The sequence below is a fragment of the Ciconia boyciana genome, chromosome 16, assembly GCF_034638445.1.
Source record: "Ciconia boyciana chromosome 16, ASM3463844v1, whole genome shotgun sequence".
Taxonomy (NCBI): Eukaryota; Metazoa; Chordata; class Aves; order Ciconiiformes; family Ciconiidae; genus Ciconia; species Ciconia boyciana.
The window spans coordinates 5065029-5351474 of record NC_132949.1 but is presented as its reverse complement, the minus strand read 5'-3'; the positions used below and the strand labels follow the sequence as shown (position 1 = coordinate 5351474).

Here is a 286446-nt window from a genome sequence, read left to right as displayed (position 1 = left end):
TCATTGTAATCAGTAAGACATATGTACATACACGCTTTCTCAACTAATAACGCCCTGTTACTAATAAATTTACAAGAATAGTTTGGGTTAAAAAAATCAAGTTTCCCCATCCGCAAGGCCCGTGATTTTTTTTTAAATAAATAACCAAATTTTGTCAGCTGGTAGAGCAAAAATAAACTAGTAGTTTTCACTGTTGTTTCTGGTCAGGTTCACTTTCTGGTCCTCCTGCCCTAGTGTTGAAATGTTTGGCTTGTAGTGGAAGTGTTTCAAGCCAAACAAATAAAATATCTTTCTGATGAATGTTTCTATGCAAATCTTTTTAATATTGGATTTTGTAATATGTTTTTAAAGCAAAATTGAATTATGGCTCTTTTAAATTGAAATCAATTCATAACACAGCCAAGTTTTGTTTGCTGATCTTTGTAGTGGCATCATAAGACCTCACAGAGACCACTGTGGCAAAGAAATAAGAAGGGAAAGGTTGAAAGTTTGCTTTTAGTTACTCTTCAGTTTCTTCTTTTGCAATTTTAGCATCTTAAAGTGTAATATTAGAAACTTAAATTCATTTCTGCCTCCGCCATAGACTGTGTAACCTCGGTTGTGTCCTTTAACCTATGTGCTGCAGTTCCTTATGAGGAGTACAGGACTTTGTCTTTGTCAGTGTAGTTAGTCTTTATCCAGAATAATTTATCCTCTCACACCATGTGTTTATTCAAAATCTAGTAAAGTTAAGGCCTGGTGTTCAAGGGCAGTTCCTTGATGGTATTGGATTTAGTGTCCAAGCCATTATTTTTGCCAGGGCAGAACAGTATCTTACATAGCATTCTCAAATGCTTTGTACTTCTGTTTATCAGGAAAAGCATGTGACTTTTAACGAAAGTTGTGGTGTTGTAGGCTAATTTGAAAGTGCTAAGAGTAACACAGTTGATAAAAGGGTAAAAAAAGTAGACAGGAGTAAGTTGTCCAAATATTTGTAATAAGCTCATTCAAAATTAGTCCAGATAGGTGAAGAAAAAGAACCAACCAGGAAAACGTTGTTACACATACCATTAAAGTGTTGTGTCCTCACACACGTACTTAACTGAAAAAATATATTTGATTCATTTTATCCTTTTCAAAATACCACCACAAAGATAAATTCTTGAGATTGCATGAGTGCATGATGGAGTCATCACAAAAATAACCACAGCTAGAAATTAGAGCAGTAGTGTTTGTATAAATACTGGACAAGTTTTTCCTCTTCCATAGTTTTAATAGAGAAATAATCTTAATTTAGTAACGTCAACAGCTGCTAAAAAAATTCCTAGCAGTTCACCTTACTTGGGTTGTGTTATATAAATGTAATCTGCACCATGTTGGCTGGATCTTGGATCCATTAAAAAGGAGATATTCCAGCTCGGAGATTTGCCAGGAATCTTCATTGAAAGTTGAAATAAATATAATGATGTCATCATATAATATAACATCATAGCTTTCAAGGTAAGCCAAACCAAAGGTATGTTGGCAGGGGAATGCTGCCACCTGGTAGATCCATGCTAGGAATAGATACGATACTCTCATCCAGCGGGGAGGAGAATAGCCACACTCTTCCCGGAGTGCCCACAAGGATCCTGCAGTCTTTCGGTGCGTGCAAGTCCTCTGGGAGCCTTACTACACGCGAGAGCTGCAGAATCCATGTCAATGCTCTCTTTTAAGAGAGCAGCTACAGCAAATTTGAAGAGACCCTTTCATTCCCTCTTCCTTGCTTCCAGACCAAGCAAGAAGCTCCAATGGTTAAAAGGAAGGGAATGAATACATTCACTTGAAACAACTGTTGGAATGGTTCAGAGGGGAACAGAAATACTCGGCAATCAACATTAAAGACTCTAAATCCTTAGAGGTGTTATTGCAGGATCAGCAGCTTACAGCCCTCTTTCGTGAAGGCTGGGTACCAGTGTATTACTGTTAAGTCTCCTGCAGCTAGTTCTCTGTGAGGAAAAGCAGCTGCTCTGTGTGATGTGCTTTCTGAAGAGCCTGAGAGAAAAGATACTGGAAGAGAAATCTGCATGGGTATAACGTCACAGTGAGTTACTTTTCTCTGCTGAACTGGAGGACAGGAGCTGCAGAGATGGCACAATTTAGCCTCTAATTCTTCAGGTGGAGAGTTTAGATGGAAACCAGCTGAGAACAGATGCTCTGGGGGCTCACTGGTTGTACCTTCTGCTCTCTCCAGGGCTGTATTTATGCTGCCATTAAGCATGGTTCTGAGCCAACACTCAAGACCAGGCCCACCTGTGTGTGCACTTAGGCCCAGTCAGCCTGTAGATACCCTGGAAAGCTTAGCAGCCGTCCCTGTGAGGGCCTCGGGCAGTGTGTGGGTGCTCCTATGCGAGAGCTACCACAAAGCTAAAGGCAGCAGTACTGACTGAAGGCATGCAGATCTTAGCCCTGACTAGGCTGGAGCCTACTCTTCACCTGAGACAGACATTCCCCAGGACTCAAGTCTCTCCCTTAGAGAATCCAAGAGTACTAGCTGCATCAGATAATCATAACAGAGTTTGAAAATAGGTTTCACACTCCCTCCTCGTTTTTTTTTTTTTTCCCCCTCGTGAGAGGGGGAGTGGCAAGACTCCCATCACAAAGAACGTTACTCAGAACCAGAACAGATCTTAAGGCACAACACTAAAAACCTGTATGCAATGGAGAAGGACTGGGTGGCTCGGGGGATTGGTAATGGTATAAAGAGCTTTTCACCGCTAGGCTTCTGGCTTCAATCCAGAGGTAGTAACTGAAAGCCACAGTCATCTGATGCCTGCATAGTGGGCTGTGTAGAATGAGTTGTTGGTCTCTGCATAGATCCTACCAAGCAGGATCCAGATCACAAAGCCACCACCAGAACTGACATGCTTGCAAGGATTCTCAACCCAAAGAGCAAAATGAAACAGGAATGAGGACGTTTGATCTGTGTTTGTGATTTAGTAGCAATAGGGGTATATGTTTGTTGGAGGTTTTGTTTGTTTTGCGGGGGAGGGGTTAATATAGGAGAATATAACCAGTATAGTCCCTTGTATAGATACAACACTAATAGTATTTTCCTTCTGGCATAGTAATGTCTTTACATTTGACCTACACCTGGCAACTTATTACCTGGCTTGGGTGCAAAACCATGGTCCAGAGGAAGATGCAGCAAATGCAAGGGCCATACTCTGCTGTATCCATCAGAAGTGCCTGCTGCACTGTGTGGTGCAGTGCAAATTACTTTACAATAAATGCATCTTATGCCTGCCAGCACAAATACATGCTGCTCAGTGGGTTGGTCTGTTTTAGTTAGGGCAGTGCAACTTTCCAGGGCTCAGGTTAAAGGTTACCCTTTCACAGGACCCCAGTCATGCAGCTCTGAACACGCATGTCTCTGAACAAAGGATGGAACAGGCTGTGATTCAGAATATGCTTGCCAAGCTGCTGTGTTGTACCTGTGCAATAAAAAAATCCAGCACCTTTTCTCAGCAATAAATAAGTTGATTTTAACTTCAAATATTAGGAAAAAGAAGTACATAAAACCAATACATATTTATATAAGGGCCAGTGTAAACATTACTCCTCTGTTTCAAAATGAACCTTCTGGTATTCCAAGCACTTCATAATATTGTCTGTGAGTGAAAATGGACAGCAAATCATTTTCATTCACTCCCCCTCCTAGTTTGCTTTGCACATTTAGAGATACTGCTTATCTAGTCAGTTTTATTTTGCCCTTTGCATAGATTTGTTCCTCCAAGGGCACTCTATTTCTTTCATACAGCAACAGAATACTGAAAAATATTGCATAAATGTTATTGTAAACATGCATAAATTAGTAGAGGGACTTTATAGCCCAGTGAGACAAGCTGAAATACTATCTTTTAAAATTGAATGGACTTCCAAGTTCATCATGTCCTTTTGGAATAAGTGGATAAAATCTTGTTTTGTAGGTAATACTGGCACAATAAATGAAGTCATTGACTTGAACCTTGAAGGTCTTGTAAATAAGCCTCACTGTCTTAGTTATAATGAAGCCCTAAATTAAGTCTCAGTGCTACATTAGAAATCGTTCTCGTGGCCTTAGAAACACTTAGGTATCTCTCCTCTCTCTCGTTGTATCTGCTTGTAGGCTATTGGCTTCAGAAGGATCTGAAGAGTTCCTTTTCACAAAGTAGTTTGCGGGATCCGGATCTTATGTTGTGTATATGCACAGTGGAGTATTCTAGTTACCTGGAAAGTCTAATAAAGTTCACTAAGAACTACATGAAGAAGGCATTAATGCTGGACCACCAGGTCAGGGATAGTTATGTTGTACTTAAGCTGTCTTCAAAAGTGCAGAGCACTCTGGTCTGAGCCAACAAAATCTGAAGCACATACTCAACCTAGGCTTCATGAGCACCTCCACAGAAGGACTGCTCACGAGATTAAAGTAAAACGTGTACCTAAGTTCTCCCTTGGATCAGGCCAAAATGCTCAGCACCCTGTATCAGAGTCCCGAGGGAACCGAGAGCAGCTTGGGTGTTCAGGGGAGGGCTGTTTTACCTAACCAGGAACAGCTGAGTGTTGTGGTTTGTATAAACTGTTTGCCATGTATGTGTGGCATGTGGCAGTAAATGAAACACTTACTTTAAAACTTATTGAAGTTCTTTCAGCAAAAAAATTAATGTGGGGTTGGCTTTTATGCGTTGTTTCAAATGAAGCAGAGATTTATACACCTTATTATCCTAATTTTTTTCCAGACACTGCCCTGAATATCTCTCATATCTTATGGGAAATTAAATATCAGAGTTTTTAAAGAGATCATTTTTAATTTCCCATCTATGGTATGAACAAAAAAAATGAGTAGGTCTAATGAAGTGGCATGTAGTCAAATGTTCAGACTGTAATCATCCACAAAATATTTAAAGCAATCTGAATGAAACTTTTCAGACCGCCAGACTAGGTTCCTCTTACTCCTAAGCTTCTGAGAGATGCCAACAGGCTTTAAGGTTAACATTTGCAGACCTGGGTGCCTAAGATTAGGCATTTTGTTCAACAATTGGAAACCTGTTGGGGAAAAAAACCATGGTTTTGAGTTTTGGATGCAGAAATTCACAGCTCTCAGTAGGAGACAATGATAATACGCCACACAGTGAAAAGCAGCCAATGTAGCCTTACCGCTTAAGTTTGTATCTGATACTGTGAACTTTATAATTGGTTATAGTAAGATTTTTTTTTCCCCCTAAAAAAGGGAGCTAATAGATGCACATTAAAAAACGGTGGGATTTAGGTACATAACTTTCCTAGGAGCTGCAGAAAATCCCATTTCCAAATCTGCTCACTCTGAAGTAATGAGAAAAAGAAGAGGACTTACAGTTTCTCACAGGCAAGAGAAATCCTAAAGCAAAATAATTAGATCCTAAGCCATATCTTCTGCCAGGGTGGATTTGTAGGGAAAAAGGGAGGATGGGGGAGGTAGAGCTAAGACAGCGTTACCGCCTCTTCACTTTTTTCCCTCCTCCTGCCTCCCACCAGCGTGGTTGATGCTGTCACATGCTGAAGTAGTGGTTGAGTCCCCTCCCTCCTTCATTTCAGCTCTCCATCAGCCCCTGCAGAGGTAGTGGATAAACATATTGACTTCAATACAGTTATTTATGCCAATCGAAGATCTTAATCTGCTTATTAAATAAATGAAGTCTTTTCAGAAGTCTCTTTTTCTGTTTCTTGTTGCCTAAAATCTTTCTGCCTTTGGCACAGTAATTAGCTGTCACTGAAGTTTCTCTTTGTCTGTTAGCATATTTTCCCTGAAGGTGGTCATAATATTGTGATTAAAATATTTTTTGACCAAATAGTAGATGTTTTATGAAATTGCACGTTTTCTTTTGCAAGTTTAGCTTTGTGGAATTTCTTTAGCTTTCTATAAAAACAAAGCAAACATGAGCTTTTTTATCACCCCTTTTTTCTTCTGTAAAATAAATGGATTCTAAAGCTATACTGCCCACTCTTAAGGAGCTCATGAGAAACTTCCAGTATAGCCTTTGCAATTTTGCTAGAGTTAAGATGAAAGTCTGCAATTAAAAGGACTCCTTTGGTCACTTCATAGTGTAAAGTAGCAGTAGTGCTGAGGGGCAGAGCATAAAATTTATGACACTATTAGGTAGAATATCTGGTATAATAATCCCTGTCAGTATCTTGCAGGATCTGTAGTGTCTGTGCAGAGACAGCTACCACTTGACCTGAAGAAAGCTATTAGGTGGCAGCAGTAGGAGGCTTCTGTTTTCTGTGCAGACTTACCATCAGAAATAATACAATATATGTATTTTACAAGTGTGCTAGATACCTTCTTATGTTCGAGTTTGGGACAGCTACTACTGCAACCTCTAGTGACCTGCTGTGCTGCTCACTGGAAACAATAATTTGAACACTGAGGGGAAATTGCAATATTTATAATATATTAAGCCATGGAACATGTGAAACCTGGTTTCCTGTGGATTTATGTCTTGAAAGTGAATTTCTGGAGCTCATTTGCCAAATGTGTCGGGAGCCAAACCTGGACAGCACTAACCTGACCCTCCCATTTCTGGGGAGCGTTGTCTTGCCTGTGCACTGCAAGCCAGGTGACATCAACTTTGAATAAGCCGAGCGGCACTCTGAGGGACATGACCTGAATCCTGGTCTGTCCGTCTGTCCCACTGGGCGAGGCCTTGTGTTGGTTCCTTGATTTTTAATAACAGCTGAGCTTATGCTTCAGCTTACCTTAGTAGTGGGAGCTACTAGGTCTCTCTTCCCAACATAGCTTTTGGGTTTTGTTATTGTCAGGAATTTAATGTTCGTAAATGAGCATATAGACACATAAGCACAGTCCAATAAACCTAATTTCCTTTGAAAACAAAAGATTTTTAAAAAATTGCTGTGGCACTGAAAAATAGATCTGAATCCCCTTAATCCATAAATAGTTCTACTGCACGTATTAAATAGCCCTATTGCAAATCATCCCCAAATCTTCTCCTCCCTCAGATGCTCTTGAGCACCATTTCTGCTGTGGCACTTGCAATGTGTGAGTCAAATATGTTATTTATTTCACAGGATTTTGCTGCCTTCTAGCCTTACTGAGCAATTCTGTAGTTTATTCTGTAACCTTTGTCCCTCTTCTTAGTATTTTGGATCCATTTCATTGTACTGCAAATGAAACTAGATTGACGGTCCCTTTGAGAAAATATCCCTGTTTCTATATTTCTGCTGTAAATTGCTCAGAATAGTTTAGGTTCTGTTAACAGTAAATGCTCCTGGCCCTACTTGTGCGAATTGTCTTACTGAGGTCAATAGATTTATCTCCTTGTACAACTGAGAAAAATATTTTAGCAGTTTTTCTGGGGCAAAAATTGTGACTCAGTGGCAGTGTAACATTTTACAGATTCATATCAGCTGAAAAATGTGGCCACTTTCCAGCTTTGAAAACATTATACAATTTTTTTAAAATAAAATATTTTGTTCTGATATTTTCAGAGTAATACCTATTGATTTTTGAATTTAATTTGTTTTCATTTTGAAAGTTCTCATTCAGTTATGTTACAAAAATCCATTCCTTTTTAACCTATGTAAGCCAAAATCCCATCTCAATCAGAATTAAACTCTTTAAGATGGAACAGAACATTTTGTGTGATTCTGAGCCAGTATTTCTTACTTTTCAGCTCACCAAAAATTTTGAAAATGTGTTGGGTTTTTTTGTGAACTCCAAGCATATATTTAAATTATTCACCAGAGCTGCAAGGAATGGAAAAATTAGATTGTCTCACAGCTCAAATCAGATGCCAGATCCATAGCTGCAGTAAATCAGCATAGCTTTGCTGGTGTCAGGCGAGCTATTCAGTTTTATGCAAGCAAGGAATCCAGCTCCATTTAAGTATTTGGTTCAGTGGGACTGTGTAGGTGGCCTCTTCAGGTGAATATGGCTTGTAGCTGAGATCCTTGAGAAGAAGGACTTGTAAGACAAAAGTATTATCTGACTTATTGGTAGCATTAACATGTGATGCCTGTGTTTTCAGTACTAAGTATTAGCATAAATCCTCTGTGCATGGCCATGTATTACATGAATTTACTTCTGTACTCCTTCACTAGGAATATTAGAAGTTGCATGACTTCCAAGTCTTTCTATGTGCTGTTGATTAGCATTCCACCAGGATCACTAACCTATTAGAGTGTCTGTCACTATTGGTGGAAAAGAGTCTTTTATTTCCTTCTCAAATGATTTTGCTTTTCTTCAATGGTGTCCATAGCAACACATACTGGTAGTGATGAGTCCCTGATTCTGTTGCAGGCTTTCCACAGCAGTGTCTTGCCAGTAACAACAGTTGACCCGACATTGTAAGGCTGCTCAGAGGCACGTAGCCACGCTGGTTCTCCTGATGAATGGGAGGTATCTTTCCTTACGTGGCAGGTCAGTTCTGGTAAATGACATGGCTGATTTCTAATCAGACTAGCATCTTCTGTTATTCTGAACACAATTATGGGAATCTAACTTTGGAAGGTCTTTTGAATGAAAGTTATTTTCTGAATGTGTATGTGCATACATGTGTTCCTGTTAATGTGTGTAACTGTTTCTAAGGATATGAGTTTGCCGCTCTAGGCTGAAAGTTAGCTCTAATAGCAAACAGTCTGTGGAAGGGATTGTCCAGAATGTCACCAGGGGACAAGGAAAGCCATTTGTCCCTTAATCTTCTCAATTTTCCTTCCCTGTTTCTAACCTTTTTGTCTAGGTAAAAGATATTTCAAGGAAATGAGTAATCTGCAATACGGACTATCTGTGCTGCAGACTTCAAATTAGAACCAACAATCTAACATCAAACTCAAATAAGAATGACTTCATTACCTAGACTGAAGCTGGCAAGGAAGACAAAATGCTCTGCTGTGTGGTCTCCTGTGCCTTAACCTAATATTCAGAACTAATAGGAACAAGTCTTGGACTTAGTAAGAGTTGGCTTTATATCACAATGTGCATATAGCAGGGACCAGATCCAGTAACCTTTCTTCATGCAAGTAATTCTTGCTCACATATGTAATCAATGGGATGATTTGCTTAGGTAAAGATTCTCTGCATGTGTAAAAGTGGAAAGGATCTGGACAAAATTCTGCAGTTTTTCTTTCTCTGACTCATACTTGTCTCTGGATTTGCTTTGTGTATGTATTGGCACTGTGGTTGCCTCCAAGCCCCAAGTACGTATCTGCAGTTCTTTATGTTATATTTTTAATGCCAAATAGACATCCTGAGTTTCTCATGCACCCATCGAAGGATCTGCATTTTGGAAGCAAGAAGTCTTGACCAAATGCCCATTGGATTAAATGAAAATGATTTGTGCTGACTGCAATGCCCCTGCCATCTTCATTTGTACCAGTAGCGTGTCATTCCTGGTTTTCAATATAATTTCTTCCAGGGACAGCTTCCCCCGATGTCTTGGTGTAAGGGTCCCATCTGAGCTGGGGCCAAGCACAATGAATGTAATGTTAACAGATGGACATGACTGCAGTCAATAGACCATGCTTAAGTGTGAGTGTTGAGAGCAGAACTCACAGGTGGGAACGGCCAAATGTCTGTCTGTACTGTGGTTAGGGGGACATACCATTGCTAATTCTGCTGTGGGACGACTTAACTGAAAAAAGAAATTCTTCCTTCACCACATAAGGAGAGGTTTTGGCCTGTTGGAATTGCCTGGGTGGTGCAAAGGAAGGTGGGGTGTAGAGAGACATTCTAATTAAGTCTCTATCCCCTTTTGTTCATATCTTTTTAGGAAAGCCCCCATGGAATAGACCAAAATAAGCTCCTACCCCTAGCTGAATAGGTTGTCAGGGTGCAGAACTATATTCTGCAGACTTATGCATGTGTAAGGGGTGTGTAACATTTTTGTCTGAATGGAGCCCTATGTTCTCATAATTTATAGTAAGTAATCTTATTTGCAAAGCATGCCCTTACAGTTTTAAAAAACAAGTTAATTGACTTGCATAAAAATCAAACATGTCAAAGTTTTCCATCTCAACACAAACACCACATTGAGCAGCGCATTGCTACAATAGCCATGATGCAGTCTGGGCTACCTATTGAGATATTTCATAAACCAAAATGGAATCTTAAAAAGTTTGTCAGTTTTGCATACCTCTGAGTTGCTGAATTTAGGAGTCCATTACTCGACTAATTATACAATGTTTTATTTTTTTCCTTGTGTAAATAAACAAACTTGTGTCTGAATTTTGGCAAGGGGCACTAGAAGCCAATTAGAAGGTGTTCCCAATGTATTACAGTATTACAAACAAGATGCCTTTTCTTAGAAAGGCGAACACACCGTGTTTCTTTTAATGAGTGTGAAAATATACCAGTTGCTTAATCACTAGCAACTTATAGTTATAAGCATAAGTGAGTCCTTTCTCAGGAATGAAAAACATAGCTTAGTTTCTTTACTAACAGATGACATTTTAATTTAAAGCTCCAGTTTTTGTCTGGAAGGGCTAAAACATCTGAATTATTTGAGAGAGAAATAAGATGCAGAGGGGAAGTATGAGAGAGCAGGCGGGATCTTCTTATCTGAGTAGACTTCACCCCCTGCTCGTTTGAGTGGTGAGGATAGTGTGTCTCCCTTGGTTTGTGTCTGCAATGCCATCTAAGATGTTGTGTCATTTCTAGTACAGTTCATTCACTCAGTCTTGCCACACTTTAGCATTAAACTGGATCCAAAACTAAAGCACTGTTAAGTCGCAGATGTACAGTTACTTAAGGGTAGATTATGCTTTCTGCATGTTGTAGGTATGGGTTGGAGCACAACAGCATCCCTGGAAGAGCAAGCCCCAGGAAGCATGGTGACTCAGCTGTAGTTTCTTCCCATGATCCTCTTCTCGGTGAAAAATGGGGATGCAGCGTTAAACTACTTTGAAAGGGTAAAGCTTCCTCCTATGCAGTCTAGACAAATCACAATATGCAGGCTCGTTGTGAAGCAATAAAAATATTAAGCTGGATAAGAGACTGGATAGAACAAATAGCTCCATATAGAGATCCTTTATCTTTGTTTTTCTTTAAATGTTTGTCTAGAAACATAAAGATCGCTTGATTTATGACTTGTTCAGCAAGCTCCAAATCAGATGGTGTTGCATTCAGAGCAGTGAATCTGTCAGCCTGGTATTACTCCACTGCAGCCAGTGGAGTGGTGCAAATTCCACACAACGACACATCCCTAGCTGCTAGTCACTGGGATTATGGCAGGAGTATGTTACTTGTCAGCAGATAGAAGTGTGGAAGAATCTAGCCCATCGTGATTTTTAATCCTTCTCATAAAAATAAAATAAGCCTTGGGAAAGCTCTCCAATGTTATTTAAAAATAGAATAAGGAGTATTAGTGGTTTTATATGGATTACATAAATTGCTAGTTTATTAGAAAAAGGGATAATTCTAAAAAGAGAGAATTTCCCTCGAAGGGAATGTTTAACTTCTTTGGGTTACTTTATGGATATTTTATTTTACATTTAAAAATAATTAAATCTTTTAAAGGAGAAATTTTCATTTTTTGTAAAATAATGCTCTTCCTGCTCCAGAGCTACACAGCCACTTGTGAGCCAGCCTCCATGCTACTCAGCACTAAGGCATGTGCTTGTGAAGCCATGGCTCAGTAAGTTAATGTGCGGAGCTTTGGTCATAGTCTGTGCATGTACTCTTAATTCAAGGCAAAGGTAATGTTGACTAACTTGAAAACTGAACACAGGAGATTTAATCCAAAGCCAGCTATACTGCTCAGCTTTAGTTATGTCAGGTACACAAGTTAGATTCCTAAGTTCAGTGTCCCTAGTTCCAGTGGAGCGTTCGGAGAAGCAGAGCACAGTTAACAGCCTATTTACCGCCTAACTTATTTACTCTAAATCATGGTCAAAATTTTCACACAGGCTTCATAATAACATAGCAAAAGCAATTCAAGAGTCCATGAAAGTTAAATGAGTGCAGATTGCCCATGTAAACACACAGCCCAACCCTTCTGAGATGCAGGGAGTAAGGGCCAGCGATCCTGCCTGGAGCAGACTCTCCGTCTGGACATGTGTTGCTCTGTCCCTTTGGAGAGGAGGTGGTGGGAAGGTGCTGAAGATGAGAAAGCCATGGCTGGTGAACCCCTTGTGTCCTAGGCAGTTTAGTGCAGATGTAGATCAAAAGCAATTTCTGCTCCCTGCTCAGTATGAGGAGGGGACTGGGAAGGGGCTGTAACCAGCGCTGAGTCTATGTGAGTGCCTCCCAGAGCTAGTCCTAGAGTGGTACTCCTGGGACACAGCCCCTTGCTTCCTCACCACCACCCACAGTTTTGATGAAGAAGAGGAAGAAAACATAGAAAATTGCCCTTTTTGCTGTGATTTTTAATGGAAAGTTGGTCTTGTCAAAAAAATTGTTTTTTTTTCTTTTAGTAATGCATCTGAAAATTCAGGTTCAGATTCTGAAAATATTGTGAGGCTCTAATTGGGTGGCAAACTCTCTGTTAAAACCAGGAAAAAAATCAGGTTTGCTTGTAAAAATTCTTTGGTTTTCAGTACCGAAAAGCGGAGGGAAAGAACTTTGTTCAAAACTAAAACATTTCAGCTTTCTGTCGCTGAAAACCAAAAAGTTGTCATTGAATTTTTTGTGGTGAAAGTAATAGTTTCTAATCTAGTCCTGAGATTTTCCAGGACATTTAGGGAATAGTAGGCTGTGCTCTGGATGGGGACACTGGAGGCCAGAGCTCAGTTGTCAGCTTTGTCAGAGGTTTTTGACAAGCTACATAATCTAATTGGGTATGTCTACATGCCCTGATAGAGGTGGCTCAGGGCTCTGCTGGAGCCAGTTCTGTCTGGTTTGGTAGAAAATAAAAGCCAGTTAATGAAGTGGCGGTTTAATGCCACTTCAAGCAAGCTCAGCTCCCTGTCAGTGCTGTCCCCTCCTTTGAGAAACCCTGCCACCTGCCTGTGTTCAGCTCAGCGCGGCATTTCTCCTCCTTTCCTCAATCCCTTCCCTTTCCCCTTCCCATTCACACCTGAGGCCCCATATCTGCTGTTACCCCCACGTTCCCAAGGCTGATGGTGGGTGGTCAGGCAGCACACCCCTGCCAAGGCTGCCCTGGACCAGGCTTGCCCTCGGTGCAGGAGGCTTGCCTTCAAGGGCAGCCTCCAGATGGCTGAAGCCTGTCCTCTCGATCATGCAAGACCCCGGGTGTCCAAAATGCCTGGTGGATTATAATGCTTCAAGAAGGCATGGTTGCACTAGTTGCCCACAGATGGTCTCCAGGCTGTCTACAAGGTAGCCATGTGGTCAGAAGACAGCCAGATCCTGAGAGACACTCTCACAGTCACATATCGACTGCTTTTCTGTCTCAGTTTTTCTTCTGTAAAATGGGAATAAAGTCCTTGACCTGTTTTCTCTCTTTAGTTTGTTAGGGCGCTCTGACGGGGTCTCTGTCTATATATGCTGCCTTGGCAAATTAGGTCCCTTTTGTAGCTGCAGAGACATGGCTGTTAAAGGTTCCCTGGTACTACTACTAAGGAAAGAATATACATATGACTAAATACTCCCTTTTGTTCAGATTTTTATAAGCATTTTGCTTTACTGAGAAAGATCCTCAACTGTTGTAAATTTGGCAGGCATCCACCAAAGTGAGAGCAGCTCTACCAACTTAAACCAACTGAGGAGCTTGCCCCCAAAGTATGCTTGAAAAAAAAAGTAAGCTTGGTGTAGGAATCCTTTTGTTAATAAAATTAGCATATTTTGTGTTTACAGCATTTTTAAAAGTTCTGTTAAAAATAAATTCCTGAAGTCCTGGATAAATAAATAGTTGTACAGAAGAGTCCTCTGTAGCCACGAAGTTGCCAAAAATTATCAGTAATCCTCAGTCAGATGGAATGTACAGTTGGCAACGGGATGGCAGGAAAAAGTCCTCACCAGTTCTGCCTCGTATTCCCATACAATGAGAGATGCCAAGTTTTTCCATTAGTGTCTCTGATGCAGTTGAAGATGGGAGTGTTTGTCATTAAGGAGACCTTGTTTTAGTTAAATAACCAGTGAAGGGCTTAGTTCAGTTGCATGTTTTTCCATCACTAGACATTGATTTCACACGAGCTGCTTTATTTTGTTAATGAAATTTGACCCTCGTTTCTTCTCCCTCTGCATTTAACTCAATTTAGGTCAAAACATAGAATATGCAAATGAAGAACCACAAGTCCAGCCCACTAGTGATGTGGTTTTAAAGTCCTGAATAAAAATAAGAATTATTTACAGACTAGTCTGGGGCAATATGTGCCTTGAAAACTGACATCCAGGATCCTGGCAGCTGATGTATTTATTTATTTAGACTTTGACACTGCTAGGATTTATAATTTGGGGGGGGTTGGTTTTTTTGGAAAGTGACTAGTGGTTTTAAGGGCCTTTATTCTGAGTGACGAAATTCAGACAAATGAAACTGGCATGTGCTCCCTGCTGTCTGAAACACTGCTTTATTTAAGCCCTATGTAGTAAAGCTTCTAGCTCCTGAGGAACCCCCAATCACTTGTCAATTCTGTGTATCTTGGCCCCTGGGCACAGTGCATGTAAGTGGATAATGGGCCAAGAGCTGTTTTTATTTAAAACTGTGGAATTCCCACTTGGTTCAACAGGAATTACACCTGTTCGACCAAGGGCAAACTTTGGCCCAGGAATTGAAATCTAAAGATACTGCTGCATCAGAGCACAGTCACACCATGCAACCACAGCCTCACCACACAGTTTTGTTTCAGAAGTATTACGCCTACACCAGGCACACCATGAAGATGAAATAACAAAGCAGTAAGAAAATGGGAATCTGCTCAATCTGAGGTTCTCTAGTCTGTTTGACTGGATCCAGCTCTAATAAATATACCTACTAAATGTTCCACCGTTAGATTTATGTGATTGCATTGTTTTATGCCAACAGAAAAGTTGTAAACACTGCCGCTTAGAAAAAACATCTGCTGAAAAGTTTAGTAGCTTAATTGCAAACTTCAAGTGTATAGAAATGTTTAATAGTCAGAAAAGTAGAGCTGTAGTTATAGGAGTGACTGTGTCTCTGTAACACTTGCATCTTTTCAATTAGCCCTGAAGGTAGACGTCTGAGAACAGAAAAATGAAGAGAGACTGAAAAGATTTGCCATCATTGCCACAATTAAGCTCCATTCATACTCAATTTTTCAGTATTTTCCTGACCATCAAAACATAAAGGCAAAGTCTGAACTATTTAAGGACTAATACAGCTGCAGATTAAATTAATATCTGCATTATAGCAGCTACTTACTGTGACTGTCAAAAGTTAGTTTTACCCCAGAGAGAAGGTACAAAGAAAACAATAGAGGGTCTTCTGTGTGAAACCTTGAAATCAGATACTAACAGTCACGCAGAGTTGTGCAGATGTAATACAATCTAACCTTTTCATGTTTAGACTAAAGCATTTTCATTTAACATTATACTTAACGGAACAGCTTTAAACCAGCCACAAAGAAGTGACCTGGCATGTTTTGACTATAATAAGCATTGATTCCATGCCTATAAATTTTATAGTTGAATCAATTATATTCATTCTTTATAGGATTAAAGAAAATGTTCCATTTCAAATGGAATTTTTATTCTCATGACAGAGAGGAATTGAAGGGGAAAAAAAGAAAAATGAGTGAGCAATGCTAGAATTATTAAGAAAATGCCTAGAGTATTTTCTCCTAGAATAAAAGCTGTCTAGATAGAATATCTCAGCCTGAGGAAAGATTCACAAACACTGAAAATATTTCTTATTTCCCATGAAGTGAGAAAAGGACCAGCTGTGGTCTTTCACTTTCCAGAACAGTTAGGAGACCCCACTCAGATCTCCCTGCAGATGGGCCTATGCCACCAGACTCAGCACTGAACAGGAAGGCACACGTTTTTCTGTCAGAACTAGTAGACTGGGCTTTGGAGAGAGCTCAGTTAAATTTTCATCTTTGCCACGAGCTTCCTTGGGCAACTCACCTTTCGTCTGACAGTATGAAATGTTCAGGCCTGGTACTGTGTTTTTATAGAGTGCCCGGTCAAATGGGACTTTCAGTCTTTGGTGGGACTGCTTGTACACAAATCCTAATTATCTCTAACTGATACAACTAAATTATGTCTATGAAATGCAGTGTTCTCAATGCTTTTTGCACGTTGAGTGATAGAGTTGCAAAATTGAGTAGTAGGGAAATGATACAGCTCCGATAAATCTTTAGTTTTGTGGTTTCTGTACTTGGCCACTGAAGTTGTATGGGGGTTTTGAAGTACTTTTCAAATTACTTATCATGCTACCATTATAAAGCAGACATATGTCTAGATGTTTGCAGAGAATTCACTAAGATACCAAAGGCTGTTGTTAGTCAGAGTTCATCTGTCACAAAGCAAGGAACAGAAGCCAGAATAGAAGCTCTTCCCATTGAGCCATATCTCATTCCGGTGTGAAAACATCCACTTCGCTATGCTGAAGTGAGATTATGAAGTAGCTTGTGACAAATATCAACAACACAAACCAGAACTCTTCACAGTCTCCAAAACTCAGACGAACTTGTGTACTACAGTAGTCTTTATTTACAAGCGCTCTGGGTAAGGTGCCAGCCCAGAAGTGCTAAAGATTACATCATATGTAAGGATTGAAATCATACCCTTGGTTTGTTCAAGAGCAACTAGACACAATTTATATCCTAAAGTTTGGGTTATATGTTACAATACCTGTTCCTATGTATCCACACGAAATTTTGCTTCAAGTCAGTAAAATGTAATGTGTGACCCAAACAAAACCAGCGCAGCAAGCAATAAATCTTCAGCCACTGGCAGTAAAATACTGGTATGGGCGCACACCTCTGAAAACTCTACCGAGAGCTTAGAAACCCTTGGCTATTGCCTGTAGGATACAGTGTGGTGTGCTAACAAACGTTTTCACAGTGAAAATAATCTTGAGCAACGAAGTGTGCACTCACACCCTAGTGACAGAGCAACGTCTACCAGCGTGGAGGTGGGAACCATCGTCGTTCCTTCTGCCATTAGCACCACGCAGGGAAGTACATGCCCGTGATTGCACACACATCTCTGCAGTTGGACAGTCCCTGTTTTCAGATCCTGTACTGCTAAGCAGTACCAGTTCAGAGGACAGCAAAACATCCTTGTCCAGACCAGCTCACCCCACCCTGCGAGGGATCCTCTAAATCAATGAAAGATCATCCAAGGAGAAGAAAAAAAAGAGCTGTTGGCTGCTCCTTTGCAGTTCCTGAAGGCCAAGGCCTGGGGCAAATGTAATCATTTTGAGTAATGGAGTGCTGTAGCTGATCAAGGTGAACTAATTTATGATGCCTGATTTTGTAGTTCTAGATTAATTTTACTTTTTTCCCCCTCCCAGTTACTCTAAGTACCTGACAAAACAGTGCCCAAGCAAATTTCCATAAAATGAGGAGTGTGTGAGCAGCTTCTCTTGAAGGATACACCAGAAGTTTTACATGAGAAATGGTAAAACATCCTTGAAGCTTCTACAAGCTGCTGCTAATGACTTTTCAGTTATTTGGACTGTGTTTTAAAGTAGATGAGATTTCAAAAACTCTTCTGGCCTAAAAATCTGTGAAAAAAGACTGATCTCTCTTTGCTTCCTTTCTTGGAAACAGTAAAGTGCAGACAGTAGTGTAAGCATTGTCAAAATACCAGATATCAGGAGAGCTGGGAATCCATGAGGAGCTGGGAATGCTGATTTCTTTACAGTCATTATGTGTATGTCTTTATGTCCGGTATCTGTGTGAGCATGGATATCCAGTTCAAAAAAACACATATGCATGTATTAAAATCCCATTTAGTCAGTGAAATTTTGTAAATGCATAACCTTTAAGACCTGTTAATGCAGCAAGCATATATTTAAAGATGCCCTTCAAAGATTTCTTGAACTCAGGCTGTAAACTGTGGTAAGGTAGTTCTGACCAGGCGAGGATGGATTCTTTTTGTAAGGAGTTTTATTTCACCCACAAATAGCATGCCCTGGTTTGCCATCATTAATAGCCTAATATGGTGAGTGATAATGTAACATTTCCCTGATTGTTTTGGTTTTTATTTTTAGAATAGTAGCATTTATATAACAGTCTTGGTAGAGATTTAGGGTACAAAAAACCCCTAACTGAGGCTACAGCTATTAACCTCATGTGTTGTGTTTATAAAAAGCCACTTTAATACGGCGCTGTATAAAGTATGTATAAAAAGAAAAATCCATTACAACCAAGGGGATTTTCAATGAAGTATTAGCCTGGTAAGAGGGTTAACAAGGTTGGTGCTTTTTTTCCTTTCCTTTCTTTTTTTTTAAATTAAGGCACAACTTAGTATAAGCAGTTAATGTGCAGTTTTGGTTCCACAGATTAAATTGTGCAGGCAAAAGTACTGCAGGGTTTTTGTAAAGACATATATTCAGTTCATTGATACATATAAATAAGATTATACCCTTTCCCCTGTATTTGCATTAGCCAAGACAAGTATTAGACATCATAATACAGAATGGTTATTCAGAGTTCACTAATTATGGCTTCGTATCTTTAGATGAGATTATAATATGGCCAGCTCTGGATCCTGGTACAGCCTGACTGAGTTATGCTGTGACACTTGGAGGCAGCAGAAAAATAGCCTGGAAAAAAAGTTCACAAAATATTTCCATATCAAGTTGGTAAGAGTGTGTGTGTGCAGGGCAGGAGACAAAATGGATCTTAACCTCCTGGTTATAAACGGTTGCTCCAGAGCTGGGATTTCTGATGCTGTCAGCTGGCGTTGCAGGTGCTGAAGGTAAATAATAGCAGACTGCCTTAAACCTTCAAGTGAGGAATCAAGGGTGGCTGCCTCCCAAACACTCCCACACTTCTCCAATAATAGTGGAGTTTGCCCCTGCTGGAATGGTTTCAAGGACTGTGCCAAAGATTTCCGATTCAACTGAAGATGTGGCCATGCAGTTGTTATATTGGCTCTGGACTTCAGTAGACCCTTCCCTGTTCTGTGCTGGCCAGGGTGGCCTTCAGATGTTTGGGCAGACAAAGCTCTGTGAAAAAGAGAATGCAGGCAGGGTGAATTTTTATTTTGTATGTGACTTTTATGGGGATGATATATACATATCATCCGCTTTTCTTAAGAACCTGTTGAGTCTCTGCTGCTCTTCCCCTCTTGGGCCCTTTACAGTTTTTGAACACAGTTGCATCTCTGGTTTGCTGGGTGGCAAAGGGAGCAGGACATTGCAATGGAGGTGGCTGAGTTTTCCTTCCATTCCCTATTGAGCTACAGCCTAGCATGCTTAACATCTTGTGTAAATCACAAATAACATCACAGAATTCAGTGTGACTGCAATAAGATACAGAAGAAGAGAATCAGGCACTATGTACTCCCTGCTGTAAACTGCTCTATAGTATTGCTCTGAGCTGTTGCTACTAACCATGCTTCACCCCAGAGCTGGCTGCATTTCAGTGATGAATGAAGCCACCCTGTGTCCAGCATGTCTGTTTTGTTTTAATTCTGCAGAGCTCTTTGGAATCTTCTAGGATGAAAGGCGCTATATAAGTGTGAGACTGTTGTTTTTATTTGGATTTGGAAATAGCCTTTCTGAAAATAGTAACTAGTAGATTAAATGCCAGACCAGGATGAGGCAATACTGCTTTGTACACAGAGAGGATTATTAGAAATATTTCTTTAGAATGATACCCAGAATGTGAATTACTCAACTTGCCAGGTTACTTATGAAACAGAAAAAGTTACGGAAGCGCTTATGTAACATTGTTTTTCCAGAAAAATAGGTGGTGATTTTTCTCAGCAGTTCCATCTGCTAAATGGACTAGCATCTTGCAAAACCCCCTCACTGCTTTTCCTCCCAGAACTTCTGTAAACGGACACATACAAAAGCATATCCATGCATAACAAAGAGCAGTCTCAGATGTTTTAAGTAGGCAATCGGATACAAGAACAAGCTTGGACTATTTGATGGGTGAGAAAGGTCAGTTTGTTTTTAACTTCTCTGCATATAAATCATCTATGAAAAAGTTTATTTTGCAAACGTCTTGAGCAGTACAAATAAGCAATACAAACTTCAGTGATTTTTTGCGGGGGGGGGGGGGGGAGGGCAAGTGGGCCAAAAAGGTCTCTTGACTACATTCATGGCTTCATCCTTGTTACACCAGAGCTCCGTTACACCACCCTGACAGCAAGCCCAAACTAGCCCCTTTCTGCACAGCAGTGATGTGAAGAGGTTCGGTGTCAATGCAGAGTGACTCTTGCAATGTTCACCTCTCCTGGATATAGCAGTATTTATAGATTAGCAACTGCTCCCTCTGCTTTTGGAAAGACTGGCTGGAATGCTTAATATTTAGGGCTGAATTCTTCTAGAAATGTAATTATTTAACACAGAAGGAAAAAGGATAGTCACCTCAGAATATTTGCTTCTAGGCAAATATGTGGGAGGTCTCTAGCGATACAACGTTATGTTGTGCCTACTATTTAGTCAGCCTAATAGCATGTTCAATTTTGGGTACTGAGCTGACAGAGATCTCTTTCAGAGGGTGTATAATTTACCCCTTCAAAACAATGCTTCTTGATGCTTATTTTTTATAGTATTTTAAAACTTACTACAGAACAACAACAACAAAGAAACCCTCCTCCTTGGCTCCCCAGTAAAGCTCCGAGTGGGTGTTTATGTCACTCCTTTAATGGGCATTTGTATTTTATGCCTTATTTTAAAAATGCATTTACAGATTTCTTTCTAATTAAATTTTATGGGTGAATTTACTGCTCATGAAAGTCAGTGATTAATAATGCTGGCTCGAGTCAGATGTAGTGGGATAGGCATTATGCAAACTTCCCTGCATGGCTCTGCCAGGGCATCTCAGTCTTGACCTGTTTTACCCTGGAGAGCAGGCTGGCCAGTCGTGTTGATAGTCATGGCACATGGTGTGACTTTTTCATCACGTGCCACCAAGCAAGCCGCCAAGGAAGAATTTTCCTCTGGAGTGTCAGTGGCTGGCATGGTTCTGTTATTCCTGCTGCTGACATACAGGGTGCCGTACTGGCACTGGTAACAACAGGAGAACCTGACTGGGAGCTTTGCACTTGGCTCCCATGAAAACAAAGAGTAGCCTAACCTTCCTGTCACTTGGAGAGGGTCTGAAACTTCAGTACCTGAATAATTTCAAGGATGTAAATAATCTTATGGCCTTTAAGAGGAGAGTCATAGTCTTAAAGTCAAGCATGTGCTGAAGTCATTTGTTGCCTGTGAAAGTCAAAAACCAGCAGAGGCAGTAAGACAGGGGAGGTAAGCATGCTAAAGACTTGAAGTCAAGTCATTAGAAACTAGAAATCAGTATATCACTGATCTATCTATATTAAAGCATACCTTAGAAATGCAATTAATACCTAAGATTCCCTTGTTAGTCTTAGTCCTTACCTGCTACTCCTTGAGAATCCCAAATTTTTCATGTGTTCGGAACAACTCATGGCAAATACTAGGCTGTTTATGACAATGTGACCTGAAGCAATTATAGGAATAGCTCCATTTCCAAAAGCTTGTAATGCCCAGTGTATTTCCCAGTGACTCCTTCCCAGTCCTGAAATACATCTCGACTTTCATGGCTGTAATACATCTCGACTTTCATGGCTGTAATAGAATTCTGAGTCGATACTGTGGCATCTTCAGAAATCTCGCCGATACCAAAAACATGAAGTTATATCAGCTCTGAAAGGTACAGATCTGAGCTTTACTCAGTATGATTTTTGAAACCATAATCTTGAGTATCATTTGTTCTTTGACATTCTCTCTCTCACAAAATCCCCATCTCTTTTATTCGTCTGGAAAGGAATCTTACCTTTGCGATGACTGTCACAATAGAGCATTTCTAGAAAGCAGAATTCCCTGTGACAGCTGTTCCAGTCTTTCTCTTCCTATTTTTAGGCAGTGGACACATCCCTCAGCTGGTACAATCTCAAGTAGCACTATTACTTAAATTTTCAGTAGCCAGAGTTTAGCCCCAACCCTTTAAACATTTGTTTCAAATACACTTTTAATTGTGACAGTCTTTAGCATATTTCATTTATATGCCTGTTACATTTTTGTAAAACAGGCCCTTTCTTTACCACATACTTTCTATTAGCAGTGTTGCCAGCCTTCTTAATACTTAGTGTTTATACATAAAGGCTTGACTTTGGGGTTTGCATGAAGATGTTAGAATAGTAATTTTCAGTGCTTATATTTAAAAATATATCTCTCACTACTGTGGTTATAAAGTTTGGACACGTTTCTTAGGACAAAAAGGCAGAGGTCAATAAATATTTACAAACTGTTGTAAGAGTTTATTTTTTTCTAAAAAGACATTATAATTCTGAGTCTGCTACATCATTTCTTCAAACACTTCGTAATGGTGTAATAGATATAAATTACCATCAGAAGACAAAAAGGGCTCTGGACAGAATGAAATGATGCTACAGTTATATGAAGAGAAATTAACTGCAGGATATAAATAATGCCTGTGCTGCTTGACCAGAATTAGCCAAGCCTCACACAACTCATCTGATAATGCTATTTGTTGTTTTATTTTTTCTCCCAGAGAGAGTTCTGGTAGTCCAGAAAAGTCTAATGAAAAGTCTGATGAGAGTCAATGGAGATTTAAAGTAATGCTGGTTAATATTGTAGGGTTAGACCAAGAAAGGATGGTTGCTGAGACATTTTTAGAAAACAGAAGTTGATCCAATAACCTTGGTATAATTGATAGGTGTTCCCGAGACATCAGAATCGATGCTGGTACAGCAGTAGGTTCCACATGGAATAGGCTCCTTCAGGGTCATAGTCTATAATAGGATTTGAAGTGTGGACTACACTTGCACTCTTAAAACTGTGTTGGGGTACTCAATAGAGATTCTTGTAATGCAAGACTTCATATGGACCAATGGTACTCTCTGGGATGTACTTACTGCATTATTTTCAGCACAGATTTTAGGCCACTTCATAGGGAAGTGGCTATTTACATGTGGAAAATGCAGCAATGTCTTCCTAACCACAAACAGGATTTCCAGTGAATAGTTGATGTTAGGCAAAGTAAGCGTCTACAGTAAATAGCAATGTGGTTACTGTAAGTGCATATTTTATAAATATATATATTGCACCCACATTTTCTTTCCCCTTTTAAACATTTAGCCTTAAAATCCCAGGTTACTAGACAGGATCTTTATTTCTATGGCCTTATATAAATGACTTTCATATACTCCTTGGAATAGGTCTATCTCACAACAATTACACTATAATCCACTTTATTACACATTGTCTTTAATTTATTCATACCATGTTCTGAAAGACAGTCATTACGGAAATTGCTTATGAAGAATGTTCCACTAGGCAAATGAAATGCAGGTTGAATATCTTAAGGAAAACTCTGATTAAGTAAAAAAACTGACGATCATGTAATAGGTTTTGTTTCCAGGTGAAAATTATGCTGTCTGCACTGAATTGCTAGGGGTTTTTACAATCACTCATTGCAGAACTCCATAAAGAACCTTCCATCACTTCTCCTCCTAGCTTTCACTGGTGTAAACCCAATCTAAAACCTGGTAAAAGAAGAATCTTCATGAAAGAATTTAACATTTGCTCCTTGGGAAAGTGTAAAGAGTGACCATCAGATAGGACTTTGCGCAGAGAAAATATTTACCTGCAATAGCATTGAAGTCTCAGTAACTGTGAAGAGCATTCTCCAATGAATAGTCAATGTTTGGCTTAAACTCAAGTGGCCCAACAGCTAATTCAAGTTGGCAGGTTTTGTTGACCCGCAGACCTAATTATTTACAGTCTCCAGGTATTGTGACCTTTAAGGAGCACATTTCAGATTGAAGTAAATGGTTCTATGCCAATTTACACCAGCTGTGGAACCAGTCCTTAGCTTTACTCCCTGTTCTTAAACATTCTGAGTCAAACCAAAGTACAAGGATCCATGGAATTTAAGTAATTTCTGGATGTCCTTCTGGATCTATATCCAAGATAGCTTGGCCCCTTTCCTTCCCTAGCCTTCCCTTCCACCATTATGAGCTTCAGAAGATGTCTTCAAAATAATAGTTTATGCCTTCAGAAAAGCAGTCATTGCTGTTTCAGTAATTCCTATCTACATAAAACATTGTTTGTTGAGACCTAGTCCTCTGCTGGTTAATACTGGTGAAAATCAGGAGGAATGTCACTCACCTGGCTACAAAAAATTGAGAATCTTTGCTAAAGACCTCACCTAAGGAAGGAAGGAGGAGAGAGTAAGGAATATAGCAGCACAGAGCAAGTAAACTACAAAGCCAGAAACAGCACTTATGTTTCCAAACATTCTCTTAGTACCCTGTCCACTGGACTACACAGGTGTAATTAGGAGGCTGAATTAAGCTGTAAACTAAATCCATGGGAACTCAGCATAGAAGAGCTAGCCAGAATATCAGGAACAAAACTTTGTTGTTGGAATTTGAAGGGCTCTTTTGCCAAGTTCACAGAGCCCTTCTGGAGTCCTTTGCTTGTAGAGCACTTAACTGTGAAGCTGGCTCCAACCTCTAGATACTAACAGACATTTCATTTTTATCCCTTGAGCAATAGTACACCTACAGTGAAAAACTCTGGAGGAATGTATGGATATTAGTGCAAAGAACTGCAGCTGTCCAACACATATCAACTGGAAGTATTAGAGAGTACTGCATTGGTGAACTTGTTGCAGAAAGTCATCAAATTCTGGTCATGAGAATTTGATCCATTTTCTTACAAGTAATCACTATAGGGCAGATGAGAGCATTACAAATCTACTTATTTGAAAAATGGAACCAAATTTCTAGAGTCCCACTCTTAATTTTGGCCATGTATTGCTATGATGATAGGGATATCTAGATACACCTAAGGACGTCAGTTTGAACTGTGCAGTTTTAGCCCGTAGGAAAGGGCACACCACAGAGTGATCTACAGTCAGTGGAAAGATTTCAGGGGTTCCTGACTCAGTGTGTGACATGGGTGCTTTGAAAAAGCAATGACTAGCACTAACTGCAACTGTTGTATTATTTTTCCATAGAAAAATACCAGTTATCAAAAGAGATTTTGAATTTTAATTCAACATTCTGGTATTTAGGAAGGAATTTTGGATCAAAATCAGAGAAGGACAAAGAGTGAAAGAAACTGTTCCTTCCACTGATTTCAAAATAGTCAGTAAGGTGGGAGCTGGGACAGTTACTTGGAACGTGAGATAACTGGCTTCTAATCCCTCCGATTCAGAGATTTAAAGCTTATCCAGCAGCTTTACACTAATTGTTACTCTGGAATTGTTAGCTTTTTGTTTTCTTCTCTGATTTTTGCTAATGAAAATTCAGAGGGACTTATTTTTGTTCTGCAAGAAATGCTTAAGAGTAGGTGCTAATATTTAACAATTCCTACAAAATACAGTTCTTATTTTCTAGCCTGGATTTCTCTCTGAAGGTCTCCACATAGCTGTCAAGAATAGTTGTGCACTCTTCCATCCCACTTTCAGCCTTGAGTACACATAGGGCCAGGGAACCCAAATTGTATGCACTGAGATTTCTTAGCAAACACAAAAGTAACTTAGTTACACTATACAGGAAAGACTAGAAAATATTAAAACATTCTTGTTATTTCAAAGTTACATTTTTATCTGTTGGCTTTAAACTTACAACCATGTGTATGAGGAACTGGGTGTGCCAATCCCATTAACAATAATGGGAGCAGAGGGCTTAATTCTCCCCATACTATGCTGAAAATGTGCCCCCTTAAGAATACTGTGTGTGTAATTGATTTGGGCTATTTGTTTGAACTTGCCAAATGGATTTCTTGAATATTTGTAGCTAGTTTTGAAAGCACTCCCATCCTCAACCAGACACACACGTTATTAAAGGATTTGATTTGACATTTAACAATTTTGTATATTAATATTCCCCTCTTTTTCCTAAATCGACATAATCCTCCTAAATCCTAGCATCAACAGTCATTACACCAAAAGAACAAGATGTTGCTGGTGTCGCTGTGTTCCAGTATTGAATTTTGTATGAGCTTGGCTGATTTGGACAGATTTATATTCTGCTATTTCCTGAACTGTGAGCAGGACCTTGCAGGTTCAGCTCTTTGAAAACATTCACATAAACAATCTCACTTCATTACTTTGAAGGAAATAGATTCAGTGGCATCTGCTAGAGTGGTGATATTCTGTGACACAGAAAGATAGCTTTTCGCTCTCAATCCTGGCTAAATAAGACTCAATCCTGGGTACCAAGAGACTGGTACACGATGGAGATCTGATCTCAGATACAGTAAGGATTCATGTCATTTTGAGCTACACTGGATTTCATCTGTTTCAGGTGAGAATGACAGCAAGAAGCTTAGTTTCAATTGATGTAATGATTGATAGTTCTTCCCATAGCCAATGTGAGTTGCAAACCACAGAGTTCAATGTTTTTTCCCCAGCTTTTCCTAGGACTTTTTTTATCATAGGTCTTAATTCTATCTCGCAATGCTAAAGTGCTTTTCATGTCATCTCATTCTATGATCACAAGCCATAAACTATGTTTTGCCGTCCTGCCTAAGTCCGAGTATTGCATCACTCAACAGATAATTCCATTGGAATGAATTGGGCTACTCATAATTTACCCTATAGCTTCAGATCTGGGTGCGATGGAGTGAACAGGGTTCACTCATCAAGTGACTTCCTTATTCCAGTAGGTAAAGTCAAGAATGAATGTTGGCTCTAATTTTAGAATTACTAGCCAAAACAGCAAGGTCAGCATAGCAGGAAGATGTTGTAATTTGCTGCTGGTGTAAACCAGCAGTAAGTTTCTACCCCAAAGGACCAAGAGGAAGTAATGAAAGAATAGTGACTCAGAGGTGTGTCTCTGAGTCACGAATGCCCTGGGGATTATCTTCAAGACAGTGCAATTAACACTCAACCCCTTGTTCGAGGCTGTGCCTAAAGGTACAATATACCCTTACATGATGAAGACTGATCTACCCATTCCAAGTCATAATTGCTGTTGTATGGAGTAAAGTGAATGCTAATCCCGAAGTCCGACTGTTGAATATAGTAGTACAACTTAGCCTTTAGCAGAGGAATTTTTTGAGACATAAGAACACCTGAAACTTTCTGTGGAAGATACTTGATTCTTTCTTTCTTTGGTTTTTTTTTTAAGCTCTTGTCAGACATACTTCAAACCCAGGTTGAGGAGCTCGGAATAAGTTAATTTAGGTACTGCTGAGTGTTACTTATAGCAGAATCCCCCAAGGAGTGAATGAAGAACTATGTTTAGCACCATCCATTTATCTGAAGTGTTTCTTTCCAGTGCATCTAGCCTTATGTTGACATTGTAGTGTTTTCCAGGCCTGACTGTACCTCTCCAGGCTGTATCTATGACAAATGGGGAAGAACAGCTGACGTTGTAGAGAGAGGCCTGTCTTTGCATTCCCTCCCTTGGTTGTACTGCTCCTAACCAAATACGCCGCACTGAGCACCTTGGGGAGCTGTTTCTGACCCCTTTTGCCTTTAGGTGTTAGTTCAGACTTGAGACATCTGGGACCTTCTAAAGCTTGCTCATCATATAAACCAGCAGTAGCTACCAGCATGCATATACCTCTTCTTTTTTTTTAAATACGCCATACTACTCCTCACATTTCTGTTATGATTCATGGAAAGACCTTGGGTCTATGATTCACGTATTTTAAAAATCACCAGTGTTATGACCTTTATTTCCTAATGCTCTGACAGAAGTTGTGGTCTCGGTTGTGTTTTGTAGTTTCCTCCTATTTAAAATGTCTTTAGAGAAGTTGTGGTTGAGGTTGTTATGTAAAAAAGGACTCTCACAGTTAAGATGACTAAGAGTGTAGCTTATTTACTGGACTCAGCAGGAGTGAGAAGGGCTGCATTAGCAGCCCAGGCGTTAGTTTTTCTAAGACTTCTTAGGACAAGCAATCCAAATCTCAGTAGCATTCCTTAACCTTTTCTGCTTCCAAAGCAAATGAAGTATCAGAGATAAATGGGATGAGAGCTTAAAGTCTTCTCTAACAGATCAGGAACATGTTGTAATTTTAACAAAAGATATATTCTTTTTTAGTCAAAATACTGTGTTCTTGCTGTTAGTGCTGGGAACTAGCTGTTAGTGTTGGAGCCTCGCGGATCCCTAAAAGAATGAAAGTGGCAATCTGGCCATTAAATATTACCTCTCTGGTAACATGGCTGCCTTGCCCATGGTGTGGGGGGTGACGTGGTGCAGCTGGCCATGCTGCATCCTTCTCCACCTTCATGGCACAGTTACCTAATCCATTTTCTGCCGTCAGCAGCTACAGCTCATCATGAAAGTTACATTAGCAACTTCAGGAGTAAGCCAGATAATGGCTCTAGCGTTGTTCTTCTGTAGGTCCCTGCACCTACTTTTATCAGCTGCCACTGGCTCAGTCACTGCTAGGGACATAAAGGATTTCCCCTGAAAGCTAGTTCTCCTGGGGCCAAAACATTTTTGTGACGCTGCTGGTATGTGAAAGAGTGATACACAGCAAATAGCATTTGTACGTTACTGAAGAGACGATTCCGAGGTTCCTGTACTATAAATGTTGAAGAGACAGTGCTTCTTGAGAGGTGACATTCAGTAATATTGTCATATTGCATTCCACCCTCTCCAGGTTAAGATGCAGTATTGCAGTCCTGAAGCAAAAGATTTCCCCTCTACAGTCTTAAACTTTTAGTCTGGCCTTGCACATTTGGCTTACAAAAAGCTTGAATTAGGCAGGGAAAGAGAGAACTCAGAATGAAGGGAGCCCATAGGGGAAAAGAATATCTCTCTTCTATTTATTTGAGCTGAGCTTAATTACTCTGTTAACAGCCTGTCTTTGGCAGCACCACTACAGACCTGTCCCAGCTCCTAGGGGGAGTGGGAACTCACCCACCCAAGCCCACCTCATCTCGTGCATTTGCTGCGCAGGTCTGCAGCACCACGTCCAGCCTGGGCCTGGCTCCTAGAGCAGGAGCTGTGCACCAGCAGCGGGGTCCAGGCCTCACATATCTGCCTCCTCTCTTCCTGCAGGGCTGCTCCTGCTGCCCCGTCACCCGATGCAACGCACAGTCTTGCCCAAGAAGGGATAGACACCTTGCGTGGACTGCTGTGAGAGACTGCCAGGGTCAGGCCCACTGTGTGAAGAGGGAGTGAGTACAGCAGCAATGTCAATGTTTGCAGTTTTGATCAATGTGCTTATTTTAAGATTTTCATGTCCCTAAAAACAGTACATAGCCCTTTATTATATGTCAGCAGTCTGTGGCTTAGCTCTGTTAGCTCCACTGAATTCTATGCAGGTTCCATAAATATGAATCATATAGTGCACTTATAAAAAAAAAAAAAAGGAGGGCTGATTTATGCTTATTTATTCTGTACAACTACAAACATCTGTGTAGAAAATAAATATGGACACCGAAGAAAAAAAACACTTCACCCTTTTTCCTCCCCCCCCCATTATTTTTAAACCTTACAAAGGCAGGCCATGTGGTCAACATCTGGAATGTATGTGGGAATTATTCAAATGAGCCTAGTGGTAGTCGCTTTGTGCCAGGCTCCTGAAGTGGCAAGGAGGAGTGACAGCCCGCCACGGCTGTGTCCATGCTACGCTCTTGCGTACCACATCCACATTCCAGTCATCCTCTTGTTGCTGGGTTTGCCACTGGGTCCTACAGGCCTGGTGGAACGTGACTCCACCTACTTCATATCAAGTATATGTTGCATGTCTACAGCCACGTGGCCCACTACGGAGACAGAAGTCCAGCTCATTCCTCCAGCTCCCCGAGCGGTGCCTGGGAGGCCGTGCACCGAAGCTGAATTGCCATCAGATAAAGTCTGCAGCCCTTACACTTGGGCTGGTGGCTTCTCCTCACTCTGCTTGGCAGAAGTGCACGTCACAGGCTCCAGTTTGCCTTTCACCCGTACAGCCAAGTTTGTAACACCCCGCCATGCTCTAGTTGGCTTCGCTGAACTTGAATAGAGGCAATAGAAAAATGTTTCTTGGGTAAAACATATTTATTTGCTGCTTTCTAGCCTATTAGCTGGAAGTCCTTCATCAAGAGACTTCATCCTACGCAGGCAGGGGCTACATTTAGTATCAGATAGTAATGGGAAAAAAACCCAAACCCAAAACTATCAGCTGAGAGTCAGTATCCATACTTCTGGAAGACTTTGGCAAAATCTTTCTTTCTGTCTTCTTTGCTACCATGAGAAGAATCGTGGAAAACACACTGAAACTAAACAGACTTTATCTCCTGACCTGACAAACCTTGCTCCTTTTCTTCCCAAGTAGCCAGGCATCTTATAATTAGAAGCTGGATAGCGAGTGCCTTACTCACATCAGCGGCTCATTACATCAGTCATCCCACTTACGTTCGTGCTAGGCTAATACTCTCCCTATTAACTTCAATGGGAATAAGCGTGTGTGAGTAACTCGCCGTCCTGAGCTAAAGCTTGGCAAGCCAGCCCTAAATATGTAGCAATTTCTTCTGTGAGATAAATAGTGACCGAAGCGACTGTGGTTTCATCAGCTGAGCTTATTGGGTTGGAAAGAGATGCGTTAAGACCGCGCTCGCCCTCCCCGCTGCCTTCAGCTTTCCAGGCAGCGGCAGCAGAGCCGGGCGCGCTCGGGAGAGGCGCGCAGCCGCCCTGGCGCTCCGAGCTTGGCTCCCGACCACAGGCACCGTTTGGAGAGGGAGAAAAAACACCCGTCCCTCGCAGAATGAGGTTTTTCAGCAGCTCTATTGGCTCCTCTCCTCGGAGCAGTTTGAAACTTTTTGACAGCTTAGCAGCTCAGCGGCGCGATTTTCACACAGCCCGAGCAGGAGGCGGGTGAGCGGGCGGCAGCGGGCCGGGCCGGGCCGCCGCCGCTCCGGCAGCTCGCTCCGACAGGCCGGCCCTCCCGCCGCAGCGCTGCCCGGAGCGGAGCCGAGCCGAGCGGACCGCAGCGGCGAGGCTTGCCCCGCCGCACGGCGCCGCGCCGGGGCGGGCCGGGCCGGGCCGGGCCGGGGCCCCGCTGCCGACGCCCGCGCTGCCGGGCCGCCGGTGCCCTCTAGCGGCGGCGGGGCCGCGCGGGCCGCCCTGTCACGGCGCGGGGCCGGGTCTCGGCCTTGCACACAGGCACACAAAAAGGAGCCAAAGCTTTCCGTGGTGCAAAGCGGCGTTACGCCGTTGGCTTTATTGCTAATTGACTCCAGCTGAGGATCTGGCCCAGCTTGTTCAAACAAATTAAAAACGATGCAAATCAGCCACAAGTACTTGATGATTTCACTGTGCTAAGGGGAATACAACTATTTGGCACCGGCTGTGCTGTCAATGGGAGGATTGCTAAGTATTTTGCAAGCGCAGCACTTTCGATGTGCAAAATGGCTCACTTATGTTAGGGCTGATCACAAATATTTTGTCAAAACTGTTTTTCGGTGGAAAATTGAATTTCCAAAAAAACCCCCATCTTTGTCACAATGGAGATCTGCTTTTGCCAAAGAAATGTATTTCCCTCAAGAACAATTCAGCCAAAATTTTAAACTTCTGTTTACAGGCTCTTAGTTTCTGTTGAAATTATTCATATTCTGGTTTTTAAAATAAAAAGTCTGCATTTCTGCAGCAGAGGAGGAGTCATTTTCCATACAGGTCTATGAATTAACTCTCATAAAACCCCAGCCAGCAACACAAGCATAGTTTTCTTTTTATGGATGAGAAGCTGAGAAGCAAAGAGGTTAAGTGATTTGGCTCCAATCCCTACAGGCACCATTAAAAGCTCCTGGCTCCCAGTTCTGTGCTCAGAATGTTAGATCGCATGACATATCTTTGTGAGGCAGTTAAATGCTTTCAGACTCCCTTGGATTTCAACGGGAGAATCACTCAGTCTACTGAGAACAAAAAGAATGATAGAGTAGTCTTGCCTCAACTCACACAGTGAGTCCTCAGCAGAATTAGAGCTAGGACTTTTGACTCTTAGTTCCTTGCATTACACGTCACACAACATGGCTTGCCATACAGAAAGCTTGCACTCTCTTCTGGCCTATCTGGGCAAATCCTAAACCTTAAGATGGAACAGCGGTGGCTGTTCCATGAACAATGGTTTTTGCTCTGGATTTGAAGTCTAGTTGATAGCCATAATTGAAAATTGGAACCATTGAGTGGTTAATTGCACAATATTACACTATCAGCCCCAAAATGGTGATGGTCAGTCACAGGGAAGAAATCAGAAGACTAAGCAGGCTGACAAGGTGACTGAGGGTGTCAGTCGTCTCTTGGTTAGAGCCCATGAGCTGAAGCTCCTAAGTTGTATTTCCAGTTTTGGTACTTTCATAATGTCTAAAAATGGTTCAATCACAGCATTTCCTTATACCTCAGTTTTCATATAGGCTTATAAAGTGTTTCCGAACCTTGTGAGAGAGCAGGGTCTTACTAAAAGGTATGGTATTTAGCTGGGCAGAAACTTAGGTTGACCACACTGTGGTTTTTTGTGTACTCTCCAAAATTGCAAGAGGCGAGATTACCTCCCATCTGTGCTCTAAACTTGCACCACGTACCTCCAGAGGCTGACGTCTAAAGATAGGTTCCCATTGTAGTAAGGCATCATATTTTGAAGTGACCTGGTTTTTAGTGATTTCCATTAATATGCGATGTTTTGAAAACTGGATCACTTTGTATATTGACTATCTCTCTGTGAACAGCCAAGACGGAAAATGTTACTTAGATTCTTTTGTACACTGGAAAATACAACATTTGTTCCTGGGTGGCACAGATCTTTTCACTCAAGCAGCTGTGTGTGTTAGTATTTTTACATTGAGGCTTTATTGTCTTCATTCACATTTCTTTACTTTAGGACTCGTTATCGCTTCCCTTGATATTTTTATTTTATTCTGGACCAGTATCTTGATGAACCAGCTTGAGGAACTAGACTATATTGTGTTGTACTACAGTTGCCTTACCAGGTTGTAATACTAATATATCTTCTCACTTTGCCAATCAAGTCATTTGTAAACTGTCCAGAGCACAGTGATTTTTCCACAAATAGCTGGTGTAGTGATCTCGCTAACAAATTCAACTTGCATGATTATCATGTTCAGGAGAATTCACGGTTTGGCAGGAGCTGCACAAGAAGCCTTGCTCCTAGTTCAGAGGCCGCTGACCAGAGCATACCTTTTATCACAGGAGCCAGTATAAAGAAGCCTTTTTTTTTTCTCCTTTTCCACTTCAGCAAAATACTGCTTTAAAAATACAGTTCCAAAAATGTTAGTGACTTGTTTTTAATCCAGAATAAATGGTTTAAGGAGTCCTTACATCCTAAATAACAGTACTTTTTTATGAGCAACTTGATTTTTTTTTTTTTGCTGTTCCTTAGCCAGTTGTGGAGTTGATAAATATTGCTGAATAATCTAAATTTTAGGGAAAAAAAAGAAAACATACTTTTTTGCCACTCAAAATGTCTAATCCTATTTTTCTTTGAGCTCTAATTTCTGTTTTTCCCCCAGCAAAAAATGACAAATGTTCTTTGTGTCAGGGCCCCGCAGGCAGTAACGGACCTTAATTGCCCCAACCAGCCTCACCTGGGGCCTCCCCACACTCCCCCACCCATGGGTCCAGGAGTTCTGGTTAAGCTCAGCTCTGGGCTCTGTGCCCTTGTTTGGTCTGGGCTGTTGAAGTGCCTGTCTGCAGCTGCATCATGGCTCTGTTTGGCTGTGGCTCCCAGTGATCTGGCTCTTGCCCTGCAGACTGTTTTTCCTGCTTGGTCTTGGACTTGCCTTATTGCCGTGAACTTGCCTGGCAATCACAGGACAATGTCTGACCCTGGTTACCCTCACCAGAGCTGATCCTGACTTGACTTCTCAGCTTAACCTCATCACCAGGGACTCCCCTGGTGTGGACACTTGGCTGAAGCTGGCTGCCACCCCAGGCCTGCCTTGCTCACCTTGCTCAGGTGCTGTGGGACAGGGCTGTGGCTGGCAAGGTTGCAGCCCTGCCAGCCCTGTTATCAGTTCCAGCCCTGCATCCCTCAGGGAGCAGCCAGCCCAGTTATTTCAAACACTTGGAAGCTAGACAAGTGTTCATCTGGCTGTTTTACTGTACACTTCCTTTTCCTTGATAATGGGGAGATAGAAAGAGTAGGCTACTAATGCTAGTCTTGTTCTTTTCTCCCACTGTCTGAAATACAGACATTATGAATGTTCAAAATTGAATCTATATAAATAGGAGATTTAAAGGGACACAGAGAGAAATTGCTTATGCAGTAGCCTGATAGGAAAGCTGGAAATGAAACTCCTTTCTTGAACCAGTGATCCCCTACCCACTGAACCAAGTTTAAAACTTTTTTAATGCATATTCACCTAATTTGGAAAAGGGGACTTTTAGTAATTCAAACAGGTTTTGTGCCACTCCTCTACTCTGTTATTGGGTAGCTAGATAAATTGGCTGCTAGTTCCAGGCATTTCTGCTGTTTGGAATCACAGACTTCATGTTGGTACCACCTACTTTGCCCCTCGTGAGAGACTTGTGTGATTTATTGCACTGAAATTACTTTTATTATCAAGTCAATTCACATTTGGTAATTTCCAGTTAGAATTTATCTACTTTCCAACTCAGACAGCAAGCAAGTGAACATCTTGGTCTGGATACACCTGTAGATTAATCTGGGACTGGTATCTAACTATCCACTTAGTGAAGTTTAGGCAGTGCAATATGTATCATATACATTATGTAGTAATTCCTGAAAAGTCTGTGTCATTGCTTTCATTAAGTCTTAAAAATTAACATCATCAGCCAAGAAACATAGTTTTTCTGCCTCAAACTAAGGAAATACAGGCACTTTGAGTTACAGTAGTATGAAGCGGTAAGTTAGTAGCTGCTAGGGGAAAGTAACATGTCATGTAGTGGTGCCCATCACTGAAATACTCTGCGAACATCAGCCCTCATAATCCCTCCTTCAAAGACACACGGAGGCAGAATTAGTTTAAAATAGACTATGCTGTGACTTGTCTGAGAGCCTGTATTAAGTCACTGGCGGATGCAACATGAACCCAGGCTTTATCAGTCCTGTTACTGTGCACCCAGGTCCCCCTCTCTGGTATGGTGGCTTTGTCCTGTGCTTCTTGTCCTGGCCAGGTGCTGCCAGCTTGAGCTGGTAACCTCTGTCCTGGGAGGAGCTGGGAAAAAGGCCTGGTATTGGTGGGACCTAAATTGTGAACTGGTGACCTAGATTGTTTCCATTCTTTGACATCTGATTTCTTCAGTCTCTGAGAAAATGGGCCTTGCCATCTCACACCAACACAAATGGAAGGAAAACAATATTCAGTGTATTTAAGGAGAGGACAATGAGGAGCACTGCCCCAAAAATCTTGTTTCAAAAGTTTTGGTGGGGTTGGAGCTCTAGAGTCACGAAGAGGCAATTCATCTAAGTTTTCAATTTCCTATTTTTCAGCACGCTTTATCATAATTTATTATTGCTGAGGTCTAAAAAGGAGTTGTATAAGTGGCCAGAACATTTTCTGGTGAAAACTGCTAAAATTCCCTGTAACTTGAATAGTGTCACATTGATCGGCATGGCCTGGGCATAGCATCTCTGGAATTCAGTGGAGCTCCACTTGCATCAAAAGCCATTTTGGTCCAAGATGCACTCTGATTTGTGTTTAAGGAGCCTGGCAACATGGTAATGAGCAGCTTTATAAATAAGTCTGTATTATTATCTTTATGTCTTAGTAGTAGTATTGTTATTTTTATGGTACTGTAATGTTTATTATGGCTATTTTATGGTGTAATTTGATTAGTGTGTTACCCTAATGTCACATAGAAAAGGGGAGGGCATTTCTGTCATACTTCTGAACACTACCCCTTCTGTTTTCATCTGAGGAACCCAAAGCCCTTTGGCGATCATTAATTGTCCCACACCATATAAGTAAACTCAAGCACAGAGAACTTAAGTGATTCCCCCAAGCCCACACAACAAGTCGGTGGCAAAGCTGAGAGTTAGACCTCAAGAGTCTTGACTCCCTGATGTCTGTGTTAACCACTAGAAAACATTCCCATCACAGTAATGGCAGGTATAATAGAAATGAAGATTGCCACTTTGGAGTTTTTTAGGTCAGTTGTAATGAGAACACTCAATGTTTTATAAACCCTTTAGGTTTCCTGTTTAGGACTTGATCGAACCATAAACTGCTCGTTTAAATAAGCTCCAAAAACAAAATGTACTAGAAAGCTGAGGAGTAAGGAGACAACATCCAACAGCAAACTTATGTTTATTGCTCATTTGCTTTCCTTGCTGGGATGATGCCGTGTACTTAGATTAAATATGCAGAGCCAAATTTATCCCCAGGGTGTAATTTTTTTGGACTCTAAATGACACCAGGGTGAATTTGGCACATTTACACTCAAAATTTAATATGGGTTTTACGAATATTTGGAACGGTGTCAAAATGTTGTGGGTTAAATTCTGTTCTCAGTTCCACCAGTGCTAACCCAGGTTAACGCCGTTCTGATCTAGCACTGGATTTACAGCAACGTAATTCCACTGGCCCAGTGTTCAGCTGGTGTGAATTAGTTTATCTGCACTGGAATGCAGGCAGCTCAGCTGCTTTACACCAGCTAAGAATCTGACCCATATTTAAATAGAATTACTCCTAAAATACACAATGGCAAATGCAATGTGAATTAGGTCCACTGTGCCCCTAATTTGCACTAGGGAAACACAGCTGAAGCTTGTTCTGCAGCTATGCTGTGCAACAACACAAACTAGTGTTGCAAACCTGAACCTGACCCCCATTTGGTCTTCTGATGCTTTATAAGTTTTAAAATAACACTGCAGTAAGTGTTACACATGCTGTGTGTGTGTAAATCATCCCAAACGGCTGCAAATCATCGTCCGTTCTCTTGTTTCAAAGCAGAGATTGGGAAGTGCTTGGTGATATTTGGGCTCAGTTCAGATATTCCAAAGCTTGGATGGATGGATTGTTTTGATTCTTTCTTTGAACTCCTTTCCCACCCCTGCTAAAAGAAACAGACAGATCCACTCAGTTAAGCGACAGACAAGTTGGAGACAATGCGCCACTGCCCTCCCCAGTACCACCCCCCACATGCCAAATTTGCAGACATCTGCTAGCTGGAGCACAACTCTGTGGTAATAAAGAAGTGCTGGTATTCATGTGATGTACTGCCTTTAGCATTCACAAATGACTGAAATTAACCTCTGTTCTATGGGCCTTAACTTGGTTTACGACTGGGGGTCTTTTGTTTTATACCACTATACAGAGGTGCCTTTGCCATGCTAAAGATTTAACTAAATTATAATGAATGATCCTCACCAGCACTGTGCCCCTAATTAGAACAAGTCGCACAGACATATTGTCTCCTTGATTTCCTCTGTTACATTTCTCTCACTCTCTTTCTCTGCCTGGGACACATGGGTCCCATTAAACATTTTAGCATTTAATGTGGTTCCCTTAAATGACTTCTCAAGTTTTCAAGTTCCATTTAGAATTGTATGTTACTCTCCTGACTGTGGTTTTGATTTTGTTATGTTTCATGCATTTAGCCAAAGCAATTGCTCTTCTCCCCCCTCTAGTGGGGAGTAGCTTGGGTCTGTGGAAGCTTGTGTGTGTAACTATAGTGTAGCATCTACCTGTACATTTTGTAGACATTCACACAAATCTCTACATTTCTATATAAAATAAGGAGATGGGAAAATAGCTCCTAATGATTGGTGTGTGCAAGCATGGTTGTGGTGTGATGTTTTTTCAGTGCAGTACAGTTAATTTGTTAATGAAAACAGAGCATCTGTTAGTTTATTATCATTATATTTCTCTCAAGATCCCTTTGTCAGTGTTCTGTAATACACAGAGCTTCTTATTAATCTTTAGATATTTCCAACCGAAATAGAAATGATTGACAAAAAGCTTTTATAACATGGTTATATGTATGATGTGTATTATCCCCATTGCGTATCCCTGTTGTACAGATGGAGTGCTGAAGGACAGAGATTTTGTTGTTGATCGCATGGTCTGTAATGCACTTCCTCAGTAACTGCTACAATGAGAATACCAAATTGTCCTTTCCAAGAGTATCAAGTCAAGTTCAAGGTCTGGACCCTAATCCGCAAGGTATTTTATGGCCTGGACCCAAGGTGTCTCATAAAGCTTGTCTGTGCTTGTCTTAAAGCTTGTCTATACCACCGTAGGTATCCCATTTCAGATCTATGCTGGATAATTATTTTGGAATAAGAATGCCCTGTTTCCCCCACTCTTCCCCCATTTAGCTTATGCTCCTCTGAAAATGGTATATAGCTATTTAAAGGAAAAGGGCATTCTTATTCCAAAATAAGCATCTCTTTCCAAATAGTATCATAACAGTAAAGAATATTATAATAGCATAACTTAGCAATATAATTATAAAAGGTAGGCTTTATTTAAGAGAAAAGGCCTTTCCATAGTCATAAAGGAAATCTGTTACAAAAGTAAGCAGTAAACCTGGATTTCTGGGCTCCTAGTTACATAAGTGGCATCATATTGAGGACCTTTATCTTTAAAGCTGCTGACTTTCTCAGTACCAGACTGACACTGGTTGCTGTTCGGATACTGTTAGGGTTGCGAATCCAGAAGCTTATTCTTTCCTGTTAAAGGCATTAATATCCTGGTTCTGATACCGTTGTCACAGTATTTTAATGGTGGATTTTGACATGCCGTAACAAAAACATAAGACACAATTTCAATGACAACGTCTTGCTTTGTAGATCCCTCAGATGTGAAATCAGCTAAGATTTAATTATGGTGACTTACCCACATTACTTGTTCTTTAGATAATTCTTAAAAGTTTCCATGATGTATTGGCTTCCAGGTTTAAGCCACAAGAAGCTTGAAATGTATCTCTGGAGCTGAGATTTAGGCTTCATTAACGTTAAGCCTTTGTCTGGAGTGCTGATGTGTTCTGCACTGGGTAACTCGGCTTGTTAGTAACATTAGCAGATTTGTGAGTCCTCAAACATGTCCATGGATAATTGTGTTTCACCCAGATTTGTGAGTCCTCAAACATGTCCATCGATAATTGTATTCCAACCTTGTGTTCTTTATTATAATCTGCTGTCTGATAATGGGTGACAGGGAGGATAAGAGAAGGAAATGTGCCAGTGAGATTTCATTCAATCTTGTATGTCCTACCCGCAGCTGCTGTTTCCTCTAAGGTGATGGCTGACTTGGCATCTTTTGCTTTAAAACAGAGAAAGCCACGATTGATGGCAGGCTGTTTAATGCATTTCTTACCAGCCACTCATGGAGACTTTAAGATTACTGTAAAGAGATATCACAGGTCTAGAAGCTGCTTTCTGGAATCATTCTTCTTGCAGTAGTGCAAATGGACAGCTTTTGTTTCTATCACAGCAATGATCACTGTTTAAATTAAATAGATCTCTCTCTCTGAAATTTTTTTGACAGGGCAGTTTTCTGTTGATAAATGCACTTCCGCTAAAACTGAAACGTTTCTCCAGGGAAGGTATCAATTTTGGCAAAATTTTCCATGGGAAAGTTAAAAAGAAGCATCTTGGCTTTGTTGAGCGGAATTTTATAAAGCTGAAGTATTTTGTTTTGACTTCATAATTTTAATTAATTATTAGACTTTCATTTTTATACTAAGATTGCAAAGATAGATATTTAATAACGTACAATTACATTAGTATATTTCATTGTCTCTACACAATTGTAATAAAAAATGTTTAGCTAATTCTAAATCTTGGAAAGTCTTAAAAATCTTGATTTGTGGGGAAAATCTGACATTTCAATTTAAAGTGAACACAAATTTTAAATATTGGAATTTCTTATTAGAAAGAAATTCTGGTTTCTGACTAGTTCCTGTATTAAATGCAGTCATTATTAATTTCTCTAGTTGAGCTTTTAGTTCTTCATAGCTCTGCAGCCTTCTGAAAAAAACTTCTATTGCATGAGAGCTGTTTCCTAGAAAAGATTATTGTGATAAATATTTGCCTTTCTAAACTATAAAATAGCATTTCCTCGTCTTTCACAGAAAGGTGGCCCTGTTTCCTATTGAACTTTTCTCACAATACTGATCATTTCACTTATATTAATACCTTATTATGAGTGCTTCTACTGTCTTTGCAATATATTATAATCACAACACTGCTGTTGAGGTAGAGATTAATTTTATTTTATGAATTTAAAAAAAAAGGGTGGCAGAGAAACCAAGATCCAGACTCTCACAGACTCTTATGCTGCTTTGGCTCCAAGTGACTTGCTCTATCGTAGTCCTCCTGTATGATCTTGGGTGAGGAATTAACAGTCTTAATTTCCCTGACCACTTTGTGGCAAGCTCTAGCGGCAGCTATGTGCCTCTCATGGACAACAGCCCATGGCTGAAAAATCCTGACTCATGTAATTTAAAGGGTTAAAAATCAAGGCAGCAAACCACCACCAACAAAATGCCATGCCTTTGATTTAATAAAGAGATAATCCTCTTTCTATTAGCTACGATAATAATGACTCACCAGTAGTAAATGAAGGAATATACACAGAATGACATCATGTGAACAGTGCAGTGTCTGTGGGACTTAAAACGAAGAGGATTATTCCAATATTTCAGTTCTGAGCCTAAAACTGGCAAGGATGGATCTGGAGTAAAATTTAACATGAGAAATGTTTATTGAAGCACTAACATGAGAAAGGAATTATATAACTGAAGTTATTAAAAACAATAAGCTCCTATTTCAAAAGCTTTAATTTCGGTAGAATAATATACACCCAGATCGACATAAGGCTGTAATTCTACTGAGTCATTCCAATGACATCATGAACCGCAAGAGGGGATGTGCCATGGTTTATCGCTGTCTGCAAACCACACCCCATCCCCCGGACAGAATTACAGCCTCCATCTTACACTGAAGTCCGGAGTCTCATCTGGTTCTTAATGCAGAGGGAATTGCCCTGAAATCAGCAGAGTTAGTCTGGACTGACGCTGGTGTAAGGAAGCGGAGTTAAAGCACTGATTGCTCATGATTCTGAATTTCCAGGCCTTCTGCTTCTAGATGGCCCGTCAATGTGCTTTATCACAACAAGAATTTCCAACTCCTTTATATGAATCAGAGATTATTTAAAGCAAATTATGAAGTGTAGCAAATGAACATTTTGGTTATAGGGTCTTAATCTGATTTTTACAGACAATGGACTTGCTTTAAGTTGATTTTTGTGGATCTGGATTGTCGCTGCTCACCACAAAGATTGCCTTGCTCCCATGAAGTGGGACCTAGGGAATGGCTGGAAGTAGCCACTCTGACTAACTTTAGGACTGACTGAAATGGTAGTTTTACTGTACTGTGAGCAGAGAGAGGTTCTTACAGAGAATGATTCAGAGCAAAAGTCGAGTAAAATGCAGATGAGATGTTCAGGCTATACAGCTGCATACTGGGAATGAGTGATACAACCAACTCTTCAGATGCAGGCTTGGGAAAGGTTTCTCTGTAGCTCTGGTGGCCCCATCTGGAGGTACAGCTTTGTAGGATGCACACCTGAATCTAGTCCCACGAAATACTTTTGCAAAATCTTGCAGCCCACCTATTTCTCTGTCAGAAAGTGCAGATAGTATCACTTGTGTATTATGTAGATAATTGGGCTGGATACCAGTAAAGTTTTAGTCATACTAGGCTTGGATTTAACGTTTTGCTGTAACAAGTAAGGAAATGCAATTTAGATCTAACAGGCCAAAGCCTGCTTCTATTTACTATTCTTATACTTAGATACTAAATCCTGAATATCTATTTCTGGTAAATTGGATTCCAGTGTCAAGCAAAAGAAGAATAACTCGGAGGTCAATGAGATTCACAGTGGTGCCACTAAGGACAGATCCAGTGAGTCTTGCTTGTGCTGATGTCAACAGCAGTGCTGGGGGGAGGAATCTGCCCTGCTCCATTACTCAGAGGGTGCTGACAGAGTATATTTTGTGAGGAGTTTGAAATATTTTGGAATCTGCTTCCTACCCTAGTCCAAAGGAGCCCAGATTTGGTGACTTTCCAGGCACGTTGCAAAAGACATCCATTTGTCAGATATCTGGAGAAAGCGAGAATATGCCTCTGTTCATCTGCCCTATGAAGGGAGTCAATGACATGCTGGGGAGCTGATGTCTGATTATTTTGTCTATGCTGGGACACCTGGGCAGATAACTTCATTATCTGAAAACTAAATAGAAAATATATACAGACTTGATTAAGGAAATTAAGCAATAGGCAATTCTACCTACAGTTTGGGGGTAGGAACAGTTCCTTACACTTTGGAAGGAAGGAACTGTTTACAAAAGGACTGTCACAGTTTCTGACAGTCCTCAGCAGGTCTGCATTTTCCCCATGTTTCTCTTGTCTTCCCCACCCACCTCTCCTCCTCATTGAATGATAAATGTAGAAATATTTTATCATTCAATGAGCTGATTTCTTGTTTTGGATGTTGGTCTTTGATAACATAAGTTTCTAAATGCCTGATTAAATTTACTCTACTGCTGCAGATTGCGTTAGAAGGGCAATTACTAGATGAAGCCACATCAGTAAAAAGGTGAATAAATAAATGAACTGGGAAGAAGACATTTTGGAACAGAGCTCTAAGACTTCTAAGTAGGGTCATTTTTCTAATTATAGGATGGTGAGGCCAAAGACTCCAAGTGCCCAGGCAAAGGATGAAAAAAAGTATCCAACTGAATAAATAAATCTCTTAAAGAAAAAGATAGCTGTCTGCCAAGAAACTTAATATGAAATGTTGAGAGTGCAGTTCTGAAAAAGATTTAATTGGAGATATACTCCTAAGAATATGTAAATAGTCTTTCAGTTTCTTAACTAAAAGGAGAAACAGATGCCAGCTCTAAGGTCTGAGATCGAATATGAAAAGTACTGAGGCCTCTAACTGTCACTTTAAATGTATATAATTAGATTCTTATCTTGCTAAGAGGTTGGCCGGTGCTTTTCCCGTGGAAGGTATAAACTCTTTAGATATGTTTTACAGCAAATGGTTCAATTATCTACTTTATATGCAGTAAAATTCAAACATCTAGATTTTAAAATGTAATTTAAAATTTTAGATGGCCTTAAGACAAAACAATGATATGTCAGTTTTGACTAGTCAGTGTTTTGGCACTCGTTAGTTTGGACCTACTGACTGGGGATCCAGTATCTATTTAGTGTTTGGGCATGCCAGTGGTAAAAATTTCAGTGATGGCATGTGGACTTGACTACAACATCAGTTATAGATAAATCAATGAATTTGAGTAAAATAAGTAAATCCATTTTTATTCATTTAAGACCCCACTTGTCAACAGAATCTTAGTCCTCACACATGAAGGATAACAATTCCATGGGGTTGGAGGTTAGTCATTAAACCACATATGTTTTTGCCCTCCCTGACTTTGGTAGGGACCATCAAGGAAAACACTGAATCATAGAGTAGAAATTAATGTTGACAGAAGGGATGGCTCAGTCACTGCCTGACATAGCAATTTTTCATTTACATGAGGACATCAGATAATTCAACAAAAATTAGTATACTCCACTATGCCTTCCTTCATCATCAGCCAACAAACTAAGACCCAGGAGTTTATTTTGTTTGTCTGGGGCAACAGCTCTGACTCCAGTTCTACCGAAAGCCAAGACATAAAATGATTGTGACATTTCTGATCCAGTAGGAATTTGTGAGGACCAGAAAATTCAAGCAACTTTCACTCCACAAGTCACAGGTTCAGGTAGGAGGCTCGATCTTGGGCTGATTTTGTTCAGTTTTGATTACTGCAGTAAATCTGAAATTAAACCGAGCTCTCCAACACTGAGTTTCCAATGATGCCAGGCTAGATTTATGGTTCTGGGAACAAGCTATACAGTTTTGCAGAGATAGTGGTGTTGCCATAGAATCATAGACCTAAAGAGTCTAGTCCAGTCCCTCTGCCTGCTCTGAAATGGAATGAACTCTACCTAAAGCCTTTCTGTCAGATGCTTGTCCAGCCTGTTTTAGAGACCAGTAATGGTGATTTTCCTTAGATGTTCATAGAAAAACACTTAGAAAATGACACCAACATAGGCCAGCTCCTTTGTTGGTGCACCCAGATGTACCTCAATGGCAGTCAGTGTTATGTGGCTGTGGCCCATGCATGATGAAACCAGATCTTAACCTGCATTAAATGTTTCCATTTCGCTGTTGAAAAACATTTCAGTGAAACAGTTTGTACAAAATGATGGGGGGGAAAAATGGTTGAAATGAGTCCATTTCCCTTATCTTGGGAAGAAATCTTGGTTTAAAGCTTAGAAAAATCAGTACTTTCTAGTTTTTCCAAAGAAATGTCCTACTGTTATGAAATTGTGACAAAATGTAAAATTGCCCAAAGGTGAAGTTTTCCAAACGTTTCCAGCAGAAAGTCAGCGCAGTGCTAGAAACAGAACTTTGTACTGTTTCCCTCCCCACCCCTGTTCTGTTGGATGTGCTTCTCACCCATGCTTCAAAGCTGCTTTAGAAAGACAAGAAAAGAAATGGCAAGTGAATGTCGTTGTCCGTAAAGCCAACAGGAAACATTTCCATTGCCTTCTGTACACTCTGGAGCAGACCCGAACAGAAAATCAGAGGATAAGGGGTGCCTAATTCTACTGAGTTCTTCTGTGTGGCCTTCTGTTATCCCCAAGTACAAACTGCAGCCTTACTAGAAAGCAATCCTGCCTCCACTCACTGTCCTCCGTACTAAACTTCTGTAAATCCACGCCATAATCCCAGCGTGCTGCTCCACTGCTGAACTGTCCTTTTTGGAATCGACAGCAAATGTTTAGCCTGGCCAGGAGAATATCTGGGATGGATTTTTATTTTTGTGGGGACAGTAGCACTGACCCTTGTGCGGGCTGCGATGGGGCCAGCGCAGACGGATTGGCACCTCTGCAAAAGCCGAAAGCATCACCTTTGCCTTTGCTGTCTGCCTCAGTGCTCAGATCTCCCACACGGTCCTGGAATGTGCCTCTTGTCTGCTACCCGGCTGGCTGGGGAAGTTTTGAAAAGGTTTAATTTAGCTCTCATTTGAGTCCCTTTGCGCTGCCAAAAAATCTGAACTTTGGTTCCAAGCAGAGCTTAGGAATCCTTGTTCCCAGGAGAAAAGAGGAGGGGAGGACAGGGGAGGAAAAGTTGGGCATTTTAAAGAAGAGAGAAAGAGATGATACCAGATATTTTTTTTTCCTTTTTAAAAGGACAGTTGTCTTGTGTTCTTATCTGCTTCATGCTGTAGCACGGAAGATGAGGGACCAGCTCCAAAATTTGGGGTAACAGCGACACTCCGTGGCCAGCTGTAACCACCGACATAGGGCTTTCCTGGGGCCCTGGTGGCTTTCACAGTAGGTGACAATTCTCTAGCTTATCCCTATTTGACATGTATAGATGTGTAGGGCTAGCCTGTGCTCTGAGGAGCACCAGCATGGTCCTGTGTGTTGCTCATGACAGACTCTGCTTCATGACACCCCCAAGGCAAGAGAGTTCCTGCTGTGCCTGAAGTTGGGGATGGAGGTCTCTCAGGTTATTGCAAAGTGCCAGAGTATCTCTGTTATGCTACAGTCTTGCACCTCGGAGCACAGGGGAAGTGGAGGGCAGGCCAGCTAGCCTGGCTGCATGTGGTGTGGGGAATCATGGAGCTGGGACAGGTGAGATGCCCAAGGCTGTCAGGCAGCAAGGGCCTGAGGACAAGGCCAGGAGAGTGAGTCTCATGCACTGTGCCACAGCATCCCTGGGCATGTTTATATATGTGCAGCTGTGAGCAATATCTGTCCTACAGAACTGCATAGGTGCAGAGCACAATCAAGTTTATTGCTTCCTGGACAAACCAGGGACCACTGCCTTGCCCTGTGTAAATCACCATCACTCAGCTGAAATCAATACAGTGTTGGTAAATCTTGTCATATTATTGGAAGTCTAGCAATATTTGGTGCATTGCTTAGAGCCCCAAGTCCTGTCTCATGTGGATGCACAAAAATCTCAGCTTTCATTTTGAAAAGTCCTTGTACTTGTGGGGAAAATCTTGATAAAGTGACCCAAGCACTCCATAAGGACTTAAATATCTGGAGGTGAATGGAAAAAAAGGGAAAAAAATCCAATGTGAGTTCTCTGCTACACTTTCAAACTTTCAAAATAGCCTCATTATTCTGGAGATCCTGGTGGCTGCTCTGCTAGTTGGATTGAAATGAAATTAAACAATTTGCAGTGTCTTAGGATTTGATCTAAATATCCCTAATACAATAGCATAGGTATGGAAATAAATTATTCTTTCTTGTAAGAGAAGGACATGTATTAAAAGCTGCATATGCCATTTCCTACTAATCTTCCCTTTTTAGACTGCTTTCCCCCTTTTGAGTGACATTAGTATACCCAACTATCTATGTAAAATACAGCAGCTTTGATCTTCTCACTAGCTCAGAAAGAGAGTCCATGTTTGTGAATTTATAGCTATTAATAGTTTTTGGTGCCATCCCAATAATTAGATAAACAAGACACTTCATCTGTGCATGTAAGGAGCGATTACACAAAGTAGCAGTCACAAGAACCAGGAAGATATTTCTTTCCTATCTGGTTATGGCATATATGGTAGGCAGTTTAACAACCAGCTGTCATGAGAAAACTCTGAGACTCCTCAGGAGATCAGCAATGGGACATTTCCAATGATCTTGTTGACCTCAGATGTCAAACATAATCGGGTTAACACACCAAGCAGTGAGCTGCGTAGAGCTGTCAGCTCATTCCAAAACTAACACCCAAAGGGTGTAATTCTGCAGCTTGCTTACCAGTCAGTGGGACTACTGATACAGGGGAGGGTGCAGGAATGGCCCCTAGGAAGTATAAACAGGAGGATTTCTCCAAAAAGAGTTCTGTATGAAAATATTACTGGTCATTAATTTACTAATAGCTGCAAGCTAAGTTATGATGGAAAGAATAAAGAAAGAATAAAGGCATTCACATCTAGAGAGAGGAGGTTTTACTGTGAAAGATATTAATGCACTGTGGCAAGGGACATACCGATGGCCAAAGACTGTCAAGTTTTCAAGACGACTACAGTGTAGGATGTGAAGATGGCATTAGTGCTTATGCTGGAGATGTCAAAAGATCTTAGCGAGTTGGCGACCTAAATGCCAGGCACATCTGAATGGCAGTTAAGAAGAAAATACAAAAATCCCAACTTGCCCTGTAGAGGTGTAGAATATCATGAAGTCCTCTACCACCATGAAATGTAGATTGCAAGGATCCAATTCACAGATCATTGTTGGAGCTATACTTCAAACTTTTATACTATAAACTATACTATACAAAATTTTAAGTTTATACTTCAGCTGAGAATTGTATCCTCTGCTACTGACCATTTCCAGATGCGAGAAATGTTACCTGTTTTTGAAAGTGGTATATGGTCAGACTAGGTAGAAGCCTGACATATACTGTGGAAAGGTGAACTGCCATGATAATCTGCTGCTGGATAAAAGAGAGAAGAGCAAAAATCTGAGAAGGAAGGGGAATGGGGTGGGTGTGTGCAATAACCAGCTGGGGAAAACACGCTAGCCATTTCAGCTTAAAATTGAACTACCCTCATAACTGAAAGATCTTTAGTCAATTCTTAAAGCAGGGAACCTCAGCCTGAGTCTGTTCTTATTACAACAACATAAATAATTACTTTGGAGACTTGTAGTGAAATAATGCTGAGATAATTAAGAGGAGAATTGAACCCACTTGATGGCTAATGGAGAGCCCCAGAGTTTCAAAGGAGCAGGCAACAATACTTTATGCTTCCATGTCACTCTTCATTTGAAGTTTTTGAATGCTTCACAAATAGTAATTAAGCTTCAGAATACCTATTTTACAGGTTACCAGAATAAGGTATAAGGAGATTAAACAATTTGTCTGGATTGACAGAGTGAGTGAAAGCCGGAGGAAAAGGATGGATATGTCCTGCTTTCCTTTGCAATGCACTAACTGAAGTGCTGCCCAACACTGTGAAAATCCATTATTTGTGGAAGCAGCATCCCATATGACCGGGAGACCAGTGCTATTTCTGTGTATACCCTATGTCTAAAGCTAGTTACAAATTTCATCTTCTAGGGCTACATTAAGATTGGCAAATAGTCCATAAGAGGTTTGAAATAGTTGTATCGGTAAAGTAAGCTATTGCACATCACCAGCAGTTCTCCACAGCATACAGTGCCTTCATATATATGACCTCAAGTAATGTTTTATAAAGAGGAAACTAGGCAAAGAGTTTTCCAAGAGGGGGTGGTCAAAGTTATCACAGTTATAGTTCTCTATAGCCTAGATGCTGCATAAATGCCACTCGTGTTTCATGCTTCATTAACTTCTTTTGTAGATTAATCCATGTTTGCGCAGAATGCTTTAAACCTATCTGCGCTGATCCCATGTATTTGCCGCATGCCTTGCAGCTGAGGGCTGGTTGATCCCACTCTATTAGCAGCTCTGTGAGCCACAGGATATGAGCTGGCCAGCAGGTACATGCACATGGGTATGGACAAGACACAGAGGTGTGACTTCTCTGATGCCTTATTCATGATAGATCCATTTCTGCAAAATCATTGTAAATCACCATCATTCTGATCTGGCTTGATTTCCCGTTTCATTCACACTGCCCTGAACATACTGACTTCAAGTGCTGTCACACCTGATTAAAGCTAGGTGGGTAGAAAAAGAATTGGGTTCAAGTGTAGCTAAACGTCTTAAATTCGTGCTGTGGGCCAGATCTTGAGCTGATGTATTTCAGCAAGGATGTTATTCTATATCTGCTGAAGACATAGCTTCTGTTTTTTGATTAGCCAGAAAATAGCTTCTAAAAAGCCTGGGAATATAATATGCTGGGAATTCTTCACAGACTATTTTTCCATTAGAACTGGCTGCCAGCCTGCTTATGAGGCTGTCTGACATCAGGTATATCTTTCCTAGGAAGTCTCCTTTATCTGATACTGGTATTATTTTTGTGCCAATGATTGAATTAAACTATTCTGTTCTTATTTCAAAATGAAACCATTCTAATGTAAAAGCCATGGACAGATAATATCCTTTAATTCAACTGGCCAAAGACACTTCCTTTTGTTTTAACCAAATCAACCTAACAATTGAAACAAAATTTTGATGGTCAAGAAAGTGCAGTCCAAAGCAGCTCACAAGTTACATGACAGGGAGCTGATCAGACAGCCGTCTGAGACAGCGCAAGTAAATACTGATCTCATTCACGCTGATTTAAACTTAGAGTTACATGATAAAAGTCATAGGAGCCGCTTCGATCAGCTCCAGGCTGAGATCGTAATCACCAGCTATCTAACAGCAGCATTTGGCTACGGGTGCAAATTAAATCTTACGTCTCTGTAAGAAAGCACCCTGTCCAACTTCAGCTGTGACTTCAGGAGCAAGGAGTGTTTGGGGATTTTTTTTTTTTTTGTCACTGACTAGAGTTGAGGAGAGACTGATGAGGTGTTATGCTGAGACACCTCAAAGGAACTGATTTTTGGAAATCTTCAAACTATCAGGCTGTTCTCAGGGCTGGCTCAAGTTAGGCAACCCAGAACAGGCATGCAAAATCACTAGTCCCTTTTAAAAAACATCAGTCTTTGTCTGTCTAGCAGACATATTGGGAAATCAGGCTAATGTAGAAATACTAGCTGTGAAAAGCCTTGAAAGTTCTACAAATCTAAAAAAGGTACTTATTAGAGCCTGTAAAATCTGTGTGTATAGTGCAGGATTTCTTCTTCCACTGAGCAGTAGAACATGCTGTACTGTAGCTATCATCTCCATGAAACTGCTAATGAGGCTATATTTATGAATAGTCATTAGAAAAAGCTAACTGTCTTTGCAGTTTTGGTGCTCAGCCAGGCTGCCTACTTGCCCTTATTCTAATAGAACTGATGCTGACTGGGATGTGTTGCTTTTGAGGATCAATTAAGGCAGAGAAGGAAATATTTCTGATAATGATGCAAACTTTGAAAATGGCTTGGTTCGGTTTAGAAGAACTGTGCTCTAGGTTGTTTGGGAACCAGCTGAAATTGGTTTGAGTCACTCACACAGATCAGTTTACATACGTTGATCTCAGTGTTATCTCCTAACAGGACTAATTAACATCAGTGAGATAATTTATTAAATATTTTACTTCACTTTGCAGTTAGAGACCATGTAAATAGGAGTTCCCCTGGAAACATGTTAAGAATGACTGCAGCACATTCATATGACCGCATCGTACTTTCAGCTTGATTCTAGGAACATGTAAAAAGGTATTGGTAATCCACCACTGGAAACTGAATACACTGTGATACATTTATTCAGGAGTTGGAATTTTTTTTCACTTCTGTCTCTCTTACCTCCTCCCACTAGTCCTACCCATGACTCTCATCCTGGGATTCTGATGAGAACTGTAAAAATTTGTGTGTTGGCTTTGAGAGGCAAAATGATTCTACCCATCTGGGATGATAGTAACATTTACTAAAAACTCATGAAATGGGTGACATTATGATGTCAGGAGGATCAGAGCCAAAGGTGGTTTTCTGAACGGAGACTCTGCATGAATCTCCCCAGACTGCCGAGCAGTCAAGGAGATTATATTCTCAACTGTTAAAGGTGTTTACACATACCAACCAGCACTGACTGCCTCTTTGTGGCAAGTTGTTTACATGAATTTATTTTGGGAAAATTCCATTAGACAGGACCAAGATTTCTTCATAAATCATTGAATTTAGCTTGTGTGCTGATAAAATCTGGTTAGTCATTTATTCTTCTGAGCAGCGCTTAGTTATGAGTGTTCATTATTTGTAAGGAGCAACTTACATGGGTAATATAAAAATAATGGATCGCCTATGGCTGTTTTCAGTGGTGGATATTTTACTCTGCTGGGAAAAGATGTATTAGAAAATGACCCTCCTTACCAATTCATCTAATAAAACAAAGGACTCATTAACTGGAGTCACAGACCTAATGTATGCTCTGAATTTTGCTAATTTAGCCAGCAAAAATCTCCCAGTGAGACACTGAAACCGCTTTGAAAATGGTCCTGCAGATCTGTTTGCCGTAGTCTCTGTTGCTGTGTCCCCTGTAGCAGTAGGGATCTGGCTTGAGATACTACTGCTACTGCAATGCTGAGTTCTTTCTTAATCAAAGGAGAATCAATGCTGTTGGACTGGACTGCAGCGTCCTAATTTCATGCACTAGCAGAGAGTGAGTTTTCACAAAGTACCATTTACCAAATCACGGGAGGGATATATAGAGTTTGAGAGGACACAAAATTCATTCCTTGGTTCTGAACAGAAACTTATTCTTACTTTGAACTAGCATATGTGCTTGCTTTTCAATTTCAGGTGAACATAGAAAATGTCTGGAAAAAATCCAATACTCTTAAAATACTGTAATTTATAAAGCATCTTTCTGCTGATTTGTGACTTCTTTACTAGCATTTGCTGCAATGCATTCATATAGCAATATATCATCACTATAAAAAGATGTGTTAAAAAAAGGCCCAAACAGCAAAACTAGGATCTAGACATCAGTTTTAATACAAACTCCTGGCATGTTCAGACCCAGGATTTTGGTTGCTTCATTTCAGGCAAATGGACCAGGGTCAGATTCTTTGTCAGGATGACTGGAATAACTTTTTTATAATTAACTGTCTGCATCAGTTTACACTAACATGGAATTTGACACCTTGCCACCAAATGGAAGGTGGCTTTTCATCCTCTAAATTCACACAGACATATTAATCCAACACTGAGGTTTGGCATAATCTTTAATTTTATATAGCACATTGCTTTTCCAAGTGCCTCACAAATATCACTCAAATGCAGCCATGTGTGGTAGGGAAGTTAGCAACATTCCACAATATTCACCAAAGAAGGCAACTTAACGCCTCCTTTTATTAAAAATAACATTAATTCAGAGAACCACAGTTTCAATTGTGTTGGAAATATTCAGTCACTCAGACTAAACGGCATGAAGCTCAGTTAATGAGGTGTTTAGCTGCTCCTTCCAGAATCTGTACCTCTGCTTCAGGCGGTTTCTGTGTCTCTTGGATGATTCTAGGTCTTCACCTTGAATTAGTAATTTGCACATAAGAGGTATTGTTCAGAAGATTGCTTATTGTAATGCCCAGTTGCCATAAAAACAAACTGATTATGCCTCACGCAAATAAATCTGTTCCTACTGAAGTTAAATGACAGTGAACAATTGGCAATAATGCTCAAGGGCAAGCAATATTTTGTTATGGAAGAAATATTTCTGATACTTGACATATTTGGTGACATTGAATTTCTTGTTCCACAAGGTTGTATTTTCACCTTCACCAAGAAACCTAATATGCAAGTTATTGTGTCTGCTTATATGTCTTAGTCCTAAAAGCAGGTCCTCTGAATAAGATCTTTCTCTGTGTGCAGAGAACTCAGATGAAGATTCAGGCTGTCCTCTCAAGATGGAGGAAGAAACACAAAACCCTGCCTTCTAGACAACAGGAAGAGGATATGATGACACCAGTGGTTCATAAGTTAGTCTCTGGATTAATTCAGTCAAATAAAGAGGATTTAAAGATTGGCAAGACAGACTGGCAGAACTGGAGTCTGGATGTTGGTTGCCTGTGCTGGCAAGGGAGAAGTGCAAGGAGAACAACCATAGTGCTCCCATAAGCTTTGTCCTTACATGTTATGCTGCAGATGCTGATTTCAGGGCTGCTGTTTACCTCTGCAGAGGCATTGGCAGCAGTGGATATTAGTAAGTGGAAAGCAGGTTCCACATGTGCAGGTCCAGGTGGAGGCATTCCCCTTGCTGAACTGCAAGCTGCCACACTGCTGCTGATGTTCAGAAGGACTTTCCTACATGAGCCACAGCTTTATTTTCCAACTTGGGTTCCTGAAGGACTCTCTCGGCAACCTTTCAGTGAGAAATGCACAGAATCAACCTACCTCTCAGCCAGCTCAGCCCTGGACTCTGCTTGTTTGGCCCAACCAACTTTAGGAGCTCACCAGCCACATCTAAGCATTTGAGCCTCCCTGGAAGAACAGATGTGGCTGAGGCCAAGAACTTGGGTGTGAATTGGGCCCCAAAAGAGTACACTTCCCGCTTTACTTTCACTTAGTACAATGTGGGAAGTTCTTGAGTAGCAACAAACTTCAGGCCAAGCAGTTACTTAATTTTTTTCTCTCCCTTTATTGATTGTTTGCTTTTAAAAAAAGATTGGCAAATCCAGTGATCATGAAAGCCCCGGATGGATCCAGATGTAGTGTGGGCAGGATTTGTGTGAGTGCCTCCACAGAGCTCTGCCAATGCACTTTTGTCCTGGCCAATTCCTTCTCTTCTATTCGAATCCTTAGCCTCTCCAATGCAGACACTACCAAGTCAGGAAGAACTGAGACATATTATTAGGTGGTTTTGAGCTGTGGATACTTGCCTACAGAAAATGCTATGCTTGCTTTCTCCCCTGACCAGACGCAGTGCTTATGCTAGGCTTCCAGAGGCAGAAAGTGGAGCAAGACTAAATGCAACTAATATGGAAAGGAAATGGTGAAGAAGAGCCATATTCACACCACTCACCAAAATATGCCCTGTGGTGAGGGCCCTGCCATGGGAGTTCCAGGGGATGTGCTTTCTAGAGCATTATGCAATGGTGTGGCTCCAGTCTGTCTTGGGGATAGGATTCCCCTAGCTGGCTGAATTTGGAGACCCCTATCTTTATTTACGTTGCTGTGCTATGCCTATCTCCATGGTGTCCAAACCCATCCCTGGCTAAGGGCAGAACCTGCAAGTCCTCCTGCTTCCAAAGAACAAGGAGGACCATTGTGGCCTCCCCTAGTGCAGAGCTGTTAGGCTGGGGAGACCCTGGCTGTTCTTCCCCCTGACGATTCACATGTACACGTGCTGGGACTTGCTATATCCAGGTGCTAGGCAAGGTCTGAGAGGCAGCATGTCTAGTTACCAGGACACTGGACCAGAGATCCGGAGAACTTGGTTTCTGCCTGGCTCTGCCAGATTTTCTGTGTGACTTTGGCATGTCTGTTTCTCTTCAACTTCTTTGCCTTTTGCATGATCCTTAGGGTAGGGCAGTATCATATAATTGCATGTACTGGAGGGGGCTACTGTGTTATCAGTGATGAGGCATTAAAGATCATGTTCTTCAAGCCGGAAAATCTTGCACTGAAATGAGTAAATGCAGAAACTTGAAGGGCTTTGATGTTTCACCCGAGAGATAGCAACTTTTACCTGATTAAAATTACAAGATTAGGGAAAACTTTAGCTTCCTAAAAAACAACCAAAGTAAAGATAAGTAATTAGAGGAAAGCTATCTATCAAACAAAATACAGAACTCACAGAAAACAGTTTCCCCTATGGCTAAAGGCACGGGCTATAAAATAGAATTTTTTTTTCCCTTCACAAATCATTTAAACATAAGTAAGAAATCAGTAGCTCCCTCTTCAGAAGCACCCTGAGGAATAAAAATGCAGTGAATCATGGGTATTTTATTACTAGTCTGTGTGTCTATCTGATGGCAAGCATCAATGGCTTCCCTTACACAGGGTGCCCAGGGGGATAGAAGAATGCAGGGAATAGCTTACTAGTTTCTGTGTCTGTCTAGTGGCAGAAATCCATGTTTTCTTATAGAAGACACTGCGGTAATGCACGGGCAGCGTTTCAGTGTGTGCGCCTGGCTTTCTGGTGGCAAAGCATAAAGTGGGATTGAAATGTTGCCACTCATGAAGCGCCTGCTGTGCCAGCAAGGCACGATCCTTGGGCTCAGCCCCTTGCAGTAGAGGCAGAAACTTTGTCATGCAGGTTTGTAAGGGTAGCCAAGGACAAGCATTAGGAGACAGAGAATGCTGGGGGGGAATATCCAGAGTTTAATAATAGAAACAGGTACTGATATAGGAGTTTATTCTGCCATGTGGGGAGGGAACACGGGTAGAAACAATCTTCTCAAGTAGTGGTTGACACTCTGGTTAGGATGGAAGTGCAGTAAGGCATCAAACGCTTATGTTAGTACATCTCACTAGATTCATTCTGTGTGAATCTTGACGACAGTGCAAACCAGAGAGGTCCCGATACTTGACTCCCTGCGTAGTCTGAGGTTCACAAACAAGAATAGGGTGTCAGGGAGGACCAAAGCTAGCCAGTCCCAGAGGAAGAAATTTTATCCATATTGCTGAGTCATCTCTGTTATAGGGCTGATCTCTGAAGCCGTATTTATTTTATCTGCATACTCTTTAGAAAGGCACTGTCTACCAGGCCATGAGCATCATCCTGTGATCTCTCCATGGAGCCCATAATATCAATCTGAGCGTTAATACTTCTTATAGAAAGTCAGCAATGTTACACCTACACTGAAGACCACAGGGAAGAGTAAAGATATGTACGGTAACTTTAAATAAGCTGGTGGGCACAGTCTAGCTGAGCTCAGAATGGCATAATTTACCCTACCAAAAAGCTGGATAAATTGGCCTAATTAATTTCCACTAACTCTGCCTTTCCACTGCTAGACTCATGTTACTATGTGAGCTAGGTAGTTTTAAAATGGCTCTCATGTCTCTGCTTTACATCGCAGCGTGACACACAGACATACGCCAAGTCTTGATTTAAAGACTGTAAGTAACTGGAATCTTGTTCATCCCCAGATAAGATACCACAGTGATTAACTGCCCTCATTGTTAAAATTGTGCACGTTATTTATTAGTATAGACACAGTCTCTAATGCTGACATTCTGATCTTAAAGGGAAAGGGTTTCTAAAGACCATGGCTGTTGCGCTTAAACCTCTTGGCTGCTTCTGAACGTTGCTTTTTTCCTGACAATAACAGTGCTCCAAGATCTAGGCAAGAATAGCTATTTGCTCCTTAGTTTGGTTCATGCTTCTGTTCATCATTTCCTTATAGCAAAACATAATTTAAAAAAAAAGACATATAAAATTATGTTCCTCTAGCGATTTATTTTATTTTCGTAGTGTCTGGAGACATGATGTACTCCCATCCTCTCAGAGTGGTTATTAGAGTTTGGCCTGGCTGTTTCTTGTGGAAAATCATAAAAATATTTGGTGAGCAAAAGAGAGATGCTAAGTGCTTTGGTGGTCTGATCAGGGAGGGTATTTAGAAAGACTGCATGTTTTGTTTTGAATGAAATGCCTAGCTGTGTCCTTTATTGATGGCAGAGGCACACCGAATTGCAGCAGAGTTCTGTATTTTTCTTTTAAATCATTCTTTTAATTTAGAATGTTTGAATGTTTTGCCTGAAACTCCTAACTGGTGTGTTTTCAGTTTAAACTACTTCTGGTGTTTTGGTGAAGGTAAATAAGCATCCTGACAAGACAACCCTTGGAGCAAGCCAGTAGCCAAGGCCAGCTGAAATTTAGTAAGACAGAGGGTGAATAATTTCCAGTGTCACAGAAGACTGGGAGACGTGGATAGTGGGTCTGGGTCAAAGGAATGGAAATTGACCTCAGCAGGCTTTGGATCAGGTGAGCAAGAGAAGAACTGGCCAGCTGAGAGAGGACAGCTTCCTGGAGGAAATTGTTAATGCTTCAGAAGTAATTGCTGGGGCAGGGGGGGGAGGGAAGCTGTAGTCAAACCTTATTAGCACCAGAAATATCCTTTTCCCAATGTCATAATAAACATTGAGCTTACAGGGAATTAGAGGTAGCACTTCAGTGAAAACATGCTTCCTTAATTCAGTTTTAACAAGAAAACCAAATTTTGCTAGATTTTTTAGTGCTTTTGATCTATGCTATTTTTGAAAGAAAAACAGTTCAGAACTCTTTCATAAATATGTTGAAATCAATAAATGTGAAAGAACAAACTTGAAAAGAGCTATCACTGAAATAATACTAGTATAAGACAACTGAAGCTTAAAATATTCAGTTGCTCAATATCAAATTAACACCTACAGAATTAAAAACAGGAATCATAACAGATTATCAGAAAAGCTAAATTATTTCATTAAAATTGCAGATAAACTATACAAATCCTAATCAAAAAATGAAGAAAATGGCAAAAAATAACGTTCACTATAAACACTCTGGGACATGGCTACTTTCATAGTGGCATATGGACAGTAGTTTTATAAATATTCTGAAGTCACTTGTGGACCAGGCATGGAATTACGATTACCAGCATTGGTATTGGTGTCATTATTGCAATGACCTAAAATAACACTATGCTGCTTCTTGGACACCCTGTAGGAGTGCTTGGATCTCAACACATCCTAATTCATTCTGCTTCTATGATTTCTGCAGAGATACTGTCTGCATTGTAATTGAGTGGCTAAAGAGCTCGGTTCATCCCTTGGACCTTTCATTGCAGGCTCTCAGCTGATTCAGGGAAGCATTGGCCCACAATTTCATGATTCTTTCCATGAAGTGGTGTGCAGGGAATTGCTTAGGGAAGCTGAACATTCATGTATCTGCCAGTTCTAGCCCAGAAAGAAGACGTCTTAGGGAAAGTAGAAGACTTGTAACAGGCAGTCAATATTTTGTCCATATTCTCTATCAGTCAATATTCCATATCAAACCTACAGTCCACACTTTCTGTCTCTAATGTATATGCATACACACATGTGGTTTGATTTGCTACTTCATTTAACTCCTCCGTGCTAAGAAAAATGCTAATATTTACTTCAGAACACTGTAAAGCTTTTTTGCTGCAATGTCTGCTTTCTGATTCCAGGAGAACACTATCATGTGAAAGAACCTATTCAAAATCCATTGCCCTCCCGTCCTTTTAATTTATGCAGTCAGATTTATACTCTAACTTCACATATCAGTTCTTGTCTGCTCTTGAGTTCATTTGCTTTCATAGCAGACGGAGCTGCTAAAGTGGCTGCATACATACCAGTCTTCTCACACTGGAATGATATTGTCCCTAGGTGGGTTTCCTCATAATTGCCACAGATCCTCCCAAAAATTCTGGCAGAGCACAGAGCACATCACAAGTTCAGCAAATGTGAGACGATCAGATGATAAAAGCCTGTTTGTGCTGCTCTTACTCAGTAGGAGTAATAGCTGATTCTTCACATGCCCAAAATGAAATTAAGGGGGCTACTCAAAGAGGTTGTGGTTACACGGTCACTTTAATCTGGCATAAATCTGGCTGCTGCTGAAAGGGGTTGTTCCACTCCTCTCCCCCCTCTTCCTCTGCACCCAGTCACTTTTTTCCCCCACTCTTGTCTGGCACCAGTGTTTATATGGCTGTGCAACAAGCTGGACCACTGAACTGATCCAGTTGAATATCAACTCAATAAAATTAAAAAAAAGCATACAACTAATTAGTTTCTTAGAGTAGTACAGCCACATGAATGCTTGTGCTGGCGTAAGAGAGTGCAGAAATGAGTGTCTGGGGGAAGAGGGATAGAAGAATCACTTTTTCAGTAGCAGCCCATTGAATGATGGCCTGATTAGACTAGCAGCACCCAACCCACATGAATGAAACTATCTAGGCTAGGCTGTGAACTTCTCACATTACTTGGTAACTCCTCTGCTCCTTTCTCATAAGCACCTTCCCACTTCTCAGTAGCCACTGAGCATTTAGGGTTTTCAGGCTCTCTTTGTCCTGGGAATCTTCTGCCCATCTCTTCAGCAGTAAACACAGTTACCTGTGTTGCCTTCCTTTTCAGTTTGTAATTTCTACAATCCCCCAGCAGTCCTGCTCCCAGCATGTTAAATTAATTCAAATTTCTTGGTTTTTTCTCATTTTTTTCCTTTTTACCACAATGTGCATGCCATCCTAAACTTTTCCAGAGACTGGTCAACCAAAGAAAAACAAGGTATTTTTCCAAATTATCTAAACAATGAACATTTCAGTTCTGAGGCACGTCCCAGAGATCATTTCCCAGTTCAGTGAAATATTGTCCTAGTTCTGTTAGGCTTACTTAGGGGCAACACGCAGCATACGGTTGAGTTATCCCAACAGCAAAGCAGTGCTTCAGTTGTGGCTCCTGGGTTCCCTCCTTTCCAAAAGAAGCAATCCGTGCTAGCATTGTGCTTGGCTCCGACTGCGTTCCCCTCCTTGCCGCCTGGCTGCCTTGGTGTGCAAGGGGTGCCAAACCAAAATTCCTCTGCTCCCCTTCCCAGCCCACCCGTTCCCCACCCGTCTGGGTGGGAGTGGGGAGGGCCACTGCTGGGACCTGCCACACCAGCAGCCAAGGTAAGAGAAGAAAGGGAAAACTCCCTCTCCGAAACTCTACCACAAGAGAAAAATTCTCATACCCACTACTCAGGTTCAAACCTATGGCAATAACTTTTGTAGCATCTGTGACTTTTTCTTTAGTTTGATGTAAAAAGCCCTTGTGGGTGGCACATTTGCACAAGACTTGAGACCAGAATGCACGGACAAAGGGAAGCATCAAACCCAGTAGCAGAACAAGAAAAAATGCAGGCTCACCCTGGAAAGATGCAAATCTTCCAGGTCAGTGTTTTGCATTTGCTCATCCTTGTTTCAGTTTTATCACAGAACTGATGACAATTATTGCGGGTTAGATGCATCTTCTGAATCCAGCTGTCTGGTGCAAAACAGCTTAAACTCCACAGATTTCAGCCTTCTCTGTGCCATGGATTCCAAGAAATCTAAAATCTCAATAGTGAAAAGCAATCTTTTGGGGCAAGCAAGGTATCAATGAGCTAGAATTTGGGACTGAAGATATTACACTAATCTATCTCAAGGTGTAGCATCTCTTTTAATACCTGCAGTTGTGTGTTAGCTCTGATTGACTGTTTCTAGGACAGTCTTACGTGCCTGCTTTCAGATGCCATCAGCTCCCACCACCTGAAATAAAATAAATTTCTCAAAACAACACAAAATAAAAAGTGGCCAGTTTCAGATCCCCCTACCACTGTTTCGATCATAATGGGTGAGAGTCTGTGACACTTGCTAGCAGTTAATATGGCTGTATTCCACAAACCAGCCCGTTCAGTACAGGTAGCAGAATTTGGGTGTAAACTGTTACGCAGATTTGTTATATTTTTTCCCCTGCCACATTGGAGGCTGACATGCATTGATATCCATGAAGTCAGTGATCTGTCCAGGTTTATAACAAATGAGGGTCTGGCCATTCAACTTAAAATCCCTTATTGGAGAAAAAACTTATCCTGAAGTGAAATTTTATTTTTAGGTGAAACCTCCAAAATCAGCTTGTTAGGACTTGCCATGGGGAGTACTGTCATTCTACTAAAATCTGGTCTGATGGGAAATACTTGCCCTGTTAGGATAAAACTTAAGGTGACAGTAAGGCTTACAGCTTTACTGTAACTATGCACTGAGATAAATCATACACATATGTTAAGAAAAGATTCTGTGAAACAAACTGGAGGTTCCTGCAGAGAATTATCTTCATGGTTTTAATCAAAACATGGGGGAAAGACACTTACCTTCTTTTTTATTTTATAAAATTTTAGGAAAAATGTGCTCTTTGTTGCCTTTTTTTTATTTTTTGGTAGCTTGAAGTGATTTCTTATTCTCTGAACTGCTCTGGTCTGTTATATTCCCTCCCTGCTCTTGGAGCTAATTTCTATTTCTTTGTCTCAAAAAATGATTGTATTTGTATCATCTCCAGACAGGTCACAGGAGGTACATTGAGTGCACACTGGATATGTTACACATCTGGTTTATATCCTCCTCCACTGAGCCACTTCATATCCCAGAATGCAGTATTTCTGTATTGTTGCCATATATCAAAACACAAAGAAAGACGCACAGACAGTGGAGCTAAGTGGACACAGCTACATGAGACACAATTAAAAATTCAATTAATTTAAAATAGCCACTTTTTTTTTAAGCACAGTCCCTGATTCTTGCTGTAGAAGCAATATCGAACTGAAGAACCATGCAACACAATGTAAACTTCTCCACTAGGCAAAAAAGGCCTACAAACTCAGTATTGTGGGTTTTCTTTGCAACAGTCTTTTGGCATTTGTATATAATCCTGAGAGACTCATTTTAGGGACAGAAAAAAGAAATTTCTATTTAGACAGAATTTGTGGCAGTCTCTCATTTTTCATGATATGGACTAAAACAGAGATTGCTATACTAGCTATTTTTTGTAGATCACTTCTCAGGGGCCCATGGACCATAGTTCAGGGGCTTCAACAGCGGGGATCATGTATGTCCTGTAGATGACCAAAGGACAAATGCAATGAGAAGGCAGACCCTCGGTGCCTTCAGACTGGCATCCACTGCCCCTTCTCTGCCAATTCGTCTGATTTCCTCTTATGAGCAGGACAAATCTTTCTCGGTCAGCGCAGGACAATAGCTCAGGATGCAATTTGAAAGGACTGTGCCAACAGTGATCCCTGAGGAACCACCACTGTGGGCCAAGAGATCCTCAGAGCACAGGAGAAAGAAGCTGAGGGTACATACTTCATGCTGCCTTGGGCTTCTCTGAGTCTGGCACAGTCTCACTGCAAAAGCGTTTTGTCCCATAAGCACGTTTGGTTTGGCCTGTTATCAGCAACAGAAGCTTTCTTAGGGTTCATCTGTGAGTTTTAACTAATCTTTACTCAGATCTGTTTGGTGTTTCAGACTAGTGCAGTGACCCAAGCCAGGCAGGGTTACAGCCATCACTTGATGCGATGACCTGACACAGTTCTGAGGCAAGTAGGCAATGCTGGTGGGCTGCCTGACTGATTGACAGGCTGACAGGCTGACGGATGGGCTGCCTGACTGACAGCCAAGCAGACAGTTGTGCTGGGCAGCCCCAGACCAAGCAGGTTCATGAGTGACTGGAGCGTGCAGCCCCTTGGTACTGCAAGCCCCCTGTGAAACTGCAACATCATGAGGGAACCGGGCATCCCAAAGATGGTATTACAGGTCTCATAATTGAAATCTCTGCATCTATAAGCACTTGGGTTTGGAAAAAAAAAAAAGGCCCTCTGTGTGTCAGACCTGGGCCCTGGAAAGGTGTGACAGCAACAGGAGCTGGTTCGGGCAGTGCAAGGATGAAATGTGCTGGGAAGAGGGGCAGCACCGATTGCCCATTGTCTCCATCCTTCCATCCATCCCCCCAAACGTACGTGCACACCTGCACCTACACACACCCAGTTTCACTCTGATTTGTTCCTGAATTGAATTAAGCTGAAGGATCAAAGAGCAAAGCTGGGACACTGTTTCCACACAGAGCGTAGGCAGGGACTCTCTGCTCGCAGAAACCAGCCCAGTGTTTGTCCTTGCTGGCCTCACCTGATTCAATCAAAATACAGCCAAAGGTCTTCTGTTTCCAGCCCTAGCTCCCTCCCATCACATCCCCCTCAGCTTTCTTCCCACATGGGCTCCTTCCAACTTTGCCCCATGTTCTCCAAGATGCCAGAAAGTGTAATTCCTTATTTTTCCCCTGGAGTTGGCATTAAAGCTGGAAGCAAAGACAGTTCTGTCTGGTCAGAGGGGGGGAATATCTGTTCCAAATGCTTTTGAAATAGGCACATCAAACTTTATGACACTCCTTTTAGAATAGTGGATTCTATTTTCCTTATATAAACTTTGGCGGAGCAATTTTCCATGTCTGCATACACGGAGACTGCCTTATTCCTGGGGTTGGGGAGGCTGGGTCTCCATTAATTGAGCAGTGCACACAGTTTCTTAACATGAGCTTGCATTTTTGGAAGCATTACATCTTCAATTTTAGCTTAAGGTCCTATGGAAAGTGTGGCTCTTAATAAATAATAATATACAGTCATAAAGCTTTTCAGTTAAATGCAAACTCTTAGTGCTAATTTAAGCAGCATTAAGATACTTTATTTATTGGTTTGCTCAGAGCATGCTGTTCATTATTCCACCCTAAAAATTTTAGGACAGTTGCGGTGATGTATTTATAGTTCCTAAGTACCCCAGCCTAATAACAATCAATTTGAGCAATGGCATGCATTGTTTGTGTGATAGCAAAGGAGATCAGAAGGTGAGGTTTGTAGCTAGTAAAATCTGGTCATGAGGCAAATGAAGTGAACAATGTCTGAATGCTAATGTTATGGTAAATGCTAATCTCCCTGATTTTCAGTAACCACTACAATTGCTTGCAACATCTAATCAACCCTGTCACCACATGGGTGAACACAGCCATTGCAGTCCAAAGTTAGTAAGTTTGTCTACATGATACATAGCAACATTATATGGGGAGATGTTTGTATACTGCTTGCCATAACACGACTTGAGTTTTAACAGGGAACATTAGGCGCTTCTGTAACTGAATTCCAAAAATAAAAGGAAATTACCAAACAGTGCATAAGCTAATAAATACCTAGTATCTTTTGTAGTCCTTCTCCACTGATAATGCTCTGTAACCATCTCTTACAGGATAGAGATAGCAGAAGAGCAAAGTTGAAAATAAATGAGAGACATGTGGGCTTAAATTGGAGCAACAGTTAAGGAAAAAGTGACCTTGCTGTCATTTCATATATTTTCTTGTCTTGTTTAATTTAAGAAGTCATGTTCTAAAAAAGCACGTTTTGGTATTTCTGTTGTCCCTGTGCTTCTTTCTCTGTGCTGGTGATTTACTGTGTGTAGCCCAGAGCTGTAATCCATTTCTCCCTGTGCTCAGGCAAGTCGTTCTGGGCACATGTGTGTCCTGCTGCTGACAGACTGGAGCCGCAGGTGCTGTTCACTTCAGACCTGCTCTTGAGAGAGTGTGGTTTCAACAGCAAAGCTGTTGATGCATACGGAGCAGAATTAAAAGTTTGGGAATAAATTAACTACGTGGCTTGAACATTTGTCATCCCTGGTAAATAGGAAATAGATGAGCAACTGAAATGATGGAAGTAGCCTCCTCCTACCCCTTGGCAGCCATGAATTTCAGACCATGCAGGATGATTCCTTTTCAAAGCAGAACTGAAAATGCGTCAGCAGTCTGAGTGTGTAAATAATGCTGCAGCCCTTAGTAAGCCCAGTCAGTATATCATCCATGCTAGAACCATGCCTTCTCGGGATGGATCCTAGCCAAAGTTAAAGCAATGCCCTCTGTTTAGTGCACTGTTTGAAATCTACTGTCGGACTATTTTGGTTGAGGGAAACCCCTGTTTCTTTCTTGGGTGGGATGAAACACTGTGAGTGCCTTTGGGGTGCACCCCTAGGTGCAGCTGGGATGATTAGTACACAGGACGGCCAGTGGCAGAGCTAATGAGACAACCACAGTATACATCCTTTGACACATTAGTAGTATTGGGTAAGGAAGCTTTAACCTCCCTGGGCAGTTTAACCACAGCAGCAGAATTTACGGGGTGGAGGAGGCTGTGCAGCTGATAAAAGCACCCTAACCTGCAAGGAATTATCCCCAGTTCGCTAAAGCTGGCATGGAGGAGAGAGAACTGAGATAGTCCAATTCACACTTAAAGCTTGGCGTGAGAAAAGGAAGATGTTTCCGACTCCAGAGGTCATAATCTATTGCATCTATGAGCTATTCTTTACTGAGGTTGGACTGGAAAGCTGTAACTGATACAATCACACATAATGAGTTCTGTAGGCATGCACCAAAAAATAAATAAATTGACTTACTATCAGCTGGAGGGATTTTGGTCTTTGACTCTATTTTTGTGATTGCTCACTTTGCTGAAACTCATTGCATTGAAGTGCCTCTTAAGAAATGCTTTTAGCCCCAAAGCCATATTAATATTTAAAATGTTTTTCTCCAGCAGCACAACAGCTGTGCAATGTGAAATGGAAGACATTTTTCTCTCTTTCCCTGGGCAGCTCTAAAGCATCAAATGGTAAACAGAGAACAAGGAAAAAAAAAAAAAGAAAAGTTTTGTTTCTGCTATGGCTTTTACCTAAAATACCAAATATTAACACCCCACTCCCCCCAAACCTCCTCCAGAACTATAGCTTTGATGTTAGCAAAACTGTGTGTATCACTGAAATGCCCTCAAATATTGAGGACTTACTTAAAAATAAATTAATCTGGGCAAAAAATGTTCTTGAAAACCTTAATTTCTGCAGCTGGAATGCTGAAAAGCAATTCATATCCATCCACTGTTGAAACATAAACTTAATTTCTATAATTTAGAGTACATTAAAATATCTGTAAATATATGCATATATAAAAATAAACATAGATAGACAGAAATCTACTACATTTATTTGTTTGGCCTTTGCTTTGAAATGAAGTTTGTTGCCTGTGAACCTAAAATTGTGCTTTTCACAGTTGGAAAATGCATAAATGTACGTGCATGGTTGGCAGGGCTGAATGAAAACAAACTATGGCCTACCATGGTGTCCCATGCTGCGTCTTGCACTCAGACTTTAACCTGGCCCTCTTTAGAATTGCCCATAAATGTCAGAATTGGAAAGAACAAGGTACGTCACATGTCTTGGAACTGCTCCTTCCCTAAAGACGCAGGCAGAATCTGCTGTACACAATTCATATTTCAAGCTTTTCTTTGTATCCATGGGGGCTAGAACCATGTTTTCTAAATGAAAGATGAGATTCTGGTTTCTTCATGTGACTCTAGGAGATGACTAGCAGTTCAACCTTGATCCATCCAAGGCAGTATTCTTAATAGCAGCCTGTTGGCCCCTTCTGTGTTAGCCAGGAAATGAGTATATTTAGGAGTTACCAAAATTGTATTAGGTAACAACAGAAAAAAAAAGTTTGAGTACCATGTACGATAGTCACTTTACTCCTGTGGAAGGTTGGAATTCACTGGATGACTTCCATGGGCAAGATTTACTCATATTTTATGAACTGAGGTCCTGAATGTTTATTTTTTAATTTTATTTTTAAATTATTTCTTTTTCAGGCTCAAGGTCTCTGATTATTGTGAATCATGGTATTTGACTGTTACGCAGTCTGAGTGTTTCCTCTACAGTGACCTATTTGAAATGTGATTCATACAATAATACAGTATAGTTGTAGTGTAAAATAGTAGCAGTAGATACTACAGAATAGCACAGTGAGGACAGTATAGAATAACCTAATATAGACTAGAAACAAATCAAATCTACAGCTGCACAGTATTGCTGTGAACAATTCCCTGTACATATAGTTGTTGGCCACAGGTCTAGCTGGTGTGTGAACAAAAGAGTATGTCTCCTGATACTCTTTGTTTGCTGTGCAAAAATCTGTCCTTATTTAACCCTAAATACCTGTCAGTTGCTTCCAGGAAGAATTTGCTTTGTGAACATAACATTTAAAAAAAAATTTTTTTTTAAGTCATTGCAGTTTCATTTTTAGAAAGGTGAGGAATCCAACACATCCTACTCTGAGTAGGGCTCTTTGATGGCTTGGGATGCTGCATGAATGATAAATATATCTGCAGGCTCAGAGTAAATATTCAATGGCATGTAACTAAGGTATAAAGGAGTAAATTTTATACAAGTTGTCCACAGACGCCTTGTCATTTCCCAGTAAATTAAAGAATCTTCCATTGGACCTATAAATTTATCATACTAGTATTCTTCCATGACTACAGAAACAGCCTGACCCTCTTTTGATGGAGTGTTCCATTCCCTACAGATAACAAGAGTCCAGTGCTGTTCCTGTGTGTGCCATGGCTCCAATAAATTGAGCACGAAACACTTTCTGCGGCTCCTCCTGTGGCTGCCGCTTGGTGTTAGTCTCTTTTTTACTGTTTTTTTCCCAGAATCTTGATCAGAGTCCTTGCCAGAAAAAAAAAGTTCTCTGATGATTACTTATAGGCTTATAAGCCATGTTTTGATAACAGAAGCATAGCAGTAGGATGGAAATCTTTCTCCCATTATGAATCACATGGTAAGTCACCAGTATTGCCCAATGTCCCCACCTGCTTCCCAGCACAAGTTGATCCAAAGTAATGGAGTTGAAGGCCATACTATTAGCCTGGATTAATTTCAGACTCCAGATTTGTGTGTGTCTGAGGTAAAACTACTACCTTCGTTGCTTAAAATCCTGTGTTTTTTACCTTACCCCTCCTCATGGCACCGAATGTCAGATCTTGCCTGTGATTGCAAAGGGTCTCCTGGGGGAATGGATTGATGCTGTGCTCTGCAAAGAAGGGAGGCTTCTTGCATGGTGCTGCGCTGGTGAAACAATTTTTGAGTGGTGCAAAGAGCAGGTAGGAGCGACCTGGGGCAAGGAGGGAGAGCTCTGTTCTTATGCCAGACTGGATGAGGCCAAACCATGTGTTGTGAAGGGCCTGCCACATCCTAGGCAAGATTTGCTTGTACAGGAAAATGTTGCTATTGCTCTGTGATTGGAAGGTGAAGATTCTTCCTCACAAATGTTCCACGGGCACCTGCCTAGCTCTCTGGTTAGCTATGGACAAAGATGCTGCCAAGTGAAATTCAGAACTTCATAAGCGTTGGATGCTTTTCAACCCCAGGAGTAAAATGTTCAAAGTACCATGAACACAGGTGTCTCAGCATAAAAATAGCCATGCCAGTGCTCCACAGTTGTTGTTTTTGCATAATTACTGAGGATCAGATTTTGAGAAAGCTCATTTACAACTTTTTATAGACTTTGGGTCCCTCCATAATGAATGAAAAGAAATGGACACTAGCAAAATGCCTATTTTGAGAATCTACTTTAGGATTAAAAGAATAATGACCTAGAAAGAGCAGATAAATCCCATCTTTGTTCATTATTAATTTAAGAATGCTTATTTACATTCGATCCATTCCAATTACTGCTAAGGCTTGCTTTTGTGTTTGGCTTTTTTTTCTATGCAGGTATGCAGCAAACCCTGTTTATTGAAATCATCCATGACTGATCACACCTTGGATCCCTGTGAGGTAGGTGAGCTCTATTATAGTCATCTTATGGACATTGCTTGGCCCATTGTCTCCCAACCAGGGAGGGGCAAGCCCAATCATTCTGCAGGGCTTAATTTCAGCTGTGCCTCTAACTGATCCATAGAGCCTGTGACAACACTCAGAGTAGTTGGGCTTTGTCTGTTAGGCCTGGTTTTGGCCAAAAGTAAAACTGGCCCACCAAAACGTGAGCAATCTCCTGGTTGAACTGGGCAAATCTATGTATTGGAACTATATATCTTAAATAACCAGGACAAGCTCTTATTCTGCAAATAACTATGTGTGTGAATAATTTTTCTCATCTGCTTGAAGTTTATTACTGATGCTGGAACTAATCTTCTACAGTGTGTGGGAAGTATATAGAAGTACATCCTGACTGCATTAAGTGGAATATTGGGCTCTGTTGGTGTCTGGACAGTACAAGTGCTAATGGATCTGATCATCCAGGCATTTTGTGGAGTGGATTCTGGTCTCATTTTTATAGGCACTATAGGCACATATTCAGAGTCACACCAAAAGAGTTCAAGAGCAAATCTCTAAGCCAAGTAGACTCTGAACATTTGGAGCATTTTGCTGAATTCATTTTTTGAAGCCACTCAATAGTTGCTCTTTATTATGAAAAAATGTGAAATTAAGCAATATTCTGCCCCATTTTGTCCTTGGTCTAAGATCTCCTATACTTAACAGTTGGCTCATGCAGTTAATAAAAGTATGTGTATGATACTCGTGTTACATACACTGTGCAAAAGAGATGCCCAAATGGACTCTTAGATCCAAATCCCCCCAAATTTGGGAAAAAAAAGTATTTCAACTGATCATCACTTACTGAAATATCCTGAAAAAAAGACAGGAAGTACCAAGATGAGCTTGAGATTTGGAATAATACTAGTGCTTCAAACTTTTGTTTTCATGTTGAGCCTACACTGGGCTGGACATGCCTATTTGATAGAATAAGGATAGTTGTATTAGCTCAAAGTTCATTGAACCTTTTCTGCTTTTTACTGTTTTTCATTTTAGTACACATCTTTACCCCCAGACCTGAAAAAGGATTAAAATGCCTGAAAGGAGACAGATCACTCAGCATTTCTAATCACATACCAGAAATCTCAAGACACAGAGTTCTCACAAGATTTTCTACTCTTTGTAGACCATAAAAGGCTCAGATAACCTTCTAAAGTCCACTCTGATCTCTTTAGTCATTAAAAAATAAGTTTTTACTGAGAATCTAAGCTAGATTCCTCCTGCAGTCATCACATTCAATCAATCCAATTTCACTCCACCGCTTCAGAAGTTATTTATGCATTCATTCATTAAGACAGAGTAACAGAAGTCTTCATTCAAAACAAGATTCTAACATTCAAAACAAGGCTGTAACTATTGCAAAAAAAGCCACAAAGTACTGCAGAGAGACATTTCCATACATGTTATTTAATTTCAGATTGTTATAGGCATTTGCTTTGTCTCTGTCGTTCATGTTCACTTTTCAGAAATACTCCTGAGAAGCAGTACTGTCATTGTCAATGGAAGAGTACACTCACCTGTTCGGCCTCCATGAGAAGCAGGCAAATATTGTATCATTTAAACTACAAACTGGTAAGTTTAATTTTGCATTTTCCATTACCTTCACCACTGTGGAAGTGAATTTCAAATAAAGGAATTGATTGACTTGCTTGCAGTGAAATTTCTGGAAATTCCAGTCTTAATAAGTAAGTACTTCTAGTGCATGTTCTCCTGAGAGGTGAGGCAGTCTGGTAGAAATAGCCAATTAGTTGAACTGCCAAATTACTTTTTATCTGGCTGTGATAAAATCTTTTAGGCTTGGCCTTGCTGAAGAAGTTGATGCTTTCAAAAATTCCAGCCTTTGTCTCTTTTCCCTGAGTTGTTGTGTATTTAAATTAAAGTTGATATTATTTATCTACTCTTTATATAGGGGTACTACATTTCAGGCCCTGGGCACAGTCTGCCTTTTCAGTACAGGTTTGTACAGCATCTAACACATAGTCCCCCAAGCTGCTATAGATAATAAACGTACTAAGATAATGTCATGCCATGAAGAGTGATGCTTTTACCAGTTAGTCTGCAGCTTACAGTTTGGGGTTGCTGAAGAAAGATCAGATGGGACCTACTCTGAGAGGGAAGATCTTCTGCAAACACACAAAATCTTAGGATCTGTGTTTGAATGGCAGACAGTAAAAAGTCACAAGCCACTACAATGTGCTGTGTAGAAACTTTCAACCGTTTATTTCTATGGCATAATTAGGCGTACCCACATAACCAGCCAGACACCACACTAACGTACACGTTCACACCAATCTTGGATCCAAAGGGGAAAAAAATCAGCCGTTTGCTAAAGGTCTTTTTTCCCCCCCGTTTAGAGGTGACTTTTTGTTTCAATCATCTGAGCTGAACATTTTAAGAAAATGAGTAAAAGCACAAGGGTGGAGAAGGAGGGATGCAGTATTTTGAGTCAAACGGCCATTGAGGGCTGTGATGCCGCTTATATGCAGAAACAGTGGCATCTAGTGGGAAGTTTTTCAGATGAGAAAAGACGAAGTTAGCAGACATTGAATATAAAACAAGTGAGCGATTAAAGCTAATGATATGTTTAGCTCTTTCATAGATGAAAGATTTTCCGAAGTCTGTAGTAATCCTTTTCTGTAAAAGCATTTGGAAATCAACTATTTTGCCAATTTTCCCATCGTCAGTATACAAATTTCAGAACATTTGTTCTTCCTGTTTTCATTATATTAAACCCTCTCATGGCTTTCATATGTAAATTCTAACTACTTAATGTCATACAGATTATCATAAATCTTCACCCAGTAGGAACGCTAATGGTTTGCATGCATGTATAAAAGTCTAGCATTTTTCCCCAAGATTTTAGACATGGGCAAAAATAAACCTCCAACTAGTCCTGGAACACACTTGATGTAGTTCAACTTTGGATGATTTCAAGCACAGCATGTCTTTGAAGGAAAGATCTGTGTAAAGGAAGAGAATAAAAACGCAGTAGAGCAGCCACACTGAAGGACTCTGCAAAAAGCTTAATTACATAATTTCTGTAGCTATAATTAAGCATAACGTTTATGCAGTGTTAACCTTTTTTGCTAAGTATGTATGAGTTTTTTCACTCCTGAGTCATAATAAATGCTTGAGTTTATTTATTTATACCTGACCCTAAGATCCTATTCTTTTATTAGTCCACCGGATTACATGTAAAACACTGTATGTATTTTATGGACATACAGAAATGTATAATAAGCAGGATGAGGGGTTGCTACATCCATAGCAATAGTCTAAAGCTGTCACGCTCATGCCTTACCTCTCTCTTTAGACTGTGGGGTTTGCCAGTGCTGAGCAAACTTCTGAAAGTCTGCTGTGCTGTGATGGCCTCCTCTTCTTTGGCTGTCTCTGGAGTAGGTTGAAAGGTGTTTCTCTGTTTACTTGCAGGGCCCAAATTAATTTGTATGAATGCAGGACTTGGCTTCTTAAATCTGGCAGAAGAGCTGGATGTCTTAAAAAGAAATATCTTGGCTGTGTTCTTCATGATCACAGATTACAGAGGCACTGATAAGCTTCAGTCTAGGTTTTCCTTCTTTACCCACATAATTTTCTGTTCTCTCTCTTTTTCTTTACACCTTTTTTTCCCTTTATTCTTTATATTTCAAACTTTCCTATAAGGGGTCTGCTGTTTTTCTTGTCTTGATGGACCAGGAGGTACTTCAATGGTCAGTTCTACCACAGAACAGATTCTTTTAAGAGAGAGTTTACTTTTGTAAAGAAGCTTAAATGCTGGAATTCTAGAAACACTGGTAATGGTTTTGATTTGAATCTGAGTGCAAACATGGGTTGGCTCTTTTGGCCATTGACTAGATTAATTGGCCTGACACAAATGTGGACCAAAATTTTTTCCCTTATGAAGTGGGAGAGAGTGTGGAACAGGCACCTGGAAGTACTTCACCTTTCTATGTTTCTAGTTTTGTTTTTGTAAATTAGACATAATAATACTTAACTTTTCTTTGGAGATACCTGTATGAGATCTTTCAACCCTAATGTGGAAAAGCAAACTTAGTAAACCATCTCTATTCCACGTTTGCTGTAGGATTAGCTCAGTGTTACTCAGGTAGACCTGGAAGCTACAATTTAACCTCACTAGTTATCTAACTCTCACTGAATATAACTAGATAGGAGTTATTTTATTTCCGAGAAGTACTTTTATTATGCCAACTTCACTAGGTACAATGTACCTTCACTAGGTACATTGAAGGTACACTAGTGGTCTTAGAAGGTACACTAGTGAAGTACCTTCACTAGGTTCACTAGGTTCACTAAATGTACCTTCACTAGGTACATTTTATTATGCCAACTTCACAGTACAATTATGCCAACTTCACTAGGTGAAAGTTGGCGTAATTGGGATTGGCATGAATTTTTCACTGCGCAAGAAAAAAACAGAGCCAGGATTTCACCTAATGACTTTCACTTCAGTGAAGATATGCAAATTGAGATCTATGTATTGACAGTATTGTGAATGAAGCACACAATAGCAGCCTGATTATACTTTTTTACACTCCCAGATTTAATCTATGATTTCATCTTGACAGTAGGGGAAAGCAAGCCTTTGATGCTTTGAGATTTAAATTATTTCCTTGGAATCATCTAGGAGAGCTCTCTTACTGGAAGGAAAGTATACTAGAAGGACTGTTGATCTATTTCAGCCTACCAAATGCTCTGTTGCAGCAGTAATTACCTTATGTATCTTCATAAAATTGTTTTTTAATTTGCTACCAGTCCTCAGGCTCTTAGTGTGACTGCAGTGAGGAACTCTGAAAGTTACTTTGGTGCATTCATAACTAAGTCTATTGCCATTACAGATCATAACAGTCATGTAAGAGCCATCAAGATGTTTTTCATGTTGTTTTGCAGATACCGTATGTTTACCATCTGACTGTACAAGATATTCTATACCAAGGCATAAGTTATAAAGGCATGGAGGCAGAAAAGGGACAGCTCGATACAGTCTAACCTGGCAGAATTATAAAGGAAAGGGAAAAGTTGTGCAGAGAAACTTCAAAATGATTAGACTGCACCATAGTGCTTCCCAGCTGCTGATCCTAGAAAGTCCTCTGATATTTCCTTAGTACTTTGCAATACTGAGCCTCAATTCCAGTGATTTTTGTCAGCATATAGTATGGGAGACTAAGGTAACAAAATAATCTGAAAATTAATTTGAATCCAGCTTTTATTATGAAACAATACATGAAATACTCATCAGGCAATTAAACATAGATTAGTGTTGCATAAATGTTATGTCTTCATACAATATTGTTATTTAACCTACAAAACTGTAACTAAGGATTCCTCCAAAGTCCAGAAAGCTGGCTTTGACTTCGTGGCTATATTCTCCAATTTTCTATGGACCTCTCCCTCTAAGTTCCTGTTGCTTCAGACAGTCTAAAGCTGTACCCTTAAAAAGCATACTCTAGGACTAATCAGTGATTCATTCATGCCCATATCTCAGAAATTGGGGGAAACCCCTGATTTATTTATTCATGCATGCAATCATTACTGGTAGAAAATATATGGTGGCCTATAACATATCTAGCCATTTATAGTTGGAAGTTTGCTCTATCACTGGGATTGCACTGTATTGCAAAGAGGTTCAGCTCTACAATGAGCACGTAGCCAATGCAAGGATAATCTTGTCCTCCTTAACACAGTTGTAGTATATATCGTCTTCAGTGCCCATGAAGAGATCTGCAGAAAAAAAAGAAAATATAATTAAAAAACATGCTGACGTTGGCCATACTAATAACATACAAAGGGCTTCAAATCATTTAAGCACTTTTCTAACATTAATTCTTCACAATCGCCTGTGAGCAGCTATTGTGAAGAATTGCAATAGCTAAGTGAGCCAGCTTTCAACTGTGTCTCAGATGGAAGATCTTTTGAAAACTGCCAACTTACGTCCTAGGGCTAAGGTTTGGGAATTTTATGTTTTTGTTTTTAAATAAGTTTCAGACCTTTGGCTTATTGTGGATTAACATAGCTCCATTGAAGTCTACCACAACATCCAGATTTTCAAAGATATTTAGATATGTACAGGTACAAATAGATAGCAGAATTTTAAGCAGACTAACTTTCTGTCTTTTGAAACAGATCAGCCCTGACAGACACCATCTCTGTATTCTACTGCTTAAATGCTTTTGAAAGTATGGAGCTAAATCTGCAACTTTTATGTTAAAAAGTTAACTGTGAGTGATATACCATCACTATTATGGTGATGATTCAAATTTATCCCAGTTGACAAATTTCATGTCTGTTTAAAGAATGTAAGAAGGAAGGCTTATCCTGTTATAAAAATATACAGATGTAAGTATGGGGGTTTTTGGCATCACAGATGGCTATTGGGTAACTGGAAGAGTTTATGATTAATACTTATATTTTACAATTCTATATGTTCTGTACCTCAATACATCATATTTTTTTTAATGTAGTGATAAGTTGATACTGCATGCAAAACACACAAGGAAAAAAAGGATGACCATATCACAAACCTAATGTGCATGGAGTATTACTGGGACGTGTCATTTTGTCACCAATTGGCTTGTGAGTAGCGCCTGGTTTCTGAGCTGTGCTTTGGAGTATATGTCCCATTGAACTCTGTGATGCATATGATAAACAGAGGCAATAAAGCAAATGGTGCTGTCTATTACACTGATGTTGACAATCATAAACAGAACTAATAATCCATGCAAGCTCCATGTGAAAATGTTCTATGTTAATGTTTACCAGCATGTGTACTAAATAGTGAATTCCATTTAAAAAATCAGCAGCTAGCGAATTATTATAGCTGAGATACTGCAGAACAGGCTCAACTCCTAGCAGGTCAGAGTGCATCTTAAATATCTCAAGGATGACAACTATGAGTTTAGTCCTGCCACAGTCCTACTGAGAGCTAGGTGAACAAGCACAAGACTTAAATAGATGAGTTGGAAATGGAGCATAAGCAGACAGGAAAGAAACAGGAGCAATCTGAAGCAACATTAATAAGAATGTTGTGCAGTCACCAACTTATATCCATATAGCACAGAAATGCGTAACCAAATGTTCTATTAACATGAACAGAACCACAGTGACACAGTTGATGCCTAGGACACTTATGTTCCCTGCCCCTGCTCTGTTGCCAGACACCTTTCAGCACAAGATTCTTCATCCAGCCATTGGTTATTCTCTTCTCTTCCAGTTTGTGGCTCTGCCTTTTATTATGAAGAAAGAAATACGCACTGTAAAAGATATATATACCTATTGTGGGGTAGGCAAAACCACTAGATTGGATGGACTAAATCCCTGTTGCAGTGTGGGAGGCAATGTGGATTCAACCAGTGTTCAAGGAATTGTTCTTCTGATCGCTGCTGCAAGCGCTGGAGGTAAAGCATATACTCCTATTTAAAGAAAAGAAAAAGTAGTTTAATTATGTAATCGCTCAAGTCTAATGTCAGGCCAATGAACCAGGAGAATTTTACAGCTTATATAAGAGAATTCATTTACCCCTTAAAATTATCAAATATAGTGAAATGGTGTTGCTGGTCAGCTTGCCCCAACCTAGCAATATTTAATGAATGATATCATCATCCAGATCAGTAAAGGTGCTGAGCAAGAATTTTACAACACTATTCATAAATTAGGAATTCTGCATACACATTTCTTATTTGCATATCAACACAGAAGCCTCTGTTAGTCCTGAGGCTACAGAAAGATTCTCACAGATAAGTCTGTTGTAGCCTCTTTTGAAAATTGATTCCTGCTGATTAAAAAACATTAACCCCTTATAGGAGCATGTGGCAGTACTCTGAAGGATTCTAGTAGTAGCATGCATCAGTGCTGATTGGTCTTTCTGTGATACATAAAATAATGTGAATTTCCCATACTAATTCAGAGTTCTTTCGTGTAAGCAACAAGTTATCAAACTAAAATGAGCTGTGTACCAAAAACTTGGCCTCCATCAGGAACAAAATTTACTTTTAAAAAGTTACAGTCCCAGTGCATGTGGGCTTATAGGCTTTGTGAACACTAGACACATTTTTTCAAAATATATTCCCATTGCTTTGCACAGTAGGCACTGTAGGAATGGAAGCTGTAGTGTAAACCCTTTGCACTGGCCGAGTATTCCCGCTGTCATCCAGTTCTCTGCTCTTTGTGCTGACCAGAGGGTTGGTACACTAGGTGCCAGCAGGAAGCATTAGTATCCTGCCTTTTACTGTGCTTTCTGTCCTCGCAGCACAGGGAGACTTGGCTCAAATCCCACTGTGAGACTGCATTATGAACTTGCGGAGAACAGAACTATATGACTGAGAAGATGCCACATAATAAAAAGCAGGGTCTCAGTCAAAGTAAGATTAGAACATGCTGATAACATAAATGACATATTTAAAATAATCAAAGATGGCAGATCTTGCTGTCTGTAACTGAACAGGCTTTTTGACTGAAACAGCACTGTGGAAGTCGAACAGTGTCACAAAGAATTGCAAATTAAATTCTCCAGCTCAGCAGGGTCTGGCCTAGTACAAACAGCTTTTGCTTAAAATAGATGAACAGAGGTGGGTTCATCCCAGCATTCATTTCATTCTGCTACAAAGAATCCATACAAAATCAGTTTTTCTCCTTAAGCCAGTGGTAGAACTGTGCACAGGGATACAGCAGCCATGCACCTTCATTCACAAGGGAAAATCTCCGTGTTACACATGGCAGGGGAGGATAGTTTTTTTATTAGAAGATATTTCCTTTTCTACTGAAAACCTTGACATTTAGTGAGAAAAACAAATACTCTTATTTTGGAGTTTTCCTACAGAAAGCCAGCATTGCTGTATAGAAAAAAAAAAAAGAAATAAAAAGACGGTTGGAATTTTTCTATGAACTGTTTGCTACTAATCATGGTAGGATGGGAAGTGGCAAGGACAGAGCAGCAGAGGTCAGTAATCAAACACTTCTCTAGCCCTAGCTCCCTCTCCTCCCCACCTAGAATCACAGAATCATAGAATATCTCGAGTTGGAAGGGACCCATAAGGATCATCAAGTCCAACTCCCTGCTCCTCGCAGGACTACCTAAAACAAAACCATATGACCAAGAGCGTCAGATGTATGCATGTAACCTCGTGTAATACAGGATTTAACTCAATCCAATTTCTCTACTGTTTTATTTATTTTGCATTTAACATATGTTATATTTACTACATAACATATTATATAATCGTGGTGGTATATTAAGCGTAAGCATACATGGGAGCTGTATTCCTGCTAATTTTCAAGAACTACAAGGCTCATTCAACAACAGCTTAGAAATCAACCCAATCCTGAATGTTGTGGGCATCAGTGAAGCCCATGCCTTCTGGTTTTTGGCTCTGTTGTACAGTTTTCATTGCACAAGATTGTTAACAAGTGTGGTGCAATGTTCTTGTGACAGCTTTGATTTGTTGTGGCCGTCACACTTGTGGCCGTCACACTTCTTTGTGAAAGAAGCATGTACATCGGGAGTGGTATAGAACCAGCTGCGCAGGATGGCCAGGTGGATTCTTTTGGCTGATATACAACAACCATTAGAAATGGAAAACCACTAGCTTTCTCCACAGTCCTGCAGGGTACACGTCCTACGGAGTTCAGAAGTGTTCAGCACCTTGCTAAGCTCAGCCCCTTGTATTCGTCACACATGCACAATCTATTGTGTGCTTTCTAGCTTCTGTGGGTTTTGCCTCTTCAGAACCATGTAATTTTAGCACAGTTTATTTACTCTGGAAAGAAATAGCCAGTAATTTCAAAATACCTTAAGTACCTCTTGAGAAGCGCAGAATTATATGTTACATCTTGTCAAAGCAAGTAAAACAGAAGGCTCCTTAATTCTTTTACTTTTTCTTTTGTTGTAATATGGTTTAAAAATAAACAAATGTAAATACTGCATGCAAAAACAATGCTGTTGCATTAAGCTAGCAACTAAAAACTTCTACAGTATCATAACAAACCATCCTATCTGTAGCATTCATAAATAAGTGAATGAAAGTGATTTTAAAAGCTAGTTCAGAACTACCTCAATCTCCACACTGACCACTGACACCTACATCTCCTTTCTGCCTTGAGTGCAGAATGTACTGTAAGCAGAAGACATTTCCTGTTATTTAGTTTTTCAGGAACAACCTGATGAAATCCACATTTCTATAAATGAAAAGCCACTTTCTTCTCAATAATTTAATCGGCATTTTTGAACTGTGATAAATAATTTCCACATTCTGCAACCATACATTTCCTGAGTGCAATATTCAGCACTTACAGAATGCTACTTAACAGTAACTGAAAGAATGTAAAGTTCTTTTAATATTTTAAGGGAGAACTCAGCTGCTCATAAGGGTGATATTCATAACGTATTGCTTGGAAATAAATCTATAGAAATTTAATACTAAGCACAAATGTTTTGGGGTTTTTGGTGGTTTTTTTTTTTTCAGTTAGTGTCATTTAAAAATAAATATCATAAATCACCCTCATTGGCTCATCAGGGAAACCAGCTTTTCTCGGTCTGTCTTCACGACGAGTTCTCAGAATCTGTTTGGCATCTTTTTCAGTCAAAATTGGTGAAGTGTCTGAAGACAGAAAATCAGAAATTAGTTCTGAAATTACCAAAAAGTTAATATTTTATCTGTCAGTTGTAAAATGAAATGTCTCCAAACCTGATTTTTGTCTATATACAAAGTGTTCTTTCATTACAGCCCCTTCCCAGGGGATATTGCATTCCAGGAGATATGAGTGGAATTTTAAACCATTTTTATACTTGTGCTTTCTATAGTTCTACCAGAATGAAGCAAACCCTACATATTCAAGTTAACTCTCTGAAATGAGAAAATATAACAGCACCATCTAACCGCTGACATTAGTAACTATTCCAGTTCTTTGTTCTTTTCTGTGTTGCTTTACTTTTTAGGATTATTTTTCAAAGTAATGAGTTAGACTTTTGTTGCAAAGGAGAGATTGCACTGAACATTTAGCTTGCAGGACCTTGGTAAAATAATATTAAAAAAGTAAGCTTGTAAAATAAAACTTTTTGGGTTTAGAATAAATTACTACAGTGTGGTAATGCGGAAAGTAAAATATCTAATACAATAGCATGATTGTTAAAAATAAAATCATGGAAGGCTTGCAATATAAAAATAGTTCAGTATTAAAAATGAAATATGAAGATACTAAAATACAAGGCTGACAAATTAATACTATTATAATATGCTCCGCAGCTCTACATAAATATGCAGGTTTGTTTTATATAAACTCCTACCTGTAAAAGTGGTCATGAGGACCAAAAAGAAGACAACCACAAGTAACTTCTTCATTTTGATTCTGCTTTCTCTCAGTCTGTTCCAAAATGAGTAACATTGACTGAGGCATTAGCCTATTTGACGTAGCTACGTCAGTCACAAATGTTTGTTTATGCTTTAACTAATTTGCGTGATAGTATGATTTTGAAGACATCTGGTCTGAAGTTTTGAATGTGGCTATTATCTGCTCACACATTCTCAGCATAACTCTGTTCCTGAGGGAAAGAAAATAGAAGACCATTTTTCCACTTCGGGCCTCAGAGTTACACTGGATATTTTAAAATTGTGAAAATAAAACACATGACCTTACATCTGGCATAGCAAGCGATGGTTTTGGGTGCCTAAGATAAATGATTGTCTTTTAAAAGAAACAATTGCCCGTTCCTGAATGTTAATCTCAAAGGCAGCCACAAAGGGGCCCCTTTGTCAAAAACTGTCTCTAACTTTACTCCAGCACAGACGTACGTATTAATGTGGTTTAACTCTAGCAGAGCCAAATTATCACTCCTGAAAAATAAAGCAGAGAGATTTTTATCAAATTAATAGAATCATACAAATGAAAACTCACATAATTCTTCCCTTTTCGGGAGAAGCTAGTAGAAAACAGGGTTATAAATGTCCTTACTCATAAACACAGTGTGAAGTAAGAATGTAGGTTAACAACCGTAGCTGCAAACAGCTAGTTTCTGCCTTGTGAAATGTGACCGTCCGGACCTCTCCTGAGCCACGCTATGCTGGACATATGGCACCAGCTTCACTAGTTTGTAGGAAAAGAAACAAGTGTCTCTTTGAATATAGCGCATGAAATAAGGAGTCGGAATTCATCAGCAGCTCTCGCACAAGGGACGCGAGTAATTAGCACTTCCCCTCCGAGGGAAAGGTGCAGCACATCCCCATACCTCCTGCACCACAGGGTTTCACCCGGGGTTTGCCAGCCTGGCGCTGAGCAGGTCTCTTCATCTGTGCCTTTTTATTTCCTCAAGAAGGGGTGTTTATTCTGTCTGTGCCACTATGTCTGCGCGAGTCAGCCAGTTTCAGTGAAATCTGGCCGAGAGCTGTGGGTCTCAAAAACGTTAAGATACAGAAAGGTTCAAGAAATCAAGCAGCAGGTCAGAGAGAGAGGCTCTGTGAATGCCCCTCGGACGGACACCTTCAGAGCGTGCTTAACTTCGGCAAACACCGGAGGCCGCAACCCTGAGACACATCTTAGCCAGCCGGGCTGGATTCGCTCAACTGCTCGCACAATTATTTATGAGTTTATAAAAATCTGACAGAATCATGGGCTCAAACAGAGAGTGCCATAGGTGTGAGGGCTTGACCAGAGCGCAAGGAGGTGTTGGAAACGAAGCAGTTCAGGGGTTGGGCAGTTCTGGAGTTCTGACGTCCCATTATGGGACTTTTCTTGGAAACCGGAGTACTGTCAAACTGTGGAGCATTTGCATTTTTCAGCATGTGTTTTAAGAGACCAACAGCCTAAAACGCAAGGAATGTTATGTATATGGATTTATGTAATCGTTCAAGATACTGTCTGGAAAGTGCATAAACCTTAGTTTCTAATAGCAGCAACTATTTATTTTTAGAACTGCTACAGGGGAAACAGTATAGCACGTAAGGACAGAACGAAATTATGCGGGAGAAGCATTTATGGTTGGGGTAATAAAGGAACACATCGTACGATAATTTAGCCCGAAGCCAGTTCAGCAGCCTCCTCCTCCTCCTCCACCGAGGCCCTTCGCCTTGGGTTGCCGCCCAGCGGCCGCGGCCCTGTGCCCAGCGAGCTCCCGCCCTGCTCCCGCTGGAGCTGGAGCCGGGCCACTCTGCCACGCGCTGTCGCGGCTGCCGTGAGCCGCTGGCGATAAACCCGCAGTCGTGATAAATCGGTGACAAAGCCGCCTGCTTGCTTCCGGGCGGCGCCCATCTCCTGGCAACCGCCCTCCGCCGCTTCCGCTTCCGCCGCCCCGCGCATCCCCGCCGGCCGCCGCTCGCCACCTCCCGCGCTGCCCGCTGCGGCCGCCCCTTGCCCAGCGCAGGCGGCAGCGGCCGCGGGGAGCCGCCGCCAGGAGCCCCCGCCGCGCTGCGGAGGGGGAAGCGGGCGCGGGGCGAGGGCGGCCGGCGGCGGCCCCCAGCGCAGGGCAGCGGAGGGGGGCGCGGCGGCCTGAGGGGAAGTGGTGTGAGGGGCCGGGGCCTCGGCCTCGGCGCGGTGCCGGCCTCCCCCGCCCCCCCCCCCCCGCTGAGGGGCTTGAGTGGAACGGGGGAGATTGGGGGCAGCCGGAGCCGTGTGGCGGCTCCCTCCTGCGCCTGGGGGGAGCGGGCGAGACAAGGGCCGGGCCGGGAGGAGGCCGGGCGCCGGCCGACCTTGCGCTAGGCCCGGGCAGGCAGCGGAGGAGCCCCTCGCACCTGGCCAGCACTGAAATCCTTCTGTTGGTTGGTAGGTCAGATGTAGGAGCAAATAGGTGCTTAGCCCTAATAAGGGATTAAAAGATGTTTCATGAAGCTGCGCGTTGGCTCCTTGAACTAGGGGGCCGTTCTTGGGCTCGCCCTGCTGTCTGCCCGACTGGTGCGAGGGGTTAGGCTGGTGAGGCTGAGCTGCTGAGGAATGGAAGGGACGGAGAGCAGAAGCGGCACTTCCTCCTCGATCGTCGCAGACTGGAGTTTGGTGTTTTGGACTCTGTGCTCTGTGATCCTGCCGGTGCTGATCACCTTGTGGTGCAGCTTCCAGCGGTCCCGGCGGCAGGTGTTAATACGAGACATCTTTCGCAAGAGCAAGCATGACTGGCACTACACAGACCTCTTTGGCCAGCCCTCCTACTGCTGCGTGTGTGCTCAGCACATCCTTCAGGGTGCTTTCTGCACCTGCTGCGGTCTGCGTGTCAGCGAAGGATGCCTCAAGAAGGCTGACCAGCTTTTTCTCTGCAAGGAAATTATGATGAGGAGGAATGGTGGAGCCCACAGGTCTATGCCACACCACTGGATCAGAGGCAATGTCCCGCTCTGCAGCTGCTGTATGATATGCAAACAACAGTGCGGCACACAGCCCAAGCTCTGCGACTACAGGTACTGCAGGGGCATTTTCACTTTGTATGAGAAAGTACGATGCCATATCAGTATTGTATTTTCCACAGGTTTATTGGAACACATTACCCCGAAGGAGATCCTGCAGTAGTCAAATATGAAACTCTGCTAAAAAAAACAACTTCAAAGAACCTAAAATTAAAATAGATGCTTGTGGGTAATTTGAGTCATGGATTAAGAGTATGACATTGCATCTCATGTCTCCTTGTCCTCTTAATTGCATTACTCCAGCATGAGGTGCTAGCTACTGTATAATTACATATAAAAGGCTTTCTGTGTCCAAGAGAGTTTACATCTTAGGGATGACCTTAAGAAGGTTCTAACGCACTTGTCATTTGTACAGTGGATAGCCTGAGCAATTTGGGTGGCACAGCTCACAATTCAGAGCACCAGAATGTGTATGCATCTCTGCAGAATTGGCATCTGCTCAGTGTAACTAGAACAAACAACCGTCCTATAGCTGGTTTAAGTTAATTTTTAAGGATACTCAAAAAAAGCTGAGCATTTTTAAAAGCTACCATAATATAATCTATTGTTAAAGTTTGTGGTAGGAGTATTAAAAAATTTCAAGGAACCATTGAATGTGCTTGTGCTGTCATCAGTAAAGCTGCTTGCAAAGTTGTCAGCATGACGCATAGTGGCATATTATGCCAAAATATAGTGCTAGTGGTCCAGGTCCTGAGTACTGGGTGTTACTTCAGCCTTCTCAAAGGATGTCATCTTCCCAGCCTATATTCTGCCAGCTTTTCCTTTGCTTCTGTGTGGTACTGTGAAATTGCTTGGTAAGTAAGCAGGATTACAGGGTAAATGAGCATACTGTCAGAAACAAAACCTTGAGAGAGAGTGTGCATAGGAGAGGAGGGAAGGAGAGGATTTTGGAGGCAAAGGGGGAAGGAAGAAGAGAAAAAGAAGAAAGTCACAGTACGGGGCAAGTATCATTGCTACTCTAATTGTGTGCTGGATTAGTCAGAAGGACTCCAAAAATAGCTTTTACAGCTGCTTAAACCAAGGCTTTAGATGTAGCAAACGAGGATTAACATTCTGCAGAGGCTGGCAGTGGATATTGCAGTATTTCCTCTTGTTCTGGTCCGTTTTCCAGGACAGCTTTTAGAATAGGTCAAAAAGCTGAGCAGTTTTGCGTAACAAAATCCCATCAGCCTTGTACAAGTACTGTGTAACCTTTTAGGTTTCAGACTTAAAGGGGTAGCATCAATCTTAAGAAATGTATTAATTAATGTTATTCATAAGACTTTATTAAATTGAACTCTAGTGTTTTATCTGTGCTTTTTAAGGATGGATAGGAGTTCAGTTTCTCATACAAGCTTTCAGTGTAACGTTATATTGCAGATAATGCAAGAGGATATTTATAGAACCTGGTTTTGGAATTAAAAAGAATAGAATTAATTTAAAACTGTTGGAGTTTTTTTCCACAGAATTCAAATATTTTTCTAGACTTGCAAGCACATGACCAAGTTATGTCATTTTCTGATCAATATGTAGTCATGTAAACTTCCAGGGAAGGCGTGGTTTTCTTTATAACATGCTTAAAATAGTGCTCAATAATGGTGCATGTAAACGTAAGTACTTTTCAGAAAGTTAGTCTATCTAAAATAAATGAGCAAAATCGATGTGCCTGTTGTTTGAGGATTTTTTTCATGTTTTTTGGTCTTTTTTCCAGATGTGTGTGGTGTCAGTTCACTGTACATGATGAATGCATTATGGATTGTTTAAAGACTGAGGAGTGTACATTTGGAGAATTCAGAGACTTAATTATTCCACCATACTATTTGTCTACAATCAACCAGATGCGTAAAGACAAAAGAACCCATTATGAAAAGGTGATTGTCTACTGCTTCTTGGTTTTATAATATATTTTTAAAAAACAAACAAACCATGAAACATTAGAACTTGAACTCAGTACATTGTCAGGTTAATAACTATCAGATAAATGTTTCAATGTATGTGAAGTACTTGCAGTGTTAATTTGGAGGTGTTTGTCATTTTATTAACATGGTAGCTGAAGCATGAACAGACATTTGGATTTTGTTATTCCAAAACAACATTGAGACTTGGGTACCTTACTTCCTTGAATGCTTTGTGTTTTTTTTACTACTATGTTCATAACATTGTAGTATTCATTGTCCTAGGCACTGTAGAACAGAAATCTTCAACCTTGGTGTGTCAGAAGTATTTGTTGCTATTCTGACTACTTCAACCTAATTGGTAACTTCCTCATTTCAGCAATTCCAGGGGACAGGTTTTGGAGCAAGGCTTGAAACATTTTCAAACATGCAGTATTTGTGTGACTGACTTACTGTTACCTTTTTGCAGGTAGTACCTTACTGCAGAAAACACTGGATGCCAGTAATCATACTGGCTAATACTCGTAGTGGAAACAACATGGGTGAAACTTTACTAGGAGAATTTAAAATTCTGCTGAACCCCGTTCAGGTATTTACAGTGAAAAGTCACTATAATAAAATAAAAGTTTAAACTGGAATAAACATCACTTTGCTTACACAATGGCAGTAGGGTCTTGTGGAAGATCAGTAAAGGAAACAAATTCATGCAGTTTGTTCTTTTAGAAAGAGTAGCTTATATAGAGACACCAAAAGTGCAGAGGCTCCTCCCACCCCCAGGTTTGTTATGGTTCTAACACTGGTCCAGTTTTCTCTTTATAGTAATATGTGCGGTAATTCTGGTAATGGTAAGTATCTGGCACTTGAAACAGTGTACAAATTGTAGAAAATGAAATATTTCAATCTCTTAATTTGAAACCTGTATTTGTTTAAATCCTCACTTCACTTGTGAAAACATCCGTGTTTACAGTTGCTGCTTTGTGATGTTGCTTTCCCTTTAAAATCCACTGGGATGGCACAGGATCTTGACGTAAGGCCGTTAGTTGTTCCTTGGATTTCCTGGCTGCACCTTAATACTCTTCCTTTAAAGTTCAAAACCCAACCTTAGAATATAGCCTAATAGAAATCATTATGTGTTTATTTTAAATGCATCCCAATAAGGCTTTAAAGAATAAACTTCTTTGTATGCTGAGTATTTAAAAATAACTTTTATCGGACTTTTTTCATCTTTACAGAATTCGTCATAATGCGTCTAGATACAGACTTTTCTTAGGACTCTGTCAGTTTGGTTTATCAATGGCATTTATTCCTAGTGAAACAGCTGGAGCTCTGTTGTGAATTTGGGAAACCAAATCCTACTAATAAAAGTCAAGACAGCTCATTTGTTAGTGTAATATTGTAAATGGAGAATCTTTGTTTTGTATTAGCATGAACTTCCTGAAGTTTTTTATCTGTGAGGCAAATCCTGAGACATGTTCTGTGAACTTACAGAACTGCTTATTTTCTTTTCTTCTAGGTTTTTGATCTAAGCAAAATTGCACCTGCTAAAGCACTCCAACTTTGTACTTTGCTGCCTTGCAACACTGTCAGGGTTCTTGTCTGTGGTGGGGATGGCACAGTAGGCTGGGTCCTGGATGCAATTGATGAAATGAAGATAAAGGTATTGTGGTTTAAATTAAAAGATGTCTTATGGTGAAATGAGTTTTGGAGCTGCTAAAGTGCTACACCTAATCTCTTACCTGCATTTATTGTTTTCGTCTTCCTGAATAAGCCTGCAGAGAAATATTTGCAGAATTGCTTATTCTTACTGGGGGGGAGAATGCATCTTCTTATGAGTCCCTGTAGTTCAGGAAAAACGTGAAAGCTTTAGATTTTAAATTATATTTAAAGTCGTTCTTTTCTGTAGAACAAGAAAAGAACAAGCTGCAGAATATTTTATGCATTGTTCTTTCCTCTTTGTCTAAACAGATTTATTTTGATGTAAATGGCATCGCTAATAATGGCTAATGTGCTCTGACTGCTTATTTCTCTCAGCACGCTCAATCTTTTATAATAACCTCATAATTTTTCTGGCTATACTGGTTATATTGCCAGTGCATGAATGAGTACAGTAATTTGCTTCTGCTCCTTATCACGTACTCTAAAGAATCTATAAGTCTGGAGCCTCACCTATTAACAGCAAGTAGAGAAGGTAAAAATAAGCTGTGTGTTTACTGTTGATTTGAGATGGAAGATATTCCAATTTACAGGGTACTACTAAGAACTCCTGAGAAAATTAAGAATGAAGAATAATTACTAGGGCTTAGTGCTTTACCTATTAAACTTTTTATCTTGTGATAAAAGGAAGAAAGTTATGCTTCTTATATCAATGTCTTTTTTTGTTTTTTTCCTGCAGCTTTCTTGTTAATACATGAAATGTTGTAGTTGAAGGCCATTATTACAACTTCATGCATAGTCAAACTGAGCTTCTTTGAGAATTTTTGCATACTGATAAAGTAGAAATACAACAAAGTGTAACTATAAAAGTTAATGAATATGAGTATATGGTTACTTGGTCTTGGACACTTGATATATTGTCCATCACAGGCAATATAATTGATGAAATCTGAGTTCTTCTTTGTTTCCAAGTATTCAAATTGAGTCATTGGGGTTACATAAATACTGTTGAGATTATCAGCAAAACCTTTTAATTATCAGCAGTAGGTTATTTGCTCCCTTCCTTTATCTTGAATCTCAAATACAGATTACATGGCTGATACCTCTTCTTGATAAAATAGTAATCATAATGCCAGTTATTGCAAGTACTTTTCACAGCTGGCTTTCAAAGGGCATAATACATCTGAAATAACTGTTCGCCCTTCTGTCGTAAAGAGAGCAAAGACCTTTGCTAAGGTGGCCATTTTGAATGTCTGCTTCTGTCACTTACTCTGTCATCTGCAGAGGTGATTATCATCTGCTCCATCTGTTGATGACAGTTGAATCTGTGTGTATGTGGTATCCCTGAAACTTAGATACTGACTTTCCTTCTTTGAGTATGTGAATTTCTGTCCGTGGTTGAATATGCTAGTATTATGTGCATCTGTTGTTTTAGACCTAACATCACTTCAGTCTTGCAAGAGCACTTTGGTGTCTTGTTGTGATTCACAGCCTTGTGTGTTACATCTCTCTTAGTTGTTCATATCGCTTCCCAGAGGTATGTGCAGTAATAGTGTTAGTAACTTACCCATGGCTGCAGTGAGTCAGCAGCATATAATCAGGAAATCAGATGAGAAGTTCAGGCTTCCACTTCTAGATCCAATGTATCCTTCTTTTGAAGGAATACTCTGTTCAGTATTAATAATGCATTGTTTCCATATTGTGTTTGTATTCTCTTCTCACAATGGTTTAACGTTTCCTTCCTTTGCATTATCCCTACAATAAGTACTTAAATGTGCTATCTGCTATGCTAATGCTACCAGCTCTATTGCTCTGCACTACCTAACAAGCTGCTATGAAGATTCATGGTATTTATCTAACCTGAACATTTGAGGATAAAAGGGAGAAAATGAGTGCTAAAGAAGGAGCTAATATGCAGTGTTTCTGTATCCTAGGGGCAAGAACGTTATATTCCACAAGTTGCAATTTTACCTCTGGGAACAGGTAATGACCTGTCTAATACACTGGGCTGGGGTGCAGGTTATGCTGGAGAAGTCCCTGTGGAACAAATCTTACGAAATGTCATGGAAGCAGATGGAATCAAACTAGACAGGTAAGTAACAGTGAAAAGATAAATTCTATAGAACCAAATACTACTATAGCTCTACTGACAGCCAGTTGCAGCAGTATATGTAAAGAAACACAAGTATTGCTGGAGGGAACTGCGAAATAATTGAGGTCCAAAATTAGTCTTTACTTAGTTGTTCTAAAAGGCTTAACTCTTTCATAATTTAACTAAATTTGAATCTTTTGACTTGATCCCAGTATAGAGATGAGATTTCTAACTACAGCTTTGACACTGAGAACAGTCTGTCATGAGTTTGAGTAATGGCTGTTGTTTTTCAGATGGAAGGTACAAGTAACAAACAAAGGATACTACAACTTAAGGAAACCAAAGGTATGGTTTGCAAGTATAAATATGTATTCTATGGAATACCTGTATGTTTATACTTACTTTTCTGATTACCTACTTCGCATTAAACACTGTGACTTTTAAATCCTAATAAGGATATTTAATAAGACCATAACTAGAAGTCCTGTCTTGCAGGTATTCACAATGAACAACTACTTTTCTATAGGACCTGATGCTCTCATGGCTTTAAATTTTCATGCTCATCGTGAGAAGACTCCCTCTTTGTTTTCCAGCAGAATTATTAATAAGGTGTGTTTGGTAAAGTGACATTTTCTCTTGTAGTTGTTGACTTGACTTACGGCTATTTTTTGCTCTACATTGCTTTACTCCTCTACTTCCTTCATTCCATTTTAACAGTTTGAACTCATTTTTCTTGGGGAGGTATTCCACGTTTCCAGCCTACTCACAAGTGTTCTGCCTTGCCTCTGCTTGCTTGCTGACAGAATATGCTGTTTGTTCAGTTTTTCTTTAGGTGTCTCATTTGCTTTGAAACTTAATGGGTTAAGGACATTGCCTATTTCCTTTTAAAGGGGAAAGCAAGTTTCTTATGCAAGTTGTAGCTTATTTCATGAAAAAGCTTAGTTGAAGGATGTGCAAATGTGTTACATAGGAACTTTAGATAAGGTTTGTAGAACAATAACTATACATGAATATTTCAAATAGTCTTCGTATGTATTGTCTTTTTCTAACAGTGTTTTCTGTTCTCCCTGTTGGTTTTTTTTTTAATAGGCTGTTTATTTTTTTTATGGAACCAAAGACTGCTTAGTACAAGAATGTAAAGATCTTAACAAAAAGGTTGAGGTAAGTTGTTGTTTTGTTTTTTTTAACTTATTCAGTGGAGTGTAAAAACTTACCTTGTGAAAGAAAAGGAGAAAAGCTTTGCAGTTTACATCTATATGATATTTGTGTAAGGGTGGCTCTGGACTTGGAGTATTTTTGATGTTCCTTTTGCTATCTGCAGCTTACTTCATGGAATTCATGTCTCTGAGCTTACTGAAAATTCCAAATTTTTTTTCTGGCCTTGACTCAGTTCTATGAGTTCAAGTACTGATATTCAGATAAAATTTGCCTTTGCACCAGAGACTTACATAAGTGAGAGTTCCTTTTTCTTTTCTCTATTAACATAAATTTATTACAACTTAGGATATCTAGTGAAATCAGAAGTAATTTTTTTAAAGTATGAAAAGGAAACATGTTCTATTTGTACAGGGCCAGTTTTTCTTCAAGTGGAAGCCTATTAAATGCATCAAGAGAATAACTAGCTTATATTGAAGTACTGAATTTGATCCACAGTAATTAACTTCTGTTTGTCTTTTAAAGCTAGAGTTGGATGGTGAGAGAATCGAGTTGCCCAATTTGGAAGGCATCATTGTCCTGAATATTGGATACTGGGGAGGTGGCTGTAGGCTCTGGGAAGGAATGGGTGATGAACCTTATCCCTTGGCGAGGTACCCAGTGCATCTTTTTCTTTTTTTTCCTTTTAAGAGTTCTTGTAGTGTAAGCAATTCCCTCCAGTAGGCTGTGCTTATATAGCCAGCCTTGTCTGAAAGTCAGAAGGATTCCTTGTGATAGTAGGCTATCTCAGATTTTTTTTATTTTCCTCATGTTAGAGACTTGGACTAAGTGCATCCCACACATCAAGTTTTTTTTTAAGACCTTCTTAAAATGTCTGGCATGATTAAGCAATAACATTGAAGAGTCTATTAAAAATAAAGGCAGCCTTCAAAAGGTAGAAGATACGTCCATTTCAGAATATGAAAAACACATCTTACAGAGGTTAAAATATAAAATAAAAACAAAGCAAGCCAAAAATTTGATTCCCACGCTTGAGTAAGTTGGCTGGAGCAATACTAAAGAGGAGAATAGGTGGGTACATTAGTTATTCCCTCTTGTGACTTCCTTCTTCAGAAGCCATGTATATAAATATACTTCATGGTTTTGTTACAAGGCTTATGATCCTGGATTTCTAAAAATATTTGGGCAGGGATCTTTTACCAAAATCTAAAAAATTAGGCCATTAAAAGATTTTCCTGTAGATTAATAACTGAGTGAAAATATAGAAAATTGTACAAATTTATGGAAGAAAAATCCACTGTGGGCCTTAAATATGCACGATGAGTCTTGGAAAGTCATATATCCATAATTTCCAGAAGCTAGCTAGGGTGTACCAGCTGGTGTATTGCTCCCTACTTGTGTTTTTCTATGGCTTCCTTTGCCATTCAGTGTGATTTATTGTCCAGCACAAACAGATACATATTTGTAGAATAATATTTGTCTTCTCTATAGGAATAGCCATAAAAGGTCTGTGTAATATTTGGACGGGTATTCTAGAGCTCATGAGCATCACTAAAAAGAGTCTCCTTTCTTAATTCGTAGACATGATGATGGACTTCTGGAAGTTGTTGGTGTTCATGGTTCCTTCCACTGTGCACAGATTCAGGTGAAACTAGCAAATCCTGTTCGCCTAGGGCAGGCACATACAGTGAGGGTAAGTGGTGTTCATGAACCTGTTTCCCCAAGTTTTTTCAAATACACAGTACAGAATCTCAAGCACTCAACTGTCTGATCTGAAGTTGCAGTTTGCAGTTGAGCTCGATGTTTCTCTTGCTTAGTGAAAATCAATTATGTCATAATTCACAGTTCTCTGTTGCTGTGGTTGGTGGCCTCTGAGTGCAACTAATTATATACGAAGTTTCTCCCTGGCCAGCATCAGTATACTGTAGTTGTAAAAGGTATCTTAAGAGCTACTTTGAACTGCTATGATTGTGTGTTCTTCTATTTAATACTAGCTGATCTTGAAGAGTTCAAAGATGCCGATGCAGGTGGATGGAGAGCCATGGGCTCAGGGGCCCTGCACTGTTACCATAACTCATAAGACACATGCACTGATGTTGTATCACTCGGGTGAACAAACAGATGACGAAGCTTCCAGCGTGTCTGAGCAAGACCACACGAGAGAACAGACGGATGAAGATGTATAGGTTTTGTGGAATGTCACATAATACAGGGATGAACTTCAGCTCATTGAAAACACTGAGAATGCCTAATCTAGATTAAGGTTTGTGCTGTAAGGTTCATACTTGTGAATGAACTAGAGCTGAGGAAAAAGCCATGGTTTCACGTTCATGAAAACTTTCACAGCTGAATTACCAGAACTGGTTTGCCTTTTAGATTGGTGGTGATGCCCAGCCTTTTTAGCTGGCGGAGTTAGTTACTCTGATGGCAGGAAATAGATATATATTGCAGCCCTTCCTTGCTGTGGAATCAGATCTTATGCACATACACAATACAGTATGCAGAAGGTTTGATACCCTTGGAAAGGGGAACAGCTGGGAGTTTGGCCTGCTTCCACCTGCCCTCTTCCCCAGAACAGTTCCAGAACAGAAACCCAGACCAAGTAGGATGTGGACTGATTTTCTGACAAGACCCTGCTCCTGGCTGCCATCTCTTCTTGGGAGCAGGACAAATACTTTTTGTTGCACCTGCTTGTGCAGTGCATATCCAATAGGCTTGACTGGGAGAGCAGAGGATCTGGAAGCTCTTGGGAAGGTGGTTATCAAGAAAGATGCTTTTGGACCAAAGGTTTCTGGAAATGTTCTGTTAGTGAGTGACGTTTTTCAGTGGCTTTGTAAGCCATAGATAGAGTACTCCTGAGGTCCCGAGTACCCAAGATACAACTTCAAAGTAATTGTACCATGACTTGCACTGAATGATCCTGTGACTGACTCTGCTTCAGTTCAGTGAGAGACTAACTCTAGTTGTTCTAAATAGCAACATCTTAGTTCTTGAGGAGGCTTTTTGGAGGAAAACTTGGACAAAGGAGCTGTCTTTTTTAGCTGTTTACAGGAGGGTTTTAAAGAAATAATGATGGATGGTAAATGTGGGGGTTTTTAAAGGCTTGTTAAAGATCTTGCTTCATAATCACTTGAAAATGATCAATAGCAAGTCAGTCTGTGACCTGTTTAAGTGTGGAGGTTGAGAGCTAAGTTTGCAGAGGTTAGTAAGTTCCAGTGTTCATGTGTATAATTTGATTGTGAAAAAAAGCGTGGAAGCATTTGTTTTCTGACTGGCTCTTAGGGGTTCAAAGATACCTTGTTGGACCTGAAACTTCATTTCCCATATGAATATAGGGCGAGAAACAAGATTCGTGGTCTATACTGATAGTAAAGGTTAAAACAACATACAACAGTACACGGAAACTGTCAGTTTGGCATATCTGAAGGTTCTTGGGTTAAAAGCTTCTCAGGTGAAAACATCTTCATGGTTAACAAATAAAAATCGGCTTCCTTTTTTCTTTTCTGTTGTAGGTATTCTAAGCCTGCAGCAGGTGAGAGTTGAGGTTTAAAATTTGTCACTAATTCAGTTAAGTCCTGTTGAGTTAATGAAGGTGATGTTCCAATTAGGAAGAGCATTTATGCTGAATGTATCATCCATAAGCCAAGATCATAAGAGAAGTTGAGAGCCTTAGTCTGAACTTTGAATGTTGCTGCTTTTGTCAGAACTCCCCTAATCTTTTTTTTCTCCCCTTTTTTCTTTATGCTAACTGAAAGTGATATCATTGGGTAAAGTAGGCTATGTTTCTAGGTTTTGTAAAATGAAACCGTTTTTCAGAAATCTATAAAATGATATTTGCATTAATGGTGAATGAACTATTTGTATTTTAAAATAATTTATTGAAACCTTGGCAAAGTCAGTATTTTTAAAACCTTCAATTGTAATCCTCTTTGGAGAGCATTTTTAACTTGATTATATTTGTTGTAGAAAGTGTATGTACTATATCTTAAATACTACTGATTATCAGTGAACTTATAGCTGCCTGAAAATGTGATTAGAGTGTAATGAACTGTAAAGCAGAAGCCATTATAAATTCCATATTCATGAGCCTTATACACCTCATCTTAATTATTTTATTGTATGTAAATATAGAGAACAAATTAATAGTTAAATCTATGTTAAAAGTGTTTAAAGTACCCAAAAGTACATTATGTTAGATAAATCCACTACCCTTTTCTTTTTTTAGTTATGAGGTTCAATTTGTATTAGCTTAAAAAAATCTTACTAGTTAAGTTATTAATTTTTTTAATAACTCGTAACCATCAGCATCCTAAAAATAGTTAAGTTCTATGCTATGGTTCTTGCGTAACTATTGTTTACAAACAAATGACAAGTCTGGAAAGGTAGGGTATGTACTATGAAAGGCAGTATTTTCTCAAGAGAAATGACACCACTGGCTACTTGATCTAAACTATTCATAATACAGTTTAAAGAGTTACTTGAAGTTGACCAGATGATTATTCAAATTGTTTTACAGCCTAAGAAACTTTAACCATTCAAAAACGTCACTCTTTGAACTCCTGACATTAGAAAAAAAACAATCGATGCCAAGGCTTTGAAAGTCTCCCTTTTTTATAGTAGGTGATCTGGCTTCCCCACTTGTGCTTTGCCCAAGTGGGTACCAGTGATGTTGTACTATGTTTGTGCAGGCAAGATGCTCTCACTTACTGCGGCTTGCTAGGAGTCCAGTCTTAAATGTGTGAAATCCTCTTTGGGAAGTGTCGATCCATCATTCCTTTTGGAGAAACAAAGGAGAATTAGAAGTGAAAGTAGCATCTAATTAGGTGCTTGTTTGGGACAACCCCTGGTAAATGGTCTTGTTTGTATTGGAAAGATCACCCCTTTCTTGCATGTGGAAGTAAAGAAGTTTGTGTTTACCAAATTGACTGTTAGTGATTGCAGCAAATGATAGGTAGCAAACGTAGCCATTGTAAGCATGGGGCCGTGTCTTGTAAAATTGTATTTATGTATGGAGAATATTCTGTAAGGTTGAAGTGTCAGGTTCCCAATCAGACATGGGGGTCATCCTTCTATTGTAACTATATGTAGCTGTCATATGCATGACAAAAAAAGGTTATTTTTAAACATACAGTGTTAGCACTAGAATCTGTTGGGAAGTCTTGCTGTTTCCAGCATGCTGTCCTTTGATTTCAATGTATCCTCCTTTCCAGTATGTTGCAAATTGGATTAAACCCTGTTTTGAGTTACTTTTATGGAACTGTTTCAAGCTTTAGTCCAACTGCAAACAGTAGATGTCAGCAATGGGCTCCCAGATTCTAATGTTAACATAAATGAGCTTTTCTAATTTGTAATATAGCTGTAGCTGCTTAATGGTGTCATGTGTGTTGTGACTGTAAAACTGTTACACGCTCTTTTAATGTTGTAGGTGCATAAAGCACCAGTACCAATAGCTACTCTGTAGCTCTTCTGAAAACAGATTGGAAACCTGAAAATACTGCAGTACATTCTCTATCCAGAAGAGGGTACTCTGCAGCTGGAGCTCATGTCCTGTGCGGAAGAATTTTCCCTTATCCTGTTAATGATTAACATTGGAAAAATAGTGAAAGCGATGTTTCAAAAAGACAAATAATGAATAGTTTCTTCTGAAAGTCTTCATACAGTATATCTTTGTGCAAAATGTACAGGGTGAATAACAACATCAATTGTCAAGCACTCAAAAGTGAACTCACAAAGTTTAATTTTTATTGCTGCATACACTAGCTTAACTGAAGTTTGGTCAGATTCTGATAACTTTCTTTACTGTAGGTTCTCAGTCCTGTGACATACAATACAAAAAACTTAAACTTGTATGGAGAGCCTTTCTGTGAGTCAGCTTCCTGCCTTGCTCAAACCTCACTTGTTTACACACACATTGAGAGAGTGTATATGCATATTTTCATGTGTACAGAACTTCTTGTCATAGGCTTTGTTTTACTTTGTGTTTTTACTTCAGCAGTTCATAGCAGGGTTAAACTGTTTCAAATGCCACCTGTGTTTTGGACCTTTCTCCATGTCTGGACTTTTTAAAAAGGTGTCTGAAGGCCAAACTTGCATTCTTTGTCTTCAAAAACAGCTGAGGTGAATGGCATTCACTTACGTATTTTTTTCTAAGTATGTCTACTGTTCCTGGTGTTTAAAGCAGGCTAGAGTAGTATTTAGAGCATACTTTTAACAGCACTTTGGAATTATTGCAGTTATTAAAGAACATAGTCTTGTGTTTTCCTTCTACTGCAATGGCGATATTTCTGTTTCAAATTAATTTGGAATTATGTTCAAATCTGAACATTTTTCTTAGCTAGCACTGATATGAATTGCATTTCGTGTTCATAATGTAAAGACTGTATAGCATAATTCGTGCATTTGATACTCTTTTTTTATATGTTCACTTTCAATGTTACCCCTTCATAGGGGTGGGTTTTTTCCCAGGTCTTGCTTTTCTTAGGCACTAAGTAACTTGAAACAGCATTTACTTTAGTTAGAAGCTTTAAGTACTTGCTCTCAGGAAACAGACTTGAGTTTCTCCTGGTTGCAAAAGAAAATGCTACCATGTTTGAACACACTTGGAGAAAATCATCTTGTTGAGGCAATGCTGATAGCAAAAGTAAGTTAAAAGTTTAACTGTATAACTTCAGCTGATTCAGATTGAGAGTTTGTTCCCCCGTACACTTTGTCTTGCTAGTGCTTACAACTACTCAGTAAGTACTTCTTTCCCTCAGTCACTTAATTACTCATTTTATGCTGGCTCACTTTCAGCTAAAAATGTCATTTGGGACAGTATCAAAAGTTCTGCTGAAATCAGGATAGTGAGCTTCTCTTTTATCCACTTTATCCTTCAAGCCAGCTAGCTTAGAAAAGAAAATTGGAATGGCTTCACACAGCTTATTCTTAGTGCAGTAACCCACCTGTTTGGCTTTTTCAGTCACCATCACCACACCTGGAAAACATTAGAAAGGACTCCAAAGGTTCCCAGTCCCCCTAACCTATTTTGAAAATACAGTTTTTTCTCTTTGCTGCTGGGGAGGAACCTCCCCATTCTCCACAGGTTCTGAGAACTGTGATAGTTAAAGGTTCTGGTTTCGGTTCGGCCAGTTCCTTCTGGTTCTGCATTATGTTGCACTGAAGCTCACAGCTCTTATACTGTATGTTGTTGTATCTCACTGTTAAAAAAAAAAAAAAACTTAAAGCACTGTACCTTAGCTGTGAACAGCATAACGGTATCAATGTTATAATACCTACTCTTTTTTTACTTGGCAACAAATGCTTTTTGGTAGAGCACCACTGTTTCCTAGTTAGTTGATCTATGAGTAAGAGTAGGACACTTAGGAATCTTTGCATGTGTTCTAACTGAAAATCCTTTTTTGTTCTGTATTTCATACTGACTACAAGCAGTTCTCTTCCTTTTGGAAAAGAAAAAAGATTTGACCCTTCAGTTAGGAGTCAGCTAGGTTATCTTCAGATTTAAAAATACTAGTAACATAACTGATCCTGTTGAATGTGAACCACTTATTGAAAAATGCTCTGATTTTTTTTTTCTGAGAAATGATAGCTGCTTCCTGAACACAGGAATGAGACAACAGAAACCACTTGTTCATGTAGCAATTGGGTACATTGAGAGAATTTACACATTCTGTATTTCAGTTTCGTGTAGGCCGCAGTTCTAAAAGCACGGCATGACCAAGATTTCTTTATCTCACTAAGAGTGCTGAGTACCTAGTTCAGGTTTTGGGCATCTTGAGGAGAGACTTCTAGCTGGAATAAAGCCACATGCCTTGACTAAACCTAGTGATGTTATGCCAATTTACATTAGCTGAGGATCTGGCCCTTAACTGTTCAAAAGTATGAATGTATTCAAAATTTTACTTTGTTTCTCATTAATACTGCCCTGTTTACTGTGCTGTATACTCTTATTGCTGTATGTAATTAATTTGTTTCATTTGCATTGCTTCATTTGCAACTTGTTTGTATATTTCAGCATAAAAATAATTTTCTTTTTAAAAGTAGGTGGGAACTTCCATTGTGAGTTTATTGCATTCTGTATCTTCAAAGTTTACATCCCTCAAAAGCCATTTTGTCTGCTACCAACTGCTGTAATCCTTAGAGTACCTCCAGCCATCTTCTCTTTCTAGGATTTTTATAGTTAAACAGAATGGATTTTTATTTTTGTAGCTTGTAACTTCAATATGTACAGTATTTGTTTCTATTTAGTAATTAGTGATCAGAATACTGTAAAAATATTACTTTTAAGAGCTGTAACTAAATTAGTAATAACTACTTACAAGAAAATACCAGCATGTTAACAGGTTTTTTTTTAAAAAAAAAAGTTATTCTTTAGCTTGGAAATACTGTGATGCTGTGACTTGGGATTTGTATTGAATGTATTTATGCATATATTCTGAAGTTGCACTAAATAGATAAAAAATGAGCTTAATAGATGAGCAAGTAATAGATCAAAAAGTAGAAGTTATAACATCTTAGTTTTTTTCAACCAAGAAAGGTGACATTTGGGATTCAGGGGTTTTTTTTGTTTTCCCACAGAATGGTAAGGAAGGAGTGATTGGTGTACTCTTGACAGAACAGTTGTTCCCTTATGGTGCAGTTTGAGATATGTATTATTTAGTGCCCAAACATAAGCAAAAGCTGTCTGCACCATTCCCGCCTCTCTTCTCAGAAAACAAAAACTCAGAGCAAACCCGAATGCTCACAGCTGGAAAGTATATGAGATCTTGCAAAGAAATAACCAACCAACATAATATTGAACCTCCAATATAAATGTTTAAAGTCAAAATTTGTTATTTTTTTTCTCGACATCAAGTGATGCTTTCAAATCCCAAACTGTTTTTCCTTTGTGTTTTAAAAGAAGGCAGGCTGAAATGAGACTATGAGGAGGTATTACTGTACAACTCCTAGTCATAAAAGCTGGGAAGTGTGTTCTTTATTTGCTGCGTAGGCACAGGAGGTGCAATTGTGGAACATCTCATAAAAGTCTCTGCTTTGTTTGCACCCTCATTGGCTTAATCCAATGTTTCTGAAGCGGATGATAATACCATTGCCCCCTGTAATTGTGACGTTTGCTCAATCATTACATATGGGTGATGTGTATTATTTGAGTACTTGGGCCAGGTTCTGTCTGTAAGAAGCTGCAACATCAGTGAAGTCACAGAACTCCACCCAGTTCTGTGGTGGTACTCCACATTAACACAAGTGAAACTGAAGAAAACTTGTTTTCAGTCCGTTGTATCATGGCCTATCTCTTGTGACTTAAGCTCCCGGAAGACTCTTTTGAGAAACATCTGCTCCGTATCCTTCATAGAAGTTTATAAATACAGATTTTTCACAGCACTGACTCTGTCACTGAATTTCCTAATGCATCTTTTTGTTGTCTTGTTATTTGTACTGTATTTCTCTGTAGATTAAAGTGAGTGGATTAAAGTATTTAAACTCAGTTTTTCCTGTTCCTCACTATGCATAAAAGCAAATGTGAGTTTTCAACTCTGTAACAGCCTAGTGATGACAATAACTGCCTGGCTTTGAGGGCTGCAGTATGATAAGCTTGGTCATTTTGAGAACAGAGTTGTATTCTGTTGAACACTGCAGCCCTGCTTCTGCCTGAGATCCCTGCTGCACAGTCCAAGTGTTTCAAACCTCAGATATATGGAAAAATTTCTAGACACCATGCTGATGTCATTCAGAGGTAAAACTAACACTGTTTGGTAACCTGTGAAGATGTCTTGGCAGCTGCTTGGGATCTTAAAACAGTGTGATGCACCCTCTTTAATTTAGTCTAAGGGGGGAAATAGGGCTACAACTTTCTTATCTGCAAAGAGCATTTCTAAATAAGTTTTAACGGGAGATGTTTTGGTGTTAAGTGGTGTTAATATAAACTGGAGGCGGGAGGGCTGCTGAGCACGTCAGCAAAACGCACACAGGGCTTTCTGCAGGAAGGGCGAACGCTGCTGCTGGAAGATGTTCAGAGATCAAGTGGCTCAATGCTTTCTCCTGATGGCAGCACATGGGTTAGTCTGGGGTTTTGGAAGTGAATAAATCCTCCTATGGGGCCACTTTATCATGGTGTCAGTTCCCTCCCCATGTCCTCTCCTGTGTTCCCCAACCTCATTTGCACAAAAGAGAGGACTGGCTCTGGCCTCTCAGCTCCTATGTTATGCCACAATCAAACCTTTTAAAGACTATTTCTGTGTTGTTTTTCATTCAAGATGGGGTCGGAGCATAGATATTCAGCAGGTTTTATTTAGATGGGTAAGACAATAGTTTCACAGAGCTTTGAGGATCACTGGCACTAATGTTAATACAAGATCTAGGTTTAATGCATTTTAAAATGTTTTTAGAACTGTTGGAGTAAACCGTGCACACCACCAACTTGAGCCAGACTTTAGCCTAAAGTTGTGTAAGAAGTCATACCACAGATACGTGTGGGGAAGAACACGCAATCTTAGAAAAGTGCAAATCACGACTGAAATTCTGTTTCTGTCTTTTGATAGTAAAAGTAAAAATGTAAAATATTAACGTGGTTGTGTGAGAGTCCAAATAAGATTCAGGGAGTCCAGTGTTAGACACTTGAGGGCTAAAACTCGGATTTCAGGATATCTCCTCTAGCAAATATATTTTCCTCTTGAGGAAAAGCCCTAATTGCAGAAATGCAAGGGACGAACTCTGCTTCTCTTTCCTTGTGCATCTGTAGGCAATGTGAGAACATGCTGCTAACCACAAGGTAACAGATGGCTGGAGAGTCCTGGTGACCGTGGGCACTGTCACGCTGAGTGGGGAACAAAGCTGCGCAGCTCTTCGCATGTGCCACCCAGCAGCGCCGAGGGCCATTGTCCCCGGCCTGCTGCAAAATCCTGATTCCACGCCTGAGAGCTGCAGGAAAGAGCCTCGCTCTCAGACCTGCAAAAGAGCAGTTCCCCATGGCGTTCACGGAAAATACAGAAAGGGCAATGCATATAGAAATCTAATTACTGGCAGGCACAGCCCGGCTTTTAGCATGATAATTGCAGGCCCTTGTGCTTTCTTGTGCACGCGCCCCTGAAAGGTGCTCGTGAAAGCAAAAGTTGGAACTACTGAATTTCCATCAGCCATTCAATGTTTGCTTTGATTATGTTGACACGATTTTTGTGTGTTCCTAAACTGCAGTGAGAAACTGTTATTAATCACTTTTAAACATTTTAAAGACAAAGGGGGGCCGCCTGGCCCGTGCGATGCAGAAGGCGCTGCGGCAGCAGAAAGGCAGCGGCCGGGGCGGCGGAGCATCGCCGCCGGGCCCCCCGCCGGGGTCGGGGCTCTGTTCTTGCTGCCGCACTGCCGAGGCCCGCGCCGTGGGGACCTGCGGCCGCCCTGGTGCTCGCAGAGCGACCGGGGCGGGGGCGGGGGGGCGGCGGCCGGGCCCCGGCACCCCCCGCCTCCCGCCGGCGCTTATAGCCCGGCCCGCGCCCGGCCGCCGCGTCTCTGCGCCGGGGCTGCCGGCCGGGCCCGGCATGGCCGCGGAGCGGGGCTCGCCCTGCCTCCTGGCCGTGCTGCGGCTGCTGCTGCTGGCGGGCGGCGGGCAGCGGCCGGGCGCCGCCGACCACTGCAGCTGGAGGGGCAGGTAGGCGGGTAACGGCCGGGGGCTCCGCTGAAGCGGGGGCTCCGAGGGGCCGGCGGGCACCGGGCCGGACCCGTCCTGGTAGCCGGGTCCCGGTGCCGCAGCCCCGCCTCGGCGCTCCGGGGCCGTTGCGGGGCCGGCGGCTCCTTGGGGTCTCACCCGTTGCGTGCGGCAGGGGAACAGCCGGTTACAGGTGAGGAGGGTGGCAGCTCTGCCTTGCTGGCGGTTTTTCTTTTGTGACTTTGACAGGGAAAAACGCGACAAAGCTTTCTCAAAAATCATACCCCTTTCCGCAGCATTTTGTTGTCTCTTTTTTAACTAATTCTGCTGTTATGGATTCGATTTTCCTAAGTGACGTAGGCAAAAGTAACTTTTCAGAAAGCAATGAAATTGCACCAGCTTGAGCAAGAGCTCAGAAGCAGGGTCAGCGCTGCCTGCTTCGATTAGGAACGTTTTCTTGATGAACTCTTACCAGAAGCGTTAAAAATAATTTTAGAAATTTAGGCTTTTAAACCCAACTTTTCAGACATAACATCAGTACTCATTGTGCAGCTCCTACTGCAAGTCAGTGGCTCTCTCCCCTACCTGCCTACAGGTGGGATTTTTCTGGAGAGCTGAGCATTGGCCAGTCCTATCACACAGAAAGTTTTTGTTGCTATTTAGCAGAGAGAAGTTGCCCTCTGTCATTTTTCTGGATGCTGCAGGCATCCAAGCATGGATTTGCAGGTCGGCAAAAGGGGCTGAGGCGCCTTTCTGTGCACCTTGGTGTGGCACCAGGCGTGAGCAATCCCCCTCCCTTCCCCACGGTGCTGCAGCTGTGGTCAGAGGGAGGGAGGGAAGGCAGCCCAGCTGGGGGAAGTTAACTTAAGAGTTGTTAGGATAGAGTCAGAGTTGGGAGTAGGACTTGGATCTTTGGGCAGCCAGCGTGGCAGTGACCGCTGGGCTGTTCTGCCTGTGCTGTGGGTATCGTTAGTGATGGACTGATGGTATTGTCTTGGCAGCGGCTTGAGCTGGGAGCCCCGTTCCCGCGCAGTGGAGCAGGTCCATCTGCGCTGCACCGAGGGCTCCCTGGAATGGATGTACCCAGCACGAGCCCTGCGTGTCGTTCTGGAGCCCAACCTCTCCAGTGCCCGGCACACCACTGTCTGCATCAAGCCTGCTAGTGACTTCCAGGGTGCCAGCATCTACATGGAACGTGCTGGGCAGCTGCATCTGGTGGTAAGCGAGGCAGAAGGGGCTCGACCCCACCACGTGTCTTGCTTCAGTGCCCACACACCGCAACGAGTGGCCCTCTTCCTGCAGGCCAGCCCGCAGAGGGACATCAGCCGCCGGACGGCCAGCTTCCAGTATGAGCTGCTGAGCAACCAGAGTGCTGCTGGCCCCGACTTCAAAAAGATGGCACTGGTCGAAGGTAAGAGCAGGGCCAGCCTCGGGGCTCTGCTGTTGGGGCAGAGCCAAGGTGGCATCCAATATCCATTGACCTTGCCCATGCGTCCCTAGTGACAGAAGCTGTTTGGGCTGAGGGGTTTGTCACTGCGAGGGAGGTCCTTCTGCCAGCTCACTGACTGTTCGGTGGGCGCAGTATGTTTTCAGATTTCCACAGTGAGGGGCACCCTGTAGGCACGGGAGGGAAGACTGCGGTATAAAGAGAAACTCTGTCTCTCCGTTAGCAGCTAGCTTGGTCCTGGATGTATGCACTGCGATCATGGGTGTCCCCAGCCCCTGGCAGTACCATCACCGAGAACACCCGAGTGGGTATTAGGAGCCCAAATCCCATGTTCAGAAGGGATTTAAATTCATCAGGAACCCAAGGCCTCAAGGCAGTCACTGGAAACTAGACTGATCTTTTGAAAATGGGATTAGCCATCTAAATGGCTGGAAACTTCATTTACCTTTCTTTCCTATTCTTACACCAGCATAATCCTGCACCTAATAATACTTTACTCACACGCACATTTATGTATCCAAGGAGCACTGAGGTTGAAGAAGGCCCTTTTCCATCCCAGCTCTGAAAAATCAGGACCCACCTACTGCTGCTGTTATATCCCTACTGCCCCAATAAAGAATACCCTGGGCAAACCTCCTGTTAAAAAGGGGAGTGTACAAGCCATGTTGCAATGGCAAGAAGCTGCCCTTAAAATGGAGGGGTTAAATAAAAAGAGCAACTATAGTACTTTTGGGTTGTCCTCTCCTCTTTGTTAACCTTGTTGTCCAAAGTGCCGCTTTGCATAGCTTTGCTGTTTGCTGGAGCTTCATGGCGTTAACTCAGGGAACATGCTTATTTTAGGAAGTGCTTAATAGGATCACTGGCCTGATCGCCCAGTGCTCAAGACGGGAGCTTTTGATAACAAGCAGGCTATGTACCAAGTGTGTGGATAACAAATTACATTTATGGGGCAACAGAGCCCGACTGATTCAATGAACTCTATGACCTGGTGTTAGACTTATGAAGGCTTCAGATGTAGCATGGGGTGTTTTCTTTTATCACTAATATATTGAATGACTTATGCTGCTACCCCACTCTTGGAATAAAATGCAACCACATCCACGCTGGATTACTAACGTTGCAGTAGGCAATACCGGAGTGTTCCCTGGCTGCAGAGCTGCGCGTTGTCTGAAGTCATCGTAGCTCCTAGCACACATATAGATGCTTGTCTTTATTGTTGTCTTTTGTGATCCAGAAGTAATATAGGAGAATCTTCCCTCTTTCTATCAAAACAGAACCAAATTTGAAAAGGTTGAAAAATGATGGAGGGTAGGTATGTGCCAGGTCCTGCGTTTTCTGCTATATTTTTTGCATGCTTCATCAGTTGTTAAAGGGATTATATGCTCTCAGGCCCTGTTGTCGCTCAAGGGCTCTTACAAATCCTCTGTGCTTATTTTTTTGCTTCCGCTGTATTTGCATAACAAGAATTTTGGTTTGCATCTGATCAGAATGCTCTTTAAGCTAGTACTGCCCCATTTCCTCTCTTAATTCACCAGTCCTTTAGCAATGAGACATACTATAGTATTATAAGTAACTAACTGTTCTTTTTTTTTTAGCTATGTGCCGTCCTTGTGACAACGTGGAACTTCTTATGGCCATTTGCAGCAGTGATTTTGGTAAGCCGACTAAAGGGAAGTTATTCTGCCTTTAATTATGCATTGATTATTTGGATTTATTTGCTTCTTTTCTTAAAATAACAGCATGACCGTGCTCTCTGATCTGCAAAAGAAACTATCTGTGTGAAAAAGAATTTGAAGGGGGGGGGGGGGGGGAGGGGGGAAGGAAACCTAGAAGGGAGAAGCTTTCTTTCAAGGTCCTCATTTCCTGCAGGCAGAAAGGTTACGATCTAAAACTGAACTGAAAGTAATTCTTACAAGTGTGCTGCTGGCTCTCACACGTAGCAAAGTCACATGCGTGTAGATGCACATACACACAGGTTATACATGCTTGGTATGCTCCTTTTTACTCCCTTCATCCATTTTTGGTTTGTTTTTTTTTTCCCCCCCAATGATGAATATGCACTCTCTCTTCCCTCACAATTTGCACACTTCCTAGTTCTTTCTCTACAGAGGTAGTGAGTTGTTTGTAACTTAGCTAAGGATTTCAGGTGATTTAAACTTCCTTCAGTGACATACTGGTTAGGTTTCATGCCTTATGAGAAAACAGAGCAGTTAATATTCCATAAGGTAAGAAATAATAAGAAATACTGAGTTGATGGTACATTAAAAGCTTTCTCCATTTTCTCTACTTAATAATGCAATATCATTTTTTCTTTTATTTTTCTCTCGATCATGATTTGTTCATTTTATTCCCATAGTTTTGCATATGAAAATTTGTACCTCTCTGATTATGTCCAATAGCTAAAGCTGTAGAGCTGCCTCTCCACGTGGCCACAATTATATTGCTGTAAATTTACCTGTGTAAAGAAATTAAACTATGAACTATGTTTACTCCTATTCAATGTTTAAAAACCCCCACCAAATTACTGCTTTCCTACTAGAGGTTGCCATACTTCAAGGCTACTGATGAAATCAAATGCCAACGTCATTGTGCTAATATAAAAACAGAGTGTAGAGCACGCTTCCCTTAGAGTGCTCCTTAGCTGGTAATTTTTCTTCTTTTTCTAATTTAATTGATGCATTCCAGCCCATTGTTCCTCCTTGATGAAGTTATCAGTTCCCATGCAAGGCGCTCTCCCTCTGCACTCCCTGAAAGACCAGACACTGACAGATGTGGGGGCCCAGGCACACAATGGGGGGCACTTAGACTTACAGCAGCAACAGACCAGAAGAAATAGCCCTTTGAACTGTCTCTATTTATGGCCTGACTTCCTTGCCCTAAGCTCACAAATCGCTATCATCAACTTTTTTAATTAGAGAAAATAGCTGCTAATGAAAGTGTAAATGACACTGGGAGTGAATAGGGGCTTTATAGTTATTCTTAAGATGGAGGTCTTTAGTCACTAGGCCCTGAGCAGCGCAGGAGCGACTTGGAGCACCAGGAACAAGTGCATTATAGCTTGTCAATAGACTTGACTGCATCTGACTAAAAATGATCACACAAAAAGGGAGATGGAGAGCAGAGACATCTGTTACACAAAATTCTGGATTCCCTTGGAAATTGAATTAGACGAGGAAGTTCTCGGAAACTTCAGAAATAAGCTTTTTCTGCCTCTTGGGTTGTTGAGTTCTCTGTAACCGAACAAAAGAGTTTTGTGGCAGAAGCATGGTGATGTTCCCGTTGCATTGGTAACCTCTCATTTGCTCAAGAGCTCTTGGCTCACATGGTGGCATGTTTCTTTCTGAGCCTTCTCTGGGTATGGGATTGAAATTAATTTGGTTGATAGAAGAATAATTGATTGCTATGAAAAATGAGGGTGGTGAGAATGAGAGAGATGGCTTCAGGACAGCAAACACCTGTCAGATGGGATGTTTCATCCTCTGCACAGTTGATGCAAAGGATGCTTTCAGTCAGAAAGACTGTGGCTTATTACGCTTTTGTTCCTAGAAAACAGCTAGGATCATTTTGGGAGAAGGAGGTACATGTATGCTATGTGATTTTTTTAAAATAAGGCTTCAAATAAAGCCATGCTAAGAGTTCTGCATGTTGTTCATCAACTCCCAAAGTGTCTTTTGATGGATGAATGCCATTTTCTTTTGAGGGGAAAAAAAATCTCAAACCTTTAAATGAAAAACATTTAACAAGCTCCTATTTTTTCCAATCAAATCATATTCTAGTTCTCCTTGGATCAACCTCTGTTTCTGCTGTCAAAGGAAAAACTTCACAGTCCCCTGGAGAACAGGAAGGAGGTGGTCTGTGACAGTCATTGTCTTGGAATATGGACTGAAAAAACTGAATCCCTGACCTGAGCTCTTTTCATGTGCTTTTTTATCCTTTACTGCTGTTTTGCATTATCAAGCAAGTTTATATGCTTTTTGCTCAGATGTAGCTGATTTGAGTAGTGATAAAGCATGCTTCCAAACACATAGCACTGTTTGAGTAGGGATCCTCTGTGTAAAGGATGCAGTGTAAGCTCAGAAATGTGTCCACTTGTAGGTGGTAGGAGTACAAACTGCACAACAAATCTGTTTCTCCAATTATTTCATTCAGTGAGCTCCTAGTACCTGAACTACTTACCTGCTGCTCCATAACCAACTCCTGTCTTCTTCACATCTAGTGGTGAAAGGATCTATCCGAAATGTTTCCCATGATTCAGAGAACCACATGTCACAGGTTGATGTCAGCATCCAGAAAGTCTACAGACAGAAAAACAGAATTTTCCAGCAGGACGAAGCAAGTGGTGAATGGCGAGGCCCTATACGAACCCTGCTACAGTGCAAGGTGAAGAAGGGAGGTGGAGATTTCCTTTTCACTGGAAATGAACATTTTGGTGAAGCTTGGTTGGGCTGTGCTCCTCGGTTTAAAGATTTCATGTTCATTTACCAGGCTGCCAGAGAAAGAGGAGCCAACCCATGTGAGTTTCAGCTCAACTGACAGGAGTGACACCGGAGTTGAGAGTTGAAAATTTCAACCCAGTTTTTGGATACTGAGTCTGAAGTAGAGTTAAAACCAAGGACTAAAGCTAACAATTTCACCAAAACTGGGGCCTGGAAAATTTCCTGAAGATAATGGCTCTGTGAGCCCTGTAAACTCTGACTTTTAATCCACATTTGCATTACTTTCATTAGCTTCTTCTTCTTCACATCTTCTTTGCCTTACAAAATAACTCTGAATTTTGAAAAAGTTGTGTCTCTTTTTTTGTGGTTAGAAAGCAGCTTGTGCTCAGTATTACAAAATTCTCTCTAACATCTTTTGCTCTGTGTACATACTATGAGCTTTTTCTCTACATTTTTTTTCTCTCCTCCCCGCATCTCTACTTGATTTCCCTTCCAAATGGCGCTTTTTTTTTTTTTAATGAATGCTAACTATAGTCTTAGCCATAGTTACTAAACCTTCAGGGAACTGGCAGGTTTGCCAGGTTTTCTGCCTTCTGTATGTTAGCAGAGAGATTAACTAACCCTCTGGAGCAAAATCACAGCTGATGTAATTCTGCAGCACTCTGTTGATTTCTGCATGTTTGACAGCATCTGATTTTGCTCCCCATGCAAACAGGTCAGTGAGGGACACTGCACTTTAGCTAATATGAACACTAACGCTGCATCACTACCAGATGAGAAAAGGTGTTTGGGAAATGCATTGAAATAATCAGAAGTTTGGGTTGTAGCATTGTCTGGGTGAGGATGTAATATTTGGTATTCATAGTACTGGGCCCACAACTAGCTCTAGTTATTGTTTAGTGCACAACAGGAAAGACCTAAGCAAACTGGCCATTGTAAAGTATTGGATGTACAGGAATATCTGAGCACATGGGTTTTGAGAGCTGGAGATCAGTGCTACATTTGAGATTTCAAATGGAGCACTCTTTTTTGGTTGGTATTTGCACTGTAAATATGAGATAAAATATGTTCTTTTAGTATAGGTAGGAGGTACTGCATTTCTTCTTGTTTTGTATACTTGTATATGTCAAACTTGTGTGGGTTTTTGCCTTTTAAAGGGGCCTTAGCCATCTTTTATAGTATTAATGTCATAATTAATATTTGCTTTCATAGAGCATCATCCCTTTGAAATAATGTGTTCTTTTTAAAGCAAATAAGTAGTTTAGTGAATGAGTGGTTGAAAAACTAAAATAACCCAGTGTGAAGTGAAACAACATAGTTAAACACATGTGATCTGGTGATTTAATCCACAGCTCTGTGGACTTGTCAGCCAATGAGCAACCTGAAATCCTTGCAATTGGTGAGAATAATGAAGAGCTTATATATCCAACATCTATGATCTCTAATTCTGTTTAACTGTAATCTCCCTATATTGCATAGAGTTGAGATAACTATCATGATACCCGTAACTAGTAGAGGTACCTGAGTGTTTTCAAGTGGTGCTGCAAAAAGCTTTTTTTGAGAAAATCTTTTTGTTTTCATTTGTTTCAGACTTTAAACAAATATTCTGACTTTTTTGGGGAAAACATGTAATGTATAGAGTGCCCACACTCGAAAAAAGTTCTGCTGTGCTAAAATCAGTAGTGCTGCTGCTGTTTACATTTGGTCCAAATTTCTTCCAACATCAAGACTGAGGATGTTTAGATACAGACATGAGTAACAAGTGGGGCAAAGCAGCTAGTGTTTCTGTTGGGATAAGATGGAAAATTTGAATCAGTGGAAGAGCAGTAAAGTAGTTGAAGAGTAACATAAGATCAGGTCATACACTCTTTAATTTCAGTGACTTTATTAGTGTGACAAGGTGGACAGCCATTATCATAGCAAGGAACTGTGGTTAAGTCAGGGCATTTTAATTTTGTCTCCCCATGTTTTAAGCTTTGTCGGCCTCGGGTGTATTGTGGTTTTCCAGGTACTTAGTTTTGAGGGCAGCAAGCAATGTTTCTTCCCCTGGCATCTTACCTCACATAGTTTCTAGCTGAACCATAGACTCCTTTCTTTAGCCACGGTAGAGTAAAAGCTAAAGGGGAATAATCTTCCTTGCGCTGGCTGTGTTGGTTTATGTATAACAGGAGCCAACAATTGTGTTTATGTGCTCATTTTAGTCTTCTCGGACAACAAGAGGTTGAACAGACAGAGACAAAACATATTATGCAAGCAGCTTGTAATGCCCACTGCTTCATTATGTATGTCATTGAATGTATCCTGAGTTCACCCACACTTCTTTATTTGCCCGCCTTGCAAAAGAACAGGCAGAGACCAATTGTATTGAGGGCATGGAGCATTCAAACCAGCAAAAATGAAGCCAATTTATAAAGATAGAAAGGTGGACTGGGAGTAAGAGAGGTGAAGAACAGCAACAAGGAGTTTAAGCTACAGCTGACTGTAATTCTTGCTTAATGATTAGAGTCAGCATCTTCCATAAAGCAGCAGTCTTCCATGTAAGATCTGTTCTGTTGCTTGTTCTCTCCATAGATGATAAAACCTTTCAAAAGAGTCCTAGACGTTCTAAAGGAGACATAATCAGTACGGTTCCAGAGATCTATTACAGGAAGTTCCACATCCCGGGAGTTTGTCATTCTATGTTCAAGAACCATATAGAAGAGAAAACATCTTTTATGGCACTAAATAAACTCTTCATTCCATTGTTTCTCAAAAATTCTGTGGATTTTCCTCCTTTCAAGTTGGATAAATAGGGCCAGGCAGCCTTACAAAAGCACAGTGATTCATGTATTCAGGGAATAGGTACCTAAAAAAAAAAAAAAAGTAAGAATGCCAAAAGCATCTTCATGTTCATCTTCATGTTTTTTTCAGTCTTTGGGGATCAATTTCTCCAACTCTGCATTCAGGAAAATTGGGTCAGAAGGGGTTAAATACCATCACTGTTTCACATATGGAGAGCTGAGGCAATGAGAGACAGTTCTTGGTGGAATTTGGGTGTTGTCTCTCATTAGTGCCAACTTTAAGATTTGAGCTAGACCTAGTATGGGGAAGGGGGGACCTAAGTTATAGTCAAAACACATTTGCGAACAACTGCAAGCAAACAAGTGGTCGTCTTTCTTTACTGTGGTTGAATTTAACCCAATGAATTATCTTTACTGAGGAAAACATGTTGAACATTTTCCCCTTCGGCACGGCAAGCTTAAGTCTTTCAGCCTCTTCCAGGAATGAAGTGAAGCCTTTTCCATAATCCTTCTGATCTGTAACATTTCATAAAGCAGCGGGGCTCTTTATGCACTTAATCATTTGTTCCTTGCTGGACTTGTGCCTGATGTATAGATAGAGAATCAAAAGAGGGACAGGATGTTTCCTCTGTTCATTGAAAGACAGAAGAGCTGCAAGAATCTCTGATGAGTCTTTGAATGACTGGACCAACACCATGAAGTAAAGGTTTGTGAATAGACGCAGCGGGCTAAGTCTTCTTGACTGATTTGAATGAGGTTTTGCCTGCTTACACCAGAGTGGATTTGGCCCTTTTTGAATGCAGCTGGTCTTTTCCTCATGTCTACCTTGCCTTTTCTGTGCAGTTTCAGATGCACTGAATTTTCAACATACCATTCTGTAGGAAATGAATTATATGAATACAGGCTTATTCCCTTTGTTAGAGGTTTGACTCTTTCACTCCCCTTCTCCAATTCTATTATTATTTTTAAGGTAAATGCTTCAATATTTTTTGCTGAAATGTAAGCTCAACTTTTGCTCAAACAAAAGGATAAGAACCCTGTTTGTATAACAAAGTAGGATGATAAGTCTTCTGTCACGGTATGAAATGGCAAAGTCGTGGCTTTCAGAGACCTTAAGAGTTCTAGCAGGAAGGCATAAGGAGCTGCGTGCCAAAGTCTCGAAATCGAGGGTTTATGTTGAGCTTTGCCGCTGACTCAAGTATCTAGTACCTTCTGCTGTCAGTGAGAGAGCCCATGTTTTAACACCTCTCCAGGAGCTCATTCTGCACTGAGATTTATATGCTGAACTTCAACATGGGAAGAGGAATAGTTTTTTTCTTTTTCTGTCCTTTACCAAGAGTATCGTTTCTCCCTTTTTAATGGTCTTGAGCTCATTCTGTTGAAATCTAGCAAGGCTTCCAAATTAGTCATGGAGAGCCAGAGTTAAGAATATTTTATAGTTTTTCTAAATGCTTTTCTTCATTTCAAAGTGATGAGTTTTGGGTTCAGTATGCCACAGTGATAATTTAGAGATATGTAATTCATGCTTCTGTAATTAGTACAGTCATAGTTAGCATATTTATAATTTTGTCTCAGGATATAATCCTAGTAATGTTTGAGAAAGCCATTGCTCTATCTTCAGGGAAATAATACCTCACTAGTTAAAGGAATACTCTCACTGTCACCCATAGGCAAGTACCTAAAGTTAATTGGGGGCCAACAGGGAATATAGGGGCTCCAGGTCTGCCGTCAGACCGATCATTACAGCTTGCCACAGAGCAACAGCCCTCTTCACTGTGAACTTGAGAGGTTACAGCAAAATTGCTATGTCCTTACCTATTACAGTGCCAAGATTAAGGATAGCCAAACTGCTTGAGTATCAGTTTCATGCAAAATGAATGCTTGACTTGAATCCTAGGAGATTTGCTTTTGCAAGAATTATATTCCTGACTCCGAAAGAGAAACTGTTACACTTCATTGAAAAGTGTTGCTGATAATTTGATCTCAAAGTTTTGTTTTCAACTTCGTATAAATGGAACCATACACAAATTACCTTGTTACAGTCAGGATAATAAAAGTAGGATTTGCAGGATCAGGCTTCTAGCGTACAATATTCCTTTACAGACAAATGTGGAAACTCTCTAAATTGGGGGAAAAACCTAACCCTAAAGCAAAAAAACCCCTTTCTTCCTCCACCAAGAACTACTTGATTTTTAAAATGGAATGTAGGTGCTGTAAAAAGTACCAATCTTTTCTTACATTGAAAAACATTAAGGCGTTTAATACAAACACAGACAAAATACAACTAACTCGCCTCCTTAAAGTTCTGTTGAACTAATTTAGGATCAAGAATTGCTCATGATAGTATTTTCACCTAAATTATCTGCCTCTTCTCAATTAGCTTTTATTATTTTAATGGTGGTTCCTCCCACTCTTCCTTAGTGCTTTGGCCCGACTCACATAATTGCCTATATTTTATGCAAATGGAATTGTTACACCATAAAATTATATACAAATGTGTCTACCACACGAAGTCCAATAAATGGTGTGAATAAACCCATTATTTTCAATGTAACGGCATCTGATAGCAGCCTGGGAAACATGGGGCTGACAGATGTGAGCCCATGACAAGGCCTGGAAAAAAACTGAATGAGGAGCACTCTGACAAATGACAATTAATTGACTCTTGAAATAACCCCTTTTTTTCACAGTTCTACTTGGCTGAGCAAGATTCACAAATTGCTGTCTTGAACTTTTTAATGGAACAAAATAGCTGCCAATGAAAGTCTAAATGACATGAACTTTGAATAGCAGTCATACAATGACCATACCGTGATGTGTTTTTAACTGACATATTATTTGAGAAGTAGCTCAGCTGGGAGGGAAGAGATGAGAGGGAGTCAGAGAACTGGGTATAGAAACACAGTCTGTTAAACACTAGCCAAATACAATTTTATTTTAGGAAGAGGAACAAGTATTAGGAAACACCCTGATAAATGTTTTCACATATGTTCCCAGAGAATATGATTTGGAGTTCAAGTCTGTTGTTCCTTTTGCTGTGAAAAAGTTATCACAAAGCTAAATCAAGAGGAAATTACATTAGCAAGTAAGAAAACAGACCTTGTAGGAGTAACGAGCCTGCTGACTTCTCTGGGGTTTCAGTACCTGGTCAAGACCCAGACTGTAGTCGCAGTCAAGTTTACACAGGCTCAAAATATCTATTTGTCTATCTTTGGAAACTGAGGCCAAACTCTGGCAGACCTAATTGACCTCTTAGTCCCAGGGACATCATGGGATGAATAGTTAGTGAAGATGAGGATTTTTTTTTTTCGTAGTTTTCATACTACCTGCCACTGCTGATCAAGCAATACCATTGTCTCACTCTCTAGGAACTCTTCAGAGAGTTTATTCCCCAAAATCTTAATCAGCCTAACTTGCTTGGAGAACTTCAAGTAGAAAAGTCAATTTGTAACTTGTTTTGTGGGTGTCTTTGTTTTGGCTAATTTTTAAAAGTCTATTGAGCCACCAGAGCAGCTCCCTGTTGAGCTGCTTTCCCCTGTCCACATGGGGAGGCAGCAGCTTGCAAACCATACACCCTTTAGTTTGATTTCACTGAGTAGTATTAGGAATCACCACCCATTGCTGCTTCCAGCTGTAACTTAAGCTGGCAGGTGCTGGACATCACCTAAGGCTTTTTTAGCAATCCCATTGCACATACCGAGTCCTTAGTTGTTCATCTTCCTCCAGCTGATGACCATGTTTTTGCTTTCCCAAAAAGGTCTCCAGTTTCATTCACTGGATAGGATGTTCCCCTCATCCTCAGCTAGGATGCAGCGTTACTGGTAAAGGGTGCACAGCTCAGGTGAAGGAGATAGATAGCTTAGGATGGCATTTGACAGTCCAGAGGATGCCACAGCCTATGCAGCTCTCCTTTTCTCTCTTCCCCAGTTCTTGTATAACTCAGTAAAAGACCTGTTATTTGTACGCTATAGCATCTTTATTTCTGCCTTCCTTACTGCTTGTTTCAACTTTGAGCACAGAACAAAACATTTAGAGTTAGGGTTTACCATGAATATTTATTGAATTCAAAATATCACAATTCATTCATGTTACAGCTGAAAAGATCAACAACAGTCAACTTCTAAAACAGTTACAGGCACAGTCATAAGACAGATGGCATAAAATCTATGTCTATTGCCCTGACAGGGATGTCTAGCTGACACAGCTATATGGAATAACATACAGTATACATACTGGAGTACATGGCTGATATATCAGTACAAACAACAGGTTTATAATTACATAACTTCATTTTTCTAATGGCAGTATTTTATGATGTTTCACTGAAGATTAAATTTAAACAGATAAGTGTATTTTCAGTGGGCCAGTGTTTCTCCATTTACTCTCACTTGTACATTAATATGCAAATCATTCCACATCCTCATGGCTTTATTAACACCAGAATTAGTTCTTTTTCTAGACTGGGTAAGTTTGATTCTTTACAGTATTAAAAAGAGAAGTATAATTAAAACACATGCTTGTATCTACATTTTGTTTAAAACCAGTACAGCTTTGATAGTTACTGGCCAAGTAAAAACACTTCAATTGTGTTGAAGAGGGTTTTGAACCATTATTTATCATGCTGTAACTAATGTTTTTTTCTAATGTTATATCACTCCACTGTTTCGATATATCCAAGATATCTGAAGCTAACAAAAAATAACAGTTTTCAGAAGTACAGCAATTCAATTATGCATTTCTCATTTCATTCCAAATTAACAGAAACTCATTCTATCATTTCTAGTCATTCACAGAAGAAAACAAACAAAAAAGAGAACCAGGACTCCAGTGGCAGGCTTATTTCACTGCCTGTGGTAATCCAGAACACCTTAAGTGTTATATACTGTTGGTCATACACCAATGTCACATTTAAAGAATCCCACCTTGTCCAACATGGCAGAATAAAAGCTCTTCTTTACTTTGCTTGAGTATCACACCAGACTATGGCTAAAGAAGCCCATAGACTTAAAGGTTAATATTGACACCCCTTTGAAGTCAAGAAGCAAGCAATAGAAAATGTGGACTTTCTCCACTGCACAAACCACCGGAACACTTTTTTTCCCCATGAACAAGGGGACAGAGTACTCCTTCAGCACCCTACGGAATGGATCTGCAGCCCTGCGTTGCAGCTAAAGGGACAGGATTTCTCAGAGGAAACTGCTCTTGTCCCTCACAGCTGAAAAACTGGAAGTGCCTGGGGGGGGGAGGGTGTTTGCCATTCATTGTTGGCTCCTAGCAGGACACATCCTCCTTCTGCACCTTTTGAAGTGTTTTGCTTGCTTTGGTAGTTTTAGTGCTGGCTGTGCTTTGGAAAGCTGAGACCCTTGAGATAATACAACTACTCCAGAGACAGCCATGACACTTTTAGGTCCACCATTGATTCCATGTCCTATTCTGGCCAAAGAAATGGGAAAGTCTTATTACACCTATGCTATCCTTGACAAAGTACTAAGACTTTACAAACCAAGTACAAATAGAGACACCAAGTCTGAATTCCTGCAAGTCTCTCTCTAAAGCACTTTGGCTAATGTGACATGTAGTCATAGAGGTTCCTTTGAGCCTTCTAACAATTCCCTTCTAAACTGCCAGCAGTAGCTTTGTGGTTTATTTCACCAGGTCCTATAAGGAGGAGTTTTACAAATCGAAGTCCAGGAAGTCTCTCGTGTGAGCTTCTCTGTTCTTCATGGGTTACCGCAAGAAATAAGAGCTAGCATGGTAAGTCCAGAGGCATCAACAAGATACAGGCCCAATAACCATGAGATCCAAATACCTTGAATGCCTACTGATTGTTTTAAAGTTGTAACTGAGAAATGCAGTAGTACAGATTCCTCTGTACGTGGCAAGGACTTCTGAAGACATACCACAACCCAAAGCAAAGAACACCATGAGAATTAAAAATCCATTCCAGTGGGAATAGAAGTATATTCTCCTTTGTGCTAATTCCCTGTATGTTTCAAAAGACTCACCTTCCTGCCTGCAGGCTTCATGCAGAGAGGAAGCAGCATTTTTTTATGTACTGTGCACACTGTCTTGAGACTCCTCAAATCAGAGTCCCGATAACGTGTAGGAAATCCAGTTTCTACAACCTGAACAACTAAAGATACACCAGCAGAGAACATCCTGCCTCACAAAGAGGAAAAGCTTTATGATGGCAGACCCTGCTTTAAGTGAATAACACATTTATGCTCCCTATGCAAGCCAAAAATGCACTCCCTGAACTCAGCGCACAAGAAAAACCCACTGAAGAGCATTCACTGTGAAGATGTGAAGCACGTTCTGGATCAGAATATGAGACAGAATGCTTCATCCCACAAACTGTATTATTACAGGGCGCACACTACTGCTCTACAGGATGTCTTCCTGAAGACGCTCTGGCGTATTCCCAGTCTCTGAGTCAATGTCATTTATTTCCTGGTGATTCTGACACCATTTCTTATCCATCAACTCTAAGAGTCTCTGCATTTCCATTCTAATGAGATTTGTCATACTGGCTTTTATAACTTACTGTCATAAGACCTGAACTTACTGATTTTAATAGTTCATTCTGTACCATCTCACGGAGTCATAGACTGAGAACACATATATTCCAAGTCCTGACTATGGACAACAGTCTGTGTATAGAGAAAAAGGCAATGCTGAGACCTACCTCAAAGCCTGGAACCAGATTTTGTCAAGGAATTCTTCCCGTTTCTTTCTCAAAGGGGTTATTGCTACCTGTGAAACACATTTAGACCTAAAAATTAATTCTGGGGATCCTTTACAGCAAACCACAGAAGCCACAGTGGCTACTGAAGACATTTAACAATGGTTTGTATCATAACTTTGCTTTTAGAAGGATAATCAAGGTCTTTGCAAAACCTCATCATAGTTTTAACTATCATCAACATTTTACTAAATCACAATCTAAAGGCTTTAGCAATTCAGACCAAAGAATCAGCAGATTTCCCAAACTGCTTAAAAGAGCTACTAATTTTCATTTCAAACAAACAATCTTTGAGGCTTCTTAGACTAAGACATACAAAGAGTTGCTGCAGGACTGATTATCTGCATGTAAGTACTTAGGCGAACTAAATTAAGATACCAGACCTTACTATTTCAATTGGCAGAGAGAGAGAACAGTGCCACTGGAAAATAACCAGAAGGCAGGGTACAAGGCTTCAGTAAACTGGGTTTTAAATTTATAGATCAAGTTATGCTTCTCCCCAACAGCCATGAAAATCACAAACCCTCCCTCGCAGTGGAGCAGCACACCAATCTTGGTAGCCTTCACATTGGGTAAGGACTTTTCAACATCATTATGCCAGGATGATATTTTGGCATTAAACCACTCAATACACCAAGAACTGCTGTTCCTCCCCAGGCGGCTCTCTGGCCCCTGCCGGTCCATGCTGCCGTAGCAGATGCCAATGCCACAGAAGTTGTGCTGCTGCAGGTCCACCTCCCAGTAGTGGATGCCTCTCTTGAAGCACTGGAACCCCAGCACTTGGGAACAATCGGTGAAGCGCTGGGGGTGGTGGTTATAATTCAGGGGGGTGTCCGAGACAGACATCCTGGTATACCTCTCAGACAGAATCACTTTGTTATGAGCTGTGTTGTAATCCAGTGTGATGTTAGCAGCATCTGCAATGACATGAATCGTTTGAAGGTACTGAAGAGCAAAGCACTTTTATTTATACCGTTCTGCCTAGGCATGTGTTCCTATGTGTATTTATCTCCCTGCTCTGCTCTCCTCCACAAGGCAGGCAGTTCTTAGGGCCACAGTAATAGCTGCTGGGTTCAACTGCAGCTCTGTGTTACACAGCAGGTAAATGGAGGGCAAGTTTCCTTCCTTCCTACATCCCCATGGGATTGTTTCACCACCCAAATATAAGCTGGCAGAAGAAAGGGATTGCTGATCTGGCAGTGAAAGGTATACCGTATTGTATACCATCTGGTATAGCATCTTAAGCAAGCCATCATGGGCTTGCATAAAAGCCCGTGTTTCATTTCAAAGAAAAATCCACTGCGTTACATTGTATTTCTAGGCTACCCTAATGCAGTCATTTGAGGGGAAACCAAAGCCATTACTGAGAAAATTTAATTTACCTTTGTAAAGATACATGAATACTGAAGATAAATTTGATTCATCTGGTAAAAGAACCACTTAGAAACCTCCTGCCCCCTTTTCCTCCAAAAATTTCCTTCATTTGTAACAACTAGTTGATAACCTACTAAGCTAACTAACCCCCCTCAAAAGTATTTTTGTCAGATAACTACAGAGGGCACATAACACCAGTGCAATAAGTGCAGAAAGTTCATCTTTAAGTATTGTAACGTCAGGTGTCTTACACTGCAAAAGCTCCTCTCTGGATTTCGTCAGAAAGCTTTCAATAAGCTCTTTAGTTGAAACGACAGCTACAGGATTTAGCGTTCCTGTGGTTGGTGCTGTGTCGACAGAAGAAAAGAGAGTTAGGCCAGTTGGGAAGAAACCCCGCATGCTTAACACACAGCCACAGACAGCCTCAGGTTGGAGTGGACCTCTAGAGGTTATCTGGTTTAGCCTCCTGCTCCACACAGAGTTAACTTCAATATTAGCTCAGGTCACTCACAGTCTTGTCAAGTTTTGAAAATCCCCTGTTGTCTCTGGGCAACCTCATTCAGTGCTTGATCACCTTCACAGTGACGGGTAAGAGCCTTCTCAGAGCAAGAGCTGAACTTTTGCTTAATACACCAACACTAGTGACCATCTACTTATCTTTTTAAGAGCAGTCAATGAAAATTAGAATCAGTATGCTGAAAGTTTGGACTCACCAACTTTAGCAGGTTTCTTTTTCTCTTCTGGAGGGGGGAAAAAAAAAAAGTGAACTGTGAGTTCTACTGAGACTGTAAAGCCATTGATAGACTATGCCACCTCTAATGCCATCATCATGGCTCTTCTGAAGAAGACAACATGCTGACAGTCCAGCACGTTGAAGCCATGTACAAATACATCCATACTGGAAAGCTACACATGAAGCACAATGTACTATTTGCTTCCTATTTCACAGGGTCATAAGCCTGGAAGGAGCTTCATCTCTACTCCAGGATGCAGGGTGTTAGGGGAAGTGGTAATAAGCCTGTTCCCATGAGGCACGTAGACTATTCCTTTTCTTTTTACAACACATCTTCTAGTGCAGCAACAAGAGCTACAAGTTCATTCAACTCCAGCAATCCACAACAGACCCCGTTGAGTGCTCCACACCCAGGACTTGTGAATGGAAAGGACCATGTGTCAAGAGCTCAGTGGAAGTAACAGAAGTAGTTTCTTAACACTTGGATTTATTTCAAAAAGATAATATAGAAGATCTTCCAAACAGGCTAGAGTGCCACATTAATACCAGTATCTGGACAAAACAACACTGAAAGGCCTCAGTATAACCTGCCACAAAGACTGTCTCCCAGCCTTAGGCTCTAAGCAAGACATGGCCAGCAAAATGTTTGAGTAAGGCTGCTATTAATCACCACTTACTGGTATCTGCCTCCACCTGCAAAGTGGTTTGAGTCTGGTGAAGGGTTTTCTCTTTGTGGCTATGCTCTTGGGGGGGTGGGGGGGAGGGGGAGGGCAAAACAGAACACAAACAGCTCATAAGCAGGATTCAATATATATAAATCCATCAAACAAGCCAACAGATGTTTAGTACAAGTGAAAAAAAAATCTGCAAAAACCAGAGGGCGGGAGGCTCTGCTTTGCTTTACAGCCTGCACTGACACCACTCCAGGTGCAAGGCCAGTGCACCACCGTATCTGGGCAGTTTGCTGCTTTACAGCTCACAAGGCATCCATCACTAAATAGCCCAAAACACCCTCCCTTTCCCATGCCAAAGTGCTCACTACAGATAATCACTGCATCACCGCCAGAGCAAACAGCTCTTGGGTAACTGCTTCAATTCTTATTTAATGGTAAAACCATAGTTAGGAGAGGATGACGTTCTTTAGTACTTACGTGGTCCCGGAGGCTTTTTCACAACAAAGGCTTTGTTTACAGGAGTCACTGGAGCGGGCTTAGCTTTCCCAGGTTTTGCTGCAATGACAATATTTTACATTACGGTTTGTATTGCCAGGAATAGTAATGCATGAGCAAGGACATTTTTCAATCTTATTTTTCAGTCATGTGAATAGAACTTAAGTGATACTTGGCAGAGATGGAAACTGCATAGAAGATACCCATGCCCCAGTCCAAAAGATACTTTTGCTTAACCTGGTAAGCAGGGCTTTGTTCTACAACACATACACAATCAATCAGCACCTTTACAGTTGGGTAACCATAGTCCTATCACTCAAAAGCATTTTATGTTTCCCCTCAAATCCACATCCTAACTGCATCCAACCCTGCTACGTAATAAAAACATAAATTACTGTAAGGAATAAAGGCTGAGCTGTGCCAGAAGGGCATAGTATCACGATACTCAGCTTATCCAAGTATAGATAAAAGTAAAGAGACACTGGCACACATTTTCTCCTAGTTTAGCCCAGACTGTAGCATTTTTGTTTGGAAATGGAGGACCACAGAAGTTGGAAGACAATTTATATTAACCAATGGTATTTGCTGCACTACTTTTTTTTTTTAAATGATATTTGGATTGGAGGGGAAGATGCCTCATTTGAGCTCAAAGCCAAGGCAGAAAATGCCAATTCTCCCAGTGATACAGTACCTTCTGCCCTTTTCTCCCTACACTGAGTCACTGAAAGTTTCACAATATCTTTAAGGTTAATGGCAGACTGATAAGCGGAATGTATCAAGTTTTGGTCCATTTCAATTACAGGGACGAAAGCCTCTTTTGTTGACATTCGTTGCAGTGCTGCTGCTCTCTGAAATGAGAAATAGAAGATCTCATGCAGACCATGTGTAGCAGACATAGAAAAATACAACCAAGTTACTTTAAATGGGGTTGGGTTTGTGCATTCATCTCAAATTCAAACGAGCAAAGGCTACAGTCAGACACGACCCATGGCAAAATTTCAGCAGTAACCCATGTGCATTAATTCTCAACTGATATCTGAAGCAGTGAGAAAGATCTACTAGACAGTGTCACGGCATGGAGCTGCAACACCTCATGGAGATGAATTCTCTCACTCGCTGGCCCCTCCACTTGCGGCAGAGGCTGAACTGGGGGGAGTTACCAGACACCACTTCATTTCAGCACTCTTTCATTGATATTTGTGTACTTAGCAGTACATCCTTTTGTAGCAGGTTCTTGCACATGAGTGGATTATCATTTGACTGAAAGTGTCTGGAGAGCAGGACTACCACAGCAGGTTTTCGTGATTCTGCATTTTAGAAACACAAAGAATTTGAATTGCATCTAAAGGACATATTACCTTCAAAAACAGAATGTCATCAACTTCAGTCAGTGCCATCTCAATCTGATCTCTGAGAGACTGAATTTCATTCTTCTTACTTCCCAGAACACCATAAACATAATCAAACTTATTGCAAACTCTTTTTTCTTCATCTGCAATTACTTTTAAGGCCTGGTTTTCTCTTTCTTCAACTAAAGCTTTAATTTCTGTAAACTCACTTCTGATCAATTCTTTCTTTCTGGAAGCTGTCTCCTGGAGCAGACAAGAACGGACAGACACTGGTTTCAAAATAACAGTTTGTGGACAAAGTACTGCTTACTACTACTACAAGCCTTTGAGGAACACGAAGCCTTCAATTACTTGAAACAGGCAATAGAAAAGCTATGTATTTCCATGTAGTTTAGAAAGAGAACTCATTTACTCCCAAGAAATTAGGACAATGCTCGGTCTCCAGATCCCTGTTGCGGGGGGCTGCCGGGCAGAGGCCAGGCTAGCCGTGCCATCTAGTGGTTACCAGCACTGGGACAGGGCTGTGCCACTGCGAGCTTGGACACTGCACACCCGCTTGCACAGCTGTAGCTGTTTCTGCCTCCGAGATGTGGCATCTCTGGTTAATACAAAGTAATTTCTGATCCTCCAAGAGATGTTCCAGAGGAGCGCAGACATGCTGCCCCGGTGGCTTTTCAGCTTCTTGGTCTCTACCAGTTGGTTCAGAAAGGATGGTACAAGTGAGATGTACCCGATCCAGCCATTGGCACAGACAGCAACCCCGATCATCAGCTAAGAGCAAGGATTAGTTGTGGTAATTTATGGGGAAGAGCCATCCCAACTTCCTGCACTGGTGCAGCCATTGCAGCTCACCAATCCCTTAGCTTGGGCTGCACAGATAAGCACTTTCTGGTGCAACAGGAAAGGACAGGTTTAAGCCCTGTTATGGGTTGGATGTGTCATGGTGGTTGGGTTATTCCCATCTCCTACGGAGCTGCCTGGCTCTGCCAAAACATCTCTTTTCTGTTCCTTCCCAATAACGTCTTCTCCTGCCAATGCAATCTCAATACTACAGCCATTGTCACAATAGTACAAGCATCAACAACATGCAGTGGCCAGCGTATGCCAAGCAACTCGACAGCATTTTGAAGAGTTACTTACAGCAGCTTGGCTTTGGTTTGTTTTCACAGTGTTCAGCGCTCGAGCAGCTCTCTCACTCTGATTACACAGCTCTAGCAGTCTCTTCTTCAGCGCCGACTGCAACAGAAGAGATCAGAAAGTATTTCAGAAAAGCAGTTGCCATGTCTGCTCTCAGTTGGGTCATGCTTACTGGAGTAAGAATTGTATTTACAGAAAGCTTTAAATAACCTCTGTAAGCATTTAGTACTATCAATTTAAAACCTACTGCTCCTTAAACCTTACAGGATGTAAAAATCCTCTCCTGCACGTGTGTGGCTTGTGGAGCCAGCACCCTCCCAGCAGCTCCACCTCTCCCACCAGCAAGATGCATGCTGCTCACTCTTTTGATAAGGGCTGAGTGCTTTCATCAGCACAGCAGTTCCCAGTGCTAAGAATAAACTTTGCGTTAGCTCTCAGGTTGGACTTTGGGCACTAGGTTAACGCTACTGTTCACCCCTCTCATTTTTAATTGAGAATTTTGTTGCTCAGATGTGAATTACCTATTCCTTTAGTTCAAGATGCTGCTAAGATAAATCAGGGAGGACTTCTGAGGGTAATCGGTATACATGCTTGCCGAACATATGGGATTTTGGCCACCTAAACTTTTCAAGCATGCTTTACTCATCTGCCCTCTGATTTTCAGCTGCGCTGTAAGATACGAAGGCCAGGTTTCCTTCCCTTCCACTCCATGGAGAACCCGCTCCTGGCTTTTATCTACGTGCTAGAGCTCTCCCTAGGCCACTTTTATAATTCTTTGCGTCGTACGAACATACACAGAGCAATGTCTGTCTACAGTCCCTCGGTCAGCCTGCGGTGAGGCCACGCAGCAAACCCCCTGCAGTGAGAAGCAGAGGAGGTTTGGAGTTGGGGGCGACACCCGCAGAGGCGGGAGGCCTCACCGGTCAGCCCAGCTCAAGACAGCAGCTGGCTATCAAGCCCGCGATAGTGCCTTCCCAGACCCTTGGAGCACAATCTTGGAGAGAGAAGGAAAATGCAAGGAACAACTCTGAAGATGTGCTCGAGCGCACATTGGAGTGCACGTGGGTAAGAGTTTGCCAAGGCCAGGCACAAGATCTGCGGTCCACGTCTCGGTCCAGCCTCCCCCCGGCACTCCACAGCCCACGACCCCAGCACCCAGGGACCCACCAGGCCCCGGGGGAGCGGAGCGGAGCTCCGGGGTGCCCCAGCCCCGGGCAGAGCCGGCCGCCCCGCCTGCTCCGGCCGCTTACCTCGGCGTTGGCTTTGGCCAGCTGCAGGGGGCTGGTGGGACACAGCTTGTGCCCGAGGAGGCAGAGGGAGCAGATGCAGCTCCCGTGCTGGCTGCAGAAGAACTCGAAGAGCTTGTTGTGCTGCGGGCACTTGCGCTGCTGCAGGTCGCGCAGGGGCGGGCAGAGCTGGTGGTCGCGGAAGGCGGGGCTGTCCTGGTGCGGCCGCAGGTGCTCGGGGCAGAAGGAGGCGGTGCAGGTCAGGCAGGTCTGCACGGCGGGCGCCTGCTGGCAGCTGTCACAGTAGACGGGAGCCGCCTCCGCCCCGCACCCCCCCCCCGCCGCCGCCGCCGCCTCCTCGGCCCCGGCCCCGGCGCAGCCCTGGAGCTGCTCCACCACCCGGCACAGCACCGTGTTCTTCTGCAGCTGCGGGCGGCCCGCGAAGGTGGCCCGGCACTGCGGGCAGCTGAAGTTCCCCGAGAGCCCGGCCCAGGAGAGCTCCAGGCAGGAGGCGCAGAAGTTGTGCCCGCAGGGCACCGTCACGGGGCTGCTGAAGAGGCAGAGGCAGATGGAGCAGGTCAGTTCCTCCTCCAGCGCCGCCAGGCCCAGCTCCGACGACGACCGGGCCAGCGCCGCCATCTCCCCGGCTGCCGCTGCCCCGAGACTCCAAAACCGAAACTCGGGCTGGGGCTTTCCGGGAATCTACGCGCCCCGTCCCCGCCCCGGCGGGAGGGGCGGCAGCCCCGGGACCCGCCCGCGTGCGGGGCGGCGGCTGCGGCGCCTCTGGCCCGGGCCGGGCCGGGCAGCCCCGGCTGCGGGGGCGAGCCGGGGCGGGGAGGCTCCGGGCGCGGCCGCCCGCTCCCCCCGGAGCCGCCTTCCCCGGGGCAGCAGCTCCGCCGCCGTTCGCGCGCGGGGCCGTGGGTGGGTGCCGGCGCGAGGGCGGCTGCCGTGACCCGGGCGGGGAGGCGGGACGGCCCCGCGGTGCCCCCGTCCCGCCGCCGGTCCCGAGCCGGGGGGGGGCCGGTGCAGCCGCACGCATCGCAGCCGCTGTGCCCGGGAGGTCTCGGGTTCGGTTTCTAAACCGAAGCGAATCGTTTCGGATGCGAGCGCCCACCCGCGCTGCCAGCCCCACCGCGGCGGGGAGCGCGGCCCCCCGGCTGCCCCGCTCCCGTCCCAAAACTGGGCGGAAAGCGAGCTCCAGACACCAGCCCGGTCTGGCAGCTGCCTGCCTCGGTCGCCGCCGCCCGCAGGTGTGTGCCCGAGGCCAAGCAAACGTGCGAACCCCGACTGCCGCCGTGCACAGGGCCGAGCTGCCGCCAGCCCCGGCTGCCTTCCTCGGAGCTACGCTTAACCTGGCTGTTGAAAATCAAATGAGCTGGTGTGGATCCAGTGTTTTTCAAGCACACAGGTTACTGCACTGTCAATGTGGAAGCCATCTCAACAGAAGATACTTCCTCAAATTTTCTTTTTTTCCCTCAGTCTAACTGGTGAATAATCACTGTTTCTAACAGAAACATTGGATGCTGCAACTGCTCCTGTCTTAACTAACTTGATGCTCCTGTCTTAACTAATTTGACTCCAAATTCTTCCAGTGGCCTCTTCCTGTCCCCTCTTCTGCCCTGTCTGCTGGCGTCCCAGGGACTTCCTCGGTGCCCTCCGTACTTCCCCACTGACACTGGCAGCATGGTAGAAATGGAGCAGCCTGGCACGAAGTCTGTGACCCCCTCCCAAGAATTTAAACAGCCCAGTGGTCTGCAGCGGAAGAAGCCGTCTGCTCTCGACTGCATTTGGAGTGGCCAAAGGACACCTAGTGTGGAGAACTGATGCTGCTTTTAATGTTGTTAAAAAAAGTATTAGCAAGCAATTGTGAGGTTTCTGTGTTGGCATTAGTCCTCAGAGACTTCAGAAAATGTTCAAGAATCGTATAAAGCACTCAAAAGAGGCAGTGGTGGTTTGTCTGTTATAATTAGTGCTTTGAAGGAAAAGAAACCCAGTTATTTTGGAAGACTAAATTAAATCTCAACAGTCATTGTAAACCTGCATTATACAGATAAGGTTGACTTCTACCTCCATGTCTGTGCCAGTCTCGTAATACTCCTTCAGGATGAACTACGGAGGAGTCGTGTGTCAGGGGCTCTGATTCACTGCTTAGTAATGGTGCAGGAAGGATGACAGGAGGCATTCAGAGCTGCCGTGGCTTTGACAGGGGAGCGAAAGTTCAAGGGTCAAGTACATAATCTGCTTGAGGGTGGCAGTTTCTAAGAGATGGGCATGGCTCCACTGATTTACAGCCTTGTCAGGATATGCAGATCAGGGCTTCGTAACTGCTGTCAGAGGGGACCTGGGCGGTGGTGGTTGACAGTGACTGCAAAGGAACGTCCTTACAGAGCTGCGTTGTGTGTGTTACCAGAGGTGGGACCAAAGAGCAGCTGTTAATGTTTACATTTCTTATTTTTCTGTAGGTGAACAAAACACTTCTTCATGGACTTATCTGGACTAAGCCACTGTCATCTTTCAAAGACTCAGCACCTTCTCTGCATTTTCTGCAGCATTCATCTGGTGTCTGCTGATGCAGACAAAGGTGTGCAAATATAAAGGGTAAATATACATCCTCACAGTTGTAGCTTTTGCTTCTGGAGGAGAACACGGGATGTTTACAGCTCAGATGAGCAATTTAAGTTCTCCATTGTCAAAGAGGGCTTGAAATTCTGTTTTTGAGTAAGCCCAGCCACTCCTGTTGTCTAAAAACCAATAATGTTTAACATTAAAAAATTGAAGAATTTTATCATTTAAATAGCTACTCAAGTTACTACTCTCTTTGCTTCCTTGCAATTACTTGAGAACTTCTTCATGTGGTTCTGAACTAAATCTAACCCTTTGCCCAGATATTGTGGATTCAAAGTGGCACTCAGAGTCTGAGCAGGAAGTCAGAAGCACAGCAGGATGAATTGTTCCTCGTGTACAGGTGGCTGAGCAAACATTGAGATGGGTGTTCTGATACTCTTTGACTTTTTTGCATTTAATATTCAAAGTGGTTTAAGTAGGTGCAATTTTCCCATCAAAATTATAAATAATCCCAAATTCCTAAAGAGCTGACACCTACTCAATGTGATTTTTGCAAGGTCTGTAGTCACAGCAGCGAACTTTTAGGTGTCTAATATCTGTTCAGCAGCTTCCGGCTGCCAGCCTCTGGCTGCAGGCGCTCACCGTGTCTGTAGGCCTACATGTGCGACTGTAGCTTGCTAGCTCAAACACACCCTCACATTTTGAGTCATGAGACTAGAATTTGTTAAAAAATTGTAACAGAATTTTTGAACAAACCCATAATGCTAAATTGCATAGAGGAGGGTGGCAAGGAGCCCCCATGACTGGCAGCTGGGGCTGCTCCAGCAAAGGGGCTTGCAAGAGCCCTCAAAACTCCAGGGACAGAAAGCAAACAAAAAGGGGTTGTTCAGAGCGTCACCAGATCCCTCTGGGATTCATGTGCACATTGTCCTATTCCACATTTCTTACCCATTTAGTGCCCCAGCCCTGCCCCGGCTCCCCTGGTATGAGGAACCTCCTGTGTGGCTCTGTCAAGAGAAGGTGTATGGGTGTGATAGGAAGGGCAGTCAGCCAGCTCTGTCAGGCTGCATTTACTTGGTTTGATTTAAATTGTGCATTGAAACAGTAGTTTCACCCAAACTTGATAACAATGGGTAAATAAAACTCAAGATTTTATCTTCAAAACATCCTCTCTCTGGGGTATATTTGTTTTCAACCATCATCTATTCATCACAGCCAGAGGGACTCTGTATCCTTTTAATTTGCAGACAAAAGGCACTGTAGGCAATGGAACAAGAGGTGAATCCTGCTCTAAAATGCTGTGAAATACTTGTGTTAACTTTTGCAATTTTATAAGAATTCAAAATTAACAATCTCCTTTAGAAAAAATCTTTCCATTAATCCCAGCTGTCTCAGCATGACTGTGCTAGAGTTGTCTGGAATTTTCTTTTTGTCCAGTTTGCAAGAATATCCATGCATGAATCCAACTTTCCGTTTCTAAAAAACAAATTTTAACATAAAATAATCGTAACTAAAGAGAACCACAAGACACAAATTAGTTTTACTCATATAAAAATGATTCCTTCATAAACAAGACATTTTAATAGGGATAATGCAAAGGTGTGCAATATTTTTATGTAATCAAGCACTAGTCAAGAGTACATGTTAGCTAAACCATGATGTACAATTTTTCAGGTGTTTGCTTGTATCTAGGGATTGGTTTTTTTTTCATGTCTTCTGTTTAAGAGTCAACTACCCGGGACAGGGGTTATCTTAAACTGTAAGACTTGCCAAGATGCAAGCACTACGTGGGTACAAGGTGCTACCTCAATGCTAATAATTAGCAGAGATGTCAGCGAAGCACATTGCTGCCACCTGGTGACCCATTCTATTAGGAAGGAAAGAAGAAAGTCAGCACAGAAACTTCAGCACTTAAAGGGCAAGAGGGGTTGCTTTAAAACAAACAAACAAAACAGTTTCCAGAGCCTAGACAGATTAACACACTGGGACATAATTTTGCCAGGGATTCATGTTATACTCCCCTCGTTCTAGGCAACGTTGACAGTTACCAGTTACCATTGACAGTACTATTTATCTGCCTCTCAGAATTACAGAAGCTTGAAATCCACAAGCTTTTCTTGACATGTTCAGGTGAACCCTGTAAATAACTCCAAGGTCATGGCATTTGTACCATGCTCTGCAGCTGTAGAGGAAGAGATGTGCACTACAACAATATTTATATTTCATTTTTAAATGTTGTTTTTAATTATCCTTACAGCAGTTATAAAGCTCTAGCCAAACCCAGACATTTCAATGGAGTTACTGACAGTACAAGGTCATATTTTAGCTTTTTTAATCAAATCATTCCAGTTCTGCAGCTTGCAGCAGTAGGATATAAAAATTGTTATTAAGCTTCTATTAAAAAAAAAACCCCCCACAGATCTATATTAAAGACTTCCTATAATGAACAAAGTATTCCTGTATTACATAAAAACATATACTAAGAAAAAAGCATTTATTTTTCTTTTGGCATAGTTTCTTTTTAAAACCATTTATTAAAAATATCCACCAGTGCATCTGCTGCCCTCAGAACTAGAAGGCAGCATTTCACAAAACAAGTCCGTACAATTATTTACATTTGTCACATCTTAGATTGTTCCATTTTCAGTGTTGGATCCGTTAACTGGAGGCTCAACAATCAGTCTTGGCTCTATCAGTGCATCCCAACTTTCAGTTATCTGAAAACAAGATACAGACAATACTTAGCATGTACAAGCTATACAGGCAGATGCAATTTCTCCCACATTATGCTTTGTCTAGACTTGAACAGCTCTACTGAACAGAGATCACAGATCCTTCCTGTGATTCATCGATCTTCTTAATGACCCTCAACCTGCCTGACATCCTGGGCAAGGAAAGATGCAGGTAAGAAAACCAGTGCATGGAATGAACAACCTTTTAAGAACTGATCCTCTACCTAGACAGGATATTGTTTATTTTATTAGCCAAAACAAAAAGTTACACAGTTTGATGACTGGTTTTGAATCTAGTTAATTGAATAACATGCAAGAAGTGATTCTTATCTTGCAATCATGCACATTCTTGCTAGGAAGGAACAATTATTTTTGCTTTCATTTATTTTAATCAGATGCATTATTATAAAGGGAATCTCACTGAGATCAATGGAGTCATAAATAAAGCAGGGCATGTCTCAGCTATGCAAAACTTGTAACACGCTTCAAAAGAGGACACCCACATACCTTGGTATCCTGAGGAACAGCATACTCTATCAGTTCTGCTCCATCTGCAGACTGGTAAACCAGATCGAATTTCCCTGGCTCTTTAGCAACTTAAAAACAAACAAACAACTCCATTAACTATAAGCAAAAAGGTTTAAATGTTTACCATATTTAGAAAGCTAGTCAAAACCAGGGGTTTTTTTTGAGGTGGGTGTTTGGGTTCAAAATTTTAACAAAAAAATCTGAGGTAGAACTGACTACTACACACCAAAATTAAGGTAATCATCTAATATAACTATATGCATGAAAAAGTTAAATCAACAATAAGCTGCCTAAATTTGAGAAAAATGCTCATATGACAGTGATTCATTAATTCTGGCTTACATGGCAACTGCAGTATCTACATTCAGTTTCAGAGACACTCATAGTTTCAGGTGTCTGAAATGCACTTTGTCATTGCAAGGGCTCAGTTCCACATCCACTGAAGACAGTGGCTTCACTGACGTCACAAAAGAACGGCATTATGATCTAAAATTTTCCTCTGTAATTCCATATAATAATTTTACTTTTTTCAGGAAATGAAACCATAGTAGAGATGAGTTACTGACTCCTCATACTGACTGGACAAATTTTACTTTGTAAATACCTATGAGCATCTTCAATACCACTAGCAAGTGTTAGAATTTCTCCATTTAAATAGATTTTTTGGAGAGGGAGTGAGGAGGGGAGGGGTGTGTTGAGAAGGAACCCAAAGAAATTGGAAATACTCCTGAAACATGAAATGTGCCTCATACTAGCTGTTTTCCAAGTAACGCACATGACAACAAGCATTTGGTGTCCCACAGTACGTACACTGTCCTGCTGACGACGAAAGGATCTCAAGCTCGATCTGTTTTTTATCAGCATTCCAACTGATTATTTTCCCCTCCTTCATAAAGCAACAAGAAAAGAATCAGACAAGATCTACTTCAGCACTGGATAACTATTCCATATTACAGCCACCGTGGTACTTGATCACAGTTAAGAAGTATATCTGTCAATTTTTTCTCTATGTATAAAATCTGAAAAGTATTAAAGCTCAGCAATCTGCAGTTACTGGCATCAATAAACCGAAGTTATTAATTGTCACCATCCTTGTAGTTTAAATCAGTACTTATCCAGAAAGCAAGTTATTTGAAGTGGCTACAAAATTTTACTTGCGTGAGTTTCAAGAATTTGCCTTGACTTCAAACAGCAGTAGACTTGAATACAGCTACATTTTTCTACTTGAAGGTCTGCATTTTTTGTCACCTCTAAAATATTAATGATCATTAATAATGCTTGTGTTTTGTTTTTTTTAAAGTAACTGCTACACCTTTCAAATTTTCAATTAGCTTTGGGTTCTAGAGTTTTCATTTTTACTGCTGCACCAGGAATAGCCTGCGGAGTCAAGTGGACAAGAAGAAAAATATTGCACAACCTCAAAATATTTAAGCCTTACCTCACCTATAATAGTTTTGTGAGTGAATTAAGGGAGGAAAGAAAAACAGTACCTTATAGTCTGAAACTTCAGGACTGTAATTTTCAGTTAGTTCCAAGCGCTGTTGAAAGAAATACAAATAAATGACAACTTTTCCTGATCCTTGATGATGACACCTATACCCAGACACGGTTTCTTCAGCAAGAGGAAAGTGCAAGAACCAAGTCTTCCACTCCTGGATCCTGATGCCTACCACAGTCCCAGGTACTCTTCCAGGACTCACTGCTCCAAAGGATTTACGTTCAGGTCAGGCTGTGAGAGGAGATCAGGGAGATGGATCCCAGTCTCCTCAACTGCAGTGATTTCATTTTCATTTACTTTTTTTATTGTGCAGTGAAGTGTAATTATTTGCATGGTAAGATTTGAAGTAATACTGTAGAAAAGCTATAGAGAGAAATAACAACATAGAGAATTTTTTTCTTCTTTTTATAGCATCTAATTTTAATGCTGACTTTCCTTGCATGTTGGAAAGAGAGGGGTAACATGCTTCTTTCCAGCATTCTTATTTAAACATAAACCTTGAAAATATGCCCATGGTAGAGAGAGAGACTTTGTGAAGGTGCAACCAGAAAATTCTATTATTTGTGAACTGACTTGTGTGCTAGCTAAGAGTCATTGTATAAATGTACATGGAAATTCACGCTGAAATGACAGCAGAGACATTTCTTGGTGTTATACAAATATAGGAAGTCTAAACAAATGCATTTAACTTATGCACATGCTCCAAATGTTTGTAAAAATCAGTCAGACTTTACAAAATAATTTTTTAGAGCCAGCAACAGAAACTGTAACAGTTTCTGTTGTATGGGAAACTATTAGGTTAGAAAGATAGCAAGAGAGGAGTGAACGCTTTCAGAGATGCCTACAAACATGAGACACAAGACGTTTTAGGTGCTGAACCATCTGCTTAAGTTTACAACAAAATTTTTTTAAAAAAACAAATAATAGGATGAAGACTACTTCCTAACTCTTACACTTCTAGGACAACGGTCCCAGAACAATGTAAGATTAAGTTCTTTGGTGTAAGCTTTTGGTTGTCAGGACTACGCTATCTGTAGCGTGTCCTGCAAAACTTACAGTGGCCCAAATGAAACAATTTTAGCCCGCTAACATTCAGTATCTCCCAAGTTCTTTACCTTAAAGGCAATTCTTTCTCCCACTTGTGGTGGGGCAGCTAGAAGAGGTAACACACTATAGTCTCTCTTGGGGACTTCCACGGGATTCTGTGAAACAAACAGTAAACCCATTGATTTAATTACTGCATTAATAAAAACAGAAGACAATGTTTATGCTGTATGGATTGTAAGACATTCTGAGAAGAGTAAGGTACATATCCAAGTGCTTTGTTTTGAGATCTATAATACAATCACTCAAGTATTGTTTCATAAACACTTCCTCAGGCTGCTAAATGGAAATACAGTAAATACCAGATTTACTAAGTTAAGATCAACCTTTATCCTACTAATCTATTCCTGCTTTTATAAATTATTCTCATTCTATACACTTTTTGTATAGTTAAAGCTGCAAGAGAAAGGTGACCTATGACTGCGTAAGTCACTCACCTGGACAAGAACAGAAGTGTTTGTCGCAGCTTCATTTAACTGCCTCTGTTTCTGGCCTTCACTGCTGTAGTTATAGAAGAAGCCAGGGTTTGCTCCTCTCCCACGGCCTTGGCCCCTCATCATCCCACGAAACCCACGGCCCCTAGGTCCTCTCCAGAAGTTATCCTCTCCTGTTCCACTTCCACGCCCCCTTCCACGACCTGGGCTGGCAAGTGGTCCTTGAATACTGGCTGGCAACTGTTTAGTACAGTTTCTTACTATGGAATTACTCAGTCCAGCATTTGCTGCAGGTTTTTTAATAACAAGTGTTTCTGAATCTGAACTCTCAGACTCTGAAGAGGAGGTCTTTGCTTTGGGAGCCTTGGTGGTACTGGTTTTTACAGCTGCCATGTTGCTAGGCAGTGACTTTTCCTTTGCAGTACTGACTTGTGCTGTTGCCACCTTCTCATCCTCTGTACTTGAGTCAGAATCTGAACTAGAGGACTTGGATTTTTTAGCATTTTTACTAATTGCAGTCTTAGTGGAATTTTCAGCATTAGACTTTACAGTCACTTTATTAGAAACAACAGTTTTCACATCAGAATTTGCAGCAGCTTGGGATTTGTTTTTGGGAAGTGTTGCCACTACAGGTTTATGGGAAGATTTATTTTGCTTTATGCTTAATTCACTGCTGTCACTGTCAGACGATGTGCTGGAAGAATCTGAAGCTCCCACCCTCTCTTTTCTGGACTGTGTTGTGATCTTTTTGGTGTTACTTTTACCAGAATTTAGAGAAAAGCTCTCATTTGCCTGTTCTAAAGCCATCTTTGCTGCAGCAACCTTTGTCTGCTTTTCATCCTTCTTTTTTGTTGCCAACTGTTTCTCCCTCTCAATTTTTTTAAGCTTTTTAGATTGGTCAGTAGAGCTCTCTTCCTTACCTTCTATGAGTCTATTTCTTCCACTAACTTCTTCCTTTCTTTTCTTGTACCTTTTCTGAGAGTCACAAACATCTACAGAGGTCTCCTCCCTACAAGAGGAATACTCAGGATTATGTTTATTCTTTTTCTTTTCCCTTTTATGCCTGTCTTCTTCATTTCTAGAGAATTCTTCCTCTTCCTGCTTTTGTCTACGCCTTTTTTTATCTTCTTTTGGTATATAAGAGAAGCCATCATCTATCTCTTCATAATCATCTGCGACTATCTCTTCCAATTTTACTCTGTGAAAAAAACAAACAAACAAAAGCCACTGTTCAGCATAACTAACACCTTTTTCCTACATGTTAGCAGCTCAGGTAAGGTTGTCTTTTGGGAGTGGGGATGCTCCACCTGTTCAGAAAGTTCAGTTCAGAACTTCAGGACAGTTCAGAAACCCGTCGCCACAGCACGGGTCGCTCTCCTAAACCAAGGCTCACGGCCTGAGCCCTTACCTGAGGGCACGGGTGCTGCAAGGTCTCTTTAAACAGACCCGCTCACGGCGGCGCAGGTGCTCAGGGCAGGTGGCGGGAGCACCGGGGGACGGAGGCAGCGCTCTCCTTCCATCCATGAGGAGATCGCCAAGCCCCTGGCTCTCTCCAGCCCCTTTCAGACATCCTGGGGCCTCTCAGGCACCGCGGGCTTTGGGGAACGGTGTCCGCGAGCAGCCGGCTCCCGCTCCACCCTCCCCAGGGAGCCGCCGGGCCACGGGCAGCCGCGGGAAGGGCCCGAGGGCGCCTCTCCGGTTCCCCGGGGAGAGCACCGACAGGCCCCGTCCGTGTCCCGCGGCGGCGGGCCGCGTTTCAAGCCTGCTAGGGAACACCCCTCTCCGCCGGTGCCGCGCAGTCCGAGGGCCCCGAGGAGCCCCCCTCCTGCCGGCGGCCGGGCCGGGCCCGGCCCAGCCCCGCCCCGCCCCCGCAGCCCCCGCCGTACCGGAGCGAGTCGTTGTCCCGCACGAGGCGGGCGCTCTCGGTGGGGGGCAGCAGCGCCCCCTCCAGGAAGAGGCTGAGGCGGGCCCGCCGGCTGAAGCCGAACCTGTGGCGGATGAGGCTGGCGAGGTCGGTGACGAGGCGCACCTGGCTGGGCTCCAGCAGCAGCCAGCACAGCGCGCAGCCCGGGCTGCCCGGCGGCGGGTAGTCGAAGAGCAGCCGCAGCCGCACGGGGCCGCCGCCGGCCGCCGCCATCTTGGAGGAGAAAGAGGCGGGTGCGCGGAGGGGGGCGGCGAGAGAGGGCGACGGCGCCGCGCGTGGGACAAAAAGGGCGGGCGGCGCGCGCGAACCTCGGCCGCGCCCCCTGCGGGCGGGGCGGGGCTGGTCCCCGCGCACGTGACAGCGCGGCCGCGCGCGCCGGGAGCTGTTAGCGGGATGGGGCCGCTGCGCGCCGTGACGGGGCTGTCGCTGCTACTGCTGGCGGCAGGTATGGGGCTGAGGGACGGGACGGGACGGGACGGGAGGCTGTACCTGCCCTGCGGCCATGCCCCGGGCAGTCTCGGAGTGACGGCCTCCGGGCACGGCACGTCCCGCCGCCGCTACCGGGAAGGGGACGGGCTGAGCCGCGGGAAGTTTCCGAGCCTCGCCGCGGCCGTCTCCGCCGCGCCGGGGGTGGCAGCCAGGCGGGACGCGGCGAAGAGGGTGGCAAAAGGGCCGGCGCTGCGGGAGCCCCGGCGGGAGCCGGTCGCGCTCGGGGCGGGCCCGTGCGCGGTCTCACGCGGCCCCGGCCAGGGCTGTCGCCGTGTCTCTGCGGGGGACTCTGGTGACCGTGGGAGTCGCCTCCTCCTACCCGGGCTGACTGGGGTCTGCGCTCCCCGCAGCCCCAGGGAACCCTTTTGGAGCAGGAACGTGGAAATTCAGGTCCCAGTTGATTCACCTGGGTGAACTGGGCGGGAGAGGCTCCCCACAAACCAGGGCAGCACTTCTCCTCGCTGTTTTACCCTGGGCTGTCATCTGTCCTTCCTGAAAAAGACCCCCAGACCCTTCTCTGTTCCTTGGCAGCTGTGAGGGACGATGAAGAAGCCACGCAAGCAAGCGTGCCTGTAAGCATGAGATTATTGCCGCGCTGGCTGACACCGGCTGACAGGAGCACAGGTCCCTGGCCACAGTGCTTTACCTGCGAGACTCTTCAGGGGCAAAACAGCCGAATTGGGGTGTCGCCGCTGTTGCAGTGAAAGTGTGATGTTGTCTGCTGTGATATAACCTGCTCAGTGCTGTGTCCTGTGGATCAGCAAAGACTGGGCACTATGGCTTGAAAAAGCCTTATTGCTCCTTCTGCAGTGGACTGCTGCCTTCTGTCATGATCAAGAAGATTAAGGGATGTAGTTTCAAAGGTCTGTTTCTGGAAAAGTGTCTGTGTCCTAGATGGAAAATAGACTGACTGCTTAAGTTGACAAGACTCTACTGACTTAATTGAGTTTAGGATTAGATCTTGGGTTTGTTTAGAAGTGACCCCTCTGTCTATCCCGCATTTACTCTCCTTGGGGACTGTAAAATGATTTGATCTTCCCAGAGACTGAGATCAAAGTGTTGGATCCCTGAAGGAGCCCTGGTGTCCCTGAAGCTGGTGTGAGTTCTCCATTGTGTCTAGTGGGGCTGTGCTTTCAGCCCAGGCCTTCTAAAGATTTTAAATGTTTCCCTGACAGAAAAAAATTATCGTAGGTATTGGGCTGCTATTTCAGCAGCAGCTGTAAGGTCAGGCCCTGATAAGTTAGCACTTAATTGCACACTTAACTTAATTCACTGATAACAACTCAGCTATGTGTGTGGGTGTAAGTATAGGCAGGTTTCTTACAGTAATTTTTTTAAATGGAAGCACTTCTAATTATCACACCCAAGATTGAAATGTAATGTTTTGGAACAAAACATTGGTGGAAACTCAAAGCTGAGCCTTTTTACCTAGCTGATTTTTATTTTTATTTCTTCCCCAAGGTGTGGTTCTGAGGCAATCCCAAGAGCCCAAAGAGGTGTGGGGATATGTGCAAGTTCGAAGTAAGGCCCACATGTTCTGGTGGCTCTACTATGCAAATAACCCAACCAAAGACTTCACAGAATTACCTCTCATCTTGTGGCTTCAGGTAAGGTTTGGTGAAAGACACTTAAACGATAACTTTCCATCTCTGCCTGGATCAGCTCTACGGAAATAGGATTCAAAATTGTCCGAATCTAAATGATTCACGTTGTGAAAGAGGTATTCAAGTTAGGAAGAAATAATGAAAATATCATTCTGCAGTTGTGGGGTGCCCTCAGCTGCTCACCTTCCATCAAGTTAAATTGCAGAAATAGAGGTTGTTCTTATCTTTTATACAACAGTAGTGCTTTTTGTGCCAGACACTACAAGTACATTGTAGCTTCACAGCTCCTTTCCTGAAGAGCCTACAATCTAAACAATGTTCAGAGAGAGGAGGTAAAATGATCAGAGATTCAGAAAGATTTCTAAACGGAAACAAGTAAGAGAGACTTTGATTGTTTAGAGATTGGTCCCATTCAATCACAGTTTGATAAAAGGCAGTGGTGTGTGCTCCACGTTCACTTCCAGCAGTACATTTCAGAAGTTAATGTTGAATATAATCACTTGATGACTTGGTCTTTTTCTTTCTGGGTTATTTCTTTGGAGTGAAATGCACACACTGTACATACTGATAAAACTAATGACTTGCAAACCTCTGTAGACAGCTAACTTCTGCTTTCGTTATTAAGAGAATAAGGGGAAGGGTTTTCAAACTGCACTCACATAGCATGCAACTCATTAGATGCTTTCACAAGTAGGTAATTGCTTCGCTGTTTAAATTCTTGCTTTCAGAAATGGCATGTGTACATATAATGAAAGACAATGAGGAACAGAGCCTTCTTTGCAAATTAACATGTAACGCAAAAGCCATTTTTTAAAAATTTACAATTTGTCATTCTACTTACTGGCTTGCGCTTATTTTTCTCCTATCTGTCATATCTATACCATGCTGCCTTTTAACTTACTTGTCATTTGGTATTTCCCCACAGGGAGGTCCAGGAGCTTCAGGCTGTGGATTTGGGAACTTTGAAGAGATTGGCCCATTAGACAAAGAAATGAAACCAAGAAATACAACCTGGGTATAGTAGAGAGTTCAGCTTCTAATTATTGATTGCAAAATGTTTGTTGCTTGTGTGAGCAGGTGATTGCTATCATCACAAAACAGTTTGCATTTAAAGTTCAATAGAACTATGATATTTTGTCAAAATAGTGTGGTTAATTAAATGGCTTATATGAATATCCTTGTTAAGAACTGAAGAATAGACCTATTAATTTGATTTGATGGAATATGTCTGAGTTTTCATGAACTTGTGAATTGCAGATGTCTGGGAAACTGAAAGCAGGGAAATTCTAGAAAGATGTTATTTCAAATCATGGCTTCATTGCGTACAGTCATAGAGGTTTTTCTGGATGGCTGGCAATGTATAACCAATGGCTCATAATTACAAGTCCAGTATGGCCTTCAAGGGAAAACAAATTACAGCTGCCTATGAAGGTGGAGGTTTATTCAATGAAATGTATTTGTGTTCTAAGCTACCAATAGTCTTAACTACTCTGCAGTTCCCTAGATTGTATGGGTGATCTGCTCTTGGATCACTGGGATTTTTTGGGTGCATTTCTTGTTGCAGATTGGGCAAATTGAAAGACCTTATGTTGTACCTCTTTATTTGTGACCCTTACTGCTTTGAGCCATGCTAGCTATCTGTGTGCCGATCTATTGATTTTATTTATACTCTTGTAACTATACAACTATAGCATTTGCTATAGCAATTTCACAAAAGCCCAGCAGCCCAAAAGAAAAAAACGTCGTCTTTTACATTCTGACAGACAAGTCTCACCTGTACCATTCTCTCTTTTGGACTTGCACCTAATTTTTCTGCAAGTTCTTTCAGGGCCAGAGATTCGGTGGCTCAGTTAAACATTTGTGCCATCAAAACTAAGGTTTGCGCTGGTGTTGAACTGAGGTTTCATGCAAACCTTCTTTCTGCTTGTACAGTTGCAGGCAGCCAGTATCTTGTTTGTGGATAATCCTGTGGGCACTGGATTCAGTTATGTGGATGATTGTAGCTTGTTTGCCAAAAACCTTACCACAGTAGTTTCTGATATGATGTTTTTTCTTGGAGAATTCTTCAGATGTAGAACAGAATTCCAGGTAAGTGATTTGAATTCTTGGTTAGAATCATATTTTAGTTTGCTTTTAAACAGAACTTAAAAGGAATTAGTGAACAGTCTTCCAGGTGGGCAGTGTTTGCTACTAAGTAGCGTGCATTTGCTGGGAGTCAGTGCATGTATAACCACTGCCTCGTTTCCCACAATTCAGAAGTGGTATCTTGAATTTGGTGCTAGTTAGATAAGCAGTGGGGTGGATTATTGTCTATTGTGCAATCCGAGAAGCATGTAGGATCACGGCAGTTTCTAGTTCTAAAATACTGAAATGCCTGCTTCAAAACTTACCCCAGTAATTACACCAGGATATTACAGAAATCTTATCTGCAGCTTAGAATCAGAAACATATCCAGTGTTTGATAGTGAGAGGTGAACAGCCAGTGCCTGGGTTCTGTGGGATGTGGGAGACGGTTGGAGGTATCTTCTGCCCTCTGTCCAATGGGTTCATTGTGTGGCTTCTCTCTCTCTCCAGACCATCCCATTCTACATATTTTCTGAATCTTACGGAGGTAAAATGGCTGCTGGCATTGCTTTAGAGCTGCATGAGGTAAGTAGTTGGAGGATGTAGTTCACTTTTCACTTTAAAACGTGGTGTTCTATAAGTACTTATATTTCCTGGAATACGCTGTCCCTGTTGCCTAATTCAGACTGCTACTTATTTTTTTCACTTAAAGAAAACTGGTTCTAGAGTCATGAATATCTAACTAAAAGTTGGTGTTTGTTTTTTTTTTTGTGTGGTTTGTTTGGTTTTGTTTTCCTCTTATTCACCAAGGCTGTTCAAAAAGGGACCATAAAGTGCAATTTTATGGGGACTGCTCTTGGAGACTCATGGATTTCTCCTTTGGGTATGTTTAAAATCCTCAGACGGTGGGTGGTTTGTTGTTGTTGTTTTGTTTGTTGGTTTTTTTACCATTCCATGGATAGCTAGAGTCAAAAATGCCAGCCCTGCCTTAAGTGAATTAAATCTCTAGTGAGTCTGGTAAATAAAAAAGAAATACTTCAACATTGCAAGCTGTGGTTGAAGTATCTACCTTTAGAACATATCTAGATTATGAAAAGTCAGAGAGCAAAGTCAGTGAGGAGCATACTTGCATTTGAAGTGGGGTGGTGGTGCAATGTCCCTACACACCTCTACAGCCTCTGAGGTGTTTTGGTAAGACTACTGCACTTAAAATGTGGCCGCCAAATGATTCACAAGGTTGCAACTGAGGTTTTATCTTTCTTTTCACAAGGAGACCTTGTGCTGAGGAACTGATGTGCTCACAGACCTGGAAGAGATAGGGTGTGTGTCTGGTGGAGGACACAAAACAAATTAAAGGACTCTTGGTCCTTCAGTGAGATTTGCAAGGGCAGGCTCCACAGATTCTCTGCAGCATGGGACAATATCAAGCAAACTCCTATCTGTCTTAGGATCAGCTGATCCTTGAGACCTTATAAACAAACTTGTTATAAAACAGACTTGTTTTATAACTAGATTTTTTTTCCCCCTGTAACTTTTGCAAACAGATCAGTTTAGACAATACCCATTCATTTGTCAGATATCCCCCCATGTTCTAGCAAAGTGCTGCAGTGTTGGGGTGAGAACATTTTGGTAAGAACATGTCTGTTGCTTTAAATAAATTTCACTGATTAATGTTTAGGGCATTAATGATGTTGCAGTGCTTTCCTTGGTTCTCAGGATTTGTAAAGAACCTGCTCTGTGGTCCATAACCTTTGGGCTAAACTGACCTGACAGTACCTTTTTAGTGATTGATTCATCTCCATGTATTTTTGTCACAATCATTCTTGCTACGATAAAGGAAAAGTAAAGGAAACCGTGTGTCAAAACCTTAGATGTTTGAAATCTGTTCTGTTTCTTTAGACTCTGTGCTGTCTTGGGGGCCCTACCTTTACAGCACTGTAAGTACCTTCTTAAACTCTTGCTCCTCACCTGATTAATTGTACTGCCATACAGTATAAATGGATGTTGTTTTTTAAGGTTAGCTCTTAGCCAGAATAAAACCTCAAATGCATGGAGACTGTTAGCGAGAAATGAATGTGAAATTATAACTAAAGCTGTCCTCCTTTGTGTTTGTCTTCCAGTCTCTCCTTGATGATAATGGTCTAGCAGAAGTGACTGCTGTTGCCAAGGAAATAATGGATGCAATAAATAAAAATCAATATGGGCTGGCCACTGAGCTCTGGGGCAAGGCTGAAGGTGTCATTGAAGAGGTGAGATCTTCTTTGACCAGCATAAATAACTGACTGGTGCTTGGGGGACACACAATTTCAGGTTATCCTTTCTATGAGCACTGGGTTGGCGTGAATCTGCCATCCAACCCCCTGCCCAGTCATTTTGGCAGTATATGTTTTATCCCAGTGCTGATGTAAAAGAGCTGTTTGTTTGATGTGCACCACTGTGTGATTGTAAGGGGCAGTGGGTAGGGCGACCCACATGGGCTTGCAGTATTGCATCAAGGTTTCAACCTGGCACATCACTTAAATATATGCTTAATTTTTAGCATGTAAGTAGCCTCGTTGATTTCTATAGAACCCAGTTTTAACTTAAATGAGCTATGTGTCATTGAAAGCTTTGTTTTGAATATTGAAAACTGCATCCAGCAAGACACAAATTTCAAGTTAAACATAGATCTCTATTTAAAGAACTATAATAGGTGCACAGGGTGGAAAGGAACCTCAAGTTAACGTCCTGTTACTGTGGGTTACTGCATCTTGTTACTTAGCAAGTTCCAGCTTAAAAGATAGGTAAAGTTTTGCTCTTGTTTTTCCTGTTGAAGGGTTGCTCCAAAATCTCACTCTTTCTTGTGTTTTTGTTTTAGTACAAGTAAGGCTCTGGCTTTCTCAAACTGAAAGATTAATCTGGAGCTGCTTCCTTTTCTCACTCTTCTTTGTTTTGTTTTGTTTCGTAACTGACAGTGCCTTGCACGTAGTTGGTTTCACTTCTTACTGTTTGGAAGGAGCTTGTGGTTCCCATTTTGAGTTTCTCTTCAAGTCTGCTTGTCTTCTTCTCCCAGTTGTGATATCACTGTCAGGGTGCAGGCACTTCAGTTCTTCTAGGGTTGCTGTTGTGAGCTGATTTCTGACCTGTGCATCAAAACCTTAAAGATTCAAAAACTGAATAAAGCAGGGCTTCAAGAATCTCGAGTAACTTCTCTAATGGCAACACTGATCACACTTGTCCTTTGGCTGCAGACAGTCTGCTGTCTGCATCAGAGCTGCTGTTCTACAATTCTTGGACTCATCCAGATGTTAGCAGTTCCAAAAGAGGAGTGGCTGATACCTGTCACCATGTTCTTGAGGAAGCATTTGAGATTTTGAAGAGTTGTAGGCTGGGAGGACGTTGAGCAAGAGGCAGCATCAGGCTAGACTAGATCTACCAGAAGAGACCATCTGAAAGCATCATCTGGTGCTGCAACTCTCTATAATGAGGAGTGCGAATCTGTAGTCATTTGCAGGGTGTAAGGCTTCCTACAGGAAGCTTCACATCCGTTTCAGAGAAGTAAATAGCATCTCTGGCACAACCCATGTGTGAACAATACAGACTTGGGAAAACTCTTCCCCACTTCTCAAAGCAAAAGTAGAACCAAAGTTTTTCCATAAGTATCTTCCTGACGTGTAAGTAAAGTGGCAGGTCACAGGGTGCTTTCTTTAGAACTAACTTATCTCTTGTTTCAGATGAGAGTCTATTCCTCGTACCTGAGAAATGTTTTTGTTGCAGTGTTACTGAAATTATTATCTTGTGTTTTCAGAACACAGACAATGTGAACTTTTATAACATCATGACTAAGGAGGTTCCAGAGATGAAATCAAATGAACAAGAAAATCTCCATCTCAGTAAGTTGTATTTAAGTACTTGAGCTTCTCAGGCCCTATGCTTGCATTCGCGTACCTTCAACTCTGATAGCGGGAACAGCCTCAATTTAGCACATCCTAAAATGGGGCCTTCAGAGCCAAAGGATATTGATATTCTCCTGAGCAGAACTTGTTTGCTCTTGCATAAATAGGGATAAATAGGAATGTGGAACAACCCTTCTATAGATAACACCTCCACCTATCCATCCTGCACAAATTATTCTGGGGAAGTAGTCAGTATAATTGCAACATAGTTTTATGACCTTTAAGTTACTTCCTCTTAGTGTCTTTCATTTCTGTCTTCAAGCTAGGACACAAAAATATCTCATCAATTTAAATAGTCTGATTAGATTCTTGCTCCATGATGTTTATGCATCAATGTGAAAAACACATGTATAGAGTTTCTTTCAAGCTCTATCTCTTTCTATGGGCTTCAGCAGGGAAGGTGGATGGCACGGTTAACTCCCAAAAGTAAAGTGTTGCAGCTCAGAAATAACTGGTCTGTTGAGGAGAAGAAATTATGTCTGTACCAAGTGGCTAAAGCAGAACCTGGTCCCCTGAAGAAATGCTCTGTTAGCCAAAAGTAGAAATGGATGGTTGGGTTCTTCCCATATCATCCCCTGACCTAAATAAGAGTTGACTTCAGTGGTTTATAGTAAAAGTAAGCAAATCTCTCTCTGTGGTGTTGCATTTTCATTAGAAAAGAGTTTGTTAGCCATGACTGTAACACTGAAAATTGTTTTCTATGCAGGATGACTGTCTTAAATATGCCACTAATCAAAGTGTGTCTTTTTCAGTAAGACTTTACCAGCGCCATGTCAAAAATATGCATAAGGACAGCCTAAATGAATTGATGAATGGACCCATCAGAAAGAAGCTAAAAATTATTCCTGACTGTGTGAAATGGGGAGGTACTTTCCTGTCTGCTAGTGTGGATCTAATGAGTGCATTATTGCCTTTTACAGTATTGCAGTCTGTAGGAAGATAGTTTACTGTAGTAAGCAGTCACATTAAATTGTCATTATCCTTGGGCCTAAGAAGAGGACTTATTCTCAGAAATTAACATGTAATGGGGCAGGCCTATGGGAGCAGATGTGGTTCTGGTTCTGATTCTGCTGCTTGTATCTATCTTTAGTCAAGCAGCTAAAAATACAGGGGGAGGAAGAAGATCCTCCATGTCTCAGCAGCTGGTTTCTGTTTTTCATGCAATCTTGCTGAAATTCTTGTCAGTTTTTCTCTGCCAGAAATCTGGTATCATGTAATACTGCATGGTGTGGAGGGGAGGGCATAAAACAGAAAGGACTGATGCCAGCACCCTGTATGTGTATAATTGGAGCCAGAAGCTACAATGCTGTGTGTGAGCTCCAGTGGGAGCATGGCTGCTTTTTGGTTCTCTTTAGTTCCTCAGACTGATAAATCACTGGCTGCTGCTTTGGGCTAGGACTATTTTATGCAGCCATAAACTACATTTTAGGATCCTTAGCCAGCTGCTTCTGTCCCAGCTTGGGAATGACATTCTTCAGTTAAAATTTGCCTGCTTTCTGGTTCCAACCAGGTCAGTCCAGAGATGTCTTTGAGAACATGGCTGAGGACTTCATGAAACCTGTCATTTATATTGTTGATCAGCTTTTGGCAGCCAACGTCAATGTTACAGTCTATAACGGGCAGCTGGATCTTATTGTTGACACCATGGGTAAGGGACTTCTTGACTGGGGTTGGGAACAGAACACGTGACAAGTAGAACATGAAGTTGCCAGTGATGTTGGTACCTGGGTCTCTCCAGTCTTCTGTGCAAATCTCCTATGTAACTGGCAACACTTAAATACTACAGTCATAAATGAGCAGCTCTTAGTATGTTTTATTTACATTCCTCTGAGAGAGGCAATTGCTTTACCTCCATTATACTGTTGGGAAATGGATCCGCAACATCAATAATTGCTCATTTCAGTGAAGCCAATAAGTAAGTAGGTAGCTAATAATTCACTTAATTCTTCTGGATAGACACACATATATGTATATATGTACGCTCATTCATAAATTAAGAATGAGGACAGATGAATAAATATATGGAGATGATCCTCTCTTCTCCTGCTGTGCCTTGAAGGTCCTTCTCTGGGGAAAAGGTCATATCTGGCTACAGATTTGTGCACAACACAGGTCAGCCTTCACTGAGTGGCCTGCAGCAGAGAGCATGGTGTTGGTAATTAATCAGGGAGGGTGCAGCTGAAGAGTGATCACGCCTGCTGCTCAGTAACATGTGTAGGCACCTGCAGACCTTGTCCACTCAAGGGCTTTGTTTGTCCCTTGCTGCTCGCAAGATGCAGGCTTGATCAAGTGGCAGCTTTGGGGCCAGACCAAGTGTTGCTGAAATGCCTCATGCTGCAAGACTGCTGTGCTCTCTTCCATTCACCTTTTCTTACTGATTTAAATAATCTGCAGTCACAGACTGCGCAAACGTCTTTCTGTGTTGTGAAAGGCTTTATCCTTTGTCTGTCTCTGCCCACTTAGATATTCAGATGCCCTTCATGAACAGCATAGCAATCAACAAATCAGGAAACAGAGTATTTAGGCTGTCAAAACAGATTAGCAGTTAGTGGTGCTCCAGTTTATCACATTTTGAGCTCAAATTGAGCTGCAATTAACATGTAAAATTGGTGTCCTGGAATCGGTCTTTTTGCTGTCTTGACCTCCAGCTTCTCTAGCAGGCACCTGAAAACAGAAAACTTTTCCAGGCTTTTCTTGATGAGTGACTGTAACAAATAGAGAAGCAGTGTCTCTTCTGATTTCCAAGAGGAGGACTTGGTGTGGCTGATCCTTCTCCATGGCAGGACATTCAAGGTGTTTGAGGAGTAAAGCAAAATATGTCAGAATTGCTAGGGCTAGAGCCTCTAAGGCACATGTTCAACTTGTGCAATCATAAGTCCATTTCACATACATCTTCACTGTTTGCTTTTTCCCTTCTCCCTCCATTGGTTTGTTTTGGCTTGTCCTGAAACACAGCCTTGGTCATTTTCCTAGCCATAGCAAAATTGTTTTTAGAATCTGAGCACACAGAGACCTTTCCACTAACTCTGCTGTATTGGTATCTAGTACAGTGGGCATCCAGCTGAACTGGGACTCCCAGGTTGCTATGTCAGTATTGGTAATCAAGCATATCTCTTATCTCTAACAGGCCAGGAGGCATGGATCCGGAAACTGAAATGGCCTAATTTGGACCAGTTCAGCCAGCAAAGGTGGAAGGCACTCTATGTGTCTCCAGAATCCACTGAGACAGCTGCTTTCCACAAGGCCTATGAGAACTTTGCTTTCTTTTGGATTCTTAAGGCTGGGCACATGGTAAATAATATACTTCTTGGGGTGGGATGCACCATTATCAGCAAGAAAACTGAAGGTGCATATATGCTTGTTGTCTGCTTCCTTATAGCAGCTGCTTATCATGTGCTCTCATCTCTGTGCTAGGTACCGTCTGATCAAGGAGAGATGGCACTGAAAATGGTCAGGATGGTGACCCAACAGCAGCACTAGGGAAGGGGAGGCCAGCTTGTATGGCTTCCTGCCGAATGTTAGTGCCCTTGCAGAATGTGAGTCCAGAATAATAAGCCACAGGAGGAACAATGGCTATTTGGACACATAGCTTCTCTGATCTTGCTGATAATGTGCGCAAGCACTTATGGAGAGGCATTTTTTTTCCTTGAATGAGTTATTGCTTTTGAATTTGTAAGCATTGATTTGCTGCCTTAACACTGTTCATAATGACTCTTCCAGAGGGAAGTCCACTGTCATAAACAACTAGCTCTGAGCCTTTGCCTTTGACTGGGAAGGATTTTGTGCTTCTGTAAAAAGCTGCCCTTCTCTGAATGCTCTCTTGTCTGTTCACACACCAAGACTAAAACTGATTTGAGTCCTGATAGACTTGCTGTTTGTTCCTCTCAGAGAGCTAACCTGTTTCATGAGGCCATGGAATGTTCCTTCCTTTGTCCTCAGGCCTCTGCTTGAGTCACCTGGCTGGATTACAAACTGAAGACATGGAGATACCAGGATAGAAGACCTGCCCTACAGGAATTACAGTCCATCTCATGTTGCTGAGGTGCCTCAGTTAGGATCCAAGATTCTTCAGGCTTCCTGTGCTATGGGGAGAGAAACCACCCCCAGAGGAGGATTTTACCTTTTTCATTTGGCATTTATTTCTTGTTTCCATTCTTTTTAATGACCGTTACCCAAACTTTGCCTTTAGCCTTAACACCTAAAGCACATCCAGCAGGAATTCCTGCTTTCCTGTATGCTGAAGCAAGAGCCCTGTTAATATCCTCTTCTTGTACAGAAGAGAGTCCTAATGCACAGAAGCCTCTTAACAACCTTCTGAGCTTAGCCTGGAGAGTGGAAAGGAGAACATTATTTGAGCAATAATAGCATAATTCTGAAAGATAATAGCAGTGTTTAAAAGAAGGATATACAAGCTAGAACCGATATCTTCATCCATATTTTTCTAGAGCTTTTTTTAAGTCTTGCAGAGACCTATTATTTTGAAACAACTTTTTTTTTTATATAATACAGTCAAGAGGAGACTCGGTCAGACATCATCTGACTTCTGCTATGGACCATAAAGTGACTGTTGTTTATTCGTGTCTGATAGGAGGCACAACAGCTTGTTCCAGATGACAGAGTCCTAAATAAATAGCAACCCCTCAATTATTCTAGCAACTGAAACTGTCATGAAATGTCTGATAGTCTTGGCTTAGCAAGGACTGAGGCATAATGCTATGTAAACACATGTGCAATCACCCAGCAGCTGGAGTATTGGCACCTAATTGGCTTTCCTCCTTCGTGTTCTCTGCTTGAACTGTGTTCTTGAGAACTTCAGCAATGCAAATCCAGATTATTTTTTTTTAAACACATTATTCAATAAATGCAATAGGTTTAATCTAATTCCTCTCTCCTGGGCATCACATTGATTTCACTGCTTGAAAATCTTATCTTTTCTGTTTTGGCTTTTCAGTGTAAAGCCCCTGCCAATGGGAGCAGATGCAGTTGCACTTGAGAGGGAAGGGTGCAGAACTGTGCTCTCCCCCATGGGTGCATCGCATGATGAGGAACACATGCACTGGGGACTGCAGCCCCTCTCATCCTTTCCACAAAATGCACTCCTTCAGAGCATGAAGGGCAACCCAGAATGGCTAGGCAGGATCAAACCAGCAATTGTTTCTATTCTCTTTCTGGTTGAACATTAGATGAACAGGAACAGTCCTAGAGGTGCGTAGATCTGCATATCTGCATTCTTGGAATAATTTAAAATAACTCACCAAGCAAATAAGTATGTCTGAGCCTGGGCAGTTTGAGTTGGCTTGTAGTCCTGTATCCTGTTCTATACAATACTTTGTATTATGCCTAAACAACTAATACTATAGGGCTTGATAGAGGGAGAGAATTGAGAAGATGGTATCTCCAGAAAGCAGCATTTACTGCTGTTCTTGTGCTTCTTTATCAAATGGGACATTCATTCACATTGCCTACAGCTTGTGCTCAGTGATAGGCCCAAGACATCTGTTTCTTGTCCTGCTTTGTTTTAGCTTCTGCAGGTTTTTCTGTTGGCAAAGAGATGGCTTATGACAAAAAAAGATGGTTTCAAGAAGGCTGGTGGTAATGATTTGTTGGTTTTAGGGGCTACGCCAAATCTAAACATGTTAGAATAAAAATACTTGCCCATGGAGACAGGCTCTTAAATAGTGTCCATTTAAATGCAAACAACAAAAAAGCAGCCATCCTTTAATATCAAGGAAGATTCCTTCCTTTTATTTCACCAAAGGCTTTGTAACTGGTGCATCACAGCTCTAGATCATTACAAAGGTAGGTCACCTGTCCAGCAGATGCTGTAAGAAATCAGTTGCTTTGAAAGGAGTTCAAGTCCTGCTGTGTATCTGATTAGCAGTGACATACTTTGTCCATTTTGACTTTGTGCAGTGTGGTATTTCCAGATAAGGGCTGTCGCTTGGCAAATCCATTAGAATGAATTATTCTAAATATTAATAAGATTTTTTACAGGTGCTGGACCAGTCAAAAGAAAACAGCCCAAGGTTTGTATTTCATCCTCTGCAGCTGCAGGCTTTGATTGCATAGGTAGCCTGACAGCCACTGACTTATTTTGCTCACCATCAGTTGAGGATAATTTTCATAGAAACAAATCCAGTTGTGTTAAAAATCAGTAATTCAGCCCTGCCTCTTCAGCATGAACAATTTTGGCTTCTATAACTCTACCTTTTCTAAGCCAGAGAAAGAAACCTAAAAGTTATCCACTATGTGATAAACAGGTGGTATTTTTCTGTCTTTTTCCTTTGTATTTTGCTGGAGCTGGGAGGATATAATGGGGAAGGGTCACTTGATGCATCTACTGTGCCTCAAACCAGTGTGTACCAGTGCCTCATGGTCACTGGTACACAGAGGATATGGAACAGATGGACCTTTGGTCTGGCTTTTACAGCTGTTCCTATGCAGTAGAGGTTGAGACTGTTGTGGACAGATGAACACAGGAGGCAAGAGATCGGCCCCATTTGCCAGCATAGGACTATCTGTACAGGCACAATATTTGTGTCTGATGTAACTAATGTGGTATGGAATATTTTTGCTGTAGGAAGAGTGAATCACATAAGCTATTTCTAAAGGGAATTTGGCACATAATGCTCATTGATTTTATGTCTTTAAAGTTTGAGGCTTAATGGTGGGCGTGTAGCTGTGTGTTATCTTTTTTTTCAGAAGATGTACATTTTGAAATGTTGCGATATCTGCTTATCTTGGGATTCAAAGCCGCAACAAAAGAACATCTGTGTGCTGAGGCACGATGGAAGTCTTGGAGCACTTCTTCACTGTCATGTTATGTCTATTATCCTGTAAGCATTCTGCTGCATGGCAGCACAATTTGTGTGTGTCACTTCTGAACTCTGGGGTATGTTCATGTTTTTCCAGAAGGGATCCAGGAAAGGAGTAGTAATTTATCTGACCCACAGATAGTGATGAAGGAATAGTAAGAATTTGAGTAGAGCACAGTTCACCTTCACAAGGTTTCTCTGAAAACTGGTTTTGGCATTTGCTATATAATAGATTTGGTAGTCAAGGAGTAGCTTTAGCTCTTGTGGACGAACAAATGTACTGTTCTGGTCACTGTTTGGGGGGAATTTTTTTTTTTCTTTCTTCTAACTGTGGCTGGTGATTGAGGTAGTAGGGAACTATGTTCGAGATATCTGCAGTAGAGGTGTGTTAGTATGAATGGCCTAATGCAGTGGTTTTCAACCTATCTCAGTTTACAAACCCCTCACCTAAAATATTTCCAAGGAAAGCAAAGCACCCTTACAAATTCCATATATTGGCCATTACTCTTCACTTGTATCTGATAAGTAATATAATTCAGTGGCTAGCATTAGCAGAGTATTTGCAGAATTGTTGCACTAACTATACCAATGGTCTAAACCAGATGGGCATATTGGCAGGCCATGTCCCATAGGAGACTTCAGAATTTCCAGCCTTGGTCTGAAATAGTCCTAAATGGTTAGTCTTCAGGACATACTCTAAAGCACGCTTTGATGCCTTCCCCCCCCTATCCCCCCCCAAACTACTAGAGATTGAAAAACAAAGCACTAAAAGGGCATGGCATTGTGCTAATTTATCATAGCTAGCTGTCAGTGTTGGGTGCTCCCACAAACTGGAAAGTGAGAGATGGACTATGAAAGATTTCTCCTATTACAGGGACCTCTGGAACAGTGAGCCAGACAACAACCCCTCCTTGGCCGCTGTTCCAGGGACTGGGCAAGCACTGCAAACAATCTACCTTGAGATTAGCATATCAGGCCTCAGCTCGGAAAGGAGGCTTTCCACTTATTAAGTACTTTTGTGGTCCAGAGCTTTGGTTTTCTGTTTATTCTGTGGCTACAATACTACAGGGAGGAGGTTGGAGTGTCTCAGAAGACCAAAAACATCCAGATAATACCCAGTTCCAGCAAATGTCTCACTGTGGCTCTGCTGTTCAGTATTTCCATCTAATGTGTTGCACAAATCTGAATCCAAAGTACTCGTGGTAAGGTAGGGTTTTAGGATGTAGAACTCACTCATCCAAAACATTCACTTGGATGTCACATAGGCAAAAGCAACTACAGATTCACAGGGGACTTGAGCAAATAAGGCCAGAGTGACTGTATGGCAGGGAGGCAAAAATCGTACTTTTGCTAAAGCTGATTCAAATCCAGGAGCTCATTTCTGTTCTCCCCTAATTTTTATCCTCAGTCTCAATACCAAAATTTATAGGTAGATACTGTGATGAATAGGGCTGTATCATTTCTAAAATGCTGTGAATCACCTGAGCATAAGAGACAGCTGGAATAATTCCATCTGCAAGCTGTAGTCAGTAGATTTGATGATGCCTACCACAATAATTTTTGAAGGCAATTATAAAGGCTGCTAGAACCAGCCTGGTTAAGCTGCTTTTCTAATTGCTTCTCTGTTCCTAAAATGTCCTTTTCAGGACTGTTTCTCTACAAGCAAGCTGGTTGCAGTGTGTGTTTGAACTCAACGCTGATGAGGCTGCACCTTGAATACTGTATTCAGTTTTGGGCCCCTCACTACAAGAAAGACATTGAGGTGCTGGAGTGTGTCCAAAGAAGAGCAACGAAGCTGGTGAAGGGTCTAGAGCAGAAGTCTTACGAGGAGCGGCTGAGGGAACTGGGGCGGTTTAGCCTGGAGAAAAGGAGGCTGAGGGGAGACCTTATCACTCTCTACAACTACCTGAAAGGAGGTTGTAGCGAGGTGGGGGTCGGTCTCTTCTCCCAAGTAACAAGCGATAGATAGGACAAGAGGAAATGGCCTCCCGTTGCACTGGGGGAGGTTTAGATTGGATATTAGGAAAAATTTCTTCACCAAAAGGGTTGTCAAGCATTGGAACAGGCTGCCCAGGGAAGTGGTTGAGTCACCATCCCTGGAGGTATTTAAAAGACGTGCAGATGTGGTGCTGAGGGACATGGTTTAGTGGTGGACTTGGCAGTACTAGGTTAACTGTTGGACTTGATGATCTTAAAGGTTTTTTCCAACCTAAACGATTCTATGAAACAGTCAGACTGTGCTCATTATCATTAGCCCCACAGCCAATTTGGTCCATTGATGGTCGCAGCAGTAATGATGCCACACCTACATTCTCTTGCATAAATATTTTTGTTCTGTCCTTTATCTCCCATTAGTCAGCCAACTTGGACTCATCTTACACAATCTGTTTTGAGACACAACAAGTAATCACTGTTTGGTGTTAGCATCAGTATGGTATATCATGTTCTAATTTTAATATTCTGTCCCAGATCTCGTTGCTAAATACAGCAGTATCTGGGAATTACATTCCTGTAGTCAGCTGTAATAAAACTGCAGATGGAACATATTTATTCAGGTGTTATGTAGTCCATCTTGGATAGGACAAAATAAGCAAAATTTTGAAACTTTATTTGAAGCAGTAAGGGATAACTTACTGAACAGTTCATATACTGTGTTATGGGTGAGTTAGCTTGAACTAAATACACTGGCTGGCGCATTCTCAGTCTAACAGCTGCTAGATGATTTTTTTGTTTTGTTTTGTTTTAATAAATTGAGGGAGGGAATGGAGAAAAAAAAAAGTCATTCCCTTCAAGAGTCTGGGGCTTAGGTCTGTTAATGTTGTTTGCTTGTTAGAGCCAGAAGGGAATGTTTGCATGTCTCTTGACAGCTCTTTTGGGGGTAGAAGTTGAAAATAGCTTGACTGTAGCTACTACAGTAGGTCTCCTTTTTACATGGTTGTCTTGGAGTCTTAAACATTTCATTGTAGCCAGAATCTCCCATGAAGGAGTGAAGATCTCTTCCTGAAGCACTGAGGGACAAAAATGACCTAGTGTCCTGGCAGCTGTCAGATGCTTTCTAGCACCATTAATGCTTTCAGGAGGTTGACAGATGCCATTGCACGTTATAATCTGAGGCAAATGTATGTCTACCCAACTGCTTAGAGCTCGTCAGAGAAAAGCTGACAGGTGCTGTCCTTTCTCTAAGAGAAGGCAGCAGGGAGGCTTCTGGAATGTACCAAAAAGAGAGGTTTGGTCCCAGGGCATTTGGAGGACTGTGGTACTTCTTGGAACAGGAAGAAAGCTTGCTTTATCCCATCCTATTCATCCATTTCTGGTTTACATACTATTTTTCTTACCAAGCACAGTAGCCTCACCTTGCTGCCCTACGCAAGGTGGCCAGCAATGGATTCTCTTGGTTGTTGACAAAAGTGCAGTGAAATGGCTGGCCACTTGGTGGAGTAAGGAGACCTTCCAATACCCTGGGAACATGCTGGCGTTAGCAGCTACGCCTCTGGTGCCGCCCCTGGAAATACCTGGTCAGCACTTGGAAACATGAGTTTGATCCTATGAATTCACGGCGGAAATGGTGTTAGGTGAAACAGTACGGAGGATTATTTAATTTCAGCAATAACTTAATGAGAACTGATATTTTGGTCTTTGTGAGCACAACCTCAATTACAACAAGGCGTTATAGTTGCAAATAACAGATAAATTAGCCTGCTTTAACCAGAACATACCATTCGATATTGTGATTTGTACTTAGGCACGCTCTTTTTCAAATGGTGTATTTCCTGCCTATCCCTAAAACTTTTCGATCCATGTCTCTCAGGGTAGTACGTGTGTTGTAAGAAGAAACAAATAAGGCATTGGTGTGTTTGCTGAGGTCACTGCAATTAGCTGTCTAGCTAGGCTCATCTAGCAGTTATGCACATACCTAATTCATAATCTGGTAAGAGTGCTGTTGAAATCGAGCAAGAGCATTCATACTATGTAAAATAAAACCACTAAAACTTTTACAAGGTGAAGTCTTCTAGCAACTAGAAAATTTCAAAGGAAGATCCTTGCTTGTTGAAACATTTCCCCAAAATCTGTAAGTTTTTTTGTTGTTATTTAACTTTTTATAATAGAAAAAAAGATTAGACAAAATGGCAGTAGAAAATCAAGTATCTTGCTTCTGTGCCATACTTAATTAAGCTAAAACTCCTGAGAAAACTCCATCACCTCTTAAGTAATATTTTTAAGTTTTCAGGCAGGGCAAGAGTATTAATAAGCTAGTTATTGCTGCCTGTTACTTGTTCTTTATGACACTTAAAATCAGAGAATATCCAACTGGTAAAGCACATATGTTGCTAATCAGAGCTACAGTAGTCACTGGGAAACAGGATTTGATTCAAAATACAGTAAGACTATTAGAAGCCAAATATTCAATGAAGGTTACATTGTGTATATTATAAAGAGAAATTGTGCTATGAAGCTGTTCTGAGAGGCTGGGTCTCAAGATGTTGCTACTATATGCTGGAACACAACCAGAGTTGTAGATAAGGTCATCAGCCTTGGGGAATGCAGTCCTTAGATGCTGTTTCTGACACCAGATTACAATTTGCTATGTAAGTGGAAGTGGCATTGATGGAAAAGCAGCTGATTGTAAAGAAATCCTGCAAATGGCAGCCATGGCCTGTGGTATTCAATGAAATGTTTCCTCTTGAACTATTTATTCTTAACAGGCAAATATGGTAGCACCACCACTAGTCATATTTCAAGTTCAGGAAAGTAGATTTGCAGCCTGTAAAATATCTATTCCACATAGCCCACAAGTCAAATGAAGAAGTTGCCAAGCATCTCTGATTAAACAAGTATTTTGATATACCAGTAAGGAAAAATAGCCCACTGGTACTAGCAGACATAATTCTACCTGGAACTGGAGAAGCAGAGATCAGCAAGGAGTAATGCCAGCTACATCCACAGGCAATAAAAATTGACCTCCTCCTTGATCCAGCCTTATGAACTGTACCTTGCCAGTGCAGTTGCCCAGCAAGTGTGTGGCACATGTTCAGCTCAGTGTCCTGACTTTAGCACACTTGGGGCACCCCCAGCTTTCAGATTCTGGACGTTTACTGACAGCATCTCACATCCCAATTCTCCTGTGTTCAGTGCTGTCAAGTCATCTCCTAGCTGTCAGATCTTTGCTCAAAATATTCAGCTGTCTACAATGACAGTTTCTACAGCCTCTTCAGCTCTCCTGTCGGCTTGATTCCAGTACTCTCTGGCAGTCAAGCTGTCTGTGGCAGTTCTCAGACTTCAGTACTAACTCCTCAAACTGTAGTATCTATACCTGGAGCTTCCCCCCCACCCCCTACAAATTAATGCAAGAATGACACAGATTGTAATGCTGACAGATTTGGTCTAAATCTATGTTGCCACTTACTTGCATATCTGGAGAAGTTCCTTCTTCCTCCAGCAGAAGATAAAGGAGAGCCAGTGGAAATTAACTGGATTCCATGAGACAGAGCATGACCCCTCTGAGGTACAGGAATTCCTCCTCTGGTCATGGCAAACAGGGATAAGTGTATTCCTTTTTTTTTTTTTTTTCCCCCACAATACTAAGTGTGTCTCCACTTCTCTGCCTGGGATGGTACAGCTGCCCACCTGCCCACAGGTGAGTCAGATGGTGCAAGGATGCACTCTGAGGCAATTTTACCAAACAAGGTGGGACAATGACACAGATGTGCTCTGAAGCTTTGAAGAGGTTGAACTCCACTTCAGAGCAGTTAGACTAACAGTAGCTGATTCCACATAGGTGTGCTTTCCACAACTCTGAAGGGTACCAGCTCACAGATTTTTTTAATACTTTGAATAGGTGCCCGAGGGGTGTGCTAAGATCAATCCCCATGTATCCTGAAGATGAGTTCAAGGGTCCTGAGATAAAAGCTAAACGTCCCTACATCTTAAGAATCCTGCTCTAGATAACTTCAGAGAAGTTTGCTGATCAAATATTTTGCTTCCGTTTTCTCTTTCAGATCTCCTCACAACTCTTCATAACTTCTTTGCTTCCCAAGGGTTGTATCTGATCTCTGCACTGTGGTGGTTTTTTTTTTTTACAGTCTGGCAAGACCCTTTTGTACATTTTGAACAGGAGAACTCTTCTGTATTTGTTGTAAAACTAAAGGAAGGTCAAGGTGGCAGGGGCTCTGGAACCAGCTCCTTGTCTGTGTCAGAGGGTGGATATGTGGGGAGCTGTATTGCTAGTGCGGTGTGCACTGTCACTGTGTTGTTGATTGACAGCCTACAGGCCTGTCAAGTCAGCCTCTTCCCAAACCCTGAATTTGCACGTAGAAGAGATGAGAGACTTGTGCTCAAAGAAACAAAACTTCCTGAGGAGAACGCTCCTATTGGTTCCTAGAAAAGAGAGGAATTTGACTAGCTTGCTCTAATCATGGGATTTTCAGGGTTGCTAAGGGCCATATAGACCTCTCTTACTGCAAGAAGCAAATGAATGGATGCTGTCTCAATTCAAAACCTGGTGCACTTTCATGGTCATTTTAGATGGGCAGCTTTATCAATCACCTACAGAACATCACTCAGTGATGGATGGTCACCTGTGCTCAGCAACCACAGTGGGAAATAAGTGCTGGCAGAGGCAGCAAGTACCTGAGCCTGACTGAGCCAGTGCTCCTTCCTCCCCAAGATGTTTCCCCATCATTCCTGGTCTGAGGCACAATGCAGGAACCAGAACCATTCCTGGTCTTCCCTCTGGCAGCTCACAGCTGTGGGCTTAAAAAGCAGTCAAAAAAACTCTGAGAAAGAAAAGGGACAGAGCAGGGAGATCAAATTAAAACCCAGCCATGGAGCACAGCAGTTGCAGAAGGCTTCAATGAGGAATCCTGCAAAGGCAGGGACATCCCTTCATTACCCATTATGTCTCATTAAAGTGTGGGTGAACAGTGTCTCTCCTAAGCCAAACCCAGCCATGAGGAGTGCCTGCGCATGGCTCTGCCTGGTCACTTGAGTGCAATGGAGTAGGGGAAGCTCTGCTTGTCCTCCTTTTCCTTAGTTGCTCCTTAACTCTCTACACTCTGCTTTTCTCCCCCTAGCCTGGACCTCTTCTGACCAGGATCAATGGCTTTTTCTCAGGAGAAATTGTAGTGTGACTGGTGTTTTATTTGGGGTGGTGGGGAGGAGGACTGAGGTGTGGAGCAGTGAAGGGACTGCCAATGGGTCTGTCGCAGCCAGGAAAGGAACCCAGGGGATGCCAGGCCTGCTGACCCCCAGCTGCTGGAGGGGAGCGTGCCCTCCGCTTCTCCATCCTGCCTCCCTCGCCCTGCCTGCCCCATTCCCTCCCCTTGTGGCGATTTTCCTTCCCAGGGAAACTACCCATCACTACTGTCCCTGTCCCCTGTCGCGTTTATATTAGCTCTCACACCTCTCCCCGCCCGGCTGCCGCCGCCCCTCGCACCCGCCCTCGCTCCCCGGCCGCCACACTGCCCGCACGCCCCGCTTCCCGCCCTGCCCAGCGGCGCCTCTCCCCTCACCGCGGCGCCCCCTGGCGGCGGCCCCGCCCCTGCCGAGCGCGGATTCCCACCGCCCTCTCCCTCCCCATCCTTCAGCTCTGCCCTATTGTTCTCCCGTCCCTCGCTCCCTCCCTCCGCCCGGGGCTCGCGTCCTCTCTCCGCTCTCCTCCATCCCTCCCTCCTCCTTCTCGCTGTTCCTCCCGCCTCGCTCCCCGGAGCTGATGTCACGCACCCGCTGAAGGCGCGGGCGATCATGGCTGCTGCGGCCGCGGCTGTGCCGCCGGCCTCCAGCTAATGCCCGCGATGGAGCCGGCGAGCCTGCTGCGGTTCCTGCGGAAGCTCAAGGAGGTTTTCGACGTGTGCGACGAGGATGCGGACGGCTTCATCCGGGTGGAGCACTTCATCGCCCTGGGGCTGCAGTTCGGCCAAGGGGATGAGGTGAGTGGGGCGACCCCCGGTCCCGCCCGGCCTCCACGCCCGGCCCGGCTCGCTGCCCCGGCCCCCGGCAGCCGCGCAACTTTCACCTGCTGCTCCCGCTATGTGGGGAGCGGGCCACGGCTCTGCCTGGCCAGACCTCGCCAGGACCACCCGGACCGCCCCCGTCACCCACCTTCCCTTATCGCGGCCCGGGTTCCCCCCGTCCCTCAGGGAGGCCCAGACCCTCACCCCTCAGGGCGGCTCGGGCTCCCCCCCCGTCCCTCAGGGGGTTCCAGAGTCCTCCCCATGGCGGCCTGGAGCCCCCTTCCCTCAGGGGCACCCAGTCGCCCTCCCCCTTTCCCGCAGAGTCCTCCCCAAAGACAGCCCAGATCCCTCCTTCCCTCAGGGCGGCCCAGAGCCCCTGGGCTGACCTGGCTCCTGGTCCTCTGGGGTGGAGGGACTGGTCCCTCTCCGGTCCCCTCCCCGGGGCCGTCCCAGTGCCGGGAGTGCTCGGGGCTCGCTGTGCCTTTCGGGGCGGTGTATTTATTCTGGTGACAACACGGGTTTTCTCTGTCCTGGCTGAGCTGCGTCCTCACTGGCGTACCAGGCTCCGTGGGCTATTGGGAGCAAAGCCCCGGGCTGAGGGAGCCGCAGCCGGGCGCCGGCCGGGGCTGCCATCAGTGCGGTGCCGGCGCTGCCCGGCCTGCCCGCGGGCAGATGAAGTGCAGCAGTCTGAACAGTCAGGGAAGCACCAGCCCAGGTGCACCCTAAAACCTGCAAGTGATCGGTTGGAAGCGAGGACCCTCTTCAGCCCTTCAGTGACACAGCGTTAAATCTGGAGTCGCGCCACTGGTCTCAGTGGAGCCGTTGCGTCAGTGGGACCACTGTAAATCCGTGACATCAGTGTAAATGAGAGTGGGATTCAGGCCAGTGTCTATGAGGGTAATGACGTGTTTGGTTTGAAACAGTTCCCTTAAGAGATTCAATCAGGGGCTGCAGCTCCAACGAAATTAACCAGCAAGAAGTGCTTGCTTTCCCTAGGAGAACTCTCAGGATATTGCCCTTAACTGTTCAATGCTTCACAATATGCCCCAGCAGTTTTGGGTGCCAGGGAGGGAGAGTGGAGTTGGGACTAGGATAGGAGTCAGAAAGCCAGTATCAGCTAACCTTTTAAAGTACAAGAAAACAAATTAACACGAGGAGCCAATAAAATGGTAGTGTGTAAAGGGATGCCAAAGAGGCAGCAAAACCAGAGTGAATTCACAGTAATTGTTGGAGCAAATTACTTATTTTTGGCTTACCGCTGGTAATGAAACACAGCTTGTGAATGAAATGAGAAGAGCAGGAGACAGAAGGCTTATTGCTTGCAGATAGTCACAGGTCTGTTAAACATTTTCTTAATGAGAAGCTGGAGTTTCTTGTTTTAACCAGCAAAATAAGGAGGAGAAATGAGCAATAGTGGAGAGCTTTATTGATTTCTGGTTTTATTTGTCTCTTGGTAAGTTGTATAATTTTATGTAAACTAATAGAAGTGTTTTTAAATCCTTACTGACAGATACACCGCATCAGAATTGGTTTTTGCACTACTGCATTTATTTGGAGGCAGATCAGTGGCTTTCTCTTGCAGCACTGAGGAAGACTGGTCAAATTCCACCTGTTTTGCAGCTGTTTTGCAGCAGGATGGCATTGATGATCATAACAATCCTTTTTGGTCTTCTTGGCTCTAAGGTTGTGAAAGGGGAGCAGGTTCTGTAAGATGCAAAGGAGGGTTCAGGTGGTGATCTCATAAGCTTAGAGTGAATTGGAGTATATTAGTTGGAAAATATTTAAATGGAATGGACAGGAAGAGGACTGGAAATCTCAACAATGATGGCAGTAGAAAAGTACCAGTTGTCAGTGGTAGTATCTAGGTTTCAGGATGGGCTGGCTTACAGGGCAGGCACAGGAGAGATTGCCAGTGATGAGAAATGCATCCTTTGTGTTTTGTTTAGTTGTAACTGGCAGCGTTCGAATAAGATATTTGCAAAACTGGGACAGAGAAGTCTTATCTATATATCTGTCAGGGTTAGAATATAACTTGTTCTGGTTTGCTTCCCTGTGTCTATTGTAGTCATTGGCTAGCAGTTCCTTGACTTCAAAGGAGCAAGTGTCAGCTGAGTAAATGGGATTTTTAAATCGCCAAAAGAGGCTTGCTAGGGAAATACAGAATCAATGTTCCAAGTGCAGATTTACTGTAGAACAACAACTGTAGGTGAGCTAGTCTGGTTTTAAGTCTTGTTAAAAATGAACTTTATGTGTGATGAATCACAGCTGATGTTTGGAGACAGTGAGAATCTGTTCTCCCATGTAGCACAGTGCTTTCAACCTTGCATCTGCAGGAGCCTAATAAGCTCTGTGCGGGAATGCATCTCATGAAATTAAACTGAGGAGACATTGCTAGAGAGCAGTTCCCTTTAACACATTAGAACATGTTTACTGTCATTGAAAATTAATTACACATTTGAACATGCTACACTTCTTGGGCCTGATCCACCTCAGCTCCCTTTACATTCAAAAGAAATCTTCCCATTGCCATCAGTGAAAGATTGATTTGCCCTCATGTGTAAGTTATTTGCTCCTTCTGTTTACATAATTCATCTGGCCACAGGAAGGATCCTGTTTTATAGCATTGTGGCCTGAATAATTCTTTTACCAACAGTAGCCCTGGGTCATGTTTATGAAATGAGAGTGTATCTGTCCCTTCAGTTGTGCCAACCTGATACACACAGCTTTCCACCTCTCCTTGGAGCCACTGCCATCCAAAGTTTGGAGTCTATAAATTCTTAATACCAACTTCAGTAGGGCTTGTGGCTTGGACTGTGTAGGGCATTTAGCCTTTTCTGGTTTTTATTTTTCTTTCCACTTCATTTTTCTTTCTTCTTTGTGTGTGTGTGTAGTCAACGTGCTGAAATTTAGCATTCCTGAAAGATACCAACTCTCTGAAAACTGCCCCAAGGCAAAATATTGCAGCAAGGCAGCAGCTTTCTGTTCAAGCAAAGCAGTCCTTACCTGCACAGTCAAAATAATAAACTTTAACTTTTTGATTAACTTTTTTACTGTTTTACTTTTAGTGGGCTTTTGAGGCCTCTGCTTCTAATAGCTTGATGCTTTGCTTTTCTTCTTTAAGACCACACCATCACTACTGTACCTCATTGCCTTCTGCCTTTCCCATGCACACTGTCGTGGTTTAACCCCAGCTGGCAACTAAGCCCCACACAGCCGCTCACTCTCTCCCCCCCGCGGTGGGATGGGGGGAGAATCGAAGGGTAAAGGTGAGAAAACCTGTGGGCTGAGATAAAGACAGTTTAATAGGTAAAGCAAAAGCTGCACATGCAAGCAAAGCAAAACAAGGAGTTCATTCACTGCTTCCCATCGGCAGGCAGGTGTTCATTCATCTCCAGGAAAGCAGGGCTCTATCACGCTTAACAGTTACTTGGGGAGACAAAACACCATCACTCTAAATGTCCTCCCCTTCCTTCTTCCCCCAGCTTTATATGTTGAGCATGATGTCATATGGTGTGGAATATCCCTTTGGTCAGTTGGGGTCAGCTGTCCCAGCTGTGCCCCCTCCCAGCTTCTTGTGCTTCTGGCAGAGCATGGGAAGCTGAAAAATCCTTGATTTAGTATGAGCACTGCTCAGCAGTAACTACAACATCCTTGCATTATTAACACTGTTTTCAGCACAAATCCAAAGCATACTAGCTACTGTGAAGAAAATTAACTCTATCCCAGACAAAACCAGCACATTCACAACTCCTTATTCCATACCATTTACGTCATGCTCAGGTCTCACACTATCCAGTACATTCTCATTACCCACCACCCTCCTTCCCATCCTTTGATATAATACACAGATGTCATTCCTTTAGTCAATGGACCACCCCTGTGAAATGTCTGTAAAATGTCCACAAATGTCCATTGAGCTCATTTAGTCCATAACTTTGGGCTCCATCTGTTGTAGTGGTCACTCAGGACGGGAGAGGTGGTGTGTTGTGTGGAGTTATTGGGCACCAAAGCCAGCTCAGGTCAGCTCACTGCTGCACTTGCACTACTTCTTGTAATGCTTGTCCTCCCTTGGTTCACGTGGTTCCTACTATAGTAATTCCTGTAACATGCAACTGAAATCCCAGGTTACAACAATTTGAAGGTATTTCCATTACAGTCTCCACCCCTGGTCCCTTTGGACCAGGCCATCGGGTTTAACATTGCAATGAACTCCTGCCCTTGCCCCTGCTCTGGCTTGGACTTGTCCACAGACTGCAGTCCCTTAGGGGCGTACCTGCTCCAAGTAGAGCCTTATCTATAAGCCACAGTTTCTCCAGGGGTATACCTGCTGTGGCATGGACTTATCCACAGGCACAGTCGCTTTGAGGTGCACCTGTTCCAGCGTGGCCTTCTCCGTGGGCCACAATGCCTTCAGAGATATACCTGCTCCAGCATGGCCTTACCCACAGCCACAGTCCCTTCAGAAGTAAACCTGCTCCAACATGGCCTTACCCATGGCTGCTATCCCTCCAGGGGTGTACCTGCTCTGTCGTGGTCTTATCCATGGCCACACGCTTTGAGGTGCTTGAGCATGACCTCATGCACAGCCACTGATGCTTCAAGGTGTATCTGCTGCAGCATGGACTTATCCTTGGGCCACAATCCCTTCAGAGATATACCTGCTGTGGCACAGACATAACCATGGCCACAGACACTTCGAGATGTCCCTGCTCTGGTGTGGACTTATCCATGGCCACAGGCGCTTCGGGGTGTCCTGCTCCTATGTGGACTCATCCACAGGTCGCAGTCCCTTCAACTTGAGTTCATGCTGGAGTTCCAGCCTGTCCAGTACAGCAGCACAGAAACAGCAGTGATGCCCTGGCCATCTGCCAGCCCAGGTGCATCACCATTGCTGTTATCAAAATGTTCCCAGGCACAGCAGAGTAAGATGATCAGCAGTACAGCAGGCAGTGAAAGCAAAAAGCAGCCCCTAACGAGCACTAGACTCTAATAGACAGTAAGGCAAGCAAGCCCCAGGGCAAGCACAGGAGCCTGCCGATTAATAGCTAAACAGCAATAACAGCAATAAATTTGATCTAGCACATTCCAGTCAAACCTGTTGTTATCTCAAACCCTTCGAGCTCCACGTTGGGCACCAAAAAGGACTGTTGTGGTTTAACCCTAGCCAGCAACTAAGCCCCACATGGCCACTTGCTCACAACTAAACAACTAAAACATCCCTGTGTTATCAACACTGTTTTCAGCACAAATCCAAAACATAGCCCTATACTAGCTACTATAAAGAAAATTAACTCTATCCCAGCTAAAAGCAGCACACACACTGACATCCTCTTCTTGCCACGCAGTCATTGAGAGTCCACTGCAGCAGAAGAGCGATTGCCTCAGAGCAGCTGTTTAGGTAAGATGTTTTGGTTGTGGAAGCACTTCTTGCAAGTTTGCTTGCAAACTTTTGCTTTGCCCTACAAGGCCCTAGAGGAAGAAATGAGTTGGCCGTGTTAATTTGGCAGAGCCAGGAGCAGAATCATGTCTCTAAATTCCTGCTATGGTGCCTGAATTAACAGCAGACCAGGCTAGCTGTCGAGCACTGCTTGCACGCGCAAATAGTTGTGGAACTTAGGCTTTTAAGCAGTTTGTCCCATCTGACTGTAGGCGTTTAACTGAGTTGTCTAAATTAATCTTCCTCCATGGTCACTGATGAGCAATTGAACACTCAGAGGGTGTAACAGGACCCAAGGATGAAATAAATCCTTCAGAGGTGCTTCTTTATCTCCACTGACAACAGAAGCTCCTTGCTGAGACTTTTGGTTCAGTGCTTAAAAATAGCAGGCTTGGGCCTTGCTTTCCTATTGAATGGTCTGTTTGCTGTTTGTGGAGAAATCTGAAGAAAGACCTGAAGGGCTGTTTCTAAAGTAACTTGACTGGATGGCATGTACTCACTAGCTGAAGAAACACTTCACATAACATTGAAAAATGCCAAGAGTCGCTCACCATCTGGTTCCCTTTCACTGGGAAGATAGTTGCACTAGCAACCGAGTGTCTAGGAGTATTGTGAGTGACATGTTCAGCAAGCCCCAGTTCTGGCAGTGTGAATGTGTATTTCAGGATAGTGCCAGTTGATGTTTCATTATGCCAGATTCTATTTAAACTCTACATTCAGTTTTCAGCAACAAGTGAAACATGCTGAACATGTTGACAACTTATTTTTGAGATATGTAATCACCTTTTGTAGGCGTGCAAACCATACAGGTACTTAGACAGTAATCTTTGTCATGGTAAGATGAACCAGAGGCTCATCAACTTGAAGCAGTGTCACACGTGAGAGGGAACTTCAGCAGCTAAAAATCTATAGGCCAATATAAATTACTCTTGTGAGTGGACAGTAATTCACTTGAAGTCAGTGGTTTACTAGAGGTGTAGAACAGAAGTAGCTGAAAACAACTTCATGTATTTTGCGTGAACAAATTAAACTTTCTGGCCAAAAGAAACTAGTGAAATAGGGAGAAGTTTGTTGCTAATTTTAGTCGCTTTCATTTGATGAATATGCCCATTCTGGGCTGAAATTAAAGGCATCAACCTCAAGTGCTGCCCAGGTAGTAGATTGTGGCTGCTGGCTGAGTTTAATGACAGTCCTGGTGCTCCTTTTTGACTTGCTCTCAGATGTCTCCCAGGGACACCTGATGGAGTCATGCTCTAAACACAGCCCTTCTATTGTAACCACTCCATAACTAGCTTGTCCTGTAAAGAGCAGGAGTGTAATTTGACTGCATGACAATATGGAGTCTTTCTGGATGGCCTGGGTGAATTTCAGGCTCCTAGCCATAGTGTTGCAGTTCAGAGTTGCACACAGAAATTAATGGAATCACTGCAAATTGACATCAATGTGCATGATGACAGAGACTAGTTCATACCTTCCTGATAATGTGCAGCCTGCTCTGGACTTACCTGCAGCCATGATAAAAAGAGACTTTGGCACTGAGACATTGAAAGAAAAGTATTAGGGTGTTACCAAGCGATACTGCCATTCTCATAATGGAGGCAGAAAAGAATTATGACTTCTTTCTTCTCTGCTTTTCCTGGAAATAATTACTGAAAGAAAAAACAAAATATTTGCCTAGATGTAACGAGGATGCAAAGAGCACTCCTATGTGATAGTGTTCTCTACGCAACAGCAAGGCTAGCACACATTTAGACTCCTTAAAACTATATTTGCTAATGACCCAGATGTTTCATATCATTTACAGTGACTTGGAAAAAATGCAGTTCTGAAATGGCCCAGTGGGGTACTTAGTTTATGGATTAGTCAAGGTACAGTCACTGTAGCCTTCCTAATTCAATACAAACTAGCAGTGAGTATGTTTAAAATAGCCTTTTGGCATATCCTGAAACTAAGCATGTGTTTCTAACCAGCTGACATAAAGCAAGCTTAGTACTCACTGTTAATCAAACATTTTCTGAAGCACTGTTATGAAGAGAGAAGCTGTAGGTTTGCTGTGCATTCATGAGTTTAATTCATTATGTAATATGTTTGCATTTCAAAGGTAAGAGCTCTGAGGGGGTTATATGTATAGTTAAGAATTGGTTTTTGCTGTGTTTTGCAATACAAGTCAGTGATCTGAAATAGTAAATTCTTTATGCCTAAAGGAAAGGCAAACAATTTTGATAGCAATTCTTGATGTTTAAATGACTGTTTTATAACTACCTCAGTGTTTGCATTTAGTACAGGTACAGTGATATTGTGTTGTCTTATCATTAAATGCAAAAGTAAAGAAAAAAGTTAGCATACGGATCAAGCACAGAAGACAGTACTGCATCTTTTGTGTACAGTATGGAAGGTAGCATATGTAACTGGTGAAGTGAAAACATTCAGCTGCCTAGCAAGACCAGATATTTTCTATGTAAATTTTTCTTGCTCTTCACTCCTCTCCATGCCTGATTCAATCCATACTGTTAAGTCGTAAAATTGGTATTCTTTGTCTGTGACATGTCTGCATGGTCTCTAGAAATTTGCTCTTGCAAATCTTAGGGAGGATTCCAGATTTCTAGCACGTACTGATTTTATTCCTCTAATATGGTTAAGCTTTGAAAAGTGCCTTATACAAAATTGCTGCAAGGGTGGGTAAGTCTTGGAGGGGAAACAAGCCAGTGCCGTATAGTATTTGTGGGGGTGATCCCCAATACAGAAATTTTCTTGGTTTCTAAATTGCATTGTTACCTACAATTTGTCACAATGGACTCATGCTCAGCAGCAGTGCTTTTAGAGCAACAAAGTGGAAAAAAATCAATTGCCTTATAATGTTTAGATAAGTGAATGTCATTGTGTTTATTCTCTGTGTAGCTGACTATCGTTTCCTATTAATTTTATCTGATTTTAATGCTAATATTCAAAAACATTTTAAAATCCCTGATTTGATTTTTGAATCAGACTGTCTGCTCAAGAGCTAGAGATGAAGTTCTAACAGTTCTTAAAATATGCAGTATTTTGGGAGACACACGTGATCTCAGACCTAGATACTTGCATAGCCTGCTGAACAAATACCCATCCGTGCGCTGAACATAGTTAACTCAGTGCAGGGTGTGATTAAGTACATGAATGATAAAAGAGAGCGTCAGACACAATCACTAGTACTATAACATATGGTTTTACAACAGCAGGGTGAGTGTAAACAAAGCACTGTATAATACATCTCAGTTCCTTTTTATTCAAGATATAATTGAAGAGCCTCACTTGGGGAGAATGTAAGTGTTTCTATATAACTAGGAATGCTGTTTTCACATTTTGTGTGCAGTTAAAACCAAAAATAGTAGGGCTCCTTCCTAAGCCTTGTGTCCAATTCAGTTCTGCAGTATGTTTGACCCCAGAGTGAGTGACAGGAGTGAACTGGGAGGTCAAAATACTGCAAGGGAGACAGGATCAATGCACCGGGCACAGACCTGTAAAAATTACAATGTGCTCTTCAGATTTTAAAGCTGCTTTGACAGTTTAGTTTGGGTACAGTGTTATGGTTTTAGGGGGTCAAGTAGAAAGCTTAGAAATTGTAGCGACTTTTTGTGTTAGGTTTCCTGAAATTAGAAGGAAAGATACCGGAATTGTCTGTTCTGGAATGGAGAGGCTATTAGCGTGGTGGAATGAGGGGTGTCAACCAAACCAATTTCTTCCTCTAGAGTGGTGTCAGTTTTAAAATCAGCTACATTTCGATGCTCAAATACGTGTCTTCTCAAGTGTTCCATAACATCACACATACACCTGTATTGTCAAAGTTCTTTTCCCTCTCGGTTCAGGGCTGCTCTTTGGGGAACAGAGACATTCCCTGCTGCTCTACAGCAGGCTCTGTCACATTGGCCTCCAACAGGGAAGCAGGGTCATGGTACAGCACTCCAGCAAGTAGTCCTTGGATGGGAAGCTTGCAAGGAGCCGTTTTCTATTGGGGATCTTCAGCCTGTGGCAGTGTTTTGTGATGTTCCAAACTGGGGCATGTTTCTGGTATGCCAGCTGCAAATTTGCTGAATAAGCATGCTTCACATTTTTCCCTATGATCATTCTGGGCATCCTCAGTGCCTGGTTTATTGTGAAGATTTGCACTGGGCCAGTGAAGACATTCTGGTGTTGTTCCATCACCTCCTGATGAACTGACCCTCCTCAGTGGGATCCAGATGGCTTTTGGAACATGGGATGATATTCTTTTCCAATGACACTTCTGCTGTTACGATAAAAAGCCCAAACAAATCTGCAGATACAAAACAGCTTTGTCCATACACTTGTATGGTATTAATAGATTTGAGAAACTGTCCTAAAATATTGGTGATTTCACTGTTTTTGTAGCAAGTGACTACACGATCAGTTGAGCATTATATGTTAAGATACAATTATTATGTATATGTTAAGATACAGTAGCTAATAGCAATTCAGAAAGTGAAATGCCACAGAGATGTCAACACAGAGACCATTTGTAATTGTTGGTACTTATCCTTTTGTCCCTGTGCAATACACCATAAAGTAGTATAGAATCCTGCAGTAATGGTGCTAAGGCCACCTTTCTCAGTGTTGTTAGCTATTGGGAACAGTAGAAAGCTGTAGGACTCTCATTAGAAGATTTTTGTTGCAGGAGTCTTTTCTGTGCTGGATTGGTGGGGTCTTGTGTCAAAATACAATAGAATCTGCTCGGAAGAGGGTTAAATGCAACCGTGGAAGGGGGTGCTAGGGATGAGGGGTGCTAATGAAAGGCAAAATGATGTAGTAAGAGATTTTGCTGTCCTTACTCACTGGGACTACAGGCAGCATCAGTGAGAGGAGGTTTGGCATTTTGACCCAAGGAATCCTGGTCCCATTGCATTCAGCAGTGTGACCATTGTATGCTGTTAGGGAATAAGGATTGACCATAGGATTTGCAGCCTTGTAGTAAAGACTAGCTCTGTTGCTATTTCTCTTGCTGGTTCTTTATTTGGTTGTGATGTTTATCATTCAATGGACCAACAACTAGCTTGTGGACAGTGGTATGGAACAGACCCCCTTTGCATCCAGCTTGGAGAAGATGGGAGCCTCAGTCACCCTGTCTAGGTGTTGCGGCTGCTTTCAGTCAATTTTTAAGAACATTTTGCTCTTGAGGGCCCTGGCTCACTTGCTAGGTTGGTTGGCCAACATGGCAGCTGTTGTGTTTAGTGACCCATCTGGGCATGTAATGTGGCCATGAGCTAGCTGACAGCCTTGTCAAGCTGGGACAGCCTCGTGTTCACTGCTGGGCCAGCCTATTTGAACTGTAAGGTCATGAAAGTAGATGTGTTGGAATGGGAGCAAAGCCGTCTTGTATCACACAAAAATTTATTTAATGGGAGTGTAATTTTTATACAGTACTATTTCAGGCTTTATGCATCCTGCATAACAATTGCTATATAACCTTGTGCTTTCTTCTGGATCCATGTATCACCGGGTCCAGTTGTGCCTGGGCAAAGAGTGCTGATTTGATAGACTGGTTCTGTCCACAGGGGAGCTGTGCTCAGTGAGTGGAGGGACAGCCCTGAGCAGCAACTTTGAGATAGGACTCTCAACTTCAGAGGCTGATTGAAGCACTGTACACAGTGAGGGCATTGATTTGGGGATTCAGTCTGAGGCATGTGTGTAATAACAATTGGATCCTGAACTTAACTGTTCTTCAGGTGTGTGCACAGCAACTTTAAGTAAATACAGATGTTCTCACGATGCAGTAAATTAATATTTGTTAGCAGAGTCAGCAGCTTGGTTAGCTTTGTAGAACAGAAGGAAAAGTGTTTTGCATTTGTTGTTAGAGAGGAATCTCAGGGAAAAACAGTGCCAAAGAACTACTATACTGGCCTACTGATTTTATTGGAGGAACCTAGTGCTGCTGGGAGGGCTAAATGATGAGAGTGCTCTGAAGCAGCATGCTTGTCTTGTCTAAAAAGAACTACAATGTTGAATAGTGTTTCTCCTTTTCTGAGTGGGTATCGTCAGGATCTTTTCCATCAGGTAATCCATTTTCATAATGAAAAAACATTGTAGACTAAACTGTTCCAAATCAGAGTATCCTAACTCTGCCACAGGCTTACTCAATAGAAGTTGGCAACTCACTTCAAACCTGTGTGTTCCCTCCTATTGTCAGACATCTCTGACAACAGACATAACTGTTGACAACATAAAATTGTTCTGGTAGGATGTGGACAATTAATTATGTGTTTATTCAGTGCTGAGAAACTCGGAAGTGTTGGCTCATTTGGAGTGTGTCAGCATCTCAGCAATACAGAACACTGTAACAGTGTCTCAGCTAAAGCTGATGTTCTCTTACTCTCTTCTTTTGGCAAGTAACATATAGACCCCGAGTCTGGTTTGTGTGTGAAGCGTGAAAAAAAAATTCCTAAAATTTCAGATGAGTTTGGCAAATTATTTTTGCCTTAAAAAAGTAGGAATGTAATTGACTTCACCTTTTGTTTTTTTTTAAAGTATGATATCTTGATTGTTTCCATTTGAAGCTAGCTTTTTATTGACAAAATTTAAATTGAAATATTTGGCAAACAAGAAGTGAAAATGCTCCAAAACATACGAGTTTGCTCAACACAAAGCATTTTTTTCTGTTTTCTTTTGAGAAACACGAAAAAGAAAAAAATGGTTTTGATTTCCTTTACTTGGTGAGAAAGCTGAAAAATCAATTATTTAGCAAGTTATGTATCAAGCAAGTGCAGAGACTTTGTCGATGTAGGAGGAAGAGGAAATATGCTATTCAGTACATCTCTCCTCCGCCTAATTGGAGTTATGTTCAGCTTGCAGTTATCCAGAGCTGTGGGGAAAATAAAGCAATAGGTAAAGCAAAACCATGGGTAATGCCAAGCGGTGTAAGAGACTAGAAGAATGTAATCTTTAGGAAAAGAATCAGTGAGTTTGTGCAGGGAGCAGGAACAGCTTTAAAGGGTAGTACAAGAGAACATAGGATTTTGGCTCATGAGTATTTGTTTCTTTAGCTATTGGTTTTCACAGCTTGTGATCACAGTTGCCTGATCATTCCCTGGTTTTGAGCAAATGAAGTCTGACTTCATTTACTGGAGCCAGACGTTGGTGAAACTTGTGAGTTTTAGCCTCCAGTGTGAAGAGTGAATTGTATGTTCGATTCCTCGTTCTCTTTGGGATTGTTTGAAAATAAAGAATTGAGGAGTGTTTTGGGACATATCTCCAAAGGAGCTTTGATAATGTCAGGTTTGCTCTTCTTACTGAGAAATTACAAGGCATGGAAGTTTCCACTGAGGAAAACTGCATCTTGCCTTCTCACCTGGGAATTGCGTGCCCTTTGCCAAATGCAAGCTCTTCTGCACAGTTGGATGCATTTACTGGAAAGTGCTGTGATATTTGCTCCCAATCAGACAGTCCAATGTGTCTTGTTTAGAGAATAAAATTGGTTTGAGCAGTCTGCTGTTGGCAACTATCATTTGGGAAAGTCTAAATTTGGAAGTGAATAAATCTATAACTGCCAGTGCTACTTTGGGGGTGACAGATTACTACTATCTTTATCAATAATCTACCACCTCACAACTGTCCTAGTAGTCACCTTGCCAGATGACTCTAGTGGTAAACTAGAGGATTTTTGGATATCTGTCAACCAGATTGGAAGCATTGGAAGCTTTTGGTCTAACCAAGCTCATTATGTCTTTCCAATGGACAAAAAGATAGTTTGCTATGTACAGTGAATTTGGCATAGGTCAAGTTACTGTCCTGGTGTGAATGCTGGCAGATGCAGATCATTTATTTCTTGATTTAGGTAGTCACCCAGGTAAAAGTAAACTATTCACAAACTACTTTCATTTTGCCAGAAGTACAAGGCACAGATTGCTTTTTCTTTGTACGTAGGTCCATGTGATTTCTCTTACTGTATTTTTCTTGTAAACCTGGTATGACTATTGTGAACTACATTTCTTTTCCCAGCAATAGTTTTCTTTCCCCCATGGCATTCTAAATACATTTTCCAAAACTTGACAATCCTGGTGTATGGAAGCATCCTCTTGGTACTTCTGGCTTGTGCTCAGCACGAATGAACCATGCTGCTCCCTGAGTGGGTGGAGCAGCTGGTAGAGGTTCGTGATCTTCTGTATCAGCTGTTCCTTTGGGGTGGGCACTGAATATTCTGTGCATTGACACATGCTGGGCCAAATTGCTGCTCTCAGTCTGCTGCCTGGGGCCACAGAATGTTATGAGGAGGAGAACGGTGCCGTGCAGCAGGGATAGTTAATGCATGAGAATCAATGATGCCTCAAGGGACACATCATGAACGGACTGTAATCACCACTGTCATTCCACAGCATCACAGTTCTGTCTGGGTGCCGATTTTTGCTGGAGACTATTTGAAGTAATGCATGATGTTCTGGCCTCACTATGTTACTCTCCCAGTTTATTCCTTCCTTCTTCAGGGACAGCTTCAGTTTTGGGTTCATAATTGCTTGTGCTTTTTGGTGGGTGGCTCCTGTTTAAATGATGGTGGTCAGTTAGCTCTAGCTATGTTTCAGCAAATTAGCACCTGTTTGGAAGGGAATGGAGCTTTGGAGGATTTGGTCTAAGTGGTTTTAAACACGAATGATTTACACAACATTACAGGTGAAAAGCTTGCTTGATTGAATTGGTGGAATAATGTGGCTATAAGTTACCTCTGGGTTTATTGCAGTTGGCTGCTGCAACGGCTCTTTACCAATACGTTCTGTTCAATGGCACTTCTAATTCAGTGCTTGCCATTGCTTGCATTTGGTAGATGTTGAGCTGTTCTGTAGCACTGATTCCCTGGATTTACAGTATAGGGTGAAGAGAGTAGGAGTATAGACTCTCCGCTCATAGCAAGAAATTGCTGGTGTCTCTATTTTGGGGAAGAAGTGTGAAGAGACACATTTCAAATACCTTTTTTACAGGAGGAAGGGTTGCCATGCATAATAGCTGTGAAACATTGGGTCTGATTTTTTCCCCCTCTCTCTTTTACTTTGTTCTGTGATGAGACACGAGAATCAGGTTCATCTTCCAGACTTCTGCATGGCACAGGATGGCTGAAGGGACACTTATATTCACTGTTGTTGGCTTCACCAGAGATGGTTCCTGAGCCCACAAGGCCACCAAGCAGAGCATCCTCTGGAGCACCTTCTGCAGAGGCAAAGATGCAGAACTGGCCTTTTATTTTGTGGCTTTTGTATGAAGAAGTGAGACTCCAGAAGGTGTTCTCAGAGTCCTTTGAAGGTGCCTGTGTGATCGGACCTCATCAAGCTGGTACACTGGTACCTTTCTTTCCCTGTTCGCGTTTCACTTTCTTTCCCTGCTTGCACAAAGTTCACAGTGTTTTAGGAGCTTGTGTCATTCACTGAATAGCAGGTGTGCCAGTCACAGAAGGTATTTCTCTAATTAACCAAATACCATTTCAACTTTAATTTCTCTTTTTTCCTGTATTTTCTCTCCCACTCTTGCTACTGATAGAAACTTACCCATTTTACAATCAGTCTGTTAGTCGTTATGCCTGCTTAATTTTGGTGAACCTTTTGTCAATAATGCTGATTGTGTGCCATCATCAACACCAGCCTGTGGTTTCTCTAAATGAATTGGGCAGAAGGATCCCAATGGGAAAGGGGGAAGAAGGATGTTCTCTTCAAACAGATAGATTGCAAACAGATGGACAGCAGTGAATGAATACAAAGGAAATACAGGTGAAATGCATGAGGTTGTGAAACAGGATATCAGTGTTTACACTGTTTGAATATGTATGTGTGTATATATCTTAATACCCACATGCAAGAACTGATTTCTAGGAGTAAAATGCCAGCCGGGAAGGGAAATTGATTTTAAGACCCAAAGTGTGTGCTCAGTGCACACTGTAATTAGATTGCGATGGCAATTTCAGCACAAGACTGAACATTAACTAACCTTTCAAAAACTCATTCTTCCTTCAGGAGCTCATGGGGCTATTTATGATATCAGCGATGAACTCAGGGAATGTCACAGGCTATCAGATGGGGAGGAAAGGAGAAGCTATCAAAAGATTAAATTTTTATGGCATTTTAAATGTAAACCCCCAAACTGTATTTGATGGTTCTCTAATTCTGCTGAAAGTCAGTGATTCCAAAAAGCTCCAGTCATTTTTGAAAAAGTGATTTTATTTCCCAAGTACAGCAGAGGCTTCTCAAAATTTTACTTTGGCCCTAGGAAAAGACTCAGGAGGTGCTAGACCCAATAACACATTGTTCTCCACAGAGCAATTTTCCCCACTGTCGGAAGTGACTATTGTGCTTTCTGTTATTAATGAGGGACTTATTGTTCCCTTTAGGTGAGGTTTCCATGATATTTGCTGCTTGGCACTTCAGAGACTCTTATTAAAGAGCTGATGTGATTTCCATGAAGATTTTGTGAAGTCTTCATTAAATGGTTCACTACATGCCAGATAACATAAGCAATATCTGCACCACTTCTTGGGACCAGCAAGGAAGGCAGGCTTAGTACCGTGCTGAGCTGTGTGTCAGCCACTGCTTGAAAGAAATGCCACACACAATTTTAAAATATTCACCTTTGTTCAATTAATATTACCAAAATAAAAAAGTCCTTTTTTTTTTCCTTCCCGGATTAATAGATTTAGGTCACAGGCTGTAAATGAGTGTGACTCAGCTGTGTGAAAAAATCAGTTCACTTGATTGTGGGATGAATTTACACTTTCAAAGCTTTTAATAGGTAATGAATATTCAGGGTCTGCCACATGGTAGGAGATCTAAAATGAAGGCTTAGATTCCTACAGCCTTGGCTCTCACTCAGCAAGTGTTGTTACAAAAGAGTGTCTTGGAGTGGTAGATAGCAGTGCTGCTCTGATCCCTTGTTTTTTTGCTCTTTGCTGTTGCCAGCAGGAATGCAAAAGTGCGATATGCTAACTGGTGGCTCTAGAAGACAGGTTTTATTGAGCTGTATTAATGCTCAGATCGTGTTGTCCTCTTCGCACTATTTGTAGACATCAAATGGAGTTGCACAGGTGTCAGAGAAGGGGATTTGAAATCTCTCATTGGTTTGCAGAAGAATCTGTGAGCAATTACCCCAGCCCTGTAGGCAGAGAGGCAGCACCAGACTCCTTTTTTCTTTTAGGGTAAAATGCTCAGCAATCCTGAAACTCAGTTCTCTTAAATGTCTTGTTTAGCATACCCAAAATTGCAAATGACTCCTGAGAAACTCAGTAAACTCAGGATTTTGTCTTCTCTTGAGTATAGTCTTCCTGTATATGAGTTGGGTTATGAGTTCTTCAAGGTGATAGGAACTTTGTTCTGCTTTTGTACAGCCTGGGGTGGACTGTACTCTAGAACCTCTTGGCACAAACACAGGGCAAATAATAAATGATAAGCCCACATTGTTTCTAGGGAAGCTGTCTCCTGCAGACATTTTTTTGCTTTCTTGCAAAAGAGACGATCTTGGATTCTGATCAATTGCAAGGTGGTTCCCCAATCCTGAAATCTGTGCAGTAACAAGAATATTTAGTGGAACACTTATCAACTAAGCTCATGCCAAAGATGACAGCTCCCCTGGGTTCTTATGAATGGATACATGCTTTGAGGTGGTAAAAACCTGTACCAGTGAGAGTCATGACATCGATTTGCATGGTAGAGCCCATGCTCATGCAGGAAGCAGTTAAGAAACATATCAGACGTTCCTGGGCTCTGTTGAGTGACTCAGCATCCTGTACGAATTCCTAATTTGTTACTTTTTGAAATACTTTTCACAAGAGTAGAGGGGAAGGGAAATAAAGATGCTGGTGCAAAGTTACCCACGTTAGGAATCGCCTACAACATGGCTGTGAAGTGTTTGAGGTTTGATAGTTTATTTTTGCTTGCAATAGAGATTTCTTGCCAAACCCCTCTGTAGAATTACTTTGAAAATCTGCGTTCAAGGTAGCTGCATAAGAGAGAAGGATTTGGCAGCGCTGTGAAAATCTTTAATCAAAAAGAGTCTGTACAGCACCTCAGCAGAGTTCTCCTTGGTACAGCCTTTCACTGCCTTGCATGTGCCAAGACTGAATTGTAGCTGATAATGAAGTCAAACAGGTGACAGGGCTGATCTGGAATATGTCTTGTTTAGGTGTAAAATGCATTAGCCTGCCACTGCAACTTAGTGTATGGCCAGCCCCAGGAATGCTGCTGATGGCCAGCACTTCCTAGATCAGGGAAAAATGAGAAACACATTTGTTATCAAAGCTGAGCTGATGATCCATGTGCAACCAGGAGCTTCTGATGTTTCACTGATACTACAGTGCTGCAGTTCCAGAGTTCTTGATGCTGACAATCTTGATAAGATCCATTACTCGTGCTGAAAATCCATCAGTACAAAGAAAAGCAAAAAAAAAAGGTGTTAGGTTTCTAAAAGGCAGGGGAAGATCTCTTTAACAGCAGCATTGTTACAAGGAAGTCAGGTGCAGCCTGCATAACTGCTCCTCCTCTGCATAAATGCAGTCAGACACTGATGGATAGCCTGATACCTGTGGCAGAATTTATACCATTGATAAAGGCAATGAATGAGAGGCAAAAACACAGGCTTCAGTCGTACCAAGCATTTAGGTCTGTGCTCAGATCCGACTGATGTTAATAGGGTATAGGTGTATGAAAATAAAAGCATTGATGGTTTCTGTTGAACGGGAATAAAAGGTTCAAGTTGAATGCATACAGCAGTGCTTTGTTGAACTTAAGCCTTATTTTTTCCCCTCAAGAGGTCCCATATGATTAGGGCATCCATTTTAACAGGATTCTCTAGAAATTAAACTGAAAACACAAGGGATGTAAAAACTGACATCTTTCCAAGGTTTTAACTGTGCCATAGAATTCCACAGCAAAAGAACATTTCATTATTAAATTCTACAAGCAGAGTAGAAATCTATCATTTCCATTCAATGCCACACCGTTTTTCCAGAAGGAGGTTAATTTATTGTTTAATTCTGTTTTATGATCTGTAACAAGAGCTAAGCAGTGCAAGAAGCTGCTGAGAGTAGTTGTAAAATTTTTAAGATATTTAAGGCTAGGCTAGACGCCTGTCAGGAATGCTGAGATATTATGAAATCAGTCTTCCCAAGCTATAGCATAATAGACCTGATGAGCCAAGGGCTACCTCTTCAAGAGAAAACTCTAAGGGAATAAGGCTAGGAAACAGAAAATGGAGAACCAGAAACTTGTCTTGACAGACAGAGGATTTGAACCTGCAAAATTTTGAACTGGCACTTAAGTGCATGCTTGGCTGTGTGCATGAGGAGCCCTGACTTCAACAGGAGTATTTGTGGCTTGTTTCAGAAAACTGTCCTGTTGGACAGTTGGGAATAGGTAGGAACACCCTGAGATCACGCTTTTTCCTTTGAAGCACATGGTCTGCGGTTGTGCTGAATTGGGGTTAGACTGCTCAGCATTCCTGCAAGGTGAGATTCTGAATAGCAGTGCAGGGCCGGGAAGGAAATTAGCTCACTGATCAAGATGTTCCAAAGTATATCTTCAAGGCAGATGTGAGTCAACACTTAGAGATAATGCTGTCAGACTAAATGATAACACAAAATATTCTGACAACCTACTTGGTCTGGAAACAAACACTTTCTGTTCCTTGGCAGTGATTTCTGATTAAACTGGGGGCTCTAGTTGCCAACAGCCTAATGCTAGCCACTGTGACTCAAGCTGTTGACTCCTCTTGTTTGGCATAAAACATTCAAATATATAAATTAAATAAATTTAAGTGAAAGATAGGAATCACCTTTCATTTGGAAAAATAAACTGCTTTATAGCTTTATTAAGGATCTCTGAGATCCACCTTAATCACAGACAGCAGTGAGGAAGTTCACATACACATGCCACAAAATAAAATATGTAAGAGAAGATTTTTGATACAGGTATCCTCCATCTACAGTTTGCAATTATATCTGACCTTTTAAAATAACACAGGTGAAGAAGAGGTGCTTGAATACATCCCACCTAAGATGAGCTTCATAGATACTTCCCGGTTTTCTGAGAGCTCTCCTCTTTGCAGTAAAGAGCAATCAAATTAATCAAAATAACTGAGAAAAAGGAAAATATATGCAGGAAATTCTCTGCTGGCTCACCCAAGGATACAGATTGCATGCACTACTTTCATAGTAAAGTCTTGCAGACTTTAAGGGCAGAGAGCTAGGACACTGAGCAATCTTACTGGTATCTCTGCAACTGTGCACACACTGAGTTAAAAGCACATGATAAACATGTTGCTGATCTTTTCCTTCATGTTTTGTTTCCTCTCCTGTCTGTTTTCTATTCCTGTGTCAGTCTCTTCTTTTTCTTTTGCTACCTATAGCCCTACTTTGAGGCCTGGATTTACGTTCTGTCTTTCTTGCAGGGACAGCGGTCTTTCCAGTGACTGTTGTCCTAAACTTTTCTGCCCTTAAGTCTTTCCTAGCTAGTGTAGGTTTGGAACTCTTAGTGAAATTCCTGTCTTCTGTGGGATTTCAGTCCCTGGAGTTCAAAAGTGTGAACAGCTTTGTTTATCCAGACCTGAAAAAACACCTCCACCATCTAGGCAGCATCCTCGAACTGGGGCCTTATCTGCATGTTGGATAATCTGTGCTTTGGCAACCAAAGGACATACGTAATTCCATCAAGCTGAATTATAGTAGGAGGATTAACAATAAAATAAACAGGTTCCTATTCACTACATGAAGGTCTGTCAACATATTTTGACAGTTTGTTGCAGTGATGCATTAGTCAGCACAACAGCATGTTATGTGAAAGTGTCATATCTGTATCTGGCAGGAAATTGGCCAAATCACCTGTAACTCTCATGACTCTTGCTGTCTTTATAGCTTTTTCGTATATGCATCTTCCCCATCCCATCTTCTTCCTAAATCAAAGACAGAGTGTTGCCAGAAGCTAGAGCCTTAGACGTGGCATCTCATTTTCTCCTGTTATAAGAAGACTGAATGTACATTGCTGAAGTGGACATAAAGTTGCTTTTCCATTTCACTGTCTGGTCTGAGTGTTCATGAACAGAGCTTGACCAATTGCTTGGAAACCAGCCTGTAATGGTGTGGTCATCTGCCACAGTCTTCCCTATTGCTCTTTATGAGGATGTTGCTCATGCCCAAGAGAGCAAACCCAACCATTATGTGGAGTCAGACCATATCCTACACTGCAGTTCAGGGTTAAGTTCGTGTTTGCTTTCCATGGAAAGATTGAGTGTGTATGAATGTGGCTGAGTATGACATAGTCTAGTCCACAGTCTAGTAAATCAGGTGGTGAAGTTTAGATGTACCTGAGTGTTGGCTTGTTCTGCATGGGCTCCTCTCTAAATGCTTGAAGTCTACTAGTCTATTGAAGTGGCCAGTAGGAAATTTCCTCAAACAAATGGAAATAACAATGAAATTGCAAAACCTTGCATCACTTTGCACCTTGCAGAGCTCCCTGTGTCCACAGAGGATGGCCAGATCAGAGCCTAACTTATTTGCTACAAGTACCTTGAAGAGGAGGGGAAGAGGATCAGCCCTATGTTTAGAAAAGCATCCTTTATCAAGGGCCATGGTGGTTAGAACAGAGGTAAAAATTGGTGCAAAGAAAATTGATAAGCCTCAGGATCATTGGGATAGAGTGGAAGAGAATGAGGTACCTTTCCTGGTGTCTGTTCAGTATGTTTAAAATTGACTTGGATTTAAAATTATGGGACAGACTCAGCAAACAATCAATCCTGACACTTTCAAATCAGCTAAAGGGCACTCAGCAGAAATGCTAGTGGGTGAGTTTTAGTGAACGCAGAAGGGAGAATGATGGAAATATTGTCTCAAAGGGTGTCAGTAGATTTCTCTGCAGTACTAAATGCAAAAGACAATGAGCAGTGGCTGAACACACATGCAACCACTGCATTTATTGTAGATGTCCTTCTGCAGTGTTCACTTTTTCTTACCAATGAAAACTGTGATTTATAACCTCTACCGACTGCTTAAACCCAGATCTTCTTGTTCCTGCTTTAATTTCTTGCTCAGGAAGAACAAAAACTTACTCCTAGCTCACATCTACAGAAAGAGTAGACAGATCTTTACAGAAAGAGTAGGTGTGTCTGCGGCAGCAAGGGAAGATACAATTCTGATTGTACGCAAGATTCATAATTTTGTCTGAACTGGGCTCAGCTAAACCTGGACCAAAATGCCTGTGAGGTCTGAATTAAAACTTTTAAATGCAAACCGAGCACTTGTTTAAATCTTTTCAGTGTCTTTGTCCTTGTGGTAAGATTTCACTGATAGTTTCAAACAAAAGCAAAGATGTTTCATCTTAGACTGACTGTCTTTGGTCTTCACTGCTGAAAATCCCAGAAGCTTCATACTCTATTTTTTATTGGCATAAAAGAGATAACAACGGGGAGAACCTGTCTGTCCTCTGACACTCTTGAGAACACTGGGAACACGAATAAAAGAAAACAGGTTTTAGTGACCTCATGGAAAACCACCTGGAAAATTTATGTTATTAGATGAGCAAATTCCGTTTAAGATTTTTATTCCCTTAGATTGAAGAACACTTCAAGGGTCTAACTCTGTTCTCCATTACTCTAGCATTGGTGTAACTGTCTGAGCTTTCATGAAATTCTGATTGATGCCACTCTGAGATTGGAAAAGGGCCCGTAATGGTTCTGTTAGAGCAAAAGGAGCTGTACCAGTTTATGCTTAAAACTCAGGAGCCCTATTCCCCAAGCAGTTATGTAACAATTATACAGAAGAAACAAGGAGGTGATTAATAAATGTTGTTTTAAATATTTGCAGGTCTCTTTATCTTGCTTCTTAGAGATGCAGGTATAAACTGTTGTTGTGGAAAAACTGCCCAAGCTCTCTGCCTGACCAGGAATTTCCCCCTTTTTGTGCACAGGAGACAGTCAAAGGGGTGGATGCCAGACCAGCTGAGAGCGGCTATGCTCTGCAGACGTCCTTAAGCAGCTGGCTCCAGCCTCACAGCCCTGAGCAGCAAAAAGCAGTGTGTGTCAGCCATCCTTTGGAAACCTTTAGTAATCTGTATTGTTTTGGTCACATCCTGGTCTACGTCCTCCCTAACTGTGGGTCCAGAGCTTTACTTCATTCATACTCTTGCTTTTCTGGCTGCATGAAAGTAGCTCCAGGGAAGATCTTCCCAGGTATGCTCAGAGTGCTTTCTCCCATCCTTTGTGAACTCCAGACACACCCTACTAAACATGGAGTTTGGACTCCAGTGCCAGGGGTGGAAGGCTGATGAACTGCCATACTAACATAACTTCTGGAAGAGCTTTTCTGTGCATGTTGCAGCTCACTGTCTGTCCACAGACTTTTAGACTTAAAAATGAGAATATGCTTCTCTGGGCTGCAATGGAGAGTGGGAGCACTGGTGTGATCAGCTCTTCTGAGGGATGAGTGGGAGCAGTAACATCTGCTTAAGGGACAGTGACAGACAGGTGTGGTCTGCCCTTGCTCTCCCAGTATTCAGACTGCATCAGCAGTCCAGTGCTTTAGAAACATACAGCACTTTTAAAGCGCTGTGTCATTTTTTTCCACTTCTGAGAGTAAATATTTTATGTTAGTTCCATTATTTTAGTGTCCCTGATCCCTCTTTGTGCCCAACTTCAGTGGCCAATGCTTAAAGTCTTTTCCCTCATTGCAAATCTTTACTGGTGAGTTGTTTGCACAGGATTTGCTGCTGCCTTTTTTCTGCTGTCAGAATTTGAACTTGCTGGCTGTATGCTATGTGCTAGGGGGTGATTGCTTTGGCATATTTCCTTTCTTCTTTTGGCAGGTCCTGAGTTTGTTCCATTCTCTTTATGAAGTGAAATGAAAAATGCTAAGCAGAATTTGCAGTGACTTTCTCTTTTATTTAATCAGTGCTTTATCCTGACATAGTCTAGTGTGTAAATTTTGTCCTTTTGAAGACCAGGAGTAGTTGATGTATGGTAGCTTTGTTACTGGCCTGCACTGGCTGTAGATACCTATCTGCTCAGCAATTGGTGTATAACACAAATTTATTTCTGGGGTGGGGAAGTGGAACCAGTATTATAATTTACTGACAGTATCTGATAATTTGTTCTGGTCAATAGTTAATGCGAAGTGTGATGTTTTATTGCTGCCACCTGACCCTCTGAATATTCCATTCTCCTTGCGTTCTTACACTTCACCCTTCATTATTTCCTCTGAACAGGCCAGGAGTTTGCAATATCCTGTGCCTCTGCTTCCCTGTCTCATTTCCAAAAGCTGTAAAGGGCAAAATCCGTATCAGTGCTGAGCGCATATACAGGGCACATAGCTTGCACTGGACAGTCCAGACACTGCCTGTGGATGTTGGTCTAATGTTTTGGATAAGTATGGGGCATTAATCTGCCATGCAATGTGATACCCTGGAGAGCCACTGTTGAGCCCCCAGTGAGATCAAAGCTCACAGGGACTTTTCAGGAGCCTGTGAAATGACAGCACAGATCTGATCAGCTGCAAGAGCAGAGATAGTGTTTGCTATATCATATAAGAGTTTAGTGTATGCCATGGTGAGATGAAATTAAACCAAATTGTGTAATGCCGGCATTTCTGACTGCATGATTTGAAGCTTCTGTGTGTGTTTGAACATATTTTCTTGTGAATGGAGTACTGCAGAGACCTGTGAATCTGAGTGGACCATCCACATACTGTATATCAGGAGAAGCACAATGCAGTTTACCCTGCACAGTCTACCTGTGTCCTGGGTTGAAGTATGTGTAAATGCCATCCACAGAGCAGGACACTTAGAGCTGCAGCACTAACTGTAGTCTAAGGCTATAGGATAACAACTGATTTTCTGTACAGATCAGTGACAGTAATACTGAAGGACTGAGACTAAGGTAAAAACAGTTAGAGCTGTTCCTAGGTTTGAACTGAGAGCACAGCTTTGTCATGTGTTTGTTGGGAGAAAGAAGAGCCTCCAAACCATTTCACTCATGCAGTGCCCTTGCTAGAGAAGAACAAGTTAATTGTACATCTGATGCAGCAGGAACCTTTCTGGGTTGTCTTTCAGATGAGATGACAACTGATAATTATATGAGAGCTACAGGCTGTCTATCCTCTATTACTCCAGCATAGCTCTGAATGCTTTCACTAGGGGAAAAATAACACAAGGAGTCTGAGAAAACCTTTGATTATAGGGAAGGAAATAAAATTTGTTGTTGTTGCTTGCTCTTATTCTAACTAGCCAACTGTTAAACCTTGCATCTGATATAATTGCACACAGTGCTGGGAGTGTTGCTGTTGTGTTTCAGGTCTTACTGTAGTGGGTGGCTGGAGGAGATCTGCACATCTAACCAGACTTCTCTCTTGTGTTCTTTGCTCCGTCAGGACACACTCAGTTTGCAAGGGCAGGATTTGAGATGCAGTACCTCTGTGCTGGCTTTAGTGGTATCTAGTGTCTAATCTCCTGCTCTTGCCATATCTGCCCATCTCTCAGCAGTAACCTGAAGTCAATGTCAGTGATAAAATACAAGGTAGTTGAAAGTGTTAGATGAAATCTGGCTGTTAAGTCTGCTTGCAAATTGTTTCCATTGTATAAACTTGGCTCTGTGACTTAGTATAAAATGCGCTGTATGTGCTGGGACCGTTAATCTACATAGACCAATTACATTGCTTTCATCACTTTTCCTAGAACTTTATGGGAAGCCTTTTTCACTTATGCAGCACCAATTGTGCAAGAATTAGAATATGCTGTAGTTAACCAAGAATAGGAGTGGAAAGGGGGGAATAACAGTATTTCTCTCAGCATGCCATAAACTTGTGACAGGACCCTGTGACTCAAATCTGAGCTCTGCGATAACAGTCCAGCAGAGGAGGAAAGCTTGCACACAAGAGTATGATTTTGCATTGGCTTCCCCAGAGTGGTTTGTTCTGGGGAAGCAGAGGACAACATGTGAGTGTGATTATTATTTTTTTTTTAATTCCAATTTTACAGCTCATATAAGAGACCTCTAGCTAAACAGGCTGGGGACTAGATTCCTGTTACTGAATTAGCAGCTACGTATATTTGACTTGGCATCAGGGTGATGTCCTACATCAGTTCACTGACAGCTAGATTTTGTCTTGTGTCAGAACTCTCTTTTGGCTGATTTGTGACAATTTCTGGCCTGTCCTCAGACTGAAAAAATCCCTTCTTGCATGTCTTATATATGTATTTAGGCCATGTTAAGTTCCATAAATGGTCTGCCACTGAGACATTAGGGAGTGCAGGGTTGCTAACAGAGCAGGACTGGAACCAAGTGTTCCTTGGGCATTGTGAACTGCTGCCCAACTTGTCGGCCAGGCCAAATAAACATTTTCTTCCTCATCCTTCTCTTTCCCTGCCCTGGTTATTTTTAGAATCTCTCCACCTCTGCATGTCGGTTGTGAGAGCTGTGTTGCAGCAGATGAGAGTACAGGCCAAATAGGTTCAAGCCAGCCAGGCTTGGTGTTTCTAATGGGTTTTATGTAACACTGCATAAGGCATTTGCTTCTTTTCATATGCCCGTCATATATGCCAGCTACCCACTGTAGTATTGTTCCAGTGCCTGAAGTGGAATAACATTTTATTTTTTAGTAGTGAGACTCCTTCACACAGGACCTATTTTAAGAATAGGTCTAGGGACAGAGAAGCATTTGCTTGACCTCTTAGAAGTTCTTGGAGTGCTGTCATTGCCGCAAGTATTTACTTTAATGTATACAAACCACGTATGCACACAGATTTGGATTCATTGCTGTAGTGTCTAAGCGTCTGAGTCAGTATGTACTTATTTTCACTGTCCTGGGGCTTTGGGGAGTGGACATGCAATGAAACTAATGACCTGTCCATGATGAAAACAGAGTCTGTGGCAGAGTTGGTAATTTAACCCAGGTCTGCTGAAAGCTGAGCTACTCTTTCAAGAACTGAGACTTATTTTGTATGGAAGGAGGTGCTGGGATGAATGTGTATGTGTGCACCTTCCAGACCATTTCAGCACAGAATTAGCCTTACTAATTACTTGCCCTCCTTCCCTAATTGAGTATTTACTTAACATTTGACCTCCTTTAATGTGCTCAAACAGCCTGAGTTGGCTTTCCCTAGGAGTTCAGTCTGCAGCTCTTTATTCAGGCAGAATTCCCTTTATACCAGTTATGCTCACTCTGGAGCAGGGCCAGCAGCTCCTACCCAGGCTAAACCATGGCTTTTTAGACAGGAAGCAGATTTTTTCCATCCTTGCCATTAGATGTTTTATATGTGCTTTGGGAGTTTTGCTTCAGTGAGGACAACAGCAGCATCCTGGGAAAAAAAGTCTGTTTCTGTAAATGACAGAGGTTTGTTGTTAAATTCAGCAAGGACTAGAGAAAAACACATCAGGAATTGTAGAGAAAACTCTTATTCTCTGGAGATATTTTTCCAGTGTCACAGATTCAAGAAGCTTGGAGCACCCTGCTACATGGATGCTTGCTTGGTCCAGGCAGAGGCAGTGCAAGTGCAGATGAGATCTGACTGCACTTTGTGTTACTGTGTCTTTTAGGAAGAGAAATCCCTCTCCGCTTCCCACTCTTATTTCCCACCCATTTGCTCTTAAAGCTTCAGGGCCTCACCTTCCCTCCAGGGGCAGCTTCCTGGCATTATGGACTTGAGTGATGCTTCTTGTCTCTTCTGAAAGAAGTTGTTGGTGTTGCTGTGGTTTTGCATGATAAAGAGGGAAGACCCTGGGGCAGTAAGTGCCTCAGCTATGTTTGCAAACTTCCACAGATGAGCAGTCAGTGTATGCAGCTTAAACTACCATGAAAGGACAACAGGAAGAGAGGGTGATTTTTTTGAGAATAGCATATTATATTCTTCTCTGAGCAGATAATTTATTCAAGGGGTGACAGATTGTCTAGTCTGTCTGAGGCACTGGCCTGCGACTTGAATCTAGCTGTGGTTGCCACAGATTCCCTTTGCTGTCAATATGTAGTGTATCCAAGCATAAAATGAACTGTCAGACCATATCTTAGAGGTGCTGTGTTAGGTTTGAATGGCCAGGATGAGAAACCTTGAAAGGCTATTGCCTGCACCTGATTCACAGATGCTCTTAAGGCTTTGGTCTGCAAGGATTTAATTCAGCATGCTGTATTAGCACTAAATTTATATCTCTGTTATATGACCAGTAAGATATTAATAGCCCACATAGCAAGTGTCTTTTAGAGCAAGTGTAGGCTTTCCTGTTTGAATCAACTGAGTAATTGATCCTGGAATACAGGCAGAGGAAAATGCTTGAAACCCAGATGAGAAAGGCTAGAGCTTACTCTGAAAGGTCAAGTATACAAGAATGTAAAATTTACTTAGAGAGCTAGCGCGGGAAGAAAATGTCCTAGAAATGGAGTATCCCATGTTATAGGAAAAGTTTTTTCCAGTGCCAAGAGAAACAACAGAAAATCATGAACAAAGAAGCAATTTTTCAGGAGTCTGACACTGGAAAAGTGAGTCTGCAGTTTGCAGCTTCTTCCTGATACACGGCAAAACTTCTGGCAGAGCTCCATAAAGCTGCTGATCTCTGTCAAATCCCTTGGTAAGTCTTACTCCTCCTGCTGAGTGCTGATGTGAGAAGCTTGACCAAGGGTGAAAAGGACTTGGTATTAATTGGCTTATCGTCACTGCTGATCCTGCACACTGACCAGAAGCTATTCAGGTCAATGGGTAGGTTCCTATTCACTTCTTTGAGCTTTGGCCCCGTGCCACAGCTGGCCTGCACAGGGTTACACTTGTGTCACTGTGCATCCGTCCTGGCTGTTTGCCTCTCACTGTGTCCTAGGACTGGTGATAGTCCCTGGAATACAGCCTGTCTGCTATAGTGCCCCCCAGCAGGGCAGTCAAGGCTTGGTGAGGATTGCTTAACCCATAGGAGGTTCGGCCATCTTCCTCTGGTGCTGACACTGAAGGCACTGGTGAGGTAGGCAGCACTTGCTTAGTTCCCAACCCATGGTATCCTCCCCAGCAAGCAGGCTTACAATGAGCCTTTGGTTTTGTGCAGCTTTAGGCTGAGGTTCGTTGGAACCTCTTCTAACGCCATTCATCTTCCTGAGTCCTTTGTTCACCCACATTCCGTAAAATTGATAGTAACAAGGACACAAACATTACTTTCTAATATTTCTTCCCTTTGTACAAACGTTACCTTCTGTTTCTTTGGCATGAAGATTGACCTCTGGCTGGTGCTGATGCTACCAGTCAATGGTGCACCATTTAATGTGCACCATGCTCTAAGAGTCTTCTTTTGTTTATTTATTGTTATTTGTTCATTTTTATCCCAGACAAAGCATGTGCTAGGGCAACAGCCTTTAAAAGGCCTTGCCATCATTATCTGCAAGTGTGGCAGTAATTCAGTTATTGCAGCTTTCCATAATTCTCACCAGTGCAGCAGTGTAAACAGGGAGCAGTGAGACACATGATGGGAGCCAGAAGCAATTTAGCCACAAGAGTTCATCATCAAGATACAAAACACCCTGGAGCAGGGGAATTGTCTCCTTTGCCAGCTCATGGCTCTCTGACTGCTGGCCAGATAGATGGTGCCCTTTTTTTCATTGACAAAATATTCCTTTCTGTGGAGCCTTGGTGCTTCCCTTGATCTCATTGCTGGATGCAAACTACATGAAAGAGCTGTGCTGATGCTGTTCCAAAGAGACATGGAGCCTCTCTGTATGCAGGGAGGGTTCAGCACGAGACCAAAGATATCTGTACAGAGAGTTATACTGGGCAGGCTCTGGTTTGGTCGCTGTGTTTTGAGAGGCATTTGCAAGGCATTCCTGATGGTCCCTTTAAAGAGGGATTCCTATTACAATGAAGAGCAAAACCATTTTGTAAACTCTGGGCAAGAAGTAATGTGTCCTATTCTGTGGCTCATCATCCCACCCAAGTCTGCAAAGCAATGGAAGTGATGAACTCCTGTTTCATGAGATGTATGGAAAGATACCCTTTGTATGCAGGTTTGGAACAACAGCCTGTACTGGTATCTCTGGACTCTAGGATGATAGACAGTCCAAAACCAAGAGTGCACTAGGCAAAAACACACAGTTGATGAGACCAGCAAATATGAAGGTTCAAAACAGGTGCCTATTTGTAATTCTTAGCACTTCACTTTTGTACCGGTCCTGCCTAATGAGGCTTTGACAAACCTGGCTGTGAAGAGATTCATTCTGGACCAATGAAGGTGGAGTATGTCCTGCAGTATAGGGAGTCCTGACTGCTGGACCATGTCTGAATGATGGTGGCCACTGGAAAGTGATATCCATCTGGAGAAGTTAAAGTCCTGGTATGAGACAAGTTTGATTTAAGTCCCACATCATAATGATGCCTTCCAGCATCTCTGAAATAAGGGGCTAAGTGTTGTTTGCCAAGGTTTAGGCATTTATTGCAAAAGCACTTTTCAGAGTTAAATACCTCCCTGTGGTTTTGGTGATTTATAGATTTTATGGCCATTAAGTTCTTCTAGCATGACTTTCATTGTATAATACAGTACAAGTGGTTCCTGCATCAAGTCCATTGCTTCTGGCTTTGTTCAAGGTCAGGTTTAGTATGGTGCTAAGGGAGCTGTTTCCCCTCCTATCTACTTCCCTCCCCTTATTAACCCTGTCTGGTGTGATGTCAGCTTTTAATGATGTGATGTCTCTATGGCTGCCTCACTACCTCTATACTCTCCTCGCTGCTTCCCTACCTGGGCAGCACTTGGCCACTTAATAAAAATGCCATTTAAACTTGGCCATTTAATAAAAATAATCTTGACTTGTGAGAAATGTGAATTTACACCTAGAAAGAACAGCAAGGCTGAGCTGTCATCAGGTGCAACATTTCATTGTGACTCAACTTAGATATATGTACTTGAATGGCAATTGCCCTGTTCTAGATCACCTTTCATCCAAACTGCTCCCAGAACACCACAAAGCATCTCCAGGACTACTTCGACATTTCTGACGTTTGGCAGGCCATGCAGCTCCAGCCCACCACAGTTTCGCAGAGAACTGTAGAGAACTGTCCAGCTGGTGGGAGACACGGTGCAATTGTGTTTGTCTCTGGTCCATCCAAGAGTCAGCGTTGGCAGGATGCCCATCTCTGTAATATCTGTACACCTTGCCTGTGAGGCTGTTATTCCTACTCTTGCAAAAAGTGCATGGATCCTGTCCAAACCAGTATGATTAAGAGATATGGCAGCTGCTGGCTATTCAGCAGGTCGGACTGCAGGGTGAGGTACTGCAGTGGGGGGAGGAGTGCCTCCCTGCTGTTACTGAGGTTACCAGCACTGTGTTTTGGCACCAGCTTATTTTTCCTTTGGTGTTTCACTTATATATTGACCAAGCTGTAGCCCTGAGGTTCCCCACCTCCCAGAGTCAGAGTCTTCATAGAGAGATTTTAAGAAAGTATGTACAAAAAGGCACCCAGTCCCTGAACACGTTAGGCAGAATCAGTCCATCAGCCCTCTCTGTGGGGAGCCCACATACACCAGGCCACAATCAGCAGTGTCAGATAAACACTGCTGTTGCTACACAGATGCAAAAATGTCTGGCTGTTTAACTCGAGAGGGTTACAAGCCATGAAACTATCTACTTTACTCCATGGTGAGGAAACCAACTACACACTGCCCAGTGAGGATTCCTTTACTGATCTGGTCCAGCAAAAGGTGTTCTCAGAAGGCTCCTTCTTTTCTTTCAGGCTCTCAGCATCCCACCTCCTGTTTCATACCTCTGCCTTTGCTACAGGGCTTTGCTGAGCCTGATCACTGAAGGTAAATTACATACTTGTTACTGTAAAAAGTATCTTCTGAGCACTTGCAGATAACGCACATCAGAAACTGTGCCCCTGGAAATGCACGAGGGGTAACTTGTGCGTTCTTGTGGCTGGTATGTGTCTAGCTATTAGCGGTGGACTGGCTTCTCCGATCCAACACTGCAGTGAAATGCAGTTGGGTGAGGGCCTTGCGGTATAAATCTATTGTGATTTCTGCATTCTCTCACCTCTTGATTGTAACTCCTACAAGACATCTTTATGTTGGAGGAAAATAGATAAAAGCACAGCTTTGGCAGGTTGAGAGAAGGCAGGCAGCAGCAGAAGCTCTGAGTATTTGAGAGAAATTGCACTGTGGAAGGTCTGGCAAATACACAGTAATCAGTTTTTGCCTACTTAGGGATTTCACAGGGGATCAATAAATTGTCAAGAGTGTTTAAATTGGTAACTGTGAAGCGAAGAAGAGCCTGTGAACTGAAAGGCCAAGAGGGGGGTATAAGCGCCTACTCTGATTTTTAAAGGGACTCAGCTAGTTTAGAAATAATGTTTTACTGGATGTATTATACTTGGAATTGGGGTGAGGTATGGTGAGAAGGATAAACTGGTCCACTCTCCTCTTGTATAGATGCTCCAAAGCAGAACTGCACATAGTCTGATTGGCAGTGGGTAGGGGATGTTCTACACCGGAGATAATAATTTGAGCTCCAGTGACCAATTCTTAACCTTGTTTCTGGGGGTCCATCTAGGGAGAAGCTCTTCTGATTCACTGTAAACAGTGCCTATTCTGTTTTTACAATGAAAGGGTTAGTTGGTTTCACTTTCCAAGCAATTCATTTTCACTGTCTGGGACTCTGTGGTGTTGTGTTGTCATAATATCTACAGGGAATGTATAGTAGCTGGAAAAATCAAAATGACTATTTTTTTGGTCAGGCTGTTTGGTTTGATTTTAATGTGAGGAAAAATGAATTCACATACTGATACACAAAGCATCAACAGATATAAAAAATAAATCAACATATACCACTGAGAGATGATAAATATATACACATTGACAGAATATGCAAGCTACATCCCTACTAAAAGCTGGTTGAAAAAGGCAGCAGTAGAAATGAGCAAGACCAAAACAGTAACTTCTTAAAAGGCTTTAGGAGGAAACAATTTCACACAACAGGAACAGCCCTGTGGACTTCTGTGCTGCGCGTACAGGCATGAATGGTCACGGTCCCATATACAGGTGGACAGAAATGCCTCTCTAATGACTATTGTCTCGATTGACAGCTGGACTGGGAACAGTGACCTGCTTACCTGAGCCTGTGAGATGCAATTTTTCAGCTGATGGAAGTCATCACAGAACTACTCTTATCTTTCCTGGTGTAGACCAAAGAGTAGTGCGAGCACAGGGCCAGTGAGCACCAGCTGAATCTCTGGCTCGTGAAGTGCTGTATTGTTACTGTTAGTTCTGTTGTGGGGCTCGGTCTCTTGTGTACAAGAAGAAAGTTAGATGGGGTGGTGTGTCTGTTCAGCTAAAAAGTGAGGTGCTGTAGCGAGCTGGTGTCCTCTGTGGGGTGATCCCAGGGACAGCACACCTAGTGCACACTGAGAGAGGTGCACAGCACATCGACAGGGGCACACATGCACACAAATACCCTGATTCCATATGCAGTGATGCCACAGTCCAGCTCAGGAGAGCAGGGTTTTTCCATTAGCCAAATCTCTGTTTCAAAATCTGCTGTTCCTGCGTAGTCCCTGGACCTAACACTCTTTACAGTCCATCTGTTTCTGGGTAAGAAAAGAAGGTAAAATTACATGCCAGCAGAGAAAATTACCTTTGTGTCAGATATTTTTTCAATAGTGTGTACAGAGAGCTGAGAATACTGAGTCCAGTCCCTCACTGAGCTTCTTACAATACCAATACTAATTGATAACAGTTGAATTGGGCACATTTCTAAAACACAAAAGTACAATTCCATCGTAGCTGTGCACCTTTATTTCCTTTCTCTTTGTATTAGGCTTTGGATATTGCTTCTATTCAGCCTTCTAACCATTAACAAGTACTAATATCAACCAGACTCTAACGGCTAATAAGGATGCAGAGTATAGGAAGTACTGTAACATGAAGCACCCTTGTACAGCTTCTAAGGCTGAAAGGAGCATGCATTTTCTATGCGCACAGGCTTTGTATTTAATCTATCCCTTTCTACACAAAAATGTTGGCTAATTATCATTCCTTCTAATGTCTTTCCCAGTGTAGATCAAAAAACAATGGGGATTTCTACGTGTGATTTTATACAGTGAAAATTTCCTCCTTTGCAGTTTGAATGATGCCTTTCTGCATGGGGAAATTGTCCATGACATGGGAATGGGAGGTATGAGGGGGCTTCTGGGCTATTACATTGCTTGGAGCTGGCAGTTGCAACAAGGCACAGGGGAATTAGAAAAGAGTAACACTGCTGGCTGTGTAAGTGCTGTGGTCAGGAATCTACCTGCTTGTGTGAGCTGATGCAGCAAGGACTCCCTCCTTCCCTCAGCCCCTGGTAGCTTCGCTCTTGGTAGGGTTCGTTGCTATCCCCTCTCAACATTAGCAGTCCTGACTCATGCTCTGCCACTGCTGTCACAGCCTGCTTATCTGTGCTTCCCTTGTCTTGACGTCAGAGGAGTCAGCTGCTGTTCAAACCTGTCAACCTCATTTCAGACTTGGTAATTATCCCACCATAGCGAGTGGTACTTACTGCACATTTCCTCCTCTGTTTCTTTGGGGAAGGACATTATCTCCCAGCCACACTTTTCTGAAAGGTTAAGCAGCTTTCTCTTCAACTAAGTGGAATATTGTTCCTTTAATCATACCTTTCTGCATGATGTTTGTCATCTTAACTAATGTGCATCTCCCTGTGCTGGATTCATCCAATATTCATTCCTCCCTGGATTTGTGTCAAAGCATTAATTTGCCATGAAATTTCTTTCATTCAATTTAATTTCAGGACTGCTGCTCAGGCGTTTACATTTGAGATCCGATCTCAAGACCTACATTTCATCCTCTGTATCTGTGAGCATGCCAAAAGCCGAGCACGTTCCCTTTTAACAGCTGGGTTCAAAACTGATTTCAGGAGACCAGGCTGAGAGGGCTGAGGATGCCCAAATAGTGCTGCCCTGGGCAGGCCCCTGGGCAGGTCTCTGGCTGGCTCTCAGACCACAGTCTGAATTGGTTTTGAAAGTAGATGTTGAGCGTGAAACACAGTGCTGTGTTCTGGTTGCATACTCTTTGGTTAGTTTTATGCATTAAGGAGAGAAAGTAACAATGGAAGCACACAGTCAAGAGAAGTGACTGCCTAAGTGTAATACTTGCTTTGTATCTTTGAGGCTAGAAATCCAACCTGTAAGGATGTTGCTGACAAAACTGGGTGATACCGTACCTCAGGAGTCTGCCATTCCACTTAGCCGTGTTTTTGACCTGTGAATCAGAGATGAACAAATGAAGTGCCATCATATGGCTGGCAGAAAAGTGTCTTGTTCTGATTTTGCATAAGCTGTGCAGCCTGGAGTCACTGCCTGGATTTCAGCACAAGCCTGGAGCACACTTGTAGCAGTGGCACTAGCTTTAGGCTCTAGTTTGGTGAATTTTCTGCAGCTTCTGTTTGGCTTTGGGCACTGTGTTTTCACTGGTATAGGGAATGTCTAAGCTGCATGCTGTGACCTACCTACCAGTCATGGTTCAGACTTACTCTGTTCTCCGCACCTTCTCCAGCCTCTTCCTGCTGGTCTTTGGTATTTTGTTTGTTCTTTGCATATGATAACACCTCAATTAAAATGTGACTGCAGATGTGTCAGCAAGGAAGGTGCTGAGAAAGTGTTGGCTAATGAGCTGGCACTGTGTGCCCTACCTCTCTCCCCAGTTTTACTTCCAAAAATGATAATTATTCCTGGAGTAGATCCCATTTGGCTGATGTCTCACAACTGGAAGCCATGAAAACCATTATTCTATGTAAGTTCCCTTTATGTATTGACAAGAGCAATCACTCAGACCACAAGCTGCAGAGAGGAAGAATATTTTCTCTGAAAATGAGTCCATGCTCTATCACTTGTAGATAAGCCTGATGTTACCCAAACATTTTCCTCCTCCATTGTTTAAAGGCAAAGCATGCTGCACCCACATGACCAATTCCCTACTGCGTCTCCTGAGATCTGACTATTTTATGCTATATTTGACTTATGCTAATGAACGAGACGATAATGGGCTGTGCTTCATTTCAGCTTGTCACAGCTTTTGCTAACAGCCTTGTTTTCCAGGAAGCCTTGATTTCAGTTCTGGTAGAAGTGGAGGAGAAGGTGTTAATGCAGCCTTGCTTATTTTAGCAAGTGAATCAGTGGTTTTAGGAAAACAGTTCAACACGTTAACCCTTTGTTTCCAGAGCAACACAAAAAAATCACTGTAGAGTGAACAGATGGCTCTGGCATATTTTTAGCCTTGCTTTCTGTTCCCATGGTATTCCAGACTGTGTGGGATTCCCCATAGACTGTTGTAAGATTGGTGGGCCCAGCCAAATGTCTTGTTTTGCAACACAGCATCAGAGGAAAGGAGGGAAACAGAATCCTGTTCAAATCAGCTCTGTTTAAGTAACTTTAAATTAGAGGTTCTCACATATGGGATCATGGATGGTGGGGGGAGTCTGTAGAGAGATGTTGGTCTTATGATTCTGGTGCTTGCTCATTGTCAGCTGCTACATTACATTAGGAGGGACAACATAAATGAGAAATAGTGTTCTAGTGGTATTGTCTGTATAAGCAAGTGATACATCCAAAGGTGTAGATAGCAGAGGAAAAACTCACCAGGATTTTGATGGTCTCTGGCTTGCAGATAGGATGGGGGAAAGTACTTCGTGTAGCTGTGAACAGTCTCTTTGGGATGCGTACTCTGAGAAAGTTCTGAAAATTTATTGATTCCAGGCAATGATCCTTTCTTGGGCGTGGTCCGATTCAGAGCTACTCACATGCATTCTGTTTCAGAGGTTATTGGTGGTTCTCTGTGGTCATAAAATGTTTTGTTCTGTAAGTAGAGAGGTTAGCCAGTGAGGTATATGGTGTAAGAGAAGGGATTCCTTAGGTGTAATAACTTCTGGGTCTCAGCTATGATTGGAAATCCTAACTGCAAGGATGTTAACTACAAAATCTGAGTATGTAATATTGCAAGAATTGTATCTGTTGTTATCCCAGATTAGGTTTGTGTCATCATGTGTATTAAAGACTGCAAGTGATTTCTCAACAGAGAACAGAACTCATAGCGTCAATTTTCCTGGCACTCCCTGGATTTCTGTTACACACACAAATTCATCGAGGTTCATGGAGTATTATGTTCTCTTAATAGCTTATTTGCATATTAGAATGTTTTTAACAAATCCATCCCTAATGTGTTCTGTCTGTGCAGTACCGTATGGCTCAACCTTTTACTGTCAGAAGATAATAAAATGCTATTTGACCGAATAAGAAAAAAAGATGATGACAAGGGTCTGCCCAGTGGGGCAAGTTTCATTGCAACACAGTAGAGTTTAGTAATACCTGTGTATTGTATCAGGCCAAATCATTAGCGTGTCTGGTGTTCCGTGTACAGTTAAGCAGATGTATTAAGAGGTGACAGACACCAGTCCATAGTGTTGAGAAATTAGAAGGCAGACTATAGTGGGCAAGTGAGACAGGGTAAAAAACCCAAAAACCTACAGCATAGACCAGCTTGGTGCAGATTTCATTGCCGTCTGCGGTATCATCACCTTTATAGTGCCCTTTTAGTATGGTTTAAGTATTGCCATAGCCATTTTAAAGAAGGGGAAGCCAAAGCAGATGAAGTAATTTACTGGTAACAGCATGCTACTGGTAAACTTGTAGCTCTGACCCCCATGCCACAGTCCCATGGTCACTGAATACCATCTCTTTCCCCAGCAGCATGGATCTCCCAGTCTAGACAGTTAAACCATCCTGCCCTGGAAGCCATCATATGAATCCCATAGCTCCTGTCCTCATCACTCCCGTGAGCTGAGAAGAGGCAGTTAACTGCTCTCCTCTCCTGTTTGTCACTTCTGGAAAGTGCTCCAAAGCTTCTCCGCCAGATGTGGGCAGGTGCGGCTCAGCAGATGCGGAGCGCTTGCTGTCCTTGCATTTCTGTAGGATAGCAGCTGACCTCCTGTGTGCGTGCTGCAGATCCGCAGTGCTCCACCATTCCTGTTTCAGTAGTTCAACTGCATTCCCCATCTGTCACCCACCTGAGTCAAGGTAATGCTTACGCAGGGCATTAATAACACATGAACACTAGAAGCTTCCCTTTTTCCTTTGAATGCACTCAACCACCTGCAATGCCTCTGAAACCACCTCTTTCTTTCTGTGGCTTTTTAATTCACTGATACATTTCACACGCTCAGCAAAATGCCACATCATGGACGTTTTCTCCATCTGGGTAACTGGTGAATATTTTTCTCCTATTGGACCAAGGTCCCATGAACCCAGTTCATATTTAGAAGAAAATGCAATTCCATGTGTTGATGCTAAACCCAGGAAAGCCAGCGAGTGGGCTCCCTTGAATTTAATCAGATTTTTTGCCTTGGAGCCATTAGTAGATTATGGATTTGACAGATTTAGGAATTTGCTCAAAGTCAGGGCCAAGACTATTTGACAAATTTGCATATGTCATTTGGGATACAGGCCCAAAATCTGCCTTCTAGCTGATAAATTGGGTGTCCCCAGTTAAAGCAGAAACTGAAACAATCGTTTCTGTTTACAGAAAACTTACAGACAAGCTAACTTTCAGGCTTGAAGCCTATTGATAAAGTACCAAGGGGCAATGACTGATGCTTGAAATCAAAATTCAAAGCAAATTCAAAGCCATTGTTTCCAGCAATGATGTATGTTCCTGCATGTTTTGGGATCAGACAGCAGATGATGGAAATTCATGATGCTGTTTGCAGTGGTATGAATTATTTACGATAACACAGTCTGCCAGAACTGAATGGCGAGGACAGGCTGTTTGTTGGACTCATGATTCCTAAATGCTGGCCTTCCACGCCTTACACATGTGACTAAGAACACGGTCCTTCATGTGCTTTAGGGTCAGGTTCAGGGAGAGCAGCAGGTCATCTAGTGTGATGTCCTGAAATAGTCACAGCACAGCTTTTAACCCACTTACTCTAGGCTAGGCACATTTTCCAGTTATATCTCGTTGTCTTCTCAAAAGGCCTCAGATGAGGGAGTCCAGTTCCTTTTTATAGTTCCAGACCAATTCCATTTTATAGTTCTCATGGGTAAACAACCATGCTGATAAAAAGTTGTGCCTTGTTTTTAATTTCAGTTTGTCCAGTTTTAATTTGCAGCTAATGGTTCTTTATGTCTTTCCTCTGCTAGACTAGAGAGTCCTTTAGAACCTGCAATTTCCTGCTTGCAGAAGTCTTTATACCTAGTAACAAATCACCATTTGGTCTCCCTTTTGCCAAGTTAAACAGAGAATTAAGTCTGGTTGCATAAAGTGTTTCCACAGCACTTGAACGTTATATCAGTTCTCTGCAACCTGTCTGGGTTTTCAGCATCTCTTATGAAAGTGGGTACCACAACTGTGTTAGTATTGGTTTCTCCAATGCAATGTAAAATAATTTCCTTCATCTTGCTCCCCTTCCCAGAATTGCCAGAATATCACAGAGAAACTTCATTCCTCTCCCCTGCATCTATAAATCCCAGCTCATCAAAAGACAGTCCTGCTCTCTGTAGATGTTACTCATTTTCCTTCTCTTTTGTATTCTTTTCTGTTTTGTGACCTTGTCTGGCGGTGCTTACAACTTACTCTGTATGGGCTTCACTTATGAAGCTGTCCAGAGGAGTGTGAGACTGTCTGCATTGTTGTTATTTATCACCCTCTCATCTGCAAATTTCATCATCATGGTTTTATATTTACTTCCAGTCTGTGGATGCAAACACCAAATAGCTTCAGGGAAGGACCAATCCTACCAAATCCCAATAGAGACACTGGTATCCCGCACTAATGGGTCTCCTGAGCACCCATTAGCCTGTGCATCCCTGTTATGGCAGGTTGTTTTTAGTAGTAGCCCTTTAGAGGGAACTAATTAATAGCTAGGTTCATCATCTAGGAGGTTTATGTAAGCAAGGAAACAGCAAAGCCTATATTTAGTGTTGTCTGTAAGGAGGCAAGGTGAAAAATTGCTGGTATCCAGATGGCTGTGGCCAGCTGCAGAGTGAAGTAGTGGAGGACCAGGACCTGCAGAGCAAAGGGAAAGCAGGCTGGGGGAGAGTAGGGTGGCAATTTTTGAGTGGCAAGGAATTACTGAGCCACAGCAGCAAGAGTCCCTCTTGTTTTGTTACTCAAGGCCCTAGATTGGGACTGGGGACGAAACAAACAGTCCTGTGCAACAGTGAGGGTGACATACTGAAGAGGACCCTGACTGAAGAACTCTAACATTCCAGACCACATGGATGCTAAAAAGGCCTGAACCCAGGGGCTGGTTAAAGAGCTGGTGGGTCTCAGTACACGTGGTGGCCGCATTGCCTGGCACTGCTCAGCTGGCACAAGTCCTGCCTCTGCATTTCATACCGTGAAGGTGTAAACTTACGCCCCTTTCCCAGATGTGGAAAAGGCCAGTCTGTTAAAATCAGGGTGAGTACAGTTCTGCTGCTCCCTGTATAAATCATGTGGGAACCTCTCTAATTCCACCCTGCAGCATTTACATATTTAATCTCCTTTTGCTGTTTTTTGACGTTTCTCACAAATACTCCTGCTTCAGGAGATCCTGCCCAAATGTCACTGCTGCAGCACAGCCTGACCTTTCCTCCAAGTGCTTGTCTTGCCATTCTCACAGCTCCCAGGTGTTCCCTGCTCGCACTTCAGGGTGAGACGTGCTCACAGACTCCTGCAGTATGAAAGCAAAATGCTGAGATGAGTTGTTTTTTTCAAATGGCATCTTCTGGCTGTGACTTGGATCCTGCTGTAAGATTTCAGTGGATGGAGCCAGTGTGGGGTCCATCAGAACTCAGTTACACCTAAATCTAACAAATTTTCTTTGTGTTAACAAAATCTCTTCTGTGCTAGTCAGTTTTTGAAGAAAATTAAGTAAGGTCAGTAGAGGTCTGAGTTTCTTCTTGCCTGGAAATGGAAGCAGTTCCAGTCAGAAAATCTTTGCTGGAAAAAAATACCTAGCTGTTTTGGCAGCATCAGTACGAGAGCTGGCCAGGAGTCCTGAGAGGGTTCCTTGGCTGGGAGGTGCCCCTGTATTGAACTCACTTGCAAGAAAAGATCAGTTTCAATAAATCTCTTCTGAGGTTTGTCAGTGACCTGTCCTCTTCTTGCCTCTTCCTCTACTCCATCTGCTACAAAAATCCTTTCCCTTCTTCTCTTAACAGTCATTCAGATGCCACGTAGAGCATGTGGTCATACTCTGAGGTACTGCGAGTCCTGGGACAGCAGGCATGCTCAGTGATGCTGGGAAGGGAATTCGCTTGAGCAAAGGCTAACAAATGTTCCCCTTGCCTCTAGTTAGAGCAGCAGATTGCAGTGACTTCACTCCCCTGCACACCTTGGTATGTGCCTGTGACTGGCTCCTTGTTCTGTTTCGACCAGTGTCTGAGTTAGTCACAGGTTCTTGTTTTGCATCCTTGGCAGGATGGCAGGTGCTTTGATTTAGATGTGAATTTTGTCCCAGGCAGTATGGCTACAGAGGACTCTTTACAAGGCACTCTGGATTTCCTTTCTGCAGTGAAGGCTGGATCTGTCCCCATATCTGGTGCTCTCATGTGGATGTAGGAGATAGGAGAGGACCTTTCACACCTTCACTGGAGCAGAGCTGGGAAATGGAAAGTTCACTTCTGCAGTAAATTCAAAGCTGCCCCCAACATAGGGGTGCCTCTAGCTAACCTAGCGAGAAACTTTGGGCTGAAGAAACTGAGGAAACACATTTCCTAGTTGCTGAGTTGGGTGACTTTGCCAGAACTCAAATCTTTTCCTCATACCCAAATGGCACCAAAATAAAAAAGGTTATAGTATTTCAGCAAGCTCGCTGCCTCTGCCTGCTTTACTCCTCTTGTGAAAGTTACTAGATGGAGTTCAAAGAAACAAAATTACTAGATGGAGTTCAAAGAAAAATGCCCTCCTTCCCTTGTAATTTTTAGGATACTTTGAATTCAGTACAAACACCAGGTCTTCTGAAAACTTCAGACTTCAGGGTTGTGCGGCAGGGCACCATCTGAAACCTGTGTTGAAGAAAATGAGCAAAGGACAGCACAGCTGACAGCATCTGCAGGGACAAAAATAGCCCAGTGTGTACTGGATTTAAAACCCATGCGGGTAAATTTTTGAGCAACCCCTGGGCTGACTGTGGGTTTCTGCCTTGGCTTCGCTGACACCAGGATTTCACCTCTGCTCTCTTCCTGTGTCTGGACTCAGCCGTGTTATCGATTCTGGCAGCCAGCAGATGGTTCTGCAGCAGCCTAGGTCTCTACGTGTTAAGCTTTTTGGCTCAGTTACTGCTCTCACTTCTTTCCTGGGTAGGGTTTAGTATGGCAGATTTCCTACTGAGACTTTGTTTGCTGTGTTCAATCTCTGTATAGAGCTGAGTTGTAAATAGTTTACTCATAGCCTTAGAGCTGAGAATCCAGCCCTTCCTGGTTCCTGACCTAAGCCAGGCCAGCCTGCATACCTACAAAGTGTGTGCCACAATGCCTCAGCCATTCACCTCTGTGTTGCATCCAGAACTTGTATTTTGAACCAGAGGCTCTCTGGTGGAAGAATATTCTTCCTCACTTTATTGTCCACTGCTTTGTACTGCTAATTCCTGCTCATTAATATGCATCTCTGCCTTGGTCAGTTTTGATTTCAAAATTGTTTCTTCACACTGAACCTTGTCCCTTTATTTTTATTGTAGAGATTCTTTAAAGTGTTCCTAGCCTACTTTTATGTGTCAGAAAGCAGCAGGGGGCAAACATCTGTTTGCAGTGCAGTCAGTATAGCTGGGAAACCCAACAGAGAGGAGGCTAATGCTTTGTCTGAAGTGGCCTGTTATTGCAGTGGAGAAATACGTTTGCATTGAAAGGATAATCACCCATTCATCCAAGCAAGTTAAACGATAGGGACAGAGGGTTTGGTTTTCTCTGATTGTTTCCCAAAGGAAAAATTATTTATGTCTTCTTTGTGAGACCATTGGATGTCTACTGAAGGGTTCATTAGAGAGACCCTTGCAGCTGCCAAAAGAACCAGCTAGATTATTGAGCCTGCAGCTAATTTTTTCTGTCCTTGTCCTCTTCCTACGATGAAGAACTAGTTTGCAATCCAGACCTTGTTTGTGCTGTCCCACATGGTGAGGGACTGCTCTGTGCAGCAATGCAGAAAAAAGTGTCCGTCCCCAGTCCAAAACACGGTCTCTAGCTCATTGTGATGGCTTATAATGTTAAGCTCTGGAGCACATGGTATGTTCTGTACGCTGCCTGTAAGTATCACAACAATCACACGGTCATTTCAGCACTGAATTTTGGCAGCAGTTGGTTTTGCAGTCTTGTGTCCCTTGCAGTGGGATCAGCAGAGGAGGCAGAGCCCAGCACTGCCTAGAGATGCAGGGTGCTCAGGAGTCTGACTGTGGCCAGGACTGGTGCAGCCTGCGTATTCCATGTGTGCAAAACCAGGCTGCATTGCCCATTCCATTAATGAGGCTGAAAGGCTGCTGCTTCCTCGTTTGCTAGCGGACTACCATAGTTGTAAGCCCAGGGGGTTGTTGACTGCAAAAAAGGCTTCGATGTCACGCAGCCTGGCAGTTAGGCTGACAAGCCCTTAATGTTTCCCAAGGCAATAAATAAGCGTTACAACTTCTGATTAATTGCTGGGAGACAACCCTTTCTGAGAAGGAGGAGGATAGGACATTATTTCCCTACAAAGTGAAGCAAAAGGATGGTTGACACAGTATAGACAGCAGAGAAGATTTAGGGGTAGCTGTGATGGCATAGTTCATTTGGCCACAGCTTGAAACTGAGCTTAATTTTAAGTAATGCCTTCAGTCTGGAATTAACTAGGAAGAGCTTCTTGCCTTATCCCAGAAAGCTACTGGTAAAAATGCATGACCAAGTGCACTCCAGGCTCAAAACTCTGTGCAAACATGCAGGGATTTATGTACAATACATGTATGTATATTAATGCACAAACTCTGTGCAAGTATCCACCTAAATGTAATCCCAGTTGATCAAAATCCTTGTAGCCCCTGACCTGTGCTGGGAGCTGTGTTGATTAGCACTGGCTGAAGATGTGTGCACTAGTGGCATAAATTCCATCAGGCTGTTCTGTAAATTCTTCATCATCTCCTGCACTGATGTCAGTTATTTGCATTATAAAATCTAATTGAAAACCTGCAAAATTAGATATAGGGGAAACTGGAGACTGAAGCACTTTGCTCAGGTGATAATTTCATTTACTGTTAAGTGATTGCTTAGACCTAAATGTGAATGTATTTGCTGTTCCTCCATAATACACACACCCAGGCATATAACATCTTATTTAATTTGATTTAAAAAATGTAGTTGTATATGGCTGAGCAACTCATAGACTAAAATCAACTTTGAGAAATAAAAAATGTGCCAGATTCACTGGGAACACCCAGTGACACTACCGTGTTATAGCACAATATTAAATTGTGTAGAGGCTTCCCAGCTGGCTGCAGGAATCTGTACATTAAAACCTAAAACACAATTTGTTGCCTCTTAGCAAGAGACCTACAGGAAATAGGATTCTCTAAAGCAACCCTGCAAGCATCTGAAATAGTATTTACTTACATTACAATGATGGGAGCTTGCCATTTGTCAGAGTTACAGGCTGATCTTGTAACCTAGAAGACTGGTATCTGATTAGATTTTGTTGCTGTATCCATGAGGGGACAGATGCTCAGCTAGTGGCCACACCAAGGTCTTCATCAAAGCCTCTAGAGCCAGGCTGAGTTACCCCAGCTGACACATCTGCCATGTATTTAAGCTACTACAGTGGTCAGGAAGAATTTCAATGGCCTGTTTGATTACACTGTTTTGAATGCACCCAAAAACAGTTTGAAGAAAGGAATTTCTGCCACCGTTTCATCTTTCTATAACATCCATGTCATTTGTGAAGGTGAGCAGGGATAACACTGACCCAGCTTTCCCGTATCAAGTGTGTCTCTACTTAATTGGTTTCAGTAGGGATTTACAGCTAGTCTTGTATGCATTAAACGCACACTATGGTTTCTAGTGAAGTGGCTATGTTTTGGCAACAGAAACATGTCTTCTGCTGCTATAAATTACTGGGGCTACAGTAATTGCTTGTGATACCAGATGTAGGAATTTGATCATGAGTCACACGATAGCTGACAGCTGGGCTCCACTGCCCGGCTGGCAGGACTTGAGTTGTTGAAGCCTTCTGCAATAAAAAAGTTTTAAGAAGATTTCTAACTTGTCATGGGCTCTGAACTCATCATACAGCTCCTTATTTGCCCAGCCTACATGAGCTGATTTTTTTTTTTCTAAGAAAAGGAGAGGGGAAAGGATTCAATGTCAGGATCAAATTGTTCCTTTCTCATTCAACATAGAATTTTCCATGTGAGTAAAAATTTTGTCATTTTCTCATCCCAGTTTGCTTGTTCTAAATGAGGCCTTTGGCTGATCATGGCCTTTATTGGCATAGAGAGAATTTATAAGCACTGAGAGAATCTGAAGGAAGAAGTGTCATGCGCGCAAATTAGTGCATTATCTGCAGGGCTTTAAGAAACTGCTAGGGTTTTGCTAGCATGTGAAAAAAAGAAAAAAAAACCAACAAAAAAAACCCACACCAGAAAATTGAGAAACTGGGTCATCTGCATTCATTTGCTGCATATCTTTCCAGCTGGGCTTTTGTTGCTGCTCAGACTGACATATCTGAGCTCACATTGTAGTCACTAGGATTGTGCAGCATCCTACGTGCCTGCTGTCCTTGCCTCCTACACTCATCTTGTTTATACTCCAGGGTGTCTGGATGGCCCAGATCAAGGTCAGGGTTGTGCTGCAGCTGACTATGAGCTTGCTTACAAGCAGCAAGAGGCTGCTTCTGCCTCAGTGAGGGTACCTGCTGGGTACAAAAGGCAAAAGCACAGGGACATGAGGGGACTTACACAATGTCATGCAGCATATTTATCACAGAGAGGAGAACAGCCAGCTGCGGTGTCCCAGCACTGTGCTCACCTCCCTGGACTGTTCTGCCTCTCTCCTTGTTCTTTTTCAGCTACTTGTTTCTCTGTTCCTTTATTCTAGACAGCACAACACACGACAGCCTCTCCTGTCTAGGCTGCTTTTCTCCCTCTTCTCCAAAACCCTCCTGAAAAATCTGCCAGACCATCTTTGGGGCAAATGCCAATTTGGTGGCTGTATTTAAATTCAGTGTAATCTCATTTTATGGTGAGTAGCGATCAGAAAGGCTAAACTGTGAAGCTGAGATTATAAGCAGTAAGTGCTTGTTTGCATAGTGTACTGAACAGAACCATTCTCTGTCTTATCACATTAATCTTATTGTGCTGTTAATATACTTCTATTTTCCTATACGAAACTTGTATTCTCTGCTGTGGCAAGGAAGTGTTGTTTGATCTCAAGAGCCCAATGAGTTTTCTGTCCTATAGTCTGGGTTCTTCTGTGAATGTGGCTACTGTGGGTTGTGCACATCTTTGTCCTTTCTCCTTCCCCAATAACTTTTGATAAGAGGGGTGGAGATCACTAAGGTTTTAAGTTCCTATGAGCTGCATACACAGCAAGGGCTCCTAGGGAAGGCGATTCTATTAGCACCCTGCTCTAAGATGAGAGGCTAGGTCACGGATTCACCCCTTATTAAGCTCCTGAGATCCACATAGGAGAGTATTAATGTGTCCCGGCTGCAGAATTTTTGGTCAGAGCATGTGCCTTACTCAGTACCAGATAATCCAACTATGAGACATGATTTCTCCTTGCAGAACAATTTGTTGGCTGATTCAAATGAACATTACAGGTATTCTTCCACTTGGGGTCTTCTGTAGAAGATATAGATCAGCTGAGCAACAAATGATGTACTAAGCTCAACACATATTTTATGATCTTTTCTTTTAGGTGGAAAAACTGGCAAAATACTTGGACCCAAATGATTTGGGAAGAATCAATTTTAAGGACTTCTGTCATGGAGTTTTTGCTATCAAAGGTATGTGCATATTTCTTAAAAATAATCCACTTCAGTTCCAGTAATGTTTCTCTGGTTGCAGAATATGTAATGATCAAAGACATCCTCTCTTTTGACTGTGGTTATTTGTAGTGACAGTAGGGCAACTCTGGGAACAGAGCCAGTATATTTTTCCTTTTTGTGCATCTCATGCATCAATGGTGAGCAATGCTAGAATTCCTACATCCACAGGTGCTTGTGTATTGGTTTAGTGTTAGTTTTTCAGAACAAATGTGATGTGGTTTAAAGACAAATGTAGCAGAATAAATAGTAGCTTTGTGGTTAGCAGGCAGTGCCAAAGTCTGATACTTCCAGGTTCTCATCTGGTTCTGCTACTGATTTACCTAAGGAAGTTAGAGAGCCCTTGGGCTTTAGTTTCTCTACTAGGAAATTTAAGACTATTATACTCTTCTTGAGGTATCTGCAAGGTATAGTTAATTCATGTTTTCAAAGTACTTGGGGACATGTATTGGAATGAAAAGTGTTAAATACAGGTTGGCCATGCAAGCCCTGAAGATAGAGACCAGGTAGATCAAACCATCTCCTTTGCAAGGAAACACAGTCCTTGACAGAAGACATAGACATTATTATGCTTTATAGCTTAGCCAAAGGGCAATGAAGCAAACAGTGAAGTGAGACTTTAGCCGTTTTGCTGCTGATTAGTTTTCTAGCTTTCCATTGCAAAATAATCCAGCCTGTCCTTTTCCAGACACGTAGTATGTCCTTAGTAAAGCACCAGAGTGCTGTCACAGCCCAGAGGCTTCACTTCAGGGACAGGGTGAATGTCACAGTGATTGTAGCGTGATTCCAGGAGAAGCCTCTGGAGAGTCTGCTACGATGAGATTATTACAAAGCCATAATGATGCAAGAACGTAACACCACAGCAATTTTAATTAAAGTTTATGGTAGCCGAGAACAGTGTATAATTATGTAAAATTACAGTGAGAAGCTGCTCTCAGTCCATGTTCATGGAGACACCTTCCAAGGTGATACTGATGTGTTTGAAGAGAAGGCAATAGAAAGGCCAGAAGGAAAGTTAATACATTAGTGTATAGACACTAAAGTCTATATAGAAATTCTCCTTGTCCAGGAAATGCTGTAGCAAACTGGGTTCTGGGTTAAATAAGACACAAGCTCTGTAAATCATCTGGTAGTCTTCTGTAATTCACAGTCTAAAGATGTGCACAAATGCACAAAATATGATCAGGAAGGGATAGATGTGACCCAGAAAAACATCTCTTCTGTAATAACTGTGCCCTTGTCCACAGTGGGCAGTACCTTCAGTGAAGGAGTGGGCAGCTCCGTTTCCTTTACTGTCATGGACAGCATGTGCATATTGACAGTTACTGGAGAGTGATGATGCCTTGGGAGTTTTCATCCTTGCTCACCTTGTTGGAACTGATCCATGTATTCATATCCTAAGGTCTAGTTCTGCAAAGACGTGACTGAATTAAACTTTCTGGAATACCTTGTACTCCAAGTTTATGGATAGCTTGAAGCCCTTATGCGGAGCGTATTATAGGTAGGGTCCAAATCATATGCTTGATGTATATTATTAGTATGTATATGTGAACGGATACAGAGAAATCACCCAAGTCTGCAGTATCACCTAGAGCTCTCTTAGCACATCATTAGCATTGTCAACACTTACACAGTGTCAGTGCCAAGCATGTAGAATCGCAGGAGCAGTTGTATCTATTTCTGATAAGACATTGTTATGCATGCTTTCACAGCATCTCTTTAGAAAAGCTGGTTCTATTGCTCACCTCCCAGCATGGAAGTTTTATTGGTCTTTAGCTACCAGCCATACTTTTCTTAAAAATGAAATTGGTCATATTAAAGTTCAGAAGGGGTATGTCTACCTTTCAGAATGGAAAGCCTCCACCATGTTGTTACCACTCACTTTTCAGTGCAGCCACATCCCAGGGGTAGCAGCAGGCTTGTTATCAAACAAAAGCAATTTGTCTTGGCAGCAACAGATTATAAATATGATTCTTTAACATCTCAGCCTATTGCAATTGCTTGGGGCAATCAGATTAATAGAGCAAAATGAGATCCTACTATAAATCCAGTGGTTTTTTTTCAGTAATGGAGTATGAAGCTGTGTTATTCTTAGCACTGGAAGCCAAATGTTTAAATTCAAGATTTACTATCCTAATGCCTTGCTAAATTTCTTATTTATGAGACTTCGAATTAATTTGTCTCATAGATGCTTGCCTTTATAGTATGCTGAAGAAATTTTTTGCTGCACAGAGGTGATACAGTGTTTTTTCGGTAGTTCAGTGCCTTGAATTTTTTTAAAGCATGAGGATTGTAGCATCTAGAACAACAGATTCAAATCTCGGTGGTAAAGAATTGACCTCTGGTGACGTTGATTTGAGCATTTCAGATCCAGGTATCGATCTTAGCAAAAAACTCAATGTTCAAACCTGAAAAAATCCCAAACATAGGAGTGTTCAATGTCTGCTCTATAACTGGTTGGTAGCAGCTCTCACTGCAAGGAGAAACTGCAAACCCTGGATCTAAAATCTGCAGCTTGGCCTCTCTCCTCCATAAACCAGGGCATTGTTCACTCTTGCATGGTACAAATGAAAAGTGTTGTGTTGCTTTACAAGTGGACATCGAGCCTTGCCTCCTCCTTAGTGCTTCTGAGCTGGATAAACCTCAAGACATATGAGGTACCTCATGTACCTCCATAGCAGCTGCTGGGACTGTCAGGTGGAAAAGGCAATTAATCTTCTTGAGCTGCTGAGTACCAGGAACTGTGGGGAAGGATGGGCTGAGGAGTCTCACTAACAGCAGGAACCTTTGGAAGTGATGGACAGGACTTTTTCAAGTGGAGGTATCTATGCTAGAGGGGAGAAGTGTGTTGGAAGAACTCATTCCCACTGTGTCTCTGGGGTGGAATACTGGACAGGCAGGGTGCTTTCTATTTATAGAAAGCTTTGCTTCTTTTTGCTGGTCCTTTGTGGATTAAAGGACTTTGCCTCAGCATCTGTGCTGAGCCCCTGCTGTCTAGGCTGCTTTCCCCACGCAATTAGGCTCTGCCAGAGCCAGGGACAGGCTTGCCATCAAATTTAAAGCTTTGCAGCAATTTCATTGGAATGCCAGAATATGAAAGTTTTACTCCTGCTGAAGCTGCCCTCTCTATCTGCTCACTGCATGGCTTTATTTCTAATAACTGCATCAGTCTGGAGAGCAATTGCCATGAAATAACACCTGTACCCTCTTACCTAGCAGCTGTGTCAAAGCCAGTATAGTCTAAGAAGTGGCACTGCTTAGAGACTTTGAGAGCAGCCAGAACATCACTCAAAGGCTGAATTCCCATTGATTTCAGCAGGGTGAGTGCAGGATTCATTACTGTTTGCTCAGTGGAGTCAATGACTGGTTTTGCTGTACTGAATTTATTGTACTGATCCAGTAAATATTTTCTGCCACTTGTGATACTTAAAGGCTTGAGTGGAACTGTTATTTCTAATGTGCTGTGCAGGCTGGTAGGTTCCACAGTCAGACATGTTTGCAGAACCAGGCTTTTGGTATGTTTAGCAGGGTCTAACTAAGTCTGACTTGTTCCTTCTATTTTAAGATTTATGTTGTCTTTCCAATAGTCTCTCTGCTTTGATATTCCACTTAAAAAACCTCGACACTCCGACAAATAAAGGGTGAGCTCCCCCTACTGACCTTGGTGTTGCAGCTTACAGAGATGAGAGGGCACAGCATGAATACAAGTTAATGCAGAATTAAAAGATAAAGGCAAAGGTATTCCAACTTTACAGCTTATTTTAACCATGAAAACAACACTGACCACTGTGTACCAATTGGAGGGTAATGGCTTTCATAATGGGAGAGACTGAGCCGTGTTAGCAGAGAGCATTTCTGCAATAATGAATCTTTGTGCTTTAGCAGAATCACTGTTTTTTCAGATTAAATCGTACAGCCTGTTTTTCTCCTGGAGCAAGAGAGTCTTTTCCTCATCTTGTAGAAGTTTTAAGGACATTTAAGTTATGCTCTGTTATGATATTTGAAAATGGAGAGTTGTAGGAGCTCCTTGATATTCATTAACAGTGTGGAAGAAGCACAGTTGTGAATTTATACACTTCCCCACCTGCAGCAATAGCAACCTTTGAATCTTCAAAATAGTAACACAGACCATTCTGTGCCTTCAAAAATCCATCTCTGTGCTTCCCTGGACCTTTAGGCATCTAATTACTGCAGTTGGCTGGAAAGCTTCTAGAAGCAGTCTTTATGTGAGCAGATAAAAGTTAAAAAGTAGATATGTTTCTCCATGAGTTCCTAGCAATTTTGATGAAAATTCCAAGAATACAGATTTGCCCAAAGCTTTAAAGAAATGTTCAAAAAGGGAAGTTGGCTGTTCTGGTAGCTCAGACTGTAACAGGTTATCTGGACTGTGAAAGAATATGAAAATAATATAGTACAAATTGTGATGGTTTTTTTCCAAAACAAAGTTTTCCAGAGCAGAATATTTCTGGCCTTCTGTTTCACTGGAGATTTTTATTTTTTAATTTGCTTTTATAGTTTCATTCAGATGCTCCAAACAAACCTATTTCTCACAAAACCAGTGCTGAGTTTTGACCATCTCTTTTAACTAACTTTAAAATCTAATTTGCAGTCCCATAGCTGAGAACAGTATTGTACCAGCTTTGCCCTGAAGATCCAGTATGGAATAAGAGATGGATATCTTGCAGTCATGTAAAAGGAGTTTATTTTTATTTGCCGGACCCCAGTATTTGTAATATATACCAATACCTAAGACCAGGACAGCTGCACTAGCACAGGAATTTCAGTAAAGCACTGCAGAAAACCTCAAAGTCTTTATGAACCCTTTAGGCTCATTGCTATAGATCTCAAATTTCACAGTATGCCATAACTGGAGATGATTTGATGAATCTATCCATTCTTTTAAGAATAATTTATTGACAGGAGCGGTACTTGGGATGGCTCCAAGGAGAAGGACTGTCACGTAAATGTGAAGAGCTGAGCTCTCCTGTTGTAAATTACGCTATAGTTGTTTAATGAACTGAAGTTGGTTCCTCTTAAAAGTACTTCAGAGTTTTCTAAAACTCAACTAAATTTTACTAAATACAGCCTGAAACCATAAATGAGTCTAATACACCATTAAAGATCCAAGGGTAGATAAAGTAAAAAGTTATTGCTCTTAGGAAAAATGCCAGGAACCAACTATATTCAATTAGGTAACCAGATTTGATTTCCTATAGTATTAAAATTGCTTAATTGCCTGTGAAAATTGCCTGATGCAGTATGGGTTAAATCTCCTTCTTGGAGCATTTGCAGGAAATCACTTTGCTGCAATTGTGTTTATTTGTGGCCAGAATGTCTGTTTGCAAATTGACTGTTTGTGAGGGTGTGAAAACCAATTTTTTTAAAATGAAACTGAAGGTAAATTTGTAAAATTATCTTGTAAGAGAAGTCATGTCTGGCATCCTGAGTGAACTGAAAACGTTAAAGGTTCATGTCTTCCCCTTCACTGACTTGTAAAACACTTTCATCGTCTTTGCTTAGGACTGAAGATTATCCTGTCCTGCCTCTGGACAGCCAGCACTGTGTTTTGAGAGTTTACAAGGTATTTTGAAGAAAGGAAAAATCTTAGCTGGCTATTTTCACAAAAAGAAAGGATAAATCACACAGAATCACAGAATTGTATAGGTTGGAAAAGACCATTAAGATCATCAAGTCCAACCGTAAACCTAACACTACCAAGTCCACCACTAAACCATGTCCCTAAGCACCTCATCCAAACGTCTTTTAAATACCTCCAGGGATGGTGACTCAACCATCTCCTCTTGTCCTATCTATCGCTTGTTACTTGGGAGAAGAGACTGACCTCCACCTCTCTACAACCTCCTTTCAGGTAGTTGTAGAGAGCAATAAGGTCTCCCCTCAGCCTCCTTTTCTCCAGGCTAAACGACCTAGTGGTTTTGGTGCTACTTAGAATTCTTGTTCTGCAGCAGACTTCTGACCAGGGACAGGTCACTTGCCATTTTATACTTCACTTTGTCCTGCAAAGTGCAAATAATTCCAAGCTCCTATGCTGTTTCCTAACCCAGTTCTGTCCAAATGAACTGTGTTTGCTTATGCATTTTTAATATTAGGATAAATAGTTTTTAACTCAGATAATTTTGACAGACCAGACTAGGGGGTGACTCAGTGCTTTGTTAAACAAGAACTGATACACGTCTTTGTGTCAAACAGTCTTCTGAGTGACACAGAGAAGCTGCTTCTGTGCTGGCTCATCAGGTGCCTTCAGCCACAGAAGAAAATTCAGCAGCTTCTGGCCACTGTCATTTTGTGATCTGATAGTTAAGTTCTTTCTCCAGATAAAAGATTTTTCCTTATCTGTGCCAGCCTGCACAGTGATTTATATAATGCACAGCCCTTTAGCAGAGTGTTCCTCCATAGAGGGCATCCTTTTGCGGAGCTGCAGCGGTAAATACACAAGGACTTGAAACTATTCCTGGGTTAGCTCTTTGCCTCTATTCACTGCCTCACTACGACTGCAGTGCAGCTAAGCCTCCTTGCCAAGTGCTGCCCAAAAATGTAGATGAGGAAATTTTCCCAACCATAGCAAGGGAGAGAGAACATCGAGCGCATTAATATCTTATGATACAAGTAGGCATCCAAATGAAATATGTCTAATCAACCATGTAAGTGGCTTTCAGTTTTACCATTTCCTGGAAAATGAAATTATAGCAATAATGGGACATCTTAGTGCAGGAGGTCCTTAAAGTAGCCAGGAAGTATTCCTTTGCTTATTTGCAATGGGTTATTTATGGACAGATTCTAGCCTTGGGTGCATACTGCTGCACAGCTTGAAATATCCATCATGGCAGTTCTGCAAGCCTAGGCAAGCATGTTTCTTTTCAAGAGTGGTACTGGTAGCAGAGAGCACCATGTGTGCCAGACTAGACTGCTCCCTGTACAAATTGTTGTCCAGTGCCTTAATATTTCCATACTGAGATTTGCCAGAGTAAACCTTGATTTTTCTGTTGTTTTCTGTCTGGACTGTGACACACTAATTTAGTTCACTGGCATTTTGCAAGCCAAAATATATTCTGGTAATAAGAAGACATATGCACAGTATTTGAGACACTCCAGTGTCCCCTCTTTATATTATGCCTCTTGTGTAAACCTCTTGGAGTACTTGGAAAATTCAAATTATCATTTAGATAAGGAGAGTGAAAGGTGAGATATATTAGCACTGTCGCAGAAAAACACCGAGTAAGAAAGCTGATGCATTTCCTGACAGTGTGCCAAAACCCACCTTTGTGGCCCAAAGAAAAAATCAGCACCACAGTCCTCCAGAGTTAAGAGATTCTGATTTGTGTCTTCACAGGGAAAAAGAGCAACAGAGAATTTATTCTTTAAATGCAGTTCTTAAGAGGAATAAAACCAGTGGCACAGTCCTAAGATTCTTGAAGCCAGTGGGCATCTTTCCATTGATTTGATGGATGTTGGAACAGGTTCAGATGTCTGCAAGGTAGCAATGATGTGTTTTAGTAATCTCAGAGGAAAATGGCCTCTCAGCATTTCCTTCTCTTCTTCCCTTTTTTATGGAGTATAATAACATGCAAATCCTCTCAGCAGGATGAAGAGATCCAAGTTGTCATGCCAGCTTGCATGCTAAGCAAACCTCTCCCACAGGGGACACTGGTTGCTGCACACTCAAACATCTTCCCACCAAAAAGTCACCTTTGCAGAAGGAGATAGTCTCAGATGAACCTATATCCTGAGTCTGGCAGTGCCAATGGAAACTTGGCCTGTGACTTCAATAAAAGCAAGATTTGGCTTTGTTTGCCATTTTAAGCTATGCAGCTAGGTAAACAAATTGGATTAAACGCCTGGTGATGTTCTGGAAATGGGTCAAATGCTTGATCAGCTTCTGTGGTTCTGGATCAGGACATAAAAGCCTGTGCCAGGTGGCTCTCATGAAGAAGTGGTGAGGGCTGCCCCAAGTAGGTTAGCTACAAATGAGGCAATGCTTTTCTCCCCAGTGTTTTTACTGAATAAATTATAGGCTTGAATTTAAATGGCCAAGGGCTATCATGAAGGTGTCCTCCTTATCAGACAAGGAAAATGAAAGAATGTGATCAGGAATAATCTTAGGTAAGAACTGAACAGCAAAGAGGGGACACATAAGACCTTGCAGCTAAACTCTAGCTTTGAGACCCTGGAGATCTGGGAGCTATTTGTGACTCTAGCTCTAACAGACCAGTCTGGCTGGCATTCTGAAAGGAGGCAAGGCAGAAAGGTTTCTGACTCCCCTTGTTTTAGGCAGTTAAATCCTTCTTGCACCTTTGAGAACCTTTGTGACTTTACCCCACCAAAGAAAAAAGTTGGGGGAGGTGATAACTTCTTACCTAACAGGCTTAAATGAAGATTGACTGCTTAGAGGTCTTTAGCTAGAAGCACTGTTGCTAGTACAACTGAATTAGGAAAATAAGGCTTGAAATTATGGCTTAAGATGTTGTTGTTGGGAATTTTTAGAACTGTGTAAACACACCTCTTTCATTATACTAATCTACATCCATTACTGTGGTAGCACTTGGCATTTATTTTCTTTTTTGCTGGAGATAACTCACTTTAATAATTAGGTGCTCCATATCATGCAGAGACCTTTTAGCAAAGTAAGCAGTTCATACATGTAAAGACTCTCACAGTGGGTGCTGGCATGAGGCAGTTTGATGAGTAATAAGCTTTGGTTATTAACGTCAAAAGGTGCAAACAGTAAATTGAATTCTCCTCTGTAAGAGGACTAGAGAATAACCTCAGTCAAGCACAGGCCGACACACATAATGATAAAACCAAGAGAAAGAAAAGGATCATGGCTGGGTAGGAAATGTGAGAGCCACAGGCAGGGCAAGTTATGTAGAAAGATGCCCTCTCTAGGCAAACAAGTTTAACATTTTACGTCTATCAGCCAGTAAATGATTTCTTTGGATTGTTATTCCCAGGTGAGCTCCTATTTGGGAAGTGACCCTAACACACCATTCTTGCCCACTAACTTCTCCAGCAAAGTGAAAAATGCACAGAAGTGTGCAATTAATACCTTAATTTATTCTCACTTCTGTGCCACTTGAGAATCTCACTTTGCTGCAGAAGCTGGAAGAGGGAGAAAAGTCCTGCTGCCTGTTGTCCATGTGACACTCCTGAGATCTTAATGGCTGCTTCATCCACCACGTGCTGCCTCTGATATATGCCTGTACGTGGGAGACAGGAACAATGTATTGATCTCCCATATTAGGCTTCCTCCATCTGGTCACCTTTTCTGTTCTTTTAAGTACTCATTTCCTTTGTAAGGAACTCCTGTCCATAACCACAAAGTATCTTCACCCCTACAGATGTTATTCCTTTATTTTAAAAACAAGAGTGATCACCTAACAGTATAAACCTGTGCAGTTCACACTTTCTTACATTACTGTGTTTCCTCTGGCCCACCTGCCTCATGAGTGGGTATCAGTGTGTAATGTCACAGCCAAATGTTTGGCATTAGTGATGGGACAGAAGAGAGAAATACTGCTGGATAACTGCAGCTTCCAAGTAGGATAGCGTACAACACATGCTGAGAAGGTTTCACACAGTTTAGGCCCAAGGCTATAAGCTGGTTATTCTAAAATAACCTGGCCTCATATTACTGCCTTCTGCAGCTCAACATGCCAAGTGCGGTCATTGGTAATTAATGGGGAATGAGGCATTTGGTAATTTCAGTGTTTCTATATTTGTCTCAGGTTTTCAGATGAGAGAAGGACTGAGGGAAACAGAGACATTGATTTTTCCAGCTGTTAATGTGGTTGTTAACAAAAGCAAACACAGAAGCTGAAAATCTCTGGTTGCAGTGCATAGATATTTGCTTGCCAAACTGTACGCTCTGTGACAGAGCTCTTTTTGAAGGGGAATTTGTGACATTTAGGTATTGCCCCTTTGTCACTTAGAACAGAGAAAATCAGAAGCAGCTCCACTGACACTGATGTGCAATAGACACTGGCTCATGCCAAGCCTGCAAATCCAGTGTTTGACTTCAGAGTTTTGGGTTGGTCAGGGGTGGATTTCTATCCCGCAGGATAGTTTGCCAAGCCAAGCAATGTTCAGCTTGTGGTTTCTTTGCAGTGTAGTGTATCCATGCTGAGAGTCAGCATTAGTGTAATTGTACTTATTTAAGTGCCACATGCTGAATACATGCTGTGGAGAAGTCTGAAGGCAGAGCTTTGTTACAGCTATTTAAACATATTCCAAAGCTAGCTTTCAAGGCTTTGTGCATACAGATTAGCTACAAACCTGTGTTTCTTCTTCCATTGTCCATGCTATCTCTGGGAAGATAAAACTCTCAGCCTGACCATTTGCTCTCATTTCTGCTTGCCAGGCTGTGAAGAGTTACTAAAAGATGTCCTGTCTCCTGAAAACTCTGGGCCTCGACACTACGAGCCACAGTATGTTGATTACTATTACCAGGTAAGAGAAGTACTAATTCTGTCTCATGTTAGTGGGCTGAGGAAGCCTATGGAGTGATGTCTAGTTGGGTCATTGTAAATGCTGTTGTTTTACTTGGCCTTTTGACTCTTCTTTCCTAGATTCATGACTGTTAGGAAGTCTTCCACACTGGTTTAAGCTGCATTTAACACAGGGTAGCTGTCAGCTGGTGTGAGAGTATTTAGGATTTGGATAGCATTGCTCTTACAAGCCTCAGTATTTGCTTGGCTGTGAAGGGAGGCATTGCATACAAGCTCTCTGGCACCACACAAGTGGAAAACACTGAATTGTATGTAATTAAATCAGTCAAACTTTGTAGGTGAACAAGTCCTCGGAGACCTTCTGCAGATACTAAAGAGGGATTCAACAGCTGTTGGGAAGCAGAAACAATACACCTTTGGTAACCTTGATAGTATTTTGGCTGGTGGGTATAGCATATTTTCAAACCATTAAAGGTCTGCATCTGTATCCTTAATTTGACAGTGCCTGTGCAGTGTAACAAGCAGGACAATGTTAAGTTTCCTTTAAGCATCTATTTGTCTCTCCTTCATTTTACTTTGGTTTTAATCACCTCCACCCATGTAAATCCTTAAGATTAAAGGTACAGTTAGCATTGTACATTCAGATAAGGATTGCATGGCAATGGTGTTATGAGACTATAAGTGATCCTGAAATCAGTAGGGAAAGCATTTTACCTTCCCAGGTGATGACATGTGAAAACAATAGTCATGTATTGAGGAAAGACATGTGATAAGCGTGCTGGTGTTACAACACTTCATGGTGTTATACAAAATAGTTTCCACTGTTCATACAGAAAGTATAGAGACATTTCCTTCACCTCGGTGCAGAAGATGTCTGTCACAAGATGGAAGGAGCTCTCCATGACTGCAAACAGGAGGGCAGAATTTGGTCATAAACTTTCTTAATAAGGAGGAGTTGTCTGGGCTTATTGGCTCTTTTTGTTTGATGAAAATGACAGCCTGGTTTCAGTACCTGGGCTGTGGCAGGCTAATGCCACCATCACTCTGCTTGTTTCTAAAACCCTATTTTTTTGTAACTGATGACATAGATACCCGCCATGCTGTTGCTTGGTTACCTTAATAGATATCCTAAACCAAACTCTCTGGTTTGCAATAGATGATAGAGGCTATAAAATGGAAAGCAGGTTCTCTGCAAACACTAGATGTTCCCCTATTGCTATGCAGACGTTGCAGGCTGGTTCTGACACTGTTTGAAGGCAGGCAGTATGGTCATTGGGTCTTTATTCCTTAGGGATTTCACATCGGCTGTCATCCAAAGATGTGCTGTGGAGAGTGCTTGAAGACAAACTGTGAGATATCTACACACTGCACCACTCTTGCCACCTATCCACCAGGAGAGCCTGAGGGTGGGAGTTGCAGTTGCTAATCCTGATAGCAGCCGATGAGTTTCCAGTTTGAGTTCTAGATTTGTGCCTCTGGAAGAGGAAGGGGGCAGAGGGTGACCCTTCCTGTTCAGAAGGACTTGATCTGGCAGTGCTGTGGTGGTAGCCTTGCTGATGACTCCTGGGTAGGATTTCTGATGTCCACCAGCCATTCTATATGGTCCCTGCAGCGGGCAGCACCATTGCAGTAGAGTCCAGCAGCTGTGTTTGCCCACTTTAATTGGGCCACTGCAGTATTTGTGCAGCCTCTGAGCAGAGACAGGTTCTTCCCTACCTGCCCACAGAGCAGATGAGCTATGGTGGTAGGGAGAGGACAGGAAACAGTGCACATTGTTGTACACCCCATGCTTATCCCACAGCTCCTCTGCACAGCTGCCCTCCAGAGGGGATCGTTTCATCTACAATCTCCAGGTCTTTCAGGTGCAGTTTAGAAACCGTTCGCTAGATGTCAGTTAAAGGCTGGGAAAAGGCTGTGAACAGGTTCTGCACTTGCTTTAAGGATCCTCTGCTATGGCAGAAAGTTGGAGTTGTAAATCTGATGAAACAGAGGAGAACTGAGGCCCAGGTGGATTTGCAGTTATCACCATTGATGAGATTTGTTCCCTGTTCCCAAAGAAGCTCGTACTGAAAACATATGAGCTCTCATTGCATCTCCCAGACCTTATTGAGTGTGAATTCCTGGTGATGTAGTCAAGTTTATGGGCAGCTCCCAATGGCATAAATGGTAGTTGCCTGTCTAATCTGATTTTCATCCCAGTATACCCTTTGCATCTCTGTAATTCTCAGGTGCAGTCAAGTTCTCAGGCAGCAGAAGGATACATCTGCTGTGATGGAATGAATAGATAACTTTGAAAGGGAATGCATCTCTTTTATTCCACCCAAGGGGCTGTACTCACACAAAGGCAGGTACTGAGCTGGTTCATTGTTATGCTGTGTCTGTATTCACAATGTGATTTGAGAGGAGGAAGAGATTTATCTTTGTCACATGTTATTTCCCCTGTCCCCTGCTTTCACTTTTGCTTCCCCTCCCAAGTGCCCACTCCCTGTATTGTAGCTTTCCGAAGCCCAAAGGCAGAAACCTGAGGAGGTGAAGGTAATGCCAAGAAGTGGGATGAAGTGGCAGGAGCCACAGTAAGGTGCTGAACTGATCCAGCTGTTTATGTATGTTGAGTCAAATGAGGAAGAAGAAACAGCCAAGCCTCCAGCCTTTAATTGCAACCAACTGGATGCAATTAATTTAAATTGATACATAAAATCCCCTGATACCAGGAGCATGGGGCATTTAATTTGACATTTTCTAAATGGTCTGCTTTTACTTTTTTTTTCCCTTCAGTGTAAACAAGAGCAAAAGCTGACAAGCTTTTAATGTCTAAAAACTGTCCGAAAAGGAGAAAAAAATCCTATTGTATACGCAATTTACAGTGCAAAGACCATTCCATGAAAGGTTTCTAATGGTCTAGAATGAGAGACTGTGTCAGTGATGTTTCAGGTGACTGGAGCGCTCTTCCTTTGAGCTCAAGTCTGTTAACATGTGATACGCAGAAAGCACAGAGCAGCACTTGGTTACTACAGGACTCTCAGATCAGTGGGAAATCTCCTACTGACTTCCATCAGCATTGAATTAGGCTGTTAGCACATACAGAGAAAGCTGGTCCAAAGAAACATCGGAGGATGGGATTCCAGTTATGAGTTAGTAGCTGTAGAGCCTCTCAGCTCCAGGATCTACAAACAAACCTGCCCCCTCTGTGTATGAAATCAGAGTCTGTTGATTTGGTTAAGGTCTGTATTGTGCTCCATTTCAGGCACTGCTTCAGTCAAGTGCTGTTTATTAGTATAATTTCTGTCTCTTACAGCCTTTAGAGAGATAATAGAATGCTCTGAATTTGCCAGAAGCCAATTTATCAATCTTGAATTCCTTTCACAGTGCTTGCTGCTATGGCCTCAAGTCTTGTTTTGGCTCCAGTCTGAAGGAAGACAAAAGTCTCCCTAGTCCAGTGTGCAGGATTTGCTTTGCGGCAAGCATCTGGTAGCACTTCGGAGCCCTTGGATAGCCTTTTGGAGATGGTAACCAACAGAAAGTCCACAGCTGAAGCATGTGTGTGAAGACTCAGACCCACATTCAGCCAGCTCAAACAAAGCAAAGTGCCTGTGTCTAGTGTTTCCAAATGGCTGGCTCTGGGCCTTCCTGGGCACCTAGCCAGCTGGGAGCACTAGCCACAGGACTCCCCCTGAATTAGGCTGGCTACAGCTCCCTGGCCAGTCTGCAGCTCCCTGGCCGAGATTTGCATTGCAAGCCCTGAAAAGTAGGGACCTGGGTCTAGGTGCTCTTCTGTCTGAGCACCTGAGTTTGGGGAAAACGGAATCATCAACAGGAGCTGGATTTTTCAGCTCTTCACCTGGCGTAGTTTGGCTGTTCAGATTTGAAGGGAGCCTGAATCTAGATCACTCGGAGAGATGACAGAAGAGGAGGTTGAATGACAGATCTTAGAGCCTCTCACCACCAGGTAGCAGGGTACCTATTTGAGTAGCTGCTTCTGAAGGGACAGACGATGTATTTTTACATGGGAGTAATTGCCTTTTCATCTGAAATTAATGCCCAAATGCCGTACGTGCAAACCCAGTGGAACAGTGTCGTTGTAAGATAAAATAATAGCAGGGTCCTTGTTTTAAACGAGGCTGTTTGTTTCTTATTAATTGTTGCTGTATTGAGTTGCTGCTTTCCATTTTTTTGCTGCTCTCACCTGTAAATAAGAGAGTGAATCTGCTTCTTAACAAGGTACAGGACGATTGCTGCATGTCAAAGAATAAGCTGCCTTTTCAGTCCTGTGTGTGCTCGCCAGCCTGCCAAGTGATTAATTATACTGTATGAACAGCAGAAAAATTGTTGAAACATGACAAATAAATTGTGTTTGCCTCTGGGATGGAGCTGGGACTACTAGCTGATCTGCTGCTTTGAAAATATTTTCAATAGTAATTAGGAGTCCCCTACTGGCTTCTGAAAAAAGTTTTTTCCCCACTAGATGCCTGAGGATATCTGCTAACACCTGTGTCAGAACAGAGGGGGCTTTTCTGCCCTGGAAAAAGACTGTGATCCAAATGGGTTTTTCATTAGGCTGTGGAAGAACATAGCAGTCTGAGACACAGCTGGACTGGGGAAAGGTGAAGGGCCATTTGCATAGGTCTCCTTTATCAGCCTGAAATTGCAGTTATTATCTCCAATTGTGCTGTCTCTTGCTATTTATTGAAAAGCAAAGCCCAGGAAAGCATTGAATATTTTATTGAATTCAAACTTGCAGTTTTCTTCTTGTTGTTCCCACCTTAAATAAAGCTCTTTCCCCTCCCGCACCCCCCCCCCCACCTTTCACCAGACATGCCAGCGGTTACAGCAATGCTAGTTTGCTAGTGAACAAATCCCTCTGGGTCACTTCAGTAGACAGGAGCAAGCACAGACATCAAATCTTACCTGAGCCCAAGAAACATCTGCCTTATCACTCCTAGTGTCCCAGAAGCCTGTTCTGCCCAGTTTGGGGTGGTGTCCACCACGAAGACAATGACAGTCAAGGAATAGTACTAACCTGACACCATAAGTTAATGCAGATCTTTACTAAAGATAGCACCACACATCCTTCAGAGCTTGACTGTTGATGTATTTTTATCTTTGGTGCAGACTTGGCAGTGCTCAGCCCCTAACAAAATGTTCCCACATAGTTTGCTCTGGGTCTGTGCTCCCGTGCTGTACTGAGCTCACTCGTCCTTCTGGAAGCTGAAGCAAAGTTTGAGTGAAGGATGTGAGATCCAGTGGGGAAACTTTGGAGAGTCTGTAACCAGAATTTTTTGTACTTTTCATCTCATATATGCTGTGTCTTGAAGCAATGGCTCCACCTTGACCATTGAGTCGCCAGTGTTCTTGGGCAAAATGATTGACCTCATTTGTCAGGAGGGTTTTCTTGATACTATTTTTCCTAACATTAAACCCAAGTGTTGCCTAACTGTTAATGCAAAATACATCTTTCCTCCTGCCTTCTGTGGTAGCATTGGCAGAGACTCCTTTCTTGGTAGAGGCAAAGCAGCTAAGATGTTATTAAGTTGGAAATACCTTTCCAACTGATAGCAAAGAGAAAAAAACAGCCTGTGCAGTAAGGAGGAGCAATATTAAACACAGCAAATTGAAGCTTTTTTTTTTTTCTGTTTCTTATCAGCCTCCAGTTTTCTCCACCACCCACACTCTCTCAGTCATTCTTGGCTCCCATTGTGTTTTCAGCCCTGCAGATGCTCGGTGTCTGCCTCACGTGTGAAGACTTTCTTCCCTGTGCTTGAGGCTCTTGGAGTGTTTATGCTACACAGCAATCAGCACAGTGCATGTTTGCAATTTGCTTCCCTTACCAAGCTGCTAGTGGGCTCTTCTGTCCTGCTGTCGCTGTGGGACCCGCACTGTGATTATGAGCAGCTCATCCTAACATCTTTCCTCAAGAAGCTGGGAGAGAGGCTGCATCTTCTTTCCTGCAGTAGTCAAAACCTGGGACATGCATGTCCCCCAGTACTTCAACTGGGGCATATTCTGGCTTGAGCCTCTCTCTTGGGTATGCCAAGGGATACTGCTGAAGGTTCCCTGGTTTCCCTGGTCTAATCTAGAAGTCTGTTTTATATTTGGTGTTCCTATATCTGCCAGATTCTCCTTCCCCTCAGCTTCTGCTGCATCCCCTGGGAAGTGAGTGTGCTCAACATCTCCAGGGATGGCCTTCTGGGAGGCCCAGCCTAGGGATTGATCCCAGCCCCTGCTGAAATAGGTAGAAAGACTTCTCAGACCCTGGCAGGAATTAGGTCAGCACCTTGGGTTGTTCCTGAGGTGGTTGTTGCCTGAATCCCTCGCTATAGAGGGCGGGAAGAAAAGCTTGATAAAGCTTGATAAAGCACAGCCATACAGTTACAGAGAGAAAAAAGTCCAGGTTCCTAGGTAGGACTAGGCAGGATTATACACAGGCAACACACTGTCTGCACCGATGAGAAGTTTATTGTAACCTCTAAGGGCAACACTCTCAGCAATTCATTTTTTCCTATTTTTTTCCAAGCACCAGAAAGCACCATTAACTACAACTGCCAAGAAACCCCCAGTGAACAATTACCAAGAGCAATGAAGAACACAGCATGCCCCCATTTGGGACTAATTTACATGGAAATTGCCTGCTTTCACCTGGCAATATTCTGAATTATATTTTTTATGTTTGTGCATACATGCAAAAATACGTGTCCTTGGTACAAAACACCTGCATAAAAATAATCTACCTCTGGCTGCTCAAGATGATTATGAAATGCTGCCCTGAAGAACTGCTGTACAGAGAATGAGCAGTTTTGCACTCGGGGCAAGGTAGGCATCTTCCAACAAAATAAATGCTGACTCCTCCAAAAACAGCCATAAAAGAGATTGAGGATTATTTTCTTTTTCAAAACCAGTTTGAATTTTTGATTTGGTGGAGCATCACACACTGACATTTTTAAAGGGGAAATTACTTTTTCCCTGACTTGTTTTGCTCGGTTGTGGTATAAAACACACATAAAATAATACAGAAAAAGTGAATCACTCTGGCCCAGTCAAAAAATATTTCTTCCCTTTCTCAAAATGTGTTTTGGATTTTCTTTTGAGAAAAATCTGAGGTTTTGACCTTCTCATCCCGAGCTGGGCCAAGAAAATATTTTGAAATCTAAGAGCTCATAGGCTGGGAGAAATATTTTCCCACCCAGTTCTTGCCACAACACCCCGGTAGATGGGCTTTGCTCCCTCCAAATGCAATCCCACTGTCTGAGGCCAGCAGGAGACTGCCCAGGGCAGGGCATGACCTGATAGAGATGTTGCTTGAGTTTCCATAATTCTCAGAATGCAGTGTATCAGTGCAGTAGTGTTTATTCAGATAGTGCCATCTTTTGGGGGTTGGGAAGCTGGGCTGAATTTGTGTATGTCAGTGTTGTTGCACAAATTCTGCCAGTTAGCTGGTTTAAATTTTAAGCACCTGCTCTTGCAGGTGAACTACCGGCCTCCTGTAATAGAACCTTAAATCAAGGAGGGACCAAACATTATTCACTTCCCACAGGGGCTTGTCTGAGTCAAAATTTACTATTTCTTAGGGCTATATTTGGCTGGGTGGTTTGAAACAGGTGGAAGTCTGACTGCCTGGTTCAGCCATCTTTGCTATGACTTGGCGACAGAGATGAAGTTCCAACCGTAGTGTCCTTCCAGACATCTATTAGAAAGTCACCTCGTGCACTTACACTTGTTGTTATCTATGACTCTTTTTTGAGTATTTATTTCTGTTCTGTGGCCCAGGTAAGGTTTTGTATAGCATTCAAAAGCTTTACCATTTGAAAGCCTGTCACCTGTCTCTTTGACAGAACCTCTGTTTAATAGACGTTTTCTGTCTCATCCCTATTTTTTCTTTCTGAGGCATTATCTTCAAGCTTTAGTCTGCTGATTTTCTGACTGAGCACAGTTTGGGGGGGTGTTTTTTCTGCAATTGTCAGTTGCCATGGCAAAATATTCCTCCCGTCCTTATCCCTCCATGGATAAACCAATTTAGGCTGTGGCTCAGTCTTTGGGTAGAGGCTGTGAAATGACTGAAAGCTAAAAGTTGGTCTCTTTCTATTGAGGAAGTCACATCCCTATTGATTTAATCCTTCAGGTAAGTATGGCTTTGTGGTTTAGTCCTTTTTGCCTTGTGTTTGCTGTACTGACAATCTGTCCACTTTAATTTGTGATGTGTCTTGAATACAGCATTAGTAACAATATATGCAAAAGAAATATTATGACAGCACTCACTGTGTACTGTACTCCCATAAAGAAATACAACTGCTCTGTCAGAGGGTGGTGAATGAGTCTTGACTCTGATATATGGCCTTTGGGGAATACCAAAATATCTGTAATAAAAGTAGCTACGTAAGAGGCAGCGCCCGTAGCGTTTGGTGGGTTTCTTGACACTTGTGTGAAAAGATGAAGATATCTTTGCTCTCCAGTTCATAAGCTTGAAACTGGCTTGCTCTTTCTTTGTTTTGTTTTGGTTTTTTTAAATTTCCTATTCTGCTTCATGTCTTTTCTCCTTGCTGCTTGGGGACAATTTTGCTGCATTTATGGAAAATTTTGGGACATAGAGTGTTGTTCTTGGAATATTTTCAGTGGGAAGGATGTGAAATTGAAATACAGGAATTTTTTTTTGGAGTAAAAAGCATTGGTTTAAGTAGGTTTATCTTTCCCCCCCTCCCCTTCAGAAGAAAGTTCTGTGTAGACCTGTAAAAGCTGGTTGATAAAGCCAAGAATCTAAGTTATTATGAAACTGTAGAGAGAAAGTCAACCACAAAGAGATGTTCTAGCTAAACAAAACCAGCGAAATCCCTCATTGCACAAGCAAACAAAAAGGATTTGACTGCTTCTTTTCTGCCTTCTAGCCTCTCTGACCAAACTGAGAGCAGTATTTTTTTGGAGGCAGCTTATCTCATTTTTCAAAACAAAAGAGCTGCACATACTGCTAGGAATTTTCCCACTTACATAAAAAAATTCCTTCATAGATGAAATCTTACAGGAATCCTTTCTGTCACACAGCCACCACTATACTGCCCATAATATTTTAGGGTTCAAATATGTGATTTCAGTAGCCTCAAGAATTGCCACCAGAGTGACCCATGCAGTTCATGAAATTGCCCAATACTTTTCCTAGTTATGAAAGCTCGAGGACACCTTTCCCACTTCCTTCTTCTCACATTTCATACCTAGCCCTTGCAATGTCCAAAATCCTCACAAAACCGCATGGACTTAGGCCTACCCGTTCGAGTGCCTCCCCCTGCCAGGTTTTCCTGGCAGTGCTGAGACCTGCCTCCCACTGTGGGAGACTACTGCAGCGAGGTCCTGCATGGGGGGGGACTGTGGCACTGTCCTCTATCAGAGGCAATGGAACTGTTTAAAATTAAACCATCGTACTCAGCTGGGATCATAGAACTAAAAATTAGATCTTGATTATCTTGTCTATTTTTAGAAGCTGGAGAAGAATCAAAATGTGATTTTTATTTTTTATTTTTTTTTTTTTACATGCTGCAGTGGAGAATGTATTTGTCTGGGTGGAGGAAGGCTTTTCCAGTACTGTCACACATCTGGGCTGCAATAAGCAATTTGTAACTGAACAGGATGAAAAAGTAGGCCAGCCTACAAGAGAGTATCTAGGAATTACTCCTGAGGGATTTCTGCTACACTGCCTCCAGCAGCTGAAATAACAGCATGAAATTGCGATTAAAAATTAAGAAGAGATATGGGCTATTTGACCTTCTTTCAATCAGGGACACAGAGGCCCTCTCTAGAATAAGGATGCAGAGAAATGCAGCTTCTGTTGAGCGATTGCATGCCAAGAAGAGGCTGCCGAAGTTCATCCTAAGCTCGGTGGAACAGAGAGATCATTTCTTTCCATTCGACACGGTCCTTGCAGAGCCTGGACTGGTTTTGGAGCTGTGTCTACGCTGGTGGGGCAGTGCCATCAGGTATGGGGACTGCTGTCTGCCGGGCAGTGTTTAGAAGTAGCGTGGAACAGTCCTTGCTCCAAGAGCTATGGTCTAAACCGATGAGAAATAGGAAACAAACTGTCAACTGTGACATCTTCTAAGTTTACAGAAATCCAGGCAAGATTAATTAGGCCCCTGAGAGGCCTTGTTAATTAGCAGTTTTGCTATTTGGTTCACCTTTTTACCCAGACTGTTATTGTAATTACCCAGTTGACTCTAATATCAGTTGGGGAATAGGCCATGAGAGAGAGTAGCCTGTTTAGGTGGATGTGTACACTGGATCCCAAGCCTGTCTTGGTACTTGGTATTATGATAACCTACTAGGAAGGTTAAGTTGGAATAATAATGTAGCCATGGCAATGTTGATACAGGGTTGACACAAATGCTGATGAGTGTTTTGGGCTGACAGTGTAAACCTGGCTGCCTAGCCTCAAACCACTATGACTAGGAAGTGTTTGGAAAGGGAATGCATAAAGTACACACAGTAAAGTAAAAAAGGCATATCAAAAAGGTTAATTCCTTGGAGCTTTTGCCAGCCTGTGTAAATAGGACTGTGATAACAAACAATTTGGCTTTGCAAGAGGCTTCGATTGGTTCTTAGCTGTGGAGCCCGAGAGCCTGCAAGGAGACATCCCTAGTCTGAATCTTGTTCATTTGTTGCCTTTCTACATAAGTCTCTGGTCACTCGGCACATTGTTTGGGGCAAAGGGTTTCTCAGTATATGTTTGTACAGCACCACGTAGAGCCAGAGCAGGATCATGGCTGGAGGAGAGAAAGTTTACAGGCTCTGCACCCTTTGATAGGTACATCCCAAATACATAAATGTGGTGTAAATATATTGTAGAGCTTTGCCCAGCCATTTTTATAGAATAGTGCAATACTTAGGTAAACTTTCTTGCCCATGGTAGAAATTTATTCATAACACTGTATACAAAGCCTGGCCTCATTTAAAATGGGGGGAATTTCTCAACTTACACATACTGAATATGCTACCACCTTCTTCCAGCAGCAGAGAGGATGTTTGGCTTGTTTTAATCACAGACAGAGCAATAGACAGAACCTCAAGTATTTTTATATATTCTCCACAAGAAGTTTCCTATATTGGTAACTGTTCTGCATTTATTACTGGCATGTGTATGTTGGAAAAATTATTGCTGTTTGTTGCTCCAATGAGTTTTTCATTACTGTGTCCTTGAAGGCTAATGTCATTGAGGAAGGTTTGTTGGGGTAACTGGGGCATGTGTCTTCATCAGGAGATGGACCATATGGTTACAAAGCCCTAAGGCACACTCATGGAAAACTCTAGTGCATGGAAGATGGCAACCTGTCCAGAACAGGGAGGAGTGTTGAGGAACCACTAGGAACTGTTGGTCAGATTCTTAGATGATGAAAATCAACCTAAGAGCATGAAAGAAACGAGCCTATGTTCCTGCCAAGTTGTTTTTTTTCCCCACCTTGTAAGCTTTTAAGACCGTTACAGTAGGAACTTTTTCCGTATATATGGCTCCTTTCAACTCTTACAGCTTCACCTTCACCAGGGTCCTCTTTTGTCTTTTAGAGTTTCAGGACTTAAAATGGCTTGTCATACTTAGATGTCTAAAAGGTCTCTGCCATAAATCTCTACGTTTTAGACTAGTGTATTTCTTGGGATCTTTGCTCCACTGGCTTCTTGTTACACTCCTAAGAATATTTCATAGACCAGTTATTATTGCAGTGTGTTCAACCAAATTTTCTCTTAGTGCATTGTACAAGAGAGCTCACATCCGAGACCGAACGAAGAACTGATGTCCTGCTTTCCCTTCATCCATTCACAGCGCAGAACTGCCTCTGAGCAGAGTGTGTGTGCAAAACTGAGCTCTGTGCACTGGGGAGATGGGTATGCAAAGACAACTTACCTAAAATGTATATGTAGAAGGAGTGCAGTGAAGAATGAAGGAAAAAGGGAGGGGGAGATGAAATCTCAAAAATCAGAGGAAAGTAAATCTAATGCCATAAAAAAGGAAGTTAAAGTTTGGGAGATTAAAGCAAAACCAATTGGGAGAAGTCTGAACTGTAATTAGAATAGTTTCTCTTGTTCAGCTGGAACTTAGGGAGAATGGATGTTCTGCAAATGTTTAACTTTATCTAGTACCCCCAGTTATCCTAAAGGATCCCATGCACCATACAACATCTAGACCAATTCTCGCAATCCTAATTGAATTAGAAGTCTTTACTGTGGTTAAATTTCCATCAGTAAACTTGGAGGAGGAATTTCAGAATTTGGTCTGACATATATGAAGCCTGTGGCTAAAGTGAAAAGTAAGTGTTCCTTCTTTGTCAGTTTCTTTTTTTTTCCCCCCCTTAATCTATGCATGATAACAAAATAGAAATCAATATGATCATGGGTAATTTGCATCCTTTTTTTGATCAGCTTATCAGCAACAACCCAGAAATGTTAAATTCTGAAGATGCTGAGTCCATTGTTCTGGAGTCTCTAGGCCTTGTCCAAATGAGATCAGTCCTGCCCATAAAATAATGCAACTCTTTTCTGGGAGTGGGGGAAAAAGCCTTTCCTGTCTGTATGTCTGTGCAGTTGTACACACATTTTCAAAGCTCTGGATCCATGCGTTTTCTGCCTGTATGCTATGGCTTTGCTTTTGCTTGTTTATCTCCGGGAGCACAGAGTGTGTTTCTTGAAGAAGAGGTGCTAAGAACCTCATTGGTGTTCTCCCTCCCTTTCCAGTGGGACATTTGCTACATGCATATGTACTGCAAAAACCTGGGGGCTCTAGACTGGTAACCAATGTACCTTACATCAGCATGGGATTTGGGCTTTAAGAGTTTGTGAAAATCTTATCTTAAACCAATAGTCTTTGCTTTGTGAAATTCTTGGCTTTTTAAAATGAGCTTGCACAGATGTTTCCAAGGAAATATTCATAAGTTTCTATTAACCCTGTGGAAAAGTGAGGAGGGAGACCTAAATAATGAATGAAGTCAGTTTTTCACTGCGTCTCTGAGATCTGATTTTTATGGAAATCAGTAATGCACAGTATTTTGTGAGACTAATAGGTAAATATTGCCTTTCATAAATATTTGTTTACCTCTGAACTCTTCAGCACAAGGATCAACAACCATCCCTTTATGAATCACTCTTTGCAGGGTTATCTAGCTTCAGGAGCTGCCACAGGTTTCTCATCTGGGAAGCTCTCAGTTAAGTGAAAGAGTAAATCACTGACTTTCTATTTCCACCGTATTTTGAAACTTCGCTTAAAATCTCTCTTTTTGTCTCATTGCCAAGCCAACAGTGAGCTATTACAGGGGAATTATAAAAGGGAGTTTTGTGCAGTAAATTCAGAGTTTTCACCTGTTGCCTAGTACGATTCCTTGCCTATAAAGAAACTCTGAGTAAGACTTCTCAGATTACTGCACCATGACAAAACTTTGCTATCAGGAGACATCCTGTTTCATGTCGTGGTACTCAAATCAAAGGGGAAAGAGTTTGTACTCAGACACCACAGAAGGTGCCCTGCCAAGAGTGACTGATATCCTGCTGAGCTACAAAGAAAAGTTTTAGCAGTTAAATGTACTGAATAACACTGACCCATGTGCTTCATGAAGCAAAATCCTAGGGCCGGGGAAAGTCCTGGAGCACTTTCTCGGCAGTTGTTGAAGATTACTATTTTTTCGCCATGAACAAAATTGTCAGATGTTTCCGGACTTAGAGCCAGGGTGTTACTTGCTGTGGTGCTGAGTGACATGCTTTTCCTCTAGCTTGTATGTAGTCTCATTAGATCAAAAACCTTTACAGGAAGAGACAGTCTCTCTTGATTGTATTTGTATAGTGCCTGTCATGTGGGGCTCTTCCTTTGCCTCTCCCTTGGGAGGACAGGACCACTTCATTTTAGAAGGAAGAGATGGGAAAGGGAAGAAAGCAGCACTATTAGCAGTATATCAATATTTACTGTACCAAATATTCATATTTAGGTTGACTTAGATACTTGCATTCTGTATAGACTCACTTTTACGTGCAATGTCTTCTTTCTTGTGAGAGAACTGATACTCAAGAGAGGAAGGACTCTCCTGAGTCAGCTCCCAGGAGCTCAGACTGCATTAGGACATCCTCCCTTATCTGCTCTTGGCTCACCTCTGTTAGCACAGCTCCCTGGGACTGGCTTGTGCAGGTCCACTTGGGGAGGCACAACATCCTTTCCCGAGCTCCCGCTTTCCAGTAGGCTGGGGCTGCCTTTGGACTCCTGCTGCTTCCGCAAGAGCCAGTGGGTAACAAGAACCACATGGACCACACGTGTTTCTTTTTCCTGAGGTAATTCACCATCTGTAACTGCTTCTTAGATGATGTGGGGTCCCAAAGCTTCCCCCTGGCTGACAACTCACTGCCTCACAGAACCCTTTTCTCATGGCATCTAAACACTTCCATATTTAACATAATTAATTAGAAGGGAGAGGTGAGTATCAAGGGCAGGGATCAGTTTTTAAGAGTAGTTCAGTATTTTAATTTGACCAGATTGTGGAAATAGAATGTGAAAGGTAACTGGAGGTAGTTTACTCCCTGCTGAAATGGTATAGAAAGCCATGTCACATTTAGCACAGGGAGAGGCCCTTCCATGACCTGTTCTTCACAGGATGTGGGGCACTGCAGGCCCCTAGCTGGGCTTGCCCTGCAGTCACGGGGTGTCTTGGTTTTGCATGGATGTTTCCAGCCTGTGCTGCTAGTCTTGGTGCAGCTGGTGGGCAGGAATCTTCTTCATTGGCTTCGTTTCCTTCTAATATTGTATATTCAGAAGTATCTGTGCAGCACCAGGGCCATTAACAATACTGCTGATTACTTCACATCACTATTTAATTAGGATGAAAGACAGGGCATGAGCAATTGGAGATTTTACACTCGGGAAAGAAATTGATTTATGGAACAATCAGTCTGTTGGCTCCAGCAAGCTTTTCTTTAAAAAGCAAGAAAAGTATTCTTGTCACTTTTGGGTTGATCTAAATCAAGGATCTTGTGCAAAATCATTCTTCTCAGCCTGTGATTGTAGAGACCTAACAATGGGGCAGAAATTGATCCTCTGTTAAATTCTGTGCAGTACCTCGGGGAGTGAGGTAGGGAGCCCAGGCCTTCTACGAGCCTGGAGTTCGCAGTGCCTTAGTGGGACTCCATTGAAAGGCCTTGCCTAGGCTGTACCTTTTCAGTCACAGAGGACTGCTCTTGCTATAGCAAGGGATTTCTGTTCTTCTGCCAGTGTAGAATTGCCTAGGAATTAAAACTGATCTTATTTTAAAGGCCACTATGGGATGTACGTACATGCTGCGCTCCTGCATTCCTTGTATAAATGTGAACATCGCCGAAAAGCAGTAGAAAATCAATGTGAAGGCGCCTCAAAAAGGTCTTGATAGTGCTAATATTGTCATAATTTTGCCCACACTCATGAGCTTTATTGGACAGCTGTCTGTTTCTCCTAAAGCTGGGAGTTTTCCCTACGACATTCTGAAAAAATGTTATGCGACTTGAAGAAGGTATCTTGCCTCCTACAACAGATCTGCACCTGCTGTTCCCTGCTCCATGTCTAGGGCTGAGCATCATCCAGTCTAGCGTCATCACACCCAGCTTTTGCCAGGCTGTCAAGAGCCCATATGCAAGGGCTGGCCTCTGCTGTCTGAGATGAAATGTCTTTCAGATCTTCCTCACAGTTAAGCTGAACCAGAGGTTATGTTTTTCCTGATATGTCTGCATTTGTCAAGGAAACTTCTCTATGGTTATAGTTATACTCTTATCCATGAACGGACTGTAATAGAAACAAAAGGCTGTTTTCTGTCACTCTCTGAGGCTGCTGCATCACTTGTTGCTCCAGAGTTCCTGTGTGGAACTATAGGTGCTCAGCTATGGCTGAGTTGCCTTCTCTTCCAATTTCTGTAGCTAGAAAGGGACATATTTCTGTGACCAGGATGGAGAGATTGATACAAATATTTGGCTAATGAACATTTGTCAGATAAGAAAAATGAATTCTAACTTCCCTGTTAATGAAAGGAATACTTGGAGGGACTCTAATGTTCAATACAGGACCAGGAGAGAAAACAGCTGAATCCATTTTCCTATTGCTACAAACCTCCTGTGATTTTTAGGCAGGACAGCTGAACTATGCCCTCCATCACACCGTGTTGTCCTCCCTATCAGTAAAGTAAGGATAAAACTATTAGTTCTGGCTATTTGGATGGCAAGCTGGCTGCCAGAGCACATTCCCCTGACTACATGTGCCAGCTGTGCTGAGCAGAATAGCCCCCTCCTCTTATCTGTTGACCAGCTCCAGGGAACTGTTGGTGAATTAACATGTTGTGCCCCACAGCCTGAGAACAGCAGCCACATCCCTCAGCCAACAACTCCGAAACAGCTTGACAGTTAAATAGTTGCCTCTGCTGCGTGGCTTTTAAGAAATGAAGTGAAACTTAAATGGGAGTTCTGCAAAGTTTGATAGCCCTTCCACTCCGCTGGCATCATTCACAGTGGGCGTTCAAGCTTCCAGCCTAATGGGGATTTGTGAGAAGGCATCAACTCAGAAAAAGTGTCAACAGCACCACAGGTCAGGCAAGGACATATTATTATGCACCTTTGAAAACACAGCCAGACTTCACATCTCAGCCCAGCATGCAGCAATCATTAGTCACCCTGCATAATCCTCTTGACCTATTTTTTTTTCCTTTCACAGTGGTCACATTTGAAAATACTGTCTAGAGCTGGTTGGGCTCACACAAAGTTGTTAATTGGGAGCTGTCTAGCTAAGGGGTAACACAGAGGCAAAGTTCAACGCAGCATGCTCAACGCCCGGGCTGCAATGCTGAGTGTTCCCAGGGAGGTGATGGCCAGGAGGCCCAGGAAACCTTGTATCACCAGTATGCACAGGGACTTGATTCCTGTTTCTTCCAAAGGGGCTGGTCATCTGGGCGTTTTGGTTTATCTGGAATTAAGGATTTGACAGATCTGGCCCAGCAGAAGGGTTTGAATGTGAGAAGCGCTAATGGCATTTACATACAGGAGGAGGAAAACACTAGTTGGAACAATGGACCAACTAGCAAAAGACCGCCTGCACATCTCCGTCCCAGAGAGCTGGGTGTGCATGGCCTTTGTCATTAGGGGTTTTTTAAAAGGGTTGCCACCCTGGTTGCTTTCCCCTAAGGCTGGTGCAAAAGATGTGCAAAGCAGCATAGTTCAGAGGCTCTGTGCGCTGAGGCTGTCACTCACCATCATCTTATGGTAGGCTGCTCTCTGTTATTCTGGAGGGATAACTATAGGGTGGCCCTACACAGGTGGGGAGATGTGGAAATGATCTGCAAACTTGGTACAGAGGCTTGTTACTTCTGAGAGATTTATTCTGCATACCATATATCTGTTAAATTCCTGGAGGTGGCAGCCACAGATATGTACATGAAGGAATTAGCATAAAAACTATCTACAATACTTATTCCATTATTATACTATCAAAGTGCTTTGTAGGCTCTAATGAATTCATGTCACAGCTTCTCTGGGAGCTAGAAAATTGTTATTCATCCCAAATTTGAAGAAGATAAATTGAGCTGTTCAGTGATAAGGCCCAGGTAGGTGGCAGAGTCAGATTGATTTCCAGAAGAGCCAGGTGACTACATACCACTGAAGTCATGGAAAATGTCCATCACTGACTGGGAACCTGTACCTGTGTCTCAGCTGGTGCCCTGTCTGCTGGCCCAGCTTTTATATCTGAGCATATATAACATTCAGCAGTACTTTTGTGCATATAGGTGGAATTGGATACTAAATTTCATAGGCTAATAACTTTCCAGGATGCTTTTATTTGTTCCTCTGTCTGCAGATCCCGCCCAAATGAAAGGCAGAGTGCAAAGCAGGGCTCCCTTGCCCCAACTGAGGAAAAGATCAAAGCTCTGGTTGTGATGGTGCTGAAGGCATATGCCTTTCTTGCTTACCTATACTAGTTTATGAAGCTACTAGCCTAGCAAGATTAGTAGGTGTCAAATCTACTTTATAAAAACAGCCAAGGGTGGCATTATAAGTCTGCTGCAGCCTTGTACAAACAGGCATGTTCTAACTAATTAGGTCAGGCTGTATTCTGCTAGAAGGAGCTAGTGTTGGAAATCTTGCCTCTCCCTATCATATCAGCCGTCCTGCCTTTTCCTGGTGACTCAGGAGCCAGAGGTGTATGTGCTGTTACCCTCCAATCCCTGCAGGCATCTATAAAGATTTGCAAGGCTTGATTTGGAGCTGATGGTCATGAAGCATGGTGCCTACACTGCCATACGCAGGTGGCCAGAAATTGCTTCTCTCCCACTGTAAGGTTGCATGTTTGTTGTCAGGAGTGGTGCATTCGGTGTATTTGAGGGATGGTGCAGGTAGGATCTTACTTGGTTCTTGCTCTTTGTGAAGCTGTTTCCTTGTCTATTTTTGACCTGCTGTGGCAGGACTGGGCTGTGTCAGTCTTCCCTGCATATTTCTGGCTTCAATAAATCCCTGGGTACTGAGTGCTGCTGTCTGTGCTCTTTTGCTGTTCATTTCTGTCCTGGTTTCGGCTGGGATAGGGTTAAATTTTTTTTTCCTAGTAGCTGGTATAGTGCTGTGTTTTGGATTTAGTATGAGAATAATCTTGATAACACACTGGTGTTTTAGTTGTTGCTAAGTAGCGCTTACACTAGTCAAGGAGTTTTCAGCTTCTCATTTCAGCTGCTTCTCCCAGCGAGAAGCTGGGAGGGGGCACAGCCAGGACAGCTGACCCCAACTGGCCAAAGGGCTATTCCATACCATATGATGTCATGCTCAGCATGTAAAGCTGGGGGAAGAAGAAGGAAGGGGGGGATGTTCAGAGTTATGGCATTTGTCTTCCCAAGTAACTGTTATGCGTGATGGAGCCCTGCTTTCCTGGAGACAGCTGAACACCTGCCTGCCAATGGGAAGGAGTGAATGAATTCCTTGCTTTGCTTTGCTTGCATGTGCAGCTTTTGCTTTACCTATTAAACTGCCTTTATCTCAACCCACGAGTTTTCTCACTTTTACTCTTCTGATTCTCTCCCCCATCCCACCGGGCGGGAGAGAGTGAGCGGCTGTGTGGGGCTTAGTTGCCAGCTGGGGTTAACCATGACAATTTCTGTAGGGATTTAGGGCAGAAGTGCTTCATGCTGCCAGCATCATCTTGTAAGGAGCAAAGAAGAAATGCAATGTATTCCCTAGATGCCAGGATAATCGTATCTTGACAGCATACTAATTAATCATCTCGTAATCAGGTAGTTATTTCCCATGTAGCTGTCTAATTACCATCTAGTAGCCCAGACTTCAGCCTGCAAATAACCAATATTTTCAAGCAAGGGTTTCAAGGAGAGGAACACAGTGGGCCATGACTCCTGGTGTAACTCCTCTGTCTTCCTTGAATTACTTCTCTGATTAATTTGGTCCGCCAGTTCTTTTAGTCTACTGAATCACGCAGCAGCCCCAGTTATTGCCATATTGGCAACAAGGAAAGAGTACAACCAGCTCCATTGCTCAGTGTAATGGACTTATCTGCTATACTACAGCTTTTAATGTGCTCAGAAGTACGTCCAGATGTTGGCTCCCTCTGAGCTCTTACTAACCTAGCAGATTATAAGCTAACGAGCTTGAGCCATACTTTTGGGATCAGTATACAAGATGCTCTTAAAAGGTGAGGTTATATATTAGAGCATGCTGAATGTCTCCATGGTAGAGGAGAAGTTTACTTGTAAGCCAGGGAAGACTGCAAAGATAAAAATTACAATCTACAGTCAAAGCTTAACATTCATACCTTGAGAGTGTTTTCACCTCTACCTCCAGCTGATTCACCTCTTGTTTAGTTACATTTCCCAATGTTTGTGATGTGTCTTGAGAGAGTGTGTGTGCATACATGCGTGAGTCCCACTGCCATCCATCAAAAAATTTAGACTCATTCAAAAATTTTAACCACATTTGGAAGAGACGCAGGAACCTCAACAATATTAAACTCTTATGTTTCGTAAAAATAGGCTTTTGTATGGGTACAGTTAAAGCAAGACAGGCCTTCATTCATGTGCCTTTACCAGTGTAAAAATTATTTAATACATTGACACTATTCCCATATGTGAAAGAAATCAGTGTAGGCTGATATAAGTCACTTTCCCACTTGTGGAGCTGCCTCTTGGGCTGGTAACATTATTTAGGTCCATGTGTTTTGGGTTGTTGTTAGCTATGTCCCACAATATCTGTGTCAAAGTTAGAAAATTAATCCTTAAGTCATCAGAACCCAGCTCAAACAGCATATGCACACCTACCATGATGCTGGCCATGGACACACCAATGAGTTAATAGCTCCCATTTTTTTAAAGCTGTGTGACCCTAACAAAGAGATAACTTCGTGTCTTCGTGTCAGGTTTACCCCAGACGAATTGCAGCAATTTTCTCATGCTTTTTAGTGCTCAGTTGTACCCAGCTGCCTCTGTATGTATTTGCTGCCTGTTTGCGTGTTCAGCTTTGCATCTCTATTCATGTGTCCAGACCATCAGACCTTTGCCCAGCCCAGCCTCAGGATGGCCTTGCAAACACTCTAAGGAACTGGCGTGTGTTTGATTTTCCTTGGCTTGTTTTCTTTCCATTATCTATCTTCATGGTGATAAAGACTGCTGTTGTTGACCTCAGAAGTGCTCTGACAGCTTTGCTGTGTGGAGGACACAAAAGGAGGAACGATGTGCAAGCTTTGCTCTCAATAGCTGGCCTCATGGAGCTTCTCCCTAGAGAAGGCAAGAGGAGGGAAATGGAGACCACATAAATAGTGGGGACTCTCCAAGAACATGTGCTGAAAGAAAAGCAGCTAAAAATAGTCTCTAAGGCTAAATGTGAATCATCTGGAGAGTAACTAGCAAAAGTTTCTGCAAGAAAATCCTAAAAGGAGGAAGCCATGTTTTCAGAAGCAACCATGCAAGCTGGAAGCAAACACAGTCTTCCTATAAAAACTGCCACCTGCAACGTGCTGCTGGGGACACTTCATGTCCTTCCCTGGGTCTGCCTTCTCCAGTTATGCTAGGGCTCAATCTTATTCTTACTGGTGCAGTTTTCAGTTAAGTCTCTCTCAGGATAGGATTTTTTTCCAGATTTTGATCATGCTTCAAGAAAATAGAAACATAGCAAGGTGGTAAAACTTTTTTTAAAATAGTGGTTTTCCTTTACACCCCTTCTCCCAGTACAAATGCTTATCCCCTCCTGTCTTCCCTCTGCCATTCATTCTTCCCTCTTTGCCAGCTATAATCTGCTGCTGTGGGTTACCAGAGCTATTTCCAATGCAACATGTTTAATCCGAAATTGAAAAGTCTTTTTGAGCTGAGGCCTCAGTGTCATGTGGTGAATATCTTAGATGCAGAAAGGGATCAAGGTGGCTTCTTAGTTACCAGTAGTTAACACAACCTATTGTGTTTTATTTAATTGCCTTTTATATGTGTCTTTGTATCTCCTACCAGGAAGAAGTGCGATCTGGAAATAAGATAGCTTATAAATAGCTGTAGTTTTGCTGTAGCACAAGGAGAAACTTCAGCTATAGTGCAGCTATAGTGCATTCTGACAGGCATTGAAGAGGCAGATTGAAGCCTTTCTGCTATACAATGCTGGGCTACAAAAGCAGCATTACGGCGAGCAGCCCTTGCTAGGCGGGAGTAGCTGATCGCAGATGCATCCCGTAGTGTGCGGGGCAGCGTTGGCTTTCCAGAGCAGCACACATCATGCACAGCCAACCCAAGAAGTAACAGGAGGAGATGCGGTCCCACAGCTGTGCTGCTGTGCCAGGAGCAGGTACTGACCTGTTGCACGGCTGTGGGAGGAAGCCTGGGCCTTCAGACACTCCTGCCACCAGTCCCTCACCTCTGCGGTCCAGTTTGGTTTGATTTTTCAGCTTCTCTTTCTTGTAATGGTATTTCTAGCTGAGACACTGGATAGAGTGCCAAGTCCAATGGTGAAGCCGTTTTCCATTAAAGTTGAAATGTCCATAAAATACTGATTTTGACAGCATTTTGTCTCAGGAGAAAGGAAATTATGTCTAAATTTCAGAGCATCTCATTTTGACGTCTTTCGGAGTGGAGAGTTTCAATTTCATTTTGACTGGATTTTTAACAAATTTCTTTAATCACATAAACATTTAAGAAACATTTTAAGCAACCGATTGACCCCAGTTTTTAAAAAAATTATTTTAGTGAGAACTTTCACATTTTCTTTTAATGCTTTTTGAGACTATCAGAATTTCTCACTCAGAATTCCTATTTTCAGCCTGAGGCTGGTGAAAAACAGGGCAGCTATCCAGTAAAGCAATCTAGGAATATAACAGGAACTATATTTCATCAGAAATTGTTCTTTTCCATTCAGAAGAAGAATGGCTAATGCATGGTGCTTTTCTACTAGCTGTTAACAGTGCATTTAGTTTTTCCTGACGTGTTTAGAAGAATGCGACAAGAGCCCCGAGACATATTCTAACAAAGAAACGTATCACTTGGCATTTTTACAGCGAACTGAGGTTCTTCTGGGTTACACATGTCAAAGCTAAGTAGTGGGTGTAACTTCTGTTACCCACCAGAGAGGAAACAGAAGGAAACAGTCTGATAAAATCGTAGTGTTTTATTAGGCAAATTTTCCCATGTAAGGCTAAAAGATTGCTGCCTGCTGAATTTATTCCAGAATTCAGGCCTGCTTTTTAAAAAGCTTGAAGTGTGAACAGATAAGGAGTTAATTTACCTTCTCAGATTTAGACCTTTATGGTCTAAGATTTATGGAAGTTGTGAGTGGGAGAGATACATTTTTAATCATGCTCAGCTTATTTAATTGTAATCTTTGTCTGTCTCTGCTATGCAGTGTGGAGCCCTTCCCTCTCAGTTTGCGCTGCACACCCCAGGCACATCCTAACTCTGGGACAACTGGATACATCCCCTGCCCTGTAGTCCCTGGCTCTTGGGAGAAGGACCCTGAGCAGCAGTGAGCTCCATCACTGCTCCTGATCTGGGCTTTGGGGATGCTCCGATGCTGGCCTTGCTGCAGAGCCGAGCAGACCCATGTCCCGCTCAGCCTGAAACTGCAGTTCTGCAGTGGTGCTTTCAAATAAGGAGTAAAATTTATTTACGTTGGGAAGGCAACCTCGAAATGGAAAGCCACTGAATTAAGACGCTATACAGGCTTACTACATTCCTAAATTTTATGGAGAGGGGGCTACATCAGGCCCAACCATGCAGTGATTTGACCTAGAAGCCGAGCCTCTGCTGCTTGAGAGTGATGTGCCTTCAGCATCTGTGTGTAAAGAACATGGACTGTCTCAGGTGTCTCACTCCCTGGGGTGTCCATAACTAGTGTTATTACCAGATGATCATCTTTTTTGCAGAACTATTCATGCTTAATCTCTTTTGGGCTGAATGATGAAGCTAGTTGAAGGCTGCACACCTCAGGACTCAATGCAAATGCAGTGCCAGGAGCAGGCAGAGGAGCAGTTTATTCTTTTCCTTCCACAATATGTCTCTGCAGGTATAAAGAAGTGTGAAAACCCATATGCAAAACCAGAGTTATCTTCCCTCAGTACTTCCTTGACCTTATTGCCTCCTTTTGCTTCCCACCCTCCTTTACAACCTTGTTATTTGAAATCAGGAACTGAGGCCCTACTGTGAAGATACATTTAACTGGTTTACTTTAGCCACACGACACGTGGTCTTGTACGAGGAGTTCATTTTAAATTACTTACACACACATAATGGTAACTGTAGGAGGAAAGAAGAGGATTAAAGTATAGCCTCCCTGAAAACTCTAATCTATTAAATGTTTGACCCTTCCCACTTTGAGCAACTCTCATCAGCAAAATTAAGGGTCCATAAATTTCCATTGTTGCAGAAATCTGAATGTTAGAAGTTCATCTAGTTTACAATTAACTAATAGGAAAGGGCAGGAAGTATTTTTTCTATACCATTAAAGATTGAAAAATACTGAAAAATGTTGCCTATTCTAACTCAAGAAGTCATTATCAGAACTGTTTGTGATCCATAGAAAAAAAACCCCAAAATATAAAAATAATCTGTCAGATCAGTCATACTGATAATTTTGAAATGCTTTGATCTGACTTCCATAACATCAGCATTTTTATTGTAATCAACTTACCTGTAGAAACAAAGATTAATGTTAAACGAGGAAGCTGGAGTGCATTCAGGATCAGCTGTAAGATAGGAGCAATGGAAAATTGGATTCTTAATGCCTATTGTCTCGTCTGGTTTTGCACAGGCTTCCATAAGCTCTGTGAACCTTTTCCATCTTAACACCACTACGATATGGAATAGCTATTAACGCAGTTAACACGGTATGAAAGGGTCAACAAATTCAAAAGAATAGGAGCCCAAAATGACACCTGTTGTACTGGTTTGAGAGGTAGCAGAGAGGTGGTATTTTTTCAGATAGGCAGTTTGGCTTCTGCTGCACTTCAGACTTTTGTTTTCATCTGGCCATTTCTTGCTCTCTGCAGCTTCATATGTCTTGTATTTTGGACTGTGAGATCTTTGGGATAGACCTTGTGCATTTGTACTGGCACCTGGCATCATGAGACCTGACTGTCTAGGATCTGTTGCCATAATGCAAAAGTTTATTCACGTGTGTTACTGCAGCAGCTGATTTGATGAATTCCCTGTGTTTCCAGATGTCAAGAGTCTTGCAACTGCAGGTCATAACATTTTGGCATAGCAGACTTTTATAGTTGTTCAGAAGTAACTGATTCCACTGCAGACTTCAGCATCAAACCTGAAGGCAGACTTCAATCCTGCCACCGTTTCTGTTATGTCCTCTGAGCAGCTCAAAGCAGGAGGGTGAGACAGAAGATTTATTTGTTTCAAAAGTAAGACTAACGTAGAGAGCTTGTTACAATTCCAGATAGAAAATGTTTTGTTAATAAGCAGTATTTCAAACTGGTGAAAGCACTGCACGGAAGTTTAGCTTTACCTGAATCAAAGAAAATGATGCTGTTCGCAGCTCTGTGTGATGCTTGTGGCCGTGCTGGAAGCTCCTGTTGAAAGGAGCATTTGATTAGGAATGCCTTAGCCAGAGCGAGATCTGGAGGCTTTGGAGTCTGCCCCGGGTGTCTTGGCAACGATACACAGTTGAGAGCCCTCATCAGCACAGACACAGAGAGTGTCCCAGGTCTGGCTTCACATCCCACTTGTGCGAAGGCAAGAGAGAAAACTTAGCTGCTACCAAGACGGGCTTAGAGACCCTGCAATTCTCTGTAGAGGCTACCACAGCCATTCTCAGTAAGTATAACTTTAAATTAAAGAATGATAAATTTTCTTCCCCCAGAAGGCATCTTTTGTTAAGTGTGCTGTAGATCAGGGATGTAAATCAGGCTAAAAGCCACCGTTAAAATATACAGAAGTCTGCTTTCAATTAGTGTGAAACTGCTCTAACTAGCCATTAACCGAATGGTATGAGCTTGAAGGAGATGAGTCTTAGAAAACCTTACAGAATGGGAAAGCAGAGCCTGAGCCTTCCCCCTTTGTCAGCTTTTTCTTTTGAGGAGTGAGCTAATTGCATTGTATGTGCAGTGCTACCTACAGCAAAGCTGTCTGCGTGAGAGGGGAGCCGGGACAGCCTCCTCGGAGTCCTGCATGCCTTTTGTGGGCTCTGCAGATCTCTTCCTGCACTGCTGATGCAACAGGGTAACCTGGTGGTGTGGCGGGCCGCAAGCCGTTTCCCCTCCTTATGCACCAAAGACAGATATTGTGATAAAGCAGTGTCGTTTTGAAGATGAGAACTTCAGCTGGGCTGGACTGTATTTTCTAAGATGTCTGTTTTCTTACACAGAACTAGAATGTGCAGTGAGCTCTTGTACCCTCTGAGCTTTTCCACTTTCTGAAGTGTTTGTGTTTGCTTTTAATGGAGTAAAAAGTGATTGTGGAAATACAGGCCCTGCAGAGGTATCCCAAACCAGAGGAGAGGGCACGGTTGTAGTTGTATGACTGGTTTAGGATAGGGGTGTCTGAATTAATCTCTAGCCTCTGTCACAGCCTTTCAGCACGACCTCAGGGAAAGAGCTAATCTCCCTGTGCACCATAGCTGCCACTGTTAAAGCAGGCCCACACACAGCCTTCTCTCCCTGGCATGTGTCGTGCCTGCGTGGGTTGGATGTGGGGTGGGTGGGCATGACTGGCTGTTTCGGTGCTCATGGCAACCTCTTCCCATGCCTTTGATGCAAACAGCAGTCACTGCAGGTATGTCCGCACTCCTGGTTTAAATGTTTCAGGGCAGAGACATGCACAGACGGTGGCGCATCCTGTGAAGAAGCATATTCGTATGAAGTACACGTTAGCGTAGAGCCGAGGGACTCGCAGGCACAGCAGAGGGCTGGGCTGGCCGTGCTCCCTGCGGGGGCTAGCTGTGGTCACCTAGGGAAAGGCCAGGGCAGTGGCGTGGGTCTCATCTGCAGTTCTTTCACAGCTCAGTTGCCTAAAACTGTATCCTCAGGAAGGCAGCTTGCAGCAATGCGGAGAGCCCGTGCGGCTTCTGTGCAGGGCGATGACTCAATGCAGCTGCCTGCGAGATGAGTGTATCTGCTTGTCATTCAGCAAGGGGCAGGGACCGCGCTGTGCCACCCATCCTGATACGGCAGCACTTCTCAGCAGCTCCTTTTGTGGGGATGAAGGAGATTAGTCACAGAGTACAGTGAGTGAAGAATTCAGACCTGCTCCTCGGGGAATAGTGAACGCTGCAGTGGGAGGAAGAGAAGTCAGGACTCGATTTATCAATGCTCTTTGATCGGGCAATCGTACAAATGCTTTTTGTGGGGAGGACTGTGAGTTTAAAGAAACTTAGTTCAAAGGCTTCACACATCTGTGGTAACAGCTGATGGTCAGGCCAGATCCTTGTAGCTTCAGTTCCTTGTTCAAATGAAAGTGTAGTTCAAGTAGGGCTGTTGTACTTGAATGGCGGCCAGATGAGACTGCTGCACCTCATCAGCTCTCCTGCTGTCCAGAACTGCTCACAGCAGGGTGTCTGCAGGAAGCCAGCTGTGGTTCAGTCTGTAACCTCTCTGGCTGAAAAGTGACAAGGATTTGGCTGGCCCGGCTCTTCTCCACTTCCAGTATCATTTGGGAGATATCAGACCAGCATCTTGCCATTTAAATCAGCAGAGCTCACTGAAGTCAGTGCTGGGATGGTACATACTAGTTAAGAGTCTGGCCTGTCATTAAGAAAGAATGTAACAGCCATGGCAAGTAAGAGGTGTGTCCCTTTGCTCCCTTGGCCACAGGGTGGTTCAGGTGGCATATGGAGAACTCCTTGTGTGTAGTGTGTTATTGATTAGATTGTTTGGGCTTTCCAAGGCAGGGCCTCCTGCCTTGGAGAGACTCACGGCAGTACGCACAATGCACAGTGCACAATGTCTGTGCATTCCATGGCAGTATCCGTGTGGATATTCCTGATTACTCCCTTGCAACCTCTTGTGATGACCTCAAGAGTATAGTATTGCTTGTTTTTGAGTTGCTGGGCCTGTTCCTGCAGAGAACTGCTATGTGTCACCCAAGTAACCTGTGCACATGAACCGTGCTCTTCCTGGCTCAGAGGTGCCAGTTCCCTCTGAGCTGTGCTTCTGCGGTGACTGATGGGGAATCGTTCTGGGATAGATGCAGAACAGATTACATCCTTATCATGTCTTGGCCCAATTCACTGTAATACTTGTTTCCTACAAGGCTGCTTAGGGATTCCTAACCCATTTTTTTCCCTTAGAGAAAAATACGATATTTTAGTAACAGAAACCAGCGTGGATATTACTTGTTCATTCCAGATCCCCACAAAATGCAATGTTTCCTGTCCATTTCCCTCATTCATCTCAGTGTGTAAAACATACTCCACAAGGAGACTGTCCACGAGCACGGAGCAAGTCCCCTTTCATCTGCGCCTCCCTCGTCCCTCACGGAGCGTGCTCATGCGTGTTAAATAAAGTGTCAGCCTTGGTCAGCTCTAGCTTGGACTGGTCTGCTGAGTATTTAGGCCTCTCTGTCTCTCCCACCTTTATCTTCCCCCTCCTTTCTTTCTGTTCCTTCCTCTATTCTCCAATAACAGTGCCACCTAATTAGGTCATGGATTGTTTCAAACTCAAAACCTTTCAGGAGGTTTTCCAGTAGCTGCGGGTTTTGTTACTCAAAGCCACTTGTTCTGCTTGCCCAGCTTTCCTGCTTTGTGCCTCTCTTAACTGCTCCTAACACTGAAATATTTCTTATTCACATGGCTGCAGCAGTAAAAGACATGTTAGCTCCATAACAAGCTGCTACTGACTCCTCAGGGAGCTCCCAATGCAACATTTTACTCTGAGATAAATCTGCTTTTCTGCATTCCCTACTGTTTTATTAAGAGGGATATTTTCATGAGAAGATTCTCACATGAAGCCTTCTGCAGCCTCAGCTGCTGTTCCTCCCTGGAGCCCAAGCATTGCCTCTTGCTTGCACAAGCCATTGGGAACCACATCTGGGTAAATGATACACACATCGCTGCTTTCAGGGTGAGACCAGTCAAGTGAGGGGTCAGTGGCATGTGTTGAGACCTGGGAATATGGCCTTTAGATCATGTGAAACAGACCCAATCCAAGGTCTGGTTGGCCCCAAATTTTACTGTATCCCAACTCAAAAGTCTCATTTAGCTACCATGAGGTGTTATTTTTCCCTACAAACAAGTTCAGTTAAGCCATAAGGAGTAATTCCAAAGGAGGTGCTGGTCAGTGTAAGCAAGAATGGCAGAACTGGATTTTTTGTATCTGTAACCAAAAGCTAGGAAACGCCAGATACATCCAATTCAATCTGCAGCCCGAAGTCTGTGACAGGATGGGCTGGGACTAGATGCAGACCTCACAGTGGGTATTTGTAGGAGATTCCTACCTGCTTCCCTCGGAACAAAATACTAATTGTCTCCTGTTCTCTAATCCTAGCTTTGAAACATGCAGTTTAATACGTGGTCGCAAATTACGGTTGTGAATTGTGGTACCTCTGAATATTCTTAATAGCTGTATAAATATGCAGACCTTTTAAAAAATCAGATGAAAGAAGGGCTGATAATTCAGAATGATTAAAAAGTTTTCAACTTTTCTTCAGAGTTAATTGAGAGCGAAGGCTGTTGCCCTCACTCACTGCACAAATTTCAATAAGGCTGACGGCAGAGCTGGTCACAGTGGCTGAATCTGGCCTGCAACAAATTGTTAAGGGAAATCTTTCCTGTTTCAATCATTGAACTTTATTAAATCAATTCCATACAATGTTTTAGTCATTGCCTTTCATTCATGCCCAACTAAAGCTGCTTTTCCGTAGCAATCAGTGGCAACGGAGTTTGCATGCTGGAAACAACAAGTCTGGCTTTGCCTGGTCACGTGCTGCATAAGAGACTGTCCAGAAATTTTCATCCTGGGGTCTGCTGTATAAAAGAGGGGCGAGAGGCATTTCCAGCTTCTTCACCAAGCAAAGTACCAGTGCATCCAGGTGAGATGGTGGTATCTAAGTTCTTAGCCTTAGTAAATATTTCACCTGGGATGTTTTGTAACACTTTCCAAAGTGAAGATCACATATGGCTATCGAGGGACCACCTTGGCTGGCTTTTTTCCTGTGACGTTTTTCTACATTGCTTGCTAAATGTGTCTTAGCAAAAGAATGGAAAGATGTGGAAGATGAGAAATGAATGAGGGAGACAAGAAAGCTACATGTAAGGGAGATAAGAATCGAGGGGCAGTTTTTCAGTGCAGTTAGGATGTCCCAGATCTGAGCACCACTCCTGTCTCAAGAAATCTCACAAGGTAGGTTATTCAGTAAACTTCCTGGAGTAGTAGATAATGTCTCTTTTGTGGTGCATTTTTGCTCAAATTTGTATCCAAGGTTTGTTGTGCCATCTCTGATTTTTTAGAGATTCACTTCTTATTCCTTAATCACCTCAAGCAAATTCCCAGTGGGAATTTGGAGGAAGACAAGATTTGAGCTCAGCGTCTCCTGCTGTCTGGGGTTGAAATGGGTCAGCCTGCAGGAGCTCATTGAGATATCCTTTTCAAGCAGGACGTCCTGTCAGGTTTACGTGGAAATAACAACCATCCTGATCTTTTTTTTTCTTGCTTTTCTTTCTTTTATTGCTTCATCTCCCTGCTGCCAGCAGTACATCAGAAATCAGGGATCCAGGCTGACCTCCTGGAGGAAAAGGCATGCTGCCAGGGAAGTAGATCTCAGGTCTTTATAGAAGGAAGTGTCACATTACCAGCTGATTAAACAGGTCTGACAGAGCCTAAAGCATAAAGCGCTGAGCCCAAAGCTGTAATCCAATAACTGTGTTAAGAGGAGCCTGGATAGCCATGGGGGGAGTTCCCAGGTGATGGCAGTGTCTGCAGCGTCAAAGGAGAGTCCCCTGGGTTTTGTGCATTCTTCTGGGTTTCAGGTGGAGAAACTCAGTTGTTGCTGTTGCACTTAAATTGCACTTTCCAGAAGGGACTGAGAGGAGAATGGATCACACAGCTCAGAGCATGCTCAGGTTATTAAAAAGGGTGACAGCTCTGACTGGGATGCCTTTAGCTCCAGCTACACAGGCATCCTAACTAGCCCAGCAAACTGCAGCCGGGTAGTGAATTGGTGTTCACATTGACACGGGGCTGTGGAGCCAGGTGCCAAGAGAGGCCCTGTGCTGCAGCACCCATGGAGGCTGCGTCTCTTCTCACCTGTAGTGTCTGTCTCCTGGGTGCCTGTGCCAGTAGTCACTGGTGCTGCTGTGTGGGCATGGTCTTCTGGAAGGGCTGTGCCACATCTGTGTGAATGCCTTGAATGTCTTAGGACTTTAGAGTGGCATTACATGTCTGCATTCAGTCAGCTGAAGCCAGTCTTCAGTCATACTGGACATCAGATAGGAGTGACTGATGATGCTGATCCGTCCTTGGGCTATCAGTGCTGCCTCTGCCTGCCTGGGGATGAGCCACCAGGAAGGAAACAGAGAGCAGACACCCCACATCAGGGATAATTGACAGCAGGGGCCCTATATGGACACTGCAATTATTTCCTTCATTTTTCTTTTGTCTAATTGTAAGATGTGTGATTGCCATAGGGGGGACCCCACCTACTGTTATACTGCTATTTGAGAAAGCCTTTGAACTTGTTTCTCATAAGCTTTGGTCACCCAATTGTAAAATAGAAGCAAGTAAAACATTGGAGAAGTGAAAAGGTGTGGAAGAGGCTGGTCTGAGCGTCCTCAGAGCCAGCTCTGCAAAGAGGGTGGAAGAGAGGGAAGGCAGTCCCTCTGGAGTGAATGGCACTTTTCCCCTGAGACTTGCATGAGGTCTTACACCAGGCTTGCACTTTCCATGTTGTTTCCAGGCAGAGCAGTTGTGTCTGCAGGACACGTAAGAAGTGCAAACTCTTCTGGCAGAGCTGCCACTCGGCCATGTTTCTGAAGCATTTACTCCGTATCTGTTGCTATTCACAAGTGCATTAAAATGCCAAAATGCAGAAAGACCATTTATTCTCTGTGAGCCTGAAACATAAAAATTATTCCTGGCAAGGAGGGGCTAGCAGCATTTAGAGAGTTGTAGGAGCAAAGTGGTCATGTAGGACACGCTTTCCATTTCCCTTTAAGTTTGGTACCAAACTTAGGTACCAGAAGGAGGGTACCAGAAGTTTCCAAGTCCGTCTCCCAGCCTTGGAGAGACTTTCGGCCTGCCTGGCAGAGCCATCACTCACATGGTCAGCACTGTCCCCAGGCAGGGCAGCAACAGCACCTAACAGTGAAACCAGTTCAGACCAATGGAGATGTTCATGAAGCATAGTTGGGACTCAACATGAGCAAAGATAACAGAATGAGGATTCTGAGGGCTGATGCAAAATATGTCTTTAATGAAAAGAAGGTTTGCTGCTGATGTCAGTAGATTTTCGACCAGGCTTTGGCAGAAGTGCTGGTGCTCACTGGTTTATTGTGGGCTGCCTGTATCTGGTGGCCAGCTTGCTTTAGCATATTTGGATGTCAAAAAATCATTGCTTTTCCCAGGAGCAGCAGATGAAAAATTGGTTTCAGCTGAGGAGCTTTGTGATGTACGTTATTCAGGCCTTGGGGATACTTTCAGTTTTGCTGTTACCTATGATTTAATGACAAAATGCTAATATCACTTGGGAAGGAAAGACAATTGGTCCAGTCAGCCACCCTCACAAATAACTGCTGTGCTGTGGGCTTGGGAGCCAGAGCGCTGCTGTCACTCCAGATCGCTGCCCACAGCTTAGTCATCTGTCTGAGCACCCATGAACAAAAACATAGATGTAGAAGGAAACGCATCCTCTCTGCCATAGCAGAAAATTAATCATGTGAAATACTCTCTCCCCATAGCTCATTGCTCAGGGAGTAGGGAAGGAGTGAAGCCAAATGTGTGAGGAAAATATTTCCTGGATGAGGATAATTTTAGTCCTGTGCAGCATCCATCCTAGCAAGGTACTTCATCAGAGCCCTGGGGGTGGCATTGCAAGAACGGGGAGATGAGCATCCAAGTCCTAACTTTGTCATGGTTTTCTTGTTTGAGCTTGGAGAAGTCACTTGGAAGTAGTTTTAGGGCTGGAGAATACCTAGGCTGGATTCCTGCTGTTTAGCAAAGCCTTTAAGTGTTTCTTTGACATTTTATCACACAAATATGGACCAGAAACAATTAAAGGGGGGGAAGTAAGTGTCTGAACACCTTTAAAAGCCACGGCCTCTCTATGTCAGAGTTCTCTGTAGTGAAATGGCAGCAGCCACTCTTTTCAATGCAAGTTTTATGAAATTACACTGATAGTATCCAAGCCATGTTGCCCCGGAACATCCTCCCTCGTTCTCCTGTGTTTGCCCTGCAGCTCCAGACAGCACCTCCAAAGGGCCAGTTACTGAGCAAAGCTCCTCCTGGAGCAGTCTGGGGAGATCAGTGCAGCTGTTTGTTCACAAAACAGCAGCGTTGCACGTGAGCAGCGCAGAGCCACCTGTGCAGGCTCCCTGTGCAATAACCCCAGGTTTTCCCATGTCCTTTCTGGTGCTCTCCGTCTAAAAATGAGCTCCTATTGGAATAAATTTGTGATATGTAGAAACTATTGCAACGATCCCAGAAGAAACCACAAACTACAGACATGAAATCCTGACTGCTTCCAGTTAAACACAAACAATAGGTCCATTTTACGTCAGCTGGCATTTGTCAAACTGTTATCACAGTTTATGTTTTCCACAGTGTTCTTTTGGGAACCATTAAGATTGCATGTGTAACCTAGGGAAATGGCCACAAGAATCAGATTCAAAATATTTGCATTGCTTATAGCCAAGGTTCACAGCATGGCAAGGTCGTTCCACCGTGTTGGGCTTTTGGAGCTGTTGGTGTAGCTGTGCGACAGATATTGAGCTGGGAAGTAAAGACATGGCAGAGACAGAAGGCGACTGGGACCCCATGCATGTGCTGATCGGTGCTGCTGAAGCTGGACTGCATGCAGTCACATCTTCCCCCCTCACTGCTGCCCGGTTTTTACTCTCTGAAAAATAACAATGAAATACTTGACTTTAATAAAGACATTTGCATTTGTGATGTTTATAGTACAGAGCCAGGTCTTCCTACTTAATTATATCATGAGTTAATCCATTCATTTCAATAGCAAAGCCTGATTCTGAGTTGATTTACACCAGAGTAATTCCAGGTTAACTAAGCTGCAATCATTGAACAGTCCCAGTTATAAGAATATTCTTGGGTGCTGAGTAGATGGAAGCAAGGTGGATGGACAGACACACCTTGCAGGTAGTCAGACCAGCGAGAATGTTTACAGACCTTACTCCGAAACAGGAACATGAGGCTGGAAGGAGCTTGTGATTGTGTGTCTGCATATTTAGACAAACACTAGCCTCACAGCTAGCATATAGTGGTTTTGTGTCAAAGCAGGAAGTTTGACAAAGTGCTGATGAAGACCAGGTAATATCCCAGTACAGACTAAAAATATATTGCATTTGTCATTGTGAACATTCGCACTTATTAATAGCCAATATTAAAAAAGCCCTCTGAGTCCATCTGTTACAGTTTCTGATTCAGGCGCTGAATGTTCAGGGTATTCGGTAGGTTTTTTAACATCTCTGCCTTGGGAAAGATTTTTTACTTGGTTTTAAAATGATGACAGAATTTTCTGAAATTTGTTAAAAACACCTCACTTGTTCAGGTCAATAAATCAGGACCATATTCTCACTGTTACGCCACTGTCTTGAACAGTGGCTGAGGAGTACTGAGATCAGAACTGGACACGAGTGATGAATCCAGCCTTATATCGGCATGGTTAGGAATATAGCCACCCTTTATCAGTAAATCAAGGACTTGCATAAAACACAGAGAGGTCTCATACCAGGTGAGTGATTAATAATACTCAGTTTTTGGATAGCCACTTATGAAGGGGGATAGCAAGTGGATACAAGATTTATATGCTGGGAAATCTATAAGGAAAAAGGCCCTTAGATTTTTCAAGCTGATCACAGGACATCACCGTTATGGGACATAAATCTGAATGACAGTGTGTGCATCTGGTTGTTAAACAATTATCTCCGTACGAGTGATAGTTTGGTATGGAACTGAAGGGGCTGTATACCGCAGCCCCGGTAGCATGACACAGAGCCAAAGGGAATCTCTTCATGTGACCCATCCAGTCTCTTGCAGCGAAGAGACAGGACACAGACTGCCACTCTGGCTTTGAGGAGCCTTTTGCTGTATTAAAGCTGCCATCACTTCTGTTGTTCCAAGCAGCAAATGCATTTGAGGGTGAGCATCTCTTATCACTAGTTCCCATGCTAGTGACTGGTTTGTCCTGTTGATTGACAGCTGTGATAATGAGGTTATTGTGAGGAGGCAATCAGTGCACAGAAATGTTTTTATGTCTTGTGGTCTGGGATCTTGGGCTTTTTGTGTCCCGACAGGCTCTGTCTCTAGTTGGCTGGGCCAGAGCAAAGGGCAGAACATGAAATGACTGTACAAGAAAAATCCCTGCTGCTTTCTCATCTCTGCATTAGGTGGTTAGTTTGCCATTGCCGTTGTAGAGCTGTTTGCTGTAGTATCAAGACAGAGTTTTCTAAGCCTTTTTATGTACCTTTGGAGTGAAAATACCTGGGGAGCAAGGCAAGTCCATTAGCCCCTGTGAACAACTTGTTGTTCATAGATGCTCCATTTCTAAGTAAATCCCCTTTGCTGCTCACCCTCTTGATGTTCTCTGAGCTCTGTTGACTTAGCTCCTGGTTTTCATGCAGCTGGCTTAGCGCAGTACAGTGCTATGCCCCCGGGGAGCCTTGGATTTGGGTCTTGGCTGATACCACAATAAAATACTGAGAAAGGGATCTGATGACTGGGCAAGGGTGGTGTGGCAGAAGAGGGCATAATTCTGGTTGCAAGGTTTGACAAAAAAGTTTTCTGCATGTCTCTTTTCTCTTTTATTCTCTGTTTTTGTCTCACTGGAGGTATAGAAGGTTGTTTTCCAAAGCACCACTTTAACCATGTAAGAATGTTGTTTTATTTCTCTCTTTCCATGGATCCTCTCCTTATTACGCGTCTGTGAGTTGCAAAAAAACCCCAAACCAGCAGTGGCTAGCAGCTCCTTTCTCTGAGGGACAAGATTAAAACCCACCAAAATGAAATGTCATGGAAAGTATTGAGTTGTCATTCTCTGGTGCTACAGAAAATTGACTTGCTGTATATTCCTGCTGTGGTGCAGAGCTGATGGAAGTACCTGGCTTGCTAGATTTCAATATGAATGCAAATGGGTGGTGAATAGGAACCACAAATCACAGAGGTAAAGGAATGTGCTAGGGATGGTCCAGGTTGGAAATCAGATCGTTTTGATGTCTATACTGAATCCTTACGGCTAGAATGCAATTCATGTTTCAGCTGATAAGACTGTCCATGTGTGACTTTAAAATCTGTATGTTTCTCACTGAGATTGGACTTCCCTCTGTAATATCCAACCATGCCTCTGAAATGCTTTGTAGGCATTACCTATAGAAAGTAGCAGGGTTTTTCCATCCATATGTTAATGTTTTGGCGGTTGCAATTTTTTAGCCATATCCAAGAATGAAAATTCTGTTTCTGGATAGAACTAATGGTTGAGCCCATTCCTGACTTTCTGTATGACCCAAGATTCTAAACCCAAAAATAATCCTGAACCAGGCATATACAAATTTGCTGCAGCTGCAACTTAGACTAAGATGATTTTATTAACATTAGTTACTGAAACATGCTTAACCTGACAAGCCAGCTCCTCTGCTCACAAATGTTGCAGTGTCTCTCAGTTAGAAGGAACTGAAAACATCTGGTTCCTCATTTGGTGAAGCAAAGAGCCAGGAATCTGCCAAAAAGTGAAAGATAAGGAATGCAGCAGCTGAGTGCCACAGCGTCACTGAAGTGCAGAGTCACAGGAAATGGACCAGTTCATGTCTCTCTTGTATCGGTGGTGACCTAGGGACTGCAAGGGGCTGGGATGTTGGGGTCTGTCACACCGTGCTGTCACCATGCAGCCACAGGTGACAGTGGAAGATGGGAGCTCAGCTGGCATGGCACTGGCATGCTTAGCACTGGCACTGCAGGAGGTTACAGATCACTGTAAGACAGCAGAGTCCCTGAGCCCCTGATGCAGACAGATCCGCACCAACTTAATCTTGTGAAAATGGTCAAACACAGCAAACAGGTCAGCTCCTGCACTTTATAACCTTCTCATCCCTCTGTCAAACAACTCCCTTCTTAGCCTTAATGCAGAGACCATAGCTGTCAGTGCCAGGGGACTGAGTCAAGGCCACGTTGTTCCGGATGGGTATTTTCCCTGGTGACAGCCAGCTCGTGGCGTTGGTGGCATTTGGCTAGATGACCAGCTCTGTTTAAGGAGCCCCAATTACTACATATGTGCTACATGGAGATGGCACTGGAGCGATAAGACAGAGAAGGTTAATGGCCTCAGCTGCAACTTTCCAAATAAATAAAACATTGATGTGCAGTGTAATTTAACTGATCTAAATCATATACAGTCTGGGGGCCTGGGATGTATCAGGAGTCTTAACTAAAAGACATTTGCTGTGGCACAGTTTGGTGTCTTTCAGGGATAACAAATGAAAAAGGCTTTCTTTTAGCTTCCATGTCCCTCCTCTCCCCAAGTTTCACTGTCTTTCCTAACTGTACGCCTACCTCATTCATCTGCTAAAAACCAGGGCTGGAGACAGGAGCTTGTATTAGGCAGACCCATGTGAGGAGCCAGGAGGGTACTTCTGTGGCCTTCTGTGAAAGAGATCATGAAGTGCAGCAGAAAATAATGCCTATGTTGCATTAAAAAATCAACATTTTTATCAGACAATTTTTCTTTTTAGACAGAAAAGTGTCCAGTTTAGGACAGAAGAGGGAGGATCAAACATCCTGCAAGCTTTGATCCATCATCATATGTTGCATGGTCATGTTATCAGTCTAAACACTCTCCTGGATTTGCAAATCTCCATAAGAACAGATGTGCTTTGGGCACAGTGGGCTCATTGTCCCAAGAAAAATCGAAGGGAGGTCTTGAGCAATGTCTTGTTATATAGATGTTGCTGCTAAAAGCAAATTCTCCCAGCAAGTAAGTGCAGATTGTTTCTGTTATTGATTGCCATGGTCTCTGCTTCATTGAGACCACATGGCCCACTTTGTTTTTGTAGCTGCCTTTTATTAAAACTGACAAAGAGGTATCAGCGTTTGAAAAGATGAGTCTTGAGAGTCCCCTGGGCAGCGTTTTCATGCTGTAAAGTGATACTGGCACATTTGATCCACAGATGCTTTTAACACACTAATAAAACAAAAGCCTTCCTTCTCAGGGTGGTCTTCTACACTACAAAGCTTTCTGGTTTTGTCCATGCTTAATGGGCCAGACCCCAAGAAATGGAGAGAACCTGCAATTCCTCCTACCTTAAACTGTGCTCTCAGGATTTGGTCCTGTGTTGTAAACTGCAGAGAAAAATTCCTATGTGTATAGTTTTTCAAGGTATATTCTGCTGCTTCATTGAAGGCTCATAATGTGTTTTATATTCACATGGGTTATCTGTATTGGTTTTCAGTATTCCTGAGAATGGCAGTTGGAAAGCTTTCATCCTCATTTCTGGTGACCAGCATTTACAGTTCCTACTCCTCCTGTTCTTGTAATACCTGACTTCATAAGGAGCCAGTCAGAGCTCTATTTTAACGCACAAAACAGAAGATTTTTGTTTTGGCATTATATTTGAAGATATCTAAAAAAATTTAGATCTGAGACATTTCATATTAGGACCTATCATGAGTGGAAATGTTTGACCTCAATCTGTCTATGCAACAGCTCCTGATCTGTAAAATGGGAATGCCATCTTCTCTCATTTTGAAGAGGCTTTATGAAGATGAATTAATCTTTGGAAAGCACTCAGATGTCAGAGTGATGAACACCACAGAAAAGCTAGGGGGGAAATAAATAGTTCTGTCTACAGAGCAGGCTGTTAGTAGTAGCTGTAAATAAGACATGAAGCTACACTTTGATCAAGGAGACTAAAGCAGATATTGAATAGTTGCTGATAAACTGAGGCCATCCAGCCTGTGTCCCGAACAAATCCAGACCGGTGGGAAATACCGTGTGATTGTGTGATTAAAGAGATATGTTAATGCAAACAAGCAACAGGACCAAAGTGAAGTTGCACCCGTGGGCTCAGTACCGGCTTTTCATTGCTTTAGGATGCTCTGTTCGGCAACCTTGCTGTTAGCCATGTGCCATGTGAGAAATATTAGCCACTGGTGAGCATGAATTACTCTTGTCCTGGCCAGCAGATTCTTTTTCTTATCCTTTCCTCTGCTAACAAGTTATATTATACAGAGTAGGGGCTAAAAGCTTAAAACCATGTCATGAAAACATTCTCAGAGCTGAAATTACCAAAAGGTGCATTCTTCAGCCAGCAGCCTGTCTTTTACAGACCATGCGAAGCAGAATCCAGCAGAGCTGCACATCCTTCAGAGGGGCTGTCAGAACCCCCCGCTCCATCCACATCCCCAGGCTTGCCTTGCTCCTGGCCAGTTGCTTCCTCAGGTAAACCAGCCAATAAAGCCTACGGTCACTCCAGCCTCACAGGAGCTGAGTTAATTTGCCACAGCAGAGACAGCTGAGTAAATGCGTTTCTGTCTTTTTGGTGCAACACGGAGCTGCTTGGCTCCACCTTAGTTTAAGCTCTGAGGTGGTTGAGGGATGCTCACACTTGCCATCTTCTGTGCTCTTATCTGCGAAGTGAATGTGTCCACGCCCTTGACCTGCACAGTCCTCCCAGCCCATTTCTAAAGGACAGGCTACATATTTTTCACTGAATTTGCTCGTGTAACCTGTTGTTTTATTTATTTTTTTATTATTGGGCATTTTGATGAAGGCTAAATAGAATAGATTTTGTGCCTGGCATATTTTTGTAATGCTTTTGACAAAGGCGCTTTAATCATGGATTGACAGCTACTATTATGAGACACCTTCAGAACTTGATATGAAAAACCTAATGATACAGTTGCAGTGATAGGCAAAAAAAACCCTGCTTTTCAGAGGGGGGTGCTTATCCTGTTCCAATATCTGGCCTTTGGATTTGCAGTTCTTGACTTACTGACCCTCAGGCTTTTGGAGAGGAACACAGAAAATCTCTCCAAATGCAGCCTCATTAAGCAACCAAAATGTAACCTACTGATGGCAAAGAGGTTGCAAGTAGCTTATCTCTAGAGAGAGCAATGGGTAAGTCCCCTGAAATGTCTTTATGCTATAATTGCATGCCACAGAGTTAGGTCCAACTTCATTATAGGCCCAAGGAACTGATGCTAATGGGCCCTCAGCCAGCCCCATCCTGCCTTCAGTGCTGTCATCTGCGCAGAGACCTTCTGTTGCGAGCCCTTCGCTTGACCTGTGCTGTTTGATCTGCCAGGCTGCCTGCTGTATTCCTGAGGATAGTGTACAAGCAAGTACTCTGCTCTTATTAATGTTAATGGGGATCATAGGGAGAGCAGACCCCCATGGTCTGCCCCATGGTGTAGAGTCTAAAGAGCTGCTTCCTTACTTGCTAAACTCTGCAGACACTTGGGGGTCTTGTTTTTTGGGAGTGGGAGCAGGGGTTGAGCTGAGCCTGCTCCACCCAGAGCAATGTTCCCGTGCAGCTGTAGTTTGGAGCTGACCTCCTCACCTCATCCAGGGATGCAGGGATAGGGAAGGCAGGGAGGAAACTGCAGAAAGCTCTGAAAAGGCTCTGTCTGCTGCAAATGCAGACTGCTTCTTCCCCCCTTACAGTCTTCAGCTCAGGAGCTCCACACTTCTCCTGTGTTCATCCTATCTTAGCCTCCTCCATGACTTCCCCTTCAAACAAGTCATGGGAACAAGTTGTAGTCAGGAGAGAGTTCATTCTGCACTCCCTCTGTCCCCTTTTCCCTACCTCAAAGTCTGTCTTTGCCTATTCTGATTGTAAGATCTTCGGGGCAGGAACTATGTGCTCCCTGTGTTTCTGCAGAGACTAGCTTATTTAGGGATCATTCTTGGTTTGTTCTGCCATGATAAAAGTGATTCATAATAATTCTGCAGTAATTCACACCAGTCTCATTGCATTTGCTTCAAAGGAGGCACTCCAAAATCAGATGAGAGTAGATGAGATGAAGATCAGACCAGCTGTAATTACTAGTCTGCGATATCTCATTTTGAAGCAGAGCAGTTACGTGCAGTAGTAACTTGGCCGGCTATTATTGTAGGGGGAAAACCCACACAAACAGTATTTTTACGTATCTGTGCAAAGTAGCCACCAATATTCATCAGAGAGAGCATGATTAAAGGCCCTTAAAGCATGATTGGAGTTGCCAGTTTTCATGAGATAATTAAGATGTGGGTTTAGTATATACATTCTGGTGATCTCATTATCTTCATTATTAATTAGTCTCTGTTCTTCACATTTCAGCTCCAGTTTCTTGTCATTAGAGTGACTAGCCTGTGAGCGATGCGTTAGTGAGATTCAGAGGAAGGATTCTGCCTCTGGAACAGCAGAGGAGGTGCCTGCCTTTGTTCAGAATTGCTCCAGAAAAAATTGCAGTGCTTTGTACAAGATCAGCAGTACAAGTACAAGTACAAGATCAGCAGGTTGCCCTGCCATAAACCCTTTCAACAACATACCCTGCTTGGCGTTTCCTGGCCAGGAGCCCCTGGTTTCAGCAAGCACTCTGGCTGCTGCTGGAAGTCAGCAGTGATTGCTATTTAGGCATTTAGCTATGTATTTAGCAATCTTCCTCTAAGCACCCAAATATTAATATTTTGCCCAAATTTCCTCTGGCATGCTTCTGTAAGCACCTTTCTCAGGATTGCTTAGCATCTGTGGGATCTGGCAGTACCAAGCATCCTTTTGCCAGTGTAGCCATCTCTCTTCTTTCCTGTGGTAATGGGGATAAAAGTCTACTCTCCATTAACAGAATGGTAGTTGTCACTCTCCTAACCTCAAACCCCGGGCAGGACTCAGAGTACACGTACTTTGCAAATACCACTATGTACAAGTGGACATTTGGCAGATGGGATTTAGGAAAAAAAAGGATGAATTAAGGTGGAAACGGAGTGTGAGGGAATGCCCTGCCGTTTCCAGGGACCAGCTTTTATGGTACTGGAGGAGTACTGGAGCACATCTGGCATTGTACAGCTTTCCTTTGAAAAGCAGAAAGTCTGCTATTGATGGAGTCAGAAAATACCACGCTCGTGAGGGTCTCAGTGTGCAGATCCTATTCATGCAAACTAAGCATGAAGCCTGGAGCATATTTCAATGTCTGTGGTCATCTGAGCTATTACTAACCTACACAGATTCCTCAGCTGCCTGAAATCATGGCAAGAGAATAGGCCTCCAATCTCAGATGGGAAAAACGTATCGTGCAACGTCTCCTTCTGTGGCACTGACTCATTTGAGTTGCAGCTGCCAACCGGAAGCCGCTTACCAAGCGGAAGCTGCTATCCTGGGCATTTTATGCAGACGTGCAGCCCTGCCTCCTCACCCTTGCTGCTCTTAGGCATGAAGCAGTTGAAGGTCTGTGTCACTCCCAATATAGTTCTCATTCCTCCAAGAGAAGGCAGTGACACCTTCAGCCATGACAGTGTTCTCTGCTTTTCCCTTTGTAGGAAACAAATCATAAGTCATATTAAGCAGAAAATTATCACTTTACCATGAAATATGTAAAAAATAAGGTTTTTGTCTCAATGGAGATCAAAACCAGCCTATAACAATCTCCACTTAATCAGGCTTAGTTTTAATGAAGTGAGAAACAGACCTGTATTATAGCTATGGTTATTACTTAATAAAGTTTTTATAGAGTCATTCCTTAATAAGAAGTGATTGTCTAAAACCTGTACATTTCCTAGGACCTTTACTGAGGAATGCTTCTATCAATGAGATATTTATGCCTTCTCAATTATTACCGTGTAATAAAAGGAAAAGCCCTGGGTAGCATACTGAGTGATACATTCAGCAGGTGTACCAAACAGTTGTACTTATGTTCATAACATCTCTATTATAATATTATTTTTAACTGTTGCTGCTTTATCTGTTAAACATTTATTTTACATTTTGCTCATCACAAGTTGTTGAAAGTATAGCTGTGTTGGCTAATCATTCTGTAAGTATCGGGAACCATGTCACAATGTGCTGTAATACTGCCTGATCAGTGTAACAATACAAACACTTCTTACTTGCATCTTTCAGGGGACCATTAAAAAATGTACTGTGCAAGTAATTATTTTATTTATGATTGTTATTTATTCTGCAATGAACCCTTGACATACAACTGTCTCTTTCAAAATGAATACCGAAAGGAAAAGCAGATTTTAGAAGTGTCCTATTTAATAAGAAGTGAAGTTGCCTCTCCCCAGATCTGTCTTGTAAAAATTGCTTTCCCGTTAATTTAGATTAATGAATAGAAGGAGGTCTGGGAGGTGGTTTTGATCCCTTTTACACCATTCATTGTCAGCTTCTGCTCAGCTTCCCGGGAGAGCTCCCAAACACGAAGGCTCCAGAGCCCCACTGCCACCGCAGGGAGCCCAGGATCTGCTGCGTCCCGTGGGTGTGTGGGGACCTGCCTCAAGACCTGCCCTGCTGAGTCCGAGGGACCTCCTTGGACACGTCAGGACAGCAGTGTGTGTTGGCTGAAGGCGCACTTCACTTTCATCTGTTGCTCTTACACTTTATTACACTAAACCTAAGGCATCACCCACCCTTCCAATGCTTCTCTGTTCAGCAGAGAGGGAACTCTCTTCATTTTCTTTCGATGAACTGGTTAACGGGTCAAGTTCAGTGAATTGCTTTAAGCTTTGCTTATAAGAATTGAGGCTAATGAGTTTATTTTTCTTTTCTCTTCTTTTGCTTTTTGAAGAACAATATTTTACGCTTAGAAGTTGCTGGCTGCGATGAAAATGAAGGCAGGCTCAGGCAATACCTGGGACACGCAACGTTAAGCTTGTAGATGGGTTTGAGTGAAGCGTGAGCCAGTGGGCTTGTCACTGTCCACTTTAGTCTGTTTTCTTATCATTTCCTTATCCTCTGCTCCAAGTAACTCCTGGGCCTCTCTCCTCTCTGGAAAGTGCCCTGTCTTTGGACACGGTAAAGTCCAAAAGATTTGAGAAGTATACAGTACTTAAGTGATCTTTCAGTCAGCATGTCTGAAACTCTGTATGTGATCACTGTCACTAAAGCATGCCACAAACAGCTTTGCTTAACTCTTTTGAAATACCCAAAGTTAATTTTAAAAATGGGGTTTGGAATATGGCCGGATCCAATGGCAGGGTAATGACTGGGGGTTCTTTCCTTTTCCAAGTCTTCCAGTGCCATTACGGTTGGGAGGGAGGTGCTCGTCTGCTGGCTGAATCCTGCAGGATGGTGTTTCCTCCTGTGTGTAACACTGCAGTGAAAATTGTGACAGTCGGTAAGGGCAGAGTTTGGCTCCTGGACTTGCAGAAAATGTTTGTTTGAATACTACCTTCTGGCTTTGAGTCCTCTACTGCAAAGCCACAGAAACAATTTTATTTCTTTAATTTTTCCTTTATTAGCGCAGACAGCACAGTAAACAATTCTATGAGGTGTTGCAAAAAAGGAAGTTACACAACTTCTAAGAAGTGAAGTGCATTTAAAATAACAAAGTCAGTGTGAGTGTTCTCAGCCTTTTTGTTTTGCTTTTCTTTATCTTGTAACTAAAGGGATTAAAATCGAGGACAAAACAGACATCACTTCCTAACAGGATCTGTTTTGCTTTGTAGCACACTGAGGGTGTTTTAGACTGGCATCACCATCACAGGGAGGCTGTACTTGTGTTTTATCATTGCTCAGTTGTAGGAATGGGGGCACACCAGGCAGGCAAGGTTGTCCCCAGTGAACCCTGGTGTCCCCAGAGACTGTCCCCATCCAGGGAGCGAATCCCACTGCCCTCGGGGGCCCTGTCTGCCAGGGCAGCCCCTTCTCTTTACGAGGCGTCGGAAACATGAGATCAGTCTGTAAAAACTCCTCCATTGGCGTGTCAGATGTGTTCCTCGCAGACTCACCACCTCCAGGAAGGGTCTGGTTGCCCCAGACACCAGGGAGGAGAGGCGGGTGGGCACACCTGCCGGGACAGAGGCGATGCTTCACCTGCCCGCACCCGGATCTGCTCAGTGACCTCCTCCTTCCCACCGCGCCCTTTCTGAACAGGTCTCTGGCTGCCCTAGGTTTGAGCACAGATATAGGGATAGATAGATAGATAGATAGATAGATAGATAGATAGATAGAAAGAAAGAAAGAAAGAAAGAAAGAAAGAAAGAATTACTCGGGTTTTAAGCCACATTTTATTTCTCAGGAACGCCAAGCAGCTTCCTCTTTTACCAGTTGCTACGGGTAATTTTGAGCAAAAACTGAAGAATTACGACTAAAACCACCAGCAGGGTCGGGGAAATGTCACTCGTACGAACCGGAGAAGAACAGTTCCTCACAGGAGGAGCCAACCGCAAACAACAAACCCCAACCCCCGACTCACCCCCGCGTGGGACGGCGGCGACGTTTGTGTCCGTGTCCGCCCACCGTGCAGCGAGGGGGGAAGTCCGGACCCCCCGCGCTGTGACGTCACGGAACGCCGGTACCGAGGGCCTACACCGGACCCCCCGCGTCGCCTAGCAACGGCGGGGCGGGGCGGGCCGCGCGCGCCGCCAACTGTTGCCCGCCGAGCGGGGACGCGCCGCCGCCGCCGCCCTCCGCCCGCCCCCTCTGCGGGCGGGGACGGGGCGTGGGGACGGCTGCGTCCTGCCGGCGCCGCGCCAGGTGCGGGCAGCCCGGGAGCAGGAGGCGGGAGCCAGCCGGTGTCTTCGTGCGGGGTGAGGAGGAAGTTTGCGGCGGTGTTGGGGGTTTCCACGCCGCAGCCCCGGCGCGGGCTCCAGCTCTGCCCCTCCGGAGCTGGAGCCTGCGGCGTGAGAGAAGGGGGATCCGCGGGGCCGCTTCGCGTTGCAGCGCCCGGCGCAGCGCTGAAGATAACGCACCCACGGGTATTTGCAACTGGACGTGGGTTACGGAATTCCCCTAGACTCGCGGGTTTGGTGTGTGCAGGGTGGGTGCGGGTCGAGGGGGGGAAGAGCATCTCTGTGACCTTTCTGCTGCGGTATCTGCATTTTCATGATGGCACGGAGCGTTTTGAAATCCAGGAAATACGCAGGTATAGCGAAACCGTGCTGGGTTTTTTCTGTGGTGTTTGCCTAAGGAGGGGTTTTTCACTCCGGAGTCGTGTACGCTGAAAGGTTGGACTCGCTGTGGAAGCAAGCAGGTCCTGGAGAGCTCTGGCAATACTCTTGTATGGGGAAAATGCAAAACCGTATGTGGCTGTGTCTCGGCAGCCATGTGTGGTGAAATGGGGGTGTCAGGGAAGAAGGGGGTATCTTCCTGCGTAGCTGAGCCTTGTGCAGCACTCAGGTCTGTCACCTGGAGATGCCTGAGTATCTGGGCTGTAAATCTTTAGAATGGGAAGAGGAGAAGAGAGTACTTTTTAAGGGTGAATGCAAGCAAGGGGCTTGTTCTGTAATCATTTTCTGTGGCACTGGTGATGCGTTTGGATTGCCATTACTTATTGTTGAATGTTTTTAATACCTAACTGTGGTTCTGAATGCATTTGCTGGCTCTGGGATGCTGGTGACATAGCCAGTAGAAAATGATTTGTGGTTAGTATGTGGCTGTCACGACAGTCCGTTCTGTAACTACAGATCTCGTATGTAGCCCTCGTGTGGGACCTGTGTTGCCCTAATGCGGTTGGTGAAGTCGTACTGCCTCTGATGCACTTAACTGAGTAGAGTTGGGCCTGTCCTATATGTGCTTGGGAGCAAAAGAAGGCAGTTCACAGCAGAGATCTTCCTCTGAAGCTTTCAGTGGTGGGAGCGTAGGAGATGTTAACAGTTCTTGGTCTGGAGTTGTTTGTCTCTGAAATGGAGACGGGCAATTGTGCTTTTCTGTTACACAGAAGTAGTGACCTATGGCAGCGGTCCCAGGGCAGGCAAATGCAGTCCTCACTCTGTGCTGTGCTAGTGCTGATTTTTGGGTGGCAGTTTAATGTTGCTGCTTTGATAGCAGCAATAATCTTCATTTACCCCAGCAGATTTATCAGGTTAGTGGCTTTGGGGGCACAAATAAGAATTTGTCTGGAAGAGACCTCGTGTTATTTGTCTGATTTAACTACTTATGTTAAGGAGGAGGGACAGGTGAGAGAATGCTTCTGAAATAGGTTCAGAATAGGCTCTCTGAACCTGGACTTCATGGTACTTGTATTAAAGCTCTTATACCAGTATAATTTGTGATTCTTTCGGTCCCTTTTAATATGCTATTATAGCTGCTCCTGTTAAAAACAGTCTTACCAGTCAGATGGAGTGCTGAATGTAGGGTTGCTCCCCAGTGGTGGGACTGGATTGCCCTTCCCTAATTGTTTCTTGTTTCTCAATAAGAAGTGAAGTGTGAGCCTGTTGGTGATGCGAGTGATTTTTCTCCCTGTGGCCCTTCTGATTTCTGGGGAGGGGGAAATAGCATGGTGTCACCACCAGGTACGTGCAGTAGTGTGGAATATTATTCACACAACTGGGTACAGCAGGAGACACTGGAATTTCTAGTGGCTGTTTGGCAGCATCTGCCCAAATTGAGAGGAGCTTGAGCTGTTCCCATTACTAGATGTGGTAGCCTTCAAGCAGTTTTAAAACCTCTTTTAATAGGCTTCTTTTAACTTTATTATTTGAAGAATTACTGCAAACAGCAGCAAATCTCCCAGAAGCCACCTGATGTGCAGATGTTTCTTAGTTGTGGTTGCCTTGTCAGTGCTCTTACTGCTACAGCGGTTGGGAGATCTTAGCCGTGTGCAAAAGCTGCAAAACAAAACACTTTCCATGCCAAAATAGCAAGAGGAATGGAATAGCTTTGCTTCAGTTATTGATTAACCAGTCCTGTTACATGTGTTGAGCATAGCTTGATCTGAACTCTTTCAGTCTTTTAAATACAGTGTTCTAGTGAAATATTTTAAACAGTTATAAAACTAACCATGGGTTGCTGCTGAGTTAACCGTTATCCAAACTTTAATATTCTCAAATGCTCGCCATGTTTGGGTAGCTGACCCCCTGAATTCTGAACTGCAGCGTAATAACGTAATTCCTTTTGTTCTTTCCATAGTCATTTAGGTTGATCGCTGCACCGAACATAAGACAGGCTCTGTAAGTGCTTCCTGACAACATAGAACAGCACTTTGGGTGCTGTGTTGCAGCTAATACTTCTGGTTAGTAGTAGGGGTCTCTGGATATGGCTCTGCTTTGAATCTCATTTTTAGTGTGCAAGCTAACATTGTTATAAATGATTTCTACTTGTTCCCTATCTGTTTTGTCTGTGCAGGTTCAAGGGTAGAAATATGTCCTGCCTGTGCATAGCTATAAACTCTAAAATAAGCCATGTTTTGTATTTTACCATATAAGTGAAAAAACACAGTCTGCTGAGTGTGCCAGAGTTTATGATCACTGGGTTCTTAATTTGTGTTTGTCATGTGTCGAGCACTATGATGTGCTTGGCAGACTTCAAGAAATAATAAAGGGAAGCCCTTCTACAAATAAGTGCGTTCACTTCATTGTTAGAAAATAAAAGAGCAGGTATGTGAGAGCCTTTCTTTAAAAATAAACAAAATGCCTTTTATAAATAGATGGGGAGACTGACAATTTTTAAAAATCGGTGCTTGTGAACTTTGCTGGATAAAGGCTGCAATTCCAGTTATTCCTGCAGCAGAGACGCCTTAACCTGTGGTTTGCCCAGCCACCAGCTGAAGAGCAGCCAAGGCCCTGGAGCTCCTTCTTCCTCCTAACAAAGTGCTCTTCAGAGCTACTTCAGTATTTCTTAAACACAAAGTAAATTAGTTTTTAGGCTTGTCTGCATTCAGACTGACCAATGAGCTCTGGGAAGTGTTTCCATATAAACTAGAGCAAAGCCACATCCTTAATGCTTTCCCTCTGCTTGCCAACATAAACTACTCATCATCAAGCATGGCTGGATTTCTTACTGTGCTGGGGAAACTCGAGATGTTTCTCTACCTCTTGGGGTCTGAAATTGCTCCTATTCCCCCATCATTCCTCCCCTCTGGAGATTGCAGTGTAATCTAACCCGAGTGGGTGGGAATACAGAAATATGATTTGTGAGGCAAAAAATATGATTTTATTTGTTTTTCTTTAAATGTCTTTATTTCCTTGTGTTTGCTGGAGGCCAGACTTGCAGTAATATAGAAAAGAAATGCAAATATTATAGTTTCCAAATTCTTTGGGGGAGGGAGTTTGACCAGGGCTCCTGTAAATAATTAGCGTAGACATAGGCAGAACTGTTCCTGCCTGGGTCAGCTTCTTCCTGTTCTTCATGCTGTTTGTGCCTAGTGGTACTCCTGGAGATACCACGAGTACCCTCCTCCTCGCCCAGCCATGGTCTGGAGCAGCACTAAGTCTGCTCAAGGAGCTCTTCACCCATGTGCCTGCAGCACCCGCGGGCAAGTATGATGCAACTGTTTTGCTATTAACTGAGTATCCGACTGGGTGACCTTGAGGCTTGTTAAGGAAAACAAGTTCATGTGTGAGCTCAGCTGTCTCCTGAGCAGCAAACACCAGTTGCAAAGAGCATCTTGTAACTTACAGACTTGGTTACTTAAGGAACTGAGCTGAGAAGCGAGTGCCAGACTATGCTTTAGGCTTAAAAAAAAGACATGTCTTTGCAAGCAGCCTCCAGCTCTCATTGACATGGTATAGGTGTTCACTTGCAGTATTGCTTCAAAATAACGTAATCTGAGCTTACCTCTGACCCTTGGTCTTAAGGCTGGACTATACTGGGGTGTCTTTGGAGTGCCTTTAACTATGAATTGCAGCTCTGCATTTCCTGTGCACAAGGCATGTTGTGACATCTGGCCTGCGGTTGGCCATATGGTGCCCAGGGCACAGCGGTCTTCATAATTTTGTCACCAACTGTCCATGCCAACATAATGGTAAATGCTACTGCCCGCGATATACTAGAGCTTCCTTCACTGGCCCCGTTGCCCAAAGGGGCAGGTTTAACAGGGGCAGGCCTGAGTGCCAGTCCCAGGAAATGATCCCTGGTAAGAGTTTGACATTTTCTGTTCTCCCTCCCTGTTACTGCTGTTCTGACTTTAAAAATAGAAAGAGATTGTCTCCTCTCAATGCAAAGTCTTTTCAAGAGGGTTAATTGTCACGTTTATTATCTGCTGTGCAGATCTTTTTAGGCAAATATCATGAATAATTTTTTTTTAGTTGTATACCAGCTTTTTTAAACCAAGGTCTGCGGCAACCCTGTACATGCTGCAAAGGCGATGCCGAGTTGACCACAGCTTATTTCAATGTACAGCTGACCTGGGTGCCCTGCCCTGGAGAAGGGGGTGACAGGCGGGTACCTGCTGTAGGCTGTCCCAGCAGTTTGCTGTATGGGAAGGGCCATGGTACCAGTCTGCAGAGGCCCAGCAGCTTGCACAGTCAAAAGCATTTCACACTAGAAATGTTACCGGAGACTTTTTCAGATAATATGGTCTCATTCCTGCTCTTACTGGAGTGGACACCTTTGGAGTTTGAGTGACATTTGTGACATCCTCACAGCATACCAGCATGGTACCACTTCGCACCTATTTTTTTAGGTATGTGAAAGAGAATGGAAACTATCTTGCAGCTCAGAACTAAAAGCGCCCTGATCAATGTTGGAACAAGGTGCCAAACGATCTGGTGGGTTTTATTCTGAACTCTATGGCTGATGTACTGGCCCCATCCATGCCTCATTCCTAACACTGCAGACTAGGATGTTTTCTTCTTCTGCAAAGGGATGCTCCCTGCTTTGAGCCTCCGGTGATGGCTGATGAGTGTACGATAGCCCAGTAGTGGGAAGCAGCCCAGGGAGTGATGGGATGCAACTTCAAAGAAGCAAGAAAGAACCTTTTCTTTTTTTTACTTTCTTTGGAGGATCAAATTAGCAGTCTGCTAAAGTCTTTTAATGTTGAAACTTTCAGAGCATAAGCAATGACCTGGGAAAAGGAGTGCTTGGATCTAGACCCTACGCATGACGAGGTCTGGCATGTCTATTATGGCCAATTAAAGTGACAGGTAGCAGAGCGTAAACACTCCTGACTCCTGCAGTTCCCTGGCTGGCTCCAGGCTGCATGCTGCCTTTCTCCTCTGCCTTGGAAAAGGCATGTCAGTTTGAACTTTCTATCCAGAGCACAAAGCAGCCTTTCAGAACCTCTGTGCCCTCTGCTCGTGTGGTTCAGCGTGAACAGCCCAGAAGCTGAAGCTTGGTCTTTCAGTTAAAACCTGTTGTCCTTGAATTGCACGATTGTATGAGATACAGATATTATCTTGCGAAGGAAACGGAGGCTGGCAGTGCACGGCAGCACAGGCATAGCTTGCCCTCTGTCTGGGGACTCTTCACCAGCTTTCCAGGATGCTGTCCAGCACTCGATCTAGATTTGGATCTTAGGAATAAACTTGCCCCTAGAAGTCCCTTCCAATACCCACAGCAGCAGTGTGTGAAGCTTTGCCTTAAACTGACCTTCAAATATTAGATTTGAGTAACTAAACAGTCAGAGGAAGGTGTTGCATTGAACAGACTAACTTGTGGTCCTAAAATAGCTTCTTATTTGAACAGCTTAGTAAAATAGCCACGCTCTGCGCGCTGATCTTGAACTCAGACATTTTAAACTCCCAGCTATGTGGGGAGACTTGGTGTTCTTCCATGCTGCAGCAGGAGACAGAAGCAGCTTCTATGACTTCTTCCCTCCTACCATCAACCTACCTGCAAGCCACATAGCTGCATGTGGCAGCCCCTGCTCTGCCTTGTGCTCAGCCGCAGCTGCGTGGGTGAGAGCCAGCAGTCACTTGCTTAGCTTCCTCGTGGATGCAGATGCAGAAGTGCGGTCTCACTTAGTGCTTCTGCATTTTCTTCTTACATAGTTTTTCCTGTTTCCAGTCAGATCAAAGGGTAGATCTCTCCACCTCTGCCTGACAACTGAAAAGGAAAGGAAATATGTTGGGGGAGAATCTGTGCTTTAAAAAAAGTTCATAGCCCACTTGGTGTAAATATGCAAATGTTTGTAGAGGAGTGGCGTGTTTCTAAAACACATTGGTGAGAAATGCTTCACACCCTTCTTCATTATACCCAGTAATTAGGAGAATACTTGCATTCCAATGCAGTGGCTGCTTAAATAAAGATGAGAGAGCCTGGATGTTCTCTGATAGATGTGCAACAGTAAGTACCACTTCATCTGAGACCGCCAAGCCTCGCACACCTCTACGTGGCACCTCTTCCCTTCCAGTTGTGGTGAGGTGACTTCTCCTGCATTTTTGCTGGGAAGAAACTGGATGGGGAGTGTGCAGGGACTCAGACTTGCATCTGTCCCACAGCTAGCAGATTCAGCGTGTCAGACGGGTGCAGATTGGGGGCATGATCCTGGTGAGGGAAGTGCTGCGGCTGACATGCATGTGGCATTTCTTGTTTCTGGTTGTGTGTGATGGTTCCAGCTCTTGCTAATCAAATTGCCCAGTGGTGGGAGACTTGGATCCTCTTTTCTTCCATGTCTCCTCTGGAATACTGGGAGGCTGTCTAAATGTCAGGGGTGCTGGTGATTTGCCTGTGATGGGAGTGAATTTTAACTAGGCTTGCTCTTCAGCATGAATGTATTGATGTAGGCATGTCATGTAGCCTGTCTGTCAGCCAAGTTACTAGCTTTCAGCTGCTTTATGTGCAGATTTTAGGGACTGCTTCCAATCTGGGAAAGCCCAGCCAGGTCACTGCAAGGCAAGGCAGAGCTGTATTCTCATACCCACCTAATGCTGACGCCGCTTTCCTGCCCCACAAAGATCAGAAGGAATCCATTGGAATCACTGTCTTCTGGCTTCTGCTTCTGTTTGGGGTGTCTGTGCAAAGGCAGCCTGTGCTTACTCATCTGGCTTCAATACAGCCACACAATTGCCTCTTTCGAGGAAGGGAATTCATTAGTTTCTGTGAAGTGGCCTTGGATCTTTGGGCAGCAGGTGCTTCTATAGAGCAAACTGTTGCTGAATATTCAACAGTTGCTATACAAGCGTCTGGCCGACTGCCTGCGAAGCACTTGGAGTTATCTTGAGCATCCGATTAGATAAAGTGCAAAGTACTTACTGCTTTAAAGCTACCCGCAGCTATGTAGTGTTGGTGGTATTTTTAATGTTAATTGGTTTTTTTTGGTTGTTGGGTTTTTTTGTGTGTGAATCTTCCAAGATCATAAACAGCAACTTCATCTCTTTTGACTCAGCCAACAAAGAAGGGAACTGCCTAGCAGAATGAGAAACACAATGATTCATATTCAGGTCGTCAGAACCTCATTCTCTTTCTGGTTTCGACCGATGGCATGTACACTGGAAACAAATGACTCAGGATAGAAGCGTCTCCTAATCCTTAACATACTGTTTAAACTCAAGTTAGCTCTTTTAAGGCTACCTGAATAACACTTGCTCTTGCCAACCTCTAATTTGGTACATGAGGTCCTGTAGATACCTAAACTATGAAGGAATAATTTGAGAAGTTAAGCTGTGCAATCAGCCTTTTCTTTTTCTTTTCTCTTTCTCCCCCCCCCCCCCCCCCCCCCCCCCCGGAGTTTAATTTCCTTAGGTGTGGTCTGTAAGCAGTTTGTGCTAGACAGCATCACTGAAAGTATGGTCCTGTGAGAAACTGTGATCACTGAACAATTACAGTTTCAAATATCTTACAGCTTTAGTCAGTAAGGTGTGGATGCCTGTATATTGTTTACTAGCAACATGCCCCAATTCTGACTTCTTGTAGTAGCTTTCTTAACCTGTATTAGTTGTTTTAAAGGTGCTTTGTCTGTTTCCTTCTACTGTTTATTTAGGCCACAGAAGGAAAACTTTTTGTTAAATGTGTAATTGTGACAGTTGCACTAAAGGCTGGTTTCACCGAGGGAGCTGAAGAGACACCTTGGTGGTGTTATCCAGGTCCCATGCTTTACAGGATTTCTGTGCTGCACATCAGAGGTATTCTTGTGCCTGGAAACACTGCATTATTAGGGGTGTAGTGATTCCCCACCCTTAAGCTCTTAAAGCTTAATAGCTAAGCATGTAGTTCCTACCCACAGAAAACAGTCATGCAGGTTTCAGCACAGTGGCTGTCACTGGTCCTAGTTTCTGTACATCTTGCTGAAACAGTGATTTTTCAGCACTGATTGTAGGTGGACCTTGAGTACTGAAAAGCATGAATAAGCAGCTCGTGCAGCTGCTGGAGCTGAGCCTCCCTGGCAGGATTGTTTGTCGTGCTGCTTGCTTTGAAAGGGCTGGGGTCTTCAGTGTGTGGTTTGGCTGCCAGGTACTCAGAAGAGCAGCTGAGACATGCTTCCTAAATGTTCACTTTGTTTGCGCAGGTCTGTGGGGTGGGTGCCAGATTTGCAGAGAAGACAGGCTGGCAGCCTGGAACGTGGTGTGCTGCGTGGCATCCGCTTTCCCCGCTGGGAGGAAGCAGCTGGAGGATAGCTGAGGGGGAGCTCCTCAAAGGAGCTTGGCTGGCCCATGTTCTTCATTTATCCAGTCCCCATCAGTCCCTGAGCTCCCTACAGCTCAAGGGTGGGATCTGCAGAAGGGAGGACCAGCTTCCAGGAGGGGTTCCAAGTCTTGCAGTGAGGCGTTTCAGAAGCTGTAAAGCAGGTGTTCAGGCTTATGATGGGTCATTGCCTCCAAAAGCTCATTTCTTTTCTTCTTTTTTTTTTTCGTGGGGCTTAGAAGTGAAAGTTTAGGAGCAGAACAATTACACTTCGACAAAGAATACATGGTACTGACCAGCATGGGTACAGTGCAGTCTGTGCTGTAGCTATAGATGAGTACTGTAATACAAGTCAATATGTGAAGGTTAGGTTGCCATAAAGTGTCAGGAAAGAAAAGCGAGCCCTTAGCCTTTATAGATGACACTGCACATTTAATTGCTAATGGACTTTTTTTAAAGAGCATCTAGGCTGTTATTCTTAGAAAAAGCAAATGTGCGGTGTTACCTACAGGGAACAAAAAGAGAGTCTTTCATGATCTTCTTGGCCTTTACTTTCTTGTGTTAATTTGTTTAATACCAGTGAGATTTTCATGCTGTAAAAACTTGCTTAAGCAGAAACTTCTCCAAGACCTCTGAAAAAGATGTGCTAATTGGGAGGTAGAGCTGTGCAAGAGCTGTTTCTTGATTTCCTCCCTGAACTCCTACTTCAGGGATCCACTGTGTTCTCCATGCCTCTTTCCTTCCCTCCTGGATCAGGCTTTTACCAGCTGGTGCAATTCCATAATGGCAGTCAGGGCTTTATTGCATTAAACATTTTAAGAGAAACAGGAGCTCTGTGCCTGTGGGGCTTAGCATGCAGGAGGAAACCTTGGGGAAATGTTAGATAAACACTCCTGAATACTTCTGAAACATCTTAATTGCTCTTGACAATCTTTACTTTTTCAACACCTCCTAAAAAGGTCTTATTGCTTGTGCTGTCTCTTTGTAGATCCCAAGGTACTTTGCAAAGAGTAACAGTGTCATCATCCCTGCTTGCTTGTGAGGATGCAAGGTGCAGGTCAGAAGATGTGCTGAAGAACCTGGGGCTATAGCAGGGCCAGGGCAGACTCCTCAGCTGGTGTCTGACCTGCCAAACCCCAGCTCCCTGTGGATGAGGGGTTGTGGCCATGCTGAAGGTGCTCTGGCTCAGAGCTAGAAATTTGATTGCATGAGGCAGCGTGGCTTCAATAAATACTACATGGCATAGACCAAGAACAAATCCTTTTGGATATCTCTTGGAGCAGTACCTAGGGAAAGTTTCAGGCTTAATAAGGCTGACACGGAAAAGTGGGAGAAAGCATAAACACGTATGCTTATTATTGTATAGTGCTGAAGTGTCTTACTGATATTACTTGTGTATCTGGAAGACCTGTTGAAAGCTCAGCTAGAAAAACATCCAGATATCTGCTCTGAGTATGTACCTAGAGAGTCAAACGCTGCAGGTAAAGCTGTCCTTTTGACTGCTTGGTTGTTCATTAGTTAACTAGGTTTGAGCAGGTGGAGTTGTTTTGAATTTCTTAAACCTCTGTATGCTAGGAGTTTCACAGTCATATAAATTGGTATTTCAGGAAAAAATGGAAGGTGAGACCTGCATTTCTAGTAGCAGTTTTTGCAGATCTTAAAGCTGCAGCTTCTGGCTGACTCTTCTCACATTGAGGTGGAAAAGGCACTGAGAAAAATTAGTGTCATCAGCATAGAACATCACTAGTTCTGCAAAAGGGATTTAATCCTCTTTGGCTCTAGCGTAGGAGTGTCCAGAGGCTACAGGGGTTGACTTGAAGCCATGCTGCCGCAAGTGGTGCCACTGTAACAGCGTCCAACTGAACGTGCTTGCCAGAAGGGCAGCTGGTGCTTGTGGTGGTGCCAGGCTGCCAATGCCTTGGGATTCCTGGGGAAGGAGCTGGGCGGATGACAGTTGGGCCTAAACATGAGGTGTATCCATGAATGAAATGCTTCATTACTTGTGCCAGTAAACTAAGCCTTAAATACATGATTGTCTTGACTTTCTGGCAATAGTTGTGGAGCTTGCAGGTGAGCTTTGGAGTGGAGCTCTGACTCGGAGCATTTGCAGGACTCGTTCTGGAGTCATGAGTTATTTGCGTCACACTGGATGAAAATTGTCAAAGCAGTATTGTGTTGCCATGTATTAAACAAAGGACAGAATAAAATCTTAGGCTTTATTTTTTCAGTTAAGAGTTTTTATTTGTCCCTCAGGGACAAGCAAATAGAAAACAGCTTGCCTTGGCTATTGTGAGTGTTCATGGGGCAAGAAGGGGAGGCAGGGGATGAACAGCAAGAGCAAAGTGTTACAGTAATGAGAATGACGTCTTATTTTAGTTGATACTTAATCAAGATATGTGGTTCCAGGAAGCAGGAACAGATGGCTTTAGGTTGTTGGGGTTTTTTTTCCTGCCCTCTTACATCTTTGTCACCAAGACTTACCATAAATGTTTTAACACCTGCCAACTCTTTTTTCACCTTCTACATTTTTGTCCATCCTCAGAGTAAACTGTTAGACTTATCTGGCTTGCTTTTGTTTAATTGATAATATTAACACATGAAATCACTGAGAGTTAGTCCTGTGATTAACTTCTTTCAAAGGATGCCTCTTTTATAATAAAGCTTTGAGGATATTTATTACTTAAAGTGCATTTTGATAGTAAATTAGGGCAAAACTGACTGCATTTTATACCTGGGTGTTGTGTCCCCCTCTCCTATAGGAGACACTAAGTCAGAGACAGTATTTGAGCCCTTGTGGAAGGTGCAAGCTACCTTAGGGGCTTGCAGGAATTGGCCTTTGTAAAGCAGGTCGGCCTTTTTGTTTTATGGCTTTTATTCAGTACCACTCTTGCTTACCAGGGCATCCAGAGAGTGGGTTCTTGCTTCGCCTGTATCCTCTTAACCGCCTTGAAGGATGATCTGAATTGTCTCCCAATTCATCTTTTGCCAGGGTGGTGAAATCCAGGACTGTGCCTACTTGGACAGCGAAAGCGCCTACAGCGAGTTGGAGCTCTTTCCTGATGACGACGTGATGACTCTAGCACAGCAAGAGGTTCACCATGAGTCTGACATGGACAGTGCTATTGAGAGTGCCCAGAGCTCGGAGGCCTCCGACACGTGTCGGAGTGAAGAGAAGGACGGTGTGCTTGGTGGCCTGTTTCTGCCTGGTGACAAGTGAGTGGTGGTTTTGCCCCGCGGCAGCCCTGTTTTGAGGCATGTGCAAAAGGACCAGGGAGGAAGGAGCCTTTATGTGACTAATCTGTACTGTGGGAGGCTGAGGATGCCTGAAGGATTTAGAAACTTAATATCCATTTACAATATAAGGGAGATGGATGTCCAGGTCCTCTAAGTGGCTTAGACAGTCTCAGCCCTGGCTCCTTCTGGCATGTTCTGTGAGCACTCATGGGACTTGCATGTTGAAGTGAAAGTGTTGGGTCTTTCCAGAATGGATCACTGCACTGGCATCCCCCAAACTTAGGATCTTCTGTTTTCCCATAACCTATATATGCTGGAATTAAAACAAATACTTCCTGCAGAGCAATGCAATGTGGGGAATGCTGCTTTAGCCTTTTGTACATCTAGTTATCTGAAGATCTGGGCTCTGCAGATTTGCTTTGCAACTCCATCTACCAACTGAATTCTGTGTGTTTTTAATTTTCCATAACCTTTAGTGTGCCACAGTAACTTGTGTTTAACACAGGGTGTCCTGGCATGTGCGTGTGTAACCATAGTTTGCTGTTAACACAAGAGTGTCTCTGTAATCCTAACTTGACTCTTCCCAGGCATGTACCTGGGGGGTGTTGGTAAAAGCCGACGGGGGGAAAGGGACCCAACTTGATTTAATCCTGCTTTGAGCTGAGTTAATGCAGTACCACAGGACAGAGCTCAGCTGGGCTTGCTTTGTAAGCCTCTGCCCTGCCTTCCCTATTTTTGACTTGTCATCTTGGTTTGTGCCTCTCGAGCTTCTTTCATTGCTAAGGCAGTCCTCCTTCTCTCTCCTGGGCCTCCTCAAGTGCTCTCTGTGCAGCCTCATTCCTACCTTCCTCCTGAATTTCTCAGCTAGCTGAGAACTGGCCTTTTCCCACTTAAAGCAATCCCAGAGACTTTATCAAGATAATTACAGTTTTTATCAGCTCTTTACCAAACTTGTCTCCTTGCCTTGCCATTCCCAGTTCTTCAAAGCACCCATTCTTGCGGTGACTGAGTCTTACCCATACTGCATTTGAAATGAGTATCTTTCCTCCCAGCTGTGCCATTCAGGCTCTTGCGAAGGGGTAGGGGAGGTATTGTGCATCCTGTACCCTCCTTCTAGGGGGGGCAGGAACTACTAAGAGCTACTGCGCTGCTACTAATAGATCTCGGTTTATCCTCTGAGGCCTCCTTGCCTTTGGTAAATCTGTGGGAAAACACTTTGGAAGCTTCATGCTTTTGTGTTAAAAGACACAATAGAGATTTTTACCTTGGCCAAACCATGATACCTGCCTGTTGAAGAAGCAGGTGGGTTGTGTATCAGATGTATCACCCTTCTGTGCAGTCCTGCTCTGAAGACCAGGAATTAGCTTTAAAAAAACCCCAACAACTTGAAAGCTTCCTTCAGAAAGTGTTAGAATGGGGAAAAACAGCTGCTTTTAGCAACTCCCTTGAAAATGACTGTGTGATTCCCAGGCAGTTTCCAGCCTGAGGCAGGTTATGAGTTCAGGATCTACCCTGAGCATGGACTGCTTCAACTGAAGCAGTTTAAAATTTGGAAAAGCTTACGAATAACTACAAATTAAAAGTTCTAAGCAACATTATCAGGCGGGTCCAGCAGTGGTGACTGTTTGTATAGCTGCCATAAGAGAAACTTAGCCAGGCAATGCATGAGGGGTAAGGCTGCTGAACTCCAGTCTGTTGGCAAGTGGTGATGTTCCAGGGCTATTATGCTGGAGAGTGGATTTTATGGACAAGTATACGTTGTCATCCCAACTGAGGACTGGTCATTTACCTCCATCCCTGGTGGAACTGTTACGAGGAGCTTCTTCCTAAACTGACTTGGTGTAACAACATTGAGATGAAAACAGCAGTTGCAGTTACACAGATCATAGCCACCCAAAAACGTATCAATACACAGTATGTCTGTGGCACAGCAGCTCTTTATGAATAGATGTTAGTGTGGTGTGTTAAGCTTCTCACTAATCCATCTACCAGCCAAGGAGCCTTGTTAGATAAGTTTGATCTATTTCTAGTATGAGTATTCCTATCTTCATGATCTTCATCCTTTAATAGTGTGCCAGGCTTGACTTGCCCTAATTTCTGTTAATGTGAATTAGATAAGTGAATTGCAGGTTATAAATGGATCTCATCAAAACAAGAGAAACAAAAGAGCATACATCTGAAACGTTGGCAGGCTTCCTCTTCTACTAATTGCTTTTGGAGGGAAGGGATATGCAAATAATGCTTGCACCATCCACCAACGGAGCACTGTTGCATCTCTTGTTTACAGCTCACAAGTGTAGTATTACAGGAAGAGGAATCTCCCTGTCTCCCACAGTGCGGGCCATAGTTAAGAGGCTCAAGGTAGACTCAAAAGAAACCTAGGAGGCAATATTGTTGAGCTGCTGGAGAACAACAGGAAGCTCCTGTCCCATGGCTCAGCTAGTGGAGTCAAAGATACAAGCACTGTGTACTGAAGCAAAGGGAGTGAAAAACTTAACCCATTGCGCACAAAGCATCAGCAGACTGAGTCAGTGCCTTGTCTGTATTGCAGAGAGGCACTGGATTCTGCTTTGTAGTTGGAACAGTAACATGTTGAGCAACTCCAGGGCTTCACAAGCGGAGCATGTGTTTCAGGCCTTAGATATGAGTTTTCTGTAGGGAGAAGTTTGTTTATAAGAACTTGTATGTGAATTTACTGGCTTGTCTCTTTGAATGCCTTACTGAGGTGGGAGATGAGCAAACCTGTGTAAAATATCTGCCTCTGCAAGGCAGCACACTGCATGACTGCAGGGTAGTCTGGACTCTGGGCAGGAGAATCACCGTGCACCCTCTGCAGCAAACTTGCTCCGTTGTATTAGGTGTGATGTGCTCAAAACTACTCTGCTAGCTGCTTTCCTATGGTGCCTGATCTGTTTACCTGTATGTCCTCTCTCTTTGAGGTCACAGGGTCCTGCCATTCCCTACCTGTTTGGCATTATCTTAGGTACTTCTCTAGTAGTAAAGCACCTTTTTCTTGTGGTCTATATCTCCTCTGAAAGACACATTTTGTCACAATGGAAGGAAGGACAGGAACTCAACCTCAGTTAGGTCACATCTGTAGCTTTAGTGACTCTCTGGCATGCGGTGAGCTGAAGTTTGTTTCTGGCCACACAAAAGAGAGCGGCTGGAGCTCATGGGGTATGGGAGAGGATTTATGGGGATTACTGTGAAACTCTGATTGTGGAATAGAGCGACAGCCTCTGTCTTGTACATGTTCTTCTGACTATCCATGCATTTTGGAGTTGCCTGCACAGTTCCTGCATTCAGAGCAGAAGTCCCATAAGCAGCAGTCGTCACCACCATGTAGAAATTATGACTGAGGATTGTCGAGGTGTGCTCTTTAAAATGAAGTGGTTTGTATAGATCCAAACCCATCTCACAAGTAGCTTGTTTGTAGATTCTCATGCTCTTGTCTTTCAAGGCACTATGTCAAATGTACATCAGATGTGTTTAGCACTTCAGGTTTTTTAGCACAAAGTGGGTTACAGCTTCAAATGAGGGAACAAGCTGTAAAGGTGGAGGATTCCATGTGAGGTGAGATGCTATCAAAGTTGGCCTTCGAGACATTTTGACCTCTTGTTTCAGGTCAAGTCCTCACAACCCTTCTGCAGCATCTGACCTCTCAACTTATTCCACCGCCTCTCTGATCAGTAATGAAGAACAGTTTGAAGACTATGGGGAAGGAGATGATGTGGATTTTATTCCCAGTAGCCCATGCCCTGATGATGAGACCAGAACCAACGCCTACTCTGACCTTGGCTCATCTGTATCTTCCAGGTTGCTCCTTATTCATTAACAAACAATTTTTCAATTTTGTTCTCTGAGCATGAGTGACCATACCAGAGTTTACACTGGTTACATAGACTCATCTTAAAAGCAAAATGTTATCAGTTCATTTTCTGCCCTGCGATTGACAGACTACATTTAATAATAAGAGCTATAGCAAATATGTTGTTTCTGATAACCTCTGTTGGGTTCTGTTGAAATAACTGGGCTGTTTTGCTTGTAGAGATTTCTTTCTATTGCAGACAGTAAATTTCACAGTTAGGGGCTAGTGTTGGAAACCAGCTTAGTGCTATGCACCAGCCCTGATGCAGTGGAGAGAAGACCTGCAAGAGAGCTGTTCCTCTTGAGTGTTCTGATACTACAGATCCTTAGCACTAACCTGTATGGTGAAGTGCTGTATACAGACAGGGGGTTGTTTGAAACAAGCATCCATATTGACTTTGAATGTCTTGGAGAACATAAGCAAGTATCTGCTGTCTGTTAGGAGCTGGAAATGCCACTACAGTCCACCAGTTTCCTGGATGTGACCTCAGTCTCTGTAGCTTTTACGCACTGTGACCAAGTCAGTTGCTGATTTTAAAATCCTTCCCCAAGCAAGGGTATAGGTGAGCAGGTTTGGGGAAGTGCCAACCATGAAGATGCTCTAGGATTTGTCTGCTTGGATCAATAGCACACGAAGGTCTTGTGCTTCATTGCTAACACAGGACAAGTTCACTGCATCCCTCTGTTCTGCATGCAACCCCCATGTGCTACCCTCTGTTTCAAGCACTTCTGCAATCCAGCCTTGCCACCTCTGTCATGCATGCAGAGCTAGCACCCCTCTCCACTGCCCCTTCATGATGATAGCTTGTGTCCTTCATGCCCTATTCCCTCAGGTTTATGCAGCCCTTTCCATTCCCATTCCTGGGGCTCTGTACACTTCATGCCATGATTGCTCTCTTTTATTTTAGTTTATTTTCTCTTTATCATGCCAAGAGCTACTGTTATCTCCTCTTTAGACTTATGTCAGCTTCTCCCTTCCTCCTCATTCTAGGGTTCCTTCCGTCCTACCATCTGAGGGGGTTTGTGTGACTTCTTACCAGACCGTTCTGTTTTTCATCTTCCTGTCTTTCTCTTGGAGAAAAGACTCTTCAGGTTGCATTCCAGGCTCTAGTGCGAAGATGGGCAAGATGAGGGGGATATTGCTGAGGTGGAACATACTAGCTGCTTGTAGCTACTTTTAAATGTAGCTGCTTTTGCTACATGCATTGCATGGACTCTGTATACCTTCTGCTATTCTTCCAGTCACCCAAACTGGTTCTTTCCACTGACACTCAGAACACATCCTCTGTAAACCCTCAACTCAGACAGGTAGGCTCACCCTAAGACTAGCATTCTCCATCATCACCTCTAAGTTAGATGAGCTGCAGTTAGAAGTAGTTCCCCAGGTCCCTCGTCTGTGATTCTGACACACAGACACACAGTCAAGAGGAAAATCTGTGGTGAGTTGGTTACTATAGCCAGTAACATCTCTCCTTTCCTGCAAACAGTGCTGGCCAAACACCCCGAAAAATGAGGCATGTTTATAACAGCGAGTTACTGGATGTTTACTGCTCACAGTGCTGCAAAAAGATAAATCTACTCAACGATTTGGAAGCCAGGCTGAAAAACTTGAAAGCAAACAGGTAAGCAGCCTATTGCACTGCTTTTAGCAATGCCCCCTTGAAATGGGACTAGCTACTAGCAGGAGGAGAGGAAGAAAGAGCCCTCTCCTTCCCAGTATCCCATTCTGTCTTACACATGTGGTGTTCTTACAAAACAGTAAGAAATTCAGACCTTGACATCTAGCCTGAACCGAAACGCTGTTCTTCATTAGCTAGTAAGTATTTTTCTGACTTAAGGTGCAGACAGCATTAATAAATGCAAATATTTTAACCAATGAGCTCTTTGATTGCAGAGGGAGAGTGCTATTTCCAGGAATTTTTCCCAGGAAGTGGGGTCTGCTGTGCTGCTTAGTGCAGATCTACAGTTAGCTACTGTTTTCTCTAGGTGGGAAGGAGTGATCTGGCAGATCCTTAGCTAATGCATATGACCTTACATACACCTCTCCTAAAGCTATTGGTCAGCAGAGGTACTTCATTCGTGTGGGATTTTTTTTGTCCTCAAGGGAACTTGGAAAAATGATGAATCCTATGGCAGAAGTTACTTTTGGGGTTCTTTTGCAATTTCAGCTTTTTCCTTACATTTCAATCTCTGCCGCTCTATCCACTTCTAAACTGTGCTGAGCACTCGGAAAGAATCCAGTGCTTCCAACAATCATCTAGGGTTTTTGAAGGAAATTATTTGGTGGGCTTCTAGCTCCCCCTAGAAATGGAATGTAAATCCTGCCTGTCTGCATAATCCTTGGCACAGAGCACACTGCACTACTTGGTCTCTTGATGACACAGCAGCATAGTACTGGATATGAACAATGTTTCTGCTCTAGCAAGGAGTCTGCTAACACCCAGACCATGATTGGCTAGGGCTTTGGTAATTTTGAGTGAGGCTGTATATACCTGGCTGAAAGAGAGCAATGCTCTGACAAAGAGCTGTGTCTGTGGGCACACAAAGATGCGACATCCTCTTGTCAAGAGATACAGCTGATATTTTGATTTGGTTCTAGTGCTGTTGTCTGGAGTCTGGTCCTTCATTTAGATAATACTAGTCTCTGGCTGCGAAAGGGAACTGTAAAAATGGAAAGCATCTCAGTTCCTGTGCTGAACTGGGAAGCATTACAGGGAAGGATAAACTGTTTATAAAATAATCGGAAAACTGGGAATCTAGAATAAACATCCGTCACTAACTCAGTGTCCCTTTGTGGTGTTTCTAATGTTAGTTTCACTCTGATTTACACTGACACATCTCTGCTAAATATAACAGTATTTGCAAATTGACTTATTAATGATCACAGTAATTTGTGGCTTCACTCATCTTCACATTGTTGGTAACTGCAGCTTTTGGTTAAATTGTCTAAGAATATTGTTGACAGAATCTTTTTTTTCTTACTTCACTTAAAAGTCAGTATTATGTTTCATTGTGCAATTCAGCTGGAGTTTAAATTAAGATTGAATCCAACACTGATCAAATAAGTGTTTAATTCCTGTATCATTCCTTCTGTATCCATGTAGCCCTAACAGGAAAATATCAAGCACAGCTTTTGGAAGGTAAGAGTCTTCAACTTTTTTATGAATACGTGTGGAATCAGCTGTAACAATGCCATAAGTGGGGGTGGGAGGGGAGAGGAGGAATAAGTTTAGGAAAACAAAAATGTGCCAAGACAAGTTTTCAAGGGAAGGGGCCTGTATCTGGATAGGGATGTTACAGAATATAGAAGCCACTGCTAGTCTTGGAGCAGGCCCCTGAACTGGAAAGAGCTCTGTTAAGAACATAGATAGTTGATTCCCTGTCTGCCAACTTTATTCCTTTATACTGCTATTCCATCAGTCCAGCTATTGCTTCTTTCACCCACATAATGTGGGCCTTTTTGTTGTTGTTGCTGAAATGCAAAGGAAAGCAAGAGCATCTCTTTAAAAAAGGACATACAGAATTGTGATCTTCCTTTGACTGAATGAATCAGCCCTGGGCTGGGGAGGGCTGTAAGTTTCAAGAATATTTTAGATAATCTTCAGTGTTATGTATTCTGACGCTATTCTGTAGTGGGAACTGCTTGAGATGTCTTTGTTTGTTTGTTTGTTTTTTAAATAAGCTCTTAGTGTATGAAATTTTGTAGATTAACTGTACCAACCAGTGCACAGTGGTGACCTTATTTTAAATTTCCAGTAAGGCAAATACAACTCAGTACATAGTGTGAATAAGGCTAAGTAGTTTTTAAACTATGTTAATGCTGGTGGCAGATCCTACCAAAAGCAACAAAAAACCCACACCCTAGAACTAATGTCATTGATTGTGCTCAGTATGACTTAATTTAGCTACCAGTCTCTTGTAAGACTTGTGCTTAAACAGTTGTAATTGTCACTGAAATGATTGCACAGATTTTAGCATCAGATGCTCAAAGTGCAAAGCCAGGTTGTAAGACAGTACCCAGACTTTTTCTCCTCCATCCTCATCAAGCAAAATATTATCCTTCTGATCTTTCAGACAACTCTTCCACAACAGTAACTTCAGCAGCAGTAATGGCAGCACAGAAGACCTGTTCAGAGACAGTATAGACTCCTGTGATAATGATATAACTGAAAAGGTGAGAAGCTGTGTGCATTGCGACTAATGTACCCAACAAAATCCTGCTGGAGACACGCATCAATTGATGAAGCTCTCTTGCTCACAGTTACCAGTGATCTGAAGTAGCTCATTCAAAATGTCCTTGATATTCCATTAATGTTATGACTTTGCTTCACAAAAATGCAAGAGCTGTGCAAGTACAGATCTAGGCACTGTATTAGTACTTCTTCACTGTGTATTGGCATTGATCACCTTCAAGGAAGATGCAGGGTCTGGGGAACTCAGAATTTCAGAGCTTAATTTCGCTGCTGGCTTTGCAGGGAAGTATGCCCCCTTTAAAAAGGGTAGCACAGCTAAATGACAATTGGAAAGAGTGAAGGGGTGTATGACGAGAGATTTAAACTCTCGATTCTTTTCCACTTCCCCTTCCAGGTAATGTACCTAGAAAAAAAGGTGACAGAACTGGAGAATGATAGCCTGACAAATGGTGACCTGAAGAGCAAACTGAAACAAGAGAACACACAGCTAGTTCACAGGTAATAAAGCACGGAGTCAGTTCTCTTTATCATGTCAGAGCAGAGCTAGAACGAGGTTGGAGGGAAGGAACATCTCTACCTGTAAAATATGACCAAGTCATCTGTCTTAATGCTGACAGACAAAATAAGATAAGGCTTCATCTGAGAAGTCCAAATGGAATAGGGCTGCCTTGCTGAATTTTCAGCAACCAAAGGCCTTCTAAGCAAGTTTCTTAGTACAGAGATGTTACTGACTTGTACAGAGCAAGCTCTTCTGTTATAAGAGAGGTTACCACTGAATTTTTTTCTTACATGTAGCAAAAGCAGAAGGCTGGGTCATAGTCACAACTTCTCGAGACTGAGAATGAAAGAATAATAGATGAACTGATACTACTTAATTCTGTGCTTATTGGGAAGATTAAATACCAAGAGGGAGATTGGGAGAGGTTAAATGCTAACAGAGGTGGTGAAGTAGAATGAAATAAAGGAATGGGGAGGAAAGAGAGGGGCAATGAAGTTGCACACTTTTTTTTTAAAGTACTTGTGAAGCTGTTACTGAAATGAGATCTGATTTCCTTAGAGTTCATGAGCTAGAAGAACTATTGAAAGACCAAGAAACATCAGCAGAACAGACCCTGGAAGAAGAGATAAAGAGACATAGAGAAGCATATAGCAAGTATGAAAAAGAGAAAGGCACTGAAATTGAACTGCTAAATACAAGGTAACAAACATCTTGGTGCCACCCAGAATAGAGTGCATGTTCTTCTTTTCTTCATCTTTACTTTGCATGTAAACGTAGGCTGTTCACAACCAGACAGTGCACAGATGGTTACAGGTTAGTAGTTCTATAGAGTAGCTGCGCAGTTGCATGTCTAATGCCCAAAAGCTTGGAGGATGGTTTACATTAATGCTTTAATCCACATGGCCCATGTAGACAGCTTAGCTGGATATTTGGCATGGATTCAAGGAGGGAATTGTGACCAGCTGTAGCAAACATTTGTGTCTGTATTTGTTTCTTCCTACTTAATTCTTTTTAGATACCTGTTGTTAGGAGCATAAGAATCTGAGGGTCAGTGTAGCATTTTTGGCCCTAAAAACAAACAAACAAAAAGCACCCAATAGCTCATGAGAAAAAATGCTAAGATTAGAAGATTTTCATGTTTGGTGTTTCAATCAAGTGCAAGTGAAGTGGCTTTTTAGAGCATGCCGTTTTGCATGTCTGCATTCTTGAAGAGGCATTTGCTGTAAGGTTTTTGGTTTTGACACAGGGTTCAGCAACTGGAAGAAGAAAATGGTGAGCTGAAAAGCACCGTCACACGACTGAAATCACAGACGGAGAGATTAGATGAGGTAACAAAACTCCTGAGTGCTTGAGCAATTTAACATCAGCTTGATTTGTGTAAGAGCAAACTCGTATAGTGATTGGCCCAGTTCCTTTAACTTTCCTTCCCTAAACAAGAATATTGATGGGATTGGAACATTGGTCACCTGTAGTGGCAGGAATGCCCCGAGACCCATGCCAGCTTATGACCAGCTGTGTCTATAGAGTTGTGTTGATGGCTTATGCACTTGCAAGCTAGCTATGAAGTTCCCCATTTATTCTAGGAAAGGCAACGCATGTCGGATAGGTTGGAAGACACTAGTCTGCGACTGAAGGACGAGATGGATTTGTACAAGAGAATGATGGACAAGCTGCGGCAGAACAGACTGGAATTTAACAAGGAGAGGGAAGCCACACAGGAGGTAGGTGTGAAGAGGGATATAAGACCAGGCAATCGCCCTTCATCTGCATGAAAGCTCATCTGAAAAAGAATGGACAGACAGGAAGAACACTGAAAATACAGCATCCAGTGAATGCATTACTGGATTGTGTTTCTATGGGAGGGGTACCCATAGGGCAATTAATGCTGCAAGAATACCTAATAACTGGCAATCCCTGACCCAAAGGGTTTACAGCTCTTTGAGAACTTGCAGCCTTGAATATGTGCCCTAACATTTCCTTTACTAAGTTTGCAAGGGGAATTATGCCTCTCGGACATGAAGCTTAGAGATCAGAGGAGCTTCCAGCTCTGAAGCAGTTTAAGTGACCTGTGCTTCCATAGAAGAGCAAGTGGCTGTATTGTAGGAATGTCCGGCCTCAACTAGGCTCACACAGTGCTTGTGTCAGAGTACAGAGGTGCAGCACAGAGATAGCTGCTGCCAAGGAGGGCTGTTTGTGCCAGGGGCTGGAGAGACATGGCCTGCTTGCGTGCCCACAGCTCATTGAAGACTTGCGGAAGGAGCTGGAGCACTTGCAGCTGTACAAGCTGGAATGTGAGCGTCCTGGACGCGGGAGAAGTTCTTCATCCAGCGTGAGTGAATTCAACGCCAAAACCAGAGAGGTAGAAATGGAGCATGAAATAAAACGGCTGAAGCAGGTGAGCAGGGAAGGGCCTCTTGATCCATGTGAAATGTACAGGACTGGTTTGAAAAAATGCCTATAGCTGCAACCCCTAGCATGCTGCCTTTAGATTTTATCCCCCCCTTCCCACACAAGCACAAGACCCACATTGCATCTGTCTAGGACTTCTTTGCACAGGTGATGTAAATTGTACACATAGGAAATACCTGTGATTCAGGCAGGGAGGACCTGTCACTGGTGGTAAGAGTTGCTGTTAGCTTGCAGCCTTACCATATGTCATCCAAGCTACCTGTGATTTTAAAAATGTATTTATTTTTTAATGAAGCCTTATAGGAAGAAGTTAAAAGCAATGTCTTTTCACTCTTAAATAGGAGAATCAGAAACTTCGTGACCAAAACGATGATCTTAATGGACAGATCCTAAGTCTTAGTCTTTATGAAGCTAAAAATCTCTTTGCAACGCAAACAAAAGCCCAGTCACTGGCTGCTGAAATTGATTCTGCATCAAGAGATGAGGTAATATGCTTTTTTAATCAAGTACTACATCCAAAAATGCGCATTTTTCAATGTAATTAACTGTCAAGGTTGAACTATCTGAAGCTGACAAATGAACAACAGAAAAATCTTCTTTGCTAGGAGTTCAAGAGTGTTAGAAGATCGCCTTAAATCTAACGGTGGTTTTGGACACTCCTTTTAGTATAACTCTTCCATTTGTCTCTCTCAAAAAATTGGAATCATTAGAATCTCAGTGAACTGTTTTGCAATGGATTTATTTTAGCATCTTCTGTCCTACAGGTTATTGTGCTATTATGACATTAATTTCATACAGAAATTACCATAGCTAGTTAAATTTTTAGTTTCTGTTCTAGATTTATTTCTAAGTTACTTAAGTAACAAGGTCTCACTTAGCTCTAAATTTGAGCTATATATTCCCTGTAGCAGAGCTACAGCTACAGAATTGTTGGAGAAACTAGGTAGCTTGCAAGTAATAATCTAGTAATGCTTTGGAAGATACTATAGGAGACCCATTTGTATGTGGGCTGAGTCAAGCTGGTACAGCTTCCTTTAAGCTCCAGGACAGATAGTGAGATCAGGCCAATGGTTATGTAAGAGCTCCCAGGGAAAAATACAGGTTAGTGATGAAGGAGATTAAAATGAATTGTTTCTTCTGGACAGAACTTCCCATTTCCTCTTCAAGAGGAGTCCTGAGACAAACCTCTTTACCCAGTCTGTACTTGAATGACCCTGTTAGCCTTAGCTCCTGGACAGTCCCTTGAAGTGCATACTTGAGTTTCTTGCTGAACCAGAGCACTGTGAAGAAAGGCTGTTTAATTGTTGAACTCTTAATTAGGTAAAAGCAAATTGGGCTTTTGCTGTTGTCAAGACAAATCTTATTTCTCCTTCTGAATCTCATGACTCTGGCTCTTGCAATACCCAGCATTCCCTCTAAAGGAGGAGAGAGCCTTACAACTGTGGCCCAGGCTTGTTAAACCTCACTGACCTGCATTATCTTTTCCCATGGTGCCATTTTTCCTGTACAATCAAAATGAAGGTAAGAAACTGCGGATTCAGGGTAGGACTCTTGTGAAGGCTAATGGAAATGGACACCCAAATCACATTAGCTTTAGGAGGATCTGGGGCTCTGACACTCCTGGGCAGCCTTGTCAGTTTGGTATTAAACATGCAGAGTATAGAAAGCAAGCGGTCTTCATCTTTGGAGAGTTTGAGGGGCCTTTCATGCTCAAAGGTCTAGTGAAACACGTCTTTAAAATAGAACATAGAGTATTCAGTGGGTTGTTCATGAGGAGTGTGTAGCTGTGTTGTTTTAGGGGGTTTTGGTAGTTTTTCTTGATAGAGAGTATGCACATGATACAGAGGCAGCCCATATTGTTCCCAGTGCAAAACACTGAACTCCTTGTTCTGTTCAGCAGCCTTTCATGCAAAGTGCTTTAGATTTCAGTAGATACCAAAAAAATTGAGTATCAGGAAGCTCTTGTACTGAGACGAGGAATCTCATCCATGGTGTGGATGCACAATGGATTGGTGTGTTAGATGGGGAACTTGTTTCAAATGACCTGCCAAAAGATGCCTGGTGATGAGAGTTCACCATGTCCCTTAATAGTAAAGATCTTCAACATACAGATTGTTTCTAATAGAGATACAGGGAGGAGCTAGAGGTAGAATACCTGTCACAAAAGGCAACTGGTGATCCTGAGCAGGCACTGGTCTCTCACCTGTCTGAATTTCATGCTAATGAATTTCATGAGAGTATTTCAAGATTAACTTTGAAATGTTGTGTTTCAGCTCATGGAAGCCCTTAAAGAACAGGAAGAGATAAATTACAGATTGCGACAGTATATGGACAAGATCATTTTGGCAATCCTAGACCACAACCCGTCTATCTTGGAAATAAAGAATTGAAGAGAATATGAGAAGGAAAAGCAGCAACTGCCTGATATTTCTGCACATGTCACTGGATCTAAACAACACTCTGATACTGTAAATTAATCTATAAATATATATATACACTACGTGTGAGTGTGGGTGCGCGGGTGTGTTTATATGATGTTTGGTACACTGTTATTTGTCATTGAATTGGCTTGGTTAGACTTTTTCCATGCACTTTCAATACCTGTGATAAGATGGATACTGTATATTAATGTAATAACAATATAACTGGATCATGCTGTTTTAGATACTGGACAAAATGACTCTACCTCTAGTTATAAAGGTAAAAAAGACAATGGAAACATATGGATGTGGCCCTAACTTTAGGAGCAAGAATTGTTCTTTTGTTCTTCCAGGAATTTGGGTACCACAAACCAATTAACATACCCAGGTTCAGTTCCTGACTGGTGCTGACTGTGTAATTTCCTATTTGATTTAGTTTTAGTATTTAAACCACTCATAGAATAAAAAAACAAACTTTGGGGAAAAGGAAAGACACAAAGTAAAAGGGAAGAAAAGGAAGATATTGCAGAATTGTTGCTATTTGTGAAAAATCACCATCCACTTGTTTACCACTGTCAGCACAAAGTGCTTTTTATGTAAGATCACTTTGGAGCCTGCTTTGGGATGCTCTGAGCCAGCCTGCTCTTCAGCGTGTGTGCGCATGCTTTTTTTTTTTTTTTTTTATCCCAGGGTCCCTGTAGCATTGAGGCTAAGAAGCTCTTAAAATCCATTCCCCTATTTTCAGGGGTTTATCATGGGCCATTAAGATGAATTCTGGGATCCTGCCCCTTCCCCTCACCCTTAATTTTAAAGATTTCACTGAAGGAACACATTCCAGTTCTTACAAAAAAAGAAATGGAACAAAAAAGGAAAAATTGCATGAAATAGCCCACTTCGGGGTGAGGAGGAGCAGCCCTTGAAGTTACGTGTTGAGTTGCTTTCCCACCCCAGACACACTGCACTCCTTTGAGATTGACATTTTGTGAGCAAGCTGTGGAGAGGACTGGCTGGGTCCTAACACAGTGGTGGAGAGAAGTCTGATGTGGAGTGACTTTTACCTATAGGGCAGTAAAAAGAAAAAGCGCTTGGTCTTGCAGAATTTGCCAATCCAGACTGAGTACACACATGCGTATCTAAAGCTCTGAATAGGGAGCACATCCTGATTTAGATGAGCAGTTGTGCAGGTGCTTAACTTCAAATGTGTATAGTGTGACTGCTCATAGAAGTCAGTGGGACAGAACATAAGCTTTAAAGTTGAGTGTATGCTTAAATGCTGCCTTAAATAGGAATGGACTTCAGCATGTGCCTGTGTTCTGAGCTGGATTTGTGTACTGTAGGGCTAGGACCTTTTTAATTAATAATGTGGCTTATATAAGGAGTTTATGGAATTGTTTGGATAGTTGAATGCTAAAAAAAAAAAATTATTCCATGCACTTTTTTTAAAGTAAAAATTTCACACTTTTGATTCATACCAACTGGCACAGAAAAATAGGCCCAAGTATCTGGCTTTCCCCAATGTGTAGAGATGTTTCCTCTATTGAATACACTCCCCAGAAGAATGTTACAGTAGCAATGACTGTGCTTTTCTGTGTATTTCTTGCTGTTGGCAGTGTCTTGCCCCTAGTATTCTCTTGCTGTATCTTGGTGTGTATATGTGATGCATTTTTCCTGCATTTGAATACATAAAATGTGTGTTCAGTTATGGATGTAAATATATATATTTTTCTGCTATCTCTGTGCGCTTGCCTTCAGTGATGTGTTACTGGAGTGGTGGGAAGGGGGGGGAAGTACTAAAATCAGGATTTCTTGAAGGCAAGAAAATAAAAACAGTTTGTTTCTTTGTATCTGCATTAGGCAGGTGTAAAGTAACTGGAAAGCGAAAGGGACCAGAGGAGTAACTATGGGACACAACATCCCAGTGCACAAAGATGTCTGCAGGACTTCAGTGCTCTGGGAGAAACAGTACAGTCTTGTACCAACAGTGATGTCTCAGGGCTGGTTTCCTGAGGCTCTAGGGTAATCTGGAGGAAGGGATTTAAAGACTACTTTGCCATGTGGGGATGGTGTAAAATGTTCTGTGCTAAATTGCAGCAGCTTCTGTTGAAAAGTGGGTGGAACACCATGGACACCCCACACACACGCCTTTCCCACCCGCTGCTGCTTTTGGATGTGCCACCCAGAAGGTAGGAGAGGAACAGTTAAGGCAGCTTGGTGCTACCTACAGCTCCCTGCCTACAGGACTCTTCACCTGCACTTTAGTGATGGCATTTCCCTCTGCGTGGTGCTGTTTGTGGGTTGTGCCAAGGACTTTGCTCTTTTTATAGGCCATAGAGAACTGTTTCAAATTGTCAGGTGGCTGTTGCTAACCTGCTGTCACAAGCAGGGCTGGGTGAGCCAGCAGCCCTGCTA

General features: G+C 42.5%; 7 protein-coding genes and 1 long non-coding RNA gene across 20 annotated transcripts; 5 read left to right on the top strand and 3 right to left on the bottom strand.

Annotated features, from left to right (window-relative positions):
- Nucleotides 1-72939: 72939 nt before the first annotated feature.
- Nucleotides 72940-80974, bottom strand: C16H17orf67 (chromosome 16 C17orf67 homolog). 3 transcript variants are annotated; one of them, XM_072880939.1, is made up of 6 exons: nucleotides 80723-80974; nucleotides 79353-79554; nucleotides 79008-79262; nucleotides 78221-78321; nucleotides 74999-75138; nucleotides 72940-73450 (listed from the first exon to the last, which is right to left on the bottom strand). In XM_072880939.1, the coding sequence occupies exons 3-5, from the start codon at nucleotides 79060-79062 to the stop codon at nucleotides 75022-75024; spliced, it is 273 nt and encodes a 90-aa protein (XP_072737040.1). In that variant the 5' UTR covers nucleotides 79063-79262; nucleotides 79353-79554; nucleotides 80723-80974; the 3' UTR covers nucleotides 72940-73450; nucleotides 74999-75021. The 3 variants fall into 3 exon arrangements, with proteins under 3 accessions (XP_072737040.1, XP_072737039.1, XP_072737041.1); XM_072880938.1 differs by having other exon boundaries at nucleotides 79358-79554; XM_072880940.1 differs by lacking the exon at nucleotides 79353-79554.
- Nucleotides 80965-98363, top strand: DGKE (diacylglycerol kinase epsilon). The gene is made up of 11 exons (XM_072880937.1): nucleotides 80965-82101; nucleotides 83798-83957; nucleotides 84451-84570; nucleotides 85495-85638; nucleotides 87569-87726; nucleotides 88020-88071; nucleotides 88222-88335; nucleotides 88816-88887; nucleotides 89407-89534; nucleotides 90463-90574; nucleotides 90876-98363. Exons 1-11 carry the CDS (start codon nucleotides 81644-81646, stop codon nucleotides 91065-91067), a joined length of 1710 nt encoding a protein of 569 aa, XP_072737038.1. The 5' UTR covers nucleotides 80965-81643; the 3' UTR covers nucleotides 91068-98363.
- A 2029-nt stretch (nucleotides 98364-100392) lies between these two features.
- On the top strand, nucleotides 100393-107788 carry LOC140660312 (meteorin-like protein). Of its 3 annotated transcripts, none has more exons than XM_072881049.1 (5): nucleotides 100393-100519; nucleotides 101518-101734; nucleotides 101819-101927; nucleotides 103559-103618; nucleotides 106180-107788. In XM_072881049.1, exons 1-5 carry the CDS (start codon nucleotides 100410-100412, stop codon nucleotides 106494-106496), a joined length of 813 nt encoding a protein of 270 aa, XP_072737150.1. In that variant the 5' UTR covers nucleotides 100393-100409; the 3' UTR covers nucleotides 106497-107788. The 3 variants fall into 3 exon arrangements, with proteins under 3 accessions (XP_072737150.1, XP_072737151.1, XP_072737149.1); XM_072881050.1 differs by having other exon boundaries at nucleotides 101518-101927; nucleotides 106180-106343; nucleotides 106449-107788; XM_072881048.1 differs by having other exon boundaries at nucleotides 101518-101927.
- A 5426-nt stretch (nucleotides 107789-113214) lies between these two features.
- On the bottom strand, nucleotides 113215-123742 carry TRIM25 (tripartite motif containing 25). 3 transcript variants are annotated; one of them, XR_012045409.1, is made up of 10 exons: nucleotides 122934-123742; nucleotides 121687-121782; nucleotides 120556-120789; nucleotides 119889-120045; nucleotides 119180-119257; nucleotides 118706-118771; nucleotides 118009-118035; nucleotides 117547-117642; nucleotides 115865-116838; nucleotides 113215-114612 (listed from the first exon to the last, which is right to left on the bottom strand). XR_012045409.1 is itself a non-coding variant. In XM_072881342.1 (9 exons), exons 1-9 carry the CDS (start codon nucleotides 123546-123548, stop codon nucleotides 116309-116311), a joined length of 1899 nt encoding a protein of 632 aa, XP_072737443.1. In that variant the 5' UTR covers nucleotides 123549-123742; the 3' UTR covers nucleotides 113215-116308. The 3 variants fall into 3 exon arrangements, 2 of the variants coding, with proteins under 2 accessions (XP_072737443.1, XP_072737444.1); XM_072881342.1 differs by having other exon boundaries at nucleotides 113215-116838; XM_072881343.1 differs by lacking the exon at nucleotides 118706-118771 and having other exon boundaries at nucleotides 113215-116838; nucleotides 122934-123741.
- Nucleotides 123350-131532, top strand: LOC140660454 (uncharacterized). 2 transcript variants are annotated; one of them, XR_012045412.1, is made up of 4 exons: nucleotides 123350-123486; nucleotides 125372-125490; nucleotides 128274-128378; nucleotides 129538-131532. It is a non-coding gene; the product is annotated as an uncharacterized lncRNA (long non-coding RNA). The 2 variants fall into 2 exon arrangements; XR_012045411.1 differs by having other exon boundaries at nucleotides 125372-125507.
- COIL (coilin) lies at nucleotides 127031-133920 on the bottom strand. 2 transcript variants are annotated; one of them, XM_072881347.1, is made up of 7 exons: nucleotides 133657-133920; nucleotides 131774-132968; nucleotides 131348-131434; nucleotides 130225-130272; nucleotides 129545-129620; nucleotides 128714-128802; nucleotides 127031-128191 (listed from the first exon to the last, which is right to left on the bottom strand). In XM_072881347.1, the coding sequence occupies exons 1-7, from the start codon at nucleotides 133905-133907 to the stop codon at nucleotides 128102-128104; spliced, it is 1836 nt and encodes a 611-aa protein (XP_072737448.1). In that variant the 5' UTR covers nucleotides 133908-133920; the 3' UTR covers nucleotides 127031-128101. The 2 variants fall into 2 exon arrangements, with proteins under 2 accessions (XP_072737448.1, XP_072737449.1); XM_072881348.1 differs by lacking the exon at nucleotides 133657-133920 and adding an exon at nucleotides 133179-133597.
- A 102-nt stretch (nucleotides 133921-134022) lies between these two features.
- On the top strand, nucleotides 134023-147448 carry SCPEP1 (serine carboxypeptidase 1). 3 transcript variants are annotated; one of them, XR_012045410.1, is made up of 14 exons: nucleotides 134023-134139; nucleotides 135645-135790; nucleotides 136713-136802; nucleotides 137720-137875; nucleotides 138362-138436; nucleotides 138662-138734; nucleotides 139751-139788; nucleotides 139972-140100; nucleotides 141639-141723; nucleotides 142539-142652; nucleotides 143297-143434; nucleotides 144914-145077; nucleotides 145201-145322; nucleotides 145726-147448. XR_012045410.1 is itself a non-coding variant. In XM_072881350.1 (13 exons), the coding sequence occupies exons 1-13, from the start codon at nucleotides 134088-134090 to the stop codon at nucleotides 145264-145266; spliced, it is 1326 nt and encodes a 441-aa protein (XP_072737451.1). In that variant the 5' UTR covers nucleotides 134023-134087; the 3' UTR covers nucleotides 145267-147448. The 3 variants fall into 3 exon arrangements, 2 of the variants coding, with proteins under 2 accessions (XP_072737451.1, XP_072737452.1); XM_072881350.1 differs by having other exon boundaries at nucleotides 145201-147448; XM_072881351.1 differs by lacking the exon at nucleotides 134023-134139 and adding an exon at nucleotides 134905-135046 and having other exon boundaries at nucleotides 145201-147448.
- An 8689-nt stretch (nucleotides 147449-156137) lies between these two features.
- On the top strand, nucleotides 156138-285757 carry RAB11FIP4 (RAB11 family interacting protein 4). 3 transcript variants are annotated; one of them, XM_072881344.1, is made up of 15 exons: nucleotides 156138-156526; nucleotides 202832-202919; nucleotides 213334-213422; nucleotides 270405-270628; nucleotides 274274-274465; nucleotides 276004-276138; nucleotides 277621-277656; nucleotides 278591-278690; nucleotides 279104-279207; nucleotides 279767-279907; nucleotides 280455-280536; nucleotides 280792-280929; nucleotides 281445-281603; nucleotides 281959-282102; nucleotides 283891-285757. In XM_072881344.1, the coding sequence occupies exons 1-15, from the start codon at nucleotides 156383-156385 to the stop codon at nucleotides 284005-284007; spliced, it is 1893 nt and encodes a 630-aa protein (XP_072737445.1). In that variant the 5' UTR covers nucleotides 156138-156382; the 3' UTR covers nucleotides 284008-285757. The 3 variants fall into 3 exon arrangements, with proteins under 3 accessions (XP_072737445.1, XP_072737446.1, XP_072737447.1); XM_072881345.1 differs by lacking the exon at nucleotides 274274-274465; XM_072881346.1 differs by lacking the exons at nucleotides 156138-156526; nucleotides 202832-202919; nucleotides 213334-213422 and adding an exon at nucleotides 258659-258723.
- The last annotated feature ends 689 nt before the right edge of the window (nucleotides 285758-286446 follow it).

Excerpts from the sequence above, each read along its gene's own strand:
- C16H17orf67 (XM_072880939.1), bottom strand. The coding sequence starts at position 79,062 with ATGAAGAAGTTACTTGTGGTTGTCTTCTTTTTGGTCCTCATGACCACT. Across the intron at positions 78,322-79,007 it reads CCTCATGACCACTTTTACAG|ACACTTCACCAATTTTGACT; the intron begins GTAGGAGTTTAT and ends TTCTGTCTTCAG. Across the intron at positions 75,139-78,220 it reads TCCCTGATGAGCCAATGAGG|GAGTATATGCTTTACCTCCA; the intron begins GTGATTTATGAT and ends TTCTTTAAATAG.
- DGKE (XM_072880937.1), top strand. The coding sequence starts at position 81,644 with ATGGAAGGGACGGAGAGCAGAAGCGGCACTTCCTCCTCGATCGTCGCA. Across the intron at positions 88,336-88,815 it reads CCAGCAGAATTATTAATAAG|GCTGTTTATTTTTTTTATGG; the intron begins GTGTGTTTGGTA and ends TTTTTTTAATAG. Across the intron at positions 90,575-90,875 it reads GGCAGGCACATACAGTGAGG|CTGATCTTGAAGAGTTCAAA; the intron begins GTAAGTGGTGTT and ends ATTTAATACTAG.
- LOC140660312 (XM_072881048.1), top strand. The coding sequence starts at position 100,410 with ATGGCCGCGGAGCGGGGCTCGCCCTGCCTCCTGGCCGTGCTGCGGCTG. Across the intron at positions 101,928-103,558 it reads AAAGATGGCACTGGTCGAAG|CTATGTGCCGTCCTTGTGAC; the intron begins GTAAGAGCAGGG and ends TTTTTTTTTTAG. Across the intron at positions 103,619-106,179 it reads CATTTGCAGCAGTGATTTTG|TGGTGAAAGGATCTATCCGA; the intron begins GTAAGCCGACTA and ends CTTCACATCTAG.
- TRIM25 (XM_072881342.1), bottom strand. The coding sequence starts at position 123,548 with ATGGCGGCGCTGGCCCGGTCGTCGTCGGAGCTGGGCCTGGCGGCGCTG. Across the intron at positions 121,783-122,933 it reads TGGCCAAAGCCAACGCCGAG|TCGGCGCTGAAGAAGAGACT; the intron begins GTAAGCGGCCGG and ends CTTCTGTTGCAG. Across the intron at positions 119,258-119,888 it reads TAGGGAGAAAAGGGCAGAAG|CAAAACCTGGGAAAGCTAAG; the intron begins GTACTGTATCAC and ends TTGTCATTGCAG.
- COIL (XM_072881347.1), bottom strand. The coding sequence starts at position 133,907 with ATGGCGGCGGCCGGCGGCGGCCCCGTGCGGCTGCGGCTGCTCTTCGAC. Across the intron at positions 130,273-131,347 it reads GAGAAAGAATTGCCTTTAAG|CGCTTGGAACTAACTGAAAA; the intron begins GTAAAGAACTTG and ends TTCTTTCAACAG. Across the intron at positions 128,192-128,713 it reads CTGTTCCTCAGGATACCAAG|ATAACTGAAAGTTGGGATGC; the intron begins GTATGTGGGTGT and ends TCTTGTTTTCAG.
- SCPEP1 (XM_072881350.1), top strand. The coding sequence starts at position 134,088 with ATGGGGCCGCTGCGCGCCGTGACGGGGCTGTCGCTGCTACTGCTGGCG. Across the intron at positions 136,803-137,719 it reads AACCAAGAAATACAACCTGG|TTGCAGGCAGCCAGTATCTT; the intron begins GTATAGTAGAGA and ends CTGCTTGTACAG. Across the intron at positions 143,435-144,913 it reads TCTTATTGTTGACACCATGG|GCCAGGAGGCATGGATCCGG; the intron begins GTAAGGGACTTC and ends TATCTCTAACAG.
- RAB11FIP4 (XM_072881344.1), top strand. The coding sequence starts at position 156,383 with ATGCCCGCGATGGAGCCGGCGAGCCTGCTGCGGTTCCTGCGGAAGCTC. Across the intron at positions 156,527-202,831 it reads AGTTCGGCCAAGGGGATGAG|GTGGAAAAACTGGCAAAATA; the intron begins GTGAGTGGGGCG and ends CTTTTCTTTTAG. Across the intron at positions 213,423-270,404 it reads ATGTTGATTACTATTACCAG|GGTGGTGAAATCCAGGACTG; the intron begins GTAAGAGAAGTA and ends ATCTTTTGCCAG.